The sequence below is a fragment of the Scatophagus argus genome, chromosome 9, assembly GCF_020382885.2.
Source record: "Scatophagus argus isolate fScaArg1 chromosome 9, fScaArg1.pri, whole genome shotgun sequence".
NCBI lineage: Eukaryota > Metazoa > Chordata > Actinopteri > Scatophagidae > Scatophagus > Scatophagus argus.
In genome coordinates, this window is record NC_058501.1 from 26038322 (window position 1) to 26319848 (window position 281527).

A 281527-nucleotide genomic window follows, 5' to 3' on the forward strand; every position below is an offset into this window, starting at 1 on the left:
GTCAGAACCACAGCTGTTCAGCTCAGGTCATTTCTACGAAACTTTGAGAAGTGGCTGCAGAGAGAAAATCCATCACTTAAAGAAGCCAAAGTAAAAGAACTCGCCGCTCAGAGTAATAATACTGCATCCACTGCTGGATGTTTCCAGATAGTTTGGGAACAAAATGTCCCCACAGCCGGAATCTGAGGAATTTCCAACAGCGTTCAACATCTACAGTCTGAGCTGAAGGAATTTTCTTCTCCAGTGAAAATGACCTGGACACAGAGATGAAGAGGAGGAGGAGGAGGAGGAGGAGACACGTCACCCCGCAGGCTGTTTCAGGTGGGCTCGGCCTCCACCTTTGATTTACCGCAGTTCCCAGAATGCTCACGGAGAGCAGCAGGAAGTCATGAGTTTGGGATGTTGAAGTGATAAGTCCTGTCCTCGACAAGTCTTTGGATCAGACCAGCGCCGGGAGAAGATCTTTTACCACATTTACCATCAAGTGACTCGTCGTGTCAAAACACCATCTTCAAGGCGGCTCCAGGCTCCCAGTCAGACAGTCTGTCAGCCAATCAGAATCAGGAACGATAAGCATTTTGATTTGCTTTTATTTGAAACGTCCTGCCTTCGTATTTAACTCAGCATGAAGTGAACTGAGCGTTGCTGCTAAAGCTGTGAATGACTAGCTGTCACAGACTCGACCTGTGCTCAGGGTTCAGGTTTAAGCCACAAACGGCCTCTGAACCAGCCGATGTCTTCCTTGTTGGTCTGCACGCTGATTCATTAAAATGAACTCAATTTCAGTTTTAATTAATTTTTTTATATAGCACCTTTTACAATCAAAATTGTCTCTAGGTGCTTCACAGAGACCCAGAGCCTGAACCCCCGAGCAAGCAGACAGTGGCAAGGAAAAACTCCCTTTTAACAGGAAGAAACCCTGAGCAGGACCCGACTCACAAGGGAGAACCATCCTGCTGATAGTCAGCCAGGTGAAGAGGGGGGGGGGCAAACAGGTGCTGGGTAGGTTAACGGCTCTGTTGGTTTCACAGCTCAGGTCTTCCTCTCTGTGAGGACTGAGGGGGTCCTGTGTTGTACAGGATCCTGACTGAACCGATCCTGCCTGTGTTGACTTTGTAGGAGGGAAATCAGCCCTCAAACAGCTAGCAGCTCTGCTATCAGATTTCCTTATGAAAGAGATAAAACAGCCTTCTCTGTTTACTCCACCGTTTCAAACGCCAAAAAGCTTTAACCCCCAAAGTGTCGTTAGCGTTGTTATCCAAATATTTTGGCATAAACTCCCCACAAGTTCCCGTCATAATCCCGTGATCTGCCAGAGAGCCCCCAAACCCCCAAAGGTGGTACGAAGAGGCCAAGATGTAGCAGACAAAAGCCAAGTTCAGCCAACTGAGCCAAGCAAGGCGACACATCAGGGCGTTCCTGTTTACGTCCTGACACGATGACCACAGCACAGGGGCCCCGAGCGGCTGCCTGGCCTCCAGCTGTTGAACGGCGAGTCTGAACAGTTAAACAGCTGGATGAGCTCAGAGCGAGCTGCTCTCTGAGGGCGGCGGCCTCAGAGCCGCTCAGCCAGCACAGCTCGGCCTCGTCTCAAACCGGCTGCTCGCATTAAACATCAGGAAACCAGTAAAGCAGATCCACCTTCGGGTCCCTGCAGCACTCTGACAGTTTCCGGGGCCTCAGACCCTCCTCAGACCCTCACATCTGACCTCAGTGTGCAGTGAAGCAGCAGCTGAGACAAACATGCTGCCTGGAAACCAAACACGAGACATCAAACCTAAACATCAAGTCTGATGAGCCGAACCCACAACATGTGATGAGATGTGACGAGAGTCCACACACACACAGTGTAGGTTTTCATGCCCAGTGAGGACATTACGCAGACTTACATTCATTTCCTGCAGACTTACTCAAACCCAAACCATAACTTGTCTAACCCTGACCCTGACCTTTGACCTTTACCCTGACCTTAACCTGAACCTCAAACTAAACCTCATCTTAAACCAAGTCTTCACCCTAAAGGTTAATGTAATTTCCCAGTAATGGAACTAATAAAGGATTATCTTATTTTATCTTAATCATGTCCCCATGGGGACTTGCATTTTGTCCCCATAAGGCAGGTGAGTCCCCACGTGTAGCTGTGCTAACAGGTTTTTGTCCCCATAAGGTCATAAAAGCACACACACAGATGGAGCAGAGTTACTCGTACTGCAGTGTGAGGTACTTTACTTGAGTATTTCCGTGTACTCCTCCAGTCTTCACTGTACTGTACTGATTCAGAGTTTGATCAATAATAAACGATGAGCTTTGATGGTCCGTTAAACAATCCAGTAACACAACGTACTGCACAACGAGTACTTTTACTTTTGATACTCGAAGTACACATGAGTGCTGTTACTTTCCTACTATTATTTAAGGACTTTTACTGCAGAGCAGTATTTTCTCTGTGGTATTAACACTTGTACTCAGTCTAAAACGACGGGAACACTGCGCGCAGTACACATCAGCAGCAGAAATACTCTGCGGTGCGTTTTTACAAAAACGGCTCCAGTTCGGAGCCCCGTCGGACCGTCGGAGTCTCAGTGGATCCGGACGCCCAGGCTGCCGAACTGCCTGCAGTCCGGTGGGATTCGCTTTGCCGTCCTGGCGGGACGCGTGTGGACAAAACGGAATGAGAGACGGACGGTCGTCAACAGACGGACGGTCGTCCTTTATTCAGCAGATCCCAGTCCGCCACCCCCGAACCGATCACTCGAATTAATATCTGATCGATCAGACCACAGCCCAGCGTTTGGATCGACTTACCTTGGTAGCCATCTGTGCGGATTTGGTCGCCAAAAATACCGAAAACACACGGAGAAGCACCGAGCAGAGACTGACGGAGGAAACACACCCACATACACTCACTCACAGACACACTCACTCACACACACACACACACACACACACACACACACACACACATTCTCACTCACGCTCACTCACAGACACACACACACACACACACACATTCTCACTCACAGACACACACACACACACCCACACACACACACATTCTCACTCACGCTCACTCACAGACACACACACACACACACACACACACACACACACACACACACATTCTCACTCACGCTCACTCACAGACACACACACAGTCTGTTTGATTATCGTGTTTGTAAAACTTGTTGACTTGTTTCTTTCTGTTCCTGTTTGTCTTTAAACTTTCTGTGAAATTTGTTTGTGTCTGTCAGCAGCCACACCCAAACTCACAGTCACACAGTCTGCTCCTGGACAACACCTGAGAACACCTGAGAACACCTGAGAACACCTGGACGGTCACTCTGACCGGAAACCAGCAGAACAAAGATCCAGTGGGGAGTTCAGCTCTCCCTCCTAACAGCTTTCAGAGCCGCACGTTTACCCGACTGAAGTGACACGTCCAACACCTGTCCAGGTGACGTCCAGCAGACAGCGTCATCGCTGGCTAACAGACCGACAAAGCACAGAAAAATACGTTGATCTGACCGAACAGTCAAATATCAGTTTGGACCACATCTCGGCTTGCTTTAAAAACTTTATTTACAAAGTGAAAGCTCTGCTCACACCACCAGACACCCCTAAATCAGGAAGGTCCTGGATGGTCCTGGATGGTCCTGGAGGTTCCTGGAGGTTCCTGGAGGGTCCTGGAGGTTTGGGGAGCAGTCCAGGTTTGTGAATGATGACTGTATGGAGGGTCTGCTCCTGGAGGCTGCAGGTTTTCGGTGGGGCAGAGGAGTAGAAGGAGGCATCGCTGTCGTCTGACTCGGGTCCACCTCGATCCATCATGTCTGCTTCACTGACAGCAGCCAGGGTGGGAAAGCAGACGTTCTGTGTGTTTTGTACCTCAGACACAGAAGGTAAAACCGCCACAATCATAGTCCAGATCACCAGGTGTCTCACCTGATGTGGGCGCAGCTGTCGCTCTCTCCTCCGTCCTTTACTTTGGTCGTCCTCGTTCCACCGTTTGACCGCCCGGCTGGTCTTTGGCACGTTGCCGTGGAGATCGTCCTGCGGTCGGTGATGGGAGTTGAGCTCAGAGCTGCAGAGCACAAACTCAACTGGTCATCATCACTGGAATCACTGAGAGGAAAGAAGGAAATCAAAAAAGAGATACATTACGCTTCTGCTGTTTCCGCTTCTGCTTCCAAGGTCCGAAAATCAGATTTTCAAGAATGACGAGTTGCTTTAATGTGTTTTGAAGTGATCAGCTGGTTAAAGACAGTCAGCATTTACTGGATTCTTCACTGGACAGAAGTGGAATCTGTCACAATTATTCATCAGACTGTAACTGTGCTGATGACAGTCTGTTGCAACACTCACAGCTCCTCCTCGCCGTCTTCCTGGAAGGTCGCAGGTCGCATACAGACGACACACGTGTTTCCCAGACTGTGGAAACATGGCCGACAGTACAGGCCTGCGAAAACAAGGCAGCAGCGGCTCGTAAAGACAGAAACACGAGAGCTGGACGGGATGCGGAATATGAGCTCACATCACTGCAGTCCCCACAGCAACAAACTGCCCGAACGCATTTAAAACGTTTTGTTTTCCGACGCGCGACGGCAGCTGGAGCCAACAGAAAACATTCACGCTCCATCGAACTCCACGCACTCACATAGTTTCTGTTTGTTGAAGTGGTTGCCATAGCAACGTCTCTTCCGCACGGAGCACAACCACAGTTTGTTTTGTTTGTCGTCACCAGCTGCTGTTCGCGCAGCTCACGTCTCGTTTCCTCCCCTGCAGCCTGGAGTCCATCCAGAGGGGACACACCAGGGGACACACCAGGGGACACACCAGGGGACAGTTCCCCCCTGAGAACACCAGTGTTCCTGCGTGTCCCGTTCATGGACGGGATGGACCAACAAACCACCTGCCTCCTGTCTGAAGTTCACATGTAAATATACGTGCTGTGGAGTTACACTCTGAGACTGTTTCTTGCTCAGCAGCACTGTATCCCTCCGCCCAGTAGCTCTGGGTAAAATGTCAGCCACGTGTTCATGTAATCTGGAACAAACCCTTCTGCAGCTGAAACAACGTTCAGGCCTCAGCTCGAGCTGCACGTTTTGAGGCGCTTCAGCAGGTCATTTAAGAGTGAAGAAACGCCGCCGCGCCGCCTTTTATCCCTGGATTTGGACTTCAGTTCAGGCTCAGTGTTGAGCTAAAGTGGAGGCTTAACTGGCGTCAGCTACGCGTTTAGTCACAGACAGTCTGTTACCTGACTGACTTCAGCTGAGTCAACAACACTCACAGCAGGACACTCCCTGAGCAAACACACGCACGCACACACAGACACACACACACACAGAGACACACACTCACACTCTCACACACACACACACACACACAATATAAATATTTCTGTCAGCATCAGGTGTGACATTTAAACGGTAACTTGAGTGACCCAGATGTTTTCACATATTTTAAATGCTTCCTCCTGTCCATCAGGTGGCATCAGGTGCTGCCATCTTGTTCTGGTGATGTCATCTGGAGCCAGAGTCTGCAGCAGAGATCGGCAGGCGGAGTTCCCGCCCACACATCCGTCTGAGCCAATCAGGGGCAGCGCTCAGCTGTCAGTCCTGATGTTTCAGCCTGTTTAATAGCAGCGATGACTAATTAAAATCAAACTGATCAGAAACACAAACACTTTCCACGCGTCTTCTGTGGGAGCAAAGTGAGGTGATGGAGACCTGTTGCAGTTTCGAAGTTCTGATTAAGTTTTCTAATGTTGGACTTGATGATGAGTGGGCTGGTTTGTGGTTTCAGTATGTCCGGGTCCATTTATGCTGAACTAGAAGGGTTGAGAAGCTGGCAGACACAGAACAGACTGAAGCCAGAATACTGTACATCTGATCTTAGGTTTGATCCAGGAGCACCTGGAAGAGGAACAACTGGACTACCTGCTTAGCCTGCTGCCACCACAGCTGACCCTGAAGAGGAGCTCCCAGCTCCCAGTGGTCCACAGCAGCGTTAAGGTCCTCACCCCTGAACTCCTTCATCTTGGTCAAGAGGTGGCAGTCTGGGGGTGCCAGATCAGGTGAACAGGGCCCTAGACAGCAACTGTTGGCGCTGTGGACTTGTGGGCTGTCTCAAGAGATCCCTCTATATTGGGCCCCTGTTACAGTGGGACTTTGTTCCAGGTTCCAGATTGTCCCTCAACATGTTGTGCTGAAACCACTTCTCATCAGGCCTTCCAGGATGGGGGTCATCTTCCACATCTGAACTCAGCATCCCACTTTTTCACCACGTTGTAAGAAGGAGGACATCCCCGGTGTTACCCCCACGTCCTCCTGGTCCTCCTCGACTGACAGGCCTGGAGACTGAGGCAGCGGAGGACTGCTGACGTCCTCACACAGAGCTGACTTGACTTCAGTTACCAAATCACTGTGTTTGTTTCACTGGTGAAGGTCGAGCTCATTTTGTGACTTTATTCACTGCTGGGTAGTTTGTGAAATAAATGAAGTTTCATCTAATTACTTTATATTCTGGACGGTGAATCTCTCTCTGAGTCTCTCTGACCTGAGACTTTCAAAATAAAATGTTACGTTCAGAAAATATAAATGCCTTAACTCAAAGATTTCCCTCCGCCCGATTGGTCTTATTGGTCAATACCTCCAATCAACAAATCAGGCAGTAATGTGCGTCTCTACCGGTACACTGTGGGACGTCACAGGCAGCCATGTTGTCCTCCCCCTGTGTCACCACCTCCCCACAGGCCACACAGCTGACTGATGACAGACCCAGCAGATGAGACAGGTGAGCACCTCCAGGTAGCCTGAGACACACACAGAGTTCTGTAAGGTGACACAGTGTGCAGCAGTGTTCGCTTTGTACAAACCCCAGCATCATTACAAACACATTCAAAAGACTCAAAGGAAAAGTCACGTGTTCCTACTGCAGTAGGAGGGTCTGAAGGCGACTTCGTCCCCCACTTCCTCCTCCTCCTCGGTCAGCTCGGATCCTGGCTGCAGACCTCCTCAGGGCTCCCCCGACCATCCTCCTCTGATCCAGGATCTGCTGCCGGAGGAACCGGATCCTCTCCTGATGAACACACACAAACGAGGCCAGCTGCAAACCCATGTCAATAATACTGTGAATACTCTATCACTACTTGTACTTGTATTTTAATAATGCTATTCTTGAACTTGTGGTTAGATGCTAACTGCACTTCATGGGCTTTGTACCTGTACACTGCGCAGTGACCATAAAGTTGGATCTAATCTACTGTAATCTGTGAAGGCGGCGTGGAGCTGGACCAACACGTCAGACCGGCGTGCTGCCTGATGGACTGAAGCTGCTGCCGTGCCGTTTAGCCTCCAGCAGGTTCAGTCTTCTCGCTCTTTGAGTGAGGAAACATGATGATGCTGCAGCTGCAGCTTCACATTGTTCACAGCAGAATGAAACAGGAGGAGGAGGAGGAGGAGGAGGAGGAGGAACTGTGCTGGATGCAGTCATGGTGAAATGCTGCAAATCAATCCGGTAGTCACAGGACAGTATTCCACCTGAGCTGCTTCTGCTTTACCTGCTGTGACACTTTGATCAGATGTTTCCCCCTCGTTTCAAACTGTGTGGTCACTCTGTTAGCTTGTGATGCTACCCTGACTTCCTGTTAATAAAGCTGGTTGCTTTTGATTGGATGGAGCCACAGATGTTTCTCAGCAACAGATTTTCTTTTGCTAGCTGAGATGTTTGTTGAGGTTTAGTGGTTTAAGTTGGTTCAGTGAGTGAGGACTGACGAAGGACGTTGTGTTCGGACTCAGTTTGTTTCAGGCTTTTGGGGGGTTTAACTCTGCAGGTTCAGACCTGCCTCCCATTTCCTCATCTCTGTCTCACATTCTGCAGATTCTTCAGATGCCTCTCTGTTCAGTGACTTCTGGCCCACAGCAGCTGTCTGCCTGCCTGTCTGTCTGTCTGCCTGTCTGTCTGTCTGTAAAAAACACACCTTTGCGATGTTCAGTGTAAACTTGCCCACTGGCTTCTTCTTCTACTCTTCCTGCCTCATGTCACCTGATTGGTTTATCTCAGGTTTGTGTATCTGACTGTTGTTTAAAAGCCTTCAGGAAAAAGTGAGCAGAATTTAGAAAGACAAACAAAAAGCTGAGCAGGACGTCCTCTGTCTCCTCTCTCTGACTTCTCCTGGTTCAGTTTGTGTGTGTGTGGTGTGAGTGTGTGTGTGTGTGTGTGTGTGTGTGTGTGTGTGAGTGTGTGTGTGTGTGTACCAGCTCTCTCTCTGGATGATATGAAGCACAGACAAGTCTTCGGCAGCGCTGCATGAATCCTCCAGTCAAAGAGACCAGTAGAGCCAGACCCAGCAGGAACCCTACCACACAAACCAGAACCTGTCAGACCATTGGAAGCAGTAGAGAAGTCAGAACATCTGCTGGTCACTGAGAAGAGCTGGAGGTCAGCAGCTGGAGGTCAAACTTGCTCCAAGGCTCCTCAGGAGTTTGTTTGTTTGTTTTCTTTTATCGTCAACTATAAAATTTCACTGAGTACTTTTACTTTTAATACTTTAAGTACACACTTTTACTGAAATAAATTTGGATACTTCCTGAATGCAGTGATGATGTCATATCCTGTGTGCTGGTACCGAGGATGAAACACGTGATGTAGTCCGGCTCAGAGGGCTGCAGCAGACACTTCCTGCTGATCACGGTGATGTTTCCTCCCTGCAGGACGTTGAATGAAGCCACCAGGTCTCTGAAGATATCTGAGGCATAACCTGATCCGTTCACCTGCACCGCCACTGTGACTGGAGCTGAGGGACGTGTTGTCATGGTTACCCTCTCAGACCGACATCACTGTCATGTTCATATCAGGAGAGCTGTCTCACCTCTGGCCACAATATCCCCCTTCACCTGGTGGTGCACCTGATCCAGCATCCAAAATACCAGGAAGTCCAGTGACACCAGCAGGCCTCCCATCACCGTGTGTCTGAGGACCGAGGCTACGCCCATAAACACCGCCCGCTGCTCTTGGGTCGTCAGGTGAAGCGACACTGCAGAACAGACGGTTCAGCTCACTTCAGATGACGTAGGTTAACTTCAGGAGGGACAACATGAGAGTCACCTCACTTCAGCTTTAGGCCAGGAAACACACACACACACACACACACACACACACACACACACACAGCATGCATGTGTACTGACGTGGTGTGATGTAGGTCTTGGCTTCTCTGCGTGTTATTGGCAGGGCTGAGGCACCGCCTGCTGAGGTCACCTGCTGGTCAAGTTGTTCAAACTGAGTGCTGATGTAGATGTTATCAAATTCAACTTCATGGAGATACCTGTGCCTGTACTGCACCGCCCTGCACACACACACACACACACACACACACACAGTTTGAACCACACTGGCTGCACTACTCAAATATAATTAAACAATGAGAAGATTTATTCTTAGATGTTTGTCACGTGTGGGGCAAATTATCAACACATGTTAATGTTTGAATGCTACCATGATAACATTCGCATGACAACATACCTTCAGTTAGCATGTTAGCTTGCATGTCACCTGGACATTAACCTTTTAATATACATTTAGCACTTCAGTATATAAACACATATTAACAAAGCCATGACATCATCAGAAAGTCATTCAGAAAGCCAACAGTTGGCAAACATGGCAAATGAAAGTATACTGACATTTGCACATTTACTGTTAACAAGCTAACACTTAGCTTTTCAACATATGGCATACTATGGCGTTATATGAACTGATGAGTGCTACTGATTAGTTACCCTACTGATGATTGATTATGAGTTGCTTGTTGTCAGTATCATGATACAATGATACAAGCTAAAATGATCATTTTAGCATTATAACATTAGAAGAGTTATTATGCTGATATGCTAATACTTCACATGTAACATTTGGGATACTCATCTGATATTTAGCATTTAGTTTTTTGCTAACCTTTGAATGATAAATATTAGCATGTTGTCTCAGTAATGTTTTGGACTGTGGGCTAGTTTGGCTGTTTTTATGATTGTTTGTTTTAATCTGTGTAGATGTAAAGAGATGCAAATGAAATTAACTGAAGTGTGAGTCCTGACCTCAGGAAGGAGCAGGCGAGCAGGATGAGGCTGCCGTATGCCAGTGGTTCGCTTAACTTCTGAAACACCTGTAGCTCTGATGAAACTTCCTCTATGATGTCCTGAGACACCTGCTGCAGAGAGCGGCTGCTGTTGGCTTCCAGGTCAAATGTCATTGAGGCTGAGATGTTGAAGTCAAACTCCTGCTTCATTCGCTCAATTGCTGCAACAGTGGCTGGAGGGCAGAGCTGATGGCTCAGCAACAGGTTTATGGTAATCAATAGCGGTTAAAAACGGTCAGAAAGAATAAACAAACTTACGAGCAGCCAGACGTTTTTTCAGATGGTTGGCGATGTAAGTGGGGATGACGCAGAAGAGCTCACCGGCTGAAACAGACACTTTAAAAATTAGTATTAAAGATGAATACAGGCACTGTAACCTTCAGTAATTTTAATTATGAAATAGTCAATTGCTTCAACACTTTATTTTGTCTCTAAATGGCAGAAAACAGTGGAAAGTGGAGTCCATTCAGCTGCAGACCTCATATGAGACTCAGGGACCTCTGACTTTGAGATATGATGCCTCCTTTGCTGCCACAAATGTATAAACTCAAGCCTGCTTAAAAATGGCGTTTGGTCGGAGGTACAAGGGCTTTAAAATGAGCTGCTTTCAGCAAACCACAGAAGATATTTTCACTGACTGTGGAGTACTACCCAGGACCAGGACATGTAAAATCAGTGTAATACTCTTTTAGAATCAGAATCCGAATCAGAAAGGCTTTATTGCCATTGTAAGTGAAGAGGTTTCACATTACTAGGAATTTGTCTTGGTGATTGGTGCAAACATAGAACGTAAGGAAGAGTAACATATAATAGAAGAATAACATAGAATAAGGTAAAACAAAATAAAATAATAAGTAAAATAAATATGGTTCTGGAGGTAGTACAAAAAGTCCACTAACAGTGAGCAGAGGTGATGATGTCAGTGAACTCACCCCGGGCAAGGCTGCAGAGTGGCAAGAACCCTCCTACAATGTCACAAAGGAAGTTGAAGTCTCCCAGCAAATCAGAACAGTCAGCTTGAGCCTTGGTGAACACTGCCTGACACTTCCTGTATGGAGAGCCCAGTTTGGCATTACAAGCGTCACCAATGTCTACCAGGAAGTGGAAGACGTTCCTCAATGTACGAGCTGCGGGGTCAGAGGTCACAGGTGTGTCATATTCATTGTTTTCAAAACATTTACCTTAATTGTTTTATTGTAATTAAAGTTTCTATTTGAGAATGTGGGAAGGACATCATCACATCCTCAAGGACTCCTGGAACCTCTACAAGTACTCCCTCACCTCCCCAGGAACTCTTAAAATCACATCAAGGGCAGAACTTCTGTAGGAACCTTGTTGAGAACCTTTTCAAGGATACCTAGAACTTCTTGAAGGACCCCATTACCTCCTCAGTGACTCCTTAAACATTTCCAATGTACCCAGAACTGCCTCAAGATCTTCTATTACCTCCTTAAGGATCCTTGGAACAGCCTTAAGAACCCCACAACACCCTCATCAGTAACTGTTTGAGCCTCATCAAGAACCATATACTGTCAGTACAACCTCTTCAGTTGCTCCTGAAACCTTTGCAAGAACCTCTTAAACCTTCCTTTTTACTCTAAGAATCCCTACAAGGACCCCCAAAACGTTTTTGAGACCGTTAAGAACCTCATCAAGGATTGTTTGAACCTCTGCAAGGACACCAAGAACTTCTTCAAGAAATACATTAACCTTATCAAGGACCTTGTTACCCTAGTACAACCTCTTGAAGAACTCCTGGACCCTCTTCCATATTCTTTAAAACTTTTAAAACCACTTAAAACTTCCCCAGAGGCTCCTGGAAAATCCCTGCAACCTTCGCAAGGCTGCTATAACTTCTCAAAAGACTAACTAAGACTCTTGGATCTTTATCAGGGAATATCTACAGGACTCCCTGGAACCTGCTGCTGACAGATTTTTAAACACTATGAACAATTTCCAGGACTGGTGAGACAAGATGTTTGCATATGGTCTTCTAAAAGTTAAAGTGCTCACCAACATGGCGTACGCTGTCAGTCAGAGCATCGATGAGGTTTTGGACTCTCCCTGCTGCAGAGAGAGCATTGCTGCTGATCTCTCTGATTCTGCCCAAGCCAGCTGAAAACACACATTACTGAATTTAAAACGTCAACACCAAGATGTCAAATTTGATATAAATAATTAAAATAAAGATAATTATGGGACTGAACTGAGACAAATGAATGAAATAAAAAACATCAACAATAGCTCACTCATCAAATTCAAACAGAATATTTCTGTCAAAGTCAGACTCTCTAACACAAAGAAGCACTCAAATCCTTTCAAGTACAAGTAGTAATACCACAGTGTAGAAAAATTCTGCATTCAGAATCTTACTCAAGTAAGATGTGCGTGGGTCTTACAGAAAAGGGGCGTGGCTGCTCGCTGCATGAGTTCCTGTGTCTGATTGGCTGCCAGCTCAGCTGAACACAGCAGACTGGCAGCGACCCGCTCTGTGTTTTCCAACGTGTTGGTGACAGGCCCTGAGAGCAATGCTGAGGCAAACAGGAAGAGGAGGAACTTCCTGCCGTGAGCTGAAACTCAAAAGAGAAGCCACTGTGACAAATAAACAATCTGGTATTTATTTATCTTTAAAATGGTTTTCATAAAATTAACAGTGTCTGAAAGGAAGCGGCTTAAGTGATGTTTAACATAACAGGTGACTGATGAGCCACACAGACTGACCTGAGCCCAGTGAAGGCAGCAGGACCATAATGTTGGCCTGCATGCTGGCTGACAGGCCCATACCAAAGGCTGTCAAGATGGCCACAGCCAGTGTGATGTGGACACACAACCACAGTGGCTGTTTCTGCAGGAATAGAGCTGTGACTCCATACAGAGTAGCCAACAGCAGGCCAAACACAAATGCCATGAGGCTTCGCCCCCCCTCAAACAGGTGGCCTTTGAGCTTCCTCCAGCTGCTGCACCCAGAGCGTCCCACTGGCCTGCAGAGGGAAAGTTGACATCACAACATGGAGATCAAGTTAGACAGGTTAAGTACTAAGGTACAAAGTTCAGATAATTATTCTATACAGTATAGCTGAGGCCATCAGTCCATTAACAAATAACTGATAAGCTGTAATGATGATGTTCTTCAGTGATTCCTCCTGTAAAAATGTGTGCTGGTTGCAGCTCCTCAGACGTGAAGGTTTGATGCTTTTCCTCTGTGTGATTTGAATCCTCCTGAAAGTGTTTGTATTAATGCTGAGCTTCGGAAAGTTGGTTTTACTAAACAAACACTGTGAAGGTGTGACTTTGGTCTCTGGTTGATTGGGATCACATTTCTCACTATTTTCAGTTTCACAAACCAAACAGTCAGTAGCCATGCGTTCTGTTAGCCTTTTCCTTCTGTTAGGGAGGTTAGGTGAACTAGCCGTTAGCTAGCTGTTAGCATAGCTAACGCAGTCTATGGATTAGGCCAAATCTCCTTTGTAAACTTACCATTTCAGTACACCTCTGAAAGTCTGCGTGACTCTGTCTCTGTCGATTTGCAGAGCAACATCAGTTTTAATCAGGTGTCTTCTCATCCTTTCGCTCTTCATTCTTTGTTTGTGTTTTGGTGTCTCCTGGAGACCAAAAATGATGTCACTCTGAAGCTTCCAGAAGCTCCAACCGACAAACCTAAACAACAACCAAACTCTATCTGAAAGAGACATCTGGACAGATCATGACCCACCTGGACACTCCCTCGGCTCCCCACAGCAGTAAATTCAGATCTTTTCAAATTGTTTTTAGAGTTCTCATGTTTCTAAAACTAACTTTTAGCTAATGCTAACAGCTTTATTAGCCTCTATGTTGCTGTTAGCAGGTAGCTACAGAATAACACTAAACATTTGTAAAAGCTTCTTTCTGTAAGACTGCCGAGCTGTTTGTCTGTCCTCCAGCTGTTTGTGTCTATCCTGTTTCTTCCAGCTGTGGAGACGGTCAGTTTGACCGTCCTGCCTCCTGCCATCCATCGGTTCCTGTTCAGCCAGTCAGAAGAGTTTCAGGTGGTTCACCTGATCCTCCGTGCACTGTTTGGAGCAGTGAGCGGGACAGGTAATGTCCACTTACTGACTTACTTACTAGCTGACTAACTAACTCGTTGTACCTGAACTGGGTGTATTTGTTGTTTTCTGGCTGTAACCTTAATTATATATTTCACAATTTCAACCTTTGTCTGGTCCAGTGAATCAGATGTAGTAGAATTAGCCAGTGCTGTCCAGAAGAGAAAATTATTATTATGAACCTTCCTGTTGTCAGTTCTGTTCCTGGGACTGTCCCACAACCTCCCGCTGACCCTCGACCTGCAGCTGATCATAGGAGGTGTCTTTGTCGGTGAGGAGGCGTCACACTCTCTCACACCTTGAAGTAATTCTCCTCCTGGATGAAACACACACCTTAACCAACATCTGTTCCAGCTGTGTGTATGCTGGGCGGAGCCTTGTCCTCCTCCTCCAGATGTTCGGTCCTCTTGATGTTTCCTAGCATGCTTAGCTCACGTGGTCGAGCATACCTGATGGTCTTCCTCCTGTCTGTGCTCTGTAGAGGTGAACATAAACACAGCTGATTAGGAAACGTTCAGTATAAATGAAACTGCTCACTCAGGCTTCATTCACTTACACTAGACAATGTTTCCCCCATACTGTCATCTGTGAAGATTAATTATCATCACTTTAACTGAGTAAGTAATTAAAAGACATCACAATACCATGGTGTCTGTCTCTCTGCTACCTGTCTGTCTGTCTGGTGCCGTCACAGGACCGGTCTCTAACATCCAGCGTAACGTGGGGACAGCAGCTCTGTCTCTGAGTTGTAACCTGGACCTGCAAGTCCATTACAGCAAGTTGCTGTGGAGAGACGCCATCAGACCTGTGATTGTGATCACACAGGAACTTCTGGTGAGTCTACAGACATGCCGACAGCTGTGGAAGGCTGTACACAGCGCTGCTTTGAATTAAATGGTAACAGTGCTCACCATGTTCACCCTCTTAGTTAGTTATCAGTAAACACAAACTGCAGTTAATATAATGAATGCCTGAATCACTGACATACAAAGAAGACACCTCCACTGCGTTCCACTGTACTAAAGTGAGACCTAAACATCCCTGATATGCGTGCTACATCTTGTTCTTGTGATGTCATTTGGAGCCAGAGTCTGTACAGTAGTGATCGGGGGGTGGAGCTGTTGTATCAAGTACCTGCCCACACACCGTCTGAGCCAATCAGGAACAGGAAAAGGACATGATGTCTTTTCTGTGGATGTGGTGGAAGCGGGACTGGAGGGCACTCAGGGATCCAGAGGTCACTGATTTGTCTTTGGTTTCTGTTCAGGATAATGAAGCAGAGTTTCAGTCAGAGGCGTTGAGCATCAGCAGGAAGTTTCAAAACATCAGGGACGAAGTTGTCCTTCAGTACGGATATGAGAGATTCAAACCAAAACAAACTGCAGCCACTGAATGGAACACGCAGCAGCAGTTCACAGCCAAGACCATGATGCAGTGCGACAGTGAGTGAGAGGATTAGATTAGATTCAACTTTATTGTCATTACACATGTACAAGAACAATGCAACGAAACGCAGTTTGCATCTACCCAGAAGTGCAATAAGCAGTAAGTGCCAGGTATACAGTAATTTACAGTATGTACAGGGTATGTACAGGTGTCTATGCTACAGATATACTATAAACATGATATACAGGTAGTTGTAATAATATACAGGATGCATGTAATTGTAAAGCTAGAGTTTAGACCATGGACATTGCACATCATGAGGACATTTAATGAGTGTGTGTGTGTCATACAGGTGTGATGGAGGAGGGCGTGCAGCGATGTGCTGATTGGTTCAGCCTCAGGTGGGCAGAGTGTATGGAGGTGATCTCAGTCCCCATCATCAACCACATCCTCTGCGTGTCCATGAGGTTCCACTTCCTGTGTGATATCATGAGAGGTGAAAGGTCACACAGGGTCATATGTAGTCTCTATTTAAAGTGTGACTAGATGCTGATTCAAGATATCTCCGCTTAAGATCAGATTACTCAGAAGCTGGTTGATGATTCATCACTCTTGTTCTGCTGATTCTGTCACCAAGTGCAACAGTAGAGCACCAGCTAACAGTTTAACTCTGTAGCCACTGGTGGAAAGTGGCAGCAGTCGTTAAAACAATGGTAACATCAGTCAATATGCAGATGATACCCTGTCGTATGTCTCTGTCTGCTCTCCCTCTTCACTGCATGTTTTTGTTCCATGGTGGACTGAGAACATCAACAACTTACAGCTGAATCAAGACAAGGCAGAGTGAGAAACTATCCTTCAAAAACATTTTGGTGTCATCACTGACCTGAACTTTGAGACTTAAATAAAAAATGTGATTCCTCTGACCACTGTAAAAATCTCATTCTGACACTGAAAGGTTAATTTATCTCAGTCAGGTTTGGATTTAAACATCTGGTGGTGCTCATTGTCAGGTGTGGTCTGAACACAGAGGTTGTATTCTGCTACAACATACACACTACGTACTGCTATGTGACAATCTGCAAAGTTGATTCCTCACCTCAAAGTGAATTTAATGATTAAAAACAGTAAAAAACTTTGTGTTGTTGGTATGACTGATTTTTCGGTCTTTTCCAGTGCTTTGCATTGTGGGACACAATATATCAGGTAGACTGGTTCACTGCATGCTGGAGAGTTTTTCAGTTTTTCCTCTGGCATTCTCTGGGGTGTAATAACCTTGCTTTTGTTCTTATTGGTCTGTTCTGTCAGTGATGACTCCGTGGTGCAGAGAGCAGATCCCTGTAGAGGGCAACTTTGGTCAGCTGTTTGATCAGCTTAACCTCTCAGTCAACCTGCTGTCCAGAGAGTTCAGCACCAAGCTCATATTGCAGGTCACCACCTTTCTTCCGAGACCACCTTCAGGACAAACTTTACACCTTTGTCTCTCTGTGGGTGTCCAGTTAAATGGATCTTTGTGTTTGCTGACCTGTTGCCTCCTGCAGGAGCAGCAGCAGCAGTCGGTGTTCGGTGGAGCTCTGCTGGATCAGGAGTTCACTCAGGCTGTCAGAGGATCCTTCCAGAAACTGACAGCCTCCTTCGAAAAGCTGCTGAATGCCCTGCAGCTGCTGTTGTCCTTCACCTTCATCACCATCTTCACCCAGTAAGATCTCAAACTCTGTTTAAATAGACTCTCCTTTTCTGCCAAGTCACAGACCAATCTTTCTCTTCCTCCTCAGGGCGTTCAGTTATCTCAGACAGTACAGGAAGGATGTTCGATTCGACAATGTCTACATCACCACCTACTTCAGACAGATTGACGCCCGCAGGAGGAGAGCGGTAACATCGTTGTCATCACCTCTGCTACAGGATGAATAGTTTGATTGAACTGCAGTGATAATAATAACTGCTAATTTATTGCATGTGCAGAACAAAAAGGTCCTTTACAGTGAAAACAAACAGTGCAAGAAAACAGAATCCAAAACATCAAATATAAAACCAGAACATCTAAAGTGGCTTGTGCTAAAGGGCCAAAATGGCAATTTATAATTATTTCTGACTTAGACAGCCACTTCCTAATGACTGCAAGGCAGGAAATGATACAGGACACGTCTGTGGGTTTCACACAATAGGTTATCATCACTACGAATCAATCGAGAGCCAAATCATCGACATCATGCTACTTGCTAATACTTGCTCAAAATAATGACTTTCACCCCCCCCCCCCCCCCCCCCCCCCCCACACACACACACAAAAAAAAAACAACAAACAAACTTAGCTTGGGGTAATAAAACCTCACCTTTAAAATATAGGATATAGATGAGCGAATAAGGAGGTTTCAATCTAAAATATGACCACATATAAAAATATCTAGAGTAGAAATAAAGGCCTGTCTCTAATGTAACCTTGCTTGCTTAGTAAAGATAAATAAAGGCCCTGTTCTCTGTTTGAGGAAATACAGTGGTCTCTCAGATGGCTGGCTGAGACACTGTGGTTCACTGTGTTAAACGGATTCCTTCCACAACAGAATAATGTTGATGTTGTTGTTTAGGGAAAGCGCTACCTGCTGCCTATGAAACAGTCAGAGATGAGGAAGGTCATTGACCCCTGGAATCCAAGAATCCACCCTGAAGAGCTCAGACAACTGGTGGGTTCAACCATAACACCCACACGGATGATGCTGATGTCCTTTACATGGTCTGGGCTAATGAAACTGCTGTGTCATGTGTCTTTGAAGGTAAACAGTGAAACTATGACTCTGACTCTCTCCATCACTGTTTACACACCCTCTTTGACCCGGTGTGCAGTTTTTTAGTGACAGTACAACAGCACACACTCAAACTGCTGGTTTGTATCCAAGATGTCTGCCTGTCATTGTCCTTCATTTCAGTGATGTTCCCAGCTGTCAGATGTGTGAATTCAGTGTATCTGATGCAAATAATGGACAAAACCACCAAAATAAGGCTGGTGTCCTGGAAGCCAAAAGGTTTACAGCATTACCATGAACTGCATTGTCCGGCCACATGGTTTCCCACCTTGTGTCTCTGCCTAACAATGAAACCATAAGATGTCCCACATAAGACTGGAATGATCCTATCAGATCAGATTTCAGAAAACACATCACTTATTTCACTGTATGTGTGTGTGTGTGTGTGTGTGTGTGTGTGGTGACAGACCTCAGGTGTGTTTCAGGTGCTGTCTGTCTCTGTGCTGTCACTCATCCTGCTGACTGTCGACTTTTCTCTGTTCCACGTTTTGGACATCATCAGCAGACACACCTTCACCCAGTTCAACCTGACCAGTAAATACGACACACGCACACACACACACACACACACTTGATGTGAAACATACGCTGAAATAGTAAATGTAACGTGTCTTCATGATCTTACTTTTAATAGTAAAACATACTGTACACATTCATGACCAGACCTGTTGTTCCAAATAAATGTTTAAAATTTTAGTGGTGTAATTGGGAAATTTTGTCACAAAGATGAAAAATATCGGCAATATTGACATTTTTAACGATTTTGTTAAAGTGGTAGTATGTATTTATTTTAATTTTATTAGATTTTATATTTGGTGAACTGGTGAACTGGTGAACCCATGGCACAGCCATGTTTCTGTCTGTAAAATTTGCCATTGAACTGGAAATATGTGGTGTTTAGGCACAAATCCAGAAGTTGGCATATGTGTTCTGGTCTGAAAACTCAGACCAGTATACAGGAAACCCACACACACAGACCAATACCTCCTTTTCGACTCACACCACCCTTTGGAACACAAACTTGGTGTTATCAGAACCCTGCAACACAGAGCTGATAAGGTACCCACCAGCTCGGAGGCCCAAGGGGAAGAACATGAACACCTGAGGGATGCCCTCAAAACGTGTGGTTATCCCAGTTGGACCTTTGTGAAAACTGCAGCTGGTTCCAGGAAGAACACCACCAAGGTGGTTGAGGAGGAAAAACAGGACAAAAGAAATAACATAGTCATCCCATATGTATCCGGGGTATCAGAAAAACTCAGGAGGATCTTCAGCAAGCACCGTATCCCTGTGTATTTCAAACCCAGCAACACACTCAGACAGAAACTGGTACATCCCAAAGACAGAACACCACACACTCAGAAAAGCAATCTGGTGTATGCTGTCCAATGCAATGAGGAATGCAAAGACCTCTACATTGGTGAAACTAAACAACCACTACACAAGCGCATGTATCAGCACAGGAGGCCCAACTCCTCAGGCCTAGATTCTGCCGTCTACCTACACCTGAAGGAGAAAACTCACTCCTTTGAGGATAACAATGTTCACATCTTGGACAGAGAGGATAGATGGTTTGAAAGAGGAGTAAAAGAAGCCATCTATGTGAAATTAGAAAAACCATCTCTCAACAGAGGAGGAGGTCTCCGACACCACCTATCTCCAATTTACAATGCTGCCCTTTCATCCCTTCCCAGGAGATTCAACAATTTAGCTTCTAAGAACTGCCATTCACAAAGGACCCCATGTGACTCTAACGACTGTCGTTATAACACAATAGAGCATTAACGAAGTCGAAACCAACTTCACCATCCCCAACGACTGTCTCTCAACAACTGTCGTTTGGCACAATGGGGCACTAAACGAGCCTATGACACCACTGGCCATGTGAATGCCTCCACAGAGGTTAAATACCTGGGTCTCCACACCAGCTAGTTGGACTAGTCCCAGCCTAGTCAAGCGAGCAGGAACTGATGAAGCCTCTTGGATGAGAGGTGAAACGTCTTCAAACGTCCTTCAATGCAGGTTTCATCTTTCAAAAAAAAAACATCATCAGCTAACTTTTGTACTACCTCCAGAACCATATTTATTTGACTTATCTTATGTATGCACCAATCACCAAGACAAATTCCTAGTAATGTGAAACCTCTTCACTTACAATGGCAATAAAGACGATTCTGATTCTGACCATCATCAAAAGGTAACAGAGATGGCTGACGTGAGACAGCAAGCAGCAAAATGCTGAACAGATGCTTAATTTGTAGGAAAACGTTCTGTATTATTCCTTTAAAGTAGAACTCCATCTGCACTCACACCACCGGTCAGGATTTCTGGGTAATGAAGCCCTCTCTGCAGGTAGTCACCAGGTGGAAATCAAAGTGGGTGGAACCTCCATGATGGCGCGCCTCCTGAGGAGGACGATTTCAGCCTTTAACAGCTCGTCCAGCCTCAACATCCACACTGACAATCACAGTAGGTCACAGCTTGTCAGTCTGTCGTTTCACACTGCAAAATGTATAAAAATGAAATTATGGACACTGACTTCACAGCTGCCCTTAAGCTTGTAGCCCTGATGGAAATTCAATCGAATGCAACTGGACTTAGTTATTTGTCTTTGAAGACGTTTCACCTCTCATCCAAGAGGCTTCATCAGTTCATGCTCGCTTGACTAGGCTGGGACTAGAACTGATGAAGCCTCTTGGATGAGAGGTGAAACGTCTTCAAAGACAAATAACTAAGTCCAGTTGCATTCGATTGAATTTCCTTGAGATAACCATGACCTGGATGAATGAGAATATTCACAGGCCTTGTAGCCCTGACTTCAGACATTCAGGCAGACCCTTGACGCATGGTTGGTGGCGCAGTCTCAGGTGGTACCAGGAAGTGCAGCCTGAAGACTTTATTATTTCAAGGTGTTGTTCAACTTTTTGTTGTTCATCACTTTCAGGTTACAAACAGCCATCGTCTTCCTTATGAAAACATGTTATGCTCAGACAACTGGCATTGATTTTGAGTTAGAGCTGAAAGTGGAGACACAGACAGACAGGAAGGAAGTGGGTGTGACGTTCAGCAAAGGCAGGGCGGTGTCAGGATTGAGCTATTAGAATAAGTAGTGGTGTCTACATACCTTTGGCCAGCAGGGGGCGCCAGCCTCCCTGTTTCACTGACATCACCTCCCCGACAGCTCAGAACAAAACACAGTTTAACAACACAAATATTAACACGTACAAATTTACACAACTTCTGCAAAATAACCAGTGGAGGAGTTCAGTGAAGCACATTTACTCAAGTGCTGTACTTATTGTATTCTTAGATACCCCATTTCAGATTATTCAAACAAAATAAAATGAGTAATAAATAGGGTTTTATTTGAGCGTAAACTACCACGCAGTTTAAAATCACTGCAGTGAGCTCCAACTTAACCAGCTGCAACATGAAACAACAAAAGCATCACACATTAAAATGCACAACGCGTCCACGGTCACGACGGCTGTACTGCATCACGAGTACTTTTTACTTTTTAGTGTATTGTGATGCAGATACTTTGCACACCACTGTAAATGACACGGCCCCTCCCTCTCTCCCTCTCTCCCCCCTCAGTGTGTGCGTGTCTCCCCTCCCCCCTCCCTGCAGGTGTGTATGGCAGCTGTGTGTGCTGTGTCCTCTTGGTGGCGCTCTTCAGCTGCCTTCAGGTTTACACCAACCGCCTCCGACGTGTCATCGCTGCCTTCTACCACCCACAGGTAACGCACACGTCTGGCCCATGGGACAGTAATGATTACGTTCAGGTGAGCGATTAGGGATAATAATGTAAAAACTTTATTGATCCTCAGATAGAAGAGTGAGTGACACAAATGACTGGAATTTAATTCAGAAGCAAAATTAAAAATATAAAATAACATCATGCGCATGAATTAACAAGAACAAGAGTTCGTCTGAGGGTGCAGGAGCCAAATGCAATGTTATGGGAAAGCAGGGTGAATCTGTATTTGTTGTGGGTACCGTAGGGGGCGCTGTGGTCATTCAGGACATAAGGGGTATAAAGGTAATGGGAAATCTGGGGCCGTCAGGTGTTGTGTGACCTCGGAAGCCGCTGAGACACAGGTGTTGAATCTTAATGTTGGGAGGATGAATGGACGCACATTTTTTGTTGCACGGAGAATAAACCTCGTATGGGGGACTGCGTTCGCGCTCTCCCCTGATATTTGGGGGCAGCCGTGGCCTAGAGGTTGGAGAAGCAGCTTGTGATATGAAGGTCGCTAGTTAAGGAGGGGTTAAGGGCGTGGTCAGTTAACCAATCAGCTGCCTTCATCGTCGTCACATGGCCGCTGTTGGAAACCCGCAGTTTTTATGTCGCTGGTTGGAGCGCTACTGCAGCAATAATAACTTTTAATTTGTATAGGAGCAGACAACAACCACATCTGAAAGTACTGTGGACTGCAGGTGATCAGGTTGGAGTATAAAGTTGCCGTAGTATTTGTACTGCTGTTTCACAGTACATCATAGAAACAGAATTTGCACCTCCTCAGATTTTTTTGGGGTTTAAACTTTTGTTGGTCCCTGTGATATCACTTCCCCTCCTGAACTGATACAGAAGCAAACCTCTCAATCTCCTCAACACACTGTGTGTGTTTGTGTGTGTGTTTAAACCCTGTGAGCTGCAGTAAATCTGATCGGAGAGCAGATTAACATAAGAGCTTTAAACCTGGGTGGTGCTGACAGGCCAGACTGTGAGGGACCAAAGTGATGAATGAAGCAGACTCAGTGAGGCTCACGGTCTCTGACAGCTGCCATAGAAACAGACCTCAGATCTGTGTGGGGAGTCCACACCTTCGCCTTCCAGAGTGAGCTGTGAAGGAAGTCTGATCACATGTGAGCTGATTTCTGACCTCAGTCAACAGTTTCCTGATGAGTTTATGGTCTCAGTTGCTGGTTTCAGGTCTTCTTCACTACAGCATGATGTTCATGATGTAAATGATGCTCCCATTTAGAGTCAAACAGACCATAAAGCAGGGGACACTTTAGGGCGGGGCCACATTGTGATTGACGAGTCACCATAGCGTGTCCTCAGTCAGATGCAGTCAGGATGTCCTACAGCTCCACCCTTTTGTCCGAATGCTGTCACTTCTGGCTCCAAAACCAGGATGAGTTGTAGTCCACAAACCAGTGGGTGACATCACGCTGGGTTTACACTTGGGAACATGTTAGCATTGAGCTAACAGAAGTGCTATCATGTGTTGGACTTTTGTTCTGGTTTATGGTTTGTAGTCTGTAATCTTGACAGTATTTGTTGGTTTGTTTGATTCTCAAACTGCCTGCTTGTCTGTCTGTCTGTCTGTCAGAGGGAGAAGAAGCGAGTCTTGTTTCTTTACAACCTGCAGATCCAGAGGCGGATTTCCTCCAGCGGTGGGAAACGTGTCATTAGGTGGGGACGGAGGAGCAGGACGGTGAGGGAAAGCAAACTTCAAACAGATTGTGAGAGCTGCTAAGAGTGAAGCCAAAACTCCTGGATGGCCTTAAATAACTACTAAGTTGTATGATAAAAGAAGATAAAGTCTTTGGCGTCTGTACATGTGTGTAAATAATATTTTGTCAGACGAAACAAATAATTTTAAAGAGCTGATGAAATCCAACAGGGACAAAAGTGATTCTAATGATTCCATATCAGACTGACAAAATGTGCAAATCCTCCATTCAGTGTTCAGAAGAAGAAGCTCGTGTAAAGTTTGTGTTGGATCCTGCAGGTGTTGGAGTGCCTGGGCAGGTGTGGGCAACGCCTGTGTCACCACCACAGACAGGAAGTGTCAGACTCAGAGGGGACGCACTACGACCCCGGATAGGATGGACAGGAAGCATTCAGATGAAACTGCAGCTTTAATAAAATCAGTGTGAGCATCAAGAGGCCTGCAGCCTGAAATGAAAAAACACAAAATACACAAACTACCATCAGCATAGACAAATAAGAGTATTTTACACTTTCATTTATGCTTTACAAATGAAGCAAAAGTGCACCGTGTGCTAAAACGCAGTCCCGGAAAGACTGTGTGTGTGTGTGTGTGTGTGTGTGTGTGAGAGAGAGACAGAGAGAGAGGGGTCACATGGTAAGATTAGATGTGTACAGATGAATTATGTAACCAGCTGATCCTCAGCACGTGCCGCACTCACTTCATTCACAGTTTTACTCTTTAATCTGATACTGGATCAGTTGACATCCTCAGCGCAATGACGTCATCGCTTCATCAGAACCTGTGACCTCACTGACCTCACTGATCTGAAATCCTCCTGAACCAGCACTTTGTTTTCAGACCCTTTATGACAGTAAAAGTACCAGTGAAAGTAGTTAAGTGGTGTTAAAGTAGGACAATTCAGTTCTTTCACCCTGAATCTGACCTGAGCTGAACTCTGAGCGCTGCAGACAGGAAGGGGTTAAATCCACTGAGGAAACACCGCGAGTGTGTGTGTGTGTGTGTGTGTGTGTGTGACAGAGAGAGAGAGCGAGAGAGAGAGAGAGAGAGAGAGACAGCGCGTTTGAAGCGGGTGTGCTAAGATTACATCCGGTTATTTTGTTTTCAAAATAAAATCCACTTAATGAGGGGAAATTCACAGGTTCGAACAGTGTTTGCAGTCTGATTACACACACATTATGGCTCACACTGTCACACAGTCAAGTGCAGTTCAGCTGGAAGGACACTGACTGAGGAAAATTAAAGGCTGTTCCCAGGTAAAGCGTGTAAAATCTGCCGGTTAAATGAACTTATTATGTAAAATATAGTTCAGTGTTTTCAGATTTTTACATGCTTATTGTTGTACAGCATGCAGATTTGAAAGTTTGTGGTGTATGATTTTTGGATTTTTTAATAAAAATAACTTAAGATTAATTAAATACTAGGACTGGGACTGCGTTAACGCGTTGACTCGCCCGGCACTAGAGCGTTAACGATTGCCTTTTATTTTTAAGATTCGTAACACTTCCGGTCTGTCTCTTGTTGGCTCGAGCCAGCTTCACGCAGCTAAATGACGTATCCGTTAACTCCCGGTATAAACACTCTCTCTCCGGTGCCCTCCGGTAAGAAGCCACTTTCAGGTCCATGGGACGGATAAGCCGAACTCTTCGGTTTTCCACGAATTTAACCCACAGCAAACGACACATTTCGTCCGGTGTTAGCGGTAGTTTTGGCCGCCAGAAACTGTTTTCGACAGCGCTGCGCAGATTCGGACTGGAGGACCGGACGGTCTGATACGTTAATGCCGAGTTACCGCCACTGGCAGCAGTAGATCACACCGAGAGAGATTCTGTGGTTCCTACCGGAAAGACGAAGCACCATGGAGTTTCACTGGAGCCTCTCCCGGTGCTCCGACTCGGTGAGGTAACGAGAGTGGGACGGTGTTGCCTCACACACACACACACACACACACACACACACACACACACACACACACACACACACACACATCAAACAGCAGCTACCTGTTGCCGGTGACGCAGAGAGGATGAGCGGAGCGGCCGTCCTGCTGCCGCTGCTCCTGCTCAGCAGCCGTGTTGCGTTCACTGCTGCCAGGTCACTGAACACGCCGAGGGACGGAGGGGTTCTGCCTGTGGACGGACAGACGGACGGAACAGACAGCCTAATCGCCACCGTGAAAGGTAACGATTGAGGTTAACTAACTGACGTTAAAGTAAAGGTTCCATTGATTCCATAAAAATGAAGACAGGCTGGTCATCGTCCGTGGATGATAATTGTAAGAAAGTGTACAGTTAGTTAACACGGGTGTGTGTGTGTGTGTGTGTGAGGAAGAGACTTTGATGTGATTGGATGCGTGGCCTGTTAGGCTAACAGTGATGTGTGTTAAATGTTCTGCCCCATGACATTTATTTTGATGGGTTTATAATGTGAGTGGAGGAGATGATGATGATGAAAGCTCATAGACGTAAAGCAGTTAAGTTACTCTTTGAAGCTGAATTTGTATCCGACACTCATTCTTCCATTTCCCAAAGATTTTTAAAAGGACACACAAACTTTGATGAAAACCTGTTAGCTCAGTTAGCTGGCTAACTTGGTGCTAACGGAGCGCCAACACAGCGGGAGTTTAAAAGCAGTTTCTGTCTCAGATTTAGATTAGATTCGTCAAAACTCTTTTGTTAATGCACGTGATGCTCAGAGGCGTTTGTTTAATTCATTGTGCCATCAGGAACGTTAGTGATGTTCAATTAGTTCTCGTTCTAACGAGCTGTAAGTTTAACTTGATAAACCTGTAGAAAATATCAGTGATGATCAATTTTTCAAACAATCTAGCAGACGCTGAGTGTGACGTTGTACCGCATTAAAACCAGCGCCCTCTGGCGGACCAACACCGATGACTGACAGGAACACTGACACATCTGCGATCAGCTGATTGGGCCAAGCTTCCCGTAGCCAGTCTGTCTGTCTGTGTCCTCAGGTGTGGACAGACGGCGACGCCCCCTGCCGGAGAAAACTCGTCCCTTCTTCCTGGTGGACGGACAGAGGAGGAGCCTAACCGAAGCTCTACAGGTCAGATGCATGAGGCCTCCTGTAGGTCAAAGGTCACGAGTTTAGCCCAGTGATGATCTTGGTTTATGTGCTGATGTTAACTGGACCCCCCAGAGTCACAAACAGGCTCAGCAGTGAGCAACGTGCTAACGACATGCTAACGTGCTGACAGATTCAGTGTTTTTGTGTCTTTAGCTGAGCTACGCCAGAGAACTTTCTGTGAAAACAGGTCGCCGATGCTGGTTTTCTCTCGTTGTTCCCAGTGACGTTTCCTGGAAGTGATGTGGTGTAGCCGTGCTGTGTTTGAAGTGGAGCAAGTACTGCACCAGACTCAATTTAAAAACAGCCTCTGAAATGATGAACTGATTGTCAGATCAGTTGCTAACTTGGTTGTGCTGTGACTACTTTGGTGTGCTGCTCTGGTGTTCTTCACTGCTGATTTAGATTGGTAAATAAAATAAATAGTTCTGATTATTGTAATTATTACAATGACAAAGTTGGGCGGCACGGTGGTGCAGTGGTTAGCACTGTCGCCTCATAGCAAGAGGGTTCCAGGTTCCAATCCCGGTCTGGGCCCTTCTATGTGGAGTTTGCATGTTCTCCCTGTGCCCGCGTGGGTTTTCTCCGGGTTCTCCGGCTTCCTCCCACAATACCAAAAACATGCACATTAGGTTAACTGGCTGCTCTACATTGCCTCCTAGGTGTGAGTGTGAGAGTGTGTGGTTGTTTGTCTTTGTGTGTTGGCCCTGCGATTGACTGGCGACCAGTCCAGGGTGAACCCCACCTCTCGCCCGTAGGCTCCAGCTCCCCTGCGACCCTGACGGATAAGCGGTATAGAAAATGGATGGATGGACATGACGAAGTTGTTGAGCACAGGAGCTCATTTGTCTCAAACTGAAGAAAGGAACATGTCTTTGGCACATGGGCCGCCATGAGAAACTCTTAAAGAGGAGATGAGGGGCTGATTGTGGTCTGGAGGAGGGACAGGAAGTCATCTCTTTATATTCTGCCGTGTGTTGCCTCCTTCATTCATGAACACACTTTTCCTCCACTCAGTCAGGGGTGTGTTTCAGCGAAACAAGACAGAGGAAGGAAGTTGGAGCGCTGACAGTTTTCACCAGCAGCTTCCTGCAGGAACGCTGAGGAGGAGGAGGGGGCAGTGGTTAGAGGCGGACACTTCCTGTGCAGCTGACAGAGGCTCTGAGATCATTTCCTGTGAAAATCAAGGAGGAAATTGGAACTTGTAAAGGAATTGGTGTTGGACTGAGGGTGTATGACTGGATTCTGATCACTGCTGAATTCATGTGTTCACGTCACTTTAACATTGCAGCTCATCAAGTTTTTGTAACTACTTGCTAGTAGATTTTTGTTGGTTGCTTTAAGCCATGTTGCCAGTGTTGCTCTGTGGATGTCTGTTGCCCTCTCTCACCGCCTGTTGGCTGGTTTCAGGGAGCGTTAGGATCAACCAGGCTCCCGGTTGTCCGGGTCCCATGAAAGAGCTTCAGTTCAGCTGAATGACTGTTGTGTCACGATCGTGCAACTGCACTCTCATTCTCGGGCTGTCATTGTGTTCCGTTCTTCATGGAGTCATGTCTGACACCTGGTGGTAACATTCAGTATTACATATCAGATCTGCCGTTAGACTGAATTTCACACCTTGGCTCAACCCGAGTTTGTCATGAAATGTTGTTCAGATGCGTTCACGTTCCCTCAGGTGAACTGTGATGAACGGAGGAGGGTGAGTCCGCTGATTTCTGTCCTCCTGTCCACAGACTGACTTGTGGACAACAGGAGACACTGATGGGGTCTCACTGCCATCAGCATGTGAGTGACCAGACAAATGAGAGGACTGAAGCCTCCCTGATAGCCTCTCTGAGCTGCCAGCATCTTACTGCACAATGGCTACTTGTACTTTTCATACTTAGAATGCGTACTTTTACCATAGTAAAGATCTGAGCACTCCTTCCTCCTGCCTCACTCTCATCTGTTTTCTTCCTCGTGTTGAGCCTCGCCCGGAGTTATGACATCATCGTGAGACTGGGCGAGAGACATGACCTCAGCACACAGAGAGAGACGACGCACAGCGTGAGGGTGTCGGCTGATGGTGAGGATGGGCGAGAGAGGCTGCACCACACAGTGAGAAGAAACAGAGAGAGAAGTGTGAGGAGAACAAAGGTGGAGAGGGAGGTGTGGAGGCTTCAGAGCTCCACAAGGCAGCGTTCAGATATTGATCAGTGACTCTCCTGACTCCTGATTGGTCAACACTGTTGAATTGGAATGTTACTGGTTTGAATCCAGATAAAACAGTTAGAGGGAGCTGCTCTGCTTCAATCTTTTAATGTGAGTTTACTCTGAGTTTTCAAAGTGAAGTGAAGAAGTTTTCAGTCTTTCAGACCAATCCTTCTCTGGTCCATAAGAAGTCAGAACATCATGAAAAAGATGTCCTCACACGTCCTGTTTCAGATGGCAGAGACATTCTGAGAAACTGAAACAGTGAACTGATCATCAGAATGGCTGCTGATGACCTCCTCTGTCAATCAGCCAACCACCTCAACTCTACAAAATGTCATCTTGCTTTCCACTCTCACTTTTCATCCTTCACTGAACTCATGAGTGTGATCTTCATCAGCGCAGAACAAACCTTTAGTTCCTGGCTGAACAGGGCGGCTGTCGTCAGATGAACCTATCGTTCATTTGGTCACGAACAGATCAGAAAACAGAAAAAGCTCACAGATTGTCACAGTTTCCTGTGTGTGTTCTGGACGGCAGTCTGACACACCCAGCGGAACTGAGCATGACTCAGCCAGCACACACCACCCACCCCTCCATCCCAAACACAATGGTATGACCCCAGTACGGCCCAGAGTGCGGGGAGAAAACAAACACGCCTCAGAGGGGAATTCGGCTCACTTAAAGGAACACTCCACCCATTTAAATGTCCAGTCAGTAAACCCTGCAGGGTCGGAGGTCGTGTCGTGGTCAGAGTCACGATCTACTCCACCTTAAGACTCAATACATTCTGCTTGTTGCTGTTTGCAATGAAATGTGTTTTGCTGTGACCAAACAGGATTCAGACCTTCACTTAGGTAGAGGAACCCTGCAGCTGCTACAGGACTAAACAACCTGCAGAGAAGTGATCTGCTGCTCCAAAGCCACCAAAGACGGAAGACAGAAGACCAGCACTTTTACTGCTGTTCCATGGTGTCGCTCCAGCGTGTTGACCAGTTACCCATTCGTCTTGCGCTCGCCAGTCGTTTTCCCTGTTGTTACTCACGGCCCAAGCCAGAAGTGACAAATTGAAGTCAGAGTTCCAACTCGTTGACTCGGTCGAGTTCACAAACCAACGTGGCCGCCAGAGCGTCGACTGTGAATAAAAGCTGTGGTTTTGCGTGTTTGTAGTGTGTTTTTGTGTGCGGTTCAGTAAGTCTTAAACACAACACTGTCTCACTGCTGCCTGTGGACACACAGCTGTGGTACCACGTCAGCTGCTGCTGCTTGTAAGCGCTCCATGTTGCTATAGCAACGATGGCAGAGTGACGGTACAAACCGGCTGTCTTGTTGATGTGATGTCACTGGGAGTCCGGAGTTACGACTCACGAGCACAAATCAAATGCAGGGTTAGTCTGCTGTGGCTGCTCAGAGCAAACACTCTGGACTCGTCAGCTCAGTGTTTCTAAAACCCCAAAACACAAGTGTAAAAGGACAGGCACACACACACACACACACACACTCACACACACACACACACACACACACACACCTTGACTTCCTGCAGAGCTGAGGGGAGAAAGCACAGAGGCGTTAGACAGGAAGTGTCTCCTCTTGGGGGAAGCCGTGGCCTAGAGGTTGGAGAAGCGGCTTGTGATCGGAGGGTCACCGGTTCGATTCCCCCACTGGACGGGCAGGAAGAATGAGTGATAAATGCTGCCAGCTTAAGGCACTTAACCCCCCAATATGCTCCCCGGGCGCTTGATGCTGCCCACTGCTCCTGTGTGTGTTTCAGTGCATGTAATTTGCCGGGTGTTGCATGTGTGTGTTCAACTAAGGATGGGTCAAATGCAGAAGACGAATTCAGTGTGTGTATGTAAAAATATATATACTGTCAATAAAGTGATTATTCTTCTTCTCTTCAAAGAGCAGCTCCATTAACAGGCAGGAAACCACACTGATTGGGTAATGGATATACCTACCCGCCCTCTTCCTTAAGGACTGGAAAGAGGAAGTGACAGACAAAACAAAAATGGCAGAAACAGAGTGGGACCAGAGGGGAGTGTGCTGAGCCTCTGGCAAAGCCCTGCAGCAGTGAACAAAGAGATATTGCTGATTAAATGATTAAATGTATATTTAAAAATAATTTAAATGTATATTTCGGGTGTTTTGGGGGACATCTGTGTCTGGAAGACGGATTTTATGATCACTGCTTTTGGTCTGTCAGATTTCTCAGTTAATTGATGATTTGTTTGGTCGTCCATCTTTTGACCCTCCTGGTCAGTAACTGAAGGAAATGTTCTTGTGGCTTCCTGTCTGTGTTCAGGAAGGTCACCCTGACAGGCTGCAGTGTGGACTGGAGGTGGCAGGACGACTCTTCCTGCTGGACCTGGAGAAGAACCAGTGAGTCATATTCACATTGTGTCACTGAACACAACATGAATGTGACGAGTGTGATGTGACGCCTCGTTTCTCCGCAGTGATCTGCTGCCCAAACCGCCCAACGTCTTCTACTACCTGCCCAACGGCACCGGAGTGTCTGTGAGAGCGGACCCTGTGGTGAGTCGGTGAACGCACCACCGTCCGTCACACACTGTCTGTTGCGTTTTCCAGCTGTGACAGATGTTTGTGTTTGTTCGTGTGCAGACTCACTGTTATTACCACGGCAGCGTCCGAGGTTTCCCTCAGTCCAGAGTGGCCCTGAGCACCTGCTCCGGACTCCGGTCAGTCAGCCGCCTCCACACACACTCTGTCAGTGCTATCAGTGTGTGTGTGTTCCTGTTGTTGTGGGAACGAATATTAACTCAGGGATGGCAAATAGACACTGACTGCTCAACATTCAAGTTCAGTCAACACTCTGAGAAAACAACAGTGAGTCTCTTTGAGATAAAAACCTCCAATCCGGTTTGTGCAGGATTTACTGTGTTTCAGCTCTTTGTGTTTGTGGGCTGAGCTCAGCAGAAAACGTGAGCAACGACTTTAGCGTCCGTCTGCAGGTCGAACTGATCTGAGTGAGCTGTGCCCTGTGCAGCAGGATTACTGGACTTATTTATCAGCTCACGTGAACCAACACAGAACAGATTGTGAACATTTTTATTCCTCAGTTTGGATTACTGAGAGCCAACTGAGAACAAACTCAAAACAAACAAAAAGTTCAGTTCAAACAGGAAACTCATGTGATTGCTGCTGCATCCAGAATGGTTAGCAGCAGTTTGACCTTTCCTACAGGTAAATCCACATTAAGATGGTGTTTTATGTCCATTCACACACCTCAGCTGGCTGCGCAGTTTTTCATTATCACTCACATTCTGACGCTTTATTGTTGTTATTTTTCGGTATTGTCACCTGAGGTCAGAAAATACTTAAAGAAAATACAGAAAATACAAACTGATAGAAAACAGGCTGAGGCTGAGCAGAACAGGCACATCATAAGTTTAAAGGTGATGTTTGCTGTGTTTGGGTGGTGTGTTAAGGCCTGAAAACAGACTGGAACACACTGAGGCTGAAGACCATCATGAGTAGCTCATAACTGCCGTGTCAAACTTCCTGTGTTTCCTCCGGCAGCGGCGTCATCGCCATCAACTCCACCCTGAGCTTTGAGCTGCAGCCTCAGGAGGACGACCACCACCAACTCCACCAGCTGGGGGAGGAGCAGGGGGGAGGAGGGGGCAGTGGAGGGAGTGGAGGAGGAGGAGATGAAGAAGGACTCCACCTGCTGTTCTCCACTAGCCCTCTGGAGGGCGACGGTGCTGGAGACTGTGGGGTTTCTCACACTGCTGTCCCTCCCATCCACAGCTCCACACACACACACAGGGTGAGGCAGAGCTGTCTTTTTCCCCATAGCTGCAGCAGGGACTCATGGGTAATGTAGTTTCCAGAGCCTCCCACCAAACAGGCAGAGAAAACCCAATTTCTCAGAAACACAGTTCAAATAAATCAAAATGCCGGTCAGAACGCGTTGCCTGGTTGCTTCATGCAGGAGGGTCTCTGAACTCTGCAGCTCGTGATGAGTTTTGTAGTGACTTGATATTTCGGACCTGTGACCCGTCTTTGCTCTGTCTGCAGAGGAAGAGAGACATCCTGTCTGAGACCAAATACATCGAGCTGGTGCTGGTGGCCGACCACCAGGAGGTCAGTGGTGTGTGAGAAATGCAAATGGAAAATCTGCTCATTATCTTCTTCATTCACTTATTAAAAGTCTCAGAGTCATCCTGGTGCCTCCGTTACCCACAATGCAACAGCTGCTGTTAGCTCGTGGGTGATTGTGGCTCTTGATGTTTCAGTCAACAGAATTAAGGATGTTTCCGTGTAGTTTTCATCAGGTACATTTAATTGACTTAAACTGAGGCCAAACCCACATTTCATCCAGTCCACAAAGTAGTGACCTCACCAGGATCACTTTCAAACTCGAGGAGGTTTATCAGGCTTCACATAGCGCCCCCTGGGGACACTAAAGGCATCATACAACATCTTCCATACCAACAACTGACACACACACTCTTGCTGATGTTCACCTTTTAATTTTTTCATCTACCAAATACCAGAAAACATTAAAAATGTCCATCACAGTCCAAAGGGACATCTTCAAATGTCTTGTTTTGTCCAACTCGACACAAGATGGCAGCAAAGTAAATGGCAGCTCCTAATGTCTTAGTGTCTTTAATTGAAACGTATGTGTTTTTCACAGTTTCTGAATTACCAGAATAACAATAAGACCATCATCTACCGCATGCTGGACGTGGCCAACCAGGTGGACTGGGTGAGAGCTGTAACCTCTGACCTCCCAGTAAACCCGTTTAAGTCTGCTGCAGAAGAAGAACTGAGCCGCCTCTCCCTCTGTCTCCTCCAGTTCTACCGTCCCCTGAATGTCCGTGTTGCGTTGACCGGCCTGGAGATTTGGAGCGACCGTGATAAGATCCGGGTGGAGAAGAGTCCCACTGACACCCTCAACAACTTCCTGGAGTGGAGGACCAGGGAGCTGCTGCCACGCCTTCGCCACGACAACGCCCAGCTCGTCATGTAGGGGTTCCGCGACGAGTGACTGAAGCTTCACATTCTGCTCCTACACGGTCGTCACAGCTTCATTTTTATTTCACAGGGGCGGCTCATTTGACGGCACAACAGTGGGGATGGCGTCCCAGTCGTCCATGTGCTCCAGAGACCGGTCTGGTGGAGTCAACGTGGTGAGTGGACGCAGCTGAGATGGTTTAGAGCCGGTAATGTGTACGCGGTTGGCATTAAACTTTGTTCATGCAGCTGTAAAGAGAGTTTCCATTCCTTCAGCTTTTCTACAGCATGAACTGCAACTCCCAGAGTGCATTTCAGCAAGAAAACAGAAGTGTGTGCTGTGTTGTTGGTAGCTGCTTCTCTGAGGAACACGTAGCCCCCCACACATCACCAACAGCCTTAAGCTTCAACTCACAGGACTGAACTGAGGGTCCGTCTGAAGGGGGGTGAGACAGTCTAAACACCCGTCTCTGTCTCTCAGGACCACCTGGTCAGTGTTTTGGGAGTCGCCTCCACCATTGCTCATGAGCTTGGTCACAACTTGGGGATGAGTCACGACACAGCTGAACGCCGCTGTTCCTGTCAGAGCGAACCGCGGCTGGGAGGATGCATCATGGAGCCCTCTACCGGGTCCGTACCAGAGTATCAGATGCAGTCGTTGCTCGCTGAAGTACTAGTAGCACACTGTGGAGTCGTGCAGTCCCAGCTCCAGCGTCCTGCTGTCTTCTCACCTGTCTGTCCTCTGGCCCTCAGGTTCATGCCGGGCCAGCAGTTCAGCAGTTGCAGCGCTGCAGACCTGTCCGTCAGCCTGCTGCACGGCGGCGGCATGTGTCTGTTCAACGTGCCGCAGCCTGAGCGTCTGCTGGGAGGACCTCGCTGTGGGAACCTGTACGTGGAGAAAGGAGAGGAGTGCGACTGTGGCCTGCTGGAGGTGCTCACCTGTCCACCTGTCGTCTTTAAGGTTCCTCTGTGTTGTTCTTCCTGTTGATGCGCTGCTGTGTTCTGATTGGTCAGGAGTGCGAGGACCCCTGCTGTAACGCCTCCACCTGTCTGCTGGTTCCTGGAGCTCAGTGCTCGTCTGATGGCATCTGCTGCCACGACTGCAAGGTCAGACGGGAACGACGCCGACGCCACACTCACGCCTCTGTCCAGGTCTGCGATGCTGATCTCTCTCCCCCCCCGTCCCTCCTCAGTTGCAGCCGGCGGGTTCGGTGTGCCGCGAGCCCCTGGGCGAGTGCGACCTCCCTGAGTTCTGCACCGGCTCGTCTCCTCACTGCCCTCCCAACGTCTTCCTGCAGAACGGAGAGCCGTGCGAGGACGAAGCCTCCTTCTGCTATGGAGGAGTCTGTGCCAGCATGGACACCCAGTGCCAGATGCTGTGGGGGCCCAGTAAGATCCCCGTTTACACCAGTCCAACCACATCCAACCACAGCTGAAACCAGTTCAAGTTCAACATGAAGGAAAATTCAAAAGATTTTAAACCTGATGAAGTTGCACTTTAACTGGTTTGTACTGGTCTAAACTAGTTTGGTCAGTACCAATATGACCTGTCTGTCTGTCTGTCTGTAGATGCCACCAGTGCTCCAGCTGTCTGTTTCTCATCAGTCAACAAACAGGGAAACAAATATGGAAACTGTGGTCAGCTGACCAACGGCTCCTACATCTCCTGTGGAAACTCGTGAGTATACACAGTATTGACACTGTAAACACAATACACAGAGTGCACAGACGGTACACGACTATACTCACAGAGTACACAGACAGTACACACACAGGGGGTTTGTCTGATTTGTGCTCACAGCAGGTGAAGACTAACCATCCATTGGAACTGTCCTGCGACATCACTTCCTGTTGTTCCTGCTGTGTTTGTGGCGTTGCAGTGACGTTCACTGTGGCAGGATTCAGTGTCAGGGAGGGAGGGAGCGCCCCCTGCTGGGCACCAACGCAGAGATCCTCACCACCACCGTGCGCTTCAACCACAGCGACCTGATCTGCAGAGGAACCTTCTTCCACCTGGGAGACGACGTGTCCGACCCGGCCACTGTGGCCCCGGGCACCGCCTGCGGTCCTGGCAAGGTCAGAGAGAGAGCGTCCCCTGCAGGCCCCCCATCTCACAGAGCAGGGCGGAAATAGAAGGGCTTAGGCTTCAGGGAGAGTTTGACCTTTTCTCCAGTGTCAAGAATGTTCTGATGGAAAATGTTTTTGTGTTTCAGGCCTGTTTGAATCAGAAGTGTCAGGACGTGTCCGTGTTCGGTGTGGATGAATGTCGCACAAAGTGTAGCGGTCACGGGGTGAGTGGAGGACGAGTGTGTCACATGACCCATTTTAGGACATGAGATCACCAGTCAATAAATAAAGCTGCACCTTGAAACAATTAATGTTTCAGTGTTAAAGGTTCAGTTCGTCTAAATGTAAGAAACTGAAACACTTGTGCGTGACCTTTCACAGACTAAACACATGGACAACACATGAGGAGGAGGAAGCTGACCTCAGGTCAGATTAGCTGTGCTAACTTGTAACCTAAAAAGTTGACTCTTGACATTGTCACTGACGCCAGATCAGCTCACTGCTAACACAGGCTAAATTAATGTCTATAAGAACTTGTCCAAACTCTGGATGGAACCAACAGCAGAACCTGAGAAAACACGGTGCATTGTGGGTCATGTGATGTGCGTGTTGTCGTGTTTCAGGTGTGTAACAGTAATAAGAACTGTCACTGCGATGTGGGCTGGGCTCCACCTGACTGCAGGTATTCGGGTCACGGAGGCAGCGTTGACAGCGGACCGGCCACAGCTGCTCCAGGTACCACACCTGACAGATACTGCAGCGTCCAGCGTCTGTGTAACGCAGCCTAACCTCCCCCTCCCCCTCTGTTCAGAGTCCGACCCGGTGCGAGTGGCTCTGCTCGTCATCTTCCTCTTCATCCTGCCCCTCGTCCTCCTCTTCCTCGCTCTGCGCTTCCCTCGTGTCCGTCGGAGTCTCGTCTGTGTGGGAGCCAACAGCCCGTTTCACAAAGCTCGACAACACAGTCGGTAAGACCCTCAGAGTGTGTGTGTGTGAGTGACATCACCTAATGTTTTATTGCATGCTTTACTCTTGTAGTTAATTGCAGTAAAAGTACTACGAGGTACTGTATGTGGTGACTGTATGTGGTGATTGATGAACTGATGAAAGATGCTGAAAGCCACATGATGTGTTTCAGTGTGATCAGAATCAGTAACTGCTGAGGAAACTGATTGCAGCCTCTCCGAACTCTGATGTGTTTTCTTACCCACGATGCAGTGGGACTCAGTGTGAGATGCTGAGTCTGGAGTTTGACGCCACCCTTGCCTCCAGGTACTGCTGGTCCACCTGGGACCTGCTGGGTCCTGGTCTCTGGTTCGTCGCTGTAGAGTCAGAGAAGTTTCTGATGTCTGGCTTTAGTTATAAAGTTATGGACCAGTGGAGGTCCAGCCAGTCCCCCCACCACAAACCAGTAAGACCTGTCAGGAAGTCACGGGTGAAGGATTCTGGGCAATGAAGTCCTTGACCAACCTTCAGTCTGCTTGCTGGACAGGTTGATGTTGATGTGCTGACAGAGAAACAAACGTCTCTGCTTCCTTTTGAACTGGATGACTCTCAGTCAGTCTGGAATCATCGCTGATTTTTCCCACTGCAGCAGGTCCCTGAACTCCTCACGTTGCCTCCTGTCCCTCCTGTAGTTCTGACTGTGTACGCGTGTCATGTTGGTCATCACATTGTGGTGTGTTTAGATCTGCAGTTACTGTTAGCTGAAGTGGTGACAGTGCTTGTACTTGTACTTTACTTGAGTATTTTTACACACAAACATATTAAGAAATTCTAAAATGTATGTGCAGTAAGCTACACACCAGCTTACTACTGAGTACTTTAATTTGACTTCTTGTGCTGAAGCACCTTTTCCCCAGCAGGACAGTTTCTGCAGAGTCTTATTCGTACTTTTACAGCCTCTCTCAGTAAAGATGTTGAATTAGTTGTGTTAAACAGCTGCTGTGTTTGCTAAATTAATCTTTAAAGATGCGTTTTCTCTGAAGTTAGTGACAGTGTTTCAGGTGAGTTTTTACTCATCGCTGTGTCTGGTTTAACTTGAACGTCAGAACGCCGGTGATGGAGCGAGTGGACGGCAGGAACGGGGAGCAGGTTCGACCTCTGAGATACCACCTGAACCCACCCACTGACATCCCTCTGACTCCGCCCCACAAAGAGGTAACCATAGCAACCTCACCTGTGCTGGTGACACCCTCAACCGCACACACCCAGAGGCCGGACAGAAGGAACGTTAGATAACTGTGAAGTAACCACAGATGTTCGACAAACCAACCCAAGCGGTCAAGGCAGATGGAGTTGGGCTCTGCTCCGAGGTTTCTGCCCTCTGAAAGGCAGTGTTTCCTCTCCACTGTCACCAACTACTTGCTTTGAGGGAATGTTGGCTTTTCTGTATTACAAAATTTAATTAATGAGTTTGGTCTCGACCTGCTCTGATTGGAAAGTGTCATGAGATAACCTTTGCACCATATAAATAAACTGAATAGAAATGAATTGAATTGACTGTCCCACAGACACTGAACTAACCCAGTACGCTAAGTGAAGCTCTGGACTTCCTGTTGAGTAAAGCAGTTGTTTATGTCTCTAAGTCATTAAAAATGTCAATGGCCTTTTGAATGAGATGAACTGAGTTGCGAAATTGGAGCCCTGAAGTTCTGCTTTCATTTCGGCATTTTAAAATTTGCAATGAATCATGTGAGTAAACATCTTTCAACATGGTTTTATTGTGAAGGACAACAGAAGGAAGTGACACGATGTCAGTGACTTTTCTTCCTGTAGTTAGCTCACATTAACACTCCTGGCTCTTTGACCTTTGACCTCCTCTCCTGTGCACGTATCAGCTGTCACTCTGCATCTGCTTCCTGTTTTCTCTCCTATCAGGTTCATGACAGACCAGCTCCTCCCACTAAGCCACTCCCCCCTGACCCCGCCCTAACCCTCCCGCCACAGGTAACCTCAGCTGACCTCACCTGGAGGTGTTGACGTGTGTGTTCATGTGTTGCTGCTCCTAACAGACGTTTCCGCTCGTGTCAGGGTCCCTTCCTGTCTGACTGGCGTTTGTGCTTGTTCTCGTGTTGGGACTGTTGTCCTGGTCCTCTGCTGGAGTTATTTTGTCTGAAGGTCTTCATAGGTCCAGAACTTTAGGTCAGTTGTCAGGTGTTAGCAGTGGAGTGGATCTGTGTGGAGGTTTAGCAGAGCTGAGCGTGACAGACACAGCATGAAAGGGGGCAGCACATTGTTGAAGGGTGACCAGTTTGTAGTCTCTGGTCCCATGTGACTCTGCGTCCACAGCATCCATCCACGGTCCAGTAAATAACTTCCTGCCATCTGAACCGCTTTAACATTGCAGCTCGTTTTGCCCAAAGACACAATGAAATAGAAAGTTTTAAACAGGATCCAGACTCTGACCTGCTGCTTCACTCTGTTAAACAGCGACCGGCGACCCCCACCAAGCCTCTGCCCCCCAACCCCTACAGCCAGGTACAGTCACACCACCTGGAGTGTGTGTCTTACTGTGTGTCCTGTGTTTGCCTGCACCACAGCCACAGATCTCCCACCAGCAGGTGGAGCTGGTGGGAGATCTGTGGCTGGACTGACTGAGCACTGAGCCCATTGACTCTTCCTGAAGATCTTTAAAATGTCCTCACAAATATTCAGTTTCATGTTTTCAAGGGTTCAGTGGTTTCCTCAGACAGCTGTGCCTTTTAAGATTTCAGTTGTCTTCTTGTACGTTTTCCCTCATTTTGATGATGTGTTTCCACCTGCATTCATTAGAAAAAGACTTCAGTCGCCTCAGAGCAGGAAAACAAATCCCGTCTGCATGCCTCTCTGCTTTCTGAAGCTTCTCTCTTCCTCCCCACTAACCTTTCAGCTGCGGGTGAGTCGACCAGCTCCACCCAACAAGCCGCTCCCCCCAGACCCAGTCACATCTGGACAGGTACACCACACCTGCATACTGGTGGCTGTTAGCATGTAGCTGGCGTGTGCTTAGCGGGTAGAAAAAATGTGACCTTCCTGTTGTAAAGATGGCACAGAGCGAGCAGCTCCTGCTCTTCTTTTCTTCTCCTCTTTTTTAAGTGCCCTTTAAAGTACTGTTAAGTACTCTCAAGTACTTCTTTTTTATATTTCCTTTTATATTTTATATTGCTGTGACCTTAACTCACTTTTCAGTGAAACCTTCGTCCCTGATCGGTGATCAGGTGCGATCTAATGATCTTACTGGTTCAATCAGCAGTGAGTGTCAGGGACATGTGATCAGTCTCCATGTTACCCAACAGACGTGTGGCGTTCAGGAGCACAACTGAGCGTCAGGACAACATCAGTAGTTTCCAGCTCTGCTCACAACACTTTGTTTACTGTTTTTATTCATCCATTAATTCCAGTTCAGCTTCTGCTTCTGTGATTTTTCTTCTGCTACCATTGAGTCAGCACTTCCTGTAAATGTTTCACATTAAAATTTTCAAACTGCTGCGACAGGCTTTAAATGTGAATCACTGCAGGTGGTGTTGAGTGGAAGATGAACAGTAGAAAAACAGGAGAGAGTGGAAAAACCGTCTAAGTGTTGTAGAAGAGCACAGAACAGTCCGACAACACGTGTAACTCTTGTTTTTTCCCACGATCCTCCCCTCAGGTCCCTCTCCCAGCCAAACCTGTGGTGCCTGTAAAGCCCCGCCTCCTGGGCCCTCTGCCCCACGCCCCCCCCAAGCCCAGCTACACCCCCAACTCCAAAGCACCGCAGCTCAGAGCCGTCGCACCTGCAGCCGGGCCCAACAGGTACGACTGTGACGCGTCAGACCCTGGAGCCGCAGGCCGGTTTGAAATAGACCACATTGTTTTTGTAAACCATGAACTTGTTTTCTCTCCTCAGACGTCCTCCTGCTCCTCCACTTCGACCCTCGAATCCTCAGAAAGTCGACTCGTCTCCACTTTAACCTCGGAGCGAACCGCAGTGCTTTGCAGGCAGTTCGGAGACCGTTGACCTGATGGAGACGATGAAGATGACGATGACTTTATTATCCAGTTTGCACTCAGTCGTCAGATTTCTCACTTAATCCTACACGAACTCTCAGAAGATGTAAATACGCGTTCCTGTGTCTCCGGACTTCAGTGCCTTGCTCACTGGCGTCTCAGCGGTGGAGCCGATGCCACGATCTTTGACTGACGGCTGCTGCAGATGGTGTCAGCGATACAGCGCCCCCTGGAGCCAGCAGGGGGGTCGGTGCCTTGCTCAAGGGCCCTGAGTCTGGGCTCCAACCTGTGTGTTTAATGAGCCTGTGAATATTCTCATTCATCCAGGTCATGGTTATCTCATCCAAGAGGCTTCATCAGTTCAGGCTCGCTTGTCGTCGTCTTCAAAGCCAAATAACTAAGTCCAGTTGCGTTCCATTGAATTTCCTTGAGATGTGTGTTTAATGGTAAAGACCAATTTGCTGCATGCTTTCCAAACTGTGGTCCACAGCCCTCTGTGGGACACTGAGGACATTCTTCTGGACTATTTTTGTTTTAAACGCGATTTTCTAGCAAAATGCGTGAATGTAGAAGGCTTTTTTATCACTCCTGCAGCTCCGACGGCTTACGTGTTCTCAGGTGGACAAAACTAAATAAATGGGATTGGATCATGATGGAGTCAGACTAAAGCTTTCCCTAATGGACTCAGGATTCAGTCGTGATGAGACTGGACTTGATCGGATGGGATAAAATGGCAGACTGAACCTTTGCTGAAAGCCTGGGAGTTTTTCAGATCCTGGATCTGATTAAAAACTTGAGGCTGGTTAAAAATGTTAAAAAAATTAAATGTTTCACTCAATATTATGAGTTTTAAATATGTATCTTTCTGACTGCTGGAGACACAAACACATCGTAGCTGAGAATCTTGTTGGACTGTAAGTCTTAACAAGAGAACTGGTTCTGTGCTGGTCCTGGATCAGCTTCTTACATTTTTAGCCTGCCTTGAGATTTCTGTTAGCGACCATCAGGAATGTAATGACTGTTCAAAGCGTTACGCCAAAGAGGAGCTGGATGGTTCATATAACAGACGCTTCATCTGATCTGTTGACGATGTCAACACAAAACTCCAGAATCGCACGTCAGAATCGCTAACATAAATAAAGATGGCCGACACGTCTCTACTTCCTGTCACTAAACTGAAGCCAAAATGTCCCTGATACGAGTGCTGCCAACTTGCTCTGATGATGTGATTTGGAGCCAGAGTCTGTGCAGTAGTTACTGAGAGGTATCGAGATCCTGTCCAAACACCCGTGTGAGCCAATCAGGAGCAGCGCTCAGCTGTCAGTCATGATGTTTCAGCCCCTTTTTATAGCATCAAATGACTAATTAAAACCAAACTGATCTGAAAAATGAACAATTGGACAAACTTCCTAAAATGACAGAAACCATCTTTGAGAAAAATGTATTTGACGTGTACTTTAGTTTGGCTCGTGTCCCATCTGCTAACATGAAGGGGGAGGAGCTTATGAGCTGTACTGCAGCCAGCCACCAGGGGGAGCTCTCACGTCAGCCATCGTTATTTACAGTCAGTGGTTTGGCTGGAGAATTTCATCAACATGTAAAGGCACACAGACCTTCAACATCAGCACATCTGGACACATATGGTTTTGTCCTCTGAACAGGAACTGAGGCTGTTGGACAAATGTAGGTAAAAAGAGAATATTTGGAGTAGAAGTAAATAACAAAAAGGAAATACTCGAATTACCTTGAGGTATCATGAATTTGTACTTGTAGTACTTGAGTACATATACCTGATTACTTTCCTCTGCCGGTTATTAATACATGAGGAACAAAGAATTACTGACTGTTTTATCAAACTGATGTCACAACTCGTCACACCATTGAAGACAGAAAACTGGCTGCCGCAGACCTGAATGTTTTAACCCAGCCGTCCTTAAAGAGTCTGAGCACACATGTCTGATCATTCAGGCTGATTGATTGATTAATTGATTGACTGATATTGCTGTTAGTGTCTACTTTCGTTCACATGTTTGCTGCTCAGGGGGGACGTCCTCAATAAAACCGACCATTTCTACATCATCTGTGCTGGTTCATCATTGATCTTGTCTTCATTTCTACTGTTCACGAGACAACAGCTACGACAAAACTTTGTACAGAAACCCACCACCAGCCGCCGAGGACGGACGGCGATCAAGGAATCGTCCACTCAGCGGTTTCCTCCAGCTCCTCCTGCAGGGTCCTGAGGACACACTAGAGGACGTATGATGTGAGAGACACAGCTCGACTCGAATAATCTCGCTGTGACTCAACACGACTTTACTTCCATCGGCACGAATCAGCCAAATCGACACCACGCGAACCGACTCGACTCAGTTTGGCTCGGCTTGGCTCAGCTGGTCTGGACTTGGTTGAATTCAGTTTGGCTTGACTTCTCAAATGAAATCAAATCTGCTTGGCTCGACTTGACTTAACTCGTCTCGGTTCCTGTCGACGGAAAAACAATGTAAACCGAAGCTCACCAAAAGCAAGTCGAGCTGAGTCAATTTCCTCCTCCTCCTCCTCCTCCTCTTCCTCCTCTCCTCCTCCTCCTCCTCCTCAGTTCCTCTTCCTCCCCTCCCCCTCCCCCTCTTCCTGCTCTCCTCCTCTTCCTCCCCCTCCTCCTCTCCTCCTCTCCTCCTCCCCCTCCTCATCTTCCTCCTCTCCTCCTCCTCCTCCTCCTCTCTTCCTCCTCCTCTTCCTCCCCCTCCTCCTCCTCCTCCTCTTCCTCTTCCTCCTCTCCTCCTCTTCCTCCTCTCCTCCTCCTCCTCCTCCTCTCTCCCTCCTCATCTTCCTCCTCTCCTCCTCCTCCTCCTCCTCCTCCTCAGTTCCTCTTCCTCCCCTCCCCCTCCCCCTCTTCCTGCTCTCCTCCTCTTCCTCCCCCTCCTCCTCCTCCTCTCCTCCTCCCCCTCCTCCTCTCCTCCTCCCCCTCCTCCTCCTCCTCCTCCTCCTCCTCTCTTCCTCTTCCTCTTCCTCCCCCTCCTCCTCCTCCTCCTCTCTTCCTCTTCCTCTTCCTCTTCCTCCTCCTCCTCCTCTCTTCCTCCCCCTCCTCCTCCTCCTCCTCCTCCTCCTCCTCTCTTCCTCCCCCTCCTCCTCCTCCTCTCTTCCTCTTCCTCCCCCTCCCCCTCTTCCTGCTCTCCTCCTCTTCCTCCTCCTCCTCCTCCTCCTCCTCTCTTCCTCCCCCTCCTCCTCCTCTCTTCCTCTTCCTCCCCCTCCCCCTCCTCCTCTCTTCCTCCCCCTCCTCCTCCTCTCTTCCTCTTCCTCCCCCTCCCCCTCTCTTCCTCCTCCTCCTCCTCCTCTCCCTCTCCCTCCCCCTCCTCCTCCTCCTCCTCTCCTCCTCCCCCTCCTCCTCTCCTCCTCCCCCTCCTCCTCTCCTCCTCTCCCTCCTCATCTTCCTCCTCTCCTCCTCCTCCTCCTCCTCTCTTCCTCTTCCTCTTCCTCCCCCTCCTCCTCCTCCTCCTCCTCTCTTCCTCTTCCTCCCCCTCCTCCTCCTCCTCCTCCTCTCCTCCTCCCCCTCCTCCTCTCCTCCTCCCCCTCCTCCTCTCCTCCTCTCCTCCTCCTCCTCCTCCTCTCTTCCTCTTCCTCTTCCTCCCCCTCCTCCTCCTCCTCCTCCTCTCTTCCTCTTCCTCTTCCTCCCCCTCCTCCTCCTCTTCCTCTTCCTCTTCCTCTTCCTCCTCCTCCTCCTCTCTTCCTCCCCCTCCTCCTCCTCCTCCTCCTCCTCCTCTCTTCCTCCCCCTCCTCCTCCTCTCTTCCTCTTCCTCCCCCTCCTCCTCCTCCTCCTCCTCCTCTCTTCCTCTTCCTCCCCCTCTTCCTCCCCCTCCTCCTCCTCTCTTCCTCTCCCCCCCCTCCCCGTCTTCCTGCTCTCTTCCTCCCCCTCCCCCTCCTCCTCTCTTCCTCTTCCTCCCCCTCCTCCTCCTCTCTTCCTCTTCCTCCCCCTCCCCCTCCCCCTCCCCCTCCCCTCCTCCTTTCTGCCTCCCCTTCCTCTCCAGCTCCTCCCCCTGACCTCAGACCACGGTAAAGAGGAAGCTGTGGTGAGTCCCGCTGAGTGTTTCTTCACTGTGCTGAGTGTCAGAGACGAAGACTCGTCGACTCCTCCGTCATGTCTCCATCACTCACTGTTCTGCTCCTCGGCCTGCTGTGCTCCGCCGGCTCGCTGCCTCCTCCTCGAACCTCCTTCCTCCTCGGTAAGTTCCTGCCGTGTGTTCGTGAGAACATAAATGATGTTTGTTAAGGAGTATGCGGCTCTTCTGATGTGCTCTTTTACTGTTCTGAGCTTTTCCACGTCGGATTCTCACATTGTGAAAGTGAGGCCAAACCATTTCCCTTTCCTTTAGTCTATGGAATATTGTAGGAAGCTACTAATTGTTTTTGTTATTGAGATCAACCATGAATTCAGTGTGATCATCCGAAGTCCACAGACATTGGGTTTGCGCTCGATTCAGCAGCAGCTCGGGAGGCAGATGGGCCGCGACCACAGGATCGTGGTTCAGTCTCTGCACTCTGTCACACCTGCATGGTGTCCTCTGAAACCAGTATGTGAACGGCTGCATGGACGACCCGTACATAACTCTGAGCTTTTATGTGATTTAAAGGAGTGTGTTGTGTGAAAACCCTTACAGTTTGGTCACAAACAGAGAAATCAGCTGTAGAGACCAAAACGTCCTGTACGGGGCCATGAAGGGGGACATTTACATCATTTGTGACAAAAATCAGGAATGCGTAATGTCACTTGTGTTTCTACACGCCTTTGCATACTTGAGCTCAGATAGCAACACTGGTGACCTCTGATTATAATCTACCAACCAGCAGCTCCACAGCTCACTGATAGACTTAAGAAGTAGAAATAATAACTGCTGTAAAAATGTCTTTTTATTCTGCGGCCTATCAGATCTTATCTATCTATAAGTGTGCTTCACTTCAATAATGAGGCAGATGTGAACAGATTAATAAATTGATCAACTTCCTGAACTCGGTCAGCTTCTTCTTGAGTGTGTGTGGCCTGAAACTCTTCATGCTGTACTTCAGTGGGCTTCAAGTCGTCGTGGCTGGAAATCACACACACAGTCAAGTCACAAAACATCTCGAGGGAGGAAGCTAAGTGGAGAACTTAAACCTCAGCCTGAAAGCCTGAATAGTGTTTTGTGAGTTGGTTGTATGAGTTCACACCTGGTCTTTGTGCCGCTCGCTGAGAGGCGGATGAAGCCCGTCTGAGCGAGCGTTAAGCCTGCGGCGAGACTCTGCTTCAACGCAAACCGCTCGGACGACTGGACTCGACTCGGATGAAATCTCTCAACCCTCCAACATCCCTAACTCCAACGTGTGTCATAGCATCGGGCCGAACAAGATGCATGACTTAACGCGTCCGCCTGTCTGTCATGTGTCCACGGCAGCCAATCAGAGCTGAGCTGACAAATACTGCAGAGTCATGTGACTTGGGAATGAATGCTGACCACAGCCAGTTGTTAGTGGGTTGTTAGTCTAGCGTGAAGAGCTGCAAAAGAACGACGACTGGTCCCGGCGGGACATCTCGGCTGTGTTCCCGTGTGGTGGTGGAACCAGTGGAACCGGTCCCAGTGCTGACAGAACCTCTTGCTCTTTAACTTCTGCCGTGATGCACCTGCAGTGTTGTGTTTCTTGTGTCAGGAGACACTTGAAGGCATCTTTTGATCTGCAGCGGCTTGTGTTGTGCCACATTCAGACTCAGATGCCAGATGAGTCAATGCGATGTGAAAATGAAAACCAACGGCAGAGTGCGTGCGAGCCGCTGACACGGTTTTAAAGCGTCTTGGGGTTGTGAAACCCTCAAATAAAAATCTTGAGGTTGTCAGGCCTGCTGATCAGACAAAGAAATGTGAGATGTGTCCTTTTTCAGACTGTGTTCAGATGCTGTCCTGCTTCGGGCAGATCAGATAAGTTAGTGAGTCTCTGCAGCTCTGAACCACATCCTCTCTAGACCTGAACCCTCAGCCTCAGAAACAGGAAGTGGTACTGTACTTTCTGCCAGTCAGCTGACTGCTGAAGGCTGACGATGTGCTGCTGATGTTATTTGTGACTCGTACCTTCTGTTATGGTCTCATCTCACTTAATAATAGTCAGGCGTCTGTTTAGTCCCATCGATGTGAATGAAGACGAGAAAAACCACACGACGAACCTCCTGGTTTTTCTTTACATCTAAAATACAGTTAGTGAGTGAGCCGCCCGGCGTCTTCAGGAGACGTGTCCACACGGAGACGAGACGCTGGCGTACAAACTAAAACTGATCCTCTGTGTCCAGACTCACCACACAGACCTCTGGCCGTCTTCAGACTCACTGACGTCCACAACACGACCACACTGTTGCTAAGCGACGATGGGTCCACCCTGTATGTAGGAGCATGAGATGCTCTACTCTCATTGGACGTCAGTCAGAGTGATGTCATCAACTTGAAGAAGAAGGTGATCGAGACAGTTTACTTTATCCCACGATACTTTGATTTATAGACAGCTGTTCGAGTTTTTGTAAGGTTTGATTTTGGACTCATTCATCTGTCTGTCTGCCTGTCTGCCTGTCTGCCTGCCTGTCTGTTGTCCAGGTGGAGTGGAGTCCATCGGTGGAGGAACTGAAGGCCTGTGAAGTTAAAGTGAAGAACCCGGCGGTAAATCTGAACACATCTTCTTCTTTGTGGATTTTATGAAGTGATTTTCAGTTCAGTCTTGTCCTGCGGGAATGTTAACTCATGCTGTTGCTGTTGGAAGTTTCAGCTTACTTTGCTGACTTGTGGTGCGACCGTGACTGCAGTTAAACAGGCTGTTGTTGTTATGTTAATAGATTTGTCTCTGAAGCTTGCTGTGCTGTTCTGTCTCCTCTCCTCTGAAGAGACAGAGAGAGAGAGGGTTGAAGTTTGGCCTTCGGGGGCTTTGTTAAGTCATTGGTTGAAAAACTAAATGAAAAAAAATTATGAACGTGTTAAACAAGAACTTATTAAAACATTAATGCAATCATGGAGGCCAAAAATAATTCAACCTCTGCATGATGCACAAGTACGAATGACTGCAGCTTACAGAGAAAATAATGATTGAAAAAGACTGTCTTTGGGTTTTGAACCCTTGTCTGGTGTGCACATTCAAACACTGGATCCAGGAGCCATTTCAAAGGTTTTATTAGGACAGAGGGTGGGTGGACAATGGTTTGGATGATTGGATGATTTTCTAAAATAAAGGAAAAAATGTATAAACATACACTGCCATGCATGCCACATCTTCTTAGATTAACAAAGGAAAATAATTTTCTTACTTAATTATGCATCCATCAGAGGATGAGGGGAGTGCTGCTCTATATCACTCCATCTACTTAAAGAAACAATTAATACACAACCAGGTTACTTAATAGCACTGAACTGTGTAAAATAAACTCAAATACAAGCAGCATCATACAGAACACATAGAACATACATAGAACAACTTACTGGTGTGGCAGCATGGCAGGGAACAAAGGGAGTCTGTGGAGAGCACGCAGCCTCTTAAGTATTTCCTGGTCTCCTCCCCTGCCCATGTGAGCACCACCGCCCACTTCCTGTCTCATCTCCACCTGAGATTCAACAACAATGATAATAAACTGTTAATAAACTGCTACAGTCGATTTTGTTGACCTGTCTGTCTGCCTGTCTGTCTGTCTGCAGATCGACTGTCCAAACTTTGTGCGGGTATTGCAGCCAATAAACTCGACCCATCTCTACGCCTGCGGCAGCTACGCCTACAGCCCCCATGAGGCCTTCATCGTAAGTCAACACAGAAACCAAATTGAAGCTTGATTACTCCAGTGTGCTCACTGCTGACGGGAGTGATGGTTCTCCTTCAGGACACAGAAAGCTTCTCCGTGCTCCAACATGGTGGAGCTAAAGGTCGCTGTCCATTCAGCCCCACGCAGAGGACCACCGCCATCGTCATCGGTCAGCAGATGTTTATTAATGACAAAAACACCAAACAAACACTAATTGAACTGTACACTGATGCAATCAATTCACTTTCAGTTCTGTTCCGTTTATTTATATGGCTCCAATTCACAACAAAAGTTATCTCATGACAACCCAACATTCCCTCTTGAGCAAGCACTTGGCCACAGTGGAGAGGAAACACTGCCTTTTAGAAGGCACAAACCTCGGAGCAGACCCCGGTCTTGACCGGTCTGCCCTGACCGGTTGGAGTCCAGTTCCACCTGCAGCTTGCAGAGGGAGCAAACCGTAAGAGTGTCAGCGTCTGTTTCCAGCTCAGCTGTTTGGTTGTGTGCACTTTGGGTGTTAAAGGTTGAAATGTGAAACCAAAGTGATGGAGGATATAAAACCTGAGGACCTGAAGCAGAACAATACAAGAAACTAAAGCTTCTCCAATCAGCTTTCGGAGAAACGAGCAGTCACTTATAGAAAGTGTGGCCTCGTCTTCTCTGACAGCCGCCGACTTCCTGCAGCTTTTCATCTCTGAACGCATCACTTTGCTCTCCATCACACGTTCAGCTTATCAGCAGCTCACTGATGATGTCAGGTGGTTTCAAAGACAGACAGACAGAGAGAGAAAGAGAGACAGAGACATAGAGGGGAGTGGGGGGTGAGAGATGCGTAGCAGCAGTAATAATACCAGAAGTATTGGAACTGTAGATAATGATAATGAAGTATTCAGGAGGTACTACAGTGATTATGATAGCAGTATTAGTAACAGTAATAATAGTAGCAGCTGCAGCAGAGTAGTAACAGAATTAAAATAGATTATGACTAAACGGTAGTAATCGCAGTGGGTTTTGAGCAGGACCACAGCAGGAGGTCCAACCACGATCCATGAGAACCTGAGAGACGAGAAAGCACAAGGACTCCAGGGAAGAAGTTGGGTTAGTGATATGCATTAATGGGACATGAATGTGTGCAGAAGGAGAGGAAGAAAGAGCTCAGTGCATCATGGGAGGGCCCCCGGTAGTCTAAGTCTATAGCAGCATAACTAGGGGCCGGCCTAGGCCAGCTCTAACTATAAGCCTTATCAAACAGGAACGTTTTTAGTCTACTCTTAAATATAGAGAGGGTGTCTGCCTCCCGGACCGAAACCGGAAGATGGTTCCATAGTAGAGGAGCTTGATAACTAAAGGCTCTGGTTCCCAATCTACTTTTGAGGACTCTAGGAACCACAAGTAGCCCTGCATTTTGGGAACGTGAAGCTCTGATGGGATAATAGGGAACTACCAACTCTTTAAGATAGGATGGTGCCTGACCGCTCAGGGCTTTATAAGTGAGGAGGAGAATTTTAAAATCTATATTGAATTTTACAGGTAGTCAATAGTAGAGAATGCATGGACTAATTTTTCTGCATCTTTCTGACTCAGAATGTGCCTAATTTTTACGATAGTGCGGAGGTCAAAGAATGCAGTCTCTGAAATGTGTTATGTGTGTGTTAAAGGACACGTCCTGGTCAAAAATAACTCTTTGGGTTTTCCTGCTTAAATATGCAAACATAGGCAAGTAGTACAAATGTACAAGAAAAGATATATTTTCATTTTGATGTATGACTGAGCTGATGTTGTCAGTCACACATGTTGTGGTTCAGATGTTCAGTGTGTTTTAAAGGTGCAGTCTGTAAGAAATGTCCAGAGTTTTAAAATATTAAAAAAATGAACTGACAGACAGTGAAGACACAAGATAGTTGATGTTCTGTCAAATCCGTGTTGTGTAGCAGAGATATCCACTGAAGTTAGCATGCTAACCAACTAGCTGCGGCCGCCCTGTCTGTAATACCACTTTGTATCTCTTGAGGGCCCCACAGTTCCAGTTGGAGATTAATATGAGTAGAGAGTTCGCTAAGTCTGACAAGCTCTCTTTGCATTTAGTCTATTAAGGAAGCAAAACAAACATGAAATATCCAGTTACTAGCTATAGCTACAGCCAACGACAACTACAGCAGACAGTACATTGAGCAGCAGCTGACAGTTCCTCCATCTTCTTTTTGGAGCAATCTCTGAATTCTGGACAAATTTTACAAGTTGCTCCTTTAAAGTACAAATGCAATTTCAGCTGCTCTGTTTATCGACGTGCAGACGGAGAGCTGTTCACTGCCACAACGACCAACTTCAGAGGAGACAAACCACAGATTGCTCGACATTTCAGCAAAGATGGCCGCCCAGACATCAGCCAGGACGTGTCTTTCAGCTTACTGGAGGGTGAGTGACATGACTCATGCTGATTCATTTATATGAATCGATGACAGGATTCATTTGTTAGTCCAGTTTCAGTGTGAGGATTCCCTTTGTGCATGAAACTGAGTAACCAGAATGAGGACAAAGTGGTGGTGGTGAGTCACAAACGTAGAGAAAAAGAGAAGAAGAAGAAGAAAGGCATCGGATCGTGAGAAAGGCTGCCGCAGAAACTGTTTCCAGCTCTGCAGTTTGAAGAGTAGTCACCTGAACGCCACATTTCAGGATCTGTTGTGCATGCAAACCCAAGCCGTGCCAGACTCAGGCAGGTTTTCACGGGACCAGCTGAGAGCTCAGAGTCCGTCACATCCGCAGGAAAAACAAGACAAATCAGCCGACATTTTAACTCCAAGCAGACACATTCAAGTGTTTTTACACACATTATTATCTGTTATTTATTGATTATGTATCCTATGTGTGTTATGCGGTGCGTGGAGAGAACTGGACCCAAACAAGCGAGACCTGGAAAACAGTTCAGTTGTAAGTGGTTTTATTTTCATTAAGCAACAGATGAGGAGGGACATCTTCAGCGATTTGGGGCCCTCAGGAAACACAGGACAGGCAGGCAGGCAGGCAGAGGTGGCTGACTCACAGGAGACCCACAGGCAAGGGAGACCACAACGTAGACTGAACAATCTGGCAGAGAGTAGACTGCAGAGCCGGGGTATTTGTACTGCTGGAGATGATTAGTGGATGGTTCTCAGGTGAGCAGGCAGATGGGCAGCAAGACCGATGAGCCACACCCAGAAAACAGACACAGAGAGGGACAAACAAGGAACCACAGGAAACAAAGGTGAGGGAGAAAACAGCTGACCCACGAGGGGGGAAGGAAAGGCACAGACTATAACAACGTGTCTTTCTATTATACAAATTATTAAACTAAATTAATCTTGAATCTGATTGAAACTTTTGATACATAAAACATGCATTCTTATTTATTTACAGTTTTGCTCGATTATTAAACTTTTAATGGTTGTGTCTCTTACAGGTTCTGGTTAGAGAAGGATGGTGTTGGGTTTGATAAACAAAAACTTCACAGTAAAGTGAGACACACCCTCAGCCTCAGTAAATGAAAATTAAGATGCTGATATTGAAAAGCCATAAAAACCTCACATACCTTCAACAAACCAAGCTGCAGTGATGTCTCAAGAAGACCAAACTTCCTGTTTTCTGTCCCAGTGATTCATTTCCTCTTTCCCTCTGAATGTCTCCAAGTTCCCCACATGTCTGCGTTTAAAACACGTGAAAAAGAAGGTGTTTCAGTCTGCTTGTCATGGAGCCTCAGCACAGCTTCAGTTTATGTAGTTTATGTATGATTTGGAAACTGTTCATCAAAGGGGAATTGTGGTTCATCAGAAACAGCATGTAAAATCACAGAAATCATTTAGTCAATTAAAATAAGATGATTTCTGTGTAATCACATCTGAATCTTTACTCTGCTGCTCACAGATCTGATTTCCCTTTTGCCCTCAGTTTCCTCATCTGTCTTCACTTCCTGTATTTTAGAGCCAACGTTTGTCACCTCAGTGTTGGACCCATCACAGGGGAAACTCTACTTCTTCTTCAGTGAAGTTGGGAAAGAGTTCAGCTTTGTAGACGAGCTGCAAATTGCCAGGGTGGCTCAAGTCTGCAAGGTGAGCGTCAAGACAAAGACGCCCTGACTGCACAGTCTGTTGGTTTAAATGAGGCCTTACTGCTAAAGTTTGTTGTTGCCTTCGCAGGATGATGTTGGTGGACAGAGAACTCTGCAGAAGAAGTGGACATCCTTTGCCAAAGCCCCTTTGCTCTGTCAGTCTGCCAAACAGCTTCCCTTCAACGTTCTCCAGGACGTGTTCACCCTCCAGCCACCAGAGGGCAGCGATGCTTCAGACACTCTGTTCTATGGAGTCTTCACATCTCAGTGGTAGGAAGACAAACAGTCTGAGGGGGTTAGACACAACTGGGAGGATTTCTTTGATTCACATTGTTGTCAGATTTTATTCTTCTGTACAATACCTTTTTCCAGTACAAGATATCTCCAGAGTTTCCTGAAATCACAATGTGCCCGTTTCATTTAATCGTTCTTGTGTATCAGAGGAAGGTTTGGTCTGCCGGTGGTGCTATAGAACTCCTCTGGCCCCACCAAATGATGTATGAATGACACAGCAGAGTTATCACAATACAATTTGTGTTTTTCACATGCCATGGACAACATTTAACTGTAACCATAAAAACTTTTGTGTTAAATGATCTGAAAGCAGTGAAGCGTCCACAGTGAACATTGTTGGAGAGATTTAATCAAAAACAAAAACATTTAACACCTCGCTTTCTCTCTCTCAACATTAACATGAGTTTGTCATCTCTGGCATCCTTCAGGTCTTCAGCTCCAGGATCTGCTGTGTGCGTCTTCAAGCTGCAGGACGTGAGGACAGTGTTCACTGAGAGCTACAGGACCTTCAACATGGAGACACACCAGTGGAGTCCACTGCAGGGGAGACACTCCTACCTGGGAAAGGTGGGATGGTCACATATCCAGCCCCTTGGAACCCCATGTTAATCATTTAATCAGGACAGTCTGTGATGTCATTGTGATGTCACTGTGATGTCAGTAGCTGTCTCTTTCTTGTCCTGACAGTGTGGACTAGGCAACGCTTCAGACTCTGAACTGGCTGAGGTGAAGAAGAGCTTCCTGACCGGCAGCAGTGTAAAACCAGATGGCGGAGGCCCCATTGTTGTCTCTTCAGGGCAGCGATTCAGTCATGTGGCTGCAATGAGGACCCAGGCTGCCAATGGAAAACAGTATACTGTCCTTTTTCTTCTTACAGGTGAGCCTCACAAGGACGAGTTTTCACTTTGACACAACAGGCCTGAAAATGCTGCTGCATCGCCTGAAAAGCTTTATTCTCTGATATTTATTGATCATCTCTCTCTCTGATGCACAGAGTCCGGATTCCTACACAAAGTGGTTTTGTTTGATCAGGGTGCGCAGGTCATCGAGGAGATTCAGGTGTTCGCACAACCTGAGCTGGTCACAAGCATCATCCTCTCCTCCTCCAAGGTAAACTCTCAGCTGGAAACACTGAAATATTTCACAGAATAAAACCTCTGACTGACTCACTGGGCTATACGAGATGACTGGTCAAGGTCGGGGTCTGCTCTGAGGTTTCTGCCTTCTAAAAGACAGCTTTCCCTCGCCACTGTCACCAACTGCTTGCTCATGGGGGGTTTTGAGGGGTTTCTCTAAAAATCAAATGAAAGAGTTTGGTCTCAACCTGCTCTAACTGGAAAGTGTCATGAGACAACTGTTGTTGTGATTTGGCACCGTATGAATAAACTGAATTGAATTATCAATGTTAATTCTGATTTGCAGGATTATTGCATCAAAGTGATAAAGAACAGCATCAGCTGGCCATGACATTACACAAAAATAAAGAATCACACGATAATATCTATAAATCATGAACTTAATACATCAGCACCTTTCATGTACACAATAGAGCTCAAATGGGTTCATGAAATACAAAAGAAAAGAGCAAACAGCAAACTCCAAGTTCATGAGAGAAGTCTTTAATTTCTTTATAAAAGCACAAACAGCATGTCTCTTCATCAGCTTCAGTGGCTGGAAGGTAACATCGTTCTCACTTTCTGATGACACAGCCGAGCCTGACATTAAAGCCGCATGTTGTTTCTATCATCCACACATTAAGAACACCGAAAGCACAGACATAAACAGCAGAGTGTCGTCTGCATAACGACCTGAAGCAGTACAGACTGGGAGAAGAGAAATCAGCGCTTCCTCCAGGAGCAGAGAAACACAAACTGATGGGTGATGATGGCAGTGAAGCGATGATTTGTCAGCTCTGTGGGGTCACTCTGTTTTCTGCTCCTGTAGGGAGTACTTTACCTGGGGACATCAGAGGGCGTGACCGTTGTACCTGTCGCCAGGTGCTCCATCTACACCACCTGCAGCCAGTGTGTCCTGTCCAGAGATCCTCTGTGTGGGTGGAGCCACAGCAGGAGGCTCTGCTCCCGTGTGGATGGCAGTGATGAGAACATGTGAGTGAACGTTCCCTTCGTTACTGTGGAGATTCTTTATGGATCCTCACAGGGTGTTCAGTCTGCTATACACTGAGCTCAGGTGACAAGGGAAGATTTAAGTGGAGGCTGTAGCACACTGAGTGTATGCAGCTTTGTATGGTCTGGATGAATACTGGATTCTGATTGGCTGGAGGCTGTCCATTAACCTCTCCAATTGAAAAGTCCAGCAGAATGGCAGCAGACAGGACAGGGGTCTTAGTTGAGTAATCTGCCTTGAAAACAGACTGGTGGAGGTCAAGAAGGTTGTTCTGCTCTAATGTATTTTGAGTGAGTGTGTGTGAGATGACGGACGGGCTGTCCATTCACTCTTCAGGGCACAAGACCTGGAGGATGTCAACGTGGCGGAAGAATGTCCTGGACAGACTGAGCGCCGTCTGCACACGGGTAACCTCTCATAGATCCATGAACATCTCAAACACATTTCATCACAGTCCATCTAATAGTTGTTTGCTAGAGGAACATTCAGTGAAGCATGAATGTCTGTTTAATCTTAAGGTTGTTGAGATGTTTCAGTCTTTCAGTCAGCACCATCGCTGGTTCTCTTTTATTTAAAGAGGATTTTCTGTTCGACAGAACTGAATTTTACTCTGAACGAAGCGGTGAGGCTTCAGTGTCTGAAACCTTCCAACCTGGCCACTCTGACCTGGACCTCCCCTCAGTTCAAAGACCTGCCAGAGAATCTCTTCATCCACTCGGCTGATGGCAGTTTGAGGTTTCTCGCCACCGCTGACACCTTTGGGACCTACCTCTGCGAGGCAGAGGAAGGCAAGTACAAGGAAGTGGTAAAAAGTTATGGTGTCCGACAGAGTGCTCCTCCAACCTCCATGACCTCCGGGAAGGGCAAACAACACCATGTGACCAACATCAAAGACGAGTCCTACAAGGACATCATCACAGAGTCACCGACTTCTGTGGCACAACCTTCAGGAAACCCAGAGGGCGAGATGGTGGAATACAATGGTGACGAATTCACAACCAGTTTAAAAGACGAGACCAACTCAAAGCAAAAAGATTCTGGATCAAAATTCAACTTTCAAGACAACAGTTTGGACTTCACATCAACATCCAGAGAAGACGTCCAGTTCAGGAAGGAGCTGCTTGACGACACTCAAAAGACACTGAACAAGAAGAGTTATTACAACGAGTTTGTTGTTGTTTCCCTCCTGCTGGCAGCCTGCATCTGCATCCTGGTGGCTGGAGGGATCTGCATGTGGCGCCAAAGGAGAACTGGCCTCAAAACGAGTCCTCTGGTGAGTCCAGAAGACGGCAGCAAAACCAGTGAGTATCTGGAGAGTGTTCCTTCTCTGAGCAACCCAGAGGAGCCTGAGCTGAAGGTGGTGAAGTAACGACGGCCTCGAGAGCTCGTATCATGACCCCATGTGTCTCCGTGGTCCTTTAACGTCTCTCCGTGGGGGTTTTATGTTTCTTTTCAGTTGTTTTAAGGTGCGCTCATTTTGTGCAGAATCCATCACAAACACTTCGTGTTTCAGGTAAAATGAGTGCTCACATAGTTTCAGTTGTAATCTGATGGTCCGTTCATTGAACATGAATGTGTCACAGTGACTTTTAGATGCAGGTTGAGTGAATCAGCTTTGTCTTTTATGACTGATTTTTCTGAGGGGATGTGTTCAGAATCAGAGATTGTCCTGCATTCTGTATATGTGCACATTTTGTTGAGATATTTGTTTGTTATGAACAGCTGTTGATTTTTTTGTGTGAATGAGTGAATGTAAACAGGATGAGCTGTGAAACCCGCTGTGAATGTAACGAGGGCTGGGACCTTCAGGCAAGGAATACGAACATGTCAGATCAAAACTACATAATGTGAACATGCACACTGATCGAGTGTTATGTATTTATTGATCGTCATTTGTGTCCTGGCCTTCAATGTAGTTTTAATTCTGTGTGTGATGTTTTGTTGCTGATTGTCAGCGTTTGTACAGATGATTTGCCAAACTTTGTTTCATTGCTGTTTTTGAATAACTGCAGGGATTAAAACTTTGGAGACATTGTTTTGCTGTGATACTATGTTTACCTTTGATAATTCACTTTAATCACAGATATAAGAAGTGTAGCTCCTCCTTCAAAACTCCTAAAACAAAAGTTTGTTTGTGATGACAAACCAACAGCTTTAAGTGAGAGAAGACATAGAGGAAATAAATGATGAAAAACAACAGGCTGCAGTCTTTTTGTGTCAGTGTTTTATTTCTGTCTTTGCAGACATGGTGGACCAACAGAGACAAACACAGACAAAGAGCAATGGATGTTTTCTCTAGGGAACATCGGGTGAAAAGTATATGTATAAACTTTATTATGATAGAAATACAATAAAACAAACATTAAACAACCAATTTAAAGTGCACAACCATAAATATTTGCAAGATATATATTGTTTTTAAAGTGCTTTATCAATAAAGCTGAATTGAACTGAACTGAAAGAAAATACACATTTCATATCACAAGCATAGAAAAGTACAATAAAGAAATAAAATAATTGAATATAAATAACAACAATAAAAATACAAGTCAAAATACACAAATCCTTCACACACACAGAACTAAAACCTGACCCTTCTGGTGACAACATCTCCCATTAGGAAAAAAGAAATCTGATGCCACCTAACTCGGCCCTCTGCGTACCAACTCGGTCCTAATGCTGTCTGTCAGAGGTGATGGCCAGTCTGCAGGGTCTGTTGAAAGAGGCTCTTCCCCAGTGGAAGATGAACTTTGTGGGGGATCAGGCATTTCTGTAGAACAGCACATCTGATTTGGCACATTATTCAAAGCACACAGCAGTCGAACTTAACACGGTTTTAAGAAACAGCAAAACTGGATTAATCACAACTAACAGGAAAAAATGTGTACAGGCAGGTAAAATCCACAGATAAAACACACTGCTACTTCTACCTTCACACACACACACACACACGACAGCAAAATACCACCCACCTATAGGCTCCTGCTGAGGAGAAGCAGCAGCAAACTCCTCATGGCCTTCCTGAGACATGGCAGGAGATGCCATAGAAGCCATAGCAGCCATAGAGGTGGATGGGATCTCCTGATCCTCTGCTCCAGATGAAGCCTCTGTTGCTGGAGACTCATCCTGGGCAGGAGGCTCCAAAATGTTTTAGCAGTGTTGCTGGAAAAGTGCATCAGTGTAAACATGCATGAACGACACACTTAAATACATTAGCTATCACTTAATGTTATTACGCCTATTACATGCTATTAACCTACAGATTAACCAACGGGGAGAAATACTTCATTGCCCAAATTCTATTAACGTTATACTGAGACAGAAAATAATGGACGAAATGTGGGCAACGTCCGTCTTTTTAAGGCTAGCTTACTGCACGGAACATCCCGACGGCCAAATACAGTACGCAGCGATAACCAAATGGTCACAAAGCAATGACAGCAAAGGTGGTGATAGCTTCACCGTAGACACATTTATTCCTATGTATGTATGTTAACTCAGATAATGTTCAGGTTAACTATAACTAGCACACCAAAGAGCAAACAAACTAATGACCGCTAAACAATTAACGTTAGCCCCTTTTCATAACGTAATTACAGTCGTACGCTACAGAGGGAACATTAGCTACATACCTTTGTTTTTGGACCGTTTCTCCTCTTCTTCTTTCCTTTTCTTTCTGAAATAAGCACCCGATAGCTTTGGCCTTTTTCTGTCCATCATGTTTATTACCTGAATCGGAGTCGCCTCGGGGATCAACAGGTTACGCTGATGCCAATGGCCTCTGACGTGACGGACAGCAGGGGTCAGGACTAAACCAACACATTGGTGGGGTACAGATAGACGATAAACAAGAGTGTATGGAATGTGAAACAGGCCTACAGTAGGAAACTATCTAGTGTTATGAATGAAATTTACTTTGAGTGCTTTTTGATCCCAAAGTGCCGTCCTGGGCGGCCGCCCGGTTCGCCCATATGAGAAACCGCTACTGCACATCTAAAAACCACCTGGAAGCGGAGATGCTGACGGGTCACTGATGTGCGTATGCGTTGACGAGTCAGCTGGGACGTGTTGATGGACCTGATGGCGACAGTATATCGTCCACAAGTGGGAGGAAAGGCTCCAAACGGAATCTGATCCCAGTTTAATGTGTCTAAGCCGTCGCCCAGCGAGGCTCCTCTGACATGCAGAGTCACAAAAGCAACAAAATCTCTCAACTTAGCTTTGCTTCCTCAAACATGGCCAGCAGGTCTGCAGGAGGGCGGGGGGCAGCTCCTGGTCCAGCATCAGAGATGGACCGGCACCATCAAAGACGGGTGTGTCCTGGACACGTGGAGTAATATGGAGATTCTATTGCAATATGGAGAAAGGTTGTTATAGAGCAAAATATTACTGTTTTCCCCAAATGTGATTTTATTCTCATATTGACTTTTGACTGTAAAATTCACACCTGGAAACATCAGATCCTTATGTCCCATCAGTGACACAGACACGCCGTTTTCAGCCCAAATTAGATTTGTGTGAATGAAGTGAGACGTCTTTCCATTTGAGAACATCTGAGCACCACCAGAATCAGAATCAGAATCAGAATCAGCTTTATTTGCCAAGTATGTGTGACCACACAAGGAATTTGACTCCGGATTTTTCTCTGTCCTGTGCACCATACAAAATACAAAATAGCAATAATAATAATAAAATGAAGAAAATGAAGAATAAAGTATTTACAAGAAAGGAATATATAATATATATATATATACACATGTAGTGCAAACAGTGTGATGGTTCACACAATGGCAGGTGGTTTACGGGGAGATCAGGGAGACAGCCTGGGGGAAGAAACTGTTTTTGTGTCACCAGCAATCTCTTCTCCATTTCAGAGAGAAGTATCTATATTAGTCAGTTAGTTAGATAGTTAATTTGAAGCTGATGATCTGAACAGCTGAGCAGCTTTGTTTCCGGTTCCGCTGTGTCTTTAAGCAAAGTAAATGAAGTTGTTGTCAGGCGTTGCTTCTTGGAAGTTACGCCGCTAGGTTGTTTGCGCTGCCTTCAAGTGTAATCGGAACGACCACACTCTGGAAAGACAGAAGCCAAAACACACACGGGCACTGCCCTTCTAAGGACTGCCTGCTCACTCCATATTAAAACTCACTGTATTCAAAACTGGCTGCAATTCACCCAGAGGGCACTCGTGACGTAGTCCTCAATGAAGGAACGGCAGTGAACGGAGCTACATGGCTAAAATAAATATTTACACCTACTTCTAGACTAAAACACACACTTCTTATTTTAGTTTTTGCAAATATAGTATTGGGTTCAGTTTGGTAACAGCTTCAAAAGGTTTGTGAAATAGTAAGATAAGATAAGCTGAACTTTATTGATCCCGCACTGGGGAAATTCACTTGTCGTGGCAGCTCACAAGGACAGGAGTGCAAAAAGCAAAAAGTGTGCAAAAACAGTCACAAAAAATATAGAAGTATAATAAATTAACAATTTACAAGGTACAGTAAAAACAGTACAATATACAGCGATATACAAGTTGTGACAGCTCTGTCCACTCTTCTCTTATCTTGTGAAAAAGTAGTATAAACCTTAAAAAAATATTTTTTGTTTATGCTTTTTCACCTTATGTACTGGTGCATTCCTTTTGTACTCGTAAGTCGTTTAGTTGTTCTCCGACTTTCGAAGCCAGAAGTGACAAACTTCCTACAAACGTAGGAATTCCACCTCTTCAACTCAGTCGAGCCCAGAGGACACTAAACAAAATGGCTGCCCGGAGCATCAACTGCAAATAAAAGCTTTTGTCTTTTTTGTGTTCCATTTACTAAGCCATAAACGCAACACACCCAAAAGTCTGGCAGCATATGATTTCCTCGTAAACGTTGTATTAAAGAGCACAACTGTTGTGTAATAATTTCTTTCAGCTATATCACCAAATAAACGTAATTGAAATCCTTTTTTGTTGTATGTCTATGCTGTGAGGTCTGCTTTTTTTAATTTCCACTCGAAAGTAACTTGTTCAGGCGGTGAACGTCCTAATTTACGAGTTTAAATTTGGGACGTAAAGGCAGCATGAGTCCAGCCAGCAAAGAATCAACGAAACGCTGAACGAACAAGAAAGCTTCTGCATCTCCACCAGAAAACTACGAAATATTTTGAGGGTAAACTTTTCTAACGCCACTTAACGGTTGCATTCGTTCTTTTTAAGACTTTTATGAGAGGGTTTTTCACTTTCAGCAGTCTCCAACCTGCTTTGGGCACCAACATGATTGTGACCAAACGTCTACACGTTGAGTTGATGTTTATTTTAGTTTAGCTAGCAGCGGCCTGTTTGTCTGGCGGGTGTTAACAACATCTTCCCTCTTTATTAACACTTGTGCGCCATCAGAATGACAGCATTAAGCTAAGCGCCAGTCCACAAAATCAGCGCTTCCTGGTAATTCAGTGTAGCGCCCTGGACCAGACTCCATTTAAAATTCAGTGAACTTAAAGATGTTCGAGCTTCCCCGGAGCTCCAGACACCTATTGGAGAGGAATTTAAGAGCTCCCACGACTCCAGAAGGCATTGTGGTGAATTCGATGGATGAACTGTGGTGTTATTTATTTGAAGTTAACATTAACACTTCGGTAAGTGTCAGATTGTTGTTTGAGCCAGGACAGGCGAAACGCTGCAGTCTCAGTTTGTCCACAGGTCAGAAACCCGCAGGATCACGTGATGAACGCTCACAGTCTGAAGGTCTGTTATGGTTTCTTTTGTTTTTACAGTTTAAAGCTTTGACCTCCTGTGACCTCTGATCTCATATCATGGCATCCACGTCGGTCACCAAAATCGGTGGAGTGGTAGTCGTCACTCAGGTCCTTCCTCAGGATGAAACCTCCATCCCGCTCCAGGCTGCTGCTGCTGTCACACAAGCCCCGCCCCCAGCGAAACAGGCCCCGCCCCCAGCGAAACAGGCCCCGCCCCAAGCGAAACAGGGCCCACCCAGCGCCAACACCAAGATGGACGACATGACTGCCGCCTTCCTGCGGGGGGAGCCACAGAGCCTCGGGGTGAGACGCTGATGTTTGTGTCCGTGGTTTTACCCACCACGTTTGTTCTTGTGTCACGTCTCTGTGTGGCGGCGAGTTCGTCCACACGTTCTGAAAATAACGTGCAAGTTAAGTGTTTTTCTTCAGTAAAGTACTTCTTCCACTCCTGTGCTGTGTGTGTGCTCCCAGGTTGTTCAGATCTTCATCGGTGTGCTGTGTATTCTGTTCAGTCTGACCGCCGCCTGCTCGCAGATCCTGATCCTTCACGCTCCGTTCTGCCTCGCCGTCGCCGTATGTAAACTTTATCGACTGTCAGCACATTACAGATTAACAACTTCAGAGACGTCGAAGAGGATGCTCAATGCGTATCTCTGCTGTCGCTCAGTTTGTGATCTCAGGTTCTCTGGCTGTGGCGGCCGCGAGACGGACTTCAGTCAGACTGGTGAGTTTTCATGCTGATGTCAGTCAGTCTTCTGTTCCTCTCTCGCATTTACACGGAAATGTTGCGGATGAAGCGGAAGACTCTTTTGAACGGAAGCCACATGATGGTAAACACGTAAGCCATGAAAACTCAGCTGAACTGTTTCAATCCCGTTTACACCCCGAGGCTTTGGTGCACTGCAGCCTCGTGTGGCCAAAAGGAGAATTACAACAACAAACACTAAATTCTTTCACAGAAAAAATGAAAATAGAGAAAATATCCCGGTAAACCTTTTTTCACCTGTTTTCAGAAAATAAACTGAAAATAGATCACCAGATTTTTTTCTCTCTTGTCTTTCAGGTTCTTTGCACCAGTGGCATAATAATTTCTTTTCTTTATATGAAACAATTTTTAGAAATATTTTGGTTATCCCTGTTATAAGAAATAGGTTTAAGATTCACTCTGGACTCTGATGGACTCCAACGCCATAGCCTAGCAACAGTTTAAACTGTCAGCCAATCAGAAGAAGCCTTGAAATCAAATCGGGGTAGAAAACAGAATGACGGACTGATGCAGTTTGACATGTTTTGAAAATGGTGTCACATTTTTCAGATTCTGCACTAAAATAAAATGTTTAAAGGGTTCAGTCGAGCCTGGATTCAGGCTCCTGATCACATCCCGTCCTCACTTAGAACGTCTCTCGTCTGCATCGTAGCAGTGGGACAGGAAGTGGATGCTGCTCAGAGCGATTTCATTGGTCCAGCCAAACTGACACTCAGCCCGCGTTGTGTGTTTGCTGCAGGTCTGGGCGTCTCTGGTGTGGAACGCGATCAGCGTCGTGCTGGGCCTGGTGGGCGTGGCTCACCTCTGCTGGCTGTTGGCTGATCAGTCCCCCTCCAAACGATTCTGTGGAAGTGAAACCTGGGGGGGCGTCGTGCCCACGGATGAGGAGAGGATGAAGTGCGTCGATAACATGTGGATTCTGAATGTGAGTTGACCGGTCTGACCGATCGGGGCCTCACAGGACTCACCGGCTTTATCGTGATGTTAACTGAGTGAGAAAGCAGACTGAACTACATGAAACTCATCTGTTGTCTGTTTGTATCTGCCAAAGATCATCTGTGAGCAGGATGCTCCACTCTGTTACACCACTGTACACCCAGGGTGTCTGTGCGGTTCGACTGTTCCAGAGTGAGACATCCTCTCTATAAATGATCTCCCATCAGTTTCAGGAGTCACATTCAGAATCAGAATCAGAATTCCTTTATTTATCCCTGAAGGGAAATTCTTGTTCTTACAGACATTGCACATGCAGTATTCCCGACCAAGAAAGGAGAAAAGTGCGGAGTATAAAAAATAGGATAAACATAAACTAAAATCTCAAAGTACAGGTATTTACAAAAACTGTATTCAAGCTCTGTGGTGCATCATGGGAGTATGAGTCTGTTGCTGAACGAGCTCCTGTAGCCGATCGGCACATTGTGGAGAGGGTGAGAGGGAAAGTCCAGTATCGTCCTTATTTTGGACAACATCCTCCTCTCAGACACCACTGTCAGAGAGTCCAGTTCCTCTCCCACAACATGGTGGCCTTCTTGATGATTCTGTTGAGTCTGTTAGTGTCCCTCACCCTCAGGCAGCTGCCCCAGCAGGCAGCAGCATATGTGATGGCACTGGACACCACCGACTCATAGAACATCCTCAGCATCGTCCTGCAGATGTTGAAGGACCTCAGCCGCCTCAGAAAGTAGAGATGGGCCCTTACCTGTGGCCCTTTCTGTAGACATTCATTCGTGTCAGATCAATAAGTCAAAGTTCTGCATGTTTCTGAATCAGGACCGTCAGTGTTCACTGAGGTGTCGGCTCAGTGACGGTCCTACCTGTCTTCCAGGTGTCTGTGTACGGACTTCTCGGCCTCCTCCTGGTTCTGCTCGTCCTGCATGTCTGCGTCGCTGTCACCGTCTGTGTTTTCTCTGCTAAAGCCGTGAGACGCCACAGCCGCTACACCCGCATCACGGTGAGTTACGTCAGCCTCTCGGTGTCTGTATATTCACACATTCTCTCTTTGTTGTTAATGACCAGGATTTTATTTGGTTTCAGCAGGTAGTGAAGGTATAAAAATAATCTTAGTTTACAAAGAGGGATGTTAGCCGGTCCAAATCAAAATTAGACAATTTCTTCTTTGACAGCAGAATGTTCAGCTCATACTGACAAAACAACACGTTTACTCTGACAAACTTGAGCAGAGAAGCTCCTCAGTCTGGTGAAGAATCCCTCGCTTCAGGGGACTCTGCTGTCTCCTCATTGACTCACAGTCCTGAAGGGCCACAGACGTGAGGCGTCGCTGTAAAGTTGCATTGTGGGAAATGTAGGATTTGGCATTTAGGGACTAAAGGTCAGGATGTCTCCACCTCTTAACTACCTTTATGGAAGTGACAGGTGGTTTAACAGCTGATGGTGAGTTTACAGTTTGACCTTTGACCTGCAGGTGGAGGTCGATGATAACTTTTCAGCGTCTGCACATGACTCTGATGTCGCCCTGTTGGGCAGCGATGGCGAGGAAACCTCCACATCGGCTCCAAACTCACCGTGAGAGGACGACAACATCTCTGAATACCACTAGTGATACTGCAGTAATACGTCAGGAAAACCGACAGAATACTAACGCAGTCTGTGGTCCGTTTCTCTGCTTCTGTTTCACATTTTGTAGCGCTGCATTGTGGGTCGTTCAGGGCTGATCTGCTGGTGGTTGAGTTAAAATGTGGCATCAAATGAATACACACTGAAAGTGAAGACTGACTGGCTGACACAAACTGAATGAACTCATGAGATGACGATGTTTGCACTTTTATTCTCTCTGTTTGTGCTTGTATTCAATAAATGAGTTTTTTCACTGTCGTCTGAAGAACATGAAGGTTTGATGCATTCATGAACAGAAAGTTAATCCACAGCAGTTTTCGTCATCTTTTCATTCAGAGCCCCTCAGTTTCCAGCAGTTTGACGTGTCTCGGCGTCTTTCCTGTGACTCGGTTCAAACTGCTGCTTTGGAGTCCAGCTTTGGTTTGGTGGGGTTTGTAAGGCAGCAGACAGACCGAAGGGGTTTAGATGATTCTGTGTCGGTGCCGAGGCAGCTCAGAGCTTCCATCAGCAGCTCGTCACTTCGTTATTGATTTCCTGAGTTGGAGCCGCATTAAATGATGAAGAAGAAGAAGAGGAGGAGGCAGGAAATGGAGCCGAACCCGAGCTCAGAGCCATCGGGACCGCATGGCTCGCTGCAGCTGAGGTGAGCTGATCAATACCTCTATTGATTTGTACAGTCTCTTTATTCAAATGCATTGATTTCATGTCAGGAGCTTGTTACTCACATTGTGAGGACATTACTGTGTTAACACACTGGTGAGGACTCTCCACCATGTAAATCATCACATTTCAGGGTGAAGACTTGGTTTAAGGTTAGACTGAGGTTAGGGTTACAGTGAAGGCAACCCCCCAGGTGTGTGTATGTGTGTGTTAAACCTAAACACATTCAGTCTGATGCAGAAAATCACTTTGTCCCTGTTTACTTTGGGTGAGATGAACTCTTCAGCAGATCATCCACGCCGACAGAGCAGCTGCAGACCACTGGATGATCGGTCTTCTGGTATTCATCACACTGATGCTGGTGATTTCCATGTGTCCTTTGTTGTGGGACAGTGTCAGACCTCAGTGCAGAACTTGTCTCTCCTGGTTACATGGAGTTGGAGCTCCACACTGTGCAGCTGTCATGTCAGACATGGCAGGGGGCTGTGAGATCTCTGAGTGCTTGAAAGGAAATATTAACTCAGGAATTTAACATCAGCAGGAAACCAGCTGCCTGCAGGCCTCAGCTGCAGTCTGATCTGCTTCTGCTGCCTCCTCAGACGGAGGACGATGTTCACATCCAATTGTTTTGTGTCGTGTGGTGGATGGTTTCAATGTGCCGACAGGTAAGCTGATGTAGACTGATGTCTGTGTCTGTATTGCAGCTTCTGCAGAAGGACCAGCAGGGAACATGGTGAGTCACAGTCCACTTGTCTTTCTCTGCACCGTATTACCCGTCTATCTGTCTTTGTGTCTGTCTGCTTATGTTGACGTACTAACTGGCCATCTGTCTGTCTGTCCTCAGCAACAGGAGGATCTGAAAACTTTTGGGGTGAGTTCACTGCCCAAATGCTAACAGATTTACCATAAACCTGCAGAATTAAACCTGACTGCTCAGTGTTATCAGCCAGTTTGATCTTATCAGAAATGTTTATCTCTGAGAAGTCATTGAGAGTCTCTGCTACGTAGTCTGTATGTTTCTGCAAACCAGTTGACACTTAACACATCTTTATGTTTTTATTTTCTGTTTTGACAGAACAGACATACTGTTGTGCTTAACCTCTGGTACGGTTTAGACATTAAAAACACTTGCTGAGGGTTAGGAAAAGCTCAAGTTTGCCTAAAAATACCTTTGTTTGTGGCATCAGCAGAAGCACATCCAACAAGACACTGAAAAGCTTCCAGTTGTGTTTGGAGCAACAAACACTGTTATGAAATGTCCCAGTGGTTGCTAACATGAGCTGGTTGTTGGCTGCTCTGGTCACTTTATAGCATCAAATAACTAATTAAAACCAAAGTGATCAGAAAAATGAACACCTGAACAAACATCAGTGTGATAGGAACTTCCTAAAATGACAGAAACCATCTTTGAGAAGAATTTATTTGTCGTGTACTTGGAGTTTTTAGTTTGGCTCAAGTCCCATCTGCTAACATGGAGGGGAAGGAGCTTATGAGCTGTACTGCAGCCGGCCACCAGGGGGAGCTCTCATGTCGTGCATCTTCCTTTCCAGTCAGTGGTTTGAACACATCCTGAGTGCGGAGCTGATGGAGTTATTGTGTCTGCAGGGAGATGAAGAACCTCATATTGCAAAACCTGAGGAACAGTAATGACACAACACGTGTGTGATGCAACTTTAATGATCTGCTGCTCATCATCATCACTGAGCCGTTTAATGGAACCATTAGCTTAATGGAGAACAACTTCCTGACTGTTTCTACAGCATTTATCTCAAAACCTCATGGGACCTTTAGCTGTAACATTTTGTGGTGGCAAGTCCTCTTGTTCTCAGCACTCTGCGGTTGATTGGTACAGATGAAAACACTTCAGACAAACACAAATGTAAATATGCAATTCAGTTTCAGTCTATAGGCAGTCTACCTATAGCAGCATAACTAGGGTCCAGCCTGGGCCAGCCCTGACTATAAGATTTAAGAGGAAAGTTTTAAGTCTATTCTTAGACATAGAAAGGGTGTCCGCCTCCCGGACCGAAACCGGAAGATGGTTCCACAGTAGAGGAACTTGATAACTAAAGCCTCTGGTTCCCGAGCTACTTTTGGAATCTCTCGGCACTAATCATGCTTTCATCCTTAATCTGTCCACAAGGAGGTGGTAGAAGAAGAGCTGAAGGTTTTCTCATTCATGTAGACATGATTTTTCAGTGACTTCCTGTGGTGTGACATCACTTCCTGTCCAGGCAGTGGAAATGGTGCTTGGGCTGCTGGACGTCTCTCTGGCTTCACTCCTGCTGCAGGTGGAAACTTTCTTCAAGAAGGAAATCTTCGTTGTTTTCATTACAGGAGTATGGGTGAGGGCACTGTTAGTACTACTATAGTACAGTTAGTACTGTTATACACTCCTACAAGCCTATCTACACAGTCCAGACGCCTTGCTTTAACTCTTTGAGTGAATATGACCTGGATGACTGAGAATCTCCACAGATAATTACTGTTATAGAACTTTTAGTACTGTAACACTCACAGTACTGTTCAATACACCAGTCAGAATGCAGGTTTTACTGGTACATGTGGTCTTGATCCACCTCAGAAACCCGACACGTTCAGCTGCAGCTCAGTGTCGATGTTCTCCTTTCAGACCATCCTGAGAGGCTTCGGTCTGGTGTGTGGAGGCAGGAAGCCCGCCTACTGCTGCGTGAGTCTACCACTACGTCCATCTCAACACACAGTCTGTTTCTCACGCACACATCGACAGGACTAATGAGAGCTTTGCGAACCTGTTGGAAGAGTAGATTGGTCCAAAGGTCCAAGGACAATAAGACATATATTACAAAGAACAAAATCTATCTATCTTTGAACTGATCAGTATATAGATCATATATATGACCAGAGGATTATGATGTCCCACTTAAAACTGGGGCTGGTAAATTTCATTGCTTTAAGTACCAATACAACAATGTCAAACTACTAACCTGCATTCATGTGAAACTAGGAAAGAGATGGTTGAACAGCTTATGTACTTGGTTACATTCCACCACAGACACTCAGCAGACTAAAGGCCGTCACTGTGGGCGTGACATGAAACAACAGTAAAATGTCAAATACTCGTCCAATGAATGTAATGGATTGAAATTGCTCACACGTGCAGCAGTGTGAATTCGTCAACATTTGATCCGGTATGTGGATTTGCTACACAGGAATATTACTGTGATACTGCAGAACAAGCAGGACAGGGACTGGCAGAAGATATGCTTGATCATACAGGGTGATAACATCCACACACCCTTGACAGACCTGCTGTCCGTTTTACTCAGCATTGATGGTTGATGAATTTACTGTGAAAGATCTGAGAAAAAGGTGATGTTGCTTTTGAAGGTATGGAGTTTTGGCAAAGTAAAACTTCCGTCCACAATTCAGGGAGCCCTTAATGCCTGAGAGAACTCACACGACATGAACTGTTGACTGTACGCGGTGACTTTGATTCCAGGTGAGGATTAACGTGTCTGCCCACTTGGCCTCTGTGATGTTCTCAGCTGTAGCCTTTGGTGCCATGGTGAGACACGTGCCGTACCAACAGCACCGATACTGCAGGACCTCTTCCTGTGGATACGTCAGCCACGAGACCATGGTGGGTTCCCTGTGAGCACAGACAGGCGGTCTGTTGTGTTCATGATCTGCTGCACTTAATCACTGAGTTGAACAATCGTGTCCAGAAGAAGCGCCTTGGCAGAGGAATGCAGTTCAGGACCACAACATCACCAGTTCAATTCCAGAAGAAGCAGGCGAGAGAAAAGTACTGCTAGAAACCTACAGTTTATCCTGATAAAGTGCTTTTCTCATCATCCTGTTGTTTTTAGCTCTCAGCATGTAGTTACCATCAAGAGTACCCATTTAACCCTGCAGTCCCACAACACTGAGAGACTCACAATGGAGAGCTTAAAAAGAATCACAACTGAAACAAGGACAGTATTCACACAGAACAGAGGGAGGACACCATCTCATCGACTTCTCTTGCAAATGGACTTGCATGTTTTTGAATTTTTATTTCAAGCTTAACTTGTGTTGTCTCCTCAGGTTCTGGTCGGTGGGATCTTGGCCATCCTCATCACCATCTTTGTGGTGGAGACGCTCATCAGCCTGGCAGTCATTTTGACTGGTCTTTGCTCCATGTTTTTTGACTATCCACAGGTCTGATGACCACCTCACTGTTTTACGATCATCTTCTTGTTCCTCTCAGTTAGAATACCACAACAAAAGGGCTATATTTTCATACTGGCTCCTCCTGACCAGCCCATCCTGTTGTTCTTGTTTCCCACAGCAGCCCGAGGACCCTGAACACAATGGCAACCTCTGAGCCTCTCTGTCCCCCCCTCCTCAAAGCCAGGAGACACTTGGAGATACTGTCATGAAGACAGACAGCTGACAGACAGCTTCTGATCCGACTGCAGCCGTACAAATAACCGCTGACCAACAGAACAGATTTTGCTTCAACATTTGGGGGTCATTTTGGGTTGTCGTTTACTTTATTCCTGTATTCTGGTGAATATTTATGTTTGTGCTTCAATTTATGCCTGAAATGAAGTCAAATTTTTAATTAAGTGAGTGATTTATATGTTTTTGCTGTGGTTAACGTGTTTCCTGCCGCCCCCTGAAATCTGCACCAATGGTACTAACGTCCAATCACTGAAGTTACAGTAACTTACTTTATATAAAGTATACTCGTGTGTGTGTGTGTATGTTAACTACAATTACCTCTAATGTTATCTTAAAGAATAAAACCCTTCAACCAATGCATGTCTCACTACACTCATATTACCGTAGTCTAATGTATATTTTGTCTGTTCATGTGATTGTTGGATTAACCTTTGTTTTGTACTGCATATTTTACTTGCATGATTAATGCTGAAGTTTAACAAAAATGAAAGTGGAGAATCAAGAAGTGAGGCACCAGAGCCTTAACATAAAGTGATATTTATGAAAGTGACATATTTGTCATTGGAGGGAACTCACTCCAACGAAATTCGTGCTCTGCATTTAACCCACGCAAGTGACGTGCACACACACACACACAGCAAACCCGGGGCAGTGGGCGACCGCGTGCAGCGCCCGGGGAGCAGTGGGGGTTAGGTACCTTGCTCAAGGGTACCTCAGCCATGGACACCAGGACGGGGAATCGAACCAGTGATCCACCGGTTACGGGTCCGACACCCTAACTGCTGATCCACGACTGCCCCAGACTTTAGACTTTAGACTTTTGTGGTAAAATGCATTTATTTGAATTTTAAATCATGTTTTCATTTTTCTCTGTATTTGTATTACAAAGAAACTACAAAGTGGGATTTCTCTGAATTATTTACCGGTTACTGTGGCCATGCAGACAGTTTAAAGATGTGATTTTCAACACATTAGAAACACACTGTAATGGCTGGTGGGACACTGTGACAGCTTCTTGTGCTTCCGGTCCGAAATGTCTGGCTCAGCCAATTTAATTCTCGTAGGAGAAGAACTCCACTCTCTGGAACTTCAGGTTATGTACGGGGAGCTTGTGAAGTGGTTCAAAATGATTTATGGGGTAAAAAACATTTTTCTGCCAGTGTTCATTATGTTTTGGTCCATAGACAAAGTTCCATTAGATTACCCAATTTTCCCCAGCGATCAATAAAGTATTCTGATTCCGATTAGATTTCACTTTTTCGGCTTTTTTGTAGTGAAATACCTTTCTGTATTTGAATATTTGTGGGCTCACAGGCTAGTTTACAGCATTTACACCATCTTGGTTTCACACATCAATCCATTAAGTGTGTGTTTTGTTTTAGCCAGACTGCGTCTGCTGTAACTCTCATTAGGACAATTTATGAGAACTATAATGCAAAAAATCAAAACCTTATTATTGTGGTAATGTTCATGCATAATCAGAATTGGAGTTAGCCTACAATAACATAACGCTGCTAGTTGTAAATCTTTAACCGAAAAGAAAAACAAATAGGCCTTTCAATTCTAACATATAATCAATACCATATTTACAAAAGCTAATTTTTGTGTGTAGACGTATGTGTGAATAATTATTTTAGCCACTTGGCTCCATTCAATTCTGTTCATTGAAGACGACCTCGCGAGCGCCCTCTGGGTGAACTGCAGCCAACTTTCAGTACATTGGGGTCAGTATGGAGTGGACAGGCTGTCCGTAGAAGGCTGTGGCTGTGGCTCAGCTACGATTGTGCCTGAAAGCGCCTGCCTTTTATTTTGAAGCTCGTAACCGGATGTGGATTCTGGCTCAAATGATCCACAGGACGTTAGCTGGCGTTTCTCCGCTGTCAGTAGGTTTCTGCTCTCTCTGCTGTGATCCTGGCGCTGTTCATTTGTTTGATTTGTGTGGACATGTGGACAATAAAAAGTGTAGACTTTGATGTAGAAACGTGTCCTGTTCGGAGGGTTTTAATCCCCCTGAATGAAGCCTCTAGCGGCAGTTCATGTTAGCTAAAGTTAGCTGATAAAGTGTGCTCACAGTTCATGTTTCAGTCCGACGTGAAGACCAGTATGCTGTCCGTGTGCTTAGCCGGGTTAGCCGCGGAGCTCATGTCCGTGTTAAAAAGCTGAACAAACGTGTTTATATGAGAAGCAGCAGAGTGGCCGTTAAAGCGGTAAAGTGTCCCCTGGTGTCCTGTCCTGTCTGACCTCAGATCAGCTGGCTGTGTCTCCTGCAGACGTTTCCTGTTGGAGCTCATTTTGACTGCAGCTGATGATTCATCTGCTGACTGTTTTCTCCATGAATCCACTGATTGTTTGCTTTGTCAAACTTATATAATAACTTATATTAACAGTGAGACATGTGGTCCCACTGAGCCAGAGGACAAAGTGACTCCTTCACAGAGTTTGTTCAGTCCAAAGCTAACATGATCACAAACACACTGAGAGGAAAAGCAGCAAAGCTTCACATCCAGCACACGTTTTTACAGGAGAAAACACTGAACACATCATCAATGCAGCTGATCAGTAAGTTTTGGTCCATTAATAAGTGCTACTTAATTAACCTAATCAGCTGTGCTCGCTGCTCTCTTGTCTTCCAGCTCAGGTGAGGAAGCAGCATGGACAAAGTGAGGAGGATCCTGGTTTATGTCTGTAAGGAGCGAGCAGCTCCTCAGCGAGCTCAGTTTGTTCAGGTCAGTTTGTTACACTCAGAGTGTTGGATTGTTCCTTTACTCACTCACTTTGCTGACTGTCATTACATTCTGTCAGTAAGTCGTACCTGGGATCAGTTTCTTCTTCTCCTGTTGTCAGAGTGTGACGGGTCACTTCAGTGACTGCGGTGGCGACGAAGTGGAGGTGAACTTCTCTCTGGAGAGAAACCAGTTCATCCTTTACCGAAGAGACAGAGGACGGGGGATAACTCTGAAGGTCACACACACAAAACATCCACTTCCTGTCTTTATCAGTACACGACCTTTGACTGAGACGTCCTGTGACAGGACGTAACACACTCGACACAGACATGAGACGCCAACACACCTGCATGTCTTAGCTTACAGTGAGACAGCAGACTGTCACAGCTGTAAACTGTTTGTTGAGTCTGTGCAGATCTCCTGGTCGTGGTTATCCACATAGAGGTGAAGAAGCCTCTTAGGTGAGCGGCGAAACATCTTAAAGAATCTATGATGGAGTCCAGCTGCCCTGACTCAGCTCTGCATGGACACACATACTTTGTATACTAACACGATGGCTTATGATTGGTGTGGGCTCCTTTGGTGAAGGATGATCCGGTGTTTCCTCTGCTAAACGAGATGAGAAAGGAAGCACTGAAGCACCTTTCAAAGTGCTCTCAACATGGCTGCCTTTCAGATCCTTCCACCTCATTTTCTCTCCTAGAGACCTGCCTTCTGTCCCATCAAACACCTGTCAGCCACAGAGGCAGCTGAGATCCCACTGGACGTTCAGCAGCGTGGGATAGATGTGGGCGTGGCCATTGTCCTACAGACAGCCGATCAGAGAGTGTTGCTGACACGGCGGGCGAATGAGCTTCGGATTTTTCCCAACGTCTGGGTTCCTCCAGGTCTGACACTCACCGACGCTTGTTAAAGAGCAGGATTGTTTGTGGACTGAAAGTCAGGATTAGATTAATTTGTCTAATATCAACGTCTGGAGTCTTTTAGTGTTTTTAAGGCTCACGTTTCTCGGCTTTGTTGTTTCCAGGTGGCCATCTTGAACCGGATGAGACGGTAAATCCGTTCCCGTTTCTGAATGTGCTTTTATTTGATGTTTTCACAGTGTTACTTGCTCTTCACTGAATACGGTGACTCACGGCACAACAAACTTTTTACTATGTGTAGCTGCTGGACGCAGGCCTCAGGGAGCTGAAGGAGGAAACTGGACTGAAACTTGAACCAGAGGAAGCTTCTCCTAAAATACTGGGACTCTGGGAGGTGAGGCAGACAGGCAGTGAAACATTTGGGCTAAAAACCCAAACCAGATTTCATCAAACACATTCTTAAGATAAGATAAGATGAACTTTATTGATCCCACAGCAGAGAAATTCACTTGTCATGGCAGCTCACAAGAACAGAATAGAGTGCAAAAAGCAAAAATGTGCAAAACAGTTTCAAAAATAAAAGTTATAAATGAACAGTTTTAAAGTAAACACTACAATATACTGCTATACAGGCTGTATACACATCAGCATAGTGGTGGAAGGTGATGATTGTGGGTAAGTATTGCACAGTTCTGTAAGGATATGGAGGAGAAGAGGACCAGACTGTTGAGCTGTACAGTCTAACAGCAGTGGGAATGAAGGAGCTGCTGTAGCTCCTTCCTACACTGAGGGTGTAGCAGTCTGCCGCTGAAGGAGCTGCTCAGAGCCTCCACTGTCTGATGCAGAGGGTGAGAGGTGTTGTCCATGATGGATGTCAGCTTGGCTAACGTCCTCCACGATGACTGACCTGTACTCCGTCTCATTCCCCTCAGACACACAGCCAACAACGGCTGAGTCGTTAGAGAACTTCTGGAGGTGACATCTGCATTGAAGGTGAAGTCCGAAGTGTAGAGGGTGAAGAGGAACGGTGAGAGCACCTTGTGCTGCAGACCACCACCTCAGACACACAGTTACGCAGTCTCACATACTGGGGCCTGTTGGTGAGGTAGTCGATGATCCAAGCAGCTAAATGTCCGTCCACTCCTGCTCTCTCAGCAGTACCGGTTGATTTGTCTTGAATGCGCTTGAGAAGTCAAAAAACATGATTCTCACAGAGAATCTTCTGCTCCACTCTGCCCCCCACAAATGAAAGCCCTCTTCTTCTGGTGCAGCAGGGCTTTCAGCTCAGGGGTCACCCAGGGCTTGTTGCTGGAGAATCACCGTACCCTCCGGGTTGGCAAGGTGTTCTCCACACAGAAGTTAATGTGTACTAACAAAACGATGCAGGCACAGTTAATGCTGTGTCTGCATCCTGGTCACTGCACTGTGGAGCGACTCACAGGCGGCTGCCACATCGGCCGAGGGAGGGATGTACACATTAAACACAATAACGTGCAAAAACTCCCTTGGGATGTAATAAGGCCGAATGCCAACAGCAAGTAACTTGATGTCTTTAGTGCAGACTTGTTCCTTAACAGAGATGTGCCCCACGTTGCACCATCTCTCATTAACACTAACACCGCCAGCCCCCGCCTTACCACAGTCCTCCACTCTCCGGTCAGCACGCACCAGTTTAAAACCATCCAGGGAAACCACAGAGTCCGGTATCAGTCCATTCAGCCAGGCCTCAGTGAAACACATAAGGCTGCACTCCCTCTGCAGCCGGATCAGGGCCGTAAGCTCGTCGGTCTTATTGGAGAGGGAATGGACATTTCCCATAATAACGGAGGGTAGATATGGTCTGTACCTCCGTCTCCTCTCCTGGATATGTCGTCCTGCTCAGAGGGCCGCGTAGAGCTAACAGCTGATCCCTGGTGTAAACAGTAGAGCCATGGCTGAAGCTGAAGGGGTTCCCAGTGGAGTGCAAAAAGGTCAAAAAACAGCAAAAGGCAAAAAACAAAACAAATAAAAGTAGTCTCTCTGTGTGCACATTTGCGACAGGAATTGACCACATTAAAGAAAACAAGTAAAACACGGCAAGAGAAAGTAGAACATACTTAAAAGAAGAGAAGAGGGGGCAGAGCTGCCACAGCGCTGCTGCTGCTCCTGCAGCGCCATCTTATAATCTTCTTACATGTTTCATTAAATTGTTGCTGTGTTCCACAATCAGCCCTTTTTTTAATGAGTTGAATGTGCGTATGAGCTGCAGTTTAATGTGTGCAGTTTGTGGAGAAACGAGTCAGTCAGGCAGCTTTGGAAGGTTTATCTTTAGGCTAACAGTTTCCATCTGCTTCCAGTCTTTGTGCTAAGCTAGGCTGGTCATGGCCTGACTTAGCTCTGTAGTGGAGGTGATGATCTGAGTGAGGCATCTGGAAAAGACAGAGAACACAATGAGAGCATTCGTGTGTGTGTGTGTGTGTGATTACTGGTGTATTTGACTAAAACCAACCTGTGTGTCTGCCTGTCAGTCAGTGTATCCCCCCATGCTGTCCAGAGGACTTCCTCAGAGACATCACGTAGTCATCTACATGCTGCTGCACTCGTCCCTGACTCACCTGCAGCTACAGGTACATCTGACCTCACGGGCTTCTTGGTGGATGTTTGATATGAGACAGCACGATAACTCCATCGAGCTCCATGTTGTGTCTCCACCCTGCAGGCCTGTCTGAGCCCGTCTCCCGCTGAGGTCAGTGCCTGTCTGTGGGCTGACGGTCACCTCGTCAGAGCCATCGTGTCCGCCGTGGACGGGGAGGACGCTGAGGTTCGAGTGGACCGCCTTCCAGGCGGCATCAGGTGTAAATCGGATCACGTCAAGCTGTCCTCGTCTCTTCTGATGCTGTCTGGTCTTCAGCTCGAGCTTTGCGTCTGACTTGATGTTCCGTTTGTGTCCGGTGCACCACAGTCGATCTTTTACAAAGCGATTATGTTGAACACTTGTGTTATTAGCTTGTTGAATGTGCTCATTTTCTTTCTATTCTTCATGAATTACCGGAGGATGCATGTTAATTTTTTTTTGATATTTGATAATTAATGATGTCCCTGTGTTAGTTAAAGGTTTAACTAACTAACCTTGTGTGAAGCTCAGACTGTAGTTTCCAGTTTCATGACTAATTCCACAACAGGATGTTTTCACGGACTGAGCCGGACTCTGACTGCAACCTCCTGCTGTGTTTCCAGTGTCTCGCAGGTTTCCACAGAAGGAGCTCTGAGCGACTCCACGCTGCCTCTGACGGTGTTCGTCAGCCGGGCGCCAGTCAGCGGCCCAGATGTGGAACGGGTCAGCACCGGCACCAAATTTGCCTTGGAGCTGTGGCTGAAGAGCCTGGAAACCTCTGACCCGTGACCCTTAACCCCCACCAGCAGCCTGCAGGCAACAACAAGTTCAGTTCTGGATCAGAGACATGACTGTGACGTTTATTGTGAAGTACTTCAAATCCTGTCCGTATTTTTCAGTAAAACCCTGAGAGGAAGTGACTCTCAAACTTCCTGCTGAGGCTTCAACCACAAATACCTTGAAGCCTGACAACTGAGCAAAATGCATCAGCTGATGAAGATCATGCGAGACAATGGAAAATTCAGATCAGGAAAAAAATAGTCTCTGAGGTGAAAGTATTTTGTTTCAAACAGATTTTTAAAAAAGTTTGTACAGCTGGACAAATGTCCATATAGTTGTGGTCACATATGTCTCAACAGTTTTCATTGTTTCTTTAGTTTGGTGAAACAGCGCCCCCCTGGGCTGTAATGGCTGGCTTTCATCAGTCTCTGTGGCCACATGTGGTATTGCACACAGACTCAGAAGCAGGTGAAGGTGATTTAAAAGTCTTATGAGAGTTCTGTACTCGAACTAATAATAATAATAGAGTTTAACTTGAATTTTTATCCAGTCCTGAAATGCTTTTGAATAAACTACTTATTTTCAGTCTTCACTTTCATATATATTTCAATATTTGAGGTCTTTCAGTTGCACATTTTGTGTTTTCAGATTCACCTTCTTTTTTTACGGTTTAAAATCTTATTTTTTCGGGTTTTAGATCGTTTTTTTGCTTTCAGATCTTGTTCATTTTTGGGTCTTTCCCCTGTGGAATTATATTCATGCCACAGTTCTGAGCGCGCACAGGGAAAGTTAGTGAAACTGGTGGAACGGATCCACACGAGCACGTCGACTGGACACTGGATATAAATGCTTGTCCTCTGGTCAGCGGCGTTAGTTATTTCACCGAAGAAGAATTTAGGAGTGACCTCATTTGAAGTGATGTTTGTGTGTCTGCACGCCGTCTTCTGCTGTCGGCAGCTTGTCTGCACTCTCACTGCAACTTTAACTGAGTCACTGCACTGCACAACAATGTCTGTAATAAACTGAAAACACTTTGAAACAAGAAGTGTTCACACATTGCTGCCTGAGTAAATGACACATGGTCTCACAGAGGACTTCTTATGGCTACTTTTTAATATTAAGTTAAAGTAGCTGGAATACAGTTTCATGTAATCCCGCTGAACTACAATATTTCTTATCACCATCAGGCGTAGTTTGATTACCTTTCTTTGTAAAGTGTTTGTCGTCATATGAGCAGGTAGCAGGTGAGGAGGTTTTCCTGTGCCTGACATATCAGTGACATGTTAACGATAAACAGAAATAAGCAGAGGAAGATTAGCAGCCGTTCATTTTATGTTCAGAAAACCACAGAAAGTGAAACCACATGAATAAGAGCCAGTTCACAGAGTGTTGTGTTCAATGCACTCACTCTGTCGGTCAGTCACTGTGTGCTATCGCAGGGCCTCGCTGTTTAATGGCGGCACTGGGAGACGTGTTACTTACAGCACAGCACACAGTCACAGTCTTATCAATGAAGGAAAGTTCCTCACCTTCAGGTGGAACCAGCAGGCTCCCTGGTGTGCTGCTCAGGTGAGTCATACCAAACTCCTTCCACGCGGACCCTTAGGTGAGCTGCCGCGTCTCCTCCGCAGGTCTCGGGTCCAGCACGTCCTCCTGTGAAGCCCGGGCTTTGCACCTCGGCACACATCAGTCCAGCTTCATCCCCGATGTTAAATCCACGGTCTGCCAAAACCAGATCTCCCGGTAAGCGTTTCCTGAGGATGGCACACCGCTCGGCCAGGTGCTTGTCGCTTACACGCGCTCCCCGCGCTTTAGACGTGAACGATCTCAGCCCATCGTTTGTTTTTACAGAAGCGATCACGTGAACGACGCGGCACGTTCGCACCACGTTTTAACTTGTTTAAATAAAACAACAGGACACGAGAGCTGCGTCACGCATGCGGCCGCTGTAAACACGCTCTGCAGTCGCCCGTAAAGCCCACAATGCACTGCGGTTTTCCTACTCCGCTACGTCACACTTTCGAGCGCCATGGTAAAACGTCCCACGTGGGTGTTGCGATGTGATCAGCGTTGTGGAGCTTCACCTGTGCTCAGGTGACCCACCTGTGACGCCTGTGCACCTCAGGCCAGCAGGTGGCAGTGTTTTACTCTGCAGACGACAGATCAATGATGAATGTTGAGCTGGTTCAGTTTGAGGTGGAAGCTCCAGCAGTGAAGGACGTCTTCAGGTCTTATACTCCAGTAAAAGTACTAATATTACACTGTACAAAATCAGGAATATGTAGTTAAAGTACTGCAGTACTGGTGTCCTGTCCTGTCTGACCTCAGATCAGCTGGCTGTGTCTCCTGCAGACGTTTCCTGTTGGAGCTCATTTTGACTGCAGCTGATGATTCATCTGCTGACTGTTTTCTCCATGAATCCACTGATTGTTTGCTTTGTCAAACTTATATAATAACTTATATTAACAGTGAGACATGTGGTCCCACTGAGCCAGAGGACAAAGTGACTCCTTCACAGAGTTTGTTCAGTCCAAAGCTAACATGATCACAAACACACTGAGAGGAAAAGCAGCAAAGCTTCACATCCAGCACACGTTTTTACAGGAGAAAACACTGAACACATCATCAATGCAGATGATCAGGTACTGATTAATGGACTGATGGCTTCAGCTGTACTTATAATTTAATTTGAGTGAAACTATCAGATAAATATGATGGAGTACAAAGTGGCAACTCACAGGGTGTTTGGTAATCACCTGACAGGTGAGCAGTTAAAGCTGATGTGTGACTCGGGTGTGTGTTTGTTGTCCAAAGGAGGACCAATCAGACTTGGCTGTTCGGTCAACACTCCGCTGACTTTTACTTTTCAATGCACGACGTGTCGGCTGAGCGGCTTCAGCTTCGCTTCTGTTCCCGAACGACACCTGAAATGTGCTTACAGTCCCAGTGTGGTCTCATCGGTACGAAAGCCAGCAAGCACAACAGCACATCTCAGTTCACCCGGACCAAATAAGCAGAATAAAACGAATCAGTTACAAATAATTCATTTAAATTCATGAAGTTTTTTCCTGCTGTCAGCAGCCAAGAGACAAATCAGGAGGAAGCAAAAGAGAAAATGAATGGAATGAAAGAAAGGTCAGAATGGAAAAAAATAAAATGCAGATTTAAAATACATGTGAGAAAAACTGGAATCATAAATATGGGACTCGTCAATAACTGAATAACTGTTCTGCTGGTCATAAGTTAAAGATGGATTTTAATTCATTCGTGGTTTGAATCCCAGAGAAACTGAAGCCCAGTGGGGGGACGCAACCCAGAACTTCTACTCACTGTACCTAAGTGTGTACAAACTGAAGTACTTGTGCTGAGTATTTTCAGTTTTTAGTTTGAACACAATGCTACCCCTGATGAATGGAAAGTCTGCCGTCGGAGTGTGAGCTGCCACTCAGCTGAGCATGGAGACAAAGACTCGAGGAGAAAACGTGTAACGAGATCTCAAACAGGAAACACTCAGCAGGAAACGTTGGAGGGAGACCGTCAAACCGGGTCAACAAACCAACTGGACGAGCTGACACTGTCTCACGAGGACGAGAAGATGACTGGACGGAGACGTGTTGTCGAGTGACTCAGAGAGCCCAGCCCAGTCGCTTTGTGTTCATATCAGCTCCGTCACGCTCCTATCAGACGTTCCTCTGCGGTTTGCTCCACGCCTCGTCTTCGGTCACACCTGCCACAATGAGGATCCGCTTTCCTGCTCCAGAACAGCAGCCTGAACAAAGTGGGACGCGGCCGCTGCTGCCAGACTGAAACATGATGTTTGCACCAGAGGCAGCAGGAGACAAAAACTCACTTACAAAAGAAAAAGCCGCAGAACAAAAGTCATCAGGCGAAAGGTCACGTCTGTGTTTCTTTGTTAAAGGAGTACAATGTGTAAGACGCAGTGAAAACGTCCCACCACAACATGACTGTGCCGGACACATACCACCGACCACCGAACGTCACCTGACGTTCATCAGCTCACGTATGGCGACGTGGTCGACTGTCCTCGTGGGACACAGAACATTTTAAAGATGGCAATTTATCAGGCAAATCAAGCTGATTTTAAATAATATCTTTTATTGTAAGAGTTACGTGGTTTGCAGCATTTTTAAAAGAAAGTTTTTAAAGTGCTTCACAGACACTAATAAAAGCAAACAAACAGAAAACAAATCAAGACGAGTTTACAACATAAAGACAGAATCAAACAAAGTGTGTCGTTCCTACAACGGTCGGTTGGTCGTCTGTCGGTCAGCAGGTGAGGCAGGGAACGTCTTCATTGGTTGACCGTGTACGTCCCCGTCCGGTTCTTCATTGGCTTCTCCGGGTCCTTCTGAGAAAGAGGAAGTACGGGATCGTGTTGAGAAATATTCTCATGAGGTCTTTATTTCTCTTTGCTTTGACGGAGCTCAGCCTCCTGCCAGCCTTTGTGCTAAGCTAAAGCTAAGCTAAGCTAAGCTAAACTGGTGTCACCTGACGCGAGGATGTCCTGACGTGCTGCTGTGAGGCTCTTCAGGTGTGCGAGGGAAGCTGTAAGTCCCGGAGCTGATCTGAGTCTTCCTGCCACACTCACTGAGAGTGAATCAGCTTTTCCTAACATTAAGATGGACTGTGACATTTGTTCCACAAACAAAGTGTTAAATGTGGTGTTGGTTTGGTTTTCACGATGCTAATGTTAATTTATCACTGATGATCAATATGTTGTAATGGCTTAAAGATGTAGCATCGGGGTGGAGCTGACGTGTTGGTAGAGACTGACGCCGTCACATCAGACTAATCGTAAGACTTAACGACTGTGAGGTCACCGGTCCACCAGGCGTTGCTCGGAGTCAACGCTGCTAAGCTGCTGCTGTTTCCCTGTCATCACGGTGATGGTCCCTCCCCCGAGTCAACACACACCTGTAGAGATTTAACTCAACACACACGCTGTCCTGGTGTGTGTGACGTGTGCATGTTTAACTCCGTGGAGGCCTGCGGGTTAGCATGCTGCATCAACGCTGTAGTTAGCCTGAGGTTAACCTGAGGTTAGACTTAGGTTAGGCTCAGCATATGTTTAGAGGAAATCTTAATTTGAGTCTGTGTGATGTCCCCAGAAGTGATGGAAACACAGCTCTGTGTGTGTGTGTGTGTGTGGTTTGACTCCTTTATGAGGATCATTGTCTGACTGGTATCCGTTTCTCTTTTTGTGAGGGTATGGGAATCGAGCTGTGTCCTCCTACAGGTGTTCTGTAAGGCGTCTACTTACGTGTGGTTTCCCATTGGGCCCTCCGAAGCGACTGTGTGTGGTGTACAGAGGGATGTCATCTCTGTTGGACAGATGGTCATAGGGGCTGAAGCCTCTGTAGTGTCCCCTGTAGCAACAGCACCACACCAGCTGTAGAGGAAGAACACGGACTGTTAGCTGTGAGCCCAAAGGGTGTAGCCAGCATTTGGCGACTAAAGGTGGTCCTGAGCCTCGCTGGACAGGCTCACAGCCTGAGACAAGCACAGGACCAGTGACGCTGGCGAGAGAAGAACAAGACCGTGACGCTGCAGGCTTCTCTTCACATACAGGAAGTACAGACCTGAGAAGGCTCAACTCACCAGTCCAACCAGTAGCAGGATGAGCAGCAGCAGGACCAGAGCTGCCAGCACCAGCAGGGCGATGCCCCATCCAGGAACACCGCCACTTGGGGGCGGACTCTTGGCTGTGATTGGTTGATGGGAGGAAATGGAAACAATTGAGCTGCTGCCAGTGCTGCCTGGGTTTTGGGATCCATGTATGGTGTTGCTGGTGGGACTGGGATGTCCAGGTGATGCCGACATGTGGTCAGAGGCAGAGTTGGTCTCTCTACTGGTGGAGCCAATGGTGTGACTGGTTTTAGTGGGTGTTCCGGAGCCTGGGGTTGTCAGGCGGTTGCTGGGGGCGCTGGGCAGACTGGCGGCGGATCCGCTTGCTGTCGTGTGATCGTTGGTGGCGCCGGGCAGACTGGCGGCGGATCCGCTTGCTGTCGTGTGATCGTTGGTGGCGCCGGGCAGACTGGCGGCGGATCCGCTTGCTGTCGTGTGATCGTTGGTGGCGCCGGGCAGACTGGCGGCGGATCCGCTTGCTGTCGTGTGATCGTTGGTGGCGCCGGGCAGACTGGCGGCGGATCCGCTTGCTGTCGTGTGAACGTTGGTGGCGCCGGGCAGACTGGCGGCGGATCCGCTTGCTGTCGTGTGATCGTTGGTGGCGCCGGGCAGACTGGCGGCGGATCCGCTTGCTGTCGTGTGAACGTTGGTGGCGCCGGGCAGACTGGCGGCGGATCCGCTTGCTGTCGTGTGAACGTTGGTGGCGCCGGGCAGACTGGCGGCGGATCCGCTTGCTGTCGTGTGATCGTTGGTGGCGCCGGGCAGACTGGCGGCGGATCCGCTTGCTGTCGTGTGATCGTTGGTGGCGCCGGGCAGACTGGCGGCGGATCCGCTTGCTGTCGTGTGAACGTTGGTGGCGCTGGTTTCTCTCCTGGTAGCTGATGGTGAGATGGTTGTCATGACAACCTGGCTGGTGGTAGAAGAGGCTAAAGAAAAAGACGAAGGCATTGGTGTGATTTGATTCCAGTCATCAAATGTGATATTTGATGATTTGTTCTGTTTTTGTGCTTTTGGTCAGACAAAACAAAGCAAAACATTTGGAAAAGTCGCCGTGGACTCTCAGAACTTTTATCAGTTTGTTGTTTGCATTCTATACAGGAAACAAGTAAAGATTATAAAGCCATAAAGTCATAAAAGATGAGAACTAAAAGTATTGCTTAAGTTGCTTAACTTGCACACCTGTGATCGACGAATCTCAAATCAACTGAAACTGACGGCTCCTGCCTTGTGATTCCCTCTAATGAAACACCAGAATAAATGAGGGTTCGGCCAGGACCAGACATGGACCAGCCAGTCAGACTTTTTGAGAGACAACATGTGTGACTCAGTGGACTGAATGAACAAACATGCAGTTCCTGTGTTGGCCAATCACTGAAATCAAAGTCTGGTTTTAGAAAGAACAACCTTTTACATATACAACCTTTTCTGCTTAAAGACTGAAGTTAAATCCACTCCCAAATGTATGAATTGTGGCTGTTTTTGTCATGGGACAGACAGCAGTGAGACAGACAGGCAGACAGACAGACAGATACTGTATTGACCCTGAGGGAAATTCAGACAGCAGCGAGACAGACAGGCAGACAGCTATTTTGAAGTTGAAAATAAATTTACAATAGCAGCTTTCAAAAGGCGTCATGTTTTGAAAACATTTTCCAGTGTTTCCTGACAATTTGCAGAGTGAGTTTAGTGGTTAATCGAGAACTGATTTGTCAGATTGATTAAAAAATAATAAAGCCCTGAACAGGACATTGTGTCAGTGACTGAATCCCTCCTCCACCTCCTCAGGTGTCCGATCGTAAGCTGAGGGATGATACTAAGCTCCTCGATCCATCTTTAGTTATCCAGATCTCTTTTTCACTTCTCTTTGAGCCCAGTGAAGCAGTCAGTCATACAGGTGAGATGAGAGTATTTTCTTACCTGAGACTGAGAGGGTGAGTGCGATCCAGAGAGCGAGCAGCGTCTCCATCTTTCTGCAGGAAATTGAACAGCTTGTGACAAAGATGTTAGTGTGAGCGGCTGCTGGAGTCCGTTTCCACTTGGAGAAAGACTCCTTTATACACCTGACACAGGTGGAGCAGGGAGGGAGGAGCGGGCTCACTCCCATCATGCTCTGGGGTCTCCAGCAGGATCAGGGCTCCACCCTGTGGCCTCAGTTTTCTCCTTCAAGCTTTATTTTTGAGCCAATTTCAGTGTTTGTTTGTTCATGCAAAAAATGTTTTATTCAACCAGCAGCCCAAAACCCAAAGAGACAAAAACTACCAGCAGGTTTCAATTTGAGGGCGTGATGACATCATACTCCAGAGCCACAGAGGACGTGAGGCTTGACCAGTCAGGACCAGTAACCTTTTCACTTTGTGTCCTACAGTTCAGCTGACGAGAAGACGCCACATCCCAGGAACAGCTGAGTGAGTCTACCTGTGATTGGCTGAGACACCTGCCCATCGAAGTAAACATTCCCAACACAAACTTTCATTCATTCATTGGGTCTAAATCAGTGGGTCTCATTAGTGAACTGCTGTCAGGATGGTGATTCGCTGTGAACTGGTGATCAGCTAAAGGCTAACACTGAATATCTGAAACCTTCAGTCACAGTGGTGCTCATTTCCAAACTCAACTTCAGTAACTTGAAGAACCACAGCAGCACACCAGCTCAGAGGTGAGACTCCTTCCCAGCAGGTACAGAACACTTGCTTGTCTTTTTTGCTTACTGTGTTGTCCCTTTGCTCTGGTTTTCCAATTTTAAAGACCAGAAAATCATTGTGTGTAGAGGATTGTGGGTATTTTGGTACTCACATGCATCCTTAAAAAATCCATGTTCAGAACTTTGTGGACATCATCATCACATTCAGTGACGTAAAGTCCTTAAAATTCAGCCATTTGAGGATCATTTGAGATACATCCAGTGTGTTCCAGGTGTTCATTGCTTTTTAGTGTCCCCTGGAAACACCTGTTGTCCTCCTGTCTTCTGTGTGAATGCAGTGTATTGTGCTGTCATGGCCACCGTAGGACCATCAGTCTGTTCTCCATATCTCAGCAGCTGTGTGATGGACAGCAGTAACCTCAGTTACTGATGAGTCATGACACTTTGTGTGTTTAGCATCACGATGAGCTCCACTAACTACTGATGTGTTCACTGGCACACGGAAAAATGAGTGTTTGGACCTTTGAAGTTGTTTTCTGTACTTGTAATGAGAGATCTGCTGAGTTCACTGGCTGTGAGGAAATTACAGCACCATCTAGTGGAGGTCAGAGGAGGTGCAGCTGATCATGTTTGGATCACAGAGACACATGACAGACAGTTTAATTGCTTTTTATTGATGATTAACATTGATTGATTGTGATCAAACTGAATCTGAAGGTAGGAAACTGATGTCATGATGATGTCATTAGTTCAACTGTAGGTGTCTTTCTCAGTCTGTGACTGGCTGGATGGTGCAGCCACTGGGATTTCAGGAGTCAGTGCAGGCTCCTGGACAGGCTCCGCCTTCAACTCACCTGGTAGAAGGAGAAAAACAAAACAGAATTTAAACCTTAGTAGAGCAGGATGAAACAGAGCGGAATTGAACAGATTCACTGGAGACTGATGAGAGTCCACTTTACTAGACACCACTTTGTTCCTCTCACTGCTTAGTTTGTTTCCCAGTTGGCTCCAGAAGGAGCAGGAACTCTGACTTAGACCCTGACGATGTCGGAGGGCGGAGCTTAGCTCCAGGTAGGTGGGTGGAGCTTCAGTGGATGGGACCTGCTGCCAGCGAGGCAGAACAGACTCCGCCCACACATGGGAGGGGTTTGGGTTCCTGAGAAAAACAGGAAAAACAAACGTCATGGTGTGACCCTGGAGGCTAATTCACTGATCATTGGAACTGAGCTGTTAATTAGAGTTTGATTTGATGAGCAGATGTCTGACCCAGTCCGAATGAAGCTGGAGACGTAAGTCATCATGGCCAGAGACAAGCGGCGATCAGAAGAAGTGAAACGCTGAGAGCTCAATGGATGATGAGGAGTCCCAAACACAAACTGAACGTCCAGAGGAACGGACACCGCAGCCCTGCACACAGAAAGCAATAATCAATACGTCTAATCAGGACCGACAGGACTGACAGGACTGATCAGTAGGGTCAGTCTCAGCTTCATGTGGAACCTGCTGGGTAGATGAAAGATGAAAGTGAAAGTGACATATTTCGTCATTGGAGGGAACTCACTCCAACGAAATTTGTGCTCTGCATTTAACCCACCCAAGTGACGTGCACACACACACAGCAAACCCGGGACAGTGGGCGACCACGTGCAGCGCCCGGGGAGCAGTGGGGGTTAGGTACCTTGCTCAAGGGTACCTCAGCCATGGACACCGGGACGGGGAATCGAACCAGCGATCCACCGGTTACGGGTCCGACACCCTAACCGCTGATCCACGACTGCCCCCAACATGAATATGTTCAATTCAATTCAGTTTTATTTATTTAGCACCTTTTACAATCAAAATTGTCTCTAGGTGCTTCACAGAGACCCAGAGCCTGAACCCCCGAGCAAGCAGACAGTGACAAGGAAAAAGTCCCTTTTAACAGGAAGAAACCCTGAGCAGGACCCGACTCACAAGGGAGAACCATCCTGCTGATAGTCGGCCGGGTGAAGGAGGAGAAGAAGAGGTAGACAGGACAGAGAGGATGAAAGAGAGAGAGAGAGAGAGAAACATGCAGTAAACATCATACATTACAAAGGACAAACATGACAGGTTGTTGTAACTGGAATTCTGAAGACTGTGTATTGTATGTATTTGTTTTTTAGCTGATATGTTGTTTAAGTTAGTTCTAATATCACTACATAGAAGAACAACAGGCAGATGTTGACAGTAGACACTGGGTTTGTCACTGGGTTTGTCAGAGGATGCAGTTCAACATGTAGATCTGGATGGAGAGAAACCTGCAGAAAGATACAGAGAGAGAAAGAAAGGGAGGGAGAGACACAAAACTACGAGGACAACTGGACACACACTTAGTGACAGAAAATAATGAATTATATGTTGATCTGATGAGGGGAGAGGAAGAAGAGGAGAGGAGGTGGGGGAGTAGAGATGGAGGTGGGGGAGTAGAGATGGAGGTGGGGGAGTAGAGAGGGCGGTGGTGCTGGGGAGATGGGGGAACTCTACATGTGAGTAGTGTACAGTAGCTGAGTACATGTACTTCAGAGTGAAGAGTACCTGGTGTGAGAGCTGGTGGCCGGTTGGTGGTACAGAAAGACGTTAGCTTTGCTGTTAGCCCAGTGGCGAGCCATCTGCAAAGTGGGACAGATGATGAACAGATCTCTGCAACACACACACACACACACACACACACACAAGGTTAGTTTTGTGTGTGATGTCACTCAGATGGATTGACTGAAACATTTAACGAAAAGAAGCTTTGGACAAAACCCAAACTTGCAGAAAGGTGCATTGATTGCTTTTGCACTGAGGAAGTGAACTTGACTGCAGACGTGAGCGGAGCGTCTTACCTGGTGGCGTTGTTCAGTGCTCTGGAGAACAGGTTGTATCCAGCTGCTGACGGACTGTGATCCAGAGAGTAGAACCAGGACGCCGCCTCCTTCAACAGGTCACTTCCTGTCGCTCCACCCAGTGAGCGACTCAGAGCCTCGTAAAATGCTGTCTTACCATCAGCCTGACCCTGCAGCGCCTCAAAGTCCTGAACAGAAAATAAATCTGGAGATGTGCTGTTCAGGTACACAGTCTCATTTCAGAGTCACTAACCACTGAACTGGATCAACTTCAGGTTTTTATCTTAAACTCAGACCACTAACCACTAGACCCTAAAGCCTTCATGCTTTCGTGTGTGCAGCGACCTCTGACCTTTATCTTGCGAGCTCGGCTGATCAGACCATCGTGTTCAGATGTTCCCAGCAGCAGGTCGACTCTGTGGAAAAACGACTGGGAGATGGACTGACGGACAGGAGACCAGGACTGAAACGGACCGCTGACGGCCAGCAGCTGCGGCACACACAGACAAACAGGTCAGACGCATAAGAACCTGACTTCTCTCTTTTGTGATAAAATCCTGTTTTTTAAACTGTACTTTGGTCTGAGCGGTGTTGAGCGTGTGAGCAGGTGTCGCTCTGAGGCAGACGACCATCTCCTCGAGGTCAGAGGTGACACAGCCGAGCTCCTTGGCCAACTCGAGTGCCTGACGTGTGGAGGTGGACAAAGTCTGAACCAGCGATGGAGAAAACACAGAACCGCCCTGCAGGAACAGTAACACATCAACATCTGGGTTCAGATGCTAACCTAGTGCTAATACTATCAGTGCCGTTGGTTTTCTCAGTGCTGTGGTGAGCTCAGTGACTGACAGGTGGCTTCAAAAACCAACGGACTCCAGATGATGCGCAGGTGTGAGGAAGAAGAAGAGCTCTCACCATCAGCATCATACGCTGGAACAGAGGAGGGGAGGAGGAGAGGAGATGAAGGCTGGTGATGTCAGCACCGCGTCGCTCTGCCCCGACTGTCACTTTCCTGTTGTCTCCACCCACTAGAGATATGTGGGAGTTAACCCAATGAAACACCGCCTCCTGGTCTGACAGACCGTAGTTACCACGGAGACCAGATGAACCTGCAGAGTATATCAGTCACTAACGTGTTCAGGTATATATGTACAGTATAAATACTGTACACATACACACACCTGTACTCAGGAATCCCAGTGCCGCCATCCTGTAGCTGGCCGTTACTACGACGACATTACCCACAGCAGCAAGGGTAGAGCCATCCAACAGTCCTGGGTTCTCATTGGGTGAAGGGTTGAAGAAGAAAACCAGGACTGGGACACGCCCCCTCTGACACACACACAGACACACACAGATCACTTCATATCCTTTCAAGAGGAACTAAACCACTTTTTTTCAGATGAAATTCATTTTAAATATTTAGTTGTGTTACGGATCGATTCAGGTCCAAACCTTTTTTTAGTACAAAGAATTTCACATTTTGTGTTATACATATGCCACATATACCACCTCAAAAAACACCAGTGGACCGTGCAGCTCTTCCAGGCCCTACTCTGGGCTTGGCTCACTCTGTCTCTAAGGCTGAGCCAAGCTACCCTCCTTAGAGATCTCGTTCTTTCGGTCACCACCCAGAGCTCATGACCATAGACCAGGGTTGGAACGTAGATTGACTTGTAAATCAAGAATTTGGCCTTCCAGCTCAGCTCCCTCTTCACCACAACAGTCCTGTACAGTACCAGCATTACCTCTCTGTCTATCCATCTTAAGCTTCATTTTTCCTCTCTCATGAACAAGACCCTGAGACACTTCAAAAAGTCTTGCTCCATGGCCCACCAAACTCCTCCCACATCCAAGTTATTGCTTCAGCAATTGCCCAAGCTGAACATCGTTTCGCCTGCTGGTAGCTGCTTCTGGAGTTCCAAAAGCAAACCACATCCTGTAGGACTCCTTCAGCACCCTTCACCTCTGTCCAACATGATTAACAACAGTGACCTTCTGATTGTAGCTCCCCTGCTACCAATTCCCCATTAGGTGGTAATCAGTTGACAGCTCTGCTTGACTCTTCAATCGAGTGTCCAGAACACCACCTTGTGTATCCTGGTGTCAAATGCACTTACGGGACACCCCTTATGTTCAAACATGGTGCAGTGTGACTAGCAGTCCAATGCCATGGGTTAAGGCCCAGCCAGCAGATACTCGCAAGTGAGCTCTACTTCCGGGTATGGCTCCAACAGCGGGGTTAGGTTCTACAGCTTGTCTCTGGTTGCGTCACTGAGGTCTTTGAAGCACTCATGTGGCTCCTTCCCTGGGACTAGTTTGACTTGAGAGACTCTACCAGAGGCTGCAACCCCCAACAACATAGCTCCCAGGTTCACAAAAAACCCTCCACCTTGTGGTACAGCAGTTATTCTTTGGGGGGTAGATTTCAACTTGTACTTAAGTTGAAATCTACATCCAAGTGTTGTAATTTTACACAACACCTTTATACAGACAGATAACATTTTACATTTCACAATGATTCTGATGAATAAATAATGGGGACTAACCAAAGCAGCAGGACTGAAGATGTTCAGGTAGAGACAGTCCTCACTGGAGGCTGCAGACTCTACATCACCTGGCTGGACACAGCTGGGACTGAAGGACAGACAGTTGGATGATACAGACTGGCATTCAGACAGACAGACAAATGATACAGACAGAAAGTTACCGGGGTTTGGTGGCATCCCAGGTTCCCATCCAATCAGCTGGCTGTGCTGCTTCAAAGCGTAATGATCCTATTGGTGGACGGGCATATGGGACTCCTAGGAACTGAACAACCGTCTTCCTGTCTGAGCCCAGGGCGGTTTCCACCGCAATGCCCTGCAGTGTCCCGTGACCTGGGATGGAGATGGACGTAACAAACGGCAACCGCTCTGAGGAGAAGAACAGCAGCACAGACAGGTGAGCACAGTGAGAATCAAACCACTGTGCAGATCTCCACTCTGACTGGCTCACCTGTCTTCAAGTACACCTGGGGTGCAGGCTCTCTGATGACCAGTCTGCAGGAGGAGACTGGCCTGGATGAGCTGGGGGCAGAGCTTAACCCACAGGCTGTGGTGTCTGGGTAGAGGATGCAGCGCGTGGCAGACTCCACCTCACTGAGTGACACAGCGACACAAGACTCTGCCTCCTCACAGGCTGAAACAGGAAGCAGAGGACTGTCAAGGACCACCACTTTTCCTGTAAATCCTGAGTGATGTAACCTGACAACAGTTACCATGGAGACACCAGTCCCTGGTCTTATTGCGATCGGTGGCGATGTCACGGCTCACGTGGATGACATCATACAAGGAGACAGACACGTCAACAAGGACTGATGAGTCAGAGACGAGACTCCACTGATCCAGAGACACTGAGAGACACAAGCACTTAGGTATTACTCTCAGTAGTAATGACAGCACTATAAGCAATACTGTAGTAGTAGTAACAAAAGTTACTTGACATAATAACTCAGTTCAGTTTATTTATATAGCACCAAATCACAGCAAGAGTTGTCTCATGACATTTTCCAGCTGCAGATCTAGACCAAACTCTTTGATTGAATTTTTGCTACTGAGACCCAACAAAACCCACACGAGCATAATAATAATAACAATAATAATAAAACCTTTCCTTAAAAAGCATACTCTTGATCCAGAGGTTTCAGGCAACTACAGACCCATACTTAACCTTCCATTCTCCCAAAAATCCTCGAGAGAAAAGTAGCTAATCAGCTACGCGACTTCCTATACAGTAATAGTTTATTTGAAGATTTCCAGTCTGGTTTTAGAGCTCATCGTAGCACAGAGATGGTATTGGTCAACGTCATAAATAATCTTTTACTTGCATCAGATGAGGGTCTTCTATCTGTACTCGTATCCTGTACTGAGATCCTTCAACGTGTGCAGCAAGATGTTGGAGATCTTCTACCAGTCTGTTGTTGCCATTTTCTCTGCTGTGGTGTGTTGGGGCAGCAGCATCAGAGCCAGCGACGCTAACAGACTTGATAAGATCATGAAGAGGGCTGGCTCTGTACTCGGTCTCAGGCTGGAGTCTGTTGAGACCGTGGTGGAGAGCAGGACGCTGAACAAACTGTTATCCATCGTGGACAACGATCAGCACCTCCTCCATCACACAGCAGACAGACAGAGGAGCACCTTCTCCCACAGGCTGCTGCAGCTCTGCTGTCAAAGGGACAGATACAGGAAGTCTTTCCTGCCACATGCCATCACACTGTACAATAACAGCTAAACTCTGGTCATACATACAGTCACTACACACTATATGTTTTACACACTCACTTCACTGCATCTTACGTTCTACTGGCACCTTACACTCTACCTCTACTTCTTTCTTGCACAACATTACACTGTCTATTTGTTGTATATACACTTTTTTATATTGCCTTGTATATATATTTTATATTGCGACTTTTTATTTTCCTATCTTAAAGAGTTGATAGTTCCCTATTATCCCATCAGAGCTTCACGTTCCCAAAATGCAGGGCTACTTGTGGTTCCTAGAGTCCTCAAAAGTAGATTGGGAACCAGAGCCTTTAGTTATCAAGCTCCTCTACTATGGAACCATCTTCCAGTTTCGGCCCGGGAGGCGGACATCCTCTCCACATTTAAGAGTAGACTAAAAACTTTCCTGTTTGATAAAGCTTATAGTTAGAGCTGGCCTAGGCCGGCCCCTAGTTATGCTGCTATAGACTTAGACTGCCTGGGATCTCCCATGATGTACTGAGCTCTTTCTTCCTCTCCTTCTGCACACATTCATGTCCCATTAATGCATATCACTAACTCAGCTTCTTCCCTGGAGTCCTTGTGCTTTCCGGTCTCTCATGTTCCCATGGATCGTGGTTGGACCTCCTGCTGCGGTCCTGCTCGAAACTGACAACTGTTATTACCACCTGTTGTATTTCTACATTATTATTATCACTACTACTACTACAACTATCATCATTATTGTCAGTGTCATTCCAATACTCTGTTGTTATGCGTCTCAGTCTATGACCCCTATTACCCGCTCTCTTTGTCTCTGTCTCTCTCTCTCTCTCTCTCTCTCTCTCCGTCTCTCTCTCTGGTCCCACCTTGAGTCGAGGTCTGCTCCGAGGTTTCTGCCTTCTAGAAGTCAGTGTTTCCTCTCCGCTGTGGCCAAGTGCTGCTCAAGAGGGAATGTTGGGTTCTCTGTATTACAGTTTAATTAAAGAGTTTGGTCTCGACCTGCTCTGATTGGAAAGTGTCATGAGATAACTGTTGATGTGATCTGGTCCTGAATAAAATTAATAAAAACACAAGCAGTACTTCTAGCAGTGAAAGGAGTAGTGCTGGCAGCAGTAGTACTACAGTATCTTACCGTTGCTGGCGGGTGTTGGCAGTTTGAACGGAGGACAGAGAGCAGCAGCAGAACTCCACTGATTTACTGAACACACAAACAACACATACCTGTTCACTCACTGATTCTGCACTGGGTATTCATACACATGTGTGTATATTTCTACTCAGTACCAGGCTTCTGGTACCAGCCGAATGGCTCCGGTGTACTCTTTACTACAGATGGTCTGCATTCCTGAGTCCTCCAGCTTGTCCTGTCGTCCTCACCACAGATTTGAACCCCAAGACTGATCAGAGAGAGACACACTACGTCTGGACCACCTGCAGCATACGCGCACACACACACACCACAAACCACAAGCAGACTGTTGTTTTAGTATTCAGTATTGTTTTTCTTTGTTATGAAATCTGGATGTTTATCCTCAATTATCTCTGCTCTGTTTAGAAAAATAAAAGCTGTGTCATATTTTCATCCTGTAGAACTGATCCATTTGATTGGTTACCGTGGTTACCTGCTGATTTGGTGTCTCGGACGAAGCCAATACCGCGGCAACAAGGATCCTCATCACAGCGCCGCTCACATTCCTTGAACCTGAACACACAAGACGGAATGCGTTCTCGAGGTACATGTAGTTACGTATGTTCATGTCATGCTACTGCATGTGTGTATCTTGTGTTGTGTATGTGTGTGTGTGTTACCCCTCAGTCAGCGCTGTGTTTTCTCTCAGGCTGACTCGGCTGCGCACAGAGTAAGAGACCATCTTTTGGAAGGGAACTCTCTCATAGAAACTCTTCACTGGTCCAGACAGATTCACTAACCACACACACACACACACACACATTATTTCTGGTCTAAAGTCTAAACTGAAGTAAAGCGCTGCAGCAGCAAAGCCTGACAGTCTTTACCCTTCTTGCTGTAGGTGTTGTTGGGTGTCCTGTCCAGCAGAGGGCGGCAGGCTCGTCTCAGCGGTTTGTCGTACGCTCCACACACTGTGCTGTCTGGGTACAACGAGCAGCTGAAGAAACCTGCCAAGTCAGCGTCTCTGAGGTCAGCGATGGAGCACTGCTGCTCCGCCTCGCATCCTGAAACACACACACTCATCAGATGCATTGTCATTTCAGGCCACACAAACACAAACCAGACAGGAAGTTCTCTGCGGGACATACGTGTGAGACACCAGAGCAGTGCCTGCTGGGTGTTATAGTCGTTCTTGTTGAGCCAGAAGGAGAGTGTAAGGAGTTTTCTCTGAGGATCTACGAGGACGTCGTCCTTAGACAGAGACTCAAACTTCAGCTGTATGGACACTGAACACACAGAGGATCGATGCTGTCACACACTGCACAAACCCTGCAGTGAAGCTGCAATGTGACAGACTGAAACCAGTTCAGAGATGATACGAACCGTCTAGAGGAGCACCGAGTTCTGCTGCTGGACAGGAAGAAGCTGCAGCTGCAGACTTAGCCTCTGACAAACAGCAAACACAAAGAGTAAACACGTCATCATCATCATCATAATCACCAGTCCGTCTAGAGGTTTGAGAAGCGGCTTGTGACCAAAGGGTCGCCGGTTCAATTCCACCTCGGACTGGCAGGAAAAATCTTGCAGATGTGCCCCCACTTAACCCCCCAATTGCTCACCGGGCACCTGACATGGCAGCTCGGCTTAAAGCTAACACAAATGTTTCTGCTCCTATTTTCACACAAACGGACTGTGAATCACTGAGGTGTTCGAAGCGTTTCCGCCTTCAGAAGACGCCTGTTTTGTTTACAGTCACGTGCACTGGCTTGTGTTGATGTTAGTGGTGCCGAATCTGAAAACCGTGTTCAGCAAAGCACAAACAACGTGTTCCTGCAAAGACTTATTTCATACATTCAAACTATTTTAAAAACGATATGTTTGGGAAGACATGAAAGCAAATGACTGGTGTTCCTCATGATGGAGACAACTGGATTATTACGCTTATTTACACTTTTATTCAAATACAAATACTGGGCTCTCTGCACAGCTGGAGTTGATGTTCGAATCCAAGGACTCACCTAAGAATCAACTTTGGAGATTAGAAGTATTGCACCAACATATTTGGACGCCTCTCTTCGACACGTCTGCAGTCACCTGACCCGCCTCATTGCGTCACACTCAGACCTTCAGCTTCCCTTAGCTGGTGTTGGAGGTTGAAGGTCAGCTGCACTTCAGGGCTAATGCTAACATTATCACAGTGCAGCTGATCACAACAGCTGCCTCAGTTGTGTTTAGTTTTCAGTGAAGCTCTGCATTGTTCACCTGTTCACCAGGTGTCCTCAGTCTTTACCAATCACCTGACACCCACATCCACCTGCTCAGCTGTGTCTCTTTCTCCAGTCATCCTGTCAGCTGCTGGCTTGTTAGTGTTGCATTATGCCTTTGTTTTCCATCCACCTGAACATGAAATCTTTACCTGCCCCACCCCTCTTCACCTGTGGACTCTCTGCTGCTCTCTGCTCTCTCTCTTTGGACTTTCCCTGTCATCTTCTTTACCATTAAATCCCTCACCTGTTAGCCCAGGTGTACAAACCTGCAGACAACGGAGGACAGTGAAAGTGTTTCTATGTACCGGAGTTTAGATAGATGGCCTGGAAGCTGACGATGGACGCCTGGTAGTCCTTCTTGTTCTTACTGTCAGCCGGCAGAGCCGAATCAGCTGAACAACACAACATGAACAGAAAGCAGAAGTCAGTTCCTCACCGACTCTAAAATTCTTTTTTTTAATTTTCTCAAACATTTCATTGTGATTTCAACTTCTTACTGATGATGAACTTTTGTCCTCCAAAGTCGAACACGAAGCTCCTCTGCTGCTCGTTGTACATGAGTCCCGCCCCACAGATTCGATTGGCTGTTCCCTGTCCAATCACATCCCAGTCCTGGTCCCCACACATCAAGACTGATGGAGCTCTCAGCCAGCCACAAAGCAGAGAACCTGGGTGGAGGTATTGAGTCGTTCGCACACTGACTCACACAGTCATTCTTTATTTCCTTAACGTCCTCACTCAGTGATTCGTTCACTCATTCATTTAATCAGTGATTCATTACTAAACTCTATAAACAAGCTTTTCTTCATGACATGGTTTGGAAATACTTTTGTGATGCTCTTACTAAAGTAATAAATCGATCTGCTTCCTTCTGCAACTTAGGAGTGAAAGTCTGAACCCATCACTGGTTTTCCCCTCAGCTCTGCAGTCTGCTGCAGCCTACAGCCTTAAAGCTGCTGGATGCTAACTGATCTGCGGGACAAACTTGATCCTCACTTTATAACAACAGATATTTTTCATTTTTTCAACAATGAGATTCCAAACTTATGGAAATCTGCTTATGTTCTTGCTTTGCTGAAAGGAGCAACTCCTAATAACTACAGTGGTGTGTTTTAGCTGTTTTAGTTGTTCACAAGTCCTCATTAGTGAAGAGCAGTTATGCTAATAATAGGCTGTGGAAAACAACAAATTTGCTGTTACGGATTTTGTCAAAGCCTTGTCAAAGGCTTTTGACAGCGTCACATTCTGGAGGACAAACTCCACAGTACTGGTTTTTGAGGGCCTGCTTTAAGCTGGTTTTCAGACTGGACCACAGTGTGTCCAGACTGAGTCTTTTCCTTTCTTCCTGTATCACAGGGCGTCCCCCCAGGATTCCATACTAGGACCACAGCTGTTCTCCGTACCTGAACATAATCTGTGATCATTTATCAAATGCTGATTTCCATTTTTATGCAGAGGATACAGTTATCTATCATTGATCTCCGTAACAGTCTGCAGTCTGCTTTTGATGTCTCCCAGTCCCATTGAATAATAAAATAAAGACAAATTCAGGCTATTTTTAAATGGCAAAAAAGTGACCATCAAATTACCCTAAGATTGCAACTGCTCAACAGGTGCATGGGTGGATTGTGAGAAGCCCAAATATATGGTGGCTGGCTGCAGTACAGCTCATAAGCTCCTCCCCCTACATGTTAGCAGATGGGACATGTGCCAAACTAAAAACTCAACGTACACGTCAAATAAATTTTTCATTTCAGGTACTTCTTATCACACTGACATTTGTTCAAATGTTCATTTTTTGATCAGTTTGGTTTTAATTATTTGATGGTATAAAAAGAGGCTGAAACATGAGTGCTGCTCCCGATTGGCTCAGCACTGCTGGCTCTGGCTCCGGCTTGGCTTTATGTGTCGGCGGTACGTACAATTTAGAATCAGTATTCACTCCTTTATAAAGGAGTAATTTACCTGCGCTTCGTTCATTTGCTCACTCACTCACTCACTCATTTGTCTCCATGGTAACACACCTCCGTTCAGGTTGTTCTGGTTGAGGATGAATCCGTCGCAGCAGGTGTCGTGGCTGCAACTGTCCTGACAGAAACGATGAGCGTCAGACAGAGACGTCTGTCTGGAGGAGAACACCTGAGTCCTGTACACACCTGAGGCTGCCTTCATCATCCTCATCCTCACAAAACTCTGCTGCTGCTGCTGAGATGAAAACTCAGCCCCTGAAACACACACACACTTGACTGAGCACACACACCACTGTGGGTATTTTTTTTTATGTCGCTCACCTGGTTGCTGTGGTTACAGTACCTTTCTTCCTGATAACCAGTAGATCTGAAGCTCTGCCCCTCACTCTCAGAGAGCAGCTCAGCCAATCAAACAGCTCGGCCTGAGGATTACCCAGAAATCCTCTGGTCTGAACAAAATTAAATCAAAGTTTAATTACGATTAGCATTTCTGATCACAAGCATGATTTAGTTTTGATTCGTCACAGCAGAAGACTGTCAGTGAATGACAATAATAAAAAGTACACCATTAAAATGGCCTCTTACGAATCACTCATATAAACACTTGATGATAACTACTGAGTGGCTCCAGCAGTAAAGTGTGAGAAGCTGCTGGTCTTTTTCTTTACGTGATCACACAGTGGCACATTCAGACAAAAAAGCCAGTCAGCCTGTCGCCATGGTTACTAGAACGGATCCCACACTGATCTAGGATCTGACCCTGCAATGCACTGCAAGTTGGGAGTCCATTCCTGACCTCAGATCTAAATGCATCCTGGTGTGTCGAGGTCGGTCCACATGATCACAGGGACGTCAGGCCAGCTGAATGGACACTACAAAGCCGCTTCCACTAACAAGATGTAAAGTGAGGAGTCACTTCAGCTGTGATGTCACATGTTCATGTTGGCGAGGAGTTTTCCTTCTTGCCGTCCCTTCTTGCCTGGAGTCCTTGTGCTTTCTCGTCACGCAGGTTCTCATGGATCATGGTTGGACCTCCTGCTGGGGTCGAGCTCGAAACTTAATGCTGCAGCTGCTACCATCATTATTGTTACTAACATTGCTATCATAATCACCACAGTACCTCCTGTATACTTCATTATCATTATCTACAGTTCCAATACTTCTGGTATTATTACTGCTGCTACGCATCTCTGTTGTGTGCTCCTTCTCTCTCTCTCCTTCTCTCTCTCTCTCTCTCTCTCTCTCTCTCTCTCTCTCTCTCCTGCTCTCTCTCTCTCTCTCCCTCCCTCCCTTGCTCTCTCTCCCTCTCTCTCTCTCTCTCTCTCTCTCCTGCTCTCTCTCTCTCTCTCTCCTGCTCTCTCTCCCTCTCTCTCTCTCTCTCTCTCTCTCCTGCTCTCTCTCTCTCAACCCAACCGGTCAAGGCAGATGGCCGCCCATCTTGAGTCGGGGTCTGCTCCGAGGTTTCTGCCTTCTAGAAGTCAGTGTTTCCTCTCCGCTGTGGCCAAGTGCTGCTCAAGAGGGAATGTTGGCTTCTCTGTATTACAGTTTAATTAAAGAGTTTGGTCTCGACCTGCTCTGATTGGAAAGTGTCTTGAGATAACTTTTGTTGTGAATTGGAGCCATATAAGTAAACTGAATTGAATTTTCCACTGCGATGGGACACAGCAGAAATGCGAGAGAACGTGTGCACCAGATTTTACACCTGAGCCACTCAGGTTATCAGTGTGAGTAAGACCAGGTGGGTGCATGAGGGCTCCTCACACTTCACTGCTGCCACTTCAGTCACACCTGTGGTGTGTTTTATGTGTGTGTGTGCTACCTGCTGGGAGGTGTTGCAGTGTGTGTTCTTTGTGTGTGTGCTGTACAGTTCACACTGAGTCTGTCTCTGGAACAGCGCCACATGGAGGCAGGATGGCTGCACTGCGCACGCTGAGAGAGACAAATGACACAAGCTGACCTTTAAAGGACTATTCCACAGTAATATGGCTATAAATCACATCACTGCAGGTCCTGTCCTACTCTGAGCATCTTCCCTTGAGGCAGAGACATGATCCATCACAGTACAGACAGATCAGCACAGACAGACACAGAGTGTAAGCAAAATCATATCACGCTCACCTGTATGTCACTGCTCTTCAACTTGGATTGTTTTGACTTTCTTCCTCAATTATTGTTACTGATTGATAAAAACTGATCAAAACTGTGTGTTAGTTAACATGTTTAGGGCCCCTGGATGGACAGCGAGCTGTATGAAATCTGTAGTTACTGGGCTAAAACATCAATCATTTTCAATATCGGCAAACAGCATGTTTACACTTTGACATATTTAACATCATAAGATTAAGGTTCAGTTTTTATCCAAACTCTGAATGTGACACAGTAAACATGACTGTGTGAGTGTGTGTGTGTGCAGGTGTGTGTGTCTGTGTCTCACCTTGGACACAGGATGTGAGGTCAGAGCTCATTGTTTTCAGGACATCACTGTCTTCAGCACCAACAATCAGATCTGATCCAGGAACAGTCTGAAACCTTCTGAGAACTGAACACACACACACACACACACACACATTACAAACAAACACACAAATAAATGCAGATGATCAAATCACTGCTTTCTGATTAGCTTCACCTGAGCACTCGTCATCAGTAAGAGATTTGTCACTATTGGTCCAGTCAAGCTCCACCCCTTCGATGCTGACACACCCCCACCTGCCAGACAGGAAGTCAGGCTGCGCTGGCAGAAAGTCACCTTGCTGTGAGCAGCGCAGGCCCCGCCTCTGACACTCTGTCACACCTGCGTCACAGACAGGTAAACATGCACACCGATCTCAAAAACCAACATCATATGACAGAAACGTAGCTCACTGATTGGACAGTTTCGGTGACTTACTGAAACGTTAGTTTGTGTTCTGACAAGTAGGAAATATTAAAATACACACACATTTGTTACCATGGTGACCAATTCATCCTACAAGTACACATCGGGAAATTCCTTTTTCCACAGCTCCCGCTTTGAAAGTTCGACTCGGCCTTGTCCGTTTCTGATAAAACTGCAGTACTTTTACCACACGAAGCTGATTGGCTCACACTGAGTGGCAGACGATGCTCCAGCTGACGAGGAGCCTCTGGGACACTTGTTGCAGAAGTCCTGCCCCTCTTCATCCTGATAGGTTCCCTGAGGACACAGAAAACACGCCCCCTCCCTGGAGAAGGTCCCAGCAGGACAAACGACTGAAAACAAAGGGAGACGCTAGATGACCATCTGCGTTTCTGTCTGCGGGATCCACAGGACCGACACACAACGTAAACTGACTCACTGCAGCCTTCACTGTCACTGTCCAGGTGGTAACCGCGGGAACAGCCAAAGCTTGGTGTTGTCATTGAAACCAGTTTGGGTTCTGATGTCAGCATGGACCGGATATTACCCAGAAGTCCCCGAGCCCCCTCCAGAAGTGTGGACTCATTCAGAAACAGACCTGATATAAAGAAACAGACCCCAAATGCTTTCACAACCAAATACAACAAAGACAAAAATCTTCCATTTCTCTGGATTAAACCAAAGTTTACCCTCCATTGTCCCAGTCGTCCTTCTCAGACTGTTTTTTTAACTTTAGACAGACTCGAGAAGTAAAATAACAATAGAAAACCAAATACTTTTTAGGAGGGCTGTCAGAAATATGTTGTTCTCTTGTTTCACTGAGGATTTGTCTTGTGACCACTCAGGGGGTTCTGAACCCTCAGGTGATACCCGCTGCTCTGCCACCTGCATTCCCCCTGTGCTGATGGCCCTGAACAACCCTGACCCTGAGCCAGACCCTGACCCTAACTAGGACTCCTTCATCGAGCTCTCTTGTATGTTTGCTATGCCAGCTGATGCACGTTAACCAGCAGCTGTTCTGGTGGACGCCTCAGCGCCTCACCGACGTCATGGAGGTCAGACAGGGCGGCGCTCCATCTGAACTTCAGCATCACGGCGCCGTCGCTGTCGCACTGCAGCTGCACCGACGAGTCATCACACAGCGACACGGAGTGACCTGACGAAGGCTTCCACACACACACACACACACACACACACACAAACACACACACACACACACACACATACACCACATACACACCACACACACACACCACACATACACCACATACACACCACACACACACACCACACATACACCACATACACACCACACATACACACCACACACACACACACAGACAGGCTTGTTTATGCTCTCCTGTTAGCCTTCACATGGGTGTGTGACCTGCAGTGGAAGATGTAGTGCGGTTCAGCAGTATTCACCTGTGCAGAGCAGAGCCCCCTGCTGGCCATCATGTTGAACAACAGAGACTGGAGACTGCTGATCTGAGAGCAGGGCGATGACAGCAACCAGAGCTGAGATGACGAAACCAACTGCAGAGGCTGAGAGACTACACACACACACACACACACACACACACACACACACACACACACTTTAGTCTGTGTGACAGCTGGATGTCATTAAATCATGGCCACTCAGTCCAAGATGAACCAGTGATGCTAACCGAGTGAGAGCTAACACAACAGGGAGGGAAAGCCGTGACTTCGCCAAAACCACAACAATGAGCACAAATGTCTGACATGTGAGTGTCTGAACTGAGGACTCGTCCACTCGTGTCCGGTCTGAGGATATTCAGGGCAGATTGTGTATTTAAGTTTGTGTGTGTGACGTGTTCTGATGGGTTCTGACTGGGCTGCACAATTTGTGGTTACTGGTTCATGATGGTGATGGGGGATTTAAAAAACACTCAGTGGGGATGTCGTCTGAGGGTGAAACCTTAAAAACAGCGGTATGGTCCTTTAGCAGTCAGAGCTCTTACTCTGACAGGCGCCACTCAGGGGTTTGCTGTCTCCATCCCATCGCAGACTCTCAGTATCACAAAAGAAGCTGCTGACAGGAAGCGCGTTCTGGTATCCATGGTAACAGATGAGATCACAGCTCTGAAGACCGTTGGCTACTGGGTGGCACACCAGTGCACCGTGGGTAACAGTAGAGGCGGGACAGAGAGGACCTGGAGAAGAGCAACAACCAGTCAGCAGCCTCCTCACAGCTGAAGTGCTGCAGTTCCTCTAACATCCACCAGGTGCTGCTGCCTTGTTTCTCTATGAAGTCACTTTTAAGACAAACATATGAGCTCTCAGCAGATTCACTGAGCTCCCTCACATCAGGCTGGAGGATTTCAAAACAAATCTTAACCACTGAGGCTTAGAGAGGACAATGTTTGCCCCTACGGTCACACGATGGCGTCTGTCCTGTCTGTTGGGGCGTTCGGGTCCCGCTCACTTCCTGCCCATTTTCAGAAACACACCAACAGGAAGTGACATCGCACTGCAGTGGGACAAAGGAGCCATCAGGACGGCACTGGAAAGCCTGCAGCTCACACCAGCTGGGACCTGAATGCACCACACCAAGTTTAGCAGTTTACAGACTGTAGTGTGACAGTGAACACATCACCGAAAGCAGCGTGTGTGAGCACGCGTGTGCGTACATGTCAGCTGTCCTGCAGAGCTCAGTTTGGCCGCCTGTATTGTCTCTCCAGTCATGGGGTTTACACACCAGCCTGCAGCGCCTCCTGTCTGCAGCACCGAGAAACGGCCGTCCTGAAACACACACACACACAGCATGCAGTTTCACAGCTTTACCCACATTTCAGCCTCAAAGTGAATGATGTGTGCTCCCACCTTCTCACACTGTGGGCTGTAAGGTGAAGCAGTGCTGACATCAGATCCTTTCAACCAACCAGAGAGCAGAGAGTGAGCCTGAGCTCTCTGACAGCGAGTCAGACCTGCAGGAGAAAACACACACACACACACCATAAGATCTGATGGGGCTGTGACACACACTCAGTCTGACGACTCTTGGGTTGAACGGGAAGAATATCAGCAGTTAACGTTCTGTCTGATAAACTGATCCAGGAACAGTCTGTCTTTGTTTGAGAAAACGTGTGTGTGTGTGTTGGCTCACATTTGGGCAGGCGGAGCGAACGGCTGGTCAGCGAGTCCGGGATGTACTCTCCATCTTCATCAACACACCAACACTGACCTGAACACACACACAAAGGGTGATGAAGACTTCAGACTAAACAACAAAAATATGGAATGTGTGTGTGTGTGTGCGACCTGTGCTGTGGTAACACTGTGTGTGCAGCCAGCGTCCGCCTGCGTCACACTGTGGGGTGAACAGCTGGTATGAGCGACGCTGAGGATCCACCAACATCTGGACAGCTGGGAAACAACAATACGCTTCCTGTCAGTGTGAGATCAGCTTCAGCAGCAATGCAGACAGATCATGAGGAAGCTTCTTGAAAACACCCGTTATAACAGCAGTCCCTGAACGCAGCTTCACTGACATGCAGCAACATAAATGGCTCAGTGGATTTTTCTCGGATAAGCAGGGACAGTCATGCTGCTTTCTCTTTGCTTCCATAAATCCTGACAGAAGGAGTTTTGATTTCCTGGAGGAAAAGAAGCCAATCAAACAGATCTTTTCAAATACTCATCCTAATGTCCATTTTTGACAGCGACTCACTGGAGAAAGCAGCCAATCGCAGAGCAGCATTGGAGCGGCTCAGCAGCCTGCTGGAGATCTGCAGCTCCTCCTCTGACTGGCTGGTCTGCAGCTCCTCCGGGGTCAGACGCACTCCCTCAGCCAATAGGAATCCATAACCCAGAGGAAAGTGGGAGGAGTTAGAGAGAGCGATGATTCTCTTCACTTCCTGTCTGAATGCTGCGACCTCAGAGACCGCCTGAGAGCACCGACCTGCAATCAGCACCAGAGACTCTGCTTAGTGCGGCTAACAGGTTAGCATCACGCTGATGAGCTTTGATCCAATTCTTCCTTCATTTGTTACGTTTTAGAGCTCAGCTCATGTCAGCAGTCGGTTCAGAGGCTGTGATCGATCCTGCTGCTCATCTTTCATGTCACATTTTAGTCTCTGTGGAGACTAAATATGATTGCAATGATGAATTCATTATAAAACTAATCGTTTCAATAAGAAAACTTCCTTCTATTTTTGAAGGAAACAAAATTAAAATCATTACTGTAACAGAAACCACATCTTTATTTTAAATTTGATATCAAGTGTCCAAATCAGTTTTGTTGCAGCATCATGACTCTGATTCAGTAGGTGTGTTTGTCCAAAATCAGACGTAAGACGGAGACACGTGTGTCCCACAGGGTGAATGTGGGATCAGTCTGACCTGCAGGCGACTGAAGCTTCTGTGTTGTTCTCTCTGGACCTGAAACACAGCACACAAACACATCAGAAACCGAAGTGGACCAAACTGTGATTTTCTGATCTGTTCATGCTCCTCAGAGGACTTCCATGGGCTTTCCTCTAGCGCCTCCATCAGGACAACCCTTAGATTTTCAGCTCCGCCTCATCAGACAGGATGTTGTGGCTGTGAGTTTGAGTCTGAGCTGCACAGCCTTACAGTGTCTGCCGGTGACTCCAGTTCACCTGCAGTTTACAGGTTGCGACCAGTTCAACCAGACAAAAACAGAAATGTTTTCATTGTGTTCCTGTTCATCATCTCTCCCTCCTTTCTGAGTAGAAATCTAACGAGTCAAGCCTTCAGCAGTTTTGAACACTAACATCAGTGTGATATCTTACAGGTGATGGCGCTCCCTGTTGACCCAGCAGTTGTTGTTTTTCCCTCAGCGTCCACACAGAAGCAGCGTGAGCCGACGCACTGCAGCGGCAGGAAGTCTCCGTCCTCAGAGCATGCAGGGACGTGGATTTCAGCGCCAGCCGGCAGGTTTCTTTTCACCCTCAGAGCCTTCACTCGCTCTCTCTCGCAGAGGGACGGACATCGAGCAGGACGGCCGGCGGTACGGGACCCTGAGACCTCCTGACCCTGAGGATCGACACACCAGCACTCTTCGCCCTGACACTGAATGTCCTGGAAACCGCCACTGGACGTGCAGCTGGGGACAAAGATGGCTGCTGAATCATCGTCCTGGGCTCTGGAGCAGGAACGCAGCAGAGGAGTGAGGACCTGCAGCACAACACAGTTCAGTCTGAGCCATGAAGAGAAGCTGCTGACACATTGTGAAAACATCTCACCACAGTTTGATTATAGCCTGAAGCACACAAAACCATGGCCTACATAACAGATCCACATTTAACAGCACTCAATCCAAAATCATCAGATGTAACAGTACAATAATGACAGTAACACTGTGTTGCATTGTGGGTACTTTTACTTCATGACCTAAAGCACTTTAGATCTGCTCATGTTTGACTGGTGAACAGGAGAATACGACTACACTGATTTATTTTGAGATCTACTTCCTAGCTGTGGTCACCTGGTCCAGTGACTGCGAGCTGCTCAGCCCCGTCAGCATGTACTGGAGGGCAGAGAGGAAGGCGCGGTCCTCGAGAGCTCTGCTGACGTACTGGATCACATCCCGGCTCTTCCGGAGACTCGCACTCTGGGACGACAGCCGGTCCACGTTGAGGGCTCCTCGACTTCCCACCACCCCGCTGAAGTTAAAGGAGGCTGCGTTTTTCAGGAATGTTCCTCCAAACAGGTTCTCCTGAAGGCGGCGGGGGGAGAAGTGAGCAAGAGCCTGCAGAGCCCCGTCCACCGAAGGGAAGAGACCATGGAGGACTTCAACCATGTGTGACAGGAAGGAGACTGGATCCATCTCCACGGGCAGGAGCTCCCTGAGAGGCCAGAGGAGGGAGAAGCAGGAGGCCGGAGTTCTGCCAGAGGAGGCCCGCAAAGGAGGCTCAACAGGACCAGAGAAGAGCCTGGAGAGAGCCAGGTGACGCTGAGATAGACAGTCAAGACCTGAACCTGGAGGAGGAAGAGAGAAGTGACCATCAACAAGTTTAAATAGGTGTAGGAAAATCAGAAAAAGAAATAAAAATGTGTTTTCTCTGCACTCAAAACATGAGTCCTATCGGTTGACGTGCGGGTACAAGCGGATCAGGCTTAGAAACTGCACGCAAGTCGAAGTCCGCTCCGAGACACTCACCGCAGACCGGGGAGTCTCCTCGCTTTCGTGTCCCAGGAAGTTCCCTCCCTGTGGGGTCTGCACACCAGCACTGCCCCCCCTGCTGACACTGAGTGGGGGTGAAGGAGCCTCCAGCCTCGCAGGACGGGACAAAAACACTGGACGCCTTCATCGCTGCCCGCCGCTCTTCCTCACAAGCAGAGGGACCTGAGAGAGGGGGAGGACCAGTCCAAACCAGTGTTACCTGGTCCACATGTTTCTGAACATGAGTTTAATGAGTACAGATTGTTAGTCGCCGGCCCTGCTTTAAACCAACTACATTTTAACTGGTTGAGCCTGAAACAGTCCAGGCTCATTCAGGGAATGTCGTCATGGTAACTTTAACTCAGTATAACTCTGGGCTGCAAGTCCACGTTTACACCTGTGAGGATGCAGCAGCATCTTAAACTAGACAGTAAAGAGTAGAAAACCAGTTCAGACGAGTTCAAATCAGTTTAGAGCCATCCACTAATGTGGCCAGTAGAAATTATGAGTTTACATCTGAAGTGTCCAGTGAGGGCGAGGCGGACTCCCAGCATCCTCCTCTGCAGGACTCTGTAGACGTTGGTCTGCGAGACAGAACGACCCGACTGAAGACCAGAGAACACGGAGTCGTACACGTCAGACATGAGGAGCTCCACACCTGCACAGGACGCACGCACCTTCGTCATAAGCACTGATCGTGACTCTGCGTGTGTGTGTGTGTGTGTGTGTGCTGCGTGCTCACACCTGTGTCGTCCAGCTCTCTGCCTCTGCTGTCTGAACAGAAGCAGTACGATGAAACCATCGGGAAAAACTTCCTGAAACTGCTGAATGCCTCAAAGGCTTCTGGGAACCTGACAACACACACACGCAAACGCTGTAATACACACATCACTCAAAACTCACACAGACAGACAGACAGGTGAGTTACCTGCTGAAGGTGCGCAGCAGGTCCAGCTCTCTTCTGTCGGTCATGTTGATGAACTGACACTGAACAGGGAGGAAGCTGCCGTCTTCGGCACACTGAGGAGGAGAAGGAGACCCAGAGCCGTGGAGGACACGTCTCGACCGCACCTCACAGCTGCCAGGACCTGCGGGTTGAAGGTCAACATGTCAGAGTCCACCTGCATCGCCCCCTGGTGGCTGGCTGCAGAACAGCTCATAAGCTCCTCCCCCTTCATGTTAGCAGATGAGACATGAGCCAAACTAAAAACTCACGTCAAGTACACGTCAAATACATTTTTCTCAAAGATGGTTTCTGTCATTTTAGGTTGTTCTTATCATGCTTTTGTTTGTGTTCATTTTTCTCATCAGTTTGGTTTTAATTAGTCATTTGATGCTATAAAAGGGGCTGAAATATCATGACTGACAGCTGATTGGCTCAGAACTGTACAGGTGAGATGTGTTAGCCATCCTTATGTCAGCGTGTTGTGTCTGACATGAAAAAGTGTGAATTATTTTGAAAGACATTTTCTTAACTCTGATGCAGTACCATCTAGTATCAGTACCAGAAGCAGCAACGATGACAGTAGGAGGAGTATCGGCATTATGTGGTCGTAGTGTCAGTGTTACGTAGTATCAGTATATGTGCAGTATTTGAACGCACAGCGTTGAGGTGTCCCTGTCTGTCTGGTCCCATAGAGCTCCATGCCATCCTGATCCACACACCAACACTGCCCCCTGCTGGAGTCGCACTGAACTGACTCAAAGAGTCCTGAAGGAGAACACCGCAAGATAGACTGCAGCTGGCAGGGAGACGCACCTGCATGCAGACAGAGAGAGAGACAGATAGAAGGAGCACATTTAAGTACTCCATGGCAATACAAATTTGAGGTACTTTACTGGATTGTCTCTGCTTGTAGTGCACTACTCCGTTATCGATCAGCTCGATCAGAACAGCTTTACTGCTTCAATCAGTCGAGTCTTGTTCCTATTGGAGAACCTGAACCTTCCTAAGTTCAACACATTCATCTGCCTATCATGTCACATGCTGGTGCATCATCTGGTGGAGGACATGTTGTCATGGCGTCTGTGTTGTTGATTTTCTCACAGTGAGGAGCAGAGCTGTTGGTTCGAGTCCCGACGATTTCCTGACCGTCAGCATCAACGCACCAACATTCCTGACCCCGCCCACTGCACTGCACGGGCCTGCGCACACACACACACACACATACGCACATGCACATTAGAAACACACGTACACGAGGAGCACACTCTTCATGTTGTTTACGACTTTTAAAATATTCAAACCACCGGACGGGCAGGAAAAAATTTGGTGTGTGGTGGAGTGATAATGTCCCCACTCTCCTTAGCTGGCTGGTGTGCCCTTGAGCAAGGCACTTAACCCCCAATATGCTCCCTGGGTGCTTGGTGCAGCCCACTGCTCCTGTGTGTGTTTCACTGCATGTTGCATGTGTGTGATGGGTTAAATGCAGAGAAGTCATTTCCCAGCTTGGGATTAATAAAGTAACTTAAAAAAACAGGTTTGAAGTTAACTATGCATTTCCATCTGCTGGTTTGGAGCAAATAACCTTCACTGATATCAGACTGAACGGTCAACTCGCTGCAGTTAGTGGACTGAACAGATTCAAAGGTTTCTGCAACAGAGTAGAAGAAGTAGAGATAGGGAGGAATCAAACCCTCAGAAATCTAAGGGACTGTGAAAATTCATGTTATGGGAACATCCAGGGAGCCAGTGAAAGCACCAACGGCTCCTCCTCCTCCTCATTCATGTGAGCTAACTGTTTGCTATGTCAGAATGTATTCTGTCGTGGCCTGCTGATGGAAACCCGGCTGAAGAGTAACTGAGTCACGCTTTCTCAGGAGCAGTGACTGTTTGGTGTCGGTGATCTGAAACAACAGGGGGAGTCTCACTCCACATTTTCAGCTCAGATCAGTTTTCTATCAGCCTGCAGACACACCTGAACCTGCCGTCCTCCATACAGTGAGGGATGTCACCTTGTTGCCTGGCAACAACCACGCCCCTGAGTACCTCACATTGGCTCAGGCTGTCCGACTCCAGCTGGTACTCTGGACAACAACAGTGACATGATCAGGAAATAATGATCACATAATGACATCATCGTACGTCGTGTCGTCGTGTTGAGTCAGACTGGCTGTTCACATTAAAACAACGCTGAACTCTTTTCAAAACCCTGGACTTGAAAAAATGGTAAATAAAATGGACAAAAGACTGAGAATAATTACTTTATGAAGTACATTTCTACATGTAGCTGCTCCTGCTCATCAAACTAGAGGGTGATAAGAATAATAACCACTGAGAGCACTGAGCTGCAGGTGGGTTCTGATGGCAGTAAGAGGAGAAACCTGGACTGCAGGTAATGAAGTCAAAAAGATGAAGACAAAACAGCACAGACATTAACAACAGTGGCAGAGACACAGACAAGCAGACAGACGGCTTCAGGTGCTTTTACCTGAAGCTTTGCCCTGCAGCAGCTCCACGCAGCAGGCCAGAATACAGGTGATGCGGAGCAGCCAGGCCATCGTGTCCGTGGTGACAGTGAACCTGCCTCGCTGCCTCTTTATAAACCTGCAGACCTGCTGAGTCACCATGAAGAGGACCTGCAGAATCGAACTCCTTCAACCCTCCTCGTCTGTCCGCCTCGGTGGAACCAGGAGTCCTCGACCACCACTCGGGAGGCAGGCAGTGAGCCGTGAAGCCCTCTGATTGGATGAGATCATCTCTGACGCAGAGATGATGGGAGCCAGCATTCAGTGAGATGTGTTGTTATTTTAATTCCAGCACTGAGGCCGTCTCACCTGAGGACCAGGTGAAAATGTAAATGTGCTGACAGCAGTAAATGAAGACACATTTCCACTCACATCACAGGTGTGTCCGTTGATGAAACTAGCATGCTCATGATGACCATGCAGGTTCTCCATGTTACTTCAGCATGTTAGCACACTGACACTAGCTGATTATCAGCAGACACAAAGTCCACCTGAAGTCCTCTGAGTTAAACTGTGAACTCTGAGTTGATTCACTCTGAGTTTCCAGTTTCAGAGCAGCTGATCCGAGTCAGTCCAATCAGCTCTGAGCAGGTTGACTCTGAGTTAATCACCACGACTATAAAAAAACCATCACGAATGGAGCCCCAATACTATGATTCCAATGGCAACGGCCAATGAGAATCAGAGGCCTCCTGTTTGTGGTCTGCAGGACTACAGTACTAAGTCTTCTGCAGGCACACGCCGACAATGAGAACATCTTTGGCTGCAGCGAAGGACAGAAAGTTGGCGGGAAAAACTGCTGCTGGAGTCACAGCACAAGTTTAGTGTTTCATCACTGTTAAAATATCACAGGTGAAAACTGATGAAATGACTGAACCTGAAAGTAATTCTCATACAGGAAAGAACATGGAAGCAGCTAAAAATGAAATATAAAAACATAATTCAGTCAGGTTAGGCTGCAGTGTAAGAGGCTTATGGTTGTACCTCACTGTGATATTGTCAGGATGTCCAAATTATTCTATTAATAACCTGCAGCTGATCCAGAATGCAGCAGCTAGAGTTTTAACAGGAATCAGTAAAAGGGATCATATCTCCCCCATCTTAGCTTCTCTTCACTGGCTTCCGGTAAAATTCAGAATAGACTTTAAAATTCTCCTACTTACATATAAGGCCCTAAATGGACTCGCCCCATCATACCTGCAGGATCTAATACCGGTAGTCCCATATATTCCCAATAGATCACTCAGATCACAGAGTGCAGGTTTACTTACAGTTCCCAGAATTTATAAAAGTAGAACGGGAGGACGAGCCTTTAGCTATCAGGCACCCCTGCTGTGGAACCAGTCGCCAATCTGGGTTCGACAGGCAGACACCACCTCCACTTTTAAGACTAAACTTAAAACCTTTCTGTTTAGTAAAGCATATAGTTAGCACCAAATAAAGTGTGTAGGGCTGGTAGGCATAGTTTCACTCACCTCATGATATATAGCCACAGGTAGAATAGGTCTGACTAACTGTTAATCTTTAAATCTCTATCATAGCTAAGCTGCTATAGGCCTACGCTGCCGGGGGACACAAACATGATCCACCAAGCAGTTTCCCCTCCTCCTTCTCCTCTTCTATCCTCTCCCCTCGTCAGATTAACATGCAGTTCATTATTTTATGTCACTAACTGTGTGTCCAGTGCTCCTCGTAGTCTTGTGTCTCTCCCTCCCTTTCTCTCTCTCTCTGTATCTTTCTGCAGGTATCTCTCCATCCAGATCTTCAAGTTGAACTGTAGCCGGCTCTATGACCAACCCAATGTGTATTGTTGACATCTGCCTGTCATTCCTCTATGTACCGACTATGGGCGGGGTGGTTCTCCCTACGGGCCGAAATCGAACTGATAGGATAGTGATTCTCAACATCACATACAAAAAAGAATACATGAATGTTACAGCAGTTCATTATAAATTTCATTACTATGTCATTTCTCATGTTGCAAATTGCTTTCCTGCCTGTACAACATCCATTGCACGTCTGCCCGTCCTGGGTGAGGGATCCCTCCTCTGTTGCTCACCCTGAGGTTTCTTCCATTTTTTCCTGTTAAAGGTTTTTCTGGGAGTTTTTCCTTAGTCGATGTGAGGGTCGAAGGGCAGAGGATGTTGCTGATGTTATGTTAAGCCCTTTGAGACAAACTGCTTGTAAAAATGGGCTATACAAATAAAGTTGACTTGACTTGACTTGACTTGATAACATCTGACACGTTAAACAAAGTAAACATCATTCAGTGGTTATTTCAGTGTGCAGCAGCTTCAACATGATGTCCTCTTCTGTTTCATTAATCGGAGCTGAGGAAAGTGACGTTTGACTTCTACTCAGCCAACAGAAGCAGGGCAAAGGCCTGGAAAACTCTGCTGGTCCTCGCTGAAACGTGACTGAATGAATGAATGAGGAAATGAAGCAGCCGTTCGGCTCTCTAAAGGGGAGGAAACAGACAGACTTGAACCAGGTGACTTAACTGTTTAAATTTCTATAGATTTGCATAAATGTTGTTTGCAATGCATTTTAACATTACAGTGTCGTCCACTGTGGGGTGGGATAAGAATTTCACCCAAAAATCACATTCATACATGGAATATTATAATGCCACTTTAGAATTTCATTTTCTATTTTATTAACATTTAAATATGGTTCCTTCCAAGTTTCCATAAAACGCTACAATCCAGGGGGCGCTGTTCCAGAAGAGACGGAGAGATGGCTGTTACGACAAAATAACGTCTGACATACGCAGGTCGCAGTCCTGCCCTCACGTGCTGCGTACCGTCACAGGTGGAGGGTCTCTGCAGGGAAACCAGCACTCACGTCCACTGGACAAGGGATGGTTTTTAACTTAACATCTCATTATACACCGAAAACACACAGAAAACAAGAGTTTCAAACTGATGTGTGGTTACCAAAACATTTACTGCTTGAAAATTTATTGCATGACAGAACGATAAAATGATGATTGCACATGCGACACTGCAGACAGACTGAAATCTTCACTGTGCAATCAGTTTGTGTTTTATGTGTTTACAGGCATCATGGAAACGTACAGTTCAACTTACACAAACATCAATCATCTAAGAACAGATTTCTCAATTGTTCGAACATCAATAAGAAAATATTTCTCATTTTTAATAAATTTTCCAGTTTATTCGGTGATTGATTATAATTACACTGTATGAAAGTCAAAAATGGAGGACATGTCAGAGGAACAGGAAAAAGTGCTAAAATTTATGGAATGAAAGATCAAAATCCTCCAAATTTCCATCAGTAAGTGTTTGAATAAAATCTGAGTGGTTTTAGTTTCTGTTTTACAGATTATTTCATGTCTTTTCTCATCTTCAAACCCTCACCGACAGAAACGTCTTTTGGGTGGCAGCTTCTTTACTTTACATGTTGTGATTGGTTCGATGCGGTTGTTTAATTCCTGTCTTATTTGATTTCTGTGAACTGTTCCTGTCACATTTTAAATTTATTTTGTCTCCTGAAAGTTATGCATTTGAACACAAGAAAAAAAGCAGAAATATGAGACCACTCATCAAAGGAGGGAACAAAATACATTTCACTGTTAAACATTTGGAAAGTCATACACAGAGTTCTTGTTTTTAACTTGCAGTCCGCTTCATTTTCTGGGCATAAGAATTACAATAAAGAAAAATCATCCTTTAAAAATGTTTTAATGCAACTCATGTTTAGAGGCTGGAGAGAGTTTTAATTGCTCAGGAGGTTATGCTGGCAGTTCCATCCAAATATTATTCTAATATTATATGTATGACTCCCTTATGATCCTACATCGAACAGTTTGTGAATCTTCACTCCTTCTTTCATGAGAGTAAAGCCTCAAACGAATTCAAATGTTGTGGGTCAGCAAAGAACTGCTTTAAAATATTTTGATGCATCACAGTAAATCCGGCTGATTACTTTCTCCTCATACAATCATTCACTTCCAAAAGGTTTTGATGCCTCATCAAACAGCACAACTTTCTTCATAAAACACTAGATTTTAAAATCACAAAGATCAAGCAGAACAGAAACTTTGGTGCACAGACTGAAAAAAATACACAAACCGAGTGTGTGTGGATCAAACAGGATGAAAGTCAAACACAGTAAACTAAACCTTGCAAAAGTTGAATAATATAAAATGCTCAGGCTTCAAACATAACAATAAAGGGGCAGTCGTGGATCAGCGGTTAGGGTGTCGGACCCGTAACCGGTGGATCGCTGGTTCGATTCCCCGTCCCGGTGTCCATGGCTGAGGTACCCTTGAGCAAGGTACCTAACCCCCACTGCTCCCCGGGCGCTGCACGCGGTCGCCCACTGCCCCGGGTTTGCTGTGTGTGTGTGCACGTCACTTGGGTGGGTTAAATGCAGAGAACAAATTTCGTTGGAGTGAGTTCCCTCCAATGACAAAATATGTCACTTTAATCTTTAATCTTTTAATAAAGTGATTGGTTAACAGGGAGGTCACATGACCGAGCACACGTTTATCACCTGATCACAGCGCATCACCTGTTCTCACTCCCACACGTCACATACCGCAGCAGGCCGTCATCCCGTCTCGTGCAGGAGCACTCGGGGGACCAGAGTCCAGGTCCCGTCTGGGGCCCGGTGACAGACGTTAATAAGGAAGCACAAACTCTCTGTGCCTGAACCCAGCCTGACGGTGACAATATTATCCAATCCAAACTTGTAACTTGTGAATTGTGTGCCACCACCTTTATTTTGAAAGTCTATCTGGAAGGTGCAGATTTATTTTAGTTATCCTGATGGTGGACCCGGCAGGTGAGAGGCTGCCATCTTTGACGAGCTGGGAGTGAGAACACGTCGAGCGCTTCCGACAAAGGCTCATGGGAAAGGCTTTATCGAAGTCTGTGTGCGGAATGTTTGGGAAAAAACTGCCCCTCAACAGAGAAAACATCTCGAAAACATCTTGATTCATCAAAGTTGAGCTGAGGAGCAGCAGCAGGAAGTGAAGTTCACACAGGTCAACTGTGTGTCAAAGAGCTCCACCTGCTGGACAAATGGTCACGCTTTCTGTGGAAAGGGTCCAAGATAAAACTGACGAGTTTGTCCTTCAACAAGACTACGAACAACAAAAATCACAACATTTAATCAAAGATGACTTGTTGTTTCTGTTGGAGGCTGTTCACGTAGTTTTTGCGGCAGACATTCACGAATTTGCTTGGCTGAGCGAAGTTGATTTGTTTCGGCTCAAACTTAAAACATTTCTGGGTCTGAATCTGAACTTTAACGAGGCATTCAGGGCCTGCGTAGAAAAGAAGAATGGTGTCCAGACAACCTTTGTTTAATAAAAACATTATTTTGTGTGACAGTAATGTGTTTTTCTACTCCCTCAAACTGACTTGTGAAGGATGTGTCCCGACCCCTCAGGGGGACCACCGATTTATAAGAAAACGTTCTGGAACTCAAACCTTTGAACTCTCGTTGATTTGAATTGTCAAATTAGGCAAACTTTGTCCAAAAATGTCATAACATTCAGTAAAAAAGAAAAGAAATTCCCTGCTCATTGAGTTGTTTAAGAGCAGTTCTGTGGTTTTAGTGTCTGTTGGTTTTACAATTTTAATCAGGAGGAACACCTGCAGCCCATTCTGTCCAATCAAACACGGAACACACCTGCTGATGGACGCTCTGTGATGTGATCGATTCATTATGGCCAACTGATTATACTGATAATCGCAACACAGAGCGTCCTCAGCGGTGGGAAACAACAGGATTTAAAATGACTTGAAAAATGGACATCAGCTCCACCTCCTGACACCATGTTAAAGGAATAGTGCGTAAAATAATGTGACCTCTGAGTGCAGTGCATGAAACACATATATATGAGCATTAAACAGACTTATTGTGCCCCGCTGTCCGGCACGTTGAGCTTCTCCATCTCTGGTTCAGCCTTCACCGCCACTGGGCCACCATTACTGGACTCTGGCATCCTGTCTTTCTTAAAGGGAAATCCTCGGTTCTTCACAAACAAAATGACGTCCACAACAAACATCACCGTCGCCAGGAAGCCGAATGCCTGGAGGAGGAGAGGACGAACACATTAACGGCATCGTTCAGGCAGGCAACTTATGATTGAGTAGGAAAGGAGACGGAAAACAACAGTAGGTAGGAAGGTCAGGTAAGGAAAGGAGGAGACAGAGGGGAGGAGAAGGACAGTAGTGACAGTATGATGAAGTTTTCTTACCACAGCACTTCTCTCCATAGTTGTACTGCTGTTGTCTGATGCAAAAATGATGGAGGCGACGAAGAACAACAGAGCGATGCCACAAGTGTACACAAAGTCCTGTGGGGGGGGAGGAGGAGGAGGAGGAGGAGGAGGAGGAGATGATCACACCAGTGTGAAAGTCTAACATGAGGGAGAAGATGCTGATTCCCCTCCTAGCCTGGCTCTGTCCCAGCAGAATATAATCCACCAGCAGCTCAAAAACTCACTGATGAACATGGAGGTCTTGTTTGTCACAAAAGCCCTCCATACTGCAGCATATTCAACTCAATTCTGGCTTCTTTGTTTATTTCTTTTTTTCAAAGGTTTAGCTTTATACTGTATTTGTATTTAGCTTATATATTCTATTTTCACTTAGCTTATATTTCTATTTTATCCAACTTTTCATTTCCTATTTTTTTATATTCTACTTATTGCGTCCTAACTTCGCACCATAAACATGTAAATGTGAGCTGGTATGACAATAAAAGTTACTTGATCCCTCGATCAAAACACATTATTTGTCCCCAGGGGACAATTTGAATTGTATTGTCATTTTTACACCTGGTTTCTTATTTTTCTCTTAAAAGCATTTATTTTCTTCTTAAAAGGGTCTGAAACTTGTGTGTACAAGAGCATTTTAAACGGATTTGCGCTCCTCTTAGGACAAAGTGTAAGAGCAACTGCTGCCTGTAGGAGGCAGCATTGCTCTCACAACGAGCAGACTTCTGGGAACTCCGGCAGTAGAAGAAGAGCAGTGGCGCTGGCTGTTCCGGCTGTGTGCAGGTTCATCGCGTGTTGTGGGCCGCTCACAGTCAGCGGAAGACGTTTGTCACGCCCGTTCGGACGATGCCGTGGAGGTGTTGTGTTCCGGGTTGTAAGGGTTACAACGAGGCCAAGTCGATGGGGGTCGTGTTTCATGGTCTGCCGACCAGAGACCCGCAGCGCTGCAGGACGTGGCTGAAAGCCATACAGAACCCCCGATTAGACGAGAACACGCCGGTCTCCAAGTACAGCGGCGTGCGGGTGTGCAGCCTGCACTTCAAACCCGACGACTACGAGGAGGACTTCCGAGCCAGAATACTCAACACTGCGCCCAAGCCGATGCTGAAGAGCGGCGCTGTGCCGTCAGTGTTCCCCGGGAGACAGCGCGGAGAGGCCGGCAGCTCCGGCTCGGCCTCGCCGGCTGCCAAGAGAGGAAGAACGCAGGTGAGTATGACCGACGGTTGTTCTTCTGTTATCGTCGGTAACAGCACGTGAAGGCCCGCCGCTCAGGGGCGGCTTCAGCGAGCTGGGGGCCTCCACTGTGGGGCCTCCTGCCTTCAGCTGCACTTAGCTTTCCTGACTTTGTAAAACTAACTAACTGATAAAGACACAGAAATTTCCTCATCTGTTATTAAATTATAATCGTTCACCAGAAACGTGTTAAATGACAGTTACGTCGAAGTGGTGCAAACAGATTTGATATGTGACATTATAATTCATACAAATACAACAAAACATTCAAGACAAACAGGAAGCCAAAATGTCTGCGATCAGCGCAGCTCAATATCAGTATTGGATCAGTTCAAGTCCTGCCGTCAAAATGTGACTGTAGGTAGAAGTTTGATTATCAGCTAGAAGTCCTGAATGAAATGCACACACAAATATTTGAGTACTTCACAGCTGTACTGCATGTGTACATGCATCACTTTGCACTACCTGCTTACTGCAGTGAATGTTTACCTGACAGAATCTGCTGACTATAAAAGGGAGACTGAGCTGCTTGTCTCTGCCTGTTGAATGAACTTTATTTTCAGCAGAGCATCAGTCCACCTGCTCTCTGTTTTCCATGTCAGGTGATCTGTGGAGCTGCAGGCACCTCCTCCCAGCCGCCTCCTCCTCCTCCTCCTCCTCCCGCTGAGGCAGCAGGAGCATCACAGGAAAGCTTCTGCGTCGTGGTGTCGCTCGACCCTCTGGACCACAGCTTCCCCTCAGAACCAGGGCTCAGCTCCGTTGTGACCTCTGAGGAGTCCGATGAGGACATGGACGAGGACTGCACTGTGGTTTACAACCGCAACCTCATGGAGCTGTTCAGGATGTGTCAGACATGTGGGCAGCCTGTAGTGGACAAGCAGGTTTTCCACTCGGGTGCGCAGATGAGGGTGAAGTGGAGCTGTCGTGGTGGACACTCTGGAACGTGGAAGTCCTCGCCTCACCTCAGAGACGTGCTTCCATGAAGTCCAGCTGCTTACTGCCACTGGTTTTACTGGACTGTCGTTCACAGAGATGTCCGAACCGCATCGGGTGGATGCTCCACCTCCCTGCTGGACTCCACAGTGGACAGCATCCTGACTGGAGCAGGTCAGTGGTTCTTGTTCCACCATGAGACGCTGGTCGGAAAGTCAGCTCAGCATAATTAGTTGTCTCAGGACACATTCCAAACAGAGCAGGACTAGACCGAACCCTTTAATGTAGTCAACAGTCTTCCCCTGGTGCAGGATCCAGTAGAAGAGGGACAGCTGACCTGCCGTCAGTTACAGTAAGCGGCCGGTGATCACGGCTGGGATGTCCAGGCCGGCACATTCTTTGTTCCACTGAAGTCTGTCCTCAGTGCTGATCAGCTTTGTCTTTCTGTTGTCCCTGTAGGTCTTGAAGGTGAGCTGAATAAGGTGCAGCATTTCAGCACACTGCAGTTCCGACTGGAGCACAGCACACACTGCAGCTTCAGCATGTTTCAAGAACGCTTTTCTATTTTCTAACAAGTATTTTTATAAGGCAAACTGGATCCAGCTGTGAAACCGGTGTAATAAAGATTCGGTGTGAATGTGCTGCTTGTGTCCTCAATGTGAACAGTTAGAATTTCCCATAATGCATCACGTGTTGATTATTGCCATGAAAGCCCCCTCAGCTGTCTGCATTATTACGTCGATACTGAGGAAAACTTCAGCACTTTAACATGTGTGTGTTCGCGTGTGACTGATGGTGATGGGTGTATTCTGTTACCTTTGGCCTGGAGCTGCTGTTCTGATAATTGATTCAATGTTTGAGTTAATTTTTAGGTGAAAATGTAAAATATTGTGTGGTTTGAGCTTCTCTGATGATGTGCACCTTTTCTGTGTCGTATCACAGTAAACTGAGTGATTAGCTGAAGATGAAAACAGTCATTGCTTGCTGTCCTACAGTGCGTTTGGGACCAGCAGCGTCCCCCAGTCTTTATGCTAAGCTAACCAGGTGCTGGCTCAGAGGAGGAAGAGAGTGAGAGTAACGAGGGGTGCAGGTGATCCTCTTACCAGGCTGGGCCAGCAGCTGATGCCCACCCTCGTGTGCAGCGGGGTGGAGAGGAGGATGAGGAGCAGCAGGGTGAAGAGGAAGGCTGTGCAGCTGACAAACTCAAAGAAGTAGAGAGCGGAGCAGCTGGCGCAGCTGGAGATCACCTCCTCCAGGATGAAGGCCATGAAGGACAGCACCTGGTGAGGGACAGAAAACATCAGTCAATCATGTCATCTCACCAGGAAGTCAGGAGGCAATAAGACAAAGTCAGACAGACGAGAAACATCGCGGTGAATGTGACAACCAATCGGGAAGAAGAGTCATCCAGAAAACCATGTACACAGTGTGTGTACCACTCACAATGCAAGTGCTGTGGCTGAATGGCTGAGATGCTACATAAAACCATAAGATCCTGAGTTCAGTTCCATAAGGAAGCCTGTCATTCAGGACCAGCACCAGAGTGGGACCTTCAGAGTGTCTGTAACTGTTCCAACCTGAGCAATAAATCCAGTATAAAAACTCAGCTGTTGGTTCTCTGTGTTTTATCACAGACGCACACACAGTGTGGGTGTCCCGGGTGTGTCTTAACCACACTGAGCTGAGTCAACAGGAAGTGGGAGGCAGACCCCCCCCCCCCCACAGGCTGACTGATACAGAATAAAGGCACAACTGACACATGAGTCAGTCTGAGCAGCTGCAGTTTACACCCTCACTGAAGTACCTTTACCATCTGTCTTTCTACCTGTACTGCACTACCTCTCAGAGCACATATGTCAAACTGGTCCACAGGAGGGCCGGTGTGGCTGCAGGTTTTTGTTCCAACTAACCAAGAGCACACCGTTTGACCAATCAACTGTCTGAAGACGGAGATCAGTTGATTAAATGAGTCAAGTCTGGTGTGCTGCTACTTGGTTGGAGAGAAAACCTGCAGCCACACCGGCCCTCCTGTGGACCAGTTTGACATGTCTGTCTCAGAGGGAGGTTCTGTACCTCAGACTCCACTACTTTCATATGACAGCTTCAGTTACTCTGCACACAACCACGTGATGAGTGTGACGTTGTCAGAAACGAGCCTCGCATCTGACGGTTCTCCTCCAGCGGACCGAACCAACAGAAACCCAGAGCTGGAACAGGTCGCAGTCCTCTGAGCTTCCGATGCCTTATTAACACGACACGTACAGACAACATGCGGCCGCGTGGAACATTAAGGTAGTTTTCTCTGGTCGTGTGCTAAACTCCACACTGTGTTCCCACAGCAACACCGACTTTTATAGTGGGAACGTCAGTTTCCTTCAGTCAGAGACAAACCCCCAACCACAGAACTAAAGGAAGTCTCACATCATCCGAGTGTTCGTACCGCAGCGGTACTTCTTACTGGAGCAGTTATTCCTAACCCTAATCCTGACACACCTGAAGCAGGAGGTCCCATGATGCATCAGGGTCAGCATTGCTTGCCTGTATGTAATCCTGAGGCCTCGTGCTGATGGGAGAAACGCATTTAAAGAGAGAAGCTGTACTCTGCCTCCGTGCTGGAAGATCAGGAGAAAAGATTCCCATCTTCACACTTGGATCAAACATTATTCATTACTAATTTAATCATCTAAAGCCTCTTTCTCAACAGAGTTGAACTTCACCCACAATTTCGGATCATTTCACCGCTGAGGAAGTACAAAGTCAGGAAGAGATCATATGTGAAGAAACACGAGTGAGATGTGCTTTGTTTCAGCACAGGACAGAACAGAGAAACACTGACGGCCAGCAGCTGTCATGTCCAACACAGAGAGACTCTGACTGTCCAGGTGAGAAGAGGAGCTGATCCACCTGCTGAAGAAGCTCATATGAATCAGTTTCGCTAACTGCTGTCATAGAGTCTCTCCGCTTCATGGAGTTAAAGCAGGATCCGGCTCCACCCAGCTGCTGTTTCCACGGTAACCGAAACGTTAGTTTGCTCTTCACCTCGTAAGCGTCTTCACCCACTGCCATTTTCTCAGCAGCGCCCGATCGGTACTGAGCGTGTGCGGCTCTCCACAGAGATGAGAGGAAAGTGAGATGGCTCACTCCTACGTCCATCAGCAGCACCACAAGAAAAACAAGGTGCTAAATCCGGTTTCTGTCGGATTGGGGGAGTGAGCAGGTAGATTTAGTGGCCTGAGGTGGATTTTAGTTTCCCCGGGCAGGCTAGGCTGCCTTACTGTTGAGCCCTGGACACGTTACCGCACCACAACTACTACTTTACTTTTCAATTACAGTACTTACATACGTTCACTACTAGGCCTGTCGCGATAAGCAATAAATTAGTTAATCGCATGATAAATTAAAATGAGCTCGATAAATTTGCTGGCTGCGATAATTTCCATTTGCATGCTTGTTTGTTTTCCTCGTGTCTCCCTCTCTCTGTACCAAAGAGACTGGAGGACCAAAGGCTTCACCCCGGTGCGTCGGTCTCCACTGACCCCTCCTGTTAGCTTAGCGTAATGAGGAGTGAACTCTCGTGTCGGTCACGTGCCCGCCGCTGGCTCTCGTACCACAGAGCGTTGCACGAGAGCCCCCAAGCCCCCCCAAACACGAGTTGAGATTTGGAATAAAACAGATGGAACTGGTTTCAAAGCTGAACGCGACAGCTGCAGTGTGGGATCGTTTTGGATTCAAACCGAATGACTGCGGTGAACCACTTAACCTGCGCGAGCAGGTATGTCGCGTTTGTTGTAAAACAGTAGCAACTAAACGCGCCAATACAACAAACATGCATCTGCACCTAAAACATAACCATTTTTCCAGTTTTCCCAGTTGGAACAGATGGGCCGCCTCCGTCTTCCCGACAGTCCAAAATCACTGGGGTGTTTAATCGACAAACAAAACACAAACAGGGCAGTGCAACATGGTGCGCACTCACAGACAGTGTGGTTCGCCTAATCCATAAAGAGATGTTGCCCTTTAATATCGCTGAAAAGCCGACATTCCAAAAAATGCTGCAAACATTTGACAGCCAGTACAAATTGCCTGGGGGAACATACGTGTCACAAATGGCAATATTATGGTTTACCGTGATAATTTCTTTGACAATTTATCGTCCAGCAAAATTTGTTATTGTGACAGGCCTGTTCACTACAGCTCAGATGTAGTTTCAGATGCAGGACTTTTACTGGTGGGGTTTTTTTCACACTGTGGTATTAGTACTTTTACTGCAGTAAAGGACATCAATACTGTCACTCAGGACAGATGGCAGAATATCCTTCCTCCCATTCACATCCTCTTTTTGAGCTGCGTTCAGTGAAGCCGCGGCGCGCAGGCCGGACGCAGCCCCCACCTGACCCCACCCACCATCTGTCGACTGTTGCAACAGCACAAGGTCAGCAGCTCCGAGATCTGCAAACGACAGCTCAGCAGTACTTTCACATCCACTCTGCAGCTTCCTGAACACACACACTGACTCACACACACACAACAGTACGAAACGTGGATTCATCCGCCACTGAAAATAGTCCCCAACAGATTCACCGTGTCCTCCTGTCTGTGCGGCGAGCAGCTGTTTGACATGAAACTACCTGTGAGGTGTTGCTAAAACATTTAGTTCAGAACCAATGAGCTCAGAGCTGGAGACACAGACAGAAAGTGAGACAGTACTGAGAGACGAAATGATGCGCTAATAAAAATATCACAACTCCCTTTACACTCTCCTCCAGGCTGATGGATGGTGTGATATTTGTGTTGTCATCAGTCCACAGTGCTGCTTCATGCAGAAAACAACCACCATGAATCATCAAGGACCAACACATGAAGGTAAAAAAAAACCAAAAAAAAAAACTGGACTCCAAGAAAACACTTATTTTAATCTTAATGAAAAATGTGTTGTAAGAAACTGAAATCAGTTTCACACAGCCAAGAACTCATACTGGCAGAAGCTTTTTAAGGACTAATGCCACATTTTAGAGCTGAAACAGTCAGTGAGTTAATAACTTAGTTAATTGTTTATGGACTGTTGGTCAGACAAATCCAGTCTCTGTTCTATGTTTGTCTTACAATGAACTGATTTAATCAAAGAAACTTAGAAGATGGACTGATAGGTCATCATCATTAGTTGCAGCTCTGCTCTGAGACAAGTGTGGACGGTTTGTGTCCGAAACAAACTGATCTGTGTAAGCAGGCTGAGTGAGGAGAAGCATGACTGAGCATGTGCAGCAGGACACACAGGAAACAAAGTTTTCAGTCCGATATCCAGTTTGCCTCACAGTCCCACACTCCATGAGGAAGCAGAAATGTAAAGCATGTTTCAACAGCCTGACAGCACAGCTGACTCTGGTCTGACGGGTCCCAGACCAGTCTGTGTAAGCCACAAACTGATCCGAGACCAGTCTGTTTGTGGTGTAAACCAGGTGACGCTTGTATTGTTTTGTCATTTCGTGTTCATGTTGAGGACATTCAGACAATTAACTGACTCATGTTGTATTCAGCCAGTGAATGATGATGATGGCTGCCAAGTTTTTATTTGTGTGATGTTATCTCCATGTCTCTGTATGGTAACAAGCTAGCTAGGCTAGCCAGTTAGCTTAACTTTTAGTGAGGCTAAAAGGCTGAATAGTGAGGTAAATAAGATGAATGGCTGGACGAAGTCCAATTTCCTTCATTTAAATAAAGACAGAAATCACAGAGTGTGAGAACGAGGAAAGAATCAAAATTATCAATCACAAGAGATAACAGATGAAACGCACAGAAGATGAAGAGAAGCTCGGTGACGCTTTATTTCCTGCAGGGAGGACGACAGTAATGTTCTCCATCTGAAAAAACACGTAGTCACCAGGAGGACCAGCAGAGGATTTGTCCTCACCATCTTCCACTCACTAAGAAAGGTTCTGCTGCTGCTTTAAATGTCACTCATCTCCCTGAAGAACCTTTAGATGAGCTGACAGAACCTTCAGTCAGAACCACATTGAAGCTCCAAACAAGGAAACAACTTACTGATGATTTCTGATGACTGCCGGCCCCAGAACCGGAGCAAATACCACAGCCCTTCGTGAAGCCAGAACAGCTTATTATTCAACATTAATAGAGCAAAACAAGAGCAATCCGTGTTTTCTCTTTAACACTGTAGCCAGGCTGACAAAGAGCCACAGCTCTGTTGAGCCTTGTATTCCTGCAGCTCTTAGTAGTGAAGACTTCATGAGTTTCTTCACCAATAAAATCACTAACATTAGAGAAAAAAATCAATAAAGATCTCCCCAGAATAGCCGATATACTTCCAGAAACCTCTTTTAATCCTACTCCACCTCTGGACAGCTTCCTGCCCATAGACCTCCCTGAGCTGACCTCCAGCATTAACAAATCTAACCCAACTACATATCTCTTAGACCCCATCCCAACTAAGCTCCTCAAGGACGTCTTTCCCTTGATTGGCGTTTCCTTCTTAGATCAGATCAACTTGTCTTTAACAACAGGTTATGTACCACAGGTGTTTAAAACTGCTGTTATCAGACATTTACTTAAAAAAACCTTCACTTGACCCAGACATCTTAGCAAACTATAGGCCGATATCAAACCTCCCGTTTTTGTCTAAAATACTTGAAAGAGTGGTTGCAAGTCAGTTAACTGATCACCTACACAGAAACAGTCTGTTTGAAGTGTTTCAGTCTGGTTTCAGAGCCCATCACAGCACAGAAACAGCACTGGTTAAAGTCACAAATGACCTCCTCATGGCATCAGACCGCGGGCTTGTCTCCATACTCGTTTTGCTGAATCTCAGTGCTGCCTTTGACACTGTAGATCACAGCATTTTATCACACAGATTAGAACATGAGACAAGGATCACAGGGACAGCAACAGGCTGGTTTAAATCATGTTTAACAGATAGATTTCACTTTGTTCATGTTAATGATGTTTCCTCTTCACATATACGGGTTAACTTCGGTGTTCCACAGGGTTTAGCGCTTGGGCCAATCCTGTTCACCTTATACATGCTCCCTCTAGGAAATATTATTGAGAAACATGGCATAAACTTTCATTGTTACGCTGATGACACTCAGCTGTACTTATCCTAAAAGCCTGAAGAAGCAGAGCTGTTAGCCAGACTCCAGGCATGTCTTAAGGACATAAAGGACTGGATGACCTCCAGTTTTTTATTATTAAACTCAGACAAAACTGAGGTCATTGTTTTTGGCCCCAAACATCTCAGAACTAGAATGGCTGATAATATTCTCTCTCTGGACGGCATTACTTTGGCCCCCAGTACGACTGAGAGGAACCTCTGCGTTATCTTCGATCAGGACGTGTCATTTATCCATCACATTAAACAGACCTCAAAGACCGCCTTCTTTCACCTGCGTAATATCGCTAAGATTAGGAGTGTCCTCTCTCAGAGTGATGCTGAAAAACTTGGCCATGCTTTTGTTACTTCTAGGCCGGACTACTGCAACTCACTATTGTCAGGATGTCCAAATTACTCCATTAATAGCCTGCAGCTGATCCAGAATGCAGCACCTCCTCAACACCACCTCCATCTCTACTCCCCCACCTCCTCAACACCACCACCCTCTCTACTCCCCCACCTCCTCTCCTCTTCTTCCTCTCCCCTCATCAGATCAACATATAATTCATTATTTTCTGTCACTAAGTGTGTGTCCAGTTGTCCTCGTAGTTTTGTGTCTCTCCCTCCCTTTCTTTCTCTCTCTGTATCTTTCTGCAGGTTTCTCTCCATCCAGATCTACATGTTGAACTGCATCCTCTGACAAACCCAGTGACAAACCCAGTGTCTACTGTCAACATCTGCCTGTTGTTCTTCTGTGTAGTGATATTAGAACTAACTTAAACAACATATCAGCTAAAAAAACAAATTACAAATGTACAAATTCCTGCTACACTCTGACTTCTCAGATCTTATTTGTTGTCAGCTGATTCTGGTTTTTATGTCAGCCGAAGGCTTTTCTTTGCCTCTGTGTTTGACGTGTGAAACTGAAGCTGCCTGGCTATGATCAGGCTGCAAGTGCGTAATTAAGGAAAATCACAAATCAGTGAACTAAATCTACCCTTATTTAAATTAGTCTTCATCCTGTTGATTCACTGAGCTCAGATCAGCTGCAGCCTGACGCTGACGGCAGGACCCACAGGGATGACGAGTTAGCTGAGCAGTCAGAAATCAGAAGGTTTCAGGATCCCTGAACTCACCAGTTCAAACACTTTGATCACAAAACGGCTCATCTCCAGATTCTCTGATGGGATGATGAAGCAGGACGACTTGGGGTTGGGCGCCGTTGTCGGGGAGTAAACTTCAGTGGTGTCCATGATGGAGCTGAACAGAGAAATGAGAATTACAGTCTGACAGGATCTCAGCGGGAACGAACAGAACGAGATGCAGAACGAAGTGCTCGTTCGTGTCAGAAGTCAGGCTGTAAGGGTCAGAACAGCAGCTGACCTCAGACTAAAGTCAACACAGAAACGTGCAGAAAGGACAAAGCGTCTGAAGAGAGGAAACAACGCAGTCACTGACAAACACACAAACGCATCAAGAGTCTGCTGGATGTGAAGCTTTGCTGCTTTTCCTCTCAGTGTGTTTGTGATCATGTTAGCTTTGGACTGAACAAACTCTGTGAAGGAGTCACTTTGTCCTCTGGCTCAGTGGGACCACATGTCTCACTGTTAATATAAGTTATTATATAAGTTTGACAAAGCAATCAATCAGTGGATTCATGGAGAAAACAGTCAGCAGATGAATCCAAGAGTGCCGTTTATTTTTAGGGTCACATTTACGACAATCTCACTATAAGTGAAAGTGAAACCGAGCAAGCAGGTAGGCAGCGTGCAGGTGCACACGGTCAGCACTGCTGACAGTAAATTATTCTGTGATAAAACGGAATTGGACACCGTTTCGTTTTTGAAAGCCGATTTCTATGAAACACCAAACTTAGTCTAAATGTTTTGGTGTTTGATAATTCTGATCTGTCAGACCAATACAGGAGCACTGCAGGACGGGACGTGCGCCTTTGCCGTAAACGGAGGCGTGTTCTATTAGAGTCCCTATACTTCATCTGCCACTTTATGTTAGCGATATGCCATCATTCACAAAGCCCTTAAACCACTCTCCGCCGTGTACCGCTTCACATTTTGGTGGAAAAACTTCGAACAAATGGAATAATTTACCATTTGAATTCAGTCCTAAAGATGGCACTGAATTCAACAGACGTTGCTGGATGTTTGTGACAGCTTCCGGAGAAAGGATCGTTTGTTAAATGTTGAGAGACTTAATTCCGAGTTTAAAACGTCGTTTTTCTATACAAACTACGTTAAAAAGAAAACTGAACTTTAAATGGAGTCTGGCGTGTTGTTTTTCCTCCGCAGCAGAGTCTCACGGGCTTGGCCACAGTCTTCAATGGTGGACTAAAATCTGCTAAACTTGCCCGCTAAAACAGGAAGTTAGTGCACAGTGAAAACACCATAAAAGGTCAAGGCTTCATTAATGAACTCACCGTTCAGGTGTCTTCCACACACAATAAAAAAAAAGAAACCTTCCAGTTGTGACGTTAAACTTTAACTTGTCGCTTTGTTTCCTGCTGCTAAACTAACTTCAGCGAAACACTTCCGCATTTACTCCGCTTTCTTATATTCTGTGAAGTCGGGCGGGAAAAGCTAAACTTCCGGCTAAACCCTTCATATTAAAAGTGCACTCCACGATGGGGGAAGTTTTCACTGCTTGGTAAACTTGTTTATCATCGTCATTTCCAAAAGGAAATTATATGAAGACAAGTCAGATGTGTGCCACAGTTCGACAGTCGACAGTTTTATTCTTCAGCAATAAAGGTCAAACTGAAGAAACAAAACAAGGACTCGCAAAACAAATACAAACTCAACAGTTGGTATTGAGTTGAGGTTACGAAGAACAGGGACATTCTACTGCAGAGCGGGTATTTTTACTTTGATACTTGTGTACTTTTCATCCAACTAGTAATAGTGTTTTTCTGCATCGTAGTACTGGAACTTTTACTGGATCTGCGTGCTTCCTCCACCAATGGCACAGGGTGAAGTAAAAGTACTCATCGATATGTGACTTTATCAGACAGTTCATCTTGAAGCTTCAGTGTCCGAGCACACAGTAAGTTTAGTCCAGTGGTTCCCAAGCTGAGGGTTCAGGTCCCTCGAAACAGTCACCAAATAAATCTGAGGGGTCTTCACATGATTAATGGGAGAGAAGAAAAACAAGTTTAGCTTGCTTACGTTGTGCTGCTAATGTTATGATGGCCACCCACATTGAGTCCGTGTCTGCTCCAATTTTTCTGCCTTTTAAAAGCAGTTTTTCTCTCCACTGTGGCCATTTGTTTGCTCATGGCAAAATGTTGGATCTCTCTGTTTTGAAGACCTTCTCTGTTTGGAAAGTGTCATAAAACATATGTTGTGATTTGGTGCTTCATGAATAAATTGAATTGAACTGAATTAACTTTTTCTCATTTTCCTTCTGGCCTTTTCAGTGAGAGACTGGATTGTTTAAACAGTAACTATTAAATTAGGTGAAGGAAAAAGTGGAATATTTCCCCTTAAAGTGGTTGTGGGGTAGCAGCCGACATAAGCAGAAAATGCACACAACCAAGCAAAGTACAAGTACCTCCCATTTACACACAAGTAGATTATTTGAATAGATGCACTGTGGGTGCTTTCCACCACTGGTTAAGGCACACTTGTTCCCAAACACAGTAAATGTTTTGCCATGTGTCTTTGGTACTTCACTGTTCCTGTAGTTTTCATGTTTCTCTCCTACTCAGCCACTCATGACCGATTAACTACATGCTTTTATTCTGAAATGAAACAAAAACAAAAAACAACTTCCGGTGTGGTGATGTTATTTTGGAGCACTTGACTCGCTCTAAAGCCACATGGCTGAGTTTAAATGTGTTGCCATTGTATACCACCTAGAAACTTGGACACCTGGATGTGTTCAAGTGGAATTTAAATACACATTCACACCTTGTCTTCATACCCCATATGTACATTATCATAACTCATAACTTACTCTGAGCTCTGTAAAGTACTACCACAACACTATTACCATTATATTTCCAGTGGTGTAAGAAGTACTGAAGTCATTTACTTCAGTAAAAGTAGTAATACTGTGTAACACAGTGTTGAAATATTCTGCAAGTAAATGCAAAGCACAAAAGTATCATGATCAAAATGGAGGACATCTTGGGACATGAATATTTTAATGTAAGTTGTCAGTATTTTATATTTTTATTTTATATCAGAAAAAAGATGAATTAAAACTCTGCTGTCGGACCACAGGCCTTATCTGCCTTGTGAAAATGATTTAGTGTTTCTCAGTCTGTAGGGCTGCAGTGAAAGAGTTTTAAAAATCATCATGTAGAGATTAAATTAAAAAGTCTATTTAAAAATTTAAAAGTCTATTTTAAAATGTTTGTGAATTTCTGTCCTGAATGCTCAGTAAATTGTACAGTTTTTGGGTGGGTGATAGGTGGAAGAAAGCTCCTCCTCCAACACTCCTCCATGACCTGTGCTTCCTGTGGCTGGGCTGCAGGAGGCGCTGCAGCCCACTCTTCTCTCCTCCTCCTCCTTCTGCTCCTCCTCTCCGTGGTGTGGTGTGTGTGTGTGTGTGTGTGTGTGTGTGTGTGTGAGTATGTGAGAGAGGCTTCCCCCATCAAAAAGCTGCGAGAGGCGGTTGGCGGCTGTAAAGGCTCTCCAGCAGTCAGAGAAGGAGGAGGATGAAGCTGAGTGTCCGTCAGTGTGAAGCTGATCTCAGTTCAGTCCAGCTGAGCTGAAACTGGGAACTTTCTGATGCTTTTGTCACTCTGGAGCTTCTTCTTCTTCTTCTTCTTGTGCCCGTGAGAAGGTAAGAAAAAGCCATTTGTTTCTGACACAGCTTCATCACCTCATCATCATCATTTCACCATCATGTTGTCACATGGATCCACTGCTGCTCTCCATACATCACGGCTGCTCTGAGTGCTCACATTCCTGCAGGTTAGGCTGAAGGTTTGATTTTATTGGAGTGTAGATTATAATGTGTTTGAAATGAAAAGGATGCCTTGTGTTTATGAACTGAAGGGTATCAGAAACACAATGTTTTATTGATTATTGGACTCTCTGTGGTCCGACTGAGGATGTCATGGAATCCTGAAGGTTTAAATGAATTTATGGTGTTGGTATGTTAACGTATGTTTCTGTGCACTGCTTCAGTGTGTCAGCTTCACTTCCTGTTCAGTCCAGGTGTTTCTGGATGTTTCCGATAAGATGTTCCTTCAAAATTCTTCTCCTTCAGTTAAATAAACTCCTTCAAAAGGTTAGTTGTAAGTAAGTACCTTTACTGAAGTACTTGAGAGCACCCTGTTTGCAGTAATACTCTCACAGGGTGTGTGTGTGTGTGTAACCTGACCTCACATATTGTGGCAGTTTTTCATTTCTCTGATATCAGGCTCCTTGAGGATTTTTATTTCCTTTTTCTGTCCTAAAATAACACGTACAGTCGAGCTGTGTGTGTGTGTGTGTGTGTGTGTGAGGACCAGTGCTTCACTGCTGTTTGAAGGTCAGAATTTGTCCAGGAGATCTGTGTCACTTCATTAATAAAACAAAATTTGTGAGCAGAAATCTATTTCTGCCACACACTGGAGTTTTTCCGGTGACCAAACGCACCCACACTCGTCACTCCACAGTCTCGTGTCTGCGTGTGTTTTATGTGTACTTGTGGAAACTAAAGCGTGATGGAAGGATGAGCGGCGAGTGAAACCATCTCTTTAAAAGATTACACAGTGGGGTCAGTGGGGGGCACTGAACTGAGCTGTTCAGGGTCTCAGTTTGTTGGTAAAATTAACATTTTTCCACCAGGTTAGGGTCCAGGTGTGCTCTGTATCTGTTCGTAGCTATTGCTCCATGTACAACCCTCCACTGGAGGTCTGCTGCTTTTCAATGAGCAGTTTGTACAGGAACCACCAGCTGCCTTTTGGGCCAAAAAAATCATCCCACTTTGACTCCTTCATACTTGCCAAAGAGTGAATGTTCAAAACATGCAGACAGTGAAACAAAGGCAATAATGACAGAGCACTGGAACTATAAAAAAGTACTGCACGGTGGTGCAGTGGTTAGCACTGTCGCCTCATAGCAAGAGGGTTCCACGTTCGAATCCCGGTCTGGGCCCTTCTATGTGGAGTTTGCATGTTCTCCCTGTGCCCGTGTGGGTTTTCTCCGGGTTCTCCGGCTTCCTCCCACACATTAGGTTAATTGGCTGCTCTACATTGCCCCCTAGGTGTGAGTGTGAGAGTGTGTGGTTGTCTGTCTTTGTGTGTTGGCCCTGCGATTGACTGGCGACCAGTCCAGGGTGAACCCCGCCTCTCGTCCGTAGTCAGCTGGGATAGGCTGCAGCTCCCCTGCGACCCTGACGGATAAGCGGTATAGAAAATGGATGGATGGATGGATGGACAATAATGATAGTAGTAGTAGTAATACTGTAGAAATAATAGGTGGTAATCAAGCAGGATCACAACTGGAGGTCCAACCACGATCCGTGGGAACCTGAGAGACAAGAAAGCACATGGACTCCAGGGAAGAAGCTGAGTTAGTGAGAGAGGCACATCACAACGTTCCGTCTGCTGTAGTTTTAGAGCTGTTTCTATAGCAACAGCTGCTGAGGATCATGGGTACTGTAGTGTAGGGAGAGCCGTTGAATTCATTCTGTCAGCTTCAGTTCATGTCCAAATGAAAACCCTGAGTGTCCAGATGTGTTGATGCTGAATGTCTGTGATAAACTGAAGGATGAAGATGAAAATCCTCCTCCTCCTTCAGATGAATCCGCTCTTTAAAAAAGCCTGAAAACAGGCTGTTTGTGTGAGCTCAAGAACTTGTTTGGAGGTCCTGGATCTCCCAGGACAGCCGGACTCCAAACACATGAGGATCTGATAGAATCTGATGATTAAAACAGCCAGCAGGACAGAAAGGAGCTCAGAAGAGCCCATCCTGTGCTCTCCTGCTCTCATCAACAGATTTTACTTAACAGGACACCACTTTCGTTGAAAAATGAAATTTATTAGGCTCTGGAAAGGTTAACAGATACACAACAGTGTTATAATGCAGAGAGGAGGAACTGACCATTCTGTGGATTTATGTCTCTGATGGAGCAGCGTGGTTTCTGGGCTGAAGGGCAGTTTTTAGCTGCAGTACCGTGTTTGATCACCAGGACACAAACTCTGCATCACATGTGGGTCTGTGTGAAGAAGAAGAAGAAGAAGAAGAAGAATCACTTTATTGACAGTATATATATTTTTACATACACACACTGAATTCGTCTTCTGCATTTGACCCATCCTTAGTTGAACACACACATGCAACACCCGGCAAATTACATGCAGTGAAACACACACAGGAGCAGTGGGCAGCATCAAGCACCCGGGAGCATATTGGGGGGTTAAGTGCCTTGCTCAAGGGCACATCAGCCGGCTAATGGAGGGGGGGAGTATTTTATCGCATTAATCACTCCACCACACCCAAATTTTTCCTGCCCGTCCAGTGGGGGAATCGAACCGGTGACCCTCCGATCACAACCCGCTTCTCCAACCTCTAGGCCACGGCTGCCCTCTAGGCCACGGGGCAGCCGTGGCCTAGAGGTGTCAGGGTGAAGAGAGTCTCAGTTGCTGTGTGTAGCTTCAGCTGAGCTCCATGAGATGCTCCACCTCCTCCCAGGTTCCACCTGCTGGACTCTTATAGCAACATTATATCTGCTGTGGTCTTCAGCTTACACGGACCAGGAGGAGCCACGCAGATGATGAAGAATCAAGGTTCATTAATGCTGGGCTTCACACACACATTTCATATATTGGAACGTTTCTCATTGTAAACTGCGAGCTTCTGTGATGTTCTGATGGTCTCTTCTGTACATGCTCGGTCTGTGACTCGTCTGTTCTGAGTTTTCTCTCCTCACTGCATAGACTGTAAAGTTGTGATTTGCTTGGGTGAGTTAAATGAAACTGAAATGCACTGATTATATTTTATTGTTCCATTACAATACTTTCACTGTGAGCAGATGACATTCAGTCTAAAACTACTGAGTCAAAATGGATCAACTGTTACCTCAGTGGACTGAAAGACAGAGAAAGTGGTTTGTCTCATCTGTCACAGAGCTGAAGCTGAATTCGACTTTAATTAATCTTGGATTTTACCAGCCTGAACCCACACAGAAAATCTGTTCAGAGAGTTCAGGACACACAGTGTATTTCGACTGGGCGCTGACAGTAGGCTGATGATGTTGTCAGTCTGTGGTCTCCACTGATGTTGAACTGTGCGATTGCAGTGGACACAGATGAGCATCGAAAGAGCTGATTGAGCTGCCTAGTTGCCACAGCTTGTCCTGCAGAGGGTGAACTGGATTATCCAGAATGGCTCTGAACTTGTTGCTGATCCTCCTCTCACCTCTCTCTGACGAAACTGTCAGCTGTGTCTGTAAGTCGTCATCATGACAGTTGTCTTCATCCTGTTCTCATAGCTGCACTCAGCTCATTAGCATCTCAGTGCTCATGTATGAATCACAGAAGATGACAGAAATGGAATCCATGTATAAATAACTGAACAACATAGTATGACCTGAACTCTGCGTGTTTGCTGTATTTGAACCTAATCAATAATCCATCTATAACCTGATCCACAATGAATAAACTGTCATGAGACATGACTTGATTTTCATCCTAAAAGGCCAACCTGTCTTAAACACTCATGAGTTCACGCAGAGCCCACATTTATGATTCTTACATGCAGTAGTGTTTAGATAGATAGATACTTTATTGATCCCGAAGGAAATTCAAGTTTATTCTTCACTGTGTCTCATGTATAACTTGAACTTTTAACGTTCTTCGTCATCCATCTCCTGTAACCTGAGCCGGTGGTGTGGAGGCTATTTTTACCCAACCTTATCTGTATCTTCCTCCTGTGGAGAACATTAGTGGTGGTTGGAGGCGACTGGATACCGCAGCCTCGCAATGCTCAGAGTTAATCAGATGAGCCCAAGTGGTGCTGATGGGATAATGGGGGGAGGTTGTAGAGGTGGAGATATGCTTGCTTCTTCCTGACCCAGCAGAAATGGTTTCCTGTGAGGGTGGAGGTTATCATCGATGTCGATGAGGCTGTGATCAGGAGCAGGCTGGGAACGTTTGTACTTCAGTCAGATGTGAAGATTTAGCTGCTCTGAACCACACATGTTGGAGCTGATGTTTACAACAAGTTTAGTTTTTTCTTTCTCCGTGAGCACCAGGTGAAGGATGTAATCAGACTCTTTAACTTAGACTTAGACTTAGACTTTCTTTATTTGTCATTTGGATTTTCATCACAAACGAAATTTCGGTACAGTGGCTCAAGCATAGCAGGAATTACCGACATATTCTTTTTAAAAGAAAAAAAGTAAAAATATAATATATACACACAATAAATATGCAGTAAAAAGTACTTGAAAAATGAGGTATTTTGTATAAAAAGTCAGTCAGCTTATATACATATGTAATTATCTCAAGGAAATTCAATCGAAAGCAACTGGACTTAGATATTTGTCTTTGAAGACGTTTCACCTCTCATCCAAGAGGCTTCATCAGTTCCTGCTCGCTTGACTAGGCTGGGACTAGTCCAACTAGCTGGTGTGGAGATTCAGGTATTTAACCTCTGTGGAGGCATTCACATGACCAGTGGTGTCATAGGCTCGTTTAGTGCCCCATTGTGCCAAACGACAGTCGTTGAGAGACAGTCATTGGGGATGGTGAAGTTGGTTTCGACTTCGTTAATGCTCTATTGTGCTATAACGACAGTCGTTAGAGTCACATGGGGTCCTTTGTGAATGGCAGTTCTTAGAAGCTAAATTGTTGAATCTCCTGGGAAGGGATGAAAGGGCAGCATTGTAAATTGGAGATAGGTGGTGTCGCAGACCTCCTCCCCTGTTGAGAGATGGTTTTTCTAATTTCACATAGATGGCTTCTTTTACTCCTCTTTCAAACCATCTATCCTCTCTGTCCAAGATGTGAACATTGTTATCCTCAAAGGAGTGAGTTTTCTCCTTCAGGTGTAGGTAGACGGCAGAATCTAGGCCTGAGGAGTTGGGCCTCCTGTGCTGATACATGCGCTTGTGTAGTGGTTGTTTTGTCTCCCCAATGTAGAGGTCTTTGCATTCCTCATTGCATTGGACAGCATACACCAGATTGCTTTTCTGAGTGTGTGGTGTTCTGTCTTTGGGATGTACTAGTCTCTGTCTGAGTGTGTTGCTGGGTTTGAAATACACAGGGATACGGTGCTTGCTGAAGATCCTCCTGAGTTTTTCTGATACCCCAGATACATATGGGATGACTATGTTATTTCTTTTGTCCTGTTTTTCCTCCTCAACCACCTTGGTGGTGTTCTTCCTGGAACCAGCTGCAGTTTTTACAAAGGTCCAACTGGGATAACCACACGTTTTGAGGGCATCCCGCAGGTGAAAGATGAAAGATGAAAGATGAAAGTGACATATTTTGTCATTGGAGGGAACTCACTCCAACGAAATTCGTGCTCTGCATTTAACCCACCCAAGTGACGTGCACACACACACAGCAAACCCGGGGCAGTGGGCGACCGCGTGCAGCGCCCGGGGAGCAGTGGGGGTTAGGTACCTTGCTCAAGGGTACCTCAGCCATGGACACCGGTACGGGGAATCGAACCAGCGATCCACCGGTTACGGGTCCGACACCCTAACCGCTGATCCCCTTGGGCCTCCGAGCTGGTGGGTACCTTATCAGCTCTGTGTTGCAGGGTTCTGATAACACCAAGTTTGTTTTCCAAAGGGTGGTGTGAGCTTTGGAAACAGTAAGAGAGCGACTTACACAGGACGACTCTCTCCAGGACAGAACAAAACTCAGACCAGAACACATATGCCAACTTCTGGATTTGTGCCTAAACACCACATATTTCCAGTTCAATGGCAAATTTTACAGACAGAAACATGGCTGTGCCATGGGTTCACCAGTATCTCCCATTGTGGCCAATTTATACATGGAGGAAGTGGAACGCAAGGCCCTGAACTCCTTTGAAGGAGCAACACCGAGCCACTGGTTCAGATATGTGGATGACACATGGGTCAAAATCAAAATGCAAGAAGTGCAAGCCTTTACTGAACATATCAACTCAGTGGACAGGAACATCAAGTTCACCAGAGAAGATGTCAAAGATAATAGTTTGCCCTTCCTAGAATGTGACGTCCACATAGAAAAGGACAGGAGCCTCCACATTGGGGTATACAGGAAACCCACACACACAGACCAATATCTCCTTTTCGACTCACACCACCCTTTGGAACACAAACTTGGTGTTATCAGAACCCTGCAACACAGAGCTGATAAGGTACCCACCAGCTCGGAGGCCCAAGGGGAAGAACACAAACACCTGAGGGATGCCCTCAAAACGTGTGGTTATCCCAGTTGGACCTTTGTAAAAACTGCAGCTGGTTCCAGGAAGAACACCACCAAGGTGGTTGAGGAGGAAAAACAGGACAAAAGAAATAACATAGTCATCCCATATGTATCCGGGGTATCAGAAAAACTCAGGAGGATCTTCAACAAGCACCGTATCCCTGTGTATTTCAAACCCAGCAACACACTCAGACAGAGACTAGTACATCCCAAAGACAGAACACCACACACTCAGAAAAGCAATCTGGTGTATGCTGTCCAATGCAATGAGGAATGCAAAGACCTCTACATTGGGGAGACAAAACAACCACTACACAAGCGCATGTATCAGCACAGGAGGCCCAACTCCTCAGGCCTAGATTCTGCCGTCTACCTACACCTGAAGGAGAAAACTCACTCCTTTGAGGATAACAATGTTCACATCTTGGACAGAGAGGATAGATGGTTTGAAAGAGGAGTAAAAGAAGCCATCTATGTGAAATTAGAAAAACCATCTCTCAACAGAGGAGGAGGTCTCCGACACCACCTATCTCCAATTTACAATGCTGCCCTTTCATCCCTTCCCAGAAGATTCAACAACTTAGCTTCTAAGAACTGCCATTTACAAAGGACCCCAGGTGACTCTAACGACTGTCGTTACAACACAATAGAGCATTAACGAAGTCGAAACCAACTTCACCACCCCCAACAACTGTCTCTCAACGACTGTCGTTTGGCACAATGGGGCATTAAACGAGCCTATGACACCACTGGCCATGTGAATGCCTCTACAGAGGTTAAATACCTGGATCTCCACACCAGCTAGTTGGACTAGTCCCAGCCTAGTCAAGCGAGCAGGAACTGATGAAGCCTCTTGGATGAGAGGTGAAACGTCTTCAAAGACAAATATCTAAGTCCAGTTGCTTTCGATTGAATTTCCTTGAGATAACCATGACCTGGATGAATGAGAATATTCACAGGCCTACATATGTAATTATTATTGCACAGAGAGTATTTGTAATAAATAGTACTTTTGTAGATGTACAGAATATAAATATATTGCACAGTAAATAAATGGGCTGTAGTCCTGAGTGGTGTTTGTGTGGGTGAGGAGGGGAAGTGATCATGTAGAGTTAAGCAGTCTTATGGCATATGGAAAGAAGCTGTTTGCGAGTCTGATTGTTCTGCACCGCATGCTGCGGAATCTTCTGCCAGACTTCAGCAGTGAGAACAGACCGTGGTGAGGGTGGGAGGGGTCACTGGTGATGTTGTGGGCCCTGGTCAGGCAGCGTTTCCTTGCAATGTCCTGGAGAGGAGGGAGTGGGGTCCCAATGATTTTCTCCGCTGTCCTCACCACCCTCTGTAGTGATTTCCAGTCAGAGGCACTACAGGCCGCTGACCAGACTGAGATGCAGCTGGTCAGGATGCTCTCTATAGTTCCTCTGTAGAAGGTGATGAGGATGGGAGCGGGTAGTTGTACTCTCCTCATCCGGCGAAGAAAGTGCATGCGCTGCTGGGCCCTCTTTACCAGCGTGCCAGTTTGATTGGACCAGGTTAAAGAGTCAGTTATCTGCACCCCCAGGAACCTGGTGCTGCTGACAACCTCCACTGCTACATTGTTGATGGTGAGAGGGGTGTGGCTGGGCCGGTTCCTCCTGAAGTCCACAATGATCTCTTTTGTTTTAGAGACATTCAGGATCAGGTTGTTGGTGTCACACCAGACTGCCAGGTATTTCACCTCCTCTCTGTAGGCCTGCTCATCATTGTTCATGATGAGGCCCACTACTGTTGTGAATAAAGTACTGTCGTCACCCTAAAAGTACTTTGATGTTAAAGTCATGCATTCAGACATTTTGGGACATTTCCTGGAAAGTGTGAAAATGTTATAGAAAGTGAGGAGATTTTCGAGAGAGATAGCAAAGGTTTGGAAAGTTTTGAGAAAATCTCATTTGTGGAAGTCATTTTTCAAATGTGAGGACATTTTCAGAATATATGTTCCACTCAGGAACATCAAAGGCATCGAGTGAGGAGGAGCTTTGTTTGATTGACAGGCATCTCAGCCTATCACACTTGACCGCTCAGTCTCAGCTTCTCGTTCGTTGTATGACTGAAGGTTTGTCTCTAGATCAAATCACGGCTTGTGCGCAATCCTGAGGAAGTACTCACATCCTTTACTGAGATAAAAGTACTAATACCACACTGTGAGACTTTTTAACACACAGGTGTATTAGTTGTACTGTTCTACTTGTATTATGAGTTGTGACATTGCCTGCTGCTGTGTGCTGCTCTGCTGCTTCCCACGCTGGTTCACCCTCTGACCTCTTGTCTTCCCCCTGCAGACTTCCTGTCCTGCCCCAACCATGACTGACATCTACGAGTCAGCGGCCAACTCTCTTGGTTTGTTCAGCAGTCCCTGTCTGACCAAAGTGGAGCTGCGACTCACCTGCAAAGGCATCTCAGACCGAGATGCCCTGTCCAAACCAGACCCCTGCATTGTGCTAAACATGCAGTCCCATGGACAGTGGATAGAGGTACGTCACCACGGCAACCATATGGACCACATTAGAGCAAGTCTACGCCAAACTCTTTAATAAATTTTGTAATACAGAGAACCCAGCATTCCCCCTTGAGCAAGCACTTGGCGACAGTGGAGAGGAAAACCTGCCTTTTAGAGCAGACCCCAGCTCAAGATGGGCGGACAGAGAGAGAGAGAGAGACAGAAACAGATACAGAGAGAGAGAGAGAGAGAGAGAGAGAGAGAGAGACAGACAGACAGAGAGAGACAGAAAGATTGTTACTGGACCTCCTGCTGTGGTCTTGCTACTTTTGAAGACTCTAGGAACCACAAGTAGTCCTGCATTTTGGGAACGTGAAGCTCTGGTGGGATAATAGGGAACTATCAACTCTTTAAGATAGGATGGTGCCTGACCGTTCAGGGCTTTATATGTGAGGAGGAGGATTTTAAAATCTATCCTGGATTTTACAGGTAACCAATGTAGAGAAGCCAGTACAGGAGAAATATGATCTCTCATGCTGGTTCTTTTGAGTAATTGTGCAGCAGCGTTCTGGATTACCTAGAGAGTCTTTATAGATTTATTGGGGCAGCCCGATAGAAGGGAGTTACAGTAATCCAGTCTAGAGGTAATGAAGAATCAGAAGAAGAAGAATCAACTTTATTGGCAGTATATATATTTTTTACACACACATACTGAATTTGACTTCTGCATTTATCCCATCCTTAGTTGAACACACACATGCAACACCCTTCAAATTACATGCAGTGAAACACACACAGGAGCAGTGGGCAGCATCAAGCGCCCGGGGAGCATATTGGGGGATTAAGTGCCTTGCTCAAGGGCACATCAGCCGGCTAATGAAGGGGGGGGGGGGAGCATTTTATCGCATTAATCACTCCACCACACCCAAATTTTTCCAACCTCTGGGCCACGGCTGCCCCCATAATGAATACATGGACTAAATTTTCTGCATCTTTCTGACTTTTCTGAATGTGCCTAGTTTTTGTAATATTGTGGAGGTGAAAGAATGCAATCTTTTAAATGTGTTATGTGTGAGTTAAAGGACATGTCCTGGTCAAAGATAACAGCTAAATTCCTCACAGTGGAGCTTGAGGCCACGGCTAAGCCATCTAGCATTGCTATATCACTGGGTAATTTGTTTCTAAGGTGTTCTGGGCCCAGAACAATAACTTCAGTTTTGTCTGAATTTAGAAGTAGGAAATTGCGAGTCATCCAGGTTTTTATGTCTTTAAGACATGCCTGAAGTTTGGCAAGCTGACTTGTTTCTTCTGGTTTCATTGACAAATACAATTGTGTGTCATCTGCATAACAGAGAAAATGTATGGAGTGTTTCCTAATAATATCACTGATAGGGCGCATATAAAGGGTGAATAGTATTGGCCAGAACAGAGAACCTTGGGGAACTCCGTGAGTAACTTTTGTGAGTGTGGACGATGCATCATTAACATGAACAAATTGAGATCGATCTGATAAATAAGACTGAAACCAGCTTAATGCAGTTCCTTTAATGCCAATTATGTGTTCCGATCTGTGTAATAAGATACAATGGTCAGTGGTGTCAAATGCAGCACTAAGGTCTACCAGTACAAGGATAGAGATAAATCCCTTGTCTGATGCCAGTAGGTGGTCATTTGGGACTTTGACCAATGCTGTTTCTGTGCTGTGATGAGCTCTAAAGCCAGATTGAAAATCCTCAGATAAACTCTTACTATTTAGAAAGTCATGTAGCTAAGAAAAGCAGTCAAGATAATTATCTGGTTCTACTGCTGTTTGTAAGGCTCCAGTGATGGCATATTTGGTATTATATTTGGTATTTGGTATTATATTTTTACTGCATATCCTGAGGCTCAGGAGGGAGAGCGGGTTGTCCACAGCTCCTCTGGTCTGCCTGTCGATGTGTCCTTGAGACACTGAATCGCAAATTGCTCCTGATGCTGTGCTGTTGGTGTGTGGATGTTTGTGTATGTGTGAATGTTTAGATTTTAAATGTCTGATGGATAGCAGTGTGTGAATGGGTGAATGTGACAATAGTGTTTTGAAAAGTGCTTTGAGTTGTCAGTGCTGCTAGAAAAGTGCTGTATAAGTACAGTCCATTTTATTAAATATAATCATGAACTCATTGATGAATTAAACAGCAGGATATAAAGTCATTAAACCACCTTTAACTGATATTTTGTATGAATGCGTCACGAATCAGAATCCATTAAACAGAATGCATAATATTATGTACAAATAATATTTCTTTTTACTGCTCAGCTGCAGTGACTGTGTCCTGCAGGAGTCTTTAATGGACTGAACAGTGCTGTGAGCTGAATGAGAAGCCCAATGGAACAAGCTAATTAAATTAACTGTGACTCACTGCTGAGCAAATAAAATAAGTGAATGTTGCAAAGCTGGTTTTCATCTCGTCTGTCTCTGAAAAACTTGTGTCTGCTTTTCTCTGATTGGTGGGCTGGTGGAGGATGCCGGCTGTCTGCACAGACTGGTTGGGAGCTTGTCAGGCTGGTGTAAAACGTGCAGATTGTAGCTGGAATCTGGTGGGACAGACGAGAACACAGCAGATCTGATGATTAAACTGAGAGTCTAATATCACAATAAATGAAGGTGCTTCTGTGATTCATCCAGTCTTCTGGTGATGGTGGTAAACAAACTGCGAACACTTCAATGACTTCCTCTTTATTGGTTCAGACAGTCAGCCTCTCTCCTATGGCTGCGGAATCTTCTACTGTTGGTGTTTAGCAAACAGATTCATCACACATAAGCAGAATTCTGTTCAGTGTAACCTTTAATCAATCAGGTAAACTTACTTAGGTTATTTACTAGACTGACCTGAGAACAGCAGAGAAAAAGAAAGACAACAGAGACGATGGCAGATGTTGCTAAGCAGATTCAAAGTTAAGAGTTTAGTCAGTCAGTCACTGAACTAACCTGAGCGAAACAGACCTGAGATCTGGTTTCAGATTCTGGTCTTCATGTCCACCCATCACCCTGAGTCTTGGGTGAGACTCAGACTGTTCATGTCTTCTGCCCAGGTGTACAGCAGACATCAGACCCAAAGATGTTCCCTGTGCAGCAGTGTTTTTCCTGCACGGCAGCGTAGAGTTTATGTTGTGATGAGTTTTTAATTTTTCAAACATAAAACCTCAACGGGTCAAAAACTCACACCTGAAAGTCACAGCGTACCCTGTTTGCAGTTCAAAGTGTCCTGTAAACAGTTCTACTCTTCTTCAAATCGGCCTATGGGGCCATTTTAGGTGCAGTACTGTGAGCAGCCACTGGGAGAGACTGGCAGCAGGGCTGGTCAAAAGTCTAAGTGTTACGGCACTATGAGAAATCACAGGTCAACGGAGAGTCATTTTAACTCATGTAATGTATTTAACTGACATCATGTGTGTAACAAGTAGTTTTGCTGCCTAACCAGAAACCAAAGCTCGAACGTTTGGCAGCGCTCACCATGTGACTTTGGCACATGTTCATGTGTTGTTGGAGTCAACCTCTTCAGTCGTTCAGGTTTGAGGATGTGTTGTGACCTCCGGTGATGAAACAGTCAGACTCATCTTCAATAACTGACATCTGACTAAACCTTTTCCGCCTCTTACATTTACTTAAGTGTTGGCAGTAGGAATATGACAGGAACTGATACACAAGAAGCCCTGAATGTGCCGTCCACGAACCAGCTGTGTCTGTTTGTCATCTGATCCACTTTGACTCTGTCCTCCAGGTCGTCTGAGCTCAGGTCATAGTTTTAATCCTGTAGCTCTGACAGGATGTGAAGCTTCAGGTTTTCTGCTACAACTCTGAGAAGATGAGGACCGTCAGTGGTTACACTTTGTTATCTTTGTTTTGTAAATTAGGATCAAATTAGAAAAGAGTTTTGTCTGAGGAGTAACTGAGCTCAGCTGTTGAAGGTCTGCCCAGTGACCCTCATTAAAACTGACCTATGCAGGCTTAGTTAAAGGACGAGGATGCCACAGTTGCAACCCAGTCATCCTCCTCATTAGCTTCTCTTCATTCCATCAGGAAATAAGCTGAGATTGTCAGGTGACTCTGAGACAAAATGTTTCACCAGTTCTCTTTTGGGTTTGGTTGGACATTTCTTCTCTGGTCCACTTTATGATTCATCAGAAATACAGAACAGGACACAGTCGGCCCAAACAAGTCCAGAGGCGTGGATGAAACCTGTCGGGTAAGACTGACTAGAGTGTTTTTTTTCTGTAGCCGTCTGCAACTGACTGCACAACAACAAGATCAGGAATGTGGAACAGAAACATGTGGTGATGACGGTGGGAGAAATAAAACTGTGGACACAACAAAGATGTCAGGGTCCCAGAGTGAAGGGCCTTGGTCTCGGTTCATAATGTGAACAGTATGTTGTCATGTCACAACTTACATACATGTTCAGCTCATGGCTTCAGGCATGTTGGAGTTCAGTCAGAGCTTCTTGGACGACACTCAGATCTGATCTGAAGTCTGTGATGTGACCAGCGCTGGTTTTAAAATGCAGCAACATCCAAATCAGTATGTATCATGTATGTAAGTAAATATGCTGAGATCCACACAGTTAGAATTGAAATGTTTAAATATTGAACTGAAGCAGCAGAGCACATCTTGTATCTTTGTGTTAGTGCTTGTGTCAGTGTGTTGGTGGGTGTGTATGTGTGTGTGTGTGTGTGTGTGTTTTCATGTGTTGCTGTGTGTGCGTGAACTGGTCAGTCCTGGTTTCTGTTGTTCCACTTTGTGTTCCTCAGAGGATTTTTAGGTGTTTGCCTGCTGGTGGAGAAGCAGCTGAGTTGTTTTCTTCTTCTCACTTTCTCTCTGCAGTTGATTTTATCTTGCATTCGTCCTACTTTCATCCTCACTTGTTCACTTAAAGACACTTAAGTTTGAAGCTTCATTGTCTTTAAAAGTTCTTAGAGCAGCTCGAACGTTCCATTTTATCCATTTTCATCTCAGGGTGTGAATAGAGCAGTTAGCTTTGTGAAAAAGAAACGCGAGACCAATTGGACGAACAGCAATGACACAAAGATGAGGCCAATGAGTCCAGTAAGGCCACTGAGTCAATGAGTCCTGTGAGTCCAATGAGTACAATGATTCCAGTGAGTCCAGTGAGGCCACTGAGTCAATGAGTTCAATGAGTCCCATGAGTCCCATGAGTCCCATGAGTCTACTGAGTCAATGAGTCAATGAGTCCAGTAAATCCAGTGAGTCCAGTGAGGCTGTTCTCATTTATGTCTCTGTCACATCCAATCATGTGTGAATCATCACTCTGCTCACGTATCATTCTGATTTCACTGACTCTGACTGTTCAAAGCAACACTTTATTCACCATGTGGTTTTGTCCTCTGTTTCTCCTGCAGGTGGACCGGACAGAGGTGATTCGCAGCTGTGTTAACCCCACCTACTCCAAGGTTTTCACATTGGACTTTTACTTTGAAGAGGTGCAGCGTCTACGCTTCGAGCTGTACGACATCAACAACAGCAGCCACAATGGTCTGAGGGAAGATGACTTTCTGGGCTCAGTGGAGTGCACGCTTGGACAGGTAAGGAATGTGACACACCTCACAGGTGGTGTCCTGTGAAAGTTACTCACACACAGAGAGAGTCCGGGTTTGTTTTCAGAACTTCCTTCCAGGTTGCTGCTGCTGGTTTCACTTGATCTCAACATTAAAGCAGACGTTCTTACAGTCAGGTTTGGCGAGTCAACTCTCCAAACAAAGGCGACACGTTGATCAAACCAACAATATGAAGACATTCACACATACAGATATGGAGGTGCAGGTGATGGAGGTGGAGGTATCAGAATTCCTTTATTAATTCCTTTATTAATCCCTGGAGGGAAATTCTTGAAACCTGCACAAAGGGAACATGTTAGCTGCTGGTTTGTCGGAGCCTGAAGGAAGCTGCACAGACTCTCAGTCCTGAGGATAAAACTGCTGTCTGACTTTCATCATCTTTTTCTCAACAAAGTTCATCACTGAAGCTGAAATCAAATGACACAAGAAAATGTCATCATTCCTCTGCCTGCAGCACCAATTGTGTCCTCATCTTTCCTTCCACATTTCTAGGATTTTTTAAATGAAAGCTTTTGCTGGAAAGAAGCTCGGTATGTAAGACTGAGAGTCTTCATGAGGAGAAAAGATGTGAATACTCAGCTGAAGTGAGACATCAGGCTGCCTTCATTTCATGCTTTACTGATTAAATCAGACTGAGTCTAGATATGTCTGGAGCGGGAAACACGAACACAGAGTCTCCATCTGTTCTCCGTCCAATTAGACATGATGGAGCCACACTGAGGATCTCCTGCAGAAGTTTTAATAAGCAGAGCTGAGGAAGCCGAGCTGAGCCTGTGATGAAACAATCTGCTCAAACGACGGAAGCAGCCTCCTCTTCCTCCTCATCTTCATCTCCTTGTCCTAGTTCCTGCCATGTTCTTCTGCCAGCTCCACCACTGGCCAGATGGCTGACGGAGTGATTTAAGTTTATGTTAACAGGCCTGAGAGGTGGGGAGGGGCTGGGCTTCGTGTCTGGTCAGGTGCGGGGCTTCACTCTGGAGGAGGATGCAGCTGGAGGAGGCAGTCAGGGGAGACGGAGGCAGCTGAAGGAGGAGGAGGCAGTTGGGGGAGGCCCCTGCTGAGGGGAGTGAGGAGGCCCGCAGTCAACATGGCTGATAACTGGAGATAGCTGAGGGACCAGGAGGACTTGCAGGAGTGTGAGGAGGAGGACATGATGGATGGTTTACAGACTCCCAAGGAACCAAACCACTACAGGTCTGTTGCCTTGATCTCATCTCATCTCAAGACCATGGAGAGGCTCATCCTCAGCCACCTTCGCTCTGTGGTGAGTACAGCGACGGACACCCTGCAGTTTGCCTTCAGGCCAAACACCTGCTGCTCCGGGCGCTGACTCACCTGGAGAGTGCTGGGAGCGCTGTGAGAATCATGTTTTTTGACTTCTCAAGCGCATTCAACACAATTCAACCGGTGCTGCTGATAGGGAAGCTGGAGAGAGCAGGAGTGGACGGACATTTGGCTGCTTGGATCATCGACTACCTCACCAACAGGCCACAGTATGTGAGACTGCGTACCTACGTGTCTGAGGTGGTGGTCTGCAGCACAAGGGCCACCCAGGCAACCACCTGTGCTTAAACACCAGTAAAACGAAGGAGATGGTGATTGATTGAGAAGGACATTACCACTTACACTGGTGAACATCCAGGGCTCGGACATCGAGACCGTGGACAGTTTTAAGTATCTGGGTGTCCACTACGCTGTGGTCTGTTGGGGACCGGGCAGCACGGACCGGGACAGGAAGAGACTGAACAAGCTGGTCAGGAGGGCCAGCTCTGTCCTGGGCTGCCCACTGGACTCTGTGGAGGAGGTGGGTGAGAGGAGGACGTTAGCCAAGCTGACATCCATCATGGACAACACCTCTCACCCTCTGCATCAGACAGTGGAGGCTCTGAGCAGCTCCTTCAGCGGCAGACTGCTACACCCTCAGTGTAGGAAGGAGCTACAGCAGCTCCTTCATTCCCACTGCTGTTAGACTGTATAATTCTATGGTCGAGTCCTCTTTCCTCCCTTATGAGGACTTGTATATAGCTGTATAGTGTACTGTGTTTACTTACCTTGTAAATTGTTAATTTATTTTACCTCTACATTCTTTTGTTTTTGCACTCCTCTTCTGTCCTTGTGAGCTGCCACAACAAGTGAGTTTCCCCACTGCGGGATCAATAAAGTTCATCTTATCTTATCTTACACCCTCATCCACATCCCCACACAGGAAGCTTCGCCCTCAAGAAACTTACAGAACATATCAAACATGACATTCAGGAGAAACTCAGACGTCTGAATGTGTCTATGCTGAGACTAAACAGTTTGTTGTTTAACTGTGTGTTGCTTTTGTGTATGTGTTTCCAGATCGTCTCGCAGAGGAAACTGTCCAAAGCTCTGCTGAGGCCAGGAGGCTCTGTGGGCAAAACCATCATCACGGTGAGCTTCACCTCCTCTCAGTGCTTCACCCCCTCTTCCTGCTTCACCTCCTCTCAATGCTTCACCTCCTCTCTCTTCTTCACCTCCTCTTCTTGCTTCACCTCCTCTCAGTGCTTCACCTCCTCTCTCTTCTTCACCTCCTCTCAGTGCTTCACCCCCTCTCTCTTCTTCACCTCCTCTCAGTGCTTCACCCCCTCTCTCTTCTTCACCCCCTCTTCCTGCTTCACCTCCTCTCAATGCTTCACCTCCTCTTCTTGCTTCACCTCCTCTCAGTGCTTCACCTCCTCTCTCTTCTTCACCTCCTCTCAGTGCTTCACCTCCTCTTCTGTACACACCCTGGCTTCCACCACTTCAACCTGTTGCCCTCTGGCAGGCGCTACAGGGCCATCAAAACAAAAACAAATAGACTGAGGAACAGCTTCTTTCCTAAAGCTGTCACTAGACTCAACACAAGTCTAGCACAAAAGAACTGACAGGCTTTGCACATTACTGGCAATGCCACCTACACCATAATGCTGCTAAATCCAGGAACTCCTGGAACTCTTGTCACCTGCACTATCGCTGCTCTGCTGTATGTTGAGGTTGTTGTATACTGACATATACTGTCATATATATTTATTTTTATACTTTATTATTTTTTTGTACTTTATTGTTTACATTTCTGTACTTTATCGTTTACTTTATTGCTGTGTGCACTTTATGGGAAAGCGGAAATCTCGTTGTACCTGTACAATGACAATAAAAGCTTTCTATTCTATTCTATTCTTCCTGCTTCACCTCCTCTCAGTGCTTCACCTCCTCTCAGTGCTTCACCTCCTCTCTCTTCTTCACCTCCTCTCAGTGCTCCACCCCCTCTTCCTGCTTCACCTCCTCTCAATGCTTCACCTCCTCTCTCTTCTTCACCTCCTCTTCTTGCTTCACCTCCTCTCAGTGCTTCACCTCCTCTCTCTTTTTCACCACCTCTCAGTGCTTCACCCCCTCTTCCTGCTTCACCTCCTCTCAGTGCTTCACCCCCTCTCTCTTCTTCACCTCCTCTCTCTTCTTCACCTTCTCTCGGTGCTTCACCTCCTCTCAGTGCTTCACCTCCTCTCTCTTCTTCACCTCCTCTCAGTGCTCCACCCCCTCTTCCTGTTTCACCTCCTCTCAATGCTTCACCTCCTCTCTCTTCTTCACCTCCTCTTCTTGCTTCACCTCCTCTCAGTGCTTCACCTCCTCTCTCCTTTTCACCTCCTCTCAGTGCTTCACCCCCTCTTCCTGCTTCACCTCCTCTCAGTGCTTCACCCCCTCTCTCTTCTTCACCTCCTCTCTCTTCTTCACCTTCTCTCAGTGCTTCACCTCCTCTCTCTTCTTCACCTCCTCTCAGTGCTCCACCCCCTCTTCCTGCTTCACCTCCTCTCAATGCTTCACCTCCTCTCTCTTCTTCACCTCCTCTCAGTGCTTCACCTCCTCTCTCTTCTTCACCTCCTCTCTCTTCTTCACCTCCTCTTCTCGCTTCACTTCCTCTCAGTGCTTCACCTCCTCTTCCTGCTTCACCTCCTCTCAGTGCTTCACCTCCTCTTCCTGCTTCACCTCCTCTCAGTGCTTCACCTCCTCTCAATGCTTCACCTCCTCTCTCTTCTTCACCTCCTCTTCTTGCTTCACCTCCTCTCAGTGCTTCACCTCCTCTCTCTTTTTCACCTCCTCTCAGTGCTTCACCCCCTCTTCCTGCTTCACCTCCTCTCAGTGCTTCACCCCCTCTCTCTTCTTCACCTCCTCTCTCTTCTTCACCTCCTCTCGGTGCTTCACCTCCTCTCAGTGCTTCACCTCCTCTCTCTTCTTCACCTCCTCTCAGTGCTCCACCCCCTCTTCCTGTTTCACCTCCTCTCAATGCTTCACCTCCTCTCTCTTCTTCACCTCCTCTTCTTGCTTCACCTCCTCTCAGTGCTTCACCTCCTCTCTCCTTTTCACCTCCTCTCAGTGCTTCACCCCCTCTTCCTGCTTCACCTCCTCTCAGTGCTTCACCCCCTCTCTCTTCTTCACCTCCTCTCTCTTCTTCACCTTCTCTCAGTGCTTCACCTCCTCTCTCTTCTTCACCTCCTCTCAGTGCTCCACCCCCTCTTCCTGCTTCACCTCCTCTCAATGCTTCACCTCCTCTCTCTTCTTCACCTCCTCTCAGTGCTTCACCTCCTCTCTCTTCTTCACCTCCTCTCTCTTCTTCACCTCCTCTTCTCGCTTCACTTCCTCTCAGTGCTTCACCTCCTCTTCCTGCTTCACCTCCTCTCAGTGCTTCACCTCCTCTTCCTGCTTCACCTCCTCTCAGTGCTTCACCTCCTCTTCCTGCTTCACCTCCTCTCAGTGCTTTACATCCTCTTTCAGTTCCTCCTGCTTTCCTTCTTCACTTCATTCTGTCCTTTCTTCCATCCTTGCTTGTCTCTTTTCCTTCTTTCTTTTGGGACTTTCTCCACTGAAGCTGGTTTTGTGTTGAGCCTCTCAGACATCAAAGATCAGACAGGATGCAGACTCGTCTCTTCTTCTGTGGTTTTGTCCAATCGGCATGGAACACTGATCCTGTCAACCGGACTTATTGGTCTGGAAAATCCCTCTGTGATGTTCTTCTTCACTTCTGTGGACACGTGAAATGCTTCATGGGATTCATTTTGAAAGGATTCGGAGCAAGAAATATCATTCTTTCTTTTAAATCTTTTTCTTTCAACTTTCTTCTTTCGTTCTGTTGTTGTCTTGTCTTTGTCCTTTCTCCCCTTTTCCTTTCGGGGACAAGTTCACTTATCTGGTCGTTCCAGTGTTTCCACTTTGTGATGCTTCGACTTCTCAGTGGGAAACGTGACCCTTGTATCTGATTACTTTAGTTCACTGATTAATCAATAAAGAATACAATCAATAGTAAATAGTAATAGTGTAAATGTATATGTAAATGTAATGTTATTACTGTAAATGTAAATGGTAAAGTGAGCTCAGTGATCGTGTACTGCAGTCTGCACCAAAAGTATTTTTATTTTAGTGTGTGTTTTCACAGATCACAGCAGAGGAGCTGACAGGAAATGACGACTACATCGAACTGTCATTCAGTGCCCGAAAACTAGATGATAAGGTAACGGCTGTGTGTGTGAACGTATGTGCACGTGTGCGTGCATGTGCGTGTGCGTGTGTGTGCACATATGTAGATGCACGTGTGTGTGTGCTCTGCATCTTGTTTACAGAAACTTACCATCTGTTGTTATAAATATGGACATAAATGTCCTTGAAAATGCAATCACCAGCGTTCCACTCATCCATAATATGACACGTCCGTGTTTGCAGGACTTCTTCAGTAAATCCGACCCGTTTCTGGAGATCTACCGGCTGAACGATGATGCCACACTGCAGCTCGTTTACAGGACTGAGGTACAAATACACAGACTGCGTAAAATACACAGCAACCCTCACCTGAACGCACACAGTCCTCTGTCCTTCAGCCTGTTAGCCTGCCTCTCTGTCTATCTGACAGCCTGTCTGTCTGCCTGTTAGCCTGCCTGCCTTCCTGTCTGACAGAGCCATTAAAGTCAGTTCAAACACAGCCGTCACACACAGTAATGTGAACTAAAGTGAATGTGAAGTGGTTTTCATATATTAAACAGATGTGATCTGAGAACAAAGACACAGGCTGACTGGAGCAGGTTTCCACAAATCATCTTTAAGTCTCACATCTGCAGTCTGTGATGTGGCATGACCTTCAGTTCCCTTTAGGACCAAATCACAAACTAAGCTGTCTCATGACACTCAGGCCACCTGACAGAAGGCAGAAACCTCGGATCAGACAATAATAATACTGCCTTTCATCTTCTGTCTGTCTGCCGGTCAGACTGTTATGAACAACCTCAACCCGGTGTGGAAAACCTTCAAGGTCTCCCTCAACTCGCTCTGCAGCGGAGACCATGAACGCAAGCTTCAGGTACACACACACACACACAATTCAATTCAATTTTATTTAAAGTGCCAATTCATAACACTGTTATCTCAAGACACTTTACAGGTGTGTAAACAACACATTAAAAAAAAGAGAGAAGAGAATCAGAGAGAAACAGGTCCCAGTGCAAAACTCCACACTGAGTCAGCATTTGGCGACAGTGGAGACGAAAAACTTCCTTTTAACAGGCAGAAACCTCCAGCAGAACCAGACTCAGTGTAGACCACCTTCTGCTGTGACCGCCTGGGAGGGAGAGGGAGGAGAGACAGGAGAGGGGAGAGGAGAGAGAGGAGAGGGGGGAGAGGAGATAGTGGGGGGAGAGACAGGAGAGGGGGGAGAGGAGAGACAGGAGAGGGGGGAGAGGAGAGACAGGGAGATGGAGAGAAACAGGAGAGGGGGAGAGGAGAGAGAGGAGAGGGGGGAGAGGAGAGACAGGGAGATGGAGAGAGACAAGAGAGGGAGGGGGGAGGAGAGACGGGGGGGAGACAGTGAGATGGAGAGAGACAGGAGAGGGGGAGAGGAGAGAGAGGAGAGGGAGAGAGGAGAGGGGGAGAGACAGGAGAGGGGGGAGAGGACAGACAGGGAAATGGAGAGAGACAGGAGAGGGGGAGAGGAGAGACAGGGAGGATAGAGAGGACAGTGCAGAGCAGGAGCAGCAGGATCCAGGCAGGGCCATGGAGAGGGTTCTGGATCCAACAGCACTATCAGAGCAGTAGGCAGGGCCATAGAGGGCTCAGGATCCAGCAGCAGTACCAGGCCTCAGGAGGGCGGGGTAGGAGATGCTGGATCCAGCAACATGCTCCAGAAGTGCTGAGAAAAGATGGAGCACAAGAGCTCCAGGGGAGAGGACGAGTTAGTGCTGCACCAGTGATGGGACATGATGAGTGAGTCCTCCAGCTCTGAAAGCTCGGTGTCTAAGGATCTCCCCCAGCTGTCCAAACCTATAGCAGCATCACCAGGGGTTGGTCCAGGCAGAGCCTGAACAGTCCTAACTATAGGCTTTGTCAAAGAGGAGGGTTTTAAGTCTACTCTTAAACACAGAGAGGGTGTCTGCCGTCTGAACTGAGGCTGGTAATTGGTTCCACAGAAGAGGAGCTTGATAACTTGCTTGAAGGCCCTGGCTCCATATCTACATTTGGAGATTGGTGGTATTACCAGTAAGTCTGATTCTAAGGAACGCAGCACCTTAGAGGGCTGATATGGTTCAATAAGATCAGAGATATACAGTGGTATGAAAAAGTTTGGGCACCCCTGATCATTTTCAGGATTTTCCTTTATAAATCATTGGTTGTTCGGATCAGCAATTTCAGTTAAATATATCATATAGCAGACAAACACAGTGATATTTCAGAAGTGAAATGAAGTTTATAGGATTAACAGAAAGTGTGCAACAATTACTTAAACAACATTAGGCAGGTGCATAAATTTGGGCACCCTTGTTGTTTTATTGATTTGAGTACCTTTAGCACTAATTATTGGAACACAAAGTTTGTTTGGTAAGCTCATTGACCCTTGACCTACATACACAGGTGAATCCGATCATGAGAAAGGGTATTTCAGGTGGCCAGTAGCAAGTTGTTCTCCCTTTTGCATCTTCTCTGAGGAGTGGCAACATGGGAGCCTCAAAACAACTCTCAAATGACCTGAAAACAAAGATTGTCCAACATCATGGTTTAGGGGAAGGATACAAAAAGCTGGCTCAGAGATTTAAGCTGTCAGTTTCCACTGTGAGGAACATAGTGAGGAAATGGAAGACCACAGGCACAGTCCTAGTTAAGGCCCGGAGTGGCAGGCCAAGAAAAATCTCTGATAAGCAGAGGCGAGGAATGGTGAGAACGGTCAAACTCAACCCACAGACCAGCTCCAAAGACCTACAACATGATCTTGCTGCAGATGGTGTCACTGTGCATCGTTCAACTATTCAGCGCACTTTGCACAAGGAGATGCTGTATGGGAGAGTAATGCGGCGGAAGCCTTTTCTACGCACATGCCACAAACAGAGTCGCTTGAGGTATGCTAAAGCACATTTGGACAAGCCAGCTTCCTTTTGGAATAAGGTGCTGTGGACTGATGAATGTAAAATTGAGTTATTTGGACATAACAAGGGGCGGTATGCATGGCGGAAGAAGAACACAGCATTCCAAGACAAACACTTGCTACCCACAGTAAAATTTGGTGGTGGTTCCATCATGCTGTGGGGCTGTGTGGCCAGTGCAGGTACTGGCAATCTTGTAAAAGTTGAAGGTCGCATGGATTCCAGTCAGTATCAGCAGATTCTTGCCAACAATGTTCAAGAATCAGTGACAAAGTTGAAGTTGCGCCGGGGCTGGATACTTCAACAAGACAACGACCCCAAACACTGCTCAAACTCTACAAAGGCATTCATGCAGAGGAACAACTACAACGTTCTGGAATGGCCATCTCAGTCCCCAGACCTGAACATTATTGAAAATCTGTGGTGTGATTTAAAGCGGGCTGTCCATGCTCGGAAACCATCAAACCTGACTGAACTGGAGATTTTTTGTAAAGAAGAATGGTCAAAAATACCTTCAACCAGACTCCAGACCCTCATTGGAAGCTATAGGAAGCGTTTAGAGGCTGTTATTTCTGCAAAAGGAGGATCTACGAAATATTGATGTCATTTTTCTGTTGTGGTGCCCAAATTTATGCACCTGCCAAATGTTGTTTAAGTAATTATTGCACACTTTCTGTTAATCCTATAAACTTCATTTCACTTCTGAAATATCACTGTGTTTGTCTGCTATATGATATATTTAACTGAAATTGCTGATCCGAACAACCAATGATTTATAAAGGAAAATCCTGAAAATGATCAGGGGTGCCCAAACTTTTTCATACCACTGTATGATGGTGCCAGACCATGCACAGCTTTGTAGGTTAGGATGAGGATCTTAAATTCTACTCTAAATTTTACTGGAAGCCAATGTAGAGAGGCCAGCACAGGTGAAATGTGGTCTCTTAGTCTGAGTCAGGACACGAGCTGCAGAGTCCTGAATGAGCTGCAGAGTCCTGAGGGACTTTTTAGGGCATCCTGACAAAAGAGGGTTAAAGTAATCCAGCCTAGAGGTAACAAAAGCATGGATGAGCTTCTCAGCAGCATCTAAAGAAAAGAAGACATGCCTGATTTTTGCAATGTTACGAAGGTTGAAGTATGCAGTCCTTGGGATTTGTTTTATATGCATGTTGAAAGACAAGTCCTGATCAAGGCTAGCACCCAGGTTCTTTACAATGGTGCTAAAGGCAGGAGCTAGTCCGTTATGAAAGGCCATATCATTAGCTAAAGATTGTCTAAGATGTTTTGGACCAACTAGTAGAACCACAGTTTTTTCTGAGTTCAACAGAAGAAAGTTGTGGGTCATCCAGGACTTAATATCTGCAACACAGGATTGCAGTTGTGTTAGCTGATTGCTTTCATCTGGCTTCATTGATAAATACAATTGGGTGTTGTCAGCATAACAGTGAAAATTTATAGAATGCTTTCTGATCACACTGCCTAGTGGGAGCATATAGATTGTGAATAGTATCGGTCCAAGCACAGAACCTTGTGGAACACCATGGCTGACCTTAGTGTGCATGAGTTGTGATTTACATGTACAAAGTGATGTCTGTCTGATAGATAGAACTTGAACCAGCTTAAAGCAGTTCCATTTATACCAATTTGATTTTCTAGTCTCTGTAAAAGAATCTGGTGGTCAACAGTATCAAATGCATAACGCTTAAACTGAACCCAAATCCTTAGTGAGGTCCTCACAATAACATTCTTGGTATAGGGAGTGATGGAAGAATGAATAGAACAGTGCATCAGAGCCTCAAGAGACAATGGATTAGTAGAATTCGCTTCCATATTCAACCACGCCGGGAAGGGGTCCAATGTTCTATGTTGAAGCCAACATTTAAGAATTCTAATGTTGGTGGCCCAATAATAGAATCTAAAATTTGCTAGAGCCAGTCCTCTCAAGGGAATTCGTCTTTTATTACAGACGAATTCTAAAACCAAAGAATCTTGGAAGTATATTTATTTTAACAGAATTGTCACGACCTATTACAGATAGATTAAGCAGAGACCAACGCTCAAAATCTTCCTGAATTCGGATCAACAAAGGGGCAAAGTTAACCTTGTAAAGGTCTTCAAATTTATGTGTGACTTGAACAGCAAGGTATGTGAAACTGTGTTGTGAAAGTTTAAAAGGCAGACTGTCTAAAGAATATGTCTTGGTAGCAGTAGTTATAGGAAATATCTCACTCTAATCCAAGATCAATGTGCATCCAGAAATTTGGCCGCTGATGTGCTAACAATTTTCTGGCCTTATCCCCATGTTCATATAATTGAGACCTGGACTAGAGCAGGAGTTCAACAGTGGGATCTGTATCAAATTCTGCCAGCAGAGAAAGATATTCTATGTAGACCTCTGAAGAATGGGAGGTAATGTACAAGTCATCAAGCTGAGATAGTTGTTTTGTCAACCTAATCAGTTTTTCCTTTTTAAGTTTCTTCTCAAATCCTGTGTAGGAGATTATCTCGCCCCTAGCTGCCCCCGAGCTGATTTATTTTATTTGGTTTCATTGACAAGTACAATTGCGTGTCATCTGCATAACAGTGAAAATGTGTGGAGTGTTTTCTGATAATATGACTGATGTGGAGCACATAAAGGGTGAATAGTATTGGCCCGAACAGATAACCTTGGGGAACTCCGTGAGTAACTTTTGTGAGTGTGGACGATGCATCATTAACATGAATAAATTGAGATCGATCTGATAAATAGGACTGAAACCAGCTCAAAGCAGTTCCTTTAATGCCAATTAGGTGTTCCAATCTGTGTAATAAGATAGAATGGTCAGCGGTGTCAAATGCAGCACTAAGGTCTACCAGTACAAGGACAGAGATAAGTCCCTCATCTGATGCCAAGAGAAGGTCATTTGTGACTTTGACTAATGCCGTCTCTGTGCTATGATGAGCTCTAAAGCCAGATTCAAATAAACTATATTGGTCTATAGTTGCTTAAAACCTCTATGTCAAGTGTGTGCTTTTTAAGGAGAGGTTTGACTACAGCTGCTTTAAAGGACTTGGGTACATAGCCTTTTATTAGGGACAGATTAATCATATCTAACAGAGAAGTGCTAAGTAAAACTTCTTTGAGCAGCTGAGGACTCAACACAGTCCACCCAGGACGACTGGGAGTCACGATGGACCAGCTAATGGTCAACATGTTTTAATTCACTGTGGCTTCATCCTAGCAGTCAGGTTCAGCCAATTACCTGTCTCCAAAGCTGAGCATCTGCATGATGCATGACGTAACATGCTCATCTGTCCACACACTTTTGGCTACTTACTGATACTGAAATGTAACTTTGGAACTGACAAAGTTTTTGGTGAAAAAAATACTCTTGATGTATTTCAGTATTTTCTCATTTTTTTATATACCCCAGAGTACATGTAGCACAGTACCGTATTTTCCGCACTATAAGGTGCACCGGATTATAAGGCGCACCTTCAATGAATGGCCTATTTTAAAACTGTTTTCATATATAAGGCGCACCGCATTATAAGGCGCATAGGATAGAAGCTACAGCAGTGGTTCGGGTTGCGTTTTGCGTCCACTAGATGGAGCTGCGCTAAAGGGAATGTCAACAAAACAGTCAGATAAGTCAGTCAAACTTTATTAATAGAATACAAACCAGCGTTCTGACAACTCCGTTCACTCCCAAAATGAATAAACAGCTGTGTTATTATTTTTCCCGATGTAATGTCAGCGACGTAGTATTTTCGCGACACAGTTTATCTTTTAACAACAGCACGGTATAACAGGTAGTGCAACATTTTTATCACGTAGTGGACGGGAACTTTTCCTCGATTCAGTAAACACGTAAAAGAAACAGTCTGATACCGTTACGGTAACTCAAACGTAAGTGCAATAACAATATAGTAACTCTCTATATAGTGCAAAGTAATAACAATATAACAACCCCGTTCACTCCCAAAATGAATAAACAGCTGTGTTATTTTTCCCGAGGTAATGTCAGCGGTGTAGCATTTTCGCAACACAGTTTATCTTTTAACAACAGCACGGTATAACAGGTAGTGCAACATTTTTATCACGTAGTGGACGGGAACTTTTCCTCGATTCAGTAAACACGTAAAAGAGTCTGATACCGTTACGGTAACTCAGACGTAAGTGCAATAACAATATAGTAACTCTCGAAATAGTGCAAAGCAATAACCATTTAACAATAACTCAATGTTGCTCAAACGTTACTGTCCATATTCACAATATGACCAACCTTGTTCAGTTGTGAACACACAAAAGAAACACGTAAAGCTCACTTTATCAGTTCATTCCTCATCCACGAATCCCTCGAATTCTTCTTCTTCAGTGTCCGAATTGAACAGCTGGGCGAATACGGCATCCAACATGCCCGGCTCGTTAACGTCGTTAACGTCGTAAATTTCTCTCAGCCACTCACTCATCTCTTCTTCGTCCATCCATCCCTTCGAGTTAGCCTTGATAATGACGCCGGCTGGAAAGTCTTTTGGCAAGGTCTTCCTCTTGAAAATAACCATGGGTGGTAGTTTCTGGCCATTAGCCTGGCAAGCGAGAACTACAGTGAAGGACGACTTCTCATTCCCTGTGGTGCGAACATTCACCGTACGTGCTCTCGTTTTATCCACAGTGCGCTTAAATCTGTTACTTCGGCCACGCCCCCTGACTACGGTAGCCACGATTGACCAATATTGATCCATAGATAAGGCGCATCGGATTATAAGGCGCACTGTCGGCTTTTGAGAAAATTTAAGGCTTTTAGGTGCGCCTTATAGTGCAGAAAATACGGTACTCTGTGTTTTTACCCATATATTCCCATATATTCCCAAGAGAGCACTCAGAGTGCAGGTTTACTTGCAGTTCCCAGAATTCATAAAAGTAGAACGGGAGGACGAGCCTTTAGCTATCAGGCACCCCTGCTGTGGAACCAGTTGCCAATCTGGGTTCGACAGGCAGACACCACCTCTCAGACTTAAAACCTTTCTGTTTAGTAAAGCATATAGTTAGCCTCAAACAAAGTGTGTTGGGCTGGTAGCCATAGTTACAGCCACAGGTAGAACAGGTGTGACTAACTGTTAATCTTTAATCTCTATCATAGCTATGCTGCTATAGGCCTATGCTGCTGGGAGACACAAACCTGATCCACTGAGCAGTTCCCCCACCTCCCCAACACCACCACCCTCTCTACTCCCCCACCTCCTCCTCAACACCACCACCATCTCTACTCCCCCACCTCCTCTCCTCTTCTTCCTCTCCCCTCATCAGATCAACATATAATTCATTATTTTCTGTCACTAAGTGTGTGTCCAGTTGTCCTCGTAGTTTTGTGTCTCTCCCTCCCTTTCTTTCTCTCTCTGTATCTTTCTGCAGGTTTCTCTCCATCCAGATCTACATGTCGAACTGCATCCTCTGACAAACCCAGTGACAAACCCAGTGTCTACTGTCAACATCTGCCTGTTGTTCTTCTATGTAGTGATATTAGAACTAACTTAAACAACATATCAGCTAAAAAACAAATACATACAATACACAGTCTTCAGAATTCCAGTTACAACAACCTGTCATGTTTGTCCTTTGTAATGTATGATGTTTACTGCATGTTTCTCTCTCTCTCTCTCTCTTTCATCCTCTCTGTCCTGTCTACCTCTTCTTCTCCTCCTTCACCCAGCCGACTATCAGCAGGATGGTTCTCCCTTGTGAGTCGGGTCCTGCTCAGGGTTTCTTCCTGTTAAAAGGGAGTTTTTCCTTGCCACTGTCTGCTTGCTCGGGGGTTCAGGCTCTGGGTCTCTGTGAAGCACCTAGAGACAATTTTGATTGTATAAGGTGCTAAATAAATAAAATTGAATTGAACTGAATTGAATTACTTGGCTGCAAGACAAATTCCACCCCAGAGACAATAAAGTTAAAGTTGAAGTTCAGCTGTGTATAAAGTCAAATTTAATCTGTAATAGCAATCAGAAAGCATCAGAAACTTTTCATGTTGAATGCTGTGTTATTGTGACTGAAATCTTCCCCTGATGGTTTTGTCCTCTCAGTGCACCGTGTGGGACTGGGACTCCAATGGGAAACATGACTACATCGGAGAGTTCGAGGCCACTTTTAAAGAGATGAGAGGAGCCATTGATGGACGACAGGTGGGCTGTGTGTGTGTGTGTGTGTGTGTGTGTGTGAATCAGAATCAGAATCAGAATCAGAATTCCTTTATTTATCCCTGAAGGGAAATTCTTGTTCTTACAGACATTGCACATGCAGTATTCCCGACCAAGAAAGGAGAAAAGTGCGGAGTATAAAAAATAGGATAAACAATAAAGATAGGATAAACAACAACTAAAATCTCAAAGTACAGGTATTTACAAAAACTGTATTCAATTTTTTTAAGAAAATTTAAAATGCAGGTATGTACATCTGTAGAAAACCAATATATACATTGTATATATAAGTGAGTGTGTCCGTCACAGTGCTGAGTTTAACAGTTTGATGGCGACAGGCAGGAATGATTTCCTGTGTCGCTCTGTGGTGCATCGTGGCAGTATGAGTCTGTGGCTGAACGAGCTCCTGTAGCTGATCAGCACATTGTGGAGAGGGTGAGAGGGAAAGTCCAGTATCCTCCTCTCAGGCACCACTGTCAGAGAGTCCAGTTCCTCTCCCACAACATGGTGGCCTTCTTAATGATTCTGTTGAGTCTGTTAGTGTCCCTCACCCTCAGGCAGCTGCCCCAGCAGACAGCAGCATATGTGATGGCACTGGACACCACCGACTCATAGAACATCCTCAGCATCGTCCTGCAGATGTTGAAGGACCTCAGCCGCCTCAGAAAGTAGAGGCGGCTCTGGCCCTTTCTGTAGACAATGTCCACGTTCTTGCACCAGTCTAGTTTGAATGTCTGTGTGTGTGTTTGTGTGTGTGAGTGTCTATGTGTGTGAGTGTGTGTTTGTGATGGTGTGTGTGTGTGTGTGTGTCTGAGTGTCTATGTGTGTGAGTGTATGTGTGTTTGTGAGTGTGTGTGTGTGTGTCCATGTGTGTATGTGTGTGTGAGTGTCTATGTGTGTGAGTGTGTATGTGTGTGTGTATGAACGCTCCTCACTGAACTTTGTCACAGTTTGTCTGCAGGTGTTCTGTCTTTAGGATGGTCTTTGGACCAGTCTTTGTCTGAGGGTTTTGCTGGGTTTGAAGTGTGTCGAGATGTTGTGCTTTGACCTTGGGTTTCTCAGATGACCTGTCACATTGGGATCAGTGTTTTTCCATCTATTCTGTTCATCAGTGGTTGAAGTTTGGTGTTGTTTTCCGTGTCTCATAGTTGAATTGACAAGGTTTGGACAGCCACACATGTTTAATGCTTCCCAGATATTAGACCTTGGTGTTCAAGTTCCAGTGAGCACCATACAGTACAGAAACGATCATTTATTTCACTTAGGATCCTCCCCGGTGAATTTAATGTTATGGTCCACTGGGTTGATGTGTTCGGTGAAGGCCTCTGCTTTTGGGGTTTAGATTTTGACCCCGGTGTCGTCCACATGACTAAACCAGTGGCTAGGGTTTGTTCCTCTGAAGGAACTCAGTGCTTTGCTTTCAAACTCCTCCATGTAGAGGTTGGCCACAGTGGGTGACACCACTGAACCTTTGTACATCAGTGCTTTTTGTCTGTAGAAATCTCCATTGTACTTGAAATGGGTGGTTATAAGGCAGAGGTCCAGCAAATAAGAATTTCCCTTAAGGGATAAATAAATGAATTCTGATTCTGATTCTGAGGTGCAGAGTTGATACGGGGTGACATTAGTTCTGGTGTGTAGGGAGTCATACTGCTGTTTGAGTTCCTGGACTTTGATAGTGAAGTCTCTAGTGAGTATTTCCGACCAGTGGACCTAAAATGGTGACAAGGCATTTAGCGATGTTGTAGGTGGCTGAGTTTATACTGCTAACAATGGGTCTGAGTGGGGCTCCTTCCTTGTGTATCTTTGGAAGTCCGTATATACAAGGTGTGGTACCCTCGGGGTAAAGGCGGCAATAGACTGGGCAGCTGATGGTTTTGTCCTTTTCCAGATGTTGTAAAAAATCTATGACTTTCTTCTTTTAGTTGCTTGTCAGGTCCTGTTTCAAAATTTCATAGATGTTGCAGTCACTGATGAGTGGTGTTGTATTTGCATGGTACTCAGTTATGTTGAGGACTACAGTGTATCTCCCCTTGTCGGCCGGCCAAATCGTGATGTTCTGGTCTTTGCTCAGGGATGTAATGGTCTTCCTTTTCTGAAAGGGGAGGTTGTAAGTAGGTGTCCAGCTGTTCTGTTTCAGGTTGTGCTATATGGTTAGTCGTAGTTCTCTTGCAGACTTAATCAGATTGTTCTCCAGGATATTCCTAAGTGTTTCTGCAGTCATTTTACCCTCTACTGTTACAGGCCTTCCAGCACCTGCTGCTGAGAAGCATCCCCCACAGCATGATGCTGCCACCTCCATGCTTCATGGAGACGATGATGAGTTTGTGGAGATGTGCAGTGTTTGGTGTCTGCCCAACACAGTGTCTAGTCCAGGGGTCTCCAACCTTTTTTCCTCTGAGAGCTATTTTTGCAAAATAAAAATGGCCGAGAGCTACTCATGTTTTGTAACATTTATTTTTGTCATCGCTCATTTCGAACAAACAAACTCAATAAGCTTTCTTTTCCTGAAACATCACAAAAATATTATTATCATCGTTATTATTATTACTACAAATACAGATATTGTTACTTATTCACTTATCATTGTTATATATGTCCATGTCACTTTATCACGCCACCGCGGTCATGGCCTCCTTTACGATCCTACCATCGGTGAATGGCTTTTTGCGTTTTGCGCTTCGTTAAAATGTGCGGCACTTTAAACGAAGCCTTGGTAACTGAATTGGCCTTCTTCACTGGTTTGGTGAACAGAGAACGCTTGCCGTTGAAGCGCTGTCTTCAGCTCCGTTACCTTGTCTTTTCGTAGACTGCTACCAGCAGGAAGGTTCCGCGAAAAGTTGCTGTGGACTTTGGTGAAATGATGCTCCACCTTTTACCTACCGACACACTGGCACCGCAGATCAGACACACACACGCTTGTCATTAAGATTTGTAAAACAAAACTCTGTCTCCCACTCTTGGTGAAAATGGTAGGTTTAAATCCACTTGTTGGTTTGGACATCTGTCGCCATCGTAAACTCCTGCTCATCTCACATCAGTACTGACTCATCAAGATGGACAGCAGCGCCACTTTTTGATTGACAACTAATTGGCAAATAATCATTTTTGTGCTGGAAGGGGGCGGGACAACTGTGAGTTTTGATTGGACATAAATTTAAGTAGATTTGCCGAGTGACCAATTGACCTTTCGCTAAACCGTCATTGTCCAATCATACATCCTATACAAATATACCAATACAAATGATATTATTTTAAATGGAAAAATTAGTCAGAAACAAATGTGACTGGGGCTGGACAGAGTTCCATGGAGTTTGGAGAAGTTTGAGTTCAGATGCCCTGTGGGGTATCTGATCACTCTGCTGCCTTTCTCCCTCAGCAGATCAGTCATTTCATCTGCTCAATGAGAGTCAGACTGAGCGACACCACGGTTCACACACTCTGACACACCATCTCACTCACACACACACACACATACACACACACACACTCTGCAGGAGTACACAAAGGCTCACTTTACTTCTGCTGCCAGCAGACACAAAGCAACACCATCAATAACGTGTGGCAGAAGAAGTATTCAGACTAGTACTTCTACTACTACGAAATATCATCAATAAAACTGGATTAAACCTGTAACATCAGACTACAGGAACGTACCTCCTGACAAATTATCTTTCCAAGCAGCTGGTGGTGTTGCCAAACAACGGAAAACATCCCAGCCCTTGAGATTAATATTAGCTTGCATGTTACTATTGAAAAGAAAAAAAGTGTGAAGTTTCTCCTTGTGTGCGAGATGAAACCAGATTTTAAAAGTCCTGTAGTCTGAGTAAGTCCATCACCTCCAGATAGAGTTCTAGAGTTTTTAATCTGGAGTATGTGGAAACTTTCTTGTGCTGGAGCACCAGAAGTGATGTGTTTTACCTCAAGCAGCAAAGATTGGCTTGTCAGAGGTGAAGGAGGAGGAACCACAGACATGGAGGGTACAGCAGGAGTGTCGAGGAGTCTCTGAAACCACAAGCCTATTGACAGTGTTTGTGAACATATGACCTCATGGCCTCACGGAGCAGCTAGAAGACAGACTGTAGTCTTGTTTTTCGTGGAGTGTGCTGATTTTGTCTCTTTGAGCTCTTTGATTCTGATATCTAACAGGTTTTAGAAGAATGAGAGACAGAGTGCTGACTATTTGACTGGCTTCCCCTTACCCCGAGCTGCTAATGTGGCTATATCTGACTTAGCAACTGACTTTGACCCTGAGAGCTTTAAGAAGAAACTGCCTTATCTCCCTCTGGCTATTTAGACTGCTGGTGTGATGTGATGACCCTGGACATCGAAGGGGCAGAGCTAATAAAGACACATTAGTCGAAAATAAAGCTGAAATGAGACAACTGCAAACTGCTGTTCTGTTTCCAAATGCTCGTGTTGTGTGCTTTCTACAGAAACTCCGCAAAGGTGACAACACATGGCTAAAAGCACACGAACTTCATCAGACTGCTGTCTGTTTATCAGTGGCAAGGACTTTCAATGTCACTTTCAGTTTCAGACTTTCATTAACCCACAGACCCTCTGAGGGCCTTGCATCCTTCACTTTGAAAAAATGTACATTAAATCCATCTTCAGTCAGATGAAGACACAAGACAAAAAGTCAGATAGCAAAGAAGGTCACGCATGCTTCATATGGAGGCATCAATGATTTTACTGTCACGTGGCTTCAAGACAGAGTTATTGATCTTCTTCACTTCACCCTGAAGGTTTTATTTGTTCAGGTTGTCCATGCCATTCTCATAAACATGATGTCTCAGGAACACATGGAGGGAATGTCTTCAAATTCATCACGATCCACTTGGACTCAAAGATGAACGATGAGAATTTGGTGGTTAAAGGCCACAAAACATGATTTCAGCCAAAACATCACACAAATATCTGACTGGATAAAATTATCACAGTTTCTATCCAACAGGTTAAAGGTCATCATGTTTCCTGTCTGTTATTCTACAGCAGAACTCAGGAAAAGAAGACAGAGAATCACCATAGTTCACACGTGGTCACAGTTTGAACTGGCGACTCTAATCTGTGCTCATATTATTCTGTAATTCTGTTCTACTCAGACCAAATCTTCATCAGTCTTCTGACTTCACTGCCACAGACTGAGGATGTAAATCATGTTACACAGATGTTAAGGTCTCCTTACTCCTCGGGTGACCCTGAAATCAATCTTGTCAGCCATCATGAAGGACAGTTTGTGTTTGGAGGACAGAGGATGAAGGAGGCCACCAGGTGACGTCCCCCTCCTCTTCCTCCTCCCCTCGCCCTCTTCTGTTCAGGTTTTATTAATTGGCCTCCTTCCTCAGCTGACAGTCTGCTCCTGTCCAGCGGCACAGAAACCAGATATCTTCAGAGCTGAGGCCTCCAGAGGGCTCTGGATAAACCCTCCTTCATCCATCTCTCCAGACAGGAACAGAGTCTGAACGGCTGTGTGAATCCTCCAAGGCCTTGTTTGTTCAGCTGAAGGATTGTCCTCAGCTCAGAGGTGGTTAATACTACCGTCTAACAAACACAGTGAATGAAAAGCTGAACCTCTGCAGGCATAGACCAACAGTGCTGACTGATGTGAGGACAACATTTTTTTAATTTTGTTGTGTGAGCTACTAACTGCTTTTGTAACCTGCAGCTTAAAGACACAGTTCACCCCAAAATCAAAAATCCACACCACAGCATTTCCATGTGGATTGTTTTGGTGTGAATCTGTGTTTTCTTTCAGCTTTCTTTCTTTCATGAATTTATATTTTGGCATGGTTAAGGCATGTTTTCAGTTATGTTTATTTTATACAAGATCATCAAAGTAACTTCCTATCAGCCACTGTATGTTGACATGGCAACAAAGACTGAGTGTTGTCTGTGTCAGGAAAAGCATTTGTTTATTATGATCTGAAAATAATGTTCTTATTTGTAATAACTTTGTGTGTTCTCAGGTGCAGTGGCCCTGCATAAATCCGAAATACAAAGTCAAGAAGAAGAATTACAAGAACTCTGGGATTGTTATCCTGAACCAATGCAAGGTGAGTTTTGATTTTCAAACAACAAAAGTTTAAAAACTCCATACCGAGTTCCACAGAGGGCTGTCCCGAGTCCACTGCTTTTCACTCTTAATGTATCATCACCAGAAGTCACGTACTGCACAGTACTGATTTCTCTGCAGATGATTTATGTGTCTGATGACCTCATAAAAAGTTGTTTTGTTCACCAGAACAAAATTTCAACAATTCCTCACTCAGCTCATTTACTCTGGTCTAATGGAGATGATCAAACCAACAGTTTTATAAGACATAAATAAAAAAGCATCCCATGAGGAAATGTCAGGAAGGGTTATCAGATTATCACATTCTGTTACACAGCATCACAACCTTCATGGATTCAAAGTTGAATCACCCTAATGAATTACCAAATTTATTTAGTTGTCTGCACTCTTTAATATCTCAAATCACAATGGTGAGAAAATGAGAAAACCTCATGATAGTTTGGTCTTTGCGCGCAAGATAGTGAAAAAAACCATAACAACTCACTCTGTGCCTCAGGCGTCATCCTTCTGATAAAACTTCATGTTGAGGCTTCAAACTCCCTGTGTTGTCAAAGTGATCCTGAAAGGCTTTAGTAACACAAAAACATTAAGATGAAATCCTGCAACCTTTATGGAGAAACAAGAGCATATGTCATATTATTTAATGAGTCGTCATCAGAGACTCTGTTGTAAAAGAGACTCTTTTTGTCTCTGACAGTCTGGATCTTTTCTTTTCTTGTGTGTCTTACATGTTTCTTCACAGTTTTAAACACCATAACAAAGTTTAAATCTGTATTCCTTTCCAGTAAAGCTGAAGCTTAACGTCAGTGCTGCTCTTCTTGTTTTTGTGGAGGCTGATGGCGTCTGGGTAGCTGACTGGTAGAGGAACCAATTATGTAGCGCTGAGCAGGCAGACTAACCTGGCATTTCCTGCCAGACAAAGCTGGACGATGCTCAGACTCTGAGCGAGGACAGTCTGGGAAAAGCCAGATAACATTTAGCCTCATGACACTCGACACATGAGGAGTTCCTGCTTCAAAATGAGTTGGCAGCTGTTTGCAAAGCTAGACACTGAGTGATGTGCAGCACAACTTGGAAACACATGGCTTAGACTGTGATGTACTCATGATAGAAGAGTTTGAGTGGAAGCAGGAAATGAGACCGAATGTTGTAAGAGCTGAGGCGAGTTTGTGTTAAGATGACAGAATTAGAGCAGGTGTAACAAACTGCAGGTAACAAGGTTTCCTCCCCCTGCAGCTGCAGTGCCGCCCTCCATACATCCTGTGATATCTAATGGTAATCCAGCTGCTAACTCTGATCTCATTCTGTCATGCAGTTGGGGCAACTCAGGCAGTGGGCCCCTCATTTATTTGACATCTTTAGATACTTGGCAGAGTCAGATTATTAAAAAAAATAATAAATCTGATGCAGTCTATTAAATAGTTAACACTTTTAAATCCAACTGAAACTACGACTGAACCCATTTTGAGCCAGACATCACTTTAAATGGCAGATGGACTGAACTCATACTGAGCTCTGAATGACAAGCCAGCAGTCACCCTTTCACACACACATTCACATGCTGGTGGCTGAGGATACCAGAGACCAGGTACCACGGTGATGGAAGAGCCATCACCTGAGGAATCCTGGACACTGCAGGGGCCAGGAATTGAACCACCAACCTTCTGAGTGGTGGATGAATACTGTGAGTTAGAAAGACTTCATTTAGAGTTTTTTAACTAACACTTGGAGTTTTGGAGTCATCAGAGAACTTCTGCAGGCGATACCGACTGAAGGTGGGTAGAGTGTAGGAAAGACAAGCATGGTTGAAGTCCCCAGAGATAAGGAGGAGGTTCTGTGGGTGTCAGGTCCACCTTAGCAGATGGAGGAACGTAAAACACCATTGTGATGATGTGAGAGAAGTCCTAGGGAGATAAAATGGCCTCATGCTAATGGCTAGCAGCTTAGTGTCCCTACAGTAGATCTGCTCCCTGACAGAGATGTGCCTAGAGTTACACTATCATTCACAAATACTGCGAGGCCTCCTCCTTGTCTCTTATTGACCTCCTTTGTCCAGTCTGCTCACATCAGTTGGAAGCCATCCAGAGTGAAGTTCGTGTCTGGAGTTTGTCTGGTTTGCTGCGTGTCCTTGAACAACATGGTGCAACACTCCCGCTATTCCTTCTGGTGCCGAGTCAATGCCACTAGCTGGTCCATCTTATTGGGGAGAGATTGTACACCCCCCCAGGGGAACGGGTCTGTACCATCTGCCCTTGGCAGTTTCATCGGGTCTCTCCAACACTTTGTTACGGAGCGCTAACAACTGATTCCTACTGTGAACAACAGAGCTGTGGCAGCGTGACACAGACTCAGAAAGTGACACTGGTCTCCACAGCGCAAAGAAACGTCAAAATTATAAAAAGTCATAAGAGTTATAAATATAAGAGAAGTATGTAAAAAAGAAAAACTTACTTACTTACGTAAGAAGTACTTAAACGAGGAAGAGCAGATGACAAGAGTAGGAGCTGTTGTAGCCACTCGTGCAGCACCATCTTGGCAACATCAGAATCCAGTCTACCAATAAGCAGTAATTAGAAGGTTATGCTTGTAGAATCCGGTCATGCAGAATAAGGCAGTAATATGTGCTTTTTAATGACCACTAAAGAGCCAGTATGCCACTAATAAACAGTTAGTTAATGCTGGATATGTGTTCATATAATTATTACCAACCAAATGTCTTGCTTTACTTTAAGTGAAGCTCATTTTCCTGAACTGAAAATGTATTTGTTTTACTGTAAAATCTGAAGTGTGAAGTAATGAGCTCTCAGATTAGTGAAGCAGAAGGGAGTGGAGAAAGTGAAGAAACTCCAGCGGGGCCAATGTGCTGTCACTCCTCACTGCAGTTTTATCTTCTTACGTGCTCATTATCTGGCGGGGGGAAGGGGGTCAGCGCTCATCATGTCTCTACACATTGAGCTCTGCATAAAGCACACACACACACACACACACACATACATACAGACACACATCCAGTTTGTAATAGAAGCCTTCTGTTTGTAGACTCCAAGCTGTGATGACATCATTATGACATCATCACACTCAATGCCTCTTTTCACAGGCCGATATTCCTGTGTAAAGTTGGTGACATGGTCCTTTAAGTTCCACCATAAAACAGAGACGTCTCTCTGCAGAAGCACCAGCTACTTTTTACACCAGCTTGAATCTGATTGGATCTTACCTGTCAGTAGGGAAACACCTGGACACTGACGATGAACGAAAGCAGCTGACGATGGTGTAGCTGAATGGCTTTTAAAGATTCATCTTCTGTCTGTCTTGAATTTTCCTCGGGATCAATAAAGTATCTATCTATCCATCTGTCTGCAGATCATCAAGATGCATTCCTTCCTGGATTACATCATGGGAGGCTGTCAGATCCAGTTCACTGTGAGAGCACACACACACACACACATACACACACACACATACACACAGGTCGTATTTGGGTCACACTCCCATCCTGTGTTCTCAGGGTAGTTCTGCTGTCACCATGGAAACGGTAACCACGGTGACACGTTCAGCAGCCTCAGTAGCCCAGTTACCACCAGCTGGGATCTGACCAATTTAAACAGTCTGATGGGTCTTTAAGAGTTCAGGACCCAACATGATGACCAAATACTCTACCTGTCCAAAAGTATGTGGACCCCTTTGGTTTATGTTGTCCGGTACACCATCTGATGGCCCGAGTTGACTCCCTCCTTTTTGTTTATTGATTTATGTTTCAGTCAGTTTATGTTTACTGTCAGTCTGAGTTTGACTTTACATCAGTAAATAAGAAGTCAAGCTGTGTGAGACATCATGTTTGTATCACTGCGACTTGGTGTCGCTCTTCCTGCTGTTAATATGTGGAAACAACCAACTCAACAACACAACAAACTGCATCACTTCCTGCAGCGTCAATATCTGAGTCACTCGTCTCATCACATGTTCCTACAACCTGCAAATCTGTTGGGAGAAGAAGAAACAAAGTGTTATGAATTCATCTGGAGAAGTTTAGTCACCCAGGAGGGTTACACACTCACTTCACATGTAAACAACAGAGTGAGGCGTGTTTTCCTCTGCAGCGGCGGGTCCAATCAGCTGTTTGCTTTACTCCGTCTCCTGAGGAAAATCCAACTGCAGCTCATTTTAGTTCACTGAATGGAAAATTCTCCTTCTGTTAAAGAATAAGAAGAAGAAGAAGAATCAGCTTTATTGACAGTATATATATTTTTACATACACACACTGAATTCTTCTTCTGCATTTGACCCATCCTTAGTTGAACACACACATGCAACACCCGGCAAATTACATGCAGTGAAACACACACAGGAGCAGTGGACAAAGCAGTGATTCCTTCTGGAAGCTGATTTTTGATATGGATTTAGAAACAGTGCAGCTAAATGAACACACACACATTTATGACATTAATACACATATGGCCTGCAGTCCGTAACATCAAGAGGACACACGTGAAGAATGGATATTGTTGTCGATAATAAACATTCAACCATCTCTCCAGCTGTTGTAACATGCTGTCAGATCAGTCAAATGCGTTCATGTAAAGAGGGCTGATTACTTTGCAAGAAATGGCTTTTACTTACTGCAGCTTTGTGAACTGATTTTTTCCTCCATTACTTTAAAAGTCTGTTGGCCACATACATCAATTCTGAGAGGCTGGACATGTTTACTGTGCTCACCATCTCAGTTTAGCATGTTAGCATTAGCAGAGTCAAAGGAAGTTATTAACATGAATGTGAAAAGATATTTGTAAAGCAGATCCCTGACAATAAATTACAAACCAGTGGGTTTATTGTTGACTTATGAAGAATGACAACAACGTAAATGACTTAATAAGTTATTTAGTTATTAATGTCATTAATGACACATCATCATACTGACAAAGTAGTAAGTAACTGAGCTGTTGCTGGTCTTTGACTGGCTGTCGTGTCTCCAGGTAGCCATTGACTTCACAGCGTCAAATGGAGATCCTCGTAACAGCTGCTCTCTGCACTACATCCACCCATACCAGCCCAACGAGTACCTGAAGGCTCTGGTGGCTGTGGGGGAGATCTGCCAGGACTATGACAGGTCAGTCTTCACCTCTGACACCACACCCAATCAGATGGGTCCATTCAGTAAAGAAACACTTCTGCAGCAGTTTGTGATATTCTCTGCCGATCACCTACAAGGCTGTAATATGTTACTTACCCTTATTTATAATGTGTTCTGCCTTTGTGTTCGGCTTCAGAAGGTGTTGGTTTTGTCTCCCCCCAGTTTTCTCCTGCCTCTGAGACTGTAAACCCTTAACTTTGAGTATCACACAGGCTTTTATTAGATTATGTTTTTGTTAAAGCTGTATTGTATTCTCTGTGAAGAGAAACCCTGAAATCAAAATGTGTTTTCATTTTCAAGGCCTGAGAGCCTACAGAATCTGCACCAACACTATACACTCTGTAGATTTCTTCAGGTTTAGATATTTTAAATGTCCATCTGGTTCCAGATCTGCATCAAAACTCACACAGTGGCTGAAACTCACATCCTGTGCAGGAAGAGAATCCATTTACTTTATCATGTTGCTACAATTCAGTTTTGCAGGATTAGAGTTGATTGATGAGTGCACATGATGTAGTGAAACTGACTTGTGTTTTCTGATGTGCATCCTCTCTGATTGTGTTCAGTTAAACCACTTGGTGAAAATTTGAAAATTTCTTCATCTTAAAAGGCAGTTTTTCACCTCCACTGTTGCTCAGGGTTTGCTCATGGGGTAATGTTTTGTCTTTGTGTATAAATGAGAATGAGATGTTCAGATGTCGTCGAGGTGGAATCAGGATGTGATTAGCTTCTGTCCTGACTTTAGAAATCTACTCACCAACACAGACATATCTTGTTTATTTAATGTGTTCATTAAAGAAGTGTTAAAAAAATAATAATTTGTGGTTTTAAGAGAAAGTATGTGTTGGAAATAATTCCTGATAAACAACAGTGTTTATCAGGAACAGTAAAACTAACAGCACAATTTCAGAGAAAATCTGATATGTTTTTCTGTACTTCCATTTTTCCTCACTTGCCAGCTGTACAATCTGAACAGGAAGTAATCACCTCTCAGCTTCACAATCACCGCCACAGCCAATCACAAGTCATTTCTTTACTTTGTGTCGAAGTAGTGGTGATCTGAATGAGCTTGTTAATTCCTGCTGGAGTCACACACCCTCCACCAGCCTCTCGTTTCCAGTTTTACTCTCAGACAATTTTGTTTTTTCTTCCCACAGTGACAAAATGTTCCCAGCATTTGGCTTTGGAGCTCAGATCCCTCCTGACTACAAGGTAATTTAACTGCTCGGCTCACCGTCTCTCCCAGCATGCACTCTATCAGCAGGGGAGACAAAGAGACCATAACGCTGACGCTGCCAGAAGCCAGTGATTACCAGCTGACCTCCTCCCATTCGTCACTATGTGGTGTTGCTGGTTGTGCCCTCCTCCACCCTCCGCATTCACGTAATGTCAAAGTTAGATTGTGAGTGAGATGTTGAGAAGTGAGATTATGAAACTATTAAAGAGAAGAAAAGTTGAGTTGATCAGTATAAAAACATTTCTCAGGTGAACACAAGCAGGGATTTTGCTTTCAGGTTGCAGTGGTTCTGACTGAGGTTCTGCCTATCTTTTGCTTTGAGAATGAACAACGCAGTTGTGTTCTTAAAAGGTGAGGCTCTTGTTCATCACCTGATTGAAAGCAGCGTATTTGTGCAGGTTTCCCTGCTGTCAGCTTCCTCCGTGTGATGTTCTGCCATTTATACCTAACAAGTCATTAAAGGGCTCCGTAGGTTCAGGAAATTTGCTAGTTCATTTAAAACTGTGAGTTTGGGCTGTGAGGATATTAAACTGAAGCATGTGCAGTCTCTACGGTGGCAGGTGTTCATGTTCCTGGACTCACCTACACAAACACTGGAGGTATCATTCAGAGTTAAACATGGTGATGGCTCTTACATGGCGTATGCTAGTTCAGGGCAGATGAAATGTTCTGGGTTCCGAGTGTGGAGATGTGGGACATGCGAATGCATGGGAATGCTTTGCATGTCCTCATAGGCAGCAAGTGGCAGTTTATTCCTCTTCTATATGTATACATATATATATATGTATATTGTGTGCCTGACAGGACAGTTATAGACAATTTCTTTTTTATTCTTGATGTGTGCAAGATTTATGATGTAAATTTGGCCTGGTCTCACTTGATCAGGGAAAGACCTTTGGATGTGGTGATGGGTGTCTAAATTGGGTTTGTTTATTATACACTGATGCTGAATATTTGGTGGAGATGGGAGCTGGTTTGAGGCATCCAATCCTGGTACACCAGGGGATAAGACAGGGTTGTCCTATCTCTGGACAGCTGTACAGCCTCACAATTGAGCTGAGAGGTGGGCTCAGTGGTCTCTCTCTCTGCCGGGGTCCTTGGCTTTTTGTCCTCCTCTGATTGTGTCTGCATACACTGATAATGTAAATGCCTTTATAACCAACCAGGAGGATGTTCAGAATCTTCAGAGCACTTTGGCTCTTTATGAGAGAGCTACATCTGCACAGCTGAACTGGGCAAAATCTGAAGCCTTATTAATTGGTCAGTGGAATAGTCGGGCTGTGCCTGGAACATCAATGAACATCCTGAGATGAAACCTCAAGATTACATCTGTCTGACTTTTAAACCGGGTTCTAGATGAATTCTGTGCTGCCCTGCCATGGCCCCTGAGAGCCTTTGAGGAAAACTGTACTCTATATGACGAATGGATGATGACTGTGAGTACAGCTCCCCCCCTCTGTCCATCACCCCAGCTGTGGAGGGATGGCAACAGGGAGGAGGTCTGTTGCTTACCTTAAGGAAAAAGCAGTATTTCAGGTCTGCATGAAGGTTTTGAACCTTCACTCTTTGGCAGGTATGAAGGAGTCGAAGTAGGTTGTTTTCTTTGGCCAAAAAGAGCAGCTCACGGTCCCCATTGACTGCCCATTGAAAAGCAGCAAACCTCCAGCGGAGGGTTGTATAGAGCAATAGCAATGAACAGATACAGAGCACACCTGGATCCTAACCTGGGGGAAAAATGTTCATTTTATCAACAAATTGAGACCCTGGAACACTTGTTCAGTGTCCCCGATTGACCCCATTGTTTAATCTCTTAAAGAGGTGGTTTCAGGGTCTTGGGTTAGGGTTAGGGAATCTTTTTCTTTTTTCTTGTTCATTTATGGTCCAAAATGCAGTGCAAAGAAAAAAAATTTAATTTTCTGCTTCTGCCAAGCTGGCCATGTGGCTGACCTGGAGAAACCGGACTCAGGGTGCTGGTGCTGGAAGAACTATTGAAGGTCTGCCTGGGGATCAAGAACTCCTATTATCAAATGGTTGACCATTTACAGACTTTCATTGAGAAATGGGCTGTTGGGGACATTTTTTTGTTCTATTTAAGAGAAATATTTTTTTGGTTTGGTTCTACTTCTTTCTTTAATTAGTTCACAGTGATGTCTCTCTGTAATAGTTTAATAAAGGGATTATATCCTGTCTTCTCCTCTCCTCTCTAGGTCTCCCATGACTTTGCAGTGAATTTTAATGAGGAAAACCCAGAGTGTGCAGGTATGTGCTTTGATTTTCATTTTTCCTTGACTCAAATTTTTGGTCGTGAACCCTTAAAATCCATCACAGTGTAGACTGCTTTGGTATTCTGTAGGGCTTTTCTGTATGATTTGAGACTATAGTACCAGATCAGGAAATCACTCTGGTTTGGTGGAACATTACAGTTGCAAATTTTTCCTCGCCACTGTCGCCAAGTGTTTGCTCAAGGGAAATGTTGGGTTCTCTGTATTACAACTTAATTAAAGAGTTTGATCTAGACCTGCCCAACTTTTTATGAACTGTGGTACATCTTTTACATTAGAAAGACTGCACGGCGTAAAACCGGGCGAAAATGTTTGGATCAGCTGGCCGCTCCGCTCGCCACCACACGCCACCAGCCCAGAACAGCGATTGGGTGAAGACGGATGGCGAATCTAATAAAGAGATAAATGCTGTACAAAAGCTATTGTTGTTATTGTTCACATGGATATTAAAATCGTCCATAGTAAAATTGTTTTAAGGACTAGACTTGAAAGAAACTCTGAGAATTCAGATGAAAATTGTGGGCCAGGAGTGCAGAACACTGCAACAATAAAAACGGGCTTTTCCAGGTTGGGTGTGAAAGACTAAGAATAAGGCTCTCAAATTAATTATGACTGATTTTAGACTTTGGATTGAATGATAGGCTTGAGTCAAAAATGACTGCAACTCCACCTCCTTGTCAGGTTAGACAGACTGGCTTGGACCCACAGAGCAGACCAGAGACAAGCAGGTGTGCGGGGAGGTTTATTCAGTCCAAAGTCCAGTACACAAAAAGGCAGTCAACACAGGCAAAGGTACAAAAACACTAGGCTGAGGGGTAGTCAAAAAAACAGGCAGGGGTCAAAAACACGAGGAGAACAAACTAGACTGAAGGTGTATACACAAGGAGAAATTGCTAGAAAGCTACTCAGGCAGACGCAAACAATCTGACAACAAACAATGGGAAGGACAGGTCTATAAATACACACGAGGGAAGGGCTAACGAGACACAGGTGAAAACAATAGACAATCAAATTAAGGTAAAAACACCAACAACGAACAGAAACAGGAAGTGAAGGAATCCTAAAAAATAAAACAGGAGGTCAGACAGTGAGAGACCTGACACTCAGTCGGCGTGTCGAGGAATGTGAGTACTAATATGACTGGGGGAGTGGATTCATTTAGACTAACATATTCTTCAGAACGGAGCCAGGTTTCAGTTAGACAGTAGAATCTAATGATCTGATATTAAGTCATTTACTAGTACAGTTGGGTAACTGTACTCATGGGGGCTTGTAGGAGTGCAGTTCTGCCTCCTGGTCTCAACTCTGGGTTGTCATGGTTTTGGTTTAAGAAACTCAGTCAGATTTCTAGATATGAGAGCTGCTCCATCCAAAGTGGGATGAATGCCGTCTCTCCTAATGAGACCAGGTCTTTCCCAGAAGGTCTGCCAATTATCTACAAAGCCCACATTGTTTGCTGGACACCACCTCGACAGCCAGCGATTGATTGATGACATGCGGCTAAACATGTCATCACTGGTCAGATCGGGTAGGGGTCCAGAGAAAACTACGGAGTTCGACATGGTCTTTGCAAATGTACACACTGATTCCATGTTAATTTTAGTGACCTCCGACCGGCGCGGTAGGGTCACTACCGCCGATGTGTATTATTATTTTACTGTATTTACGCTTATCCTTAGCCAACAGTTTTAGAAAGGATTCAGCATCGCCCACTCTGGCCCCAGGAGTGCATTTGACTGGTCACTGGTGTCGCCAACTTCACGTTTCTGACTGTGAAGCTACCACTTACAAGAGTTGGTTTCTCAGCGGGTGTATTGCTGAGTGGGGAGTGGGCCCTCCAGGGTCTGCAGAGTCATCTGCTTTTACAACCCAAAGAGACCAAATGTTTTCTGAAGGACACGTTCATGTTTGACCCTTCTGACACTGGTTTCTGTTTTCCGTCAGGTATTCAGGGTGTGGTGGAGGCCTACCAGGCCTGCCTCCCCAAACTAAAGCTCTACGGTCCAACCAACATTGCCCCTATCATCCAGAAAGTTGCGAACTCTGCCTCACAGGAGGTCCACACCAAAGAGGCCATGGTGAGACTCTCTCCTTGCAGGCCCATTTACTGGGCCCTGGCTCTCTCAGATACCATCCATCCATAAACAGTCTGGCGCTGTCTGACTCACTCACAGTAATGTTTAATCTGGAACCAAATAGTTTGGATTGAAACCATCTCTGCCTCTCCAGTCTCAGAGACATCCAAAACAAAGAGGATGAGGCTGCCACTTAATTCTCTTTGGGCACATGTTCACCAGTCCAGTCCACCACAGTCTGTCAGTAGTATGAGGTCTGTTTGTGCCCTGTTGATGTGTTCTTGAGAAAACTGTAAGTTCAAGAAGTAACTTCCTTTTAGTTTGTTTGAGTATGTTGAACATCAGCTGGACATCAGGAAGTTCAAAAAATTGCGAAGTGAAGCAAAAAGTGACTGATGAGAATACAACTCTGGCTGAACTATTTGACCATGAAATTAATACAAATACATAAAAAATTAAAGAAACATGTTCATCTTTGGACTTCATTTGGATTTGTTTATGGTCAGCTTTGTTTTTTAACACAGCTGAAAAACTGAATTTTAATTTTGAGGATAGACATGCACTTGCTTTTCTGCATTACAGCAGGCATTGAGGATGCTCATATAAAAATAAACTGTTAACCAGTGATCTTATCTATGTGTGTGTTGTAACTTTGTTTCATTTTTGTGTTTTTATATAAAGTAATTTTTCTGCTTTCTTTATTTGTTACAATTTAGTTTTTGTTTGTTTCTCAAGATGACAGTAACAATAGAAAAGAAAAAATTAACAATGACAAGCTGAGTATAATGTAGAGTTAGATTTACTGATAATTTGACTCGTGAGTGAGAGTCGTGGTGACAATTTTTATTTTCTCCTCCTCGCAGCAATACTTCATCCTGCTGATCCTGACAGATGGTGTCATCACTGACATGGCTGACACGAGGGAGGCCATCGTCCAGGCCTCCCACCTCCCCATGTCTGTCATCATTGTTGGGATCGGGAACGCTGACTTCAGCGACATGCAGATGCTGGATGGTGATGATGGGATCCTGCGATCACCCAAAGGAGAGCCTGTCCTCCGAGACATTGTCCAGTTTGTCCCCTTCCGCAGCTTCAAACATGTGAGTTCATTGGATGAACTTCCAATCAAATATCAAAAATCAGTTCAGCATTGATGTACCTTTACTTTCTTTGTTTCTGTCTTCTTGAGTTCCTCAAGGCATGTTTTAAATCCTTTGTTGTTTCCTGTTTTCATGGGAGCAAAATTCATGGACAGAATATTAGTTGGTGTGACTCATATTATTCTGACTTTCATGTATCAGACTGTGTTGGTCCTACAACACATCTTAACACAACATGAACTGTAATGTTCAGTTTGTATTGAAACTGTTCAGACGTTGATTCACCTGACTTACCATTTCTTTGAATAAATGTTAATATTGTATGTTACCCAGTCATGCCTTTCCTCTATGGACTATGTAAGTGGAAAAAGGAAAATTAACGCTGGATGAACTTTTTGGGCTGATGTCAACCCCCCCCCCCCCCACCTAAAAAAAAAAAAATCAACAACAACAACAAAAACCTCAAGAAAAAAACAAAAAACTATCAACCTATCTAAAGATTAAAGCTGAAAAATGTATATGCTAATGTACCAATATATACTACTGTTATGTCCTTTACATTATATTTTAAAGTTTTTACTTTGTTTATTCTCATTTCATCACATTGTTAGCCTAACACAAAGTTTGTTTAGTTGTTGTTTGCTGTTTAGCTTATTAGCTGTTGTCCAGAAACTAAATACACACCAGATGGTGTGTTAGATTGAAATATCTCATCCTGATAGAAAATTAAACAGTGTGTATAAATAACTTTGTGTGACCCTACAGTAACTGAATGGCTGTGAAGCAATAAGCAATAAGCCATGAAGAGCAGAGAGTGTGTAGAGCATACTCGAAGTGGAGGAGGACGAGATGAGAAAAAGAGTGTGAAGTTGTTGAAGAAATGAGTTTTCACCCTTTAAGAAGGAAGATGGAGTAACAATTTGCCAACTAATCTGAAGTAGGACAGTTTTTATTTCTCTCAAATGAATTTTCCATCTTAAGTCTCTGAAGGTTACAGACTGTAAAGTACAGTGGAGATTCATCTTCCCAGTTCGAACTCGTTTTATTTTCCTTCCTGGCATCAATCTGTGTTATGAATGAGAGTTTCTGTCTTGGACCCACAAAGAGGCAGAGACGAACAGCCTGATGCTCCTTCAGACAGCTCAGATGATAAAAATGTATAAAATCTGCATTATGTTTACTTATATATAAATTTTAATCTTGTATATAAATTTTAATCTTCACCCATTGAATTATTTATTTTTCTGAATTAGTTACTAATTAAACTAATACATTTGCAATCCCTACTTTCAACAATATAAAAGTGCTGGAGAATTATGTTTGTCCTCAGGGTGGCCATTGAGGAAAATATCACACGGTCATCAAAATCTAAAAAGGATCCCTCCTCTGGAGAACGAGAATGGAATCGGGAAATGCTGTCTTACAGATTCTGATATTGTGTTTGATATTTTGTCCTGATGGTGGTGCCAGTGTAAATGTCAGAGGGTCAGAAAGTCTGCAGGCATCATGTCATGGGTCAGTTTTAGACACTTTTATGGTTTTGAATTGCTGTGTTGTCACACTGCTGTCCAGATGTCCTTCTTGTAAGCCACTTTCCCTTCTTCTTCCCAGACCTGATAGGCTATGCAATCCCTCTAGTGTCTTCTAGGTCTGACTCAGAGTCTCCTTCTAGTACCTCCACAGGGAGGGAGGAGGAGGGAGAACTTAACCCTTATGCCTTCAGGATCAGTCCTGATCAGATGCTCTGACCACCTAAGGTGGCTCTTTTCAACACAAAGGAGCAGCAGTTGTCCAAGCTACCAAATGTCTGAGCCAAGCTGCAATATAGAGGAAACTCATTAGGGCTGCTAGTATCTGTGATGTGATTCTTTTGGTCACTGCCCAGAGCACATGATGATGGGTGAGGACTGGAATGTAGATCGACTGGCGAACTGAAATCTTTACCTTCTGGTTTAGCTTCCTTTAGCTTACAGTGGTCTGGTACAAAGTCCACATTTCTGCTGACCCCTAGCCAAATCCACCTGTAGACATCAGGCTCCATTTTCCCCTCACTCATGAACAAAGCCCACAAAATACTCAGACTCCTTTGGTCAGCATTTCCTGGAAGGATACCTTTGCATCAGATTTGGAGGTCCTGACTCTACCACAAATATCATAATTATCTGACAAGTAGGTGCTGAGATATCATATTCAAGAATTTCCCTCCAGGGATTAATAAAGGAATTCTGATATTCTAGAAGTGTCAGAAGGACACCTGTGTCATTAAAACCAATATTAGATGGGAGAAAAGTCAGTATTCAGCAGCCAGTTGTCATACTTTACCGTCCAAGCTTCCATAAACTCCATAAGCTGAATTCCTTACAATAATATTACTCTGTCATAAAACTTAACCACACACATTCTGTCAACATTCATTGCAATGTATGTGCAGAAAATTCAGCGTACAAATTAGAATTTCATTGTGTAAAGTTAATGAACTGAAATCAGTCTGATACAATCTGACACCTGATCAATGATGGGAAAATGTGAAGTAGAAGTGATTCATGGTATTTGGCTGTAACCACCATAATGGTCCCATAAACAGGAAGCTGTGTTCTTCATTTTCATGCCAGCACTTGTCTCAATAGATTAACTGTTTCACATGCAGCCAGTGTGTGTTTGTAGTATATTTATATGTGGTATACATATATTACATAAGTAGTATACGTAGTATAGTATATGGGCTGCAGTGTTGTGCCTGAACGCGTTCAATGAACAATCGTTCATGAACTTGTTTATATTTTGGGTGAATGATAACTGAACGTGCTGTATTTGCGCTTGATAAACGTTACTGTGAATGCGTTCATTCTGGCGTTTGTGAACAGCGCTCTCTCACAGTATAACTTCGTTCAAGAGTGTGCCAGATTTCCATAGAGCCTTCCAGGCGAAAACCCACACTAAACACACCGTTAACAGCCCTAAACATGTAGCGGGAAAAACGTCAAACCTGACAACAGCTGTCATACCTGTCGCACTAACAAATATGTCATCAAAATACGAGGCATGGAGGAAGGCAGCGCGAGCTTGGACCTCTCAGACTCTATGGCGTTTGATACGAAGATGAATCTAACACATAGTTTCAGTGTTAAAACTGATAAAATAATTGCTGTCCATGGTTTCTATGGGCTGTGGCAATAATTTTGACAAATAACAGGCCGTAGCAGGGTAATGAAGAAAAAAGAACCATGAACCAGTTCATTTTAGGAACCTTGAACTTAGTTAAAAATTTTGAACTATGAACTGAACTAGTTCATTTTAAAATTTGTGAACTGAACTTTGAGCTAGTTCGTGTAGAAAGTGAACTTTCCCAACACTGATGGGCTGCAGGTACAATATATGACTGATGTTTCCTCTTTGTCCTCCTCCTCTTCAGGCATCTCCAGCGGCTCTGGCTAAGAGTGTGCTAGCAGAGGTGCCCAACCAGGTGGTTGACTACTACAACAGCAAGGGCATTAAGCCCAAAGTGCCCAGCGAATACCAGTCTTCCAGGCAGTTTGGACCCTGAGCACCACAGCACAGCTTCTCCTGGGCTGAGAAAAATGTTTACCGTCTTCTGTTTTTTGTTGATCTGGATGTTAAAGGTGCTACAAGCAGTATTTTGCCATGAAGAAATTATTAATAATTTTAGACATTAGTGTGATTACAGTAGACACACAAGGTCAACAAGAAGCATGTCAGCCACTACTCTGCAATTTACAGTGGGAGAAACTGTTGACGGTGGATTTCTGCTGGAGTGCTTTAAATGACCTTTAAACAGCATTTGATTTACTGTCATAAAAAGATTAGAGAAGTGGGATGACACAAAAGTGCTAGTTCTCTGCTCTCAAAGGTTCGCATGAGCTTTCTTTGCATCATATGATTCCTGTTGCACACTGGATATGCAATATCAGACAGAGCAAGCAGTCAGTACTCAGTGGCTGACATGTGCCAGTCCAAAGAGGGATGCAGTTTCACACACACAGAAAATCAAAGCCAAGGGTGTTTTGATTCACTCTTTAGTGCGCCCTGACACAGAAGCACAGAAGTTTTTCAGACCTGAGCTTGGGGGCCAGTCTGGTTGAACAGAATCTAATGTGACTGCCATTAGAGTTCATGTCATAATCTTTTGAATGAGTGAACTTTTTGATGAGTGCTCAGGGCAGCTAGCTAACTGATAGCAAGTCCTGTTGAACTTCTTAGGCTGCATGTCAGCAGTCAGCTCACTGGGCACAGGCCTGTAAACGGTGACCACATCACTGAGGTTCCAGCACTTCCTGCTTCATGCAAACATGTAAATTGGTGCTGTGGTGCCACAGACTCAAACTGTGTGACCAGACTCTAACACTCACTTCCACCAACTCGAAGTCATGAAGTCATCCTGTTTTGTTGCCTTGGGTTAAACATTAAATTGACATCGTAAAGGCATCAGAGAGGCTGATGAGAAAAGAGGAAAAGTTGAACTAAAAGTACTAGTGAGGTGAGGAAGAACTTGATCTCAGCTGTGGTCCAACTTAGGTTTCACATGTAAAAATACTAAGTGTAGCACCTTTAGCATCTGTTGTGCATGCAGGCTCTACAGAGGCTCAGCTGACTGTAACACTTAGGAATTTCTTTAACAGACGTGAAAAGCACACAGACAAACACTGACCAATCCAAATGCTGCTTCCCTACTGACAGCATGATGGCCCGGGAAACAGTCGATGAAGGAATGTATGAACCCCCTTCTGGTCTGTTTTATAAGAGTTTATTGACATTTTGCTATATTTCGTAAAGGTTTGTATGTTGTAAAGCATTTTGGATTTCTGCCAGATGAACAAGCTGCCTTCACAGATGTCTGCATCCTCTACTGTTTTTTCTCTAAAGGTAAGGCAGATGCATGATCTGTTGTTTTGCATGCAAAGCTCCATGCAAGACTCCTTGGTCCTTGTGGTTTCTGTTTTCTGGTAGTGAATAATATGAGTAATAATGACCTTTACAGTGTACCTGATGATGGAGCTGTTCTACTCTCAAGCATGTTCATATGTAAACCAAATTTGTGAGTGGATATAAAAGCACAACTTGAGTGTCTTTGGAGAATTTATTAGATTATGGTGACAGATTCTGTTTGTGCCACAACACCTGTCCATCTCTCTTTCTGTCTTTAAAGATTCACTTTCTGTTGTTTTACTGGGTTTTCTTTTACTAGCAACAACCACCCTATCAACACCCTTCAGTCTACATTTCATTTTTTCAGTGGAACTCAGAACTGATGCTGCTTGGATTAGCAGCGAAACGTCTTCAAGCCTATCTACACAGTCCAGACGCCTTGCTTTAACTCTTTGCGTGAATATGACCTGGATGACTGAGAATCTCCACAGATATTTCAGTGAAGACATTTCCCGATGGTTTTAGAAAGCAGCAAAGAGAGAGGGAGAGTTGCAACGTTGATAGAGTGGAAAAATTGCGGTTTGCCACACAAAATCTAAAGAGTTTGGTCTCGACTTGTTCTAATTGGAAAGTGTCATTAGATAACTTTTGTTGTGAATTGGCGCCATATAAATAAGCTGAATTGAATTGATTCTACATCATCAATGATGCAACTTTGTGATTCATCCAACCATTCATTTTCCACTTACAGGCATATCAGGGTCATAGTGGCACCAGACTATGCAAAGTAGTCCTCCTTCCCAAAAACCTCCTTTTAGATCTCTTTCGAACATTCTGAAGTGTTCCCTCTGTTCTGGGGTCTTCTAATATGAAATGCCTAGAAAATCTGTCTCAACAGGGTCCTTTCAGTCTGCAGGTGGTGGAAAAGGTTTGTTTGATCACATGAAATGCTGAAATCCTCACTCACAAATCCTTTATTGATTGTGGCTTGAATTTTTTTCTGTCATCTCATTCTTCGGGTCACTACCCAAACTAATTGTCAAAACTTAGGGTTGGAGAGTGAATTGGCCAGCAGAACTTTACCTTCAGGCTCAGCTGCTCCTTCAACACAAAAGATTGATTTCTGTCTGTCCATCTTTTGTGCCCCATCTTACATCTCAACATATTTCCATTGCTCACTGAAGTGAGTTACTCCCAGGCTTCAGGGATTAATCAGTTATTTTATGAAGTTAGATCAAAAATGACTTGATCCACTAGACATGAGCAAAAATTAGCTCTGGATAAAGTCATCATAGATGACAACTGACTTGGTGACTGCCACCTTGAAAGCTAACAGGTCAATTTCTTGTATATTTCTTTGACTTTGATAACATATATTGAGTATCCTTGAATTTCTTATCCTGGAAATCAGATCCAGTTTTACCCAGTCAACTTAATAATGTGGGTCATCAGACTTAAACTTAACTTGTCAATCAGGTTAGGTTAGAGAAAGACAGGATACAGTTAGTGTGTGCTTAGCAACTAAAACATTAAGACAAGGGACAACTCAACCTCAAGAGATTTACTTAAGTACTTGATGCATAAAGACAAAATACTGTGACAAATAAGACAAATAAACAAATAAACATCATGTAGTCTGATTCTGGCATTAACTATTCTGTGGTAGAAATACGTCATCCTGCTTATCACAGAGGAAAAAGTCAAGCAATAAATAAAATCTGTATTTTTTTCCTGATGCAGTTTTGTTGTGATACGTTACTCATTACATTTTCATAATATTTGCTACTACACTGGCAGGTGTTTTTGTTCACTCTGTTGACCAAAAGGAGAAGGTGGAGATGGAGAATGGGTGTTGGGACACAAATTATCGTTGTGTTAACATGCAGTATTGTGTGCAAAACAATGACAAAGTGACTTATGATAATAAAGGATTTATTAGTAAAATATGAATATGTCAGTGTGTTATGAGAGGTCGGTTTGTACTCAAAGGCTGAACACAACAGAACTCATAAATGAAATTCTATCAGCAAGTCAGAAAAATCTTGAAGTTTTTTCACAGCAGACAAAACAGACAGACTCTCAGGGCTCAATAAGTTATGACTATTTGTTTTGTTGTTTTCTTGATATCTGACAAATAAGAAGAGGTAATGAAGGAAAACTGCAGTTGAATTCAGGGCAGGTAAAACTGCTAACATTAGCTTAGCTCCGATATCATCCAGGAAGGCAGTGGATGTCCATGACTCCACCTCAACCCCATGAAACAAAGTAATTGAATACAGAAGCTATCGGACAAAGAAACATGAATCCACCCTCACACTCTTGTCAATGTGTTTGGTTTTGTAAAAGGTGAAAAACAAAATTCAGATTGTAAGATTGTATTTCAACATAGGGTCCACTGAGTAGTTCATCTTTCAATCAAATAAGATGATCGTCATGAGCAGATCGATTTTTGCCACTTTTCACAGAATTGTAGATTGTGTTCTACAGAGCACATTTTAATAGATTTACATTAAAGAATTCTTTACAGGCTGCCTGTCTGTCCTGCTGTGAGTCTGTTGAACTGTGTTCTTTGCTGTTTAACCTTGTGAGAGTAAAGGAGAAAATGAAGGAGAATCTGTGCCAACATCCTCAGTGTGGCTCCCAAACAACAGCAACAATAATTAAACCTCTCGGCTGTTTCTTCAGAGGCGTGACAAGTTCATGAAAAGGAGAAGATGGCTGAAAGCAGGCCATTAACTCTGTTGATGGGACAAAAGACTCAGTGAGACACCACCAACTCGACATCAAACTGCATACAGACATGAACAACATGAGTGAACACAATGCAGGAAGACGGTTGTGAGACATTGGATGGTCAGATCATTGTTCAAAATGACCATGGATGGTAACAGGAGGAAAGACCTTGTTCCCCTCAGCTGGGACATAAGTTTACCTCAGAGTCAAAACTAAACAGATGACATATTTCTGGGTTCAGACTTCCTTTTCTGCTCACAGGTCCTTGTGTACAGTCTGATTATCAACTTCAGATGTGACAATGGAGCTGGAGTTGGCCAAATTGTTTTACAAGTAAGTTTCACAAATCTCACAAAACAAAATAATGAAAAGGTAAATTGTCACACAATATCCAATGGGTTCAGAGACTGCATTCCAGCCAGTGCATTCGGCCTCTCTGCAAAGACTGCAAAACTGCATGCTACAGCGATTGGTCAATACAATACGATTGGGCAACAAACAGAAACAAGAACGCTTTAATACCAAAATACTCTCCCCTTGCCTACAGATTCTGCAGTCATTTTCAGATACTGTATGTGTCTGAAATATCTGTGATTCCATCTGGACCAGCAGGACTTCTGTTGTATAGACTCAGAGCAGAGACTCAAAGCCACACTACAATAAGTTTTAGCTGTGTCAAATTTTTCAGGAAAGTCTTCCGTCGAAGTCCAGTAGAATCAACAGGAGACAGGATTCTGAGCAGCAAAGACTTTAATGCCGGCATAAAAGGGAAAACCGTTCACAAAGCACACCAGGTACACATGAAGGGTCTCTTCCAAAATGACTGGTGGCTTCACATTATATACCTCAGGGTTTGGACCTTTCCACGCCGATTGTCCATCCCTTTACCACCTTTGTTTGTTTTACACCATTAGGTTTTCTCTTTTCGTCCTGGATCGGGTGGTGACTTTTACACCATTAGGTGGGCCTGCCCTAGGTTTTCTGGGGACTTTCCACTGGCCTTATTTTGTACCTGTTTGTCTTTATTTATTTATTTTATTTGCTTCTTCAGCACAGTTTACACCATTAGTTCTCTTCTCTGAGGTGCCTTCCAGTTTCGGCCTAAGTTTCGGCTGGCACTGGACACCATTATCTCCAGGCCTCTTTCTGTGCTATTTTTTAAAAAATAATTGTTTTATGCAGGATTACAATAAATGCTCTTTTTCAGGTTTACAGCAGTTACAATGAGATTACATTGACAGTGTATGGCTACCATAGACAGCGTTTCACTACCATAAAAAAGTTTCACAATTACAGTTTTACCTTCCATAGCTTACAGGCCTTTAACCAGTTGTATCATTTTTAACACAGTTGTATCTTGCTTTTCTTTCAATCTTAATGGAAACATAACACGACTACTTCATGCTATCATATTGCATTGCATACTATAACTTTAGCTCATCATAACTTACATAGAAATTACACCACACTTCCAGCAGGACAAGGGAGATGACCAAATCAAATCAATGACCAAATCAAGGCGGCACAGACAGAAGACTTCTCTTAGTTTTCATCAGTCCTTCCAGTACACAAATATTCTCATGACTGCTAGACTAGATAAAAAATATACAAACTGAACAAAATCTGCAAAAAATTCTGCCAAGAGAAACTTTCAGTAGTTTGTTTTTTAGATTTGTTTGTCATCCATATGGTCATGATTCAGCAGAATCTCTTGACTCTTATTGGCTCTCTGTCAGAAACAGCTGATTGATGTCGGGACCTTCAGCTGCTGTTTCTCTAAAAATGTGTGAAACCACCTGAGCCACCAAATCTTCATTAAAACAGGGTCAGCAGGTCTTTAATTACCTCTACTGATAAGTCACCTTCGGCTGATCAGGAGCTTAATAAAGAACAGCCAATAGGAAGCCAGCATGCATTGCTTTGCTATAAACAGAATGAGCTCTACCCAAAGCCAAGACCCGTCAATAACATGAACATGCAGGTGGTTTTTTCCCTGTGCTTGATGATTGGGATGTTGCAGTTGATCAGCCGCTCAGTGAAAGCAGACGTCATTGTGTCCCTGTTGACATTATGTCAACTTTGACCTTCCTCATATTTAAGATATTAATTGCAGATGAATGAACAGTACATTTACTTAAGTACAACTAGGAGGTAGTCAAAATATAATTTATTGTCCACTTTCTGCTGGCTTGCTTCATACTTCTACTCTGTTAAAGTGAAGTCAGGTGACACACTTTGGTATAAAATCACGCAAAACTCTGCTGATGAGGTTGCCTTTAATGTTCTCGTACATTTGACCCTAACTCTAACCCTGTACTGTGTGACACTTGAGCAGCATATTTTGTAAAACATCAATATTTTCGGTACACTAACATTGTGGCAAACTACTGTGGAATTAAATTCAGAGTAAGAATCCGCCTGCTGAGATATTTTTGCTCTCAGAAGATGAATGTTTTCAGTCGCTGTGGGATAAACAGGGTTTTCTGGCAGCTGCTGATACTGGACCAGCAAGACAAAGCAGAGCTGAGCGACGGCTCGCTGCTCCACAGAGGAAACTCATTATCATATTACACTAAACTGCTGCCAACACACACACACACACACACACACACACACACACAGAGGAAAGACTGGCTGAGGGATTCCTCGGTGTGATGGATCCTTTCCTCCAAACTCACTGACATTATCATTAATTCAAAGGAATATCTGAATAATTAAGTTGGCTGTAATATTTGTTCAACTGTGAAAACAGAAAAAATAAATAAAACTACAGAGCAGCAACCAGGCTGTAAGGTAGGAAGATAAAGCAGAATTATTTAAAATTATATGGTTTTTAAAATTATACATTTATGAAAGAGCAATTGTGAAAAAGGAAATAAAGGATCATACAGAATTAGACAAAATGCAAGTAAAAAAAAAGCCCAACATGAAGACAAAAGGAAGAAAAGAAACAATTAGAAGGAAAACAGCAAACAACAGGATCCAAAGCAAAATGCAGAAATCAGTGCTGATGTTCATGAAGGCAGCAGTGTTTCACAAAAAACAATTTGTAAGTTTATTCAGATTAACTGATTTCAACACAGAAATAAAGCAGACTGTTAGAATTATAGTTCTGATGCTTTTACTGTTCCAGAAAAGTACAAAGTAAAGTCCAGCTCCAGCAAAGTCTTTAACCTCATTAAAGAGACCCTGTGTGTTATCAGAACTGACCATGTTGTGGTGGTCTGGTCTCACGTCAGCTGTGTCTGTGCTGGACAGGATTTCTGTAGCTCAGGTTTTGTCCAGCTTTATTCTCCTGTTCACTGAAGCTGTCAGCTGAATCAGAGTTAACTCACTGCACAGTTTTTCCAGTTGCTTCACAATAAGTGGGATGCTTTTATTTTGAAGAAGGATGTGGTTCCAACTACTTTTCAATCTTCGCACTAAGAGATGTGACTCTCAGTGGACTTGCCACCAGGAACTCTGGAAAACCTCCAACCTCCAAACTTCACAGTGCAGCTCTGTCTGTCCATTTGTCACCGGGTGTCTCTGTCTGTCTGTCTGTGTCTCTGTCTTTATGTCTGTCTCTTTGTCTCTGTGTGTCTCTGTCTTTACGTATGTCTGTCTGTCTGTTTGTCTGTCTGTCTGTCTATCTGTTTCTGTGTCTCTCTGTCCCTGTGTCTGTCTGTTTGTCTCTGTCTTGATGTCTGTCTGTCTCTGTCTGTCTATCTGTCTCTGTGTTTGTCTGTTTGTCTCTGTGTGTCTCAGTCTTGATGTCTGTTTGTCTGTCTATCTGTTTCTGTGTCTCTGTCTGTCTCGGCTTGGAGGCAACAGGTGCATCATCTCGATAAAAGAAGACAAGGATGGATGTCTTCACACTCAACAACCTGCTGTCTCTCTGATGGTCACACTGAATGTCCTCACTCTCCCTCCAGCTACACCAAGTATATGTACTCAGGTACTCCGCTGAAAGGGTTCCGGTGTTTTGACAACATGACAGGAAGGACACCTGCAGACTTTTGTTAAAGAATAAAATCTTTTCTGTTTAACCAGGAACACAAGTCTTGTTCTGAAATCTCATCAGAGTTGAGTTGTTTTGTAGATTTTTCCAAACAAAATAATCCATTAATGAAGGGAATAATCAGGCAATTTATCCTTAATGAAAATAATCATTAGTATACAGAAGAGTTCAAACTGGTCTGGACATCAACCCCCCCAGCTGCTGTGATCCTCTGCCGAGGCCTGAAGCGAGAGCTCAGGCAGTCTGCATAAAATGAGCCAACTGGGTGTTTTATTTTTATACCTGAGTGTTTTGAATGTCTGACTCCCCCACCTAAACCTGCTCCTCAGAGTCTGAGGAAGGAGGTGCAGGGAAATACGTTTCTCTTTCTTCTCTTCAAATGAGGCCATGCCCACCTGGAGCTGCTCCATTAGGGCAGGAAATAATGGGGTGTCTCCCCCCACATCTTCCGCCTCCTCCTCCCCACCCACCAGCCATCTTTCACCTCCCAACACAAGGACAAATTAGAGTCGAGATCAGATGAGTCCAGAGGCATGAGATGGCTGCAGGTTCAGGTTTTAAAAAGCACGATGAGCTGGGCTGTTTTGTTCACGTTCTGATGATCTGTTAACACAGACGAGGCTGCTGGGTTTTTATACAGGCAGAAACAACAGACACGTTTCAGGAGACTGTCAGGAGAAAGGAAAGTGTAGTAATACCACAGTGTAGAAATACTCATGAATACACATCAAATAAATTCATAATTGTAGTAAAAATACAAAAGCATCAAAATATACTTAGAATACCAACAGTAAAAGTACTCATTATGTAGAGAAGATCCATTTCAGAATACAATCTATTACTGAGTTCTAATGATTGATTCCTTAGTCTGTAGTACGACAGTACATGCATTATATGTACTGAGTTACTGTGGAGTGATATGAGCAGGAAATTAAAGTGTTTATGTGAATTCTCTCTGCTGGGGAAACACAGAAATTCTTTTTCTTCTTTAAATATCCATTAAAATAAGGACAGACTATTCAGCTCCACCAACTTGCAGCTCTTCATCCATCTTCCCGCATCTTCAGGGAGACAACATAAATGAGTGTGGAGCTGAAGGAGTTTGTCGTCCACCTGTATGGAATGTGATGACACTCCGCCATTACTCCATCTGACTTATTAACACTGAAATACCAAACCATGCGTCTCACTTTACACGTGCTCAGGTTGATTTTCTGTTCAGCTCAGCAAGTTGAGCGTTGGCCTTACGGCTGCTGCCTGCTGATAAACAGCCAGGAGAGCTGACTCTTCATCCTCTCCCAAACAGATCGTTTCCAAGTCATCCAGCTCGCAGACACATAATGGCCTCTGTAATGAGCAGCTGCACACAACAATGGAGCAGATGGGGGCTTTCCTCAGAAAAATAAACCAGCAGTTATTGTCTCACTGCTGTGGTTGACATACAGGCTGTTGGCATTCAGGGAGATGTTTCAGATCAGACTGTTTACATGATGGTTCTTGTAATGAAAGATGAATCACCAGAATCCACCATACCATACAACACACAAAGTCAGAATCTGAATTGTTCAGTTTCCGAAACCCTCCCCAGACAGTGGTTATCCAATCATAGCTTAGCAGCTGTTGATGGACAGGACAGCTGTGTCAGGGCAAAAGAGAGCACATGGAGCTCAGGTCAGACATTCATACAAACATTCTACATGGATCTAATGTTTTGTGTGTACAGTAACCTTCTGAATAGAGCTACGTCACAACACACAATAAGCAAACATTCTGAGGAGGCTTGTGCACCACTGCCTTAACTATTTCAACACTGTTTAAAGATCAGTTCCTCCGTGGAGCTCATTTTGACTGCAGCTGATGATTCTTTTCACTCTGATTCATCTGCTGGTTATTTTCTTTATGATCACACTGACTGTTTGGTTTGTCAAACTGGTGAAAATGGTGAGAAATGTGTAGGACTTATTTTGAAAGAAGCAAACTGGGTGGATGACACAAAGCTTGAACTCAGAACTGGACTAAAATGCTAAAAAACTAAACTGATGAGGGAATGAGGAGCAGGTGGAGAGATGGGTGGACAGACACAGGTGAAACACAAGGACATGATTGGCTGATGAAAACACTAAGCACAGAGCAGGACTAACAAAGCTGATGTGGGGCAGGTGTGCTCAAAGACAGGACCCACACCCACACTGACAGTGGGCGACACTGGGAGACACAGCTGAACACAAAGGAAGTCACATGACTGTGTGTCCACATCAGACAGTAACACCATCATAAAGTTTGCTGACGACACAGCCATCGTGGGGTTAATCTCCCACAACAAGGAGGAGGCCTACAGGAAGGAGGTCACCCACCTGGAGAGCTGGTGCCAGGAGAATAACCTCCTGCTGAACGTCAGCAAAACTAAGGAGCTGATTGTGGACTACAGGAAGAAGCAGCAGAAGGACATCCGTCCACTCTGCATCGGCGGGTCTGAGGTGGAAAGGGTGGACAGTTTTAAATACCTCGGTGTGACCATCACACAGGACCTGTCCTGGTCACTGCACATTCACAGGACTGTTAAGAAGGCCAGGCAGCGTCTGTTCCACCTCAGACGCCTCAGAGACTTCAGGCTCCCCCTCAAGGTGCTCAGGAACTTTTACACCTGCACCACTGAGAGCATCTTGAGTGGGAGCATCACCACATGGATGGGCAGCTGCACAAAGCAGGACCTCTCGGCCCTCAGGACGGAAGTCCGCTCAGCTGAGAGGACAATCAGAACAACTCTACCCGACCTGCAGGACATTTACACCAAACGATGCAGGTCGAGAGCCGAGAAGATCCTCAGGCAGCCCCATCACCCCGGACACTCACTCTTCCGGTTCCGCTGCCTGAGAACCAACACTGAGAGGATGAGGAGAAGCTTCTTCCCCCAGGCCATCCGTCTGCTCAACAGTGAGTGTTAATCTGGACAATCCCACTCCCACCTGCACTACATGCACTAGTTGTAAATACCACTCACGTAAATACTGCACATTTTCACTTTTTTTAAATTTAATTTTAATTTTATTATTTTTTTTCTTTAAATTAAATTTTTTTATTTACCTATTTTTTGGTAGCAGGGACACAAAGAATTTCACTGCACATTGTACCGTGTATGATTGTGTGTGACAAATAAACCTATCTTGTATCTTGTATCTTGAAGACACAAACGTGACCCTTGAGATGTGGTAGAGGAGGAGAAGCAAAGTGAAAAGACAAAGTCAGTGTCCTCAACTACCTTCCATGTCCAGCAGAGACACATGGTCTGTGTGTGTCCACTGAGAAACTGCAAACTTCTGTGGAAACACTAAGAACAGTGAATCATAGGTAACATTTGAGTCAACTTTTAAAGCTTAAGAGGCAGTTAGAAAGACGCTGGTCCAATTTACAGACACATGGAGGACCAGCAGGCAGCAGAAACGAGGCTCCGCTCACACTTTGTGAAGGCCTGCCAGCTTGGTTGCGTTGTCTCGTGTTCTCATTAGAGGTTCATAAAGTTTTTCCTCTCAGAGAGACCAAACTCTGAAGCTTCACTAACAAGACCAAACAGCTGACAGGGATGTTCAGAGGCTGAGACATGAAACACACTGTGATTTTAACCACCAGCCTGTTAACATGACAGCACAAGGAATCTCTGACCTGCAGTCAGTGCAGAACCAGTACTGGAACTATAATAAGTACATTTACTCATGTAAATGTATAAATTTGAGGTACATTGCATTTTATGCAGCTTTTGACTTCTGCTCCACTGCACATGAAGGTGATTCTCCGAACACTGTGAACATGTCAGCAGCAGATCAAGTGCAGAGTCAGTCTGATGCGAAGTTAATGCACCATCAAACCTAATCAATGGACACAGTCTATTCACACACTGCAGACTCAGCAACTTGCTAAAATCACATTTGTTCAGTGAAAACCATGAAATGTGGTTCAAGCTCTTCCACTGGGTTTCAGCGATCATTATCAAATAAAAAGAGTGAAAATGTCCCTCAGTTTCCACTGCTGACATCTGTAAACTGCACATCCTGACCAGCCAACAGTCTGAAACTCTCAGTTCAAAGTTGAACTTTACAGTAAAATCTGGACAACAGTCTGTCAGAAACAGAGACAACCTCCATCTTTGATACAAACACATTTTAATGGGATCTTAAATAGTTTGAAGCCTGAAGTGAGTCTGACAGCCTGCAGCTTCTGTCTGACTGATGACATACGACACATTCATGAATACACAATCGCTCTCACGTCAGCTTTCATTCCATATTCACACGCTTCAGTCAGACAGTGGGGAGAAAAACATCAAAACAAAAAATCATTGGCTGTGTGACTGAATGAGATCTGGGAGCTTAGATAGTGAAGCTTCTGTTTGCTGGCTGCTCACAGCTGTGACTGCTGCAGTTCAATATCAGCATTTATATCACACTTTACAGGAGAACTCGATCCTCGATCCTTCAGCATCTCCACCAACTCCCCAAGAGAAAAAAGCAGGGGGCAGGACAAAAATGAGACAGAAAATCCAGTCCAATTATTTAAACCTTATTAAATTAAATGTGTCTTTGAAACCATGTGTCTCCCTCTTGGTCCTGAGACCTGCTGCCCTGTTGGATGACTTGTTACGAGGCTTCATGACAATCAAATTGTTTCGATCAGGTTTTCATTGTCAGCAGCTTATTGATTCACATCCGCTGCTCTATGATGACAGGATTACTGTGACTAATTGATGGGCCTTTTTGGTCTTCATCTTCTTCTTTATGTGCGACAGGCTTTATGTGAAGCTTCGCCTCCACTGGCTCGAGACTGAAGCGTCTCAATGTGTCCTCAGCAATGCTGCTGTTTGACCTTTCAGCGACATTTCAGACAACAAAACAAACTCTGCTGACCTTCAGTGTTCAGAAACTCCATAAAACACAGACACACACACACACACACACACTTCAGTACTGCTGTACATGTGAGAACTTTAATTCCCTCAAAGAGGAAATGAAAACCATCATATCAAAATCCTATAAAATCTCGTCACAGTAACAGCTGCTGTTTCATGAAGTCCTCTCTGCTTGTCACTTTCCACCTCTTCTTTCCTCTTCTTCCATCTTTGTGTCTTCCTCTCTTTCTGGTTCTTCCTTTGTCCTCCTGCACTCGATGTAATCCAGATGGTGGAATCCTCACCTCATAGTCTTTAATCTGAGTCACACCTGTGCACACCTGAGTCTCCTGAGATACACACTGAAGGAACATAATATGACTTAATAAAAAGCATGTAACATACGCAGCTTTCAGCTTATACTGAATCAAACACAAACAACTTCTAAATAAAATTAGAATATTAATTTTTTATTCACTTTGTTGAAGTGTAGACACTAGAACTAAGTGGTTTAGGGTTAGCATTAGTTTCATGCTTAACTCCTGAGTGAAGGTCAGGTATGACCCACTGTCAGCTCCAATCTCCACCCTCTCCGGACCTCCACCTTCTCTGTGGATGTGTTTTTCCTGGCATCTCATCAGGGCTCAGAATGGTTTGAGATGGGACTGAGTCTGTACTGTGGTGACCTGAACGGTTTTGGTCTTGACTTGAACACATGAGATTTAACTATCAACACTGTGTTTTTGGTTTTGAGTTTCCTCTTTCCTCTCACACATACATTTGCTCGATTATTTTGGTCTGATGAAATCCTTCCTGTTTGACTGATTTGCTCAAACTTCAGCCAAACCCAAAATGAGGATTCACAGCATGTTAATGTGTCGCTGCTGATCTGAGAGCATAAGAAATCTGTTTGATATCAGAATATCCAAAGTGTGAACTTGTCATATAAAAAAACCATCCAGTTTCAAGCAGATGGATCATTTTGGATGTGATCCTGTTGTGAAGATGCTCAGACGAGTCAAATATCCTCTTTAATGGTGTGAAACCAGCTGATGTTTTCATGTGTTTTGCAGCTGGGTCACCTTTTTAAAGCATGTTGTCACGTTGCAGGTCACCTGTTGGCTTCCTTTAAGTGCCCGCTTTTACTCTCACACTGAAATGTGTTCTTCTGTTGGAAAAGTAGATTAGCTCTGGGCCAAAGACAGAAATATTCAGAACAAACCATCTGGAAACGCCTCCGAGCCACTGATGAATGAGGTTTTGGTGTTGCAGCAAATTAAAAACCTTCCTGTGTGTTAAATGGGTCAAATCCATCAGTCAGAAAATCATTAGCATCGGTCTGATGGATTTAAAGAAAAATCATCAGGGCCACTGCTGACCAGAGCTGGAGGAAGTACCCAGATATTTGACCACAGTACAAATACAGCAATGTCAAAATACTTCACTGCAATCAAAAGATCAAAAACATCAATAAAACAAGTACAAAACTACAATTAGCTAAAAGTACTCATATTACTAGTAGTAAAAGCACAGCAGTAATGTCATCTCCATGTAGTAAAAGTACAGCAGTCCTCAGCATCCCCATAATCCCCATAGTCCTCAGTGACGTCCTCAGCATCCTCAGTGTCCTCACAGTCCACAGTTCTCAGTGTCCCCATAATCCTCAGTGTCCCCATAGTCCTCAATGTCCCCATAGTCCTCAATGACTCCATAGTCCTTAGTGTCTTTGGTGTCCCCATAGTCCTCAGTGTTCCTATAGTCCTCAGTGCCCCCACAGTTCTCAGTGTCCTCAGCGACCTCCCCCCTGATGCTGATGACCTCTCAGGTAGCTTCAGTTTCAGTAGTGATGCAACAGTAGAGCAACACTTGGAGGCAGATGAGCTGAGAGTTCAGACTGAGACTTTTTATTCACTTAACAACAACCCAGACCTGCTGCTGGTCAGATGTGATTTAAAGATCTGCTCATCCGATTAGAATAAATCACGAAATAGAACAAAATTCTAATAAATGATGAAGATACCCACACAGAAAGAAAATATATGAACATATATATTCTTTTCTTTATGCCACATATATTTTCCAACATATGTGCACATATTCGAAATATATGTATGTATGCTATACATATACATGTAAATATATGTATTTATAATACTGGGACCAGGGAAACTAATTTCGTTCCACCTCACGGTTCTACATGTGTGAAATGAAAATAAAGGTCCTTGAATCCTTGAATCCTTAGGTTGCATAAAATATTCTGAAGTCCACTTCTTGTATTGAATTCATTTTGTTAGGCCGTGATGTGATGTAAAACTTTTCTGAATGCATGGAGGTACCAGGATCAGCTGAGGTCCTTGGCTTTGCTTCCATGTTGGAAATGAGAAAAATCTCGGCCCGTCATTTGTTTAACAGAAGCGATAACGTGATCGATCGTGGCAGTGAACGACACGGCACGTTTGCGCCATGTTTTAACTTGTTTAAACAAAACAACGGAACACAAGAGCAGCGTCTTGCATGCAGTCGGCGGAAACACACTTTTCAGCTGCCCGCAAAGCCCACAATTCATTGCGGCTTTGCCGCTCTGCTACATCACACTTTCGAGCCCTGTAGCCTTCTAAACTTTATGAGTCAGTAGTTTCCCGTCGCCGCAGTGTGGATTGAGTTGATGAGAGATGATAGTGTGAGGCCACTTTAAAAACTGCTGCACGTAATAAAACAATCAGAAGCTGTTGTCTTATACACTGAATTTTACATTTTCTTCTGCAAACCTCAATCTGCATTGAATTGAAATAAGTACAATCATAATTACATTTTGTTTGAAGGTATATGCACATTACATCATTTCAAATAAAGTGAGATATAGGCATTATGTATGACATATATGCACCTGACTGTGGCATATATATATATATAAGTCATATATAAGATAAGATAAGATAAGATGAACTTTATTGATCCCGCAGTGGGGAAACTCACTTGTTGTGGCAGCTCACAAGGACAGAAGAAGAAGAGTGCAAAAAGCAAAGAGTGTGCAAAAACAGGAAACAAAAAATGTAGAGGTAAAATAAATTAACAATTTACAAAGTACAGTAAACACAGTACAATATACAGCTATGTATAAGTCCTCCTAAGGGAGGAAAAGAGGACTAGACTGTTGAGCTGTACAGTCTAACAGCAGTGGGAATGAAGGAGCTGCTGTAGCTCCTTCCTACACTGAGGGTGTAGCAGTCTGCCGCTGAAGGAGCTGCTCAGAGCCTCCACTGTCTGATGCAGAGGGTGAGAGGTGTTGTCCATGATGGATGTCAGCTTGGCTAACGTCCTCCACGATGACTGACCTGTACTCCGTCTCATTCCCTTCAGACACACAGCCAACAACGGCTGAGTCGTTAGAGAACTTCTGGAGGTGACATCTGCTGGTGTTGTAGGTGAAGTCCGAGGTGTAGAGGGTGAAGAGGACACATATATATTTCCTATATATCCACATACATTCACATATATGACCCTAAATATGGCATACATGCAACATAAATTGTGCATATATTTGGATATATGTTCATATATTTCCTTTCCGTGTGGGTAATGAAAACGTGAACATACATGTGTGTATGCACACCTTCACAAATACATAAGGTGCTGCTCCTTCCCTGAACAAGGCTCAACAGCTCAGGTGAGCTCAGCTTCAGCCTCCTGGTACTGATCAAAAATTTACAATGTGGCAGCAAAATAATTAACAATAACTGATGATGATGGTAATAATAATAATAATAATAATAATAATAATAATAATAATAATTAGTAACATCTGCACTGTCTGGACTCAAAATGTCTGCTGGTCAAATCTGTTTTACTGTGAAGCCTCACTGTTCAGTTTCAGGGAAATGACTGCAGATATCCATCCATCCATTTTCTATACCGCTTATCCGTCAGGGTCGCGGGGGAGCTGGAGCCTATCCCAGCTGACTACGGGCGAGAGGCGGGGTACACCCTGGACTGGTCGCCAGTCAATCGCAGGGCCAAATGACTGCAGATATTTTGGTTATAAAGGTCACATTATGATGGAAAAACAAAACACAACATTTTGAAAATAAAAACACTGATGATATGCAGAGATGTTTTTTGGATTTAATGTGTTTAGTTTGACTGAACAAAGTGTGCAGGGCTGTGAGGGGGTCTCAGTATTTAAAAGCTGGTGTCATGTCCAGGAAACGTTAAGTTAATTTAACCAGTTTTGTGTTCTGTCTATGTTGTCTTGTGATTTCCTGTTTTATTTTTTCACTACTTCCTGTCTGTGTCTATTGTCGTCAGCTTTGCTTTTTCCCCCCTTTGTCTGTTTACCCCCTTTGGGATTACCTGTCTCCGCCCTGATTGTTTCCACCTGTGTCCTTACCCTGTGTGTATATATTGTGCGTATATATAGTCCCCGTCTCCTCTTGTCCTGTGCCAGTTTGTTCTGTCCCTTGTGTCAAACAGCATCATCTCAAATTTCACGACTGGGCTTGTTGCACAGGTGGCATCCTACCACAGCACCACGCTGGAATTCACTGAGCTCCTGAGAGCAGCCCATTCTTTCACAAATGTTTGTAGAAGCAGTCTGCATGTCTAGGTGCTTGATTTTGTACACTTGTGGCCATAGAAGTGATTGGAACAGCTGAATTGAATTATTTGGATAGGTGAGTGAATGCTTTCGGCAATATAGTGTATGCTTGTTTGTTTAAAGACAGGAAGCGGCTGTTATTTCTTTGTGTGTTCATTGAGTCTTTTACAGTATTTTAATCAGCTAACTGGGTGAGGGATCCCTCCTCTGTTTCTCCCATTTATTCCCTGTTAAAGGTTTTTCTGGGAGTTGTTATGTTATGTTATGTAAAGCCCTTTGAGACAAGCTGCTTGTAAAAGTCTTTAAAGTGTTCAATCTCTATCATAGCTACGCTGCTATAGGCCTATGCTGCTGGGGGACACAAACATGATCCACTGAGCAGTTCCCCCACCTCCCCAACACCACCACCATCTCTACTCCCCCACCTCCCCAACACCACCACCATCTCTACTCCCCCACCTCCCCAACACCACCACCCTCTCTACTCCCCCACCTCCTCCTCAACACCACCACCCTCTCTACTCCCCCACCTCCTCCTCAACACCACCTCCATCTCTACTCCTCCACCTCCTCTCCTCTTCTTCCTCTCCCCTCATCAGATCAACATATAATTCATTATTTTCTGTCACTAAGTGTGTGTCCAGTTGTCCTCGTAGTTTTGTGTCTCTCCCTCCCTTTCTTTCTCTCTCTGTATCTTTCTGCAGGTTTCTCTCCATCCAGATCTACATGTTGAACTGCATCCTCTGACAAACCCAGTGACAAACCCAGTGTCTACTGTCAACATCTGCCTGTTGTTCTTCTATGTAGTGATATTAGAACTAACTTAAACAACATATCAGCTAAAAAACAAATACATACAATACACAGTCTTCAGAATTCCAGTTACAACAACCTGTCATGTTTGTCCTTTGTAATGTATGATGTTTACTGCATGTTTCTCTCTCTCTCTCTCTCTTTCATCTTCTCTGTCTGCAGATCTGGCTGACTCAACCTGACAATCTTCACTGTGAGAATCAAGATCTGAAGAGGGCCACTAAACCACAAACTGCCCCAAAAGGGAAACTATTTGTTTAAGAGAATCCGCAGACTCTGAAAACTATTTCAACTCACTAACAGGTGTCAAACCTCAGTTTTGGTCAACATGAATAGTTTCAACTGGGTCAACTGGGCTATTGGAAGAACCACCTGCAGGGTTCCTGACTGTCCTGCAGATAATGAGCTGCATGTCTGATATGAGACGTTTATTGAGTCGTCTCTAACAATGAGGGAAGAGTTCAGCTTTGTATTACCAAAATAAAATCAACTAAACATGATATTAGGTAGACAAAAACGAGTCCTATAATCAAAGATGAAGATTTGTAGTGAATTGTTATTGGTGCAGTACTAATACTTTCACTGAAGTACAGGACCTGAATACCACTGTGTACCAGCTCAGTTTTATAAAGCAAAGACTTTATTTAGTAGCAAACGCTGTTTTTGTATTTATGTAAATACAAGCCAGAGTGCTGGGATGTTATTCATGACTGCAGCATCCGTCTGTGTGTGTGTGTGTGTGTGTTAGTCTGGTTCTGCTAGAAGAGTCGTCCCCCCACAAGTCATTTGTGTGTGGATCTTCAGAGTCTTTAATTTTGAAAGTCTCTGTACAGGGTCCATTTATTGGCCAGCTGATACGTCTTCACTCTAGAGATACTCCATCAATAAACTTCTGCTGTTTGTTCATAGCCAGCAAAAAAGCACACAGATCCATGAGATTCACACACACACACACACACACACACACACATATCAGCTAGACAACCTGTGTGTTAATTAAAGCTCAAAATAAATCACCAGGGGAGCAGCAGAAAGTCTTCAGATACTGCTCAAGTGTAATTACAGACACAGACTGTGTGTGTGTGTGTGTGTGTAGGTGTGTGTGTGTGTGTTTGGGGAGGGGCAGGTAACAGCAATCAGAACTCTGTGGTTCATTCTGAAAGGTAACGGCACAGCGAGAAGATGATGAGATGACACTGTGGCTCACAAACTCTCCGACTCTGAAAATCAGTGTCAAAAAGGGTTGGGGGGGGGGGTTTGGGTTTCATGAACCTCTGAAGGTTAAAAACTTGCACTGGAAACCCTTAACTTTAATGACTAACCGAAGGTTTACCAGTTTAAGACGTTTAAAGGATAATGGACAATCAGAATAGCAGAGTGCTGATGAGTTATTACATACTTCAGTTCCTCTCAGCTTCCTGAAAAGCTCAGCTGCTACATTTCAGTTTCTCACCAAACTCTGTGACCATGTTTGAGGTTTGATGAGTCAAACAGTTAACAGCAGTCTGCAGTCACATTAGCAGTTCTGTGACGATGTACACAGAGGTGTGTTGAGGTGACTTGTTTTAGCAAGTTACACCTGCAGCAAGTGGCTGTGAATATGTTCAGAGATGAGAACCAGTTTGTGGTTTTCCTTCAGTGAGCCAACTCTGATCTTGGCAGGTAGCAGCAGGTAGCCTACAGGCTAAATGTTGATCATGTTCACAAGAAGTCCAGCTGAGGCTGCTGTGGATGTCATCATAAACAAATCAAAGTATTGGACAAGTTAAAATGTTGACCTGATCACAGCAGGGTTCACCTTCTGAGGATGACGAATTAATTAATTTCAGTCTATCCATTTTCTCAACCTGATCCAGGCTGAACTCACTATCACTAAAAAAAAATCAGTAAACACAAACTGGTTTGCTCCTTGCTATCCATGTTTGTGGCTGACAGTGTTGAGTCCTGGCTGCTGCTGCTGCAAAAACCAGAATCATGTGGTTTCGCTGAAGCCGTCATCCAGAGCAGCTCTCAGGGGGATTTAAAACCTACTGAGCTCCACGGAGCCGTGATGGAAACCCAGCAACACAAAACAAGTTCAGATGACATGTTGTCACTGTGTTTCTGACTGTGAGGCAGCTCTGATCTCAAATCTCTTCCAGAAGACGTCTGTCCCTCCTCGTCTATTTGATTAAAAGTCCTTTCAGTGATTTTCTCCTCAGAAATCCCAGTTTTAACTTCTCTGTTTTAACCTCATCAGATCAGAGACAACTCGTTAGTGTTGACTGAGTTCTGTGTCATTAAGTCCTGGTCACAGCGCAGTCGTTTAACAGCTATGTATTGACAACACAGATCTGGAAAATAAAACAGAAAGAAGAGAAAAGTTGGCACATCAAAGAAGACCAATGGATGATGATTTTAGAGAAGCCGATGAGCTTCCTCTTTCACATCTTCAGACAGGAAGACACCCAAGAAAATATTAACATGAGGAAGGTCACAGCCTCCTCATCACCTCACACACGTCTTATGAATTCAGCTGTTCACTGCAGTTTACGGTCTCATGTTTATTCTCTGAACCTGTTTTCTGTCACAACAAGAAACAGCTTTAGTCACTTGTTTTACACAGAAACACATGAAGAGTTTATAAAATCTGATGTTTTGTTCTAAGTTAAACAGTTCATAGAGTACATCTGTAGCCATAATTCAATAACTGATCAGTTCATGGAGAAAATAAGTCAATCAGACAGGATGACAGTCAGACAGGTGGTCTGTCCCCCTGCAGCTGTCTCACTCTCTGCAGCTCTTCTTCATAGAACAGCAGCTGGTCCACCTGGACACTATCATGTGGTTAGTCTTCCAGGTGTCTCAGAGTCTCCGTCACTGCGTTGTCACCATCCAGCTGCTGGCGCCTGGCTTCCCTCAGGTCCTCATACAGCCTGTGGAAGATGGCTGAACTCAGACAACTGCAGACAGACCTGCAAGGAGGACAGACAGCTCAGTCAGTGAGACACATTCAGTCCAACATCCTTTCACCCGACTTTAGCACAGAAAGTCCTTCCAGTACTGCAGGCTGTTTTACACTGCTGGAACCAAGTCCTCCTCCTGGGGGAGCACGTATGCTTGACAGGGCGGAGCTCAGTCCGTCACAGGTGTCTGACTGTGTCAGCAGGTAAGCTGGTGGTGTGACATACAGACAGCAGATCTCAGGTCAGCTGAGCTTCCCGGTGAGAAGCTCAGAGATCATGACAACCCCTGATGATTTGTTGATGTTCCTGATGAAACTGAACGTCTTCCTGCAGCAGCCATCACACCTGGACCAGGTTCAGTGAACCCGTCTTGACTTCTGACTTCTCAGCTGTTACTCTGTTGTCATCAAAACAGCAGATAAGAGATTTTAACTTTAATCCAACAACTAAGCTGCTCAAATGACTTTTCCTGAAACTGAACATCATTTTAAATGCTGTGCAAAGGAAGCAAACACCAGAGCAGCTGAACTCCACTGAATGAGGATTGAACTGGAGGACTGACTTCTCCTCCTCCTCCTCTTCCTCCTTCATCTCTTCCTTCTCCTCTTCCTCTTCCTTTGTTGTATTATGAGGAGCTGTGAGTGCTGACAGCCTTTAATTCCCACCATAGCAGCTGTGTGTGTGTGTGTGTGTGTGTGTGTGTGTGTGCCTGATGTTGTTACCATGGTAACAAACTGACAATAACTGAAGTGGATGCACCAGACTCCAGCCTACCCCATTTTCAATCGGAGGAGAGCAGCAGGTGTAATTTTTTTTAAACTAAAGAGTTTGAAGGAACCTCAAAAAATAACTGAAGCTGCTCACTAGGATGCAACAAGCTTTAAAGGATCAGTCCGCCATTTGTGTTTTGTCAGCTAGTCCCACACCAGAGTCAAGAATCCAAATAGTCTAAATTGTCTTTCATCCAAATTAAAAGCCTGAAAATAAAACCTGACAGTCCTGCTGTGAAAATGTGAGCCCACTGGTTGGTGGAGACAGCAGGTAGCGCTAACTCTACAGTCATTAAAATACATCAGAAGAAGAAAATGCTAAACCAACCAAACAATGGAGAGGACAGAAATCATACTTTTTTGTTTACTGTGTCAATGTGAGGAAGGTTACAAACTGCTCATTGCTCCGCACACAGCTGATATTTTCAGCTCTAAGTCACATGGATGCCATCATTTATTCTCTGAGTCTGTTTATATTCACTTTTTACAGCTCAGTCTGAGCTGATGCCTCAGACCAAAAGGACAAACAGCCTTATTGTTCGTTATGCACTAAAAGAACTTCAGCCATCGACATGTTAGAACTGTAGTAAACATTAAAGGAAAATTAACAAGTATAAGTAAGAAAAATACTCTGACCTCTGTGAGTGCAAGTCTGTTGTGATTACAATGTGATGAAAGCCTGAGGGAAGTCAGGAGGCGTTCAGGGTGGTGGACTTACACCCAGAAGACAGAGGATTCCTGTGTGAGACCAAAGGTCGACGGCCTGTTTTTAATTATTTGTCTATTAGAACAACCTGTGCTGAGAGTTTTTTCCTTGTATGAACTTATACAATGACAATAAATATTAAAACTAAGTATCAACTTGTCCTGAAACTGACCCAGCAGTCCTGGTGCCTTAAACTGACCAAACTGTGAACATTAACCACCAAACTCATAATGGTGGCTCAGTGGTTACCACTCAGGTTCCCCACCATCAAAACATGGATGTGAAGTTAATTCTCCTGGCTTAGAGCTGGAGGTGGTAACATGTGGAAACCTGGAACTTAAAGAGACTCAGGAATTTAACCTGCCTGGACTTTGTAATACACAGTGAGAGGAGGAGTATTCACACACTGAAAATATCAGTATCACACTGTAACAGTCAAAATACTAATAAAACTAATAAAATAATACAGTTGAAAATGTAACTTCAGTACTATGTTAGTTACTAAGTACCCAGTGCAGTAAAATGTCCCCTGTGACCGCAGTACTGTAAAAACACAAACTGTCAGACTCACTATCTCAGGTGTTGGATATTGGTCTCCAGCAGGCTGCTGTTGATCACCAGGGGCCTCTGAGGGGCGTCTGAGGGGCCTCAGATTCTGCCGAGTCTCCTGATTAACACACAGAATCAACAGAGCAAACGCCTGAGACTGTCATCACACACGACGCAGGTCCAAGCCACTCAAAGGAGCTGCAGCACAGACTTCATTCATAATGACACTGTAGAGTCTGAGCAGCATCTAATACTGGTACACACACATAGATTTTATACACATTATAAAGCAAAGCTTATTGATCTGAGACATTTAGGGTCTCAACAGTTTGAATCTTAACAACTGAGTCTGAATGAGGCTCTCAGTTTATGAGCTCTGAGTCTTAATGAGCTGGTTGACATCACAAAGATCAGATCGTCAAGGGTCATTAAGGCTGCACTTCAGCAGATGGTTCCGATGTAAAATAAATATTGTTACTTTAACTGCTCTGTCTGTCTCTGTCTTCAACACGTCCAAATTAAATTTCAACTTTTCGTCAACTGACATTTCAACTGCTTTCATCAACACTTCTGTAACTGAGAGCTCGTCTGCTGTCACTTGACACTTTCAGTGTAGTGAATTGCTTACACTTCAGAGATCATGTAAAGTTGTTAAAATGGCAGGTTCTCATTCATTAACAAGTCCAGAATATTTTTCATGTCATGACTGCTGGACACAAGTCGCCTCCTCTTTTGCTGTCCAACCTCATTACACTGTCTGCTAAATACTGCACCACGACTGTCTGCTCGAGGTGAGGTTGTGTCCAGCAGCTGAGGGTTTCATGGTTGTTCACTGCTGTAGGGTTGCACAGGCTGGTACTCTGATCAGTCGAGGAACCGGGAAGTCCACCAGCTGAACAGTGAGCCAACCGACAGGGCCACAACACACAACATACAACACACAATACATGAATAAATATTGTTGGTTCAGTGTCCATAACGGTGCTGATGCAGTGGGCCGGGCACTGATTTCACAAGTCACTTGATGGTGAATTGATAAACAATCCAACAGATTCTACAGGTTATAACCTCAACCCAGCAGAATCAGAGTTGGACTGAGGTGTGGCAGCTCACCATGTGACAGTTCAAGTGTTTCTCCCTAGCTGGTATCAGGGTCAGCCTTTATTCCACTTTACAATCATTCTTCTGTCATACTGATTTCACTTTTGAGGTTTTGTGAGGAAACACATAGAAGTGAAGGAGACTTCAGTGCGTTCAAAATCATGAGATACATGAGAAGTGAACGAACTTCAGGTGTGCTCCCGTAGCTCACCTGGTACTCCAGGTTTGATTCCAATTCCAGTCTATTATCAACCAAACAAAAGATGACAAACATGATCATAAAAACAGATGCAGATAATTTCAGCAGTGGTCAGTTTTGTCATCTCGTAATGTTTCCTCTAACAGGAAGGACTCATCTTGTTTTGAAGTTAGAGAAGCGAAACGAATGGATGACTCTGCACAAAATCAACAAGAATCCAAGACTGAGAGGAGGAGGAGGTGAGGAACCTGACCCTGAGGAGAGCATCACGTTACATAACATTCATTTGTCCAAAGTTACTTAGAGTTAATCGGGTGGAGAGAATTTATACATTAAAAATATTGAATTATTATCAGCTTTATTTGCCAAGCTGATTCTGATTCTAATAAATATGATTTTTCACTATCTGTGAGAATAAACTCAGCACCACTCTCAGCGGTGCCAGCAGCTACCCAGAAAGTTTTAAGTGGGACAAACTGATGGACATGTTTCTATTTATGGCTTTAATTTCTCTTGAAAGTCAGACTGAGTTTGACCTGGAAACATTTATGTAGTACCTTCTCATTTATATCAGCTGAAACTAATCAAAGATAAATAATTTGGAGATGAGCATAACCAATAAATTAACAAACAACAGGCAAAAATATCCACCCATACATTTTCTATAAAGTTGTTTAAAGAAAAAAGAAAGAAAACAGCACCTTAAATCAAAGCTGCCTCTCAGTCTCCTGCAGCCTGCCGAATCCTCATTGTGTGTTTCATACTAATCCTGGCTAATGCGAATACACACAAAGATGCACACAGCCACGCATTCACACTCTGCTGCTAATTGGTGAGGTATACATTATAATTTTTGGCCAGTGCTTTCCTAACTGCTGATCCCAAGCCCAGATAAATGTGGAGGCTTGTGTTAGGGGGGGGCATCAGCCATAAAACGCCTCTGCCACATCTAATCTGAGGATCATCAGATCTCCACCCTGGGCCGAGAGTGACCCAGTTTGTAATGTAAACATGGTCTAGAGGTTGATTGGAGGGTAGCCGGTTCGATTCCCCCCACCAGATGGGCAGGAAAAATTTGGGTGTGGTCTAGTGATTAATGTTAATCCCCCCCCTCCATTTGCCAGCTGATGTGCCCTTGAGCAAGGTACTTAACCCCCAGTTTGCTCCCCGGGCACCTTACAGTGGCAGCCCACTGCTCCTGTATGTTTCACTGCATGTGATTTGGGTGTTGCATGTGTGTTCAACCAAGGATGGGTTAAATGCAGAGGACAAATTCAGTGTGTGTATGTAAAAATATATATACTGTCATTAAAGCAATTCTTCTGCTTCTTCTTAAAAAGTTTGGTCTAGACCTGCTCTAACTGGAAAGTGTCATGAGATAACTTTTGTTGTTCAATTTTGTTGAATGAATGTTTGTCAGAAACATTTGAGCCACCTGGAACACAGAGACACCTACGCTAGGTTGCTCTTTGTAGACTACAGCTCAGACTTCAATACAATCATTTCCGACATCCTGGTCAGCAAACTGTCCAACCTAGGACTCCACCCACTCATCTGTTCCTGGATCAAGGACTTTCTCACAAACAGACCACAGACAGTCAAACTCAGACCCCACCTCTCCTCCACCTGGGCACTGAGCACAGGCTCCTCACAGGGATGTGTGCTGAGTCCAGTGCTCTACACCCGCTACACCACGGACTGCGGACCAGTACACACCAGTAACACCATATTGTTCGCGGGCGACACTACTGCGGTGGGGCTGATCTCTGGCGATGATGAATCTGCCTACAGAGATGCAGTCCTGAATCTGTCTATGTGGTGTCAGGCTAACAATCTCATCCTAAACACCACTAAAACCAAGGAGATCATCCTGGACTTCAGGAAGCACAGAGCAGACCCACCCCCACTTTACATCAACGGTGACTGCATGGAGAGGGTCCACAGCTTCACCTTCCTGGGCACCACCATCTCGGCTGACCTCGCTTGGTCCATCAACACCAAGTCCGTCATCAAGAAGGCACAGCGGTGCTTGTACTTCCTGAGAGGGCTCAGGAAGAACAATGTAGATCAGAAGTTGCTGGTAACCTTCTACCGCTCAACCATCGAGAGCATCCTGTCCTACTGCATTACAGTGTGGTTTTCCCACTGCACTGAAGCTGAGCGGCAGAGGCTCCAGAGGGTGGTAAAGACGACGCAGAGGATCATCAGCTGCCCTCCCCCCTCCCTGAAGGACATTTACCTGTCACGCTGCCTCAGCAGAGTGACTAGCATTATCAGTGGCTACACCCATCCTGCCTTCCCTCTGTTTGACCCGCTGCCCTCTGGCAGGAGATACAGGTCCATCAGAACCAGGACAAACAGACTCAGGAACAGCTTTTTTTCCACAAGCAGTCACCATACTGAACACACACATACACTAACCACACACCACCCTGACCTGATATGTGTGCTATATGGCAATGTGCAATACAGCTCTGTATCCATCCATAGACAATATTTATATCCATATATTATTAAGATTATTAAGTTTTATTTTATTCATATTTATCTAAACATCAGCTCTCCCTTGACTGAACATTCCCCATCTCTGTCATATTTTCATGATTGTTAACTGCTCTCCTGCCTGTACAACATCTACTGCATGTCTGCCCGTCCTGGGTGAGGGATCCCTCCTCTGCTGCTCACCCTGAGCTTCCTCCCAGTGTTTCCTGTTAAAGGTTTTTCTGGGAGTTTTTCCTTAGTCGATGTGAGGGTCGAAGGGCTGAGGATGTTGCTGTGATGTTATGTAAAGCCCTTTGAGACAAACCGCTTGTAAAAACGGGCTGTACAAATAAGCTGTCTTGTCTTGTCTTTTACATACTTAAATGTAGATTTGGAATAACACCACTACAAGGCTGTTACAATTTTGTTGTATTCCTTGTACAATGACAGTAAAGGCTTGTGATTCTGATTCTGATTTGTCATATCTTTGTGTGTCCAACCTTCACATGTTCCTCAACGAAAGTCGTTTTGAGGAGTTCTGCAGCTGACGGTCTGGATACTGGTTGTTTTTGCAGCATTCTGTCCAAAGAGAAACACATTCTGATGAATATTCTCAGTTTCAGTTTTCACCTTACAGGAGACAGTATGGTGGTCACTTCCTGTTCATAAAGTTTGTGGGGGACCATCTCACCCTCATCTGTGCATGACACAGATCCTGAAAGTAGCGGGCAGCATTAGGGTTTTTCCCGTCAACGATCTTCATATCCACAGACATAAAGTTTGGACCCTGGAAGGCAAGAGCCCTGCAGCACGACAGAACATCAAAAATCGTCCTGTTTGCTAATTGTCAACCATTGCATTGTCACTACTTTTGTATTTCATCTCCTTGTTTTCCCAACACTGTGACCGTTGGCTGCTCAGTTTCACCTGTGTCCACTTACCTCTGCTGTCTTGTTTGTAATATACCTCAAAGTCATTCGGTCCACTATTCCTCCTTGTGTTTTGTCTTTTCGCACTTTTAGACCTTTCCTTGGCTTTTGACCCTGGCTGTGCTCAGCCCTATGAATTTGTTTGCCGTCACTGACTGACTGTCACTGAACCTCAGTCTGTGAATTCAAGACAGTGAGTTTGTTTGCTTCTTCTCATGTCTGCCTGTCTGCCTGCGTCTTGCGTCTGTCTCTTTACTAGCAGTTCTGATCTACACTGATTATCTATCAGATCAGACAAACTGAAGAAAACTGCAGAGTTCAGCCTCATTTGGTTGCCTGGAAGCTGCAGTGATCGTCAGTCATAAACCTGCTGGAGTATCCAATAGAAATGTTGTAGTGGAATGTGTCACTCAGGTGTCCAACCTGTGGAGAATTACCTCCATCTGCTGCTTATTGAGCTCTGACAGACAGACCAGCAGGCAGACAGGCGGGCACATTTACGTGCTGTTCAATGTGCTGCAGCTGTGCAGCTCACAAAGCAGCATCCCCCTGTGGAATTTTGTTTGGTTAGGGTTCAGGACAAGATGTGTGTACAGACATGTCTGTAAGTCAGACCAGATGAAGGCTCCAGCAAGAAAGCTGGTGTTTGGCTCAGTGTGACAAAACATGGACTAAATAGATTTAGAGTCTGATGCATTAACAAATGCATCATCATTTTAATCATCAATATTCTCACTTGTTAGACCAGCAAAGGGAAAGGTATGCCTTGTCGTGAAAGGACTGCTGATTGAAGGTGTGACAATCAGGCTTCAGGTGTCAGTCATGTAGATAGATAGATAGATAGATAGATAGATAGATAGATAGATAGATAGATAGATAGATAGACTTTATTGATTCCAGGCTGGGAAATTACAGTGCAGCAGCAGCATTACACACAATAAGCTATACAAAATATGTCAAAAATAGCAACATGCAAAGCAATATAAAAAGTGTATATACAACAAATAAGCAGTGTAATGTTGTGCAAAATAAAGTAGAATGTAAGGTGCAGTGAACCGAGTGTGTTAAACATGTCCACAGTTTTCTGTTTTATCTTCATTGTGAAAGTGAGGAAATCTTCATGACTCCTCCTCATCCTCTCTGATCTGTTCTTCACTAATTACAACAGCTGACATGCTGTCATCACTCTGTGAGTGTTAACGAGATATGTTAATGAAGACTCTTCTCTTGTGAAGAAACTTGATTAAAATTACCTCTGCTCCAGCTCAGCTCCATTTGACTGGACTCATGGCTGGGAATGTTTTTTACCTGCCAGACTCAAACTTTTGTATGATTCATACGCTTCACATACAGCACATGTACAGTGGGGTCCATGGCTCTGCAGGAACAGAACATGTTGTTGTCCTTTCTGTATGAATGCTGAGCTCTTTGAACACTCAGTCATGTTAAACTGTCAGCTGTGGCCCAAATTTAACTTTAAATTGGGACAAATGTCTGTGGCAACGGCCTCAGTTTCTGGAATAAATTACTGTTGAGCAACCAACTGCAGGCAGATTCTCAGTTTGGTCATGAGAAATAAGTCAAAATCAGACTAGGGTACAGAGAACAAGCTGTAGAGGATATTTCCTGGTATTCGATTTTCTTCCTGCAGCAACAAATGGAATGAATTTCTCCCCCTCACCTACAGGAATTCATTTGTTGATCCCATGATGCACCTGTTCACCCTCCAGCTCCTAATCAGTCACATCAGGGGAAAAAAAAACTGTATTGGTCCTACAAAACCTTTTTTTCTCACAGGTCCATAGAAAGTACTGCACTCACAAAGTACTGTCGGTATACAAGAATACAAATGGAGCAAAACCCAGTCTGATGTTTTACCAAATGTCAGATTCAGGCTCATGTACACAGACGACGTGTTTAGAAAAGATCATCATGACCAGCAGTCAGCAGTGAAAGTACTACACTTATGTACACTGTCAACATACGGTACATGTACTTGAGTATTTCTATTTGCTGCTACTTTACACTTCTGAAAAATACCATGCTTTTTACTTCAGGACATTTATTTAATAACTTTAGCTGCATGTCAGATTCTTATTATTATTGGTTAAACACACTGCTGAGAGGGAAAGTACATTAAGCAGACTCATAATGAAATGTTTATGATACACGTTTCAGTTCCTGTCATTGTTAGTCAAAGGGAGTCTTTGACAGCGTCATGGAAGAACCATCCAACACAGGTCAGGTTTCGAACAAATATGGAGAAAGTCCCATGAGGAGGAAACTCACCGATCTTAATGAGGATCTGTTTCGGGAAGATGTTCTTGGCCTTCAGATCTTGGTGGAGGATTTGCCTGCAGAGGTAAGCACAGCAATCAAAGAAACAAGACGAAAACAATCAGGTTCATTTATTTGTGACTGACCATGTCATGCCAGGACCCCGTGAACTTGCAATCTTTCATCTTTTAGCTCATGAAACTCATTATCCTAATTGTGCACAAAATGTAAAATATGCACAGGCAGCAGACAGAAAAGGAAGAATAACCACAAGGAGGAAAAGGGAGAAAGCTGGGTTGCCATGGTAACAACATCCCCACCTATCATGCATGTAGTGGAGGCCGAGCAGCAGCTGGATGAGCTAATCAATGATCTGCACTTCAGGGAGGCTCTGTCCAGCTTGTCTCAACTCCTCCAGCTTACAGTCCAGGTCCCGATCTTGACAGAGAGACAGAGACAAAGAGACAGACAGAAACAGAGACAGGGACAGCCCTGTCATCTGTTTGTGCAAACACAATAATAAGAATCAGTAAATCAGCTGAGAATCAAGATGATGGAGAGGCAGGGGGAAAGGAAACCACCAGGCGATGATGGGGGAGGAGAGCCCAGTAACAAGGGGGGATCACCTCCAGATGACATGTAGATGAGATGAGAACACACCACAGAGATGCAGGCAGTGTGAAATTCGTTAGAGAGAAGAGAAGGCAGTACCTGCGGAAATCATGAACAGATGCGACATGAACAGAGAAATAATGAAAAGATGGAACCACAGAGAGGAAGACGAAGGGGAGGGCAGAAATTCGATTTCATATTATTGCTTCAGATTCTCTCACACAGAAATGTTGCGTGTTCAGTGAAAAGAAGCCACTGAGCAGCAAAACTCTGTGTTGTTTCTTGCTAGGAATCTGCCACTCTGCAAAGCTTTTCAAACTCCTTTAACTCTTGCTTTGGGTTTTGTGGCACTTTTCCTGTCAGGTTCATTCTCAGAGTTTCCAGAAGCAGCAGGTTTTCATGAACTGTGGTTTGTGATGTGAGGTCACGTCAGTCCTGTCACACACTTCACGGATTAAAACACTTCATACATACTTCATACATGAGCATGTAAGAACTCTAAAAGATCTGAATATTTGTTTGTAATTTTGCCATGTAAGTGAAGGAGGTTGAGCATCTCTGGGAATTGTTCCCCAGAGGAAATGAAACTGAGCACAGCTGGACTGAAGGTTCGGGGTGGAGTCAGCGGTGATGGGGTGTTGTGATGCTGAAGTGGAAGGCAAAACTCTCAATTTACCAGTCGATCTATATCATGAGGTCTCAGTGGTCAATGAAAGAATGAGATCTCAGATACAAGCAGGTAGTCTGGGATCATCCTTAGAGATGGGGGAAGACAGATCAGAGCAGACCAAGCAACATGAGTCTAGAGCACCAGATAATAAAATCTGACTATCACCTGAATGTGATATCAAACTGTTGGTCAGATTCTAAGTCTCGTCTTTTTCCTCGGTTGAGTGAAGTCATAACTGTGCTGTTTCTGTTTTCTGTTTAGTCAGATGTGTGTACTCAGGAATCTGCTCACCTCCATGACCTCTGCATTAATGTTGTGACTGACTTAAAACTCATCTGTTCAGAGGAAACATTAAAGCTATCAACAATGAAACTCAGGTGTGTCATCTTGCCACTGGAAACAAAACATTTGAAACAATCCACAGCCCTCAGGTGGGAAGTGAAGTTTGTTTCCCAGGTGTTCAGGTCAGATGACTCTCAGGGTCAGTGTTACCTGGCAGAACTCTGTGACGATGCTGTTGATGTTGAGTTGGTGAGCAGGTCAGCAGGAGAAAAGAAGGTGTTGGTTTATGAGCTCAGAGCTCCTTTTAGCTGCACTTCCTGCTCTGAAGGCTGAAACTAAGCAGCAGAGTCAAATCAGATGTTTGCTGATGAAATGTAACCTGTTTTCTGCATCCAAAGAATCAATCAGAAAACGCATCTGACGCATCAAACGACACTGGAGACCACTGAGTGGTAAAACATCAAACAACATCAACAGCATTGTCCTGCAGACATTAAAAGACCTGAGTTTCCTCAGGAGGAAAAGGCGACTCTGTCCTTTCTTGTAGAGGGCATTGGTGCTCACTGTCCAGTCCACTTTATTGTCTATGTGGACCCCTAGATACTTGTAGCTGTCCACAATGTCCACCTCAGTACCTCTGATGTTGATAGGGTTGTGGGGGATACTCATCTTCCTAAAGTCCACCCGCAAGTCTTTAGTTTTCCCTGTGTTGAGCTGCAGGTGGTTCTGTCCTCACCAGTCCATGAAGCTGTCCACCACACCTCAGTATTCAGCTTCCTGGTCACCGGTGATGCAGCCCACAATGGCAGAGTCATCTGAAAACTTCTGCAAATGGCAGGATTGTGAGCTGTACCTGAAATCAGAGGTGTATAGTGTGAACAGAAAGGGTGAGAGGACCGTCCCCTGAGGTGCCCCTGCACTGCTCAGTATGACCCTTAGAGTGCTGCCTGCCCTGTCCAGGTGAGTGTAGACTCTGTGCAACAGGTAGATGATGGCGTCGTCAGCTCCAATACGTGGCTGGTATGCGAACTGTAGGGGGTCCAGGTATGGTTCCACGACTGATCGGACGTGCTTTAGGACCAGCCTCTCCAGTGACTTCATGGCGTATGATGTCAAGGCCACAAGTCTGTAGTCACTGTGTGAGTCTGGGTGGTTGTTCTTCGGCACCGGAACCAGTCATGTTGTTTTCCACAGAGCAGGAACAACCATCATGCTCAGGCTCAGTTGGAAAATGTGCTGAAAAACAGCACACAGCTGAGCACACAGATTCTACTTCAGGCGCCGCTATGAACGGACACCTGCCAGAGTTGCTCCATTCTTTGTGTTGTTTTTGTTAATTTCTTTAAGTTAGAATTTACTTTTCAAACATTTTATTTGCACAGCATAGCTTGTTTCCTTGCGGAAATTAACTGTGCAGTTTTCCTGCACTTTTATTCTTGTTTATAATCATGTTTGGAGCACTCTTATGAAGCCGGTCCCCTGTCCTGGCGGAAGTGCACTGGGGCCCCACTGTTTACAGGAGGGATCAGCTGATCGGCCTCCAACACAGCAGTGTCTTTGGCCAAAAACATGAAATCCCTGGGGAGGTCAGAAGGAAACGTTGGGGATGCAGAGCAGGGAAGAGACGGCAACTGGCAAGGAGGGGGTATAGACCGTACCTTCCAGCTATTATCATGGGAAATGTTCAGCCACTGGCAAATAAAATGGACGAGCTTGTCACGGTCCTGACAAGGCAAAAGGAGGACTTGACTGCACGACTGGAGACGGTTGAGCAGAAAACCAGGTTTATTCAGGCTGGGGTCGGTACACGAATAAGGCAGTCAAAACCAGGCAGAGGTATCCGAAACGAGAAGCAAAAGACGAGGTCAGAAAAACGAGCAGGGATCAAAAACACTAGAGACAAGACTATGACTGTGAACAATGCTGGAACGTGAAGCTATGAACAACGACGAACTGGCAACGAGACAAGACACAAGAGGGTATATATACACAAGACTAATGGGGAGTGATACGAGGCAGGTGCGGGAGAAACAATCAGGGAACAGGTGCACACAGACGGGGAAGGAGGCAGGGCAGACAGGAACCTGGAACAGAGACAGGGGTGAGTGACCGCAAAATAAAACAGGAAGACAAGACATGAAACATGAGGGAAAAAATAAAACACTAAACAGACAGGAATCATGACAGAGCTAGTGGCACTCACAAGGAGTCCGCGTGTGTTTCGGGAGGCCTTGGTGATGTGCTTCACTGAGACTTGGCTCTGCAACAATATGCCGGACTCTGCTGTGAGTTTACCCGACTTTCACTGTGTGCGGGCGGACAGGAGTTGCAGAGAGAGCGGCAAGAGAAAGGGAGTAAGTATCGCTATCTATCTGAACAATCTATCTGAATGGTGCAACCCCCAACATCACGGTGAAGGTTTGCAGTCCGGACATCGAACCGTTGGCGGTAGGACTCCATTCGTATTATTTGCACCGTGAGTTTGCACACGCCATCATTCTCTGTGTTTACATTCCACCAACTGCCGACGTGACGCAGGCTACTGACGTCATCATCTCCACGACCGCCGGACTTCAGACTCAGCATCCTGATGCCTTCATTGTTATCTGGGGATTTTAACCATGTCATAATGAAATCAACCCTGCCCAAGTTCAAACAGTTTGTGGACTGCAGAACGCGGGAAAATAAAACACTGGATCTGCTATATGCTAATGTGAAGGAAGCATACAGCACCATAGCTCTCCCCCCCTTGGGCAAATCAGACCAGAACCTAGTTTACAGGAGGCTATGTAGACCCTGCAGGGTTGCTTTGAGGCGACTGACTGGGAAGTTTTCTGTGATGCACATGGAGAGGACATTCACACACTCACGGACTGTATTACGGACTATATTAATTTTTGCACGGATAATATAATCCCCACAAAAACAGTTCGCTTCTTCCCCAACAATAAACCATGAGTGACCAAGGAGGAGCAGGCAGCCCTGAATAGGAAGAAGGCTGCCTTCAGGAAGGGGAACAGGGAGGAGATGAAGAGAGCGCAGACTGAGGTGAGGGACAAGATCAAGGACGGCAAGGAGCAATATAGGAGGAAGCTGGAGAGCAAACTGGCCCAAAACAACACCAGGGAGGTGTGAAATGGTATGAGAAGCATCACTGGTCAAGGAACAAAGACTGTGGCAATGATGGGCAGAGACCAATAACAGTCCAACAAGTTAAACCTGTTCCTCATCAGGTTTGATGTAGTGGACACTTCTCACCCCTCACCCACACCTCCAACACCTCTCAGGGGTCATCACACCTCCTTAGTGTCTCTGCAGTAATGAATCCTGTCACAGCTGCAGGTCTTTCTGGCAGCTCAGTTCAGCTCAGTGCTGACAGACACCACTTCAGGTGAGCAGAATGTCAGTCAGTAAGATGCTACAGAGTCTTGCTGACTTCGTTAGCTCTACCTGGTGCAGGTAGACCCATGAATGCTCAGCCCAGATCTGTCTCTCTCAGACAGCTAGTACAGCATCCATATAGTCTAATGTTGGACTACACTTTGACTGATAGAGTGAATGAAGCAGAGATCAGTTCAAAGAGATTTTAGCTCCAAAAAGCAACATCCTGCAGCCTCTCCTGAAACTTTAATTGCTTCTGTGGTTCGCAGGTTGAAATCCTCCATAAGGATGACATGATGCCTCATGTCTCCTGGTCAACAGCCCAGCTTGTGTTTCCTCTACTCACTGAGAAACTCAGAAACATCTCAGCTTTAATCAGAATGTCACACTTCAGGCTCTCTCTTCAGTTGCATAGCAACAGAGAGTTGATGCTCCAGGTTCGCCAAACAGCTTCAGCACCACAAAGACAAAAAACCTTCTCCACTTAGAGCATGGTCAAGACAATGAAATGAAACTGAAAGTGTAATTCTGGTTGTAGATTAGAAATTCACACTGTAAATCTGATTTCCCAGCAGCCTTCAGGCTTCACCAAAGGATCAAAGCTGTTGTCAGCCCCAATGAGCGGCTGACAGCTCCTCAGATTTCCTCTGGACTCATTAAATTCATAGCTTCACAGTTGTGTTGGCAGAGAATTGTGACCTTCTGGTCTCTCAGTGTCAAAACATCGATGAAGAAGTTCAAGGAATCACAGAGGATCTGAGGAAAGACGAAGTAACTTAGTACACATTTAAGGTACTAATTCCTTTTGTAGATGACTGAAAACCCTGAATGTCTAGATGTGTTGATGCTGAATGTCTGTGATAAACTGAAGATGAAAGATGAAGATGAAATTCCTCCTCCTCCTCCTTCAGCTGAATCAGCTCTTTAAAAAGCCTGAAAACAGGCTGTTTGTGTGAGCTCAAGAACCTGTTTGGAGATCCTGGATCTCTCAGGACAGCCGGACTCCAGATACATGAGGATCTGATAAAATCTGATGCTCTTCTGCGGATTAAAGCAGCCAGCAGGACAGAAGGGAGCTCAGATGAGCTCAGAACATCCAGCAGGAAGAGCAACCACTGACACATCAGATAATACAGGAACAGGAGAATATCAATACTTCTACTGCAGTGAAGTGAGTATTTGCTCTTTGCTCTCAGTTTTAGTCACCTGGTGCTCATGTGAACATCAGTGACAGCAGCAGGTTTCAGGGCAGAGAACTGCAGCAAAAGGTGAAATAAATCACAGAAAAGCAGGGAAACAAGAGGAAGAAAACAATTTGCAGCTCTCAGCGGGCCATCGCTCTGCTCCATCACAGCAGCAGCAGGAGGCATCACCCCTCGTTTTAACTTCTCAGATAACGGTGGATGGTGGTGAAGGGGGGCTCACTGTGTCCTCCAGCCTCTGTTACAGCTCTGTATTGTCTCCTAGCAGGTGTTTAACACTCACTGAGATGGATTTTGTTTACTGCTGGCCATGAAACTTCTGGTTTTTTACAGGACGAAAGATCTGCCCCGAAGCTCCACTTGCACACTGAGCAAAAGATGACAAACAGGAAGTGAACAAATAGCGCAGCACAGTGATCGATCACTCAATAGCAGATTAAGATAAGATAAGATGAGCTTTATTGATCCCGCAGTGGGGAAATTCACTTGTTGTGGCAGCCCACAAGGACAGAAGAGGAGTGCAAAAAGTGCAAAAAGCAAAAAGCGGATTGTTGACAGTTCATGATGAGTACACAGGAAATCAAACGAAATCCATCTCTGAGACTGAAATCCACATTTGGTGATTTGGTTGGTGGTCAGACCACATCACAACAGAAGTTTTCTTCTGACACTGAACTGGACACTTCACACAGAAGCCACCAACCCCCAGACAAAATGGGTACCTGACTGACAAAAACAACTATATGACAAAATGTGGGCAAGAGTTCAGCCAAAGAGAGCTGGAAGACAAGTAAGCAGACAGTCAGCCACTACTGTGGCTCCTCTGTGGGTCCCTCTTCAGGAAGAGTTTCAGGTCGTTTCTTCACATTTGAGACAAGATAAGATAAGATAATCCTTTATTAGTCTGACAGCAGGGGGCAGGAAGGAGCGGCGGTACCTCCTCCACACAGAGCGGGTGTAGCAGTCTGTCACTGAAGGAGCTGCCCAGTGCTGTCAGAGTGTCCTGCATGGGGTGGGAGGGGGTCTCCAGCATGGACGACAGCTTGGCTATCATCCTCCTGTCACCCACCTCGTCCACTGAGTGCAGGGAGCAGCCCAGGACTGAGGCGGCCCTCCTCACCAGTCTGTCCAGCCTCTTTTTGTCCCGGGCAGAGATGCTGCCTGTCCAGCAGACCACACCATAACAGATGGCTGATGCCACCACTGAGTCATAAAAGCTCCTGAGGAGTGGACCCTGTACTCCTAAGGCCCTCAGCCTCCTGAGCAGGTAGTCTGCTCTGGCCCTTTTTGTACAGGGCGTCCGTGTTGTCAGCCCAGTCCAGTTTCTTGTTGAGGTGAACGCCCAGGTACTTTTAGGAGATGACTCTCTCAATGTCTGTTCCCTGGATGTTCACCAGTGCAGGTGGGGTGTGTTGGTGCCTGTTGAAGTCCACCACCAGCACCTTGGTTTTACCTGCATTGATTTGGATGCGGTTCTCCTGGCACCAGTCCACAAATCCCTGGATGAGTTCTCGGTACTCTCGGTTGTCTTCATCCATGATGAGGCCAACGATCGCAGAGTCGTCTGAGAACTTCTGTAGGTGGCAGGTTGAGGTGTTGTACCTGAAATCAGAGGTGTACAGAGTGAACAGAAAGGGAGCCAGAACTGTTCCCTGTGGTGCACCTGTACTACAGAGAAGCATGTCAGACTCACCGCTCTGCATCCTCACATACTGTGGCCTGTTTGTCAGGTAGTCCACAGTCCATGCACTGAGGTGGTGGTCTACTCCTGCACACTTCAGCTTGTCTCCCAGTAGGGTGGGCTGAATGGTGTTGAAGGCACTGGAGAAGTCGAAAAACATGATCCTCACAGTGCTCCCAGCCCTCTCCAGGTGAGATAGTGATGTGTGCGGGAGGTAGATAATGGCATCTTCCACTCCAATTCCTGGCTGGTAGGCAAACTGCAGCGGGTCCATCGATGAGCTCACCAGCGTGCGCAGGTGAGCAAGGACGAGTCTCTCAGACAAGAAGAGAAAAGTTGACTGATGAACAAACACTGATGCACTGATTGTGTCAATGACTCTATATGTGGCAGTGGAAAATGGGGAGGGGAGGAGGGTGAGGAGGATGGGTGAGACCTGTCAGATGGTGAAAGGGCAGAGATGACAAGTCCAAACACAGACTCACCATCTGTTTTCTGACAACACAGAGAGAGTCAGACTGTCCAAGTGTTCTCGAGCAACAAGCTGCAGCTCACCTTTACCTTGTGATGTCCCAGGAAGAGGACAACATGAGCATCCTGATTGCTGGAGCATTTAGAAAACATGTAGGAAAAACCACTTTCACACAGGCAGTCTGTCCCTGAAATGTTCAGGAACATTTCTTGCATGACTCCTTTGAATGGGAGTCAGGATGGATATACAGAACATTGTCGACGTCTCACCTGAAGACTGAGGAGACAAACAGTTAAATCTGTCTGACATAAGAAACTCTCCTGTGACTAATCACAAAACACTGCTGGTGACAGATTTGGATCAGCAAGTTCCTGATTGGCTGAATATTAAATACAAAAACACCAGACAAAAACAGCTCAGAATAAAAAGTATAAATCAGGAATTGCAGTAACTTATAATTCAGTACTCATAATTTAGTACATGAGAAATACAGACAGACAGACAGACAGACAGACTCATCTACCTGGGCAGGTAGAACACCCCTTCCCCACATGAGAACCATGCACTGTTACACGCTACTTCCAACAGCCAATCAGAAAGTCTCCTTAAACTGAGGCTACTCTGATGCTTGTCAGCCTGCTGCGGTTCTCATTTCACTGCACAGTGAAAATGAGTGTGGATGTGAAAAGTGATTTGGTTCCAGTGTGACTGACATACTGAACTCAGGCACGATGACGTCTCTGCCGGCAGCTCAATTATAACTGAGTGAGAAAGATCATTTGTTGAAAGATCATCTGTGAGCAGGATGCTCCGCTCTATTACACCACTGTACACCCAGAGTGTCTGTGCAGTTCAACTGTTCCAACAGGGTGAGACATCCTCTCTAGAGATGATCTCCCATCAATAATTTAAAGTTCTGCACGTTTCTGAATCAGGACCATCAGTGTTGTGTGGAAGGTAACATATGTCAGGTTTAACTCAGGATATCACCTCTTCAGGTCTTTTTTTTTTCAATTAAATTAAATTAAAAAGAAGGAGAATTTTCTCAGTCCTTTGGTTAATCACAGACACACGCATTCAGAAAGAACAGAAGTGGAGATACATGGTTTATCTAGAACAGTACAGTACTGAGAATACTGTATGTACTTGTACATTCATCACTGGACTCAGAAGCTGATGTTATATTTGACATGTTGTTAATCTGAAGAGTCTGAGTCTGCGCCACTGAACTCAGATCAGCTGGTGGAGGTGTCATTACAAACACACAACCACAGCAACACACAATGAAAGATGAAAGGTGTGTGTGTGAACGATTTTGCAGGTTGATGCTGCCCTCTAGTGACCGTTTGCAGAACTGCTGTTTCCCCTGACAGTTCCTAACCGTCAGTGGTAAATAAAACTCACTGGAAGAAAAATCACTGAAACAAAGCAACTTGAAGGAAACCAGTACAACCAGTAAAGTGACTGTCTGGTAAATGCCATTCACATTTCCAGAACTTTTAAAGAACCAACATGAGATGAGCTGCAGCAGGAAAAAGGCGTATAAAGAGTATTTTTACTGCACTCCATCAGTCTGTAAGCGTCACTTCCTGTTCAGACGAAAACCCGATGAGTCCAGATGTGTTGGATGTTTTTGATTAACTGAAGCATGAAGTGTTATTTTATGTGTTCAGAAAATTCTCCTCCTTCAACTAAATAACCTCTTTCAAAAGCACACAGAAGCAGGCTTGTTTTTGTCTGAAGCTCAAATGGATCCTGTAGCAAAAATATGCTTAAGTGAATCTACTCACAGAGTGCAGTGCGCATGCGTCGATACGTGTGCAGCCTGTTACAGACGCTCCCGATCTTTCTCACTGTTTTTCTACTATTTTATTATTATTCGTGACTCCTTTACTTTCTTTTTTACTCTGGACTACACTGTCTTTCAAGAATTTCCCTCCAGGGATTAATAAAGGAATTCTGATTCTGATTCTCTCCATCTGCAGCTTTACTGTCCTGAACCAGATAAACAGAGTCAAAACTTCCCTGGCCCAGACTCTGCAGGATGCTTGAGCATCCTGTCAGCTCACCTTTGGGTGGAGGACAGGTTCACTGTGAGCTTTTACTGATCAAGAGTGAGAGAGAGAGACGTGGTGACTCCACTGCTGCTATGACAACTACTGCAACTACTACTAGTAGTACTACTATAGTTATAATAAAGTGTAATATACTGTACTTGTCTTTTACTGCGTTCGTGACTAAGGTATTTAACATCCTGTCAGTGTTGTCTTATTCACTCTGTTTTACTGTTAGCATTAGTTATCATTAAATGAAAATGGTCTCCAGCATTAAGCTTTTACTGACATTAATGTTCAGTAATGTCTCAGTTCCAAGATGGCGCTGGTGAGGTCGGCTGCCGTCGTACCTGACCAGACTACAAAGCTACACATCCACCCGCAATGAGAGCTGACACTTCTCTGGCTGATGAGCTCAACAACTTCTTTGTACGCTTCGAGTCGGACAGCTGGCGGAGAGGTGATGCTCACTGTAACGGAGCTGGAGGTGAGGAGGATGTTTAGTGGTGCAAACACCAGGAAAGCAGCAGGGCCTGATGGCATCAGCGGTCGGGTCCTCAAAGCCTGCGCTGAACAGCTCGCACCTGTGTTTACAATGATATTCAACCTCTCCCTCTCACAGTGTGTGATTCCCATTTGCTTTAAAAAGTCTGTTGTAGTCCCCGTCCCAAAGACAGCCCAGCCCAGTAACCCCAATGACTATCGCCCCATAGCCCTCACATCTGTGGTGATGAAATGTTTTGAGAAGCTGGTCAAAACATTCATCACCTCCTCTCTGCCCCCCACCCAAGGTCCTCTTCAGTTTGCATACCACCCAGACAGATCCACCGACGACGCCATAACCTCCATGCTGCACAAGACACTTTCCCACATGGACACAAGGATGAACTATGTGAGAGTGCTGTTTATGCACTACACTAAGCTATGTGATCTCAGCTGTGTGAAGATCCTCAGGCAGCCCCATCACCCCGGACACTCACTCTTTTCCCTGCTGCCATCAGGCCGTCGGTTCTACTGCCTGAGAACCAACACTGAGAGGATGAGGAGAAGCTTCTTCCCCCAGGCCATCCGTCTGCTCAACAGTGAGTGTTAATCTGGACAATCCTACTCCCACCTGCACTACATGTAAATACTGCACATGTTCACATTTTAATGTTATTATTTTTATAAGCTTTCTATTTTACAATATTTAATTTTTACCTAGGTGATACCTAGGTAAAATACCTACCTAATAAACCTTGTATCTTGTATCTTGTAACATTAATCTGTGTTCCTTCACATACTCTTATTTGGTTGGTTTGGATGGTTTGTCCGACCATCACCTCCTTTGTTCGTAGTTTAACTCACGTAAAAAAAGTAGAAGAATCCCAGAAGCCATGGGGATGACATCACGCTACCATCTCGCAAGAAACAAGTCAGATAAGCAAAATAAATCGACAGGTGATCAGAGGTTTGTGATGTTTACCTGCAGCAGGCTGAATGGACGACTTCTATGTTTGATCTTGTTTCCATGGAGACTGAAGGGGAACCGCCCATATATCTCTCTAACACAAACATACACGCACACCCTCTCTCACCCCTCTCCTTAACATCGGACCAGCTGAGGAGAGAACTGAGGCGGGTGAAGAGCAGAAAAGCTGCAGGACCAGACGGGATCAGTCCCAGACTGCTTAGGGACTGTGCTGACCAGCTCTGTGAGGTGGTCATGTACATCTTCAGCCTGAGCCTTAGTCTGGAGAGGGTCCCCGTCCTGTGGAAGACCTCCTGTGTGGTTCCAGTTGCTAAGACTGCACACCCCAAGGAGCCAAACCACTACCTCACCAACAGGCCACAGTATGTGAGACTGCGTAACTGTGTGTCTGAGGTGGTGGTCTGCAGCACAAGGTGCTCTCACCGTTCCTCTTCACCCTCTACACTTCGGACTTCACCTTCAATGCAGATGTCACCTCCAGAAGTTCTCTAACGACTCAGCCGTTGTTGGCTGTGTGTCTGAGGGGAATGAGACGGAGTACAGGTCAGTCATCGTGGAGGACGTTAGCCAAGCTGACATCCATCATGGACAACACCTCTCACCCTCTGCATCAGACAGTGGAGGCTCTGAGCAGCTCCTTCAGCGGCAGACTGCTACACCCTCAGTGTAGGAAGGAGCTACAGCAGCTCCTTCATTCCCACTGCTGTTAGACTGCACAGCTCAACAGTCTGGTCCTCTTCTCCTCCATATCCTTACAGAACTGTGCAATACTTACCCACAATCATCACCTTCCACCACTATGCTGATATGTATACAGCCTGTATAGCAGTATATTGTAGTGTTTACTTTAAAACTGTTCATTTATAACTTTTATTTTTGAAACTGTTTTGCACATTTTTGTTTTTTGACAAGTGAATTTCTCTGCTGTGGGATCAATAAAGTTCATCTTATCTTATTTGGACAAGATTTATGTTTGTGCTTCATGACAGAATCAAATCATATTTCAACTTTAAATTAGAAGTAGACAGAAATGGTGCACTAAGCCTTTAATTTACAACATGCAACAAACTCCAACTTTGAGTCTAAACAAGCTTTCAAAAATGTAGAAAAACAACACAGATTGTAAGCGCTTCATGATGTGACCTCTGACACTGTGGTCATCGTTTTCTCTAAAACAAAATGAAATCACTTCACTTCTCCACCACAAACCGAAGACATACGCCACCTTTTTCAGAGTAGTTCACCTTCTCCACTTTGTTTCCTCACTGAAAGCACTGCAGCCAGTCAGCTGCACAACAACACAACATTAAGGCACTTTGGAGAGAAACTGAAATAATCTAAACTCTGTGGGAGTCAAGTCCACTGGACTCATCCTGTTTTAACGGTGATTCTGGTGTTACTATCAATGATCCAGAGCAATGATCCCGATCTGTCAACGGATGTTTCACTTAACATATTCATAAAATCTGTTATTTGAAGAAAGTTGAAACAGAAACTCACAGGCAGATCAGCCTTTGCACTTGGCACAACACAAACATCATGTCACATGGCCACATGTGTGTCCTCAGCCCCACATGACCGAAGGCTGAGCACGCATTGACATGTGGGTTATTAACTTTGTTATGAAAATATTTTCTGGTGATACACTCAGTTGGCAAACAAGGCAGATGAATTCACATTAAGTCAAAGACCTTTGAAAGAAACCGTCAGTGACGGCGTGTTGCACATCTGAACCATCTGAGGGCCTTATGAAGCAGCTAAAAAGGATCTTCAGAAGAGGCCTGCAGAATGAAACAGAGTTCCTTTAGAGGAACTGACAACATTTGTCCTGCCTGTTCATCACTTTGATTATGGCCTGATGCTTTGAGCATAAAGTAAGTTGTTGACCAAGAGGCTCATTCAGGCCAACACAAACTGTTAGAAATCAAAGATGGGCCAGGATTTCTGTCTCCATGCTAGCTGTTGACTTTAATGAAATTTCCTGATCAGGAAAAATCAAGTTTTGTTTGTTTGTTTACACCCACCGGAAAGTTGGGCTTCAAGCTTGACTCTTGACGTTGGAAACAGCAGTTAATGAAACACTGTCACTTCAGGTCCTTTCAATTGCTGCTTTGAGGCTTTCCCAGCAGAGAAGTTCTTATCACCTGCTGCTTATCAAAGCCAAACCCAAATTCAACTTCAAAGTTTAACAGTGGATGAGATGTCAACACGAAGATAATGTGATATGACTGAAAGGTCCAGAACACCGAATAAATGGACCATGAAGTGACCCTGTTCTGTCCACTGCTGTTTCCAAGGCAACAGGTGTACGATAACAAGGTTCAGTCTGATTGAGAAAGTCCTTTAAGTCATTAAACCATAAGATAAAATCATCCTTTATTGATCCCCAAAGGGGAAATTCTAGTGTTTAAGAATAAGAGTAAAATAATGAAGGCAAAATATACAACAGAAACAAAATATTCACACATACATACAAGTAGGTTGCCATGTAATATATAGTACAAATATAAATAATAATTCCTTTTTGGTTAAAAAACAAAATGGAATTCTGGTCACATGCATTATACTGATAAAAAAGGAAAAGTTTTGTTACTTGTCTGAGTTTATATTTTAACATCTGTATGGAGTCTGTATTTCCAACTTTCTTCACACAACAAAACTTTTCAGCTTCCACGAGATCATAAACCGTAACACATCACAGGTCGATCCAGTGCTTATGAGCCACCAGAGCCACCGTACCTCCCAGTGGACCAGCAGTCTCCCATCAGGTCACTTCACATCAATGAGAAATGCATAATCAGGAATCAGAAAATACATCAATGTGGAAATAAATAATGTAAACAGTCTGGTTTTGTCTGGCCCGGAGCGAGAATGAATATCTGATACAGAAATACTCAGAGATACAAAAAATTGAAACATCGAAACACACAGACAAAATCCGAAAGATGTCAATTATTTTGTCAAGTGAGAAACAAAGGCTTCATTCAGGCTGAATCATTTAACTGCTCAGATAAAACGGTATCAGCAGCTCAGAGGTTTTATCAGTGCAGCTACCACACAAGGAAAGCTTCAAGTGTCAAAACTAAAAGACAGCACATGTGGATATGAGGACATCACAGGAGGTCAGAAACAACACCTGAAAGTAAAGTGTTTGAGTGGCTGTGACTGTGAACACCCCTCGCAGTGTGCACGAACCGGATGTGGTCAAATCTTTGGCTTTTAGCTTTCAACTGCCGACTCTGAGAGCTTCAGGCATGCAGGACTTGACAATGTAAGGTCTTCTTGTGACCCGTTTTACTGCCAGCAGACCGCGTCTCGTTGATCTGCTCTGTTGATGCCTCGCTGCCCTCTCAAACTGTCGCCATCTTTTTTGACATAAAATGCATTCGGAAAGGAAGACCGCGCTGCCACACTACCTGAAACATGCGTGTGGAAGACCTTTGGACCACCAACGGTCTTCTGTTAACTCAGAGGTGCCGTGAATCGGTACAATTGTACAGCGTAGCTCAAATTAACTTCAAACAATTTATACAGACTTGTTCCAACTTGATTTTTGCAGCAGCAGTCCTGCTGTTGGATCATCTATCTTGAATGAATTTAACGTGGTAGGTTCAGGTAGGTTTTCTGGGTTAGTGTCCTAAGTCAGTGTCCTCATGAAGGAGTTTAAATTGCTGCAGTTTGTTGACCAGAGCATGACGAACAGTGAAGCTGTCGGATGGCTGAAATCACGATGAGGAAACCTAAACTCCCTGGTAGGTAGGTAGGTCAAAGTGAAACACCTGATTGTAGTCACATTAGACCAAACTCCCTCACTCCTCACAGGACACACTCAGATCAACATCTGAAGCTTCGCACTTTCTTTGGCCTCTGACAGACAGTAAGGCAGCAATTTGAGTAGAAACAACTCGACTTTTCTAACAGCTGAGGGACACCTTTTAGTTCTACAAATGTTTCTCAGAGGTGGCTTTCATTTGCGTGCAACCTCACTCAGCTGGTCTACACAGCAGTCCAGATGTTAGCTGAGTGCCATACAAAGGCGTCTGGTAAATATGGAAATTAAAGGCACTGACCTCTGTATGTTCCAGTCAAATTAGGCCAGAAAGAGTTTGTTTAGGAAAACCATTAGATTTAAGGTTTTAAATTCCCACACAAACAAAGATGTCACTATGTTAGCTCAGGTGGCTTTAATTTAGGTCCCTCTCGACTTTATTGTTCCTGTCCATCAAACAGTTAATGATGTTACCTTGGCTGTCAGGTGAAACTCCTGAGTAAAATCAGCTCTCAGCTTTGGCGTAGAAAACATGAAAGCTTTTCAAACACTGACCAGCTCATTTCAGAATGTGGTTTTCACTGCAACCGAACGTCCACCAGAGACGTTTGTAGAACTAAAAGATGAAAAGCCTAGACTGTGAGCTGCTGGATCACACGATCATGAAGATGTGTGTTGATTGGCACAGACACTCTGATTGGTCAGAAAACTATGGAGCTGTGGTTATGTGACATGGAAATCTGTTCGATCTTACGAACTGTTTCCAGTCACCCAATGAAAGCACAGATCAATAAAGTCAGACAAACAGTAAAATAGTCCACCGTGTGAGGACGAAGTATAGGCCAAAGAGGAATGTTACAGATGTTGTGCTTGAACAAAGAGCACCAAACAACGCAAAAGGAACTGATTCTGGTGTCCAGGTGTTTGTAGGATCTCCAGTTATCAGCCCGTGTCTGTTCAATTAATCTGCTAAGAACATTTAATACCACAGTGCGATGTCATCAATCTGTGAGAGGTCAGATTTATTGATCCATTTTAATCAGTCTGTGAGAAATTAACTCATACAAGTTTGATGAGTACATGTGAACTTTTTTTATGTCTCTGTATAAACCATGCGCTTACTTAAAATAATCTATAGGCACATTTCATTAATCAGTATGTCAATTTCCCTAATACCTGTATATTTTGTTGTTCTCCTGACATGTTTTATTTCATTCATCTGTGCAGGCTTCATTAAGATTTCCACAGCAGTCGTTTGTCCTGCTGCTTGGCTCCACAGACACCATTAAGCCTATTCACTTCATTGTGGACTGTTACTGCAGCGCTTTCTGAGTTAACTTAATTCAGAAGGGTTAAAGGTTGTTCTTTAAAGGCACCAAAGACAGTTGACAGGTGGACAGCATATTGTAGACACACTACATAAACGGTCGATACTGAACTGCTGCTGCTGAAGCTAATATCCACGGGTAACGTGTCCTATGAGACGTAAACGTGATGCCTGAACACACAAACGACAACTTCCTTCACTTCAGTAAAACTAAATGATTATTTTAGCATAAATGATTGTTTTCAGCACAGTCGTAAAACCAGCCTGCTGTTGCCGGGGTGCTGCTGGCGTTATTCTGTTTTTCTTCTCGTCAACAAACAGAACAGAATAAAAACAACAACACGTCAGTCTGTCTCTGAGGATGGCCCCTCACCTCGGAGCTCATTGGCTCCTACTGAAGACAAATAATTAATTTAGATGTTACAACGGCTCACTGTAGGGGAACTATTTTCAGTGGCGGATGAGTCCACATGTGAATGGCACAAGCTCAGCAATGGTTTGGTTCTGACAATATTTGTTGACAAAAATACAGATTATCACCAGACTTGTTCTGAAACAGACCCAGCATCTTCTCTTGTTTTTTTTGTTTGCATTGTTAGCATGCTAATGTTGTTTCAGTTAACATGGAGTGTTAGCATGCTGTTGTTTTTAGCACACATTAATATTAGCCCCTGAGTGATGTTTTAGCATGCTAACAAAGTCATCAGCATGCCATTTATTTTCCATAAAAAGTTAGCGTGTTAATGTTTGTTAGCACACTAAATAAGGAGAATCTTTGCAAACAAATATTTAAGTGTGCTAGCAAAAATTGCGTAGCAAGCTAAAAGGGCTAAACTGAGCCTCATTTCATAGATGGCCGTTTAAGAAAAGTGAGTTTAAAAACAGCTGAACACAACTGGTCCAGACTGTTTCTACTGGGCTAGTGAGTAAAAAAAGCAGGAAAGGAGGAAACGATCAAATGAATTGTGAGTCAGAGATGTGATTGTGGCCTACATTCAGACCTGTGACACGTCGGGGGGAAATCGTCAGGGGTGCTTTATGGCACACAACAGGAAGGGGGCGCTGTTCACTCAGAACTTTAAAGCTCTGATGGGGAAGGAGGAGAGAAACTTCGGAGAAAAAAGTTTAAAATGTTAACCTCAAGCACGTTGGGGCAGGAAGCAGCAGGGCTGATGGAAAATGTAGTCCAACAATACCACATGACGTGGCGTGATTTTACCAAATGTGTTATTGATACACTGATGATTAAATGTGACACTGAGCACCTTCAACGTGAGAAAATAAAAAGTACTGAGTAATATCTGAATACTAATGTAACTACTGTCCTTTCTGTGTTAATAAGGAATATTTATGTAACAACGACTGGTCCTGGATCAGCTGTTCCATTACCTCTGCAATCTGCAATCAAACCTCTCCAATCAGGTGATTTATCCAAGTGGTTGCATGTGGCAGAAAATTGGTCAGGGCAAAGCAAACTGCCAACACAGCCACCCGTTTCCTTCAAGACAGGTCGCTCATTAGACTGCTGCACCTGGAAGGAGGGAGGGAGGGAGGAGAAAGAAAAGTTGGAATGACTATAGTGAAAATAATTTCTGTCGTGTGAATGTGACTCACATGTTTGATTATGGTTGGTTTTCTGAAACACACAGTAAGTGTGTTCAGTGTCGGCAGAAACGCTGATGTTCCGCCTCTCAGTTCCCCTTTAACAGTGGATCATCACTTCACTAAACAAGCTCACGTCATGTTGACTTTAAACCAGATAGCTTCACTCAAGTTTGAACCGTTTGCATCCAAACATGTCAAACAAGCTGTTCGGTGTTCCGTCGGCTTGTGACACGAGTCAGTACTGCAGTTTCATTATTCAGTATCCTGTCAGTCTGTCTACCTCCCTCCAGAACAGCTGGGTTTCCACCACTAATCCTGGTTTACTTTAACTGGTTTAAAATGTCCTGTTGTCCTCAAGTGTCATGGAAACTTCCAGCATCAAAAACATGCAGCTGTTTCTGCCTTCAGACAGAGGATGAGTGAAAACAACATCTGACTTCTGACTATGAAACCAGACAAACAGACAAGAAACTCTTCAGGTTCTGTTTTGCTTCTCGCTGCATATTTTACAACACGTCACTCACTGTCATCAGTCTATCACTCTGCTCTTTTGTTCACACAGATCTGCAGAGAGAATGTTAACATCACGATCTGTATGATGACTCTCCAATCAATTCATCAGATACTGGATATGAGGAGACGAGGAGCAACTGCTGTTTATCCACAATTCAACAAAAACACATAAAATGTACGAAATGACAGGACCCCACTTACCAGTCTGATGAGAGCCGCAGGCCACACTGTAAGATGTCCACAAACTAACGGCCATGAGGAACGTCGCTATGAACCCAAACACCTGCAGGCAAACACACATACTGACATGAAACACAACAATCCAGCATCTTACTGCACAGACAAAGCAGTGGATGTTGTCACTTTTTCCGTTTCAGCCTCTGTGGTTTTCTCTAAAACAGCACAAAAGTCTGAAAAGCAGTCGTGAAAGTGAAGATTCCTCAGAAGAAACAGCACAACTTCCTGTGACCAAAGCCAGAACGTGACGTTTTAGTGTGGAGGTCTCACTCTGCCTCTGCTTTCAGGAACCACAGACTTTATAAAAACTTTATATGCAGCTATTAGGTCCACTTCCTGATCTTCTCTGGTGCTTTTGCCTGCAGCATCACAAGCAAAAGTCTGTGGCTTGCGCTAACGTTCAGAACTCATAACTACAAACATCAGCCTGCCAGCTTCACTTCATGTCCAGATGTGCTGGTGCTGAATGTCTGTGATCTCCTCCTCCTGAATCAACTATTTAAAGTCCCTTTAAATATGCAGCTCATCAGCTGCATGCAGTAACTGAGATATCCCAGCGTCTTTGCGGTTACGTACCGATGCAACCACCAATGCCGAAACTCCTTCACTCTTCACAGCAGCGATGATGGAGGCGATGAAGATGAGGACGGTGCCGACGGAGTAATGAAAGAACTCCTGAAACAGCAGACAGACGAGACACTGAGGAGGCAAACGAGGAAATGCAGCACAAGGCAGCATCACCAGGATCAGACTGAATCTCTCAGGCTGAACACGTAACTGTTACTTCATCAGTCAGAACTGATTGAAATGGTCCAAACTACACATTCAAATCCGAGCTGAGAGCTGCTTTTGGGGCAGCAGTGGCCTAGAGGTTGGAGAAGCGGCTTGTGATCGGAGGGTCCCCACCGGACGGGGCAGGAAAAATTTGGGTGTGGTGGAGAGATTAATGCGAAAAAAATGCCCCCCCCCCCATTAGCCGGCTGATGTGCCCTTGAGCAAGGCACTTAACCCCCCAATATGCTCCCCGGGCTCTTGATGCTGCCCACTGCTCCTGTGTGTGTTTCAGTGCATGTAATTTGCCGGGTGTTGCATGTGTGTGTTCAACTAAGGATGGGTCAAATGCAGAAGACGAATTCAGTGTGTGTGTGTAAAAATATGTATACTGTCAATAAAGCTGATTCTTCTTAAAATCAACAGCCGCTCTGTGACCGATGACAAACACAAAATGTACCATTTATGTTCCATTTATTTGTGTTCAACTGTTTGAACAGACAAATTTATTGGAAAATGTGTCTCTAATGTAAACTGAACTAAGGCGGGGTTGAAGCCTGGAAGTTTGTATTTATTACACAGGCCTCCTTCCTCACTTCCTCTTATCCTGTTATCCTGCTGATCCAACAGTCAGTCTGCGTTACGACTATTTTCTCTTGCATACATACATCTAAAAGTTTTGTTGTGCTCACCGTCAGCGGCCAGTTGATGCAGGGCATCTTCCCCTGCAGTCTGAACAGGTGCATGAGGAAGAAGATGAGCAGGGCGATGAGGAACCACAGGGCCACCACCTCGAAGTACTGGAAGGCCGCCCAGCTGGGCCATCCCCGGACACAGTGTACGCACAGGAAGACGATGAGCAGGGCGACCTGCGACAAACCAAACTGATCACACACTGAAGCCTGAAGCCTGGAGGAAAGAATCCAACCAACAAAGAGTCAGTCCGTCTCTGAACACTGTCTGACTTCCTGTTTGTCCACTGGTTCCACCTGAACGAGGAAAACTTGACACATGGTCTCTGAGTGTCCCATGAACACCGAATGTCACATCAGTGATGAATAATAAGCTGACTGAGGACCCTGTCCACCAGAGAGCAGCAACAGGAAGGTTTGTATACTTTCAATGTACCACTCAGCAAGTCCCCAACAAAAAACTGTTTGACTGAACATAAGATAATTTATCCTTTTGTTTTAATCACTCATAGTAATATTGGTGAGGCTCAAGAAGAAGAAAATGATTCTCATCCTCAGCAGACAATCTGACACCACAAACACACCACACAGTGGAGATGTTTGTCTTAAAACCTGAACATTTAAATTTTCTGACCAAAGAAAATAATTTTCTAAAAGGCTTTAACTTCATGTGTCATAATATCCCAGTTTAATGTACTCACATTAAGTTGTTACGCAGTCTTCACGTCACTATGTGGTGTGCTGTAATTGCTGACAGTTAAATTATTTGCTACATTAACACATTCAGCTAAAGCTGACTGTCCTCACACAGACTGCATGAGAACATAGAAGCTAACTGCTAACAGCTAACGTTAGCATGTCCCGGTGTGTCGGTGTGAACATCTCACCAGCTGTCCCATCTTGAGCAGTCCCGGGATGGTGCGGGTGTAGCCCACGTTCAGGACACCGTCACCGGATGTCCTGCTGCTTGGTGTGGTGGTGATGACGGTGTGCGACATGTCGGCGCTAAACGACACGACGTGAATCAATCTTTACTCAAGTTCAGCTGCTGAAGGGGGGTCCGCTGGAAAACGTTACTGCGTGCCCGTGTGCGTTACACCCATGTCAAGACAAACCGGATACACGCGACGAGTTCCGGAGAGACGTTTCAGAATAAAAGCTACGGTTAGGCACATTGCGGCTGAAGCTTTTAAAAATACGATTTACTTTTATAGCTGAATGCATTACAAGAAGTACATTTCAAAAGCCTGTTATTGTTCCTAACGCCGGCGCTGAGCACCGAGAAAATGAACACTTAGTCATAAACAGTAGTGGAATGTAGCCAAGTACATTCACTCAGTTCCTGTACCAAAGTACAAAGTCACTGAAGTGCTCCACGCTTCAGACGAGCTGGAAGCTGCGTCGTCATGGAGCTGAGGAGAGGCTGGTGTTTCAGGCTTTACACGTCGCTGTAGCAGGAGGTACAGGTGAAGGTGTAGTGGGGGATGTTTATGGATACGAAAAGTTTTTCTTCTACTACTACTTTCTACTCATTTTCTACTTTGACTTTGTGTCATTAAAATACTGTATAAATGTATTAATTGTGATATGGTGATATGAAAACATCGCCCATCGCTGATAGAAAACGTTTTTTTTTTTCACTCGGGGTTTAAAAGCCGCAGAGCAGCTTCCATACCTTTATTTTGAAATGAACGCCCTGTGAGTGTGTCATGGCTGAGCGTATCAACATTGACGCATGTGTGTGTGTGTAAACACTGCAGCAGCAGCAGTAGTTCCAGAGCTTTAGAGAAACACGTTCAGTCCAAACACACGATTGTTCTCAGATCAGTGATGAGACAGAAGGCTTCTGTCTGGACGTTTCTCCTCAGATCGACCACAGGACGGACTGATCCAGGATCAGTGATGAGACCACACGGCAGAGGACACACGGGAAAAACAAAGAGGTTCACGCTGATATTCTCAGTGCTTTTGAAGCTTTCGCTCTCAGCCTGTGGGCTTCATTGTGGGATGGAGCAGCTCAGTTGTCATGCAGATGCTTTAGTTGTTAAGTTGAGGATCCACTTTGTATAATCTTTGTACAAAATGTACCCCTAACTTACAATAACTACATTTCTGACTTGTAAATGCAGTACATGTCTAAAAGTATGTGGACACCCAGTTGGACACCCAGTTGGAATTACTTTTTCTGGAGATTGCTCTACCTGGCCGAAGGAGATCCTGCGAGACGCGGACAATAACAATGGATCTACACCTCCGCGGAAAAGCAGGAAGAAACACCGAGGGAAAAGGGCCGGAATACGCAACAGACTAAGAGAAAGCGCACATCGCCAACCGCTGCCCAGTATCCTGCTGGCTAATGTCCAGTCCCTGGACAATAAGCTGGACGAGATCAGGGCCCGAGTGCGCTACCAGAGGGACATACGGGACTGTAATGTTCTTTGTTTCACCGAAACATGGCTGACCCCCGCTGTGCCAGACCACGCCGTTCTTCCTGACGATACGTTCTCCGTGTTTCGTATGGATAGGACCAAGGACTCTGGTAAAAGTAAAGGGGGTGGCGTGTGCTTCATGACCAACAACAACTGGTGTGACCCGAGGAACATATCAGTTCTGTCCCGTTCCTGCTCGCCGCATCTGGAACATCTGGCGATTCTCTGTCGGCCCTTCTACCTGCCCAGGGAGTTCACTTCAGCCGCCATTGTTGCTGTCTACATCCCACCACATGCGGATACGGACACTGCTCTGGCTTCACTACATGATATCATTAGCAAACACCACAGCAAACACCCGGACACTGCCCTCATAGTGGCGGGGGACTTCAACAAGGCGAACCTGACAAAGGTTATGCCGAACTTTTTCCAACATGTGACATGCCCAACCCGGGGTGTTAACACGTTGGACCACTGCTACACTCTCCATAAAGACAGCTACAAAGCCACAGCACTACCGGCTTTTGGTAAAGCGGACCACGCCGCCATCTTCCTCATGCCAGAGTATAAACAGAAGCTAAGGGCGGTTGCTCCGGCAACGAGGGAGGTCAGGCGCTGGACCGACCAATCAGAGGCCATGCTGCAGGACGCGCTGAGTGACGTGGACTGGGACATGTTTGAGAGGAGCTCCGGAGATGACGTCAGTTTGTTTACGGAAGTGGTGACGGACTTCATTGTTAAGCTTATAGATGATATCGTTCCCGTGGTGACTGTGAAGGTTTTTCCTAATCAGAAACCGTGGGTCGATAAAACTATTCGTGAGGCTCTGAAGGCTCGAACCACTGCCTACAATGAAGGACTCATCTCCGGCGACATGGTCCCGTACAAGGCAGCGTCCTACGAGCTCCGGCGGAAGGTGAGGACGGCGAAGCGGCGGTACAAGGACAGAGTGGAGGCTACACTGGGCGACCGGGACAGCAGACGGATGTGGCAGGGACTTCGGACCATCACTGACTATAGAGGACGGAAGGATTCACCGGCTGCAGCGGATCCTGCGATAGCGGAGGAGCTGAACTCTTTCTTCGCACGCTACAACACCGCTAGCGCCGCGGCTAATGCTTACGCGGAGGAGCCTGGCAGTAACTCCGGTGAGTCCCGCTTGCTGTCCGTCTCAGAGCACAACGTGAGGACAGCTCTGAGACGCGTGAACAGCAGGAAAGCTGCTGGCCCTGATGGCATCCCCGGGCGTGCACTGAGGGCATGCGCAGATCAGCTGGCTCCCGTCTTCACCTCTATATTCAATATGTCCCTGGCTCACTCTGTTGTCCCTGACTGCTTCAAACGCTCCACCATCATCCCCGTACCCAAAAAGCCCAACCCTGCCTGCAACAACGACTACCGCCCTGTTGCCCTCACCTCGGTGGTAATGAAGTGCTTCGAAAGACTGATAAAGGACTTCATCTGTACTTCATTGCCTGCTTCTTTTGACCCCCTCCAGTTCGCCTACCGCACGAACAGGATCACCGATGACGCCATCAATCACGTCCTCCACTCCACCCTCACCCACCTGGACAGCGGTTTGGGGAACTATGTGCGGCTGCTGTTCATCGACTACAGCTCCGCATTCAACACCATAGTTCCCCACAGACTGGTCTCTAAGCTCAGGGACCTGGGGCTGAACTCCTCACTCTGCTCCTGGGTCCAGAGCTTTTTGACTGACAGGTCACAGGTAGTGAGGATTGGTAAACACACCTCCAGCCCACGCACCCTTAACATCGGCACCCCCCAAGGATGCGTCCTGAGTCCTCTGCTTTACTCCCTCTACACCCATGACTGTAAAGCCATGCACCCCTCCAACATCATTGTAAAGTTCGCCGACGATACAGTGGTGGTAGGTCTGATCTCCAATAACAGGATAACGGCCTACACGGAGGAGGTGGATGCTCTGGCATCATGGTGTCGTATGAACAATCTAGACATGAACGTCCACAAAACCAAGGAGTTGATTGTGGACTTCAGGAGGGAGAAGCAGAGGAGCCATCATACCCCTCTCAGGATTTATGGGACACTGGTGGAGAGAGTCAGCAGCTACAGGTACCTCGGCGTCCACATCTCCGAGGACCTGACATGGACCACCCACATTTCCACCCTGGTGAAGAAGGCGAGGCAGCGGCTGTATTACCTCAGGCGACTGAGGAAATTCAGGGTCTCCACAGCGCTGCAGAGAACCTTCTTCACTGCAGCCATACAGTCTGTGCTTACTGGGAGCATCACTGCCTGGTATGGCAACTGTACGGCACAGGACAGGAAAGCTCTGCACAGAGTGATCCGCTGTGCTGAACGGACTACCAAGACAGCATTGCCCTCCATGCAAGAGGTGTATGCCAGCAGGTGTACATCCAGTGCACAGAGGATTTTAAAAGACACAAACCACCCGCACAATAGACTCTTTCAGTGGCTGCCATCGGGGAAACGTCTCCGGTCCCGCATGGCCAAAACTGAAAGACTGAGGAAGAGTTTCTTCCCCCAGGCCATCAGGACACTGAACTCTCTTTCCCCCACTTAACCCACCCTCCCATACACACACATGCATACATGTATACTATGTATACGATATGTATATTTATGTATATTTACATTCCCTCTGACACTGAGGTTAGATCTCTATCTTTACTTTACTTTATTTTATATTTTTATTCTTTATTCTTTATTTTTTATTTTATTCTATTCTCTTGTATTTTTGCACAGTTGTTAAAAGGAGTGTTGTTTTTTTCATTTCACTGTGGATGCACATCCACATGTGACAAATAAAGAATTCTGATTCTGATTCTGATTCTGACACCCAAAATCAAGGATTCAAAGATTCAATGATTCAAGAAACTTTATTGTCATACCAGCTCACATTCACATGTTTATGGTACGAAATTAGGACTCAGGTCCCGGGAGCAGTAAGTGACTATAAAAATATAAAGTACGAACATTTAAATAAGCTAAACCTTAAATAAGAAGCCAGTACAACATACATAACATACGGTTTTCATCAATCATTCCAACCTACCCATTTACTGTATTCAAGCCATTCAAGCAGTAAAAGTACTAATACCACACCATGCAAACACCCCACTACAAGTAAAAGTTCTGCATTCAAAACCTTATTGAAGTGTTCTCTCTAACCTCCCTATCTCTCCTTTCTCCTCTCTCTCCCCTCTCTCTCCTCTCCCCTCTCTCCTGTCTCTTCCCCCTCTCCTGTCTCTTCCCCCCTCTCCTGTCTCTCCCCTCTCTCCTGTCTCTCCCCTCTCTCCTCTCTCTCCTCTCCCCTCTCTCCTGTCTCTTCCCCCTCTCCTGTCTCTCCTCTCTCTCCTGTCTCTCCTCTCCTCCCTCTCCCTCCCAGGCAGTCACAGCAGAAGGCCGTCTACACTGAGTCTGGTTCTGCTCGAGGTTTCTGCCTGTTAAATGCCCCCCCCCCCCATTAGCCGGTTGATGTGCCCTTGAGCAAGGCACTTAACCCCCCAATATGCTCCCCGGGCGCTTGATGCTGCCCACTGCTCCTGTGTGTGTTTCACTGCATGTAATTTGCCGGGTGTTGCATGTGTGTGTTCAACTAAGGATGGATCAAATGCAGAAGACGAATTCAGTGTGTGTGTGTAAAAATATATATACTGTCAATAAAGTGATTCTTGCACATGCACACATGCATGTATTTGATGCTATGCTTCTTGTAATAAACTTTCCATACAAGTAAGACGGTGTCAGCTGAAATCTCCTTCAACATCTTCACATCGTTGCTATCAATTATACAACACTTGGTGATACTAAAGTACTAAAGTACTTAAAGTAAAAATACCCACAGTGCAGTAAAGTGTCAGTGTTTTACTATCTGATGGGATTTAGGGTTTATGGGGGGGTAAGAGTACGATAGGACTTTATTACAGCATCACAAGGATAACAAAATAAAAGTGCAGATAGGTCAAGTAAAAAATATGCAAAGTAAAAATATGGGGATATTTGCACTTCTTTTTAAAAGAAACTATACAAAAGCACACACAATATTCAGTGTTTCATGGTTTTAAATTGTTTGCAGTAAAAAGCCACTGTCCTGCACTTGGGGATTATTGCACGTGACTTATTGAGGTTCAGTTTGCGGTGGACTCATGGGGTCTCACAGCAGCAGGGAGGAAGGACCTGCGGTGACCCTCCTTCACACACTTGGGGTGAAGCAGCCTGCCACTGAAGGAGCTGCCCAGTGCTGACAGAGTTTCATATATGGGGTGGGAGTTGTTCTCCAGCAGAGAGGACAGCTAGCTGTTCATGCTGCACATTGTACTTTACTGCTGTACATGTTTTAACTAGGAGTGCAACTGTCTGTCTGCCTGTCTGTCTGAAATGATATTTCAGAAGACATGAGCCAACACTTAACATATCATATGTTCTGGTTGTTCTCTGAGTTGTGAAGCTAACTTTCGTCCATGTCGAGGGGGAAGTTCTGTTCCTGTCTAATTGGATTTCGGTCCTGACTAAGGTCTATTTTAATGCTGTGCTGTTTTTACATCCTGGATTGTGTGGTTTCTGAGACACCAGAAGACCTCACTGGATTCTGGAGTCTATCCCCCAAGTCAAATAGCAGGTCTTTAAGACAAGTCCAAGTCGTTAAAGGTAAAGAAAAGAAGAGCAAGTTTAAGCGGTCTGAGTTGAGTTGATAACTTGTCATGATCAGTTCCATCTGTGCTGCCCTCCAACAAGGCTTTGGACTGCAAGGCTGAATCAAAATGCTCTCATTCATAATTTAAACTGCACCCTCAGCAGCACTAAACCTGTAGGAGAGACAACAGGTAACAGGATTGGTGTGTCTGCAGAGCCCAGATGAAGACCTCAGCCCACCATCAGCTAATACATGTCAAAGTGATGGAGCCTCAGTGGGTGAAGCTGCCCTGTAGTGACTGGATTTCACTGTTAGTCCAACTCTTCTCTCCTCTTCTCTCCTCTCCTCTCCTTCCCTCTTCTCTTCTCTTCTCTCCTCTTTCCTTCCCTCCTCTCCTCTCCTCTCCTGTCCTCACCTCTCCTCTCCCTCTCTTAAGACAAACTGCTTGTAAAAATGGGTTATACAAATAAAGTTGTCTTGTCTTGTCTAAAGAACCAGGAGCTTTGTTCTGTCTGATGAGTCAATCACAAGACAGATCCTGGTCCTTAACATCCCACATTAAGACCTCATGATTTCCCTCTGAGGCCTCATGGGAGTCGTACTATCTGAGTGCTAAAAAAACGCTGTCTGTCAGTGTGGAGCAGCAGAAGGAGCAGAGATGCAAAACAGTTCTTTTCTACCACAGCAGCTTTGTTTGTCACCATGGAAATGTAACAACGGATGTTACCCAACTTAACCCACAACCCACATCCCGTGGCCACAAGGTGGTTCAACATACACCAGTGAATATACACACACACACACACAGACACACACAGTGTCACACACTGAGCAGCAGGAAGTGAAGCTGAAACCTGCTGCAGCTCTGGACCAAAAGCCGAGATCTGGACTGAGATGGTCTGTTCAGCTGACCAGAGGACAGTTCAGATCTTCTTTCACATCTGATCTTCAGTGTAATTTAATAGATCAGAGAACTTTTTAAAGATTTCAGTGTAGATTACGTTTTATTGCTGGAGCAAAGAACAACAAAACTGAGATGGCGTCTGGGCAGTCACTGATTTGATATAAGAGAAAGTCATACTTAACCTTAGAGACACTTTTTTGTTTCTTTCTGTCAACACATGGCTGTTCCTATCACCCCTTCTGTCTCACATCATCACTTCATCTTCTTATTTCCACAATGGAACCTGCACATTCGTTACTTTCAGTCGTATTCGATTATTTACCGCAAACCCTAACCCATGAGAGACGCTCAGAGCAGCATACTCTAACCTTAACCATCCTCTTCTTAGACACTGTTATTGTCTCTCTCAAAAAATAACTAGGTCTTTTATTAATATTATAGATTAGTGTATGTGAGCTTAATTATACCTTTTGTTTACACACATTTTGATTAAACAAAATATTCACCACCACATGCAGGGAGTTTGTTTGAGAGATTAGAGTTTCAGAACTGTCAAACGAAGGTGACTGAGCCACAGTGAAAGCCTCAACTGCACCGCAGCCGCTGCTCCCACTAAACCACTGAGGGGTTTTGGCTTATTTAAGATCTGTGCTTGAATATGAGACTGAACGAGGAGGATTCATCTGACTGGCCGACTTACATTTTCAAAAAGAGATACTTTAAAACACATTTTTAATTATTTAATTATTTGATTTAGTTTAGAGACACTTTGGTGTTTTTCTTCCTGAGTTGAACCTCTCAGACAAACATTTAAATGCTACCTTAACCCAAACATTTCACCTCTGAAATACCAGTGAAAGCTCTGCATGACCAAAAGTATGTGGAGAGCTGACCATGCGCTGCCAATGTGACAGTGTAACTTGATTGTGCCACTATGTTAATTGGGCATTAGTTTCCAGCACCGATGCTGATGAAGACTTGTTCAAGTCATCCAGCAGGTGGCAGCATTGATACGACACCAAGAGAGTTTTAAAAGATGAAAGTGAAAGTGACATATTTTGTCATTGGAAGGAACTCACTCCAACGAAATTCCTGCTCTGCATTTAACCCACCCAAGTGACGTGCACACACACACAGCAAACCCGGGGCAGTGGGCGACCGCGTGCAGCGCCCGGGGAGCAGTTGCTCAAGGGTACCTCAGCCATGGACACCGGTACGGGGAATCAAACCAGCGATCCACCGGTTACGGGTCCGACACCCTAACCGCTGATCCACGACTGCCCAATTATGAATTAATTATGAATTGCATCCTGCTGCGGTGTACTGTTACTACTACTGTTATTACTGTTACTGCTGTTACTACTCTTGCTGTTACTCACTGTTTCCACAATACAAAACTGCATCAAACAGGATTTTGATGTCCTGATGACAGTCGGGTATATAGAGACCTTCTAAACTCATTATATTTTCTACAGCCTTCTTGCAACCTGATGCTGAAGATATGTTCTTTTATCTTCCTGAAACATAAAAAAAAGCTTTTATGATTATGGATCAGCTGTTTCATTTCATTTAACGTCAGAGGGTCATTGAGACGTGACTTAGTAGTCTGTTGGGGAGGTGGGGGAGTAGAGATGGTAGTGGTATTGGGGAGGTGAGGGAGTAGAGGTGGTGGTGGTGTTGGGGAGGTGGGGGAGTAGAGATGGTGGTGGTGTTGGGGAGGTGGGGGAGTAGAGATGGTGGTGGTGTTGGGGAGGTGGGGGAACTGCTCAGTGGATCATGTTTGTGTCCCCCAGCAGCATAGGCCTATAGCAGCGTAGCTATGATAGAGATTAAAGATTAACAGTTAGTCACACCTGTTCTACCTGTGGCTGTCTGTCAAGAAGCGACTGTAACTATGCCTACCAGCCCTACACACTTTGTTTGAGACTAACTATATGCTTTACTAAACAGAAAGGTTTTAAGTCTGGTCTTAAAAGTGGAGGTGGTGGCTGCCTGTTAAACCCAGCTTGGCAACTGGTTCCACAGTAGGGGTGCCTGATAGCTAAAGGCTCATCCTTCTACTTTTATGAATTCTGGGAACTGCAAGTAAACCTGCACTTTGTGATCTGAGTGTTCTATTGGGAAAATATGGGACTATTAGATCCTGCAGGTATGATGGGGCGAGTCCATTTAGGGCCTTATAGGTAAGTAGGAGAGTTTTAAAGTCTATTCTGAATTTTACCAGAATCCAGTGAAGGGAAGCTAAGATGAGGGAAATATGATCCCTTTTACTGATTCCTGTCAAAACTCTAGCTGCTGCATTCTGGATCAGCTGCAGGCTATTAATAGAGTAATTTGGACATGTTATTAATAGTGAGTTGCAGTAGTCCAGCCTAGAAGTAACAAAAGCATGGAGCATCACTCTGAGACAGGACGGTCTTAATCTTAGCAATATCAGAATCAGAATCAGAATCAGAATCAGAATTCTTTATTTGTCACATGTGGATGTGCATCCACAGTGAAATGAAAAAACAACACTCCTTTTAACAACTGTGCAAAAATACAATTGACATGTACAAATATACACAAATAATAAGATAAAAGATACAAGTTAAAAAAAAATGGAATAGAATAGAATAGAATAAAAAATAAAAAATAAAGATAGAGATCTAACCTCAGTGGCAGAGGGAATGTAAATATACATAAATATACATATCGTATACATAGTATACAAGTATGCATGTGTGTGTATGGGGGGGTGAGTTAAGTGGGGGAAAGAGAGTTCAGTGTCCTGATGGCCTGGGGGAAGAAACTCTTCCTCAGTCTTTCAGTTTTGGCCATGCGGGACCGGAGACGTTTCCCCGATGGCAGCCAATGAAAGAGTCTATTGTGCGGGTGGTTTGTGTCTTTTAAAATCCTCTGTGCACTGGATGTACACCTGCTGGCATACACCTCTTGCATGGAGGGCAATGCTGTCCTGGTAGTCCGTTCAGCACAGCGGATCACTCTGTGCAGAGCTTTCCTGTCCTGTACCGTACAGTTGCCATACCAGGCAGTGATGCTCCCAGTGAGCACAGACTGTATGGCTGCAGTGAAGAAGGTTCTCTGCAGCGCTGTGGAGACCCTGAATTTCCTCAGTCGCCTGAGGTAATACAGCCGCTGCCTCGCCTTCTTCACCAGGGTGGAAATGTGGGTGGTCCATGTCAGGTCCTATTATGGTCAATATTATGGGGGTGAAAGAAGGCAGTCTAAGAGATCTGTTAAATGTGATGGATAAATGACACGTGATCAAAGATAACGCCGAGGTTTCTTGCAGTCGTACTGGGGGCCAAAGTAATGCCGTCCAGAGAGAAAATATTATCAGCTATTCTAGTTCTAAGATGTTTGGGGCCTAGGGTAAGGAAGATGGCGCCGGTGTGTGTACCTGGCCGCCTGCTGCTCCTACGGTATCTTGTGTTTTTGGTGTTCTTAACCCTTGCCATTACACAGATCAAGTCTCTGCTGGTGTACGATCGCCAATTCCTTTTAGATCTTAGACATAATGCCAAGACATTGGGTGCGTTTGAGCATGGTGGACAGAAAACTGTGCCCCCGCTTCTGGCGGGGATCCCGACTCACCTGTGTCGGGCCTTGGCTCTACCTCCTCGGCGGAAGCGTCTCCGCCGCCGCGGCAAACGCGGTGGTCGGCTGGTGAAGCTTAAGGCCTGGCTGGCAGGATCTTCGATCATCTCCCGGACAGAACTGGGATTAATCCATCCTTTCGTTGTGCCCCGGCGTTTCCTCGACCCCATCGGTGCCTGCCTTGTACCTGTCACCGGATCGTTTGCGGGACTCCAGCCTCGCCGCTCCTGCCCTCCTCGGCTTTCCCAGCGCGGGGTGAACCTCCGGCTCCTGAAGACGCTACCACGGTCTCGCAGATCCACCGAACCGCAGCCCCCGGCGCCCGCCAGGATCGGCCTGGTGAACGCCAGATCTCTGGCGAACAAAATGTTTATTTTGAGGGATTTCTTCAACTCTCGCGGCCTGGATTTTCTCTGCGTGACAGAGACTTGGACCGGTCCCGGTGAGTGCAGCCCTCTGATCGAACTTTTACCGTCCGGCTGCTCTTATTTTAACTCCCCGCGGACGTCGGGCCGTGGAGGAGGAACGGCGACTGTTTATAAAAATGATTTTAAATGTAGGCAGCGTGTCGTCTCATCCCCCTCTTCCAGTTTTGAGGCACATTTATTTGAGGTGGGCCGCTCCGATCCGGCCCTGTGTGCTGTAATCTACCGACCCCCCAAATACAACAAGGACTTTTTAAATGACTTCTCTGATCTGCTGGCTGAAATTATGACCAAGTATGATCGTGTCCTCCTTGTTGGGGATTTTAACATTCATGTGTGTTGTCCTGACAAGCCGATGGTGAAGGACTTTTTAAGCCTCATTGACTCTTTTAATTTGGTGCAGTATGTGTCTGGTCCCACACATGAACATGGACACACATTAGACCTTGTCCTCTCCCATGGTTTGTCTGTGTCCAACATGGAAAATTGTGACAATGTGTTTTCTGATCATTTGCCTGTGGTGTTTGACATTGCCTTTTCCTGCTCTGCAGTCAAATCTGCCGCTCCTGCTCGGAGCCGTCGGATTTTTAACCCTGCCACTGCTGGTCAGTTCTCGTCTGCTTTTAACCGACTGTGTGTTTCCTCTGGCTTACCATCTGCAAACACGGCGGAGCTAAATTCCTGGTTTCACTCCTCCTGCCGAACCATACTGGACTCTGTGGCTCCATTAAAAACGGTGCAGCTCAAAGTTAAACCTGAGCCATGGCTTAATGAGAAAACCCGCGCAGCTAGACAGGAGTGCCGAAAAGCTGAACGCAGGTGGAATAAGGACAAGCTGCAGGTCTCGTACCAAATCTTAAGAAACTGTTGGCGCTGCTACCAGAGCACTGTTAAGGAGGCCAAAAGACAATACCTGTCCAGGCTTGTTGAATCTAATCACCACAACCTGCGTGTGCTATTTAAAACCATCGAGGCTGTTTTTAATCCCCCCCAGGTGTGCATAGAGGCATCCCCCAAAATGTGCAATAGTTTCCTGCAGTTTTTTATTGACAAGGTTACTACTGCAAGGGCTCTCATCCCTACTACTGCATCTGACCCCTCTGACCTTGTCCCTTGCTCGGCTGTATTTGATTTGTTTGAGCCTGTGTCCCTGAAGGCCTTAGAAGATGTGGTTGACCGGATTAAACCATCAGGTTCTCCCTGTGACTCTATCCCGCCCCACTTCTTTAAAGATGTTTTCCCCAGTATAGGGCAGACGGTTCTGGCCATTATCAACAGCAGTCTGTCTTCTGGTGTTGTCCCCCAAAGTTTTAAACATGCTGTGGTACAACCCCTTCTCAAGAAACACAGTCTTGACCCTGGTGTGCTAGCCAATTTTAGACCCATTTCCAAACTGCCTTTCATTTCAAAAATCCTGGAAAAAGTTGTGTATACTCAAGTGAAATCATTTCTGGATGAGCACGAGGCCCTGGAGGTATTTCAGTCCGGATTTAAAACACTACATAGCACAGAATCAGCTCTATTAAGAGTTTTTAATGATATCCTTTTGGCAAATGACTCTGGAGACTATGTGACCCTTCTACTCCTTGACTTAAGTTCAGCTTTTGATACCGTGGACCACAGCATTTTAGTGCATCGGTTGCAGCTAGTAGGCATCTCTGGTACCGCCTTGGACTGGTTCAGGTCCTACCTGGCAAACAGGACTATGTGCGTAAGCCTTGGTGGTTCTGAGTCCCGCTCTGCTCCGCTGTTATATGGGGTTCCACAGGGTTCAATTTTAGGGCCCCTGCTTTTCTCACTGTACTTGCTGCCCCTAGGTTCCATCCTGAGAAAACATGGTATCTCTTTTCATTGTTACGCTGATGATACCCAGATCTATGTGCCACTGAAGAAGAAGGACGGGTTTTCCTTGAAACCACTTCTGTTATGTCTTGAAGACATTAAAGCCTGGATGTCTTTGAACTTTTTAAAATTTAATGAAAATAAAACAGAAGTGATGGTGTTCAGTCCCAGTGGCTCTCGTGAACCACTTCCTGTTGACTTAGGCCCCCTGCTGCCTTACAGGAAGCAAACAGTTTCAAACCTGGGTTTTAAGATGGACAGTGATTTTAAACTTGACCGGCAAATCGGTGCAATAGTTAAGTCCAGCTTCTTTCACCTTAGGCAGCTGGCAAAGGTGAAGCCCTTCCTTGCACAAAAGCACTTTGAAACAGTAATCCACGCCTTCATTACATCGCGGCTGGATTACTGTAACGCACTTTATCTTGGAGTCAGCCAGTCCTCCCTCGCGCGTCTCCAGGTAGTGCAAAATGCTGCTGCTCGCCTCCTAACTGGAACACGTAAGAGGGAGCACATTACTCCCATTTTAGCCTCTCTCCACTGGCTGCCTGTGCACTTTAGAGTCCATTTTAAGATTCTTTTATTTGTTTTTAAATCCTTAAATGGTCTCGCCCCGCCTTACCTCTCTGAGCTGCTCCGCCCATACACTCCTGCCCGGTGCCTCAGGTCATCTGAACAGTTGCTCCTGGAGTTACCAAGGGCTAAACGGAAGCTCAGAGGGGATAGGACCTTTTCTGTTGCTGGTCCCAAATTGTGGAATGACCTCCCATTATGCATTCGACAAGCCCCTTCACTGTCCGTTTTTAAAACACGTCTTAAGACCCATTTTTATTCCTTGGCTTTTAATCCAGCATGAGACCCTGTTTCTGTTTTTGCTTTAATATTATTTTAACATTGTTTTATCGTATATTATTGTTTTTATATTGTTCTTTGTTTTATATGTCTTATTTCATGTCTTATTTTATGTACAGCACTTTGTGTCAGCTGCAGCTGTTTTTAAAGGGCTTTATGAATAAAGTTGAGTTAAAGTTGAGTAGAACAATGACCTCAGTTTTGTCTGAGCTTAACAATAAAAAAAATGGAGGTCAGTCAGTCCTGACACAGCTCTGCTTCTTCAGGCTTTTAGGATAAGTACAGCTGAGTGTCATCAGCGTAACAATGAAAGTTTATGCCATGTTTCTGAATAATATTTCCTAGAGGGAGCATGTATAAGGTGAACAGGATTGGCCCAAGCACTAAACCCTGTGGAACACCGAAGTTAACCCGTATATGTGAAGAGGAAACAACATTAATGTGAACAAAGTGAAATCTATCTGATAAATATGATTTAAACCAGCCTGTTGCTGTCCCTGTGATCCTTGTCTCATGTTCTAATCTGTGTGATAAAATGCTGTGATCTACAGTGTCGAAAGCAGCACTGAGATTCAGTAGAACGAGTATGGAGACAAGCCCGCGGTCTGATGCCATGAGGAGGTCATTTGTAACTTTAACCAGTGCTGTTTCTGTGCTGTGATGGGCTCTGAAACCAGACTGAAACACTTCAAACAGACTGTTCCTGTGTAGGTGATCAATTAACTGATTTACAACCACTCTTTCAAGTATTTTAGACAAAAACGGGAGGTTGGATATCGGCCTATAGTTTGCTAAGATGTCTGGGTCAAGTGAAGGTTTTTTAAGTAAATGTCTGATAACAGCAGTTTTAAACGCCTGTGGTACATAACATGTTGTTAAAGACAAGTTGATCTGATCTAAGAAGGAAACGCCAATCAAGGGAAAGACGTCCTTGAGGAGCTTAGTTGGGATGGGGTCTAAGAGATATGTAGTTGGGTTAGATTTGTTAATGCTGGAGGTCAGCTCGGGGAGGTCTATGGACAGGAAGCTGTCCAGAGATGGAGTAGGATTAAAAGAGGTTTCTGGAAGTATATTGGCTATTCTGGGGAGATCTTTATTGATTTTTTCTCTAAAGTTAGTGATTTTATTGGTGAAGAAACTCATGAAGTCTTCACTACTAAGAGCTGCAGGAATACAAGGCTCAATAGAGCTGTGACTCTTTGTCAGCCTGGCTACAGTGTTAAAGAGAAAACATGGGTTGTTCTTGTTTTGCTCTATTAATGTTGAATAATAAGCTGTTCTGGCTTCACGAAGGGCCTTTTTGTATGTCAATAGACTATCTTTCCAGGCCCTCTGGGATTCAACTGATTTGGAGGAGCACCACTACCTCTCCATCCGTCTTGATGTTTCAGTGTTCGTATATTTGAATTATACCAAGGAGCTAGCCTCCTATGATTTGTAACCTTCTTTCTCAGTGGAGCAACCATATCTAAAACTGTGTGTACTGCGGCTACAGTGTTGTTGACAAGGCAATCAATTTCTGCAGGAGTAACATTTAAATCAGTACGCTCTGTTGTACTTGTACATGGTGCTGAGGGGAGCTGTGATGAGATTGTATCCCTAAATCTGTCTACACTATCTTCAGAGAGGCATCTGGTATAGTAGACCTTTTTGTTGTGTGCTATAAAGTCTGTTAGAGTTAGCTCAAAAGTTAGAAGTGAATGGTCTGAAAGGAGAGGGTTTTGAGGGACAACTAACAGGTTCTTAGTTTCTAGGCCATAGGTGAGAACCAGATCGAGGGTGTGATCATGACAGTGTGTGTGTGTGTGATGAATCAATGAAAGACCACATAACAAGCTCAGTTCAGACATATCAACAAAGTGGAAGACAAGCCTGTCCCATATGTCCCAGAAAACACAGAACAACAATTCTCTTACCTTGCTCGTGTCTGTGGAGATTCTCAGTCGCCCAGGTCATATTCACTCAAAGACTTAAAGCAGGGCGTCTGGACTAGAAGACGTTTCACTGCTGATGCAAGCAGCTTCATCAGTTCGGACTGAGTCTTACCTTGCTCACTGCTGAATGTTGATGGGAGATTAGAGGACTCCTGAAATAACAGAGATATCAGATAATTAAATCAATTCAGCTAGCAATCAAAGAGCTACATGGTTTAACTTTCTTTGTTAGCAGTTGACTATAAAACAGCTGATTTCGTTTCAGACACCATGCCGTGACTGTGAGGTTAGCATGAAGGTATCCATCTGAGCACAATGTTTCTGTAAGAAGAGAAACCCAAAACAAAACAGAGAATGAAACTCACAAGTCTCTTTCTGCTGGTTGGTGGAGCTTCTGTAACTGACATGTTGAGCTGTGAAGATAAAAATTTAAAAAAGTCCCAATACAGAGGCGGGGTACACCCTGGACTGGTTGGTGCAGTAACAACAAAGGCCAAAATTTTGTCCTGAGTTTGAACTAAAGGTGTGTTGACAGTCTTGTCTGTGGGGCTCCAGTCAGTACATACAGGCAACCACACTGGCAGTAAATGGAGACCAGTTCGTGTCAAGTCCTGGTTGTGGATGTGTGTGATGTTGCAGCTATCACGTCTGTTTGAGTCTCAGACACTTGAATTTCCCTGATGAAGGATTGATAAACTACTTCTTTAAAACCATTGAAATCTACTGCTAACCATATTAGCATTGTAGGTGCAGTAGTGCTGCTTAGTGCACAGCCATCTGGAGGTCTGCACAGCTTTAGTTTGCTGTAACGTGCCAAAGTGCAGCTCATAAGAACACTGTTAAATGTCAGCAGTGTTTTAGTCTGAAGCTGTAGAGGAAAACCACCACACATCTGGTTTTGTATGTTTGTACTCTTTAGTCTACATGTTGCTCACATCATTTCTTCTTTTAGGTTTTTAATCAGTCCAAACTTGTTGGAGGTTTTCAGAAAGGAGAAACTCTGTACGGTCTGGAATTATTATTTCTGTCATTATTTTGTTTTCTTGCCGAGCTTCCCTTGGTGCCCTGGTGTCCGGTGGGGTCGTTCCCCTTTTCTGTGTGCTTTGTGGCCCCTGGTTTCACTTGTTCCTCCTCGTGTGTGTGTGTTTGTACAGAATACGAGGGACTAGGGTTCCCCTCCCACTCGTGTGTGTTGCCGCACTATGTTCACTTTATGTCTTCATTGCCAGAAGCCAGGAGGTGAAACTCATTTCCATATCAGCTCCTACGTTTCAGATTTTATCCCTGTGATTGATTCTTCATTCTTTTCCTGTTTTATTGTGTCAAGTTCTGACTCAGGCAGGACTCAGATGTGAAGCATGTAAGAATATGCGCAGACTTACAGAATTACAACCTGGACTTCCCCAGGGCAGAGTGAAATAAACACAAAGGCTCTAAAAATTCTCCTAAAGAGTGTCTCCTCTATCGAGAGACACTCCGCTATGAAACATTAATTATCTCAAAGGAGATAAAAACAAAAGGCTATGAAAATTACTAAAGAAAAGAGCTACTACTCTAAAGAACTAAAAATCACTACAAAATTAGACAAAAACTGTGAAAATATATGATCTAAAGGGAAACCAAAAATCACTACTGCGGAGGAAAAACACACAAAGGACAAACCAGAAATCCTAAACTAAGGCAAACCTACACTGTGAACATTAAAGGAATTCTGATTCTGATTACAACAAAAAATCACTCTGTAAAAAACAGGAACAGAAATCAAGGCAAAGACAAGGCTGTGGCAAAGGAAAGGTTGGAGTGATCGCACCAAGACGACACACACTGGCACAGGACAAGGGAAACGCAGACTATTTGAACACATGGAGGTAATGGGGAACAGGTGGATACAATCGGGTAATCGGGGAGACAATCAGACTGGAGACACATGAGGAAGGGCAAGTGACCTGAAATGAGAGGAGTTACTTTTCAAAATAAAACAGAAAATGACGAGACATAAACCCAAAACAACCACCAATACCTCACCACGGTGTGACATACTGTGTGTGTTACCTTTTGTGTCTTTGCAGTTTCTGTTACCCAGTCCCTTGATCTCACTCCCCTCTAGACTCCACCCCCTCACTGCCCCTGTAGTTTCCCGCAGTTCAACCCTTAGTTCTCTGTTAGGTTGTCTTCCATCTCCCTGTGCGTACATCACCTTCTGTACAGATGTTACAGATGTTACCTTCCAGCCTTCCTCCTTGTGTCTGCTGTCTTGGTTTTTGGATTTTTCCTAACTGCCTGCCTGTACGTGTACTGTTGTTGGATGCTTTAGTGAAGACTGTGCTTTTCCGTACTGATGTTACGATTATGGCAGCACATCTACAGAAAGCCTAACATTAACTTGGTCACTTCCAATTAAAAAGGTTGTTGTTAGTTTCTAGCTGACTAACTTGCTGAAGGAAATGAAGCAAATCACTTTTTCTCTTTTCTGTTACTTAACTCACCAACTTTTAAGCTAATTGTCAGTCCCAATCTGAGCGTTACATTCAAAATGCTCAGGCGATAAAAGATAAAAAGACTTCCAACAGGTCAGCTGAAAAGCTCAGTAGAAAAAGGTTCAAAATGAGCTCAACCAGCAGTGAAATCCTGGCTTTACGTCACAACCATCAGATCAGAGACCAGATTTAACAGTAAAGCATTTTACTGCACTGAGTACTTTGAATACTTTGAGTATATTTTTCTCATTATACTTGGATATTTTTACTGACTGCAGGACATTTGACAGAGTATTCTTACCGTGTGGTATTAGTACCTAAATGATGTGAATACTTTGTCCTTCACTGGCTGCTGCTGAATGATGCTCACCTTTCTTTCTCATGCAGCAGAAGAATTCTTGCAGGAGCAGCAGCAGCACGACAAGAACACACACAGTCACAGTTATCATCACCGTGCTACCGGCTGGATACCTCCACTCTTCTCCACCCAGCCTGCTCTCCAGCCTGCAGGTAAACACATCCTCCAGGTAAGGCACAGAGCTGAGCAGCCTGTGTGAGTTGAGCTGAGAGGTCTGGACCTTGTCTCCCAATGGGTGGAGGACAGTGGGTGACCTTCCACCTCACACTGTAGACTGCAGTTGGAACTTGTTTCAACCACAGAGAAGCTCAGAATCTTTGACTTAACTGCCAGAAAGCATCATGGACAAAAATGAGCAGGTGGACTTTATATTTCTGATTTCTGATAATGAGTTGTTTTTTATTTCTCTTTTCATGGGAATTAAAACATCACACTGACCTTAACAGCATGCCGGCTGGTGAATCAAACATAGCTTTCATTGGCTCAGATATAACCTGTGAGTTTGTTTCTGACAAACCTCCCAAAATATCCTCAGTGTAGTGGCTATCATTAGTCTGCATTGTTCTTGTCTTATTTCAAACAATAACCACATTTAGTGACGACATGAGACTGCCTTGTGCATTGAGTCAGCTTGGTGGCAACACAAAGGTCAAAATAGGAATGAAATGAAATCAAATATTCAGCAATACAGGGGTGGGAACATGTTGGCTTGTAAAGTTTCTTTTTCTGACATAAATCTGAAAAGCAGAAGCATCACTTTATCGCCTCTATTTTATGTTGAAAAATATGCAATAAAAACTTTGAAAACAATTAACTAGTCATTAGATGCCAAAAATGTTATTTTTAATAATATATTAAAAATATTTTATATTTTATATATAAAATATTTTAAACATTTACTTTCCAAAGTATCCATGCAGTTTAAATAAAAATCCGGCTCGAAATAAACTGTTAAAATAAAATGTTTTTTCTGCTGCAGTGAACTGATCAACTCAACTGTAAATCCACTCGTAGTCTCCTCATGAGAGCAAATCAAAAGTTATTGTTATTATATTGCTTGGTTTTATGTCTGCACCCTCCTTTGCTTCAATCTGTCAGAATATTGTTTTTCATCTACGCACCTGGAAAACTTCCTGCAACCAATAAAATTAGTTTATTTGCCTTCATACTTACGGTGATACATCTGTCAGAGGCTGAAAAGACACTTAATTTCCTCAAAGACCTTTTTTATTTTTTAATCATAAACTCCAAATTGGGGTGAGTAGTTGTGCTTTCAGCTCTCACCTGCCACATAAAGATGAGTCTCTTTTTGGAAACATCTCATCCATCCTTCCAGCTCCACTCGACAGAAGTACTTCCCATTATCAGCCATGTGTGCTTTCCTGATCAGGAGTGACAGCTCCCCCCGTCGAGGATCTCCCTTCAAGGAGTGTTTTGATCCAGACACTGAACAGTCGTCAGTTTCTTCAGTTTCTTCTACTGAACAGCTGAAGAAGGGTAAAGTCTGTGATTCTCTGGCCAGCCACTTCACAGTGATTCTCCCTGAGTAATCCTGCTGTCTGGGATGGGTGAAGGAGCAGCTGAGGACAGTGTCCTCCCCTCTGGGGACAGTAACCACCAGAGACATCTTCATGTCCCTGTCATCAGTTGTGATGTCATGTGTACAGGATCCAGGTCTCCCTGTTGGTCACTGTGTCAGTTCACCAGTTTGTTCAGACTGAAACATCTTAACAGCTGGTGATGCATGGCAATTCCTGGTCCCCTCAGAATGAACCATGGTGACCCTGTTGATTCTGACTTTTCATCTAGTGTCACCATCAGGTCAGCATTGAGCATGAGAATCAGTATAACATTAGCATGCTGCCAGACTATGCTAAGACAGTCGATGGTAACCTGGCAGCAGGTTTAATGTTTAACACGAGTAACATTGTGAGCACATCAGAATACTGATGACTTTTAGTCTAGTTAAGAATCGCTTTATTAAGCAGAACTGCTTTATTGTGGTATATATATTTTTACATACACACACTGAATTTGTCTTCTGCATTTGACCCATCCTTAGTTGAACACACATATAACACCCAGCAAATTACATGCAGTGAAACACACAGAATCAAAAATCAAGAGTCTTTATTGTCATTATGCAAACATAACAAAATTTTATGCAGATTCTCGGCTTAAAACACACTTATAAATAGCAGCAGAAAATTAAAATTGCATACTTAAGAAAAAATATAAAAATATAAAATACAAAATACAAGTAAGGTAAATAAAGTGCCAGTCTATGTGTATGCTGTGTGTGTGTATGTGGCTAGACGGGGGAGGGTGTATGTGTGACGTCCTGTATGGGGGTGGGACGTGAGCGTTTCACTGTAGGGGGGTTACTGCTTTAACAGCTCTGGGGAAGAAGCTGTCCCTGAGTCTGTTCGTGCTGGTTTTAATGTTCCTGTACTGCCTTTATGATGGAAGCGGTACAAACAGTTCGTTGCCCGGGTGGGTGGGGTCTGTGGCAATGCCTTCTTCTGGACTCGGGCAGTGTAAACTGAGTCCAGATCTGGTAGACTGCAGCCCACAATCCCCTGTGCTGTCCTCACCACCCAGGCTAAGTCCTTCCTGTCCTGTGCTGTGCAACTGCCATACCACACAGTCACACTGAGACACAGGCTGTCCCCTTTGTTGTAAAGCAGTTGTTGGGTTCTGGAGATGTGAAGTTTCAAAGTCTTTACTGAGCAGGATGGCTAACAGACTAAGAAAACAGAATGCGTTGCATTATGGGAAATTAAGGATCCAGTGTTTTTCCAATCGTGTGGTGTTTCTCCATCTTGTTCTGTTTTTAGTCTATTTGTCATGAGTTTCCAGCTTTATGGAAGTGGAGTCACTGGTTAAAAATGTGTCATACTGACCTACTGTTGCCTTTAAAGCGGGATAAGTTGTACTTTTGTCTGTTACCCAATAAACCAGCTTTAAATGGATAGTGTCGCTCCACCTTAACAAAGAAGAGACAATCTTATCAGTGATGATCACAGACAGGATGAGACACTGAGTCTGCTGCCACATCCTCTGGCTGATCAGACAGAAAAGGCAGCAGAAGCTCAGATGATAAAACCAAGCTTCAGGCAAAAATAAAACATTCAGGAAGTCTTGTGAAATCTGTCACATGAAACCAAAGCAGAAGTAAGAGGAGGTTTTAAAAGAGTACACGTATTTGTTGGTAGTATTTGTTTCACACATTTTTAATTCAATTCAGTTTATTTATATAGCACCAATTCACAACAAAAGTTATCTCATGATACTTACCAATTCGACCAGGTCGAGACCAAACTCTTTAATTAAATTGTAATATAGAGAACTCAACATTCTCCCTTGAGCAAGCACTTGGTGACAGTGGAGAGGAAACACTGCCTTTTAGAAGGCAGAAACCTCAGAGCAGACCCCAGATCAAGATGGGTGGCCATCTGCCTTGACCGGTTGGGTTGAGAGAGAGAGCAGAGAGGGTGGTGGGGCGTGAGAGAAGGAGCACACAAGCAGAGATGCATAGCAGCAGTAATAATACCAGAAGTATTGGAACTGTAGATAATGACAATGAAGCATACAGGAGGTACTACAGTGATTATGAAAGCAGTATTAGTAATAGTAAAAATGGGAGCATCTGCAGCAGAGTAGCAGAGTAGTAATAGAATTAAAATAGATTATGACTAAACAGTTGTAATCGCAGTAAGTTTCGAGTAGGACCGCAGCAGGACGTTCAACCACGATCCATGAGAACCTGCGAGACCAGAAAGCACAAGGACTCCAGGAAAGAAGTTGGGTTAGTGATATGCATAAATGGGACATAAATGTGTGCAGAAGGAGAGCTCAGTGCATCAAGAGAGATCCACCAGTCTCAGCACACTGGTTACCTGCTGGCATTATTTTTATTGGTCCTCTGTTGAGTTTGGAGAATCTTGTCATGGTTTCACATTTCACACCAACACAGCATCTGGTTCTTCACCCTGCCGGAGTGATTCTACTGGAGGCAGACAAACTGATTTCCTCACAAAAATAGAAGTGAGGGAAGTAGAGGCAGAAGTGCAGAGACACTGAGTCACATGAATCACACACACACTTGTCCTACCTGGTTGTGATGTTTTTCAGTCTCATTATGGACATCCAGCTGGTCTGCAGCACTTTGAGTTTGCTGTTACCTGCTATAGGAGGTGAGTTCACACATACATGCGCGCGTGCACACACACACACACAGTGTTTTATGATGTTTTGATGTGATTTGTTCTTCTGTAACTCTGATGGCGTCACACAGTAAACATCAAATTTGAACTCATGAATTTACATTTTACAAAAAACACAAGAAAAGATTTTAATGAGCTGCTTCTCTCTCCTCCTATCTGCTGTTTACTGTATTGTGCAGCAACTGATTTGATCAAAGTACTTTTAATGTTGCCTGCTTCAGTACAGTCGAATACAGTTTATTTATGGCAGAAATCTCAGAGCAGACCTCGACTCAATGTGGACGGCCATCTGCCTTGACCAGTTGGGTGCATGCATGCAGTCTTTGAAATATTTGTTATATGTGAGTTAAAGGACACATCCTCATCAAAGATAACTCCTAAATTCCTCACAGTGGAGCTTGAGTCCACAGCGAAGCCATCTAGCATTGCTATATCATTGGATAATTTGTTTCTAAGGTGTTTAGGGCCCCGAACAATAACTTCAGTTTTGTCTGAATTTAGAAGTAGGAAATTGTAAATCATCCAGGTTTTTATGTCTTTAAGACATGCCTGAAGTTTGGCAAGCTGATTTGTTTCATCTGGTTTCATTGACAAGTACAATTGTGTGTCATCTGCATAACAGTGAAAATGTATGGAGTGTTTCCTATTAATATCACCAATGGGGAGTATATAAAGGATGAATAGTATTGGCCTGAGCCAATGGGGAACTCCATGACTGACTTTTGATACATCACACAATTGAGATCGATCTGATCAATAGAACTGAAATCAGCTTAAGGGAGTTCCTTTAATGCTAACTAGGTGTTCCAATCTGTGTAGTAAGATAGAATGGTCAATGGCGTCAAATGCAGCACTAAGGTCTAACAGTACAAGGACAGAGATACGTCCCTCGTCTGATGGCAACAGAAGGTCATTTATGACTTTGACCAATGCTGCCTCTGTGATATGATGAGCTCTAAAGTCAGATTGAAAATCCTCAGATAAACTCTTACTGTGAAGAAAGTCATGTAGCTGATTGACGACTGTTCTCTCAAGGATCTTGGAGAGAAATGGAAGGTTAGATATCGGTCTGTAGTTGCTTAAAACCTCTGGGTGAAGTGTGTGCTTTTCAAGGAGAAGTTTGACTCCAGCTACTTTAAAGGACTAGGGTACATAGCCTGTAATTGAGCAGCTTAGTTGGAATGGGGTCTAAGATGCATGTTGTTGGTTTAGATGAAAATATGAATCAATTGAGTTATACTTTCCTGAGCTACTTTCCCAGTCCTGGTATTAGTACTGCAGTAGGTGTCATTAGTACTTAGTACTGCATTAGTACTGCATTAGTATTAGTACATTAGTACTGCATTTGATGTCATTCTCCGTCAAGTCAAGTCAAGTCAACTTTATTTGTATAGCCCATTTTTACAAGCAGTTTGTCTCAAAGGGCTTAACATAACATCAGCAACATCCTCTGCCCTTCGACCCTCACATCGACTAAGGAAAAACTCCCAGAAAAACCTTTAACAGGAAAAAATGGAAGAAACCTCAGGGTGAGCAACAGAGGAGGGATCCCTCACCCAGGACGGGCAGACGTGCAATGGATGTTGTACAGGCAGGAAAGCAGTTAACAACATGAGAAATGACATTACTAAAAAGATAAGCAAAACAAAATCTCAACTGTTTAGTTTCACTTTTTGCTCAGGGTTAGTGTATGATATGATTTTAACATTTCACAAGTTATAAGAAAATTGTAGTAATGAAAATTATAATGAACTGCTGTAACATTCATGTGTTCTTTTTTTTTTTTTATGTGATGTTGAGAATCACTATCCTATCAGTTCGATTTCGGCCCGTAGGGAGAACCACCCCGCCCATAGTCGGTACATAGAGGAATGACAGGCAGATGTCAACAATACACATTGGGTTGGTCATAGAGCCGGCTACAGTTCAACTTGAAGATCTGGATGGAGAGATACCTGCAGAAAGATACAGAGAGAGAGAGAGAGAGAGGGAGGGAGAGACAGAAGACTACGAGGAGCACTGGACACACAGTTAGTGACATAAAATAATGAACTGCATGTTAATCTGACGAGGGGAGAGGATAGAAGAGGAAAAGGAGGAGGGGAAACTGCTTGGTGGATCATGTTTGTGTCCCCCGGCAGCATAGGCCTATAGCAGCTTAGCTAAGATAGAGATTTAAAGATTAACAGTTAGTCAGACCTATTCTACCTGTGGCTATATATCATGAGGTGACTGTAACTATGCCTACCAGCCCTACACACTTTATTTGGTGCTAACTATATGCTTTACTAAACAGAAAGGTTTTAAGTTTAGTCTTAAAAGTGGAGGTGGTGTCTGCCTGTCGAACCCAGATTGGCAACTGGTTCCACAGCAGGGGTGCCTGATAGCTAAAGGCTCGTCCTCCCGTTCTACTTTTATAAATTCTGGGAACTGTAAGTAAACCTGCGCTCTGTGATCTGAGTGATCTATTGGGAATATATGGGACTATTAGATCCTGCAGGTATGATGGGGCGAGTCCATTTAGGGCCTTATATGTAAGTAGGAGAATTTTAAAGTCTATTCTGAATTTTACCGGAAGCCAGTGAAGAGAAGCTAAGATGGGGGAGATATGATCCCTTTTACTGATTCCTGTTAAAACTCTAGCTGCTGCATTTTGGATCAGCTGCAGGTTATTAATAGAATAATTTGGACATCCTGACAATAGTGAGTTGCAGTAGTCCAGCCTAGAAGTAACAAAAGCATGGACAAGTTTTTCAGCATCACTCTGAGAGAGGACACTCCTAATCTTAGCGATATTACGGAGGTGAAAGAAGGCGGTCTTAGAGGTCTGTTTAATGTGATGAATAAATGACACGTCTTGATCAAAGATAACGCCGAGGTTCCTTGCAGTCGTACTGGAGGCCAAAGTAATGCCGTCCAGAGAGAGAATATTATCAGCTATTCTATTTCTAAGGTGTTTGGGGCCTAGAACAATGATCTCAGTTTTGTCTGAGTTTAATAAAAGATTGGAGGTCATCCAGTTCTTTATGTCCTTAAGACATGCCTGGAGTCTGGCTAACGGCTCTGTTTCTTCAGGCTTTAAGGATAAGTACAGCTGAGTGTCATCAGCATAACAATGAAAGTTTATGCCATGTTTCTGAATAATATTTCCTAGAGGGAGCATGTATAAGGTGAACAGGATCGGCCCAAGCACCGAACCTTGTGGAACACCGAGGCTAACCCTTATATATGAAGATGAAACATTATTAACTTGAGCAAAGTGAAATCTATCTGTTAAATATGATTTGAACCAGCGTAGCGCAGTCCCTGTGATCCATAAAATGCTGTGATCTACAGTGTCGAAAGCAGCACTGAGATCTAGCAAAACAAGTATGGAGACAAGCCCGCGGTCTGATGCCATGAGGAGGTCATTTGTGACTTTAACCAGTGCTGTTTCTGTGCTGTGATGGGCTCTGAAACCAGACTGAAACATCTCAAAGAGACTGTACCTGTGTAGGTGATCAATCAACTGATTTGCAACCACTCTTTCGAGTATTTTAGATAAGAACGGGAGGTTGGATATCGGCCTATAGTTTGCTAAGATGTCTGGGTCAAGTGAAGGTTTTTTAAGTAAAGGTCTAATAACAGCGGTTTTAAACGCCTGTGGTACATAACCTGTTGTTAAGGATAAGTTTATCTGATCTAAGAGGGAAATGCCAATCAAGGGAAAGACGTCCTTGAGGAGCTTAGTTGGGATGGGGTCTAAGAGACATGTAGTTGGGTTAGATTTGTTAATGCTGGAGGTCAGCTCGGGGAGGTCTATGGGCAGGAACCTGTCCAGAGATGGAGTAGGATTAAAAGAGATTACTAGAGATGGCACTATATTGGCTATTCTGGGAAGATCTTTATTGATTTTTTCTCTAATGTTATTGATTTTATTGGTGAAGAAACTCATGAAGTCTTCGCTGCTAAGAGCTGCAGGAATACAAGGCTCAATAGAGCTGTGACTCTTGGTCAGCCTGGCTACAGTGTTAAAGAGAAAACGTGGGTTGTTCTTGTTTTTTTTTTTCTGTTGTACTGGTACATGGAGCTGAGGGGAGCTGTGATGGGATTGCATCCCTAAATCTGTCTACACTATCTTCAGAGAGGCATCTGGTGTAATAGACCTTTTTGTTGTGTGCTGTAAAGTCTTCTAGAGTTAGTTCAAAAACTACAAGCGAATGGTCTGAAAGGAGAGGGTTTTGAGGGGCAACTGACAGGTTCTTAGTTTCTAGGCCATAGATGAGAACCAGATCGAGTGTGTGATTGTGGCAGTGTGTTGGTTCATTCACTATCTGAAGGAAACCTATTGAATCTAAGAGTGAACTAAAGGCTGTCTTAAGACTGTCAGAGTCAACATCCATATGAATGTTAAAGTCACCTACTATAATGACTTTATCTGTGTAGTTAAGCCCCACATGCCCTGCATCTCATCTCCCTCCCAGCGGCCCTCAGCTCCTCAGATGATGGGTGGTCTGTGAAGGTGCAGTCGGAGGTCCGAGCCATTGATGGCTACCCAGTGGTGCTGCCCTGCTCCTTCAGCCACCCGCAGCACTCCCAGCACTCCTCCTTGCAGGTGCTGTGGCGCCTGGGCCATGGCCAGGGTGCCACTGTCCTGTACCGCTGCACCAGCAGACCTGGGGCCCCCACCTGTGAGTCGGGGCCCCAGCAGGACCAGCGCTACCGGCTGGAGGGAAACCCAAGGGAGCACGACCTGTCGCTGCGGATCAACAGTGCCACCCTGCAGGACAGCGGACGATACTACTGCAGAGTGGAGGTTCAGGGACGAGAACGCATCAGCTTCGAGGACAAGATGGGAACCAGACTGAGAGTGGAGGGTATGTTCAACTGAGACCCCAGACACACCTGAAATCACATTCAAACTGACGCAAAGAACCCAAATGTAAATGAAACAAGGAAAGTCAGAGTCTGGTTTCAGTCTGCAGGGACTCACAGGTTGAACAGGTGTAAACATCCATCTCTCTTAACCACATGATTCTAAGTGTCAACATACCTCTAAGGAAGTCCTGATCTACAGGCCAGAGAGACACAGCAGAATGAATCCACCAGTCATCATGATGGGTGACATACTGACCAGCCACCTGACTGAGAGCTGAACTGCTGTTGTAAACCATGAAGAACAAGCTGATGCTCATTAAGATTAAGATTAAGATTTCCTTTATTGTCTCACAATGGGGAAATTCACATCGTTACAGCAGCAAAATGGATAGTGAAAAACAGAGATAGGCATCTATAATAAACAATTTACATAAGTGAAAGACACACACCACACACAGCAACATATTACCAACACAATAGCAGCAGTGGCGCATGGCTAATAGATTACACAGTGGAATAATGAATTATTGCACATTAATTATTGCACATCCTTATTAAGTCTTTCACAATATTTAAGTGGATGAGTCCTTAAGTAAGTGTGTGTGTGTGTGTGTGTGTGTGTGTGTGTGTGTGTGTGTGGTCTACTGGGGGCAGTGGTGGTTGTTGAACAAGCTGACAGGAGCAGGAAGGAAGGACCTGCGATATCTGTCCTTCACACATTTGGAGTGAAGGAGTCAGGAATCAGTTTATCGAGTCTCTTCCTGTCAGCTGTTGAGATGCTGCTGCTCCAGCAGACCACTCCAAAGAAAATGGCTGATGCCACAACAGTGTCAAAGAGTTAGCAAATAGAGTCTGCTCTGGCATTTTTGCATGAGTGTTAAGAATCCAGTCCAGTTTATTGTTCACGTGAACACCCAGGTACTTGAGTCTACACTCTCTATGTCCATTCCCTGGATGTTCACCAGTTTCGGTGGGGCTTGACTGCGCCTGCGGAAATCCAATATCGTTCATCTTTGCTCTACTTTTGTTGTCCAACCGACAGTGCACAGACATTCAGTTTGATGTAACTGAATGCAGGAAAAAGCATAAAATCTAAGACATTAGACAAGCTGAAACCAGAAAAGAATTAGAAAATGATTCACTAACTGATTATTTTTGTCTGTTAACAAGCAAATACTTTCACTAATAAACACAATGTTTGTTTTAGTTTGTCTTTAACTTTAGTTAGGGTCCTAACCCTAACCCTTTAGTTCATTACTGGAGTGAGGTAATAAAACAGAGACTTTAAGTCACTGATGTATGAAATCAACCAACAGTTTACTCATGTGTTTTCTGTCTTCTTGTCTGTGCCACAGCTCCTCCAAAGATCCTGGCTTTGTCAGTGGAGGGCACTGAGCAGTCTGGGTTCAGAGCCATGTGTAGGGTCCAGGGCTCCCCACTGCCAGACGTCCAATGGCTCGGTCCAGATGACCTGCTGGAGGGTTCACCGGTAGGTCCTCTAGTTCAGGGCTCCACCACTCACTACCACACTGTGAGCCAGCTGACAGATGTGGAACCAGGCCAACAGTACACCTGCAGCGCCTCCAACCCACTGGGCAAAGAGCAGGCCACCCTGTATGTCGTGGCCCCCCGAGCCCGGCTGTCTGTGACCGGAGCCTCGCCTCCTCTCCTGCTTCTCCTGTCAGTGTCTCTGGGAGTAAAGGTCCTCCTGCTGGTGGGGACAGGAGTGTGGATGGTGCAGGGAGGAGCTCTGCAGGGAGTAGGCTGCTGCTGGAAATAACCTGCTCTAAAATCACTTAATGGATGTGCCGAAACACTGAATTTCAGGTGTCACTTTGATGACATTTAATATACAGTTAATAGAACAAAGTAATGTACTTGTACTCATATTTAGGCTTTTATTAATTTATTAACAATTAGAAACGTGGACACCATCTGAAGGCTGCTGTGTGAATGGATACTGAACATGCTGATGAAAACCACATTATTATAAACCATTACTTAAATGTTTCATATGATTAGCAAATGCTAAATGAAATGTAATTTCATTTTAATTATTAATAATAATTAATTAATTATCTGTTTTATGTCAATGTAAGATTGGAATTATAATGGTTGTGAAGATGGTTGTTACCATCTTCACTTGACCTGAAGCCTGTTTCTTTACTCTTGTGATGACAGCCAATAAAATCCTGACAAATATTTTTTAAGTCTTAACTGTTTGAGAACAAATCCTGTCTTTGTTTGATGTAATGTGTCATAAACACTTATATAATTTAATAGTTTTATGTAGTTTGTTCTTGAGCCCATTCAATTATTTTGCATTTAATGTTTCCTCGGAAGAAATTTATATAATGAGTCATTACCCCTTAGCCCTAACCCATCCTTGGGGACGGCACAGTGGTGCAGTGGTTAGCACTGTCGCCTCATAGCCAGAGGGTTCCAGGTTTGAATCCCGGTTTGGGCCCTTCTATGTGGAGTTTGCATGTTCTCCCTGTGCCTGCGTGGGTTTTCTCCGGGTTCTCCGGCTTCCTCCCACAATACCAAAAACATGCACATTAGGTTAATTGGCTGCTCTACATTGCCCCCTAGGTGTGAGTGTGAGAGTGTGTGGTTGTCTGTCTTTGTGTGTCGGCCCTGCGATTGACTGGCGACCAGTCCAGGGTGAACCCCGCCTCTCGCCTGTAGTCAGCTGGGATAGGCTCCAGCCCCCCCGCGACCCTGACGGATAAGCGGTATAGAAAATGGATGGATGGAGACATCCTTGGAAGAAATGCTCAGTTTAGAAGTAAAAGTGTATTGTATTATAAGTTAGCACTGAAATAATGATATTAATTAAAATGTCTTCAAACTGATTTGAAAATTAAATTAAGGCAGTAAATTAGAAGGTTATGCTTCTGTCACATATGTCAGATGTCACCTTCCTGTAAACTGTCAGCTTTTTGAAGCCTGAAATACCTGATTTTCTGCACTCCTCCTGTCAACTGTGCAAAAATCTTCATGAAAACTAAACTAACTTGACAAAAGCTGACAGATAACTGTATAGGAGTAGAAAGTGACAAGAAACGAAATGAAGGTTCTTTAGATTTGTACTTAAGTATAGTACCAAAGTGAGTTTTATTCCACAGTGTTGTGGATCTGTTAGAATCAGTGTATCTATTAAAATGTTTATTGGACATGTGGGAAATAAAACACACAAAACAGCACTCAGGATTCACACGTTACAACAGATTTAATGGAACAATCAGTAACATCAAACTGAGTTTCTTCTACCTACAAATAAATTTAAATTTTAGAATGAAATTCATGATCTGAAAATGATTTATTATTTTCCTTAACCAAGCAGTGTGTAGTCTACAGACTGACTGATAAATAATCAATCAGTTCTTAATTCATTTTAAGGGCCAGTACTGCTCTACAAAACCAACAAAGCAGAAAGTAATATATATTCAGTCAAAGAAGAGTTAGGACGAGACTTTTTGGCATTTACTTACCATTTAAATCATAATCCTGATGTCATATAAATGTAAACCTATAATGTAGATATATAATATGTAGATATAATGTAGAACTGTAATGTATAGTGGGGCTACAAAACAAAACTAAAAACTGTAGTGTTAAAGATGAGCTAGCTGCTGAAATAGCCACGGCTAGCCTTGTCTAAGGGAACATTTTCCTGTTGGTCCTCATGTTAGTTTCCTGGAACTGAAAAATGATTTTGTTAATCCAGCATTTTAGTGATGTCTCATGTTCCATGTATATGAGGCAGTAGCTAAATTCAAACCAAAAGTAACAGCTGGAACCTTCCATGGCTTAGTTTCATTTAGGCGTTTATATGTCTGTCAGCACCCGACCTGAAACAAGTGTTCAAACTGTTCTGCTCCATAATGGTCCTGTCAGTCAAACAGGGTCACCACAAATGTACCTTTAATTGCACTATTTAAGAAGGAAAGGTTGATGCAAAGTATGTGCAGTAACAAAATCAGTGTGGTTGTTAGTTTAGTTTAGTTGGGCAAAAAATATCTTCAACGGTGAGTTTCACTGATTTCACACTTCAAAGTGTTTCCAGGTGTTACTATGTTAATAAAGTTGTAGAAAACCTTGAGTATCTCCAGACACATTGAAGGTGGCAGCACTCAGTGATGGGAACCTGAACCTGGTGTTAGATTCTTGAATACATGTACAAACCTCACCGAACCACATGACTAACAAAACCTCCTGAATATGAGCTGACACCTAACGTCACTAACAACATTGGTGAAATAATCTTTTTGACCACATTTTTCAGATATTATCATGCCTAAATTTTAATTTGAACAGTAATACTACTGTTACTGTCTAACTTTATAAAAGTTATTCTAATAATAATAAATAGTTCATGCCAACTACAGTGTATGTATCGATGAGGTTAGATAAACTAAACTACTTAGACAAAGAAATAGTTAATGTAAATCACAAAGGAACTGGGAACATATGACATCTAGTTCTGAAACCTGCAGACAAAGCTTGGTGTTCAGTAGCCTGTTTTTCAATGAGCCTGGTTCATGTTTCCATCCTGTCACCCTGTTTGATCACCCCCCTACACGGATAAGAGGACAGGGCTGCTGTAGCACAGGGGATGGATATTCTTGCAACAGTTCTCGTCACTCCAGCCAAAGTCCTTGCTTCTTTCCAGACTCATGATGGCACACTGGCCATCGTGCACCATGCCAGGCTCGCCGTCCCCCCAGTTGGTGTCAGTGACTGGATCTCTGCTCAGCCAGTACCATTCCCCAGTCTGGGAGCTCCGACGCATGCCAATCCACACAACCTGCAGACTGTCATTCTTGGCCTGGACAATTTTGTCATAAATCTGTCTCTGAAGTTGAGCCTTGGGGAAACTGACCAGCTCCAGGTTGTTGTCTTTGCAGTACTTCAGGGATTCTTGCCAGCTGCCTGCATGTTGTCCAATTTTTACAACTTCTGGAGACACGACACAACCTCTGATATCTGTTCATACGAAACAGAGACAAACTGTATTTAGATGCACTATTTTATAATATTTTATAACATTATATATCTATATATAGCTATATATAGCTATTCTATTTTATAATATTTAATATTTACTCTTTCTATTTTACTTACCTATTATTTGGTAGCAGGGACAAAAACAATTTCACTGCACATTGTACCGTGTATGATTGTGTGTGCGACAAATAAACCTATCTCGTATCTTGTATCTTTTGATAAAAGTCCATCCAGTTGTAAATTATTCTGTGGAAACCCGATAAGAACAATTGGCTGAACACCTTGGCCATTGTAACCAGGCATGGCAGGTGTTGTGTGAGCTTTCTATTTCTCCCCATGTTGAAGGTGTGTGCATGGGGCTCTAGTAAAAGGAAGTGCAGAGTGTGCTCTTATTAGCTTTTCAATTCAATTTATTTCAATTCAATTCAATTCATCACAACAAAAGTTTTTTCATGACTCCAAAAACATACAAGACAAAGTGTATGAAAGAATTAAACAGTGCCTTTATCAGTTGTGAAGAAAGGATCAATCAAAAAACAGTTCTGGTTTTGTGGTTCTGGTTTTTGTTTCCTTCCTTACATCTACCTGCACACAGTCATCAAGTGCGAATTCAAGATCTTTTACAAGATTGTAATTTTACAACAAGTCAGCTGAAAACCAAAATCTATTTTAGTGAAAAGCTTAGGACACACCTCCTTATTTTTAAGCTTCCTCACTCTGTAAATCTCAGTTTGGAGGTGGAGGCCATACCTGGGATTTTACTGACGACGGCTGCTGGGTGCCCAAACACAGCACCTGCCTTCTTTCCCAGAAAGTAGACGGCCATTTTAGAGAAAGAGTGCCAGATGACTGTCTGGTTTGACGCCAGAACAACAGATGTGGAAACCAACTCTGTCCCTTGCAGCTGCTGCCACTCAGGACTCTCCAAAGGACGACTTCCAACATGAACCCCATCAGTAAAATCCTTGTGGACCACAATCACAGCAAAGTTCTGCACGCTGGTGATGAAGCTGACTACAGAACAGGCAGCAAAGTCAATCTCAGGGATCAGAGGGAGGAGTAAGCCTGGACGGTAGAGCATGGCTGTGCCTGCTGTCATAACTAGCCCTGAGTTTGAATTAAAGGGGCTCACTTGGGTGGAAAGAAGAACAAAAGTTTCATCTTCAGCACCTTTGGCCAGAACAGGAGGAATGTAGAACTTCTGCTGCTCTTCTCTGGCTGACGGCAGCAGGGTGTACAGCTGCCCACAGGTGCAGTTGTACCGGATGGCACAGGAGTGACCGAAGAGGACTGCCACTGGCTGATCAGCTTTCACAGTTCTCAGTATGTCCTCTGTTTTCACCCAGATCTGAGCAACCTGGTAGGGCTGAAGTGAAACAACCTTGGATACTGCACCTTGAACAGTTACTGTGTTTTCTTGGTCTACGTTGATGATAATGAGTTTGAATGGACCTCTTTCTGCTACATCTCTCATCACCATGTCCACTGGGTGAGTAGTTCCTTCAATCATGGGCACTGGTGGGATGAGGTACTCTGTGCCCAGTCGGTCAGCAGGGGTAATCAGAATTGTCTGCATACTGTTGCTTTTAAGGCTGACAACATGGACGGTAATTAACTTGTCACTGGTAATTAGTAGAGTTTTGTTGGCAATTTCAGACCTGTCAAGCTCCAGTTTCGCATCAGGTGCAAATTCCCAGGTCTGTCTAGCATTCAGGATCTCTGTTTGGATATGTGATGTATTCATTTTGATGATGAGCTCAGTGTTGTGGTACAAGGCAGTGATTCTGACCTTGTTTTGGGGCTGATCAGGATGATAATAGGCAATGTTCTCTGGAAAAGCAACAATGAATTTCAGACCAGTGCTGGTTTCAGCTTGAGTGGATGTGGATTCTGGGAAAGAAAAAAAACCTGTTGAAACAGCAAACTCAAACCCTCAGCGAGATTTTTCAAAAGCGAAAACTCCACTAAACAACATTTTAATACCATGTTTTACAGTAACCTGAGGTCAATTGTGTGTAATTTCATGGCGTGAATACCAATAAAATTCTAAGCAGTCCATTTTGATCCTTAAATGAAGGTTCAGTGAAAGAAAACAGTGGAAGGTTTCACTCCTGATGAAGCTTGCAGGATTTGACATAGTTGTCATGCCTGGTGTTTTTTGTTATGCTTTGTCTTTTGATTTCTGTCCATGTGTCATGTTCCATGTTGTCTTGTGCTTCCATGTATTATGTTAAAGGTTTTTGTCATGTCCTGTTTTATTTTGAAAGTGTCTCTTCCCCTGTGTGCCCTGTTTTCATGTAGCTTTGCTTTGGTTTTCCTGATTGCTTTCTCCCTCCTGATGTGTGTCACCTGTGTCTCGTTATCATGTCTATTTAGTCCTTGTCTTCCCAGTCACCTTTGTCTGAGCGTCTGCATTTTTCCCCCCCCATGCCATGCCAGGAACTTCTGTTTGACCTTGTTACGCCTTGCCATGTTTGCCCAGGAGTTTTTGCCACAGTAAGTGTGTTTTTGTGTTTAGCTTTGTTTAATAAAAGACTAGTGTTTTTGGACCTCCACCCTGCCTGCCGCTTTCTTACTCTGACCGCCCATTTGTGACAATAGTGGCCAAACTGTGTCATTAGAACATCTTGTGACAAAAACTGGCCCAAAAAACACGTCCCATAAACTCCCAAGTGTATTCACATATTCAAATATACAACTAGACACACAGTATTTGAGCATACACTGCATATACAGTACACAACAGTATGCATATTGTACACAGCAGTGCACATACAGTACACATCAGTACACAGCAGTATTTGATTAAGCGGTAACTTAATCAAATACTGCTCTGTACAGGAAGAACTAATCCTAACAGAGAAACTCAGGCTACCTACAAACCTCACATGGCCAAAGGCAGAGGAAGTACTCAGATCCTTTACTTTAAGAAAAGTATTAATACTACAGTGTAAAAATACTCTGTTGCAATTAAAAGTTCTATGTTGTAAATGTTAGTCCAGTAACAGTATGGAAGTACAGTCAGGACTTAAAGTAATCAAATAAAAGTACTGTTTCATTCAGGACTGTGGCTGATGATTCTTTTCATTCTGCATTCATCTGCTGATTATTTTCTCCATGAATGCATATATTCCTTCACTGTGTTTAGTCCAACCAACAGTCCAAAGCTCAACATTATTACAAGCACTTTTGCAAACATAATGAAGTGAAGCAGAAAAATGAAGTATTATACAGTAAATGTACAGGTGGGGTAAATGTGATGTCTTACCTGAGCTCAGAGTTGTTGGCAGCAGGAACAGGAGCAGCACAGGACTCATGGTGGTACCAGGACTTAAGACTTCAGACGTGTCGAACCTCACTGAAATTTGTTCTCTTTTGAACATCTGTCAGAAAACTCCTCGCATTAGTTCTCACTTTAAAGGTTATTAACTCTCCAATTGCCAGACACAGTTTTTAGTTAAGTATTCAAATACTTTACTTTAGTGACAGCACTAATACCACACTGAAAATACTCCTGAATTCAAAAAGTAATTAAAGTACTCATGTTGCAGTACAGTGTGTTCCTGTAGTATTTGAAGTGTCAGTGGTTGATCTTCATGCTGGATGTTCTGAGCTCATCTGAGCTCCTTTCTGCTGGTGGCTTTAACCTCCAGCAGAGCATTAGATTCTATCAGATCCTCATGTGTTTGAAGTCCGACTGTCCTGGGAGATCCAGGACCTCCAAACAAGTTCCTGAGCTCACACAAACAGCCTATTTTCATGCTTTTTAAAGAGCAGATTCAGCTGAAGGAGGAGGAGGATTTTCATCTTCATCCTTCAGTTTATCACAGACATTCAGCATCAACACATCTGGACACTCAGGGTTTTCATCTGGACATGAACTGAAGCTGAGACTGATGGGGTGCAGTAAAAATATTCACCTCTGAGGTGTGCAGTAAAAGCATATAAAGTTAAATATGAAATGGAAAATTTAAGGTTAAGTATAATCTATATGAAGTACAATACTTGAGTCAATGTACTTTGATTGAAGTTTTCTTTTGATCTGATATAAAAAAAAATGAGTTAAGAAGTTTGTGTCTTACCTGGCATTCAGTTGTCACCTGTTTACTCCTTCTCTCCTTCACATTTGTGAGTCAAACATGAATCGATTTGCAAGAAGTTTGCATGAGACTCATGACAGCAATCGTCAGGAGGTGCAACACAAAGACCGGGGAGGGGGGAGGAGTCGCAGTGAATTCAGTGACATTATCAGGTTAAAATAATCTGATGTGAGACAAGCTGAGCTGCTGCCTACTTGTTTTGCTGTCCTGAGCGGATCTGGTGTCAGTTTGACAGTCAAATCAGTTTGAACTTCACTCTGAGCTCACATTTCCTTTCTGAGTCTCTGTAAAACAGAAGGCAAACAGCGAAGACGGCCATACTGACAGTATAATCAGCTGTCAGTTGGGCACATTCTCTGATTTGGACACAAGATGGCGCCACGGATGTTTAAACTGTTTATCTCAGTTTGGAGACAAAATGATCACTTAGATTCCGATAGTTTACAATAAAACCTAACAATAATGTAGATGTGTTTCTTCTCTTATTATGCATGGCCAGAAGTATGTGGGCACGAGAATTTTGATGTGACATCATGTTCCATGTGACACCATCACAATGTGTTCTGAATGAAGCTCTGCCTCCAGTTCATCCCAGCACTTCTGGGCTTGTCTTTGAAGACGTTTTTCAGAAAGTGGAGAACATTTCTGAGGGTTGAGTTCAGTCAAGTCGAACTTAGAAACTGAAAGACATTTCCTCATTGAGCTGTTTTGGATGCAGGATGTTGTCACACTGAAACAAGAAGAAGATAGTGATCAGCGAAGTGATCAGCAACACCGGGGCTCCACAGGGGACTGTCCTCTCTCCCTTCCACAAGACCAAGGAACTGGTGGTGGACCTGAGGAGGACTAAGGCTCCAGTGACACCTATCAACATCAAAGGGGCCACTGCTCGTGGATCATGGACTTCCTCACCAACAGGCCCCAGGTGGTGAGGATAGGGGAGTCTACATCTACCCCACTGATCCTCAACACTGGCATGCCGCAGGGTTGTGTACTCAGCCCTGCCTTATTCACACTCTACACACACGACTGCTCTGCTATTTCATACACTGCTTTTTCATACACTGTAAGCCTTTTTACTCTCCGCGTGAGTTTGCTTCACTCATTCTGGCCGTTGTTTACATCCTGCCGAGTGCGGACGTGCACGAAGCTCAGCGCGCACTCGCGGATCAGGTACTGTGTGTGGAGCAAACATATCCGGACTCCTTAGTTATTGTCCTTGGTGACTTTAATAAAGGAAATCTGAGCCAAGAGTTACCCAAATACAATCAGCTGATCAAATTCCCGACCAGAGAGGAGAACACTCTGGATCACTGTTACACCACAATAAGCGGAGCATATCGTGCAGTGCCCCGCGCCGCTCTTGGTCTATCTGACCACGTCATGGTCCACCTGATCCCCACATACAGACAGAGGCTGAAGCTCGCCAAACCTGTGGTGAGCACATCTAAAAGGTGGACCACCCAGGCTGTGGAGGAGCTTCGTTTCTGTTTGGAGTCAACGGACTGGGACGTGTTTAGGGCTGCTACAGATAGTCTTGATGAGTACCGTATACAGATACTGTAACCTCATATATCCAGTACTGTGAGGACAGTATTGTGCCAACACGCACCAGGGTGAGTTATAACAACGACAAACCCTGGTTCACAGCTAAACTCAGACAGCTGAGGCTAGAAAAGGAGTCTGCATTCAGAAGTGGGGACAGAGACAGCTACAAAGAGGCCAAGTACAGGTTTAGCAAGGATGTGAGAAGTGCTAAATCACTGTACTCTGAGAAACTTCAACAGCAATTCTCAGCTAATGACTCGGCCTCTGTGTGGAAAGGGCTTCGGCAAATCACCTACTACAAGCCCAAAGCTCCCCACTCTACTGACGACCTGCAACTAGCCAACAGCCTGAACGAGTTCTACTGTCGCTTTGATGGACTATCTGCCGGCCCTGACACCCCCACTCACCCCATCAACACGGCCATTCACTCCCCCCACACCCCTGAAGTCATTCCACCAGCATCCACCTCGGACCCCTCCTCCTCCACCACAGCCCTCTTTATCCAGGAGGAGGATGTTAACAAGCTGTTCAGGAAACTGAACCCTCACAAGGCTCCTGGACCTTGTGTCCCCCTCCACCCTGAGACACTGTGCAGATGAGCTGACTCCAGTGTTCACAGACATCTTCAACACCTCTCTGGAGTCATGCCATGTGCCAGTCTGCTTCAAAGCCTCCACCATAGTTCCAGTCCCCAAGAAGCCGAGGATCACTGGACTTAATGATTACAGACCTGTGGCACTGACATCTGTAGTCATGAAGTCATTTGAGCGCCTGGTTCTGTCCCACCTTAAGTCCATCACAACACCCCTCCTGGACCCCCTGCAGTTTGCCTACAGAGCCAACAGGTCTGTAGATGATGCAGTCAACCTGACTCTACACTTCATCCTGCGGCATCTGGACTCGCCGGGAACCTACGTTAGGATCTTGTTTGTGGACTTCAGCTCTGCCTTCAATACGATCTGCCCAGCTCTCCTCCAAGACAAGCTGTCGCTGCTGAATGTGCCTGACCCCATCTGCCGGTGGATCACTGACTTCCTGAAAGACAGGAGACAGCATGTGAGGCCGGGGAAGAATGTCTCGGACACCCGCACCATCAGCACTGGTACTCCCCAGGGCTGTGTACTTTCCCCTTTGTTCTTCTCCCTCTACACCAGGCATCTCAAACTGGTCCAGAGGAGGGCCGCAGTGGCTGCAGGTTTTTGTGCCAACCAACCAAGAGCACACCGTTTGACCAATCAACTGTCTGAAGACGGAGATCAGTTGATTAAATGAGTCAAGTCTGGTGTGCTGCTACTTGGTTGGAAAGAAAACCTGCAGCCACACCGGCCCTCCAGTGGACCAGTTTGAGATGCCTGCTCTACACCAACTACTGCACCTCCAGCCACCAGTCTGTCAAGCTGATTAAGTTTGCAGACGACACCACCCTCATCGGTCTCATCTCGGATGGGGATGAGTCCACCTACAGGAGGGAGGTGGACCGTCTGGTGTCCTGGTGCGCCAACAACCATCTGGAGCTGAACGCTCAGAAGACAGTGGAGATGATCATTGACTTTCGGAAAGTGCCAGCTCCATCGCTCCCCCTCACCCTGACAGACACCCCCATCTCCACGGTGGACTCCTTCCGCTTCCTGGGTACCACCATCACCCGGGACCTCAAGTGGGAGCAGACCATCAGCTCCCTCATCAAAAGGGCCCAGCAGAGGATTTTCTTCCTGCAGCAGCTGAGGAAACTCAAGGTGCCAACCAACTCTGACTGTGTGGTATGGCAGTTGCACAGCACAGGACAAGAAGGACTTAGCCCGGGTGGTGAGGACAGCACAGGGGATTGTGGGCTGCAGTCTACCAGATCTGGACTCAGTTTACACTGCCCCAGTCCAGAAGAAGGCAAGACGCATTGCTACAGATCCCACCCACCCACCCACCTCAGTTCTTTTGAGTCCCACACTATCACCACACAATAGCGGAGTCAGTAAACCGAAGTTTATCTGATCTGATATTGGTCTTTTAACTGACGATACGCAAGCTCACTGAACTGATGAGCTTGGATGATCGGTAACAAATTAAATGAATGCAGCACTTACAAGTGAAAAATCACACACTAACAATTCTATCTTAATAATGCCTCTGCCCAGACATAAGCCTCTTACTTTGAGTTGCTCCGGTCCTTCGGAGTTGGAAAATTAATAGTCCGCTTAAATGTTCGCGGCGCTGTCCTCAGTGAGGTGCTGATGGTCCGTTATCTCTCTCTTTTGGCGGGGAAAATCACCGGTGAAGAACTTTGTTTCGTCCTTAACAAAGTCGGTGTGCGGTCCTCGTTAACGTGCGGTCAGCTGATTGCAGCGATCCACGTCGGAAGAAAAAAGGAGAAGTTCCAAAAAAAAACAAAAAACAAAAGCAGCAGTCTGTTTCTCGGCCCGCGAGTTGAAATGAAATGATGATACTCAAACGTTTGAGAAATGCTCCCTTTCGGCAACCAAGTTGCAGAAAAACTTCACAGTCCTCCACTGTACTCGTGCACGGGGAAAAGCGAGGTCTGAGGTTCACAGTGGCCTTTTATTACCTGAGTGACGTCACCTCGGACCCCCTTGGAGATGGCTGGCGCACAACCAATGTCCGTGCCAGTCCTGGGTTCGAATTCAGGATTTTACGACTACGTGTACGTCATTGGGAGGGCTTTAACAGTTCCTCACTCTAGCATCATTCCTGCCTGTTGCCATCAGACTGTTAAACTCTGTGAGGGACACATATACTTTTATATATACAATGTATATATGATTTTACACATGTAAATACCTGTATTTTTAGATTTTAGATTTTTAACACATGTAAATACCTGTATTTTTAGATTTATACTTATCTGTTGTTTATCCTGTTTTTATATATTTTATATATATATATATTTTATATCTTTCACTTTTCTTTCTTAGTCGGCAAGACTGCAAGTGCACTGTCTCTATGAAAAAGAATTTCCCTTGGGGATAAATAAAGGAATTCTGATTCTGATTCTGATACACCAACCAGAAAAACACAGAAGCATGTGGACAGGAGTGTCCACACACTTTTGGACATTCAGTATATGAAGACACAAACACATAATGTCCTTGTTCTTGGAAGGTGTTGCTCTGACAGTCAGTTAGATAACAGCTCAACAGTTACACAACTAGACAGGTTTCCATGTGTGTTTGTGTGTACATGTTCCTGTAGTTATGGGGACAAAATCTGTTTCCACAGTCACATTGTGAGGACCCTCCTTACTTATGGGGACAAAACTGCAAATCCACACAACGTAAATCATTAAATATTAGGGTGAAGAGTTGCTTTAAGGTTAGGCTGAGGTTAGGATTAGGTTAAGGCAAGTAAGCCTCCAGGAAATTAATGTAAGTCCATGTAATGTCCCCAAAAGTGATGGAAACACGACTCTCTCTCTCTCTGTGTGTGTGTGTGTGTCCTCTAATCTGTAATCTGGCTGCAGACTGGATTTTGCAGGAAGTCTCAAATAATTGTGTGTGTTTAGCTTCACCCTTCCAATGACATCACACATAACAAGGACACTCAGACTCAGCTCAGCTCAGTTCAGTTCAGTTGTCCCCAGCAGACAGCAGCAACATGGCCACGTTCGTCTCCGTGAGTACCTGTGCTTCATTCTGACTTAAACTAATAGAGGATCTGATCTGCAGGGACATCAGGAATGTTTTTATTGTTTTAAAAATCAGGTTTCACATTTAAATAAACATCAAGAAAGACAAACTTCACTTCTGGTTAAAGTACATTTAGTTCATACTTTTACTTCACTACATCTCAGAGGGAAATAATTTACTTTTTACTAGACTACATTTTGTAAAATACAAAGCATTTTAGACTAATTTTAGATTTTGACATTAAGTAATGTTATAATCATCTAATAATAGAGTATCACACAGTCAGTACTTCTAATACTATAACTACATTTTGCTAGTGCTTCTGTACTTCTGCTCAAGTAAGATTTTCAGTGTAGGGCTTTCAGTACCCTGAGGTACTGCAAAAACATCTGAATACTTCAGATGTAAACCTGTAGAGGAAAACACTGCAGTGAACTGTTTGTGTTATTGCGTCCACCTCTACTGAAAAATCCTAACATGCTGTCTTAGATGTGATTTAAGAAGTTTTAGGTTAGAATGTACACTCACTAAAGATGCTTCGTGAGGCTCATCAGAGTGTTTCTGTGTTAAAAGCAGTGAGGGTCCAATTAAAGTAGGTCTGTGTCTGCTGCAGGGGCCCCTGGGAGCCAACATGCAGGCACAGAGCTTGATTTAGATCCAGTGTCCTGAAAGACTGAAGCTGCTCTCAGATCAGCTTCATTCTGCTCCGCTTGTTGTCATCAGACATTCAGCTCTACATTAGCCCACATCTGAAAGTGGACAAATCAAGTTGAGCTGTGAAGCCATCTCCGGCCTGTGAACACCAGGTCTTGGACTGGACTTCTGCTCCACAGTCACCACAAACAGGTTTCATGTGATCCAGACTCCCAACATGAGTACAAACTGTGAAGAGACTTTTCTGTTTCTGCGCTTCAGTTGGTGACATGTCATCACTGTCCTGTCGAGACACCTCGTCGTGGTTTAGTCTACAAGGATTCTCTGTCAGCTCTGTCCAGAAACCCGAGGGTCACCGGGGGCCAGTGGAAGCCCTCTAGCAACAGGATGCAGGGCCTCATCCTCCATAATAAACACCACTGCAGACTCACCAGGTAACAAACACTGACAACAGATAAAACACCAGTCAGACAAACTGGTCTGATGTCACCTGACCAATGAGTTTGAACTTACATGTCATCGCAGATCAGCTGCAGTCTGTGCAGTAACAACAGTAGTAGTGTTCACAGTATTAGTACACAGTTGTTGTTTCTCAGCAGTTATATGATGTCACTTCCTGTCTAGAGTTAACCAGCTGCCTCTATCACTCCTGTCTTGGATTCTCACAGAGCTGAGCTCCCAGAATGCATTGCGGTGTCTCATTCCAGGCCATCAGACAGCATGAAACACCTGGTCCTTGTGCACCTGAGAAAGCTGCTGATACTGAACCCCACCCAGCAAAGGGGCATCCACCTGCAAGTCTAATACCTTCACCCAACTGCAGGAGAGCAGGCCATGATGATGATGATGAGCAAGGCTGAACTGAGAGCATCTGGACCAGCAGAGGGTGCCACAGGGATTCACACAGACTGGTCCTGAGACAATTTTTATCCTGTCAATAAAAAAACTGAAGGTGGAGAGAATTGCTGAACCACCTGAATACAGACTTGACCTCTGGCATCAGACTGGACCTCACGAATCCTTAATGCTAGAAGTATAAGTACTGCTGCCACACTGAAAAAATACTCAATTACAAGTAAATGTTCACTTAGGTAAAAATACAGAAGAACATCAGCAATGCACTTAAATATCAAAAGTAAAAGTATCTGTCAGTGCTGTACCGATGCATTGACAAATACAAAGTACTGCGGTGTTACTCCAGACAGAGCTTATTTTACCTGCTTAATGTAGTACAAAGTCATATTACAAGCTGAAGGTAAATGTAGTACAATATTCCACGCTGAAATGTGATGAAGAAAATTTATAATGAAGCATAAAAATGAAATTGTTATGTCAAGTATGAGTATGAGCGAATGAAGATGTGGAGAAAACAGAGGAGGATATTACAGCAACATTTCGACAAGGCTTGTGTGTCCACATACTTTTGACCATGAACCAAAATGTACTGAAAAATATAGCAGAAATAAAATAAAAAAGTCAAATAAATCTGATTTAAAAGTTGAATGGTGTTTCAGATCAAGAGGATGAGATGTGTCCACCAACATCTGCATAAAATAATAACCTGAGATTTGTTAAAAAAAAAAAAAGTGTGTTGACCGCACAGTCAAAACGACATCAGTCTTCTCCACCTTGTGGTTCTCTTCATCCAGCACTACAGGGGGAAGAGACGTCTGAGTTCTCTTCAACATGATGGAGCAAGATTACACAAAAAATCAAAAGCACCGTCTCTGGCACACAGGTGACTGAACAGGTAACTGAATCACGATTGGGCCGAGCTCCAACACTCCGTCAAACACTCATTACTACAGGGCTCAGGAAGACTTCAGACAACTGTCATCCGTCTGTCTGCATGTCACCTGTCTGTCTGTCTGTTGTTTTCTCTGAAATCTGGTTTGTATCTGAAATACTGACATAAATCAGAGATTTGAGATTCAGAATCTGGATCCAGTCTGCCTCACCTCCAGATCGAATTCTGGTCCACCTCCAGCTCTCTGAATCGCTGAAAAATGAATGTGATACACAGCAGCAAGTGACCGAAACTGAACAATAAAGTGACTGACGTGACAGCAGGTCAAAGGTCGCCTGAAATATTAATGTAAAAGCTGAGCGGAGCCTCATGGCGTCCTGCTGACAGCTTTAATCTGCTCAGTTAATGAAAACCAGAGAATTTAACACACACACTCACACTCACACACACACTCACTTACACACACAGACATACACTCACACACACAGACTCTCACACTCACACACACACAAACTCTCACACTCACACACTCACTCACACACTCACTTACACACACAGACATACACTCACACACACAAACTCTCACACTCACACACACACACACACTCACTCACACACATTCACACACACAGACATACACACACTCACACACACTCACTTACACACACACACACACACACACTCACACTCTCTCTCTCACACACACACATTCATACACATAGTCTTGTTTCTGCATGGCTGTGGTAAAAAAACTAAAGAGAAAACTTTTAAGAAGTTAAAAACTGGAACGGAGTCCAGGAAATAAAACATAAGCAGGAAACACGGGACAAGCAAAAAACTTTTGTTAACTATTTCCTCTCAAAATGGTATTTTGTTTTCAAATGACACACACAAACCATCATATGAACATGTATGAGGACCAGTTCAACACTGAGGTGCTTAAAGTAAGACACTATGATGAGTGGAAAAGGCTTCTTCTCCCTTCATCATGATGACTTGGGCCTTTGTTTAGTGTTAGACTTACTACACACAGAACATACATAAGTGTGTTGTAAAATATTTCTGAATATTGTTGTTATACTCTAAACAATGAACACAGTGTACATCCCAACCAACACGAAGTTGCACATACAGTGGACTACATACAAATCAACAGAAGAATTTACTGTACACAGTTACAGTAAAAAACAAAACTATGCTGCTTCCTGTCTTCTGTTTTGGTCTGGCCACAGCACCTCATCCACATCACAAGCAATGTTTTCTCTGGCCCAGCAGCGGGGGAATATAGCCTAGCATGGCGAATCCAGCCATGAAAAGCATCAGCTTCTATATCTCCACATGGTTCTTCCATAGCTTGGAGAAGAGGGATACGCGTTTGTGTATTTCTGTCATACACTTTCCATCTCCAGGCAGAAAAAATTCCTCAGTAGGACTGAGGAATGGTGAATATGGAGGGAGATAAACAATTAAAAAGCGTGGGTGGGCAGTGAACCAGTTACGAACCAGAGCAGCCCGGTGGAAACTTACATTGTCCCAAATGACGACGTACCTGAGCTGCTGTGGGCCATCTGTCTGGTCTGGTGGAATGAGTGTGTTGTGTAGGGTGTCCAGGAATGTGATCAGATGGGCAGCGCTGTAGGAGGGGTAGGGTAGCAGGGTAGCATGGTGCTGGATGACGCCGTGGTGGGTCATCGCTGCACACATTGTGATGTTCCCTCCACGCTGGCCAGGGACTTCATCAATGACACGCTGGCCGATGATATTCCATCCCCTCCTTCGTCTTTTTGTGAGCTTGAATCCAACCTCATCAATGAGGACGGACTGGTGCTCCACTGCAGCCACCTCTAGCTCAAGGAAACACATGACAATATCAGAAACAGACTGAATGACTGTGTGTTCCTTGTGCAAACAAGAGATTTTCTTCATGACAAATGGGCCAAATGCAGAGAATTTTGTGTAGTGTTCTGAAAAAAGTGTTTTGTTTTGTTTTTTAAGTTACTTTATTAATCCCAAGCTGGGAAATGACTTCTCTGCATTTAACCCATCACTGATTGAAACACACACACATGCAACATGCAGTGAAACACACAGGAGCAGTGGGCTGCTTATGATTCACACCAACCGAAGCTGCTCGAATTGCACAACGCTGACACAATGACTTGCAGTTGTTCTACTTTACTGCAGGGTTGACCCCTCAGATTCCAGTATTTAGATTTGAATTCATGAACCACATTATGTGAATCAAAAACACAGCCGGTGGCCCTCATGGAATTCAGTTTAACTTCCTTGTTGCACAGAACAATGATGACCTCAAGAAAAAGAAGTAGAAGTAGAAAAAACTTGTGGAATTAAATGAAAAAAGGTTTTATTTCTGTTAAAAAAAAAAAAAAGCCTTAGAAAAGTGGCCCCTCACACCTCGATGAGCTTTCCTCCTGGATGTTTGGATCATGACGACATTAAACACTTACACAGCAATGTTGTTTAACAGAACTTCAGACTACAGCAGATACATAAAAAGGATGATGCATTTATTAGCAATTAATCTCCAGTAATAACTGATGTAATGTTTCTCTCCTCTGAGCCTCTCCTCAAACTGGAATCATTTTTGTTTTTATCTTTTCCTCCAGACAGAATATGCAACACATTTGGAAAGCAGCTCACGTCACCTTGAATGAGGACCTGATCGGCTTTGTGTGAACAACAATGACTTTAGTGTAATGAAATAATCTGTCAGGATTACAGCAGCTGAAAGGAGCAGCAGGAGGGAAATACAACACAAACATGAAGCTGTTGATCTCAGATAAGCCGTTCAAAAGGTCACTTTACTGTGAAACTGTGTAGGAACTAATTTCACTGGCTTTGTGTAGGTCCTCCAACACAGGAGGACTGCGGTGCATTCAAGGCCTGTCTTACAGACCAGACTGAGAAATATGACTTCCTGCTTTCACAGAAATGTTAATATAACATTTATGTTTTGCAAAATGTTGGCGTTTGCTTAATTTCCCTTCATTTTGTATTTCCATCATCTATGTCTTATGTTTCCAACAATGCCTTTAAAATACTTTACTGTTATGTACCAATAGGAGGACCTGCCATGTGCGCTACATAAACAAACCTCATTACAGCAGCTATGTTGGGTATTTTTTTATAAAAATATATGAGCTGACAGTTTGCTGGTGTCTGTGGTAATGAATTATCAGCTGAAACTGTAGCTTTCCTCGTCTTCATGGAATTTCAGCTCAGTGTTTATCCAGTTCATTCTCAGTGCTCTCACAGCGTCATCTCAGAGAGGAAGCTGTAAAAATCATACGAGCTGAAAGCAGCTCCAAACCCCAACCCTAACAGCAGATAGTAGACACACTGAGAGCAGATGTTTCCCTCAGGAGGTGGAGAGAGGGAGCTAACAGAGA

General features: G+C 45.0%; 14 protein-coding genes across 49 annotated transcripts; 8 read left to right on the forward strand and 6 right to left on the reverse strand.

The window, feature by feature from the left end:
• Positions 1-3102: 3102 nt before the first annotated feature.
• Positions 3103-13729, reverse strand: dcst2 (DC-STAMP domain containing 2). The gene is made up of 16 exons (XM_046400011.1): positions 13610-13729; positions 12854-13113; positions 12532-12702; positions 12146-12247; positions 11065-11259; positions 10391-10456; positions 10092-10305; positions 9186-9343; positions 8867-9031; positions 8624-8791; positions 8253-8353; positions 6929-7074; positions 6684-6808; positions 4360-4453; positions 3940-4119; positions 3103-3835 (listed from the first exon to the last, which is right to left on the reverse strand). The coding sequence occupies exons 1-16, from the start codon at positions 13708-13710 to the stop codon at positions 3580-3582; spliced, it is 2502 nt and encodes an 833-aa protein (XP_046255967.1). The 5' UTR covers positions 13711-13729; the 3' UTR covers positions 3103-3579.
• On the forward strand, positions 13712-24442 carry dcst1 (DC-STAMP domain containing 1). 13 transcript variants are annotated; one of them, XM_046400006.1, is made up of 16 exons: positions 13712-13872; positions 14081-14206; positions 14411-14485; positions 14569-14697; positions 14909-15048; positions 15482-15656; positions 15953-16096; positions 16909-17030; positions 17142-17299; positions 17376-17475; positions 18189-18284; positions 18812-18938; positions 20757-20873; positions 22002-22144; positions 23744-23848; positions 24146-24442. In XM_046400006.1, the coding sequence occupies exons 1-16, from the start codon at positions 13836-13838 to the stop codon at positions 24239-24241; spliced, it is 1890 nt and encodes a 629-aa protein (XP_046255962.1). In that variant the 5' UTR covers positions 13712-13835; the 3' UTR covers positions 24242-24442. The 13 variants fall into 13 exon arrangements, with proteins under 13 accessions (XP_046255962.1, XP_046255953.1, XP_046255957.1 ...); XM_046399997.1 differs by having other exon boundaries at positions 20694-20873; positions 22002-22189; positions 24146-24256; XM_046400001.1 differs by having other exon boundaries at positions 20694-20873; positions 24146-24256.
• Positions 24443-25401: 959 nt separating this feature from the next.
• adam15 (ADAM metallopeptidase domain 15) lies at positions 25402-41998 on the forward strand. Of its 11 annotated transcripts, none has more exons than XM_046399509.1 (26): positions 25402-25823; positions 25856-26046; positions 26841-26932; positions 31446-31522; positions 31600-31678; positions 31766-31842; positions 32684-32933; positions 33185-33250; positions 33807-33878; positions 33969-34138; positions 34218-34302; positions 34608-34756; positions 34880-35057; positions 35141-35233; positions 35320-35515; positions 35696-35804; positions 36007-36202; positions 36340-36417; positions 36817-36928; positions 37005-37158; positions 38242-38350; positions 39071-39139; positions 39623-39670; positions 40062-40127; positions 40821-40963; positions 41058-41998. In XM_046399509.1, exons 2-26 carry the CDS (start codon positions 25893-25895, stop codon positions 41119-41121), a joined length of 2886 nt encoding a protein of 961 aa, XP_046255465.1. In that variant the 5' UTR covers positions 25402-25823; positions 25856-25892; the 3' UTR covers positions 41122-41998. The 11 variants fall into 11 exon arrangements, 9 of the variants coding, with proteins under 9 accessions (XP_046255465.1, XP_046255462.1, XP_046255466.1 ...); XM_046399506.1 differs by having other exon boundaries at positions 25402-25819; XM_046399510.1 differs by having other exon boundaries at positions 25402-25794; positions 25827-26046.
• Positions 41999-45231: 3233 nt separating this feature from the next.
• On the forward strand, positions 45232-57654 carry LOC124065162 (semaphorin-4A-like). Its single transcript, XM_046400316.1, is given in 14 exon segments — positions 45232-45378; positions 47469-47629; positions 47767-47829; positions 48853-48951; positions 49032-49122; positions 51246-51368; positions 52908-53035; positions 53123-53304; positions 53757-53895; positions 54016-54205; positions 54323-54438; positions 55273-55436; positions 55792-55862; positions 56052-57654. Coding segments are annotated over 14 exon segments (2385 nt in total). The 5' UTR covers positions 45232-45293; the 3' UTR covers positions 56825-57654.
• Positions 57655-61465: 3811 nt separating this feature from the next.
• On the forward strand, positions 61466-65806 carry si:dkey-7j14.6 (uncharacterized protein LOC556585 homolog). 3 transcript variants are annotated; one of them, XM_046400246.1, is made up of 9 exons: positions 61466-61610; positions 62215-62388; positions 62431-62499; positions 62668-62769; positions 62864-62920; positions 63702-63887; positions 64788-64913; positions 65385-65485; positions 65607-65806. In XM_046400246.1, exons 2-9 carry the CDS (start codon positions 62254-62256, stop codon positions 65632-65634), a joined length of 804 nt encoding a protein of 267 aa, XP_046256202.1. In that variant the 5' UTR covers positions 61466-61610; positions 62215-62253; the 3' UTR covers positions 65635-65806. The 3 variants fall into 3 exon arrangements, with proteins under 3 accessions (XP_046256202.1, XP_046256201.1, XP_046256204.1); XM_046400245.1 differs by having other exon boundaries at positions 62215-62499; XM_046400248.1 differs by lacking the exon at positions 63702-63887 and having other exon boundaries at positions 62215-62499.
• A 6547-nt stretch (positions 65807-72353) lies between these two features.
• nudt17 (nudix (nucleoside diphosphate linked moiety X)-type motif 17) lies at positions 72354-78184 on the forward strand. 3 transcript variants are annotated; one of them, XM_046400243.1, is made up of 9 exons: positions 72354-73183; positions 73258-73350; positions 73469-73585; positions 74054-74237; positions 74378-74403; positions 74515-74607; positions 76721-76819; positions 76912-77045; positions 77430-78184. In XM_046400243.1, exons 2-9 carry the CDS (start codon positions 73276-73278, stop codon positions 77593-77595), a joined length of 894 nt encoding a protein of 297 aa, XP_046256199.1. In that variant the 5' UTR covers positions 72354-73183; positions 73258-73275; the 3' UTR covers positions 77596-78184. The 3 variants fall into 3 exon arrangements, with proteins under 3 accessions (XP_046256199.1, XP_046256198.1, XP_046256200.1); XM_046400242.1 differs by having other exon boundaries at positions 72356-72507; XM_046400244.1 differs by having other exon boundaries at positions 72356-72503.
• Positions 78185-81671: 3487 nt separating this feature from the next.
• On the reverse strand, positions 81672-85587 carry LOC124064905 (flocculation protein FLO11). 2 transcript variants are annotated; one of them, XM_046399767.1, is made up of 4 exons: positions 85150-85587; positions 83206-84158; positions 82868-82996; positions 81672-81952 (listed from the first exon to the last, which is right to left on the reverse strand). In XM_046399767.1, exons 1-4 carry the CDS (start codon positions 85337-85339, stop codon positions 81899-81901), a joined length of 1326 nt encoding a protein of 441 aa, XP_046255723.1. In that variant the 5' UTR covers positions 85340-85587; the 3' UTR covers positions 81672-81898. The 2 variants fall into 2 exon arrangements, with proteins under 2 accessions (XP_046255723.1, XP_046255722.1); XM_046399766.1 differs by having other exon boundaries at positions 81683-81955; positions 85150-85585.
• A 939-nt stretch (positions 85588-86526) lies between these two features.
• tg (thyroglobulin) lies at positions 86527-111482 on the reverse strand. Its single transcript, XM_046398564.1, has 49 exons — positions 110793-111482; positions 110280-110388; positions 109409-109506; positions 108965-109120; positions 108290-108449; positions 108106-108212; positions 107876-108019; positions 107359-107544; positions 106684-107177; positions 105989-106373; positions 105507-105614; positions 104905-105156; positions 104496-104600; positions 104341-104418; positions 104058-104161; positions 103865-103976; positions 103608-103769; positions 103196-103387; positions 102636-102763; positions 102253-102376; positions 101650-101808; positions 101420-101563; positions 100962-101126; positions 100767-100871; positions 100152-100261; positions 98676-98781; positions 98387-98587; positions 96860-97030; positions 96668-96754; positions 95479-95541; positions 95244-95381; positions 94983-95159; positions 94776-94890; positions 94589-94668; positions 94251-94397; positions 94099-94164; positions 91979-92113; positions 91717-91899; positions 91430-91634; positions 91269-91356; positions 89901-90051; positions 89635-89828; positions 89298-89462; positions 89075-89212; positions 88723-88910; positions 88430-88534; positions 87140-87280; positions 86833-87029; positions 86527-86727 (listed from the first exon to the last, which is right to left on the reverse strand). Exons 1-49 carry the CDS (start codon positions 110929-110931, stop codon positions 86624-86626), a joined length of 7371 nt encoding a protein of 2456 aa, XP_046254520.1. The 5' UTR covers positions 110932-111482; the 3' UTR covers positions 86527-86623.
• A 4465-nt stretch (positions 111483-115947) lies between these two features.
• On the reverse strand, positions 115948-128944 carry cmtm6 (CKLF-like MARVEL transmembrane domain containing 6). Of its 2 annotated transcripts, none has more exons than XM_046399450.1 (5): positions 128785-128944; positions 127487-127610; positions 120352-120528; positions 117062-117160; positions 115948-116893 (listed from the first exon to the last, which is right to left on the reverse strand). In XM_046399450.1, exons 2-5 carry the CDS (start codon positions 127601-127603, stop codon positions 116717-116719), a joined length of 570 nt encoding a protein of 189 aa, XP_046255406.1. In that variant the 5' UTR covers positions 127604-127610; positions 128785-128944; the 3' UTR covers positions 115948-116716. The 2 variants fall into 2 exon arrangements, with proteins under 2 accessions (XP_046255406.1, XP_046255407.1); XM_046399451.1 differs by lacking the exon at positions 128785-128944 and adding an exon at positions 128459-128722.
• On the forward strand, positions 117775-120854 carry LOC124064746. 6 transcript variants are annotated; one of them, XR_006844316.1, is made up of 4 exons: positions 117775-118288; positions 118918-119600; positions 119708-119716; positions 120244-120854. XR_006844316.1 is itself a non-coding variant. In XM_046399449.1 (2 exons), exons 1-2 carry the CDS (start codon positions 117929-117931, stop codon positions 119296-119298), a joined length of 741 nt encoding a protein of 246 aa, XP_046255405.1. In that variant the 5' UTR covers positions 117775-117928; the 3' UTR covers positions 119299-120854. The 6 variants fall into 6 exon arrangements, 1 of the variants encoding a protein (XP_046255405.1); XR_006844318.1 differs by having other exon boundaries at positions 118918-119422; XR_006844314.1 differs by having other exon boundaries at positions 119708-120854.
• Positions 128945-140028: 11084 nt separating the features above from the next.
• Positions 140029-183568, forward strand: cpne4a (copine IVa). 2 transcript variants are annotated; one of them, XM_046400106.1, is made up of 15 exons: positions 140029-140234; positions 145598-145780; positions 148157-148228; positions 151242-151316; positions 151526-151609; positions 152067-152156; positions 160267-160365; positions 166350-166436; positions 169820-169879; positions 171430-171563; positions 172745-172799; positions 175032-175083; positions 177051-177184; positions 178045-178281; positions 181694-183568. In XM_046400106.1, exons 1-15 carry the CDS (start codon positions 140064-140066, stop codon positions 181823-181825), a joined length of 1665 nt encoding a protein of 554 aa, XP_046256062.1. In that variant the 5' UTR covers positions 140029-140063; the 3' UTR covers positions 181826-183568. The 2 variants fall into 2 exon arrangements, with proteins under 2 accessions (XP_046256062.1, XP_046256061.1); XM_046400105.1 differs by lacking the exon at positions 140029-140234 and having other exon boundaries at positions 145553-145780; positions 151227-151316.
• Positions 183569-228733: 45165 nt separating this feature from the next.
• cmtm7 (CKLF-like MARVEL transmembrane domain containing 7) lies at positions 228734-234071 on the reverse strand. 2 transcript variants are annotated; one of them, XM_046400055.1, is made up of 5 exons: positions 233768-234042; positions 232881-233057; positions 231994-232092; positions 231382-231463; positions 228734-230593 (listed from the first exon to the last, which is right to left on the reverse strand). In XM_046400055.1, the coding sequence occupies exons 1-5, from the start codon at positions 233876-233878 to the stop codon at positions 230580-230582; spliced, it is 483 nt and encodes a 160-aa protein (XP_046256011.1). In that variant the 5' UTR covers positions 233879-234042; the 3' UTR covers positions 228734-230579. The 2 variants fall into 2 exon arrangements, with proteins under 2 accessions (XP_046256011.1, XP_046256012.1); XM_046400056.1 differs by lacking the exons at positions 228734-230593; positions 231382-231463; positions 231994-232092 and adding an exon at positions 232592-232803 and having other exon boundaries at positions 233768-234071.
• A 21803-nt stretch (positions 234072-255874) lies between these two features.
• Positions 255875-263785, forward strand: si:dkey-11p23.7 (V-set and Ig domain-containing protein). The gene is made up of 3 exons (XM_046400834.1): positions 255875-256533; positions 261027-261419; positions 262776-263785. Exons 1-3 carry the CDS (start codon positions 256461-256463, stop codon positions 263198-263200), a joined length of 891 nt encoding a protein of 296 aa, XP_046256790.1. The 5' UTR covers positions 255875-256460; the 3' UTR covers positions 263201-263785.
• A 351-nt stretch (positions 263786-264136) lies between these two features.
• Positions 264137-270619, reverse strand: LOC124065420. Its single transcript, XM_046400811.1, has 4 exons — positions 270513-270619; positions 269699-269813; positions 267181-268320; positions 264137-266409 (listed from the first exon to the last, which is right to left on the reverse strand). The coding sequence occupies exons 2-4, from the start codon at positions 269811-269813 to the stop codon at positions 266000-266002; spliced, it is 1665 nt and encodes a 554-aa protein (XP_046256767.1). The 5' UTR covers positions 270513-270619; the 3' UTR covers positions 264137-265999.
• Between the last annotated feature and the right edge of the window lie 10908 nt (positions 270620-281527).

Bases quoted from the DNA above. Each gene is read 5' to 3' on its own strand.
- dcst2 (XM_046400011.1), bottom strand. From the start codon at position 13,710: ATGAAGAGCGAAAGGATGAGAAGACACCTGATTAAAACTGATGTTGCT. The intron at 12,703-12,853 runs GTCAGTCTGTGT...TTTGAGTTTCAG, and splicing joins GCTGCCTTCACTGGGCTCAG to CTCACGGCAGGAAGTTCCTC. The intron at 10,306-10,390 runs GTAAGTTTGTTT...TCTGCCCTCCAG, and splicing joins GAAAAAACGTCTGGCTGCTC to CCACTGTTGCAGCAATTGAG.
- dcst1 (XM_046399997.1), top strand. From the start codon at position 13,836: ATGACCCACCTGGACACTCCCTCGGCTCCCCACAGCA. The intron at 13,873-14,080 runs GTAAATTCAGAT...TGTTTCTTCCAG, and splicing joins TCCCTCGGCTCCCCACAGCA to CTGTGGAGACGGTCAGTTTG. The intron at 23,849-24,145 runs GTGAGGGAAAGC...TGGATCCTGCAG, and splicing joins GGGGACGGAGGAGCAGGACG to GTGTTGGAGTGCCTGGGCAG.
- adam15 (XM_046399509.1), top strand. From the start codon at position 25,893: ATGAGCGGAGCGGCCGTCCTGCTGCCGCTGCTCCTGCTCAGCAGCCGT. The intron at 35,058-35,140 runs GTGCTCACCTGT...CTGATTGGTCAG, and splicing joins GCGACTGTGGCCTGCTGGAG to GAGTGCGAGGACCCCTGCTG. The intron at 40,128-40,820 runs GTACACCACACC...TCCTCCCCTCAG, and splicing joins ACCCAGTCACATCTGGACAG to GTCCCTCTCCCAGCCAAACC.
- si:dkey-7j14.6 (XM_046400245.1), top strand. From the start codon at position 62,254: ATGGCATCCACGTCGGTCACCAAAATCGGTGGAGTGGTAGTCGTCACT. The intron at 62,921-63,701 runs GTGAGTTTTCAT...TGTTTGCTGCAG, and splicing joins GACGGACTTCAGTCAGACTG to GTCTGGGCGTCTCTGGTGTG. The intron at 65,486-65,606 runs GTGAGAGGACGA...CACATTTTGTAG, and splicing joins ACATCGGCTCCAAACTCACC to CGCTGCATTGTGGGTCGTTC.
- nudt17 (XM_046400243.1), top strand. From the start codon at position 73,276: ATGGACAAAGTGAGGAGGATCCTGGTTTATGTCTGTAAGGAGCGAGCA. The intron at 74,238-74,377 runs GTCTGACACTCA...TGTTGTTTCCAG, and splicing joins CAACGTCTGGGTTCCTCCAG to GTGGCCATCTTGAACCGGAT. The intron at 74,404-74,514 runs GTAAATCCGTTC...TACTATGTGTAG, and splicing joins ATCTTGAACCGGATGAGACG to CTGCTGGACGCAGGCCTCAG.
- LOC124064905 (XM_046399766.1), bottom strand. From the start codon at position 85,339: ATGATGGGAGTGAGCCCGCTCCTCCCTCCCTGCTCCACCTGTGTCAGG. The intron at 84,159-85,149 runs GTAAGAAAATAC...CTTTTTCTTTAG, and splicing joins ACTCACCCTCTCAGTCTCAG to CCTCTTCTACCACCAGCCAG. The intron at 81,956-82,867 runs GTAAGTAGACGC...CCTCTTTCTCAG, and splicing joins GGCCCAATGGGAAACCACAC to AAGGACCCGGAGAAGCCAAT.
- tg (XM_046398564.1), bottom strand. From the start codon at position 110,931: ATGGTGACTCAGCAGGTCTGCAGGTTTATAAAGAGGCAGCGAGGCAGG. The intron at 105,615-105,988 runs GTAAGATATCAC...GCTGTGTTTCAG, and splicing joins AACAGGGAGCGCCATCACCT to GTCCAGAGAGAACAACACAG. The intron at 95,160-95,243 runs GTATGTCCCGCA...TGTGTGTTTCAG, and splicing joins ACTGCTCTGGTGTCTCACAC to GATGCGAGGCGGAGCAGCAG.
- LOC124064746 (XM_046399449.1), top strand. From the start codon at position 117,929: ATGCCGTGGAGGTGTTGTGTTCCGGGTTGTAAGGGTTACAACGAGGCC. The intron at 118,289-118,917 runs GTGAGTATGACC...TTTCCATGTCAG, and splicing joins CCAAGAGAGGAAGAACGCAG to GTGATCTGTGGAGCTGCAGG.
- cmtm6 (XM_046399450.1), bottom strand. From the start codon at position 127,603: ATGGACACCACTGAAGTTTACTCCCCGACAACGGCGCCCAACCCCAAG. The intron at 120,529-127,486 runs GTGAGTTCAGGG...GTCCCTCACCAG, and splicing joins TGATCAAAGTGTTTGAACTG to GTGCTGTCCTTCATGGCCTT. The intron at 117,161-120,351 runs GTAAGAGGATCA...CCCCCCCCACAG, and splicing joins TCAGCTGCTGGCCCAGCCTG to GACTTTGTGTACACTTGTGG.
- cpne4a (XM_046400106.1), top strand. From the start codon at position 140,064: ATGACTGACATCTACGAGTCAGCGGCCAACTCTCTTGGTTTGTTCAGC. The intron at 166,437-169,819 runs GTGAGTTTTGAT...ATCTGTCTGCAG, and splicing joins TTATCCTGAACCAATGCAAG to ATCATCAAGATGCATTCCTT. The intron at 172,800-175,031 runs GTAATTTAACTG...TCTCCTCTCTAG, and splicing joins AGATCCCTCCTGACTACAAG to GTCTCCCATGACTTTGCAGT.
- cmtm7 (XM_046400055.1), bottom strand. From the start codon at position 233,878: ATGTCGCACACCGTCATCACCACCACACCAAGCAGCAGGACATCCGGT. The intron at 232,093-232,880 runs GTGAGCACAACA...CTGCTGTTTCAG, and splicing joins GCATCAACTGGCCGCTGACG to GAGTTCTTTCATTACTCCGT. The intron at 231,464-231,993 runs GTACGTAACCGC...GTTTGCCTGCAG, and splicing joins CGGCATTGGTGGTTGCATCG to GTGTTTGGGTTCATAGCGAC.
- si:dkey-11p23.7 (XM_046400834.1), top strand. From the start codon at position 256,461: ATGTTTTTCAGTCTCATTATGGACATCCAGCTGGTCTGCAGCACTTTG. The intron at 256,534-261,026 runs GTGAGTTCACAC...TCTCCCTCCCAG, and splicing joins GCTGTTACCTGCTATAGGAG to CGGCCCTCAGCTCCTCAGAT. The intron at 261,420-262,775 runs GTATGTTCAACT...TCTGTGCCACAG, and splicing joins AACCAGACTGAGAGTGGAGG to CTCCTCCAAAGATCCTGGCT.
- LOC124065420 (XM_046400811.1), bottom strand. From the start codon at position 269,813: ATGTTCAAAAGAGAACAAATTTCAGTGAGGTTCGACACGTCTGAAGTC. The intron at 268,321-269,698 runs GTAAGACATCAC...TTTCTTTCCCAG, and splicing joins GCCAACAACTCTGAGCTCAG to AATCCACATCCACTCAAGCT. The intron at 266,410-267,180 runs GTATGGCCTCCA...TCGTATGAACAG, and splicing joins CGTCGTCAGTAAAATCCCAG to ATATCAGAGGTTGTGTCGTG.